Source organism: Pseudophryne corroboree, chromosome 8 (assembly GCF_028390025.1).
Source record: "Pseudophryne corroboree isolate aPseCor3 chromosome 8, aPseCor3.hap2, whole genome shotgun sequence".
In the NCBI taxonomy this organism is placed as follows: Eukaryota; Metazoa; Chordata; class Amphibia; order Anura; family Myobatrachidae; genus Pseudophryne; species Pseudophryne corroboree.
This window is the reverse complement of record NC_086451.1, coordinates 363,259,097-363,480,801: the sequence shown is the minus strand read 5'-3', so window position 1 is coordinate 363,480,801 and position 221,705 is coordinate 363,259,097. Positions and strand designations below refer to the sequence as shown.

Below are 221,705 nucleotides of genomic sequence, written 5' to 3'. Positions count from 1 at the left end.
TGGAGCACCACCAAAAACTACTGAACCTGCCCTGCCATCATCTGAAGCAAGAAGTGGTAACGAGGTGGAATTCAACCCTCTATATGCTTCAGAGGTTGGAGGAGCAGCAAAAGGCCATTCAAGCCTATACAATTGAGCACGATATAGTAGGTGGAATGCACCTGTCTCAAGCGCAGTGGAGAATGATTTCAACGTTGTGCAAGGTTCTGATGCCCTTTGAACTTGCCACACGTGAAGTCAGTTCAGACACTGCCAGCCTGAGTCAGGTCATTCCCCTCATCAGGCTTTTGCAGAAGAAGCTGGAGACATTGAAGGAGGAGCTAACACGGAGCGATTCCGCTAGGCATGTGGGACTTGTGGATGGAGCCCTTAATTCGCTTAACAAGGATTCACGGGTGGTCAATCTGTTGAAATCAGAGCACTACATTTTGGCCACCGTGCTCGATCCTAGATTTAAAGCCTACCTTGGGTCTCTCTTTCCGGCAGACACAAGTCTGCTGGGGTTGAAAGACCTGCTGGTGACAAAATTGTCAAGTCAAGCGGAACGCGACCTGTCAACATCTCCTCCTTCACATTCTCCCGCAACTGGGGGTGCGAGGAAAAGGCTCAGAATTCCGAGCCCACCCGCTGGCGGTGATGCAGGGCAGTCTGGAGCGACTGCTGATGCTGACATCTGGTCCGGACTGATGGACCTGACAACGATTACGGACATGTCGTCTACTGTCACTGCATATGATTCTCTCAACATTGATAGAATGGTGGAGGATTATATGAGTGACCGCATCCAAGTAGGCACGTCACACAGTCCGTACTTATACTGGCAGGAAAAAGAGGCAATTTGGAGGCCCTTGCACAAACTGGCTTTATTCTACCTAAGTTGCCCTCCCACAAGTGTGTACTCCGAAAGAGTGTTTAGTGCCGCCGCTCACCTTGTCAGCAATCGGCGTACGAGGTTACATCCAGAAAATGTGGAGAAGATGATGTTCATTAAAATGAATTATAATCAATTCCTCCGCGGAGACATTGACCAGCAGCAATTGCCTCCACAAAGTACACAGGGAGCTGAGATGGTGGATTCCAGTGGGGACGAATTGATAATCTGTGAGGAGGGGGATGTACACGGTGATATATCGGAGGGTGATGATGAGGTGGACATCTTGCCTCTGTAGAGCCAGTTTGTGCAAGGAGAGATTCATTGATTCTTTTTTTGGGGGGGTCCAAACCAACCCGTCATATCAGTCACAGTCGTGTGGCAGACCCTGTCACTGAAATGATGGGTTGGTTAAAGTGTGCATGTCCTGTTTTGTTTATACAACATAAGGGTGGGAGGGCCCAAGGACAATTCCATCTTGCACCTCTTTTTTCTTTTCTTTTTCTTTGCGTCATGTGCTGTTTGGGGAGGGTTTTTTGGAAGGGCCATCCTGCGTGACACTGCAGTGCCACTCCTAGATGGGCCCGGTGTTTGTGTCGGCCACTAGGGTCGCTAGTCTTACTCACACAGTCAGCTACCTCATTGCGCCTCTTTTTTTCTTTGCGTCATGTGCTGTTTGGGGAGGGTTTTTTGGAAGGGACATCCTGCGTGACACTGCAGTGCCACTCCTAGATGGGCCCGGTGTTTGTGTCGGCCACTAGGGTCGCTAGTCTTACTCACACAGTCAGCTACCTCATTGCGCCTCTTTTTTTCTTTGCGTCATGTGCTGTTTGGGGAGTATTTTTTTGAAGGGCCATCCTGCGTGACACTGCAGTGCCACTCCTAGATGGGCCAGGTGTTTGTGTCGGCCACTTGGGTCGCTTATCTTAGTCACACAGCGACCTCGGTGCAAATTTTAGGACTAAAAATAATATTGTGAGGTGTGAGGTGTTCAGAATAGACTGAAAATGAGTATAAATTATGGTTATTGAGGTTAATAATACTATGGGATCAAAATGACCGCAAATTCAATGATTTAAGCTGTTTTTTAGTGTTTTTTGAAAAAAACACCCGAATCCAAAACACACCCGAATCCGACAAAAAAAATTCGGTGAGGTTTTGCCAAAACGCGGTCGAACCCAAAACACGGCCGCGGAACCGAACCCAAAACCAAAACACAAAACCCGAAAAATTTCAGGCGCTCATCTCTAATATACAGGAGGGAACGCTAGTGTTCCTTTGTCAGTTATGAATCTGATACATTCCAGAATTAGGAGACATCATTTAATAAATACTCTGGAATTGTGCAGTTTTACAGGTTTGTAAGTTTCTATAAAGTTATACAGGCTCAATATTTGCATAGTTAATTATTGTACCAAGACACTCTGTGCAGACTAGTTTCGTTGAGTAATCACAGGGAGTCATTGTAGGTTCCTTTATTGCATACACTCATTAGTACTGTGTCTGCTTACATCCCACTTCATTCAAAGGCAGCATAGCACAGAGGATACAAGCAGTGATTTACTAAGAACATAATCAGACACAGGACATGGGAAATATAGCCTTACCAGGATTCATGAAATGCTGCAAGAAAAAATCGACACAAACTAATGTAAGTTTATTTATATAGAAATAATAATTTCCAAATTTTTTTACTGTCATCACTTTCTTAAATTACACTTATCTAATGTGGATGATAATTTGTATCTTTCTGGATAATGATTATAAATATATATATATATATATATATATATATATATATATAGTATATACAGTATGTACAGCAGTGCCTACCTGTCATTGCTGAGTAATTATTAATTTCAATCAATGATTCCTTTTTCTAATTTTTTTAGTTCACTCATCTGACTTAATATGTTCTGTAGTAAAACTAATTTTTATTTTCTCATTGCTTACCAATTCCTTATTGCTGCCTTCAGTTATGAGGTCATAATATGAAAATTCATAAATATCGCATGAACACGTCTGATGCATAAGGAGCCCACTCGCCTAGTACCCCCACCTGGCTTCTGGCTGGCTGCTCAGGGTCCTGACAGCCAGCCAGAAGCCGCAAGATGGCCACAGCCCGCCCGAGTCAACAGCACTGCAGTCAGTGACATGCAGGCGATGCCCAAATGGTTTTCCCTCAGCCCACTGCCCCCCACAACACTGACTGGAGTCCCCTTGCCTCCCCCTCCCCCATACTGACATGCGCCTTTGCACACTCTTGCCACACTTGAATAAAATAAGCATTTTCCTAAATGACAAGGGATGCCTCATTATTATGTGCCCCATTACCCATGTGTGCCTCTGCCCCCCGTTACACGTGTTTCTCTGACCCCCGCATTACCTGCTCCCCATCCCCTACTCTGCCCCCCATTACACATGTGTTGCTCTGACCCCCGCATTACCTGCTCCCCATCTCCTACTCTGCCCCCCGTTACACATGTGTTTCTCTGACCCCCGCATTACCTGCTCCCCATCTCCTACTCTGCCCCCCATTACACGTGTTGCTCTGACCCCTCATTACCTGCTCCCCATCCCCTACTCTGCCCCTCATTACACGTGTTGCTCTGACCCCCGCATTACCTGCTCCCCATCCCCTACTCTGCCCCCCATTACACATGTGTTTCTCTGACCCCCGCATTACCTGCTCCCCATCCCCTACTCTGCCCCTCATTACACGTGTTGCTCTGACCCCCGCATTACCTGCTCCCCATCCCCTACTCTGCCCCTCATTACACGTGTTGCTCTGACCCCCTCATTACCTGCTCCCCATCCCCTACTCCGCCCCTCATTACACGTGTTGCTCTGACCCCCTCATTACCTTCTCCCTATCCCCTACTCTGCCCCCAATACACATGTGTTGCTCTGACCCCCGCATTACCTGCTCTGTGGCACAACAACAGAGACGATGCAATGCGTTGATGATTTAGTTCGCTAATTAGCCAATTAACATGAAAGCGAGATGACTCACAGCCTACAGGTATGTTACTCAAGGAACATTTAAGTGAAAACCAGATCAATATCGGTTCAGTAGTTCTTGAGTTTATGGAGAACATGGGATCCGGTCTGAAGATCGATAGTGTCTAGGTCGACAATGTTTAGGTCGACCACTATAGGTCGACAGTCACTAGGTCGACATGGATGGAAGGTCGACAGGGTTTCTAGGTCGACATGTGCTAGGTCGACAGGTCTAAAGGTCGACATGAGTTTTTCACATTTTTATTTTTTATTTTTTCATACTTAACGATCCACGTGGACTACGATTGGAACGGTAAAGTGTGCCGAGCGAAGCGGTAGCGGAGCGAAGGCACAATGCCCGAAGCATGGCGAGCGAAGCGAGCCATGCGAGGGGACGTGGTGCACTAATTTGGGATCCCGGTCACTTTACGAAGAAAACGACACAAAAAAAAAATCCTCATGTCGACCTTTAGACCTGTCGACCTAGCACATGTCGACCTAGAAACCCTGTCGACCTTCCATCCATGTCGACCTAGTGACTGTCGACCTATAGTGGTCGACCTAAACATTGTCGACCTAGATACTGTCGATAAAACGAACCACACCCGGAGAACATACAGTACATACAAATGAACAATGCTATTAATAGTATAGAATAGATGAATATATGTGTATACCTTCATTTTTTCCTTGGATTGAAAAAAAACAAACCCAAAAAACATGTTTTGTTTTCTTTCAAACTGAGACTTTTTGATGTTGTAAGTAATAGTATTTTCTCTAAGGGAAATGTAAGGAGAATGCAAAATGGCCCAAATGTATCAGAGTGCAAGATTTTCAAGTGCTGAGATTTCGGTGAATTAAGCACTAAGATTTAAAGCAGCAATTTATTTTTTTTAATGCAAAAGCAAGTATCACTTTGCAAATCTTGCATACAGTACTTTTACAGTTGGAACTACAGTATGGGCCTGTTATGGCAATGAACGCAGTGTTGATGTCGCACATAACTAGCCAATATAATTAAGTCTGCGTATGTGTCTGAGTCGCACCGTGCATGTGTCTTGACTTTGGGCCTAATTCAGTAAGAGGAGCAGATTCTGCTTTTTAGCAGAATCTGCTACTCTTGCAATCGCATGCTGGGGGCTGCCCATAGCAGGGCAAGGCCGCCTAGCATGCTACCCACCGCTCACCCACTGTGATCACGCTCTAATTCCGATAGTGCCGCAATTAGAACGTGTTAACAGAAACTATGGAAGCCTCCTGCCGACACAGCCTAACTGCAACAGCAAGAGTTCAGCCGCCATTTTTTCGATTGGATCGGCTGCGTGTGATAACACACAGCCACCCCGAAAATGCCACCGACATGGCCCCGTTTCCCCAGCGCCGCCCAGAAAACGCTCCGTCGCCGTCTTGTGAACGCCTCTGCCTGTCAATCAGGCAGAGGTGTTTGCAGTTAATGCAGTTAACTGCGCAGGATGCCACCTGAATTAGGCCCTTTGTACATACAGAGTTGCAGTATAGATTTGAACGCCTTTTGTTTCAGCTGTGTCTGCATATTTATGCCTATGCTGTGGCCCATTTCACTAATACTCAGATGCCTAATTGCAGTATCTTGTGGTGGTGTAGTTCAGATGCACCACTGAGACTTGTTGTGCATCTTTGGATGTACCCGCTTACATGGAAACGTCTGCATCTGTTTAGCCACCCTCTATTAGCTCCCGGGAATGCCCAAAGAATCCCACAGGCCATGCACTCAATTCTGTTCTGTGTCTCTGAGCGCTAACAATCAAGATGCATTGGCCAACTGCATGTGACATCGACAGTGCGACTCAGATTTAAGCCTGGTATGTCTGGAACCTGTGTTCCACCTGTGTACTCCATACTTTCCTACATTTACTTTCTCCTCTCCAGAAGCCTAGACAGGTGACACTGCTGGAGGCTGGGGGGGGGGGGGGGGCGGGGTTGGGTTTACACATCATTAAGTCCGACTCACAACCCAAGAAAACTGCAGCGATTTGCAGCTCAGTGATTTGCAGGTTGGTCACTCAGTCCCGCCCCATCTGCCCAGCGCTGCATTTTGGGTGACTTTCTCCCCATCGTGCCTGCTTCACCAAGAAGCAAGTGGATGCAGGAGATTTGCCTACTCTTCTATGGATGTGGGGGACTACCCGAAACATTGAGAGTCTCCCGCAACTTCCAGGAGAGTAGGAAAGTATTGTGTACTTATTTATAGCATAGTCGTTCACGCTCTGGCAGACTTTAGTATTACAAGGAGATATCAGAAAAATGTTTAAGTTTCAAGCTGTAATAACGGTCTATTTTCTTATCAGGATGATGTGAGTGTGACAAGCAATAACGGAAATGTAGAACGTGAGTTTTGGTCTAGTAAAACGGACTACCTCCTATCTTTGGTGGGCTACGCTGTGGGACTCGGAAATGTTTGGAGATTTCCATACCTTGCGTTCAAACATGGCGGAGGTAATGTGAATCAACTCTTATAAATAAAAGTTCAAGTGCTAGCAGCTATACCAACCATTACCGGTGGCTATGCCTGTAGCTCCTTCTAGAATCATTAAGCATTCATCAATGTATTGTCAATAGTAAATAAATGGGTGATCCAGTGGAGACAATTGATAGCGATTTACAACTCTAGCCTCTTTTCATTTTCAGTAACAGAATGATGGTTTGTACTAAGACACTGGGGGTGATTCAGGGATGGACACAGGTAAAGCATCATTTTACCTCTGTCCCTGCATCCAAGACACACTGCGCATGCGTCACAATGGTTACCACCATGGGACGCAGATCAAAGTAGCATAGAGAGCCATGTAATTTTGATGGGTATTTCTGGGTGGTAACTGGGGGGATGGCTAAGTCGTGGGCAGGTTGGTGTCAGTGACAGCATAGTTACACTGACTTGGGTGACCATAGTCACTTGGACACTATGCCTGCCATAGGTAGGTGCAATGTCCACTGGTGCAGCTGATTGTGCGCTGATAGTGCATCTTTGTCCGCACATAGGTGGATTAGCACAGCAGCTTTTGGGCATCTCAAGACTCACCTCTGAATCACCTCCAATGTATTGTGCATTATTTTTTGACAACCAAACCTTTCTAATCTTAAAATGTTTCAATTTTTTTTCTAGTTTTTAAATATGCATATATAAATATATAGTAAACTATATCTTCTGCGGTGCATCAGCGTACTGAAGTTAGTAAACAATGGTTTAATATCAGTGGTGGATTTTTATCTAGGATCTGCAGGGCTGCAGCCCCTCAGCAAGATACATCACCCCTAGTGAGCCCCCAGTCTCCTAGTGCATGCATTGGAAGCGGCTTGCTTCACACTGGTAACGCATACTTACAGTAGCCACCAAAATTGTGTTGCTGTGGTCCTTTCCTGCTCTGCACCTGTACCTCCCTAACCAAGCTCTCCTGAAGTGGGCCTTATTTATCGCCAGAGCCAGATTACTGGCGGGGCAGTAGGAGTGATCCCCACACACTGACCAGGATCCAGAGTACATTATGACTGGCTCTGCAAAGCTGGGGACTGGCCATGGCTGTGCAGAGTGGGGACTGGCCATGGCTGTGCAGAGTGGGAACTGGCAGTGGTTGTGAAGAGTGGGGACTGGCAGTGGCTGTGCAGAGTGGGGACTGGCAGTAGTTGTGAAGAGTGGGGACTGACAGTGGTTGCGCAGTGTGGGGAGTGGCAGTGGCTGTGCAGAGTGGGGACTGGTAGTGGTTGTGAAGAGTGGGGGCTACAGCGGTTGTGCAGAGTGGGGACTGTCCATGGCTGTGTAAATTGGGGTCTGGCTGTGCAGAGTGGGGACTACAGTGATTGTGCAGATTGGACATGGCAGCAGTTGTGCAGAATGGGGACTGGTAGTGGTTGAGAAGAGTGGGGACTGGCAGTGGTTGTGCAGAGTGGGGACTACAGTGTCTGTGCAGAGTGGGGACTGGCAGTGTCGGTGCAGAGTGGGAACTGGCAGTGGTTGTGAAGAGTAGGGACTACAGTGGCTGTGCAGAATGGTGACTGTCAGTGGTTGCGTGGACTGAGGAATATTTACACTAGGGGATAAGTGTAATAGGATCCAAGTTGCCGGAGTTGACTTTGGGCCCGTATTTTTAAAGCAGCAATCATTTACCAAGAATAACCCACCTAGTTTTGCCTTGTAAATGGTTGCTGCTTTAAAAATATGAGCATTCTCATCCAAAGCCCCGCACCTCTGGCAACTCGGACTCACATGCCGGGGGTAAGGCCTTCACCTAGTTGTCACCCTCGGAAGGTGTGACACTAAAGTGCCAGCTCTTCTTCAGTAACAGGAGCCAGGTGCTGCAGTGTGATATTCTCCTGCAGCACTTGGCTCCTGTCACAGATGAAGAGCCAGCACTACACACAGCCCAGTCGACCCTGTTACATTTACCCCCAGAATTGGTATTACTATTTCTCTAGCATCTATAAGGGATATTGGGGGAAACTAGTATGATGGGGTATAGACGGGGTCCAAAGGAGCCTGTGCACTTTAAATTGCTTCAACTGGGTGTGCTGGCTCCTCCTCTCTATGCCCCCTCCCACAGGCAGTTTAGAAAAAAGTGCCCTCAGGAGAGGATGCACATCTCTGCAACTCCAGAGAGTTTTCTTCAATTTTCTTTTAAACTTTTATTATTTTCGGTATGCTGTCTGGGCAACAGCATAACTGCACCGTGGGAGTTGGGGAGGGTGGTGGTGGGGGGGCGGTCATTGGCCTTACGGGGTGCAGAGCCGCTTCCCCGCTGCAGGACCACTGAGGGGTTGTTGTTCAGCAGGGCATTGCGCCTTGGCTGTCACAGCTGCAGCCGCCGCACACCCCTATCACTGCCTGAAGGTGACATCGGTGGTGAGTACAAACCGGGGGGCCCAATAGGGGGGTCCCCCGCTTCAAAGTGCGGCTGACCATGGGCGCGGCTTACAGGACCATCCTGGGGGGGTGCTGCTAAGATCCCCCATGTAGAACTGGCACAAAAGGGCTTGACTAGCACTTGTGTGATGTTTTAAGTTATGAAGGAGACTTTGCCAGTATAAATATCCATTATAGCTCTGCCACCATTAGAGGGAGTGGGGCTAACTCAGAGCGGGACCTGAGGGGACCTGTTTACAGCAGCCATCTACAGCACACACAGTGCTTCCTGCCTCACAAGACACACTAGAAAACTGGTACAGGGTGTAGCAAAGGGGGAGAGCCGCTATTGTACACTATCCTGATCCTCTGTAGGACTTGAAGTGTTTACTGTGTTTAGAAAGCTGACAGCCTCACTGGGGCTGTGCAGCTCAGGGTGTGCTGGTGTCCTCTCTCATCTGTGTCTCCTCTCACATACAGTAATGTATGTTACTGTGCTTACTGTGAAATATGGGCAAACACAAGCTGTGCAGTGTATGTCACACCAGATTCTCTCCATTATCTAATGGTTCTGTTTCCTGTGAACAATGCAGTCAATCTTCACAAATCAGTGAAGGGCCTGGGGGAGAGGATCCAGCGCCCCACTGGTTAGGGTCTCTTAAGACTATGATGTCAGATATGTCTTCCCAGCTCACTGCTAATGTGCAGAAGACTCAGCTACTGAAACAGGCTGTTACAGATTTAGCTGCTAGGTCAGATGCACAGCCCCACCTCTCTCATGCAGGTCCACAGAAGATTGGTTTACCTACTCTGCTATCAGATTCAGATGATGATATTCAAGATGATGGGGATGACCTAGATCCCATTAGTGGGGATCCCGATGCTGCTCAGGGTATTGAACCCCTCATTTTGGCTATAAGGGACATGTTAAAGCTCCCTCTAGAGGACTCTGCATCACAACAGTCGTTTTTCTTTGTCCAAAAGAAGCCCAATGTCACTTTCCCTGATTCTCCAGAGTTAGATGACTTATTCAAACAGGCCTGGAAAAATCCATGCAAAAAATTCCAAGTGTCCAAATTTTTTTTTCAAATCAAGCTTACCAGCTTTGGAGGATATGCAAGTTACGTTGCAACAGGCTATTTGAAAGTTGGTCCAGTCCCACGTAACTGTTCCAGTACCACTACCGCAATGCGGCAAGGGGTTTTATTCAAACCTGTTTGTGGTGCCGAAGCCAGACGGTTCGGTCAGACACATTCTGAATCTGAAATCCTTGAATCCTTATTTGAGGATGTTCAAGTTTAAAATGGAATCCCTGCAAGCATTGATTGCGGGCCTGGAAGAACAGGAATTTATGGTCTCCTTGGATATCAAGGACGCCAATCTCCATATTCCGATTTGGCCTCCTCATCAGGTGTACCTGCGTTTTGCCCTGCTGGACAATCACTTCCAATTCCAGGCACTACCCTACGGCCTGTCCACAGCCCCGAGGGTATTAACGAAGGTGATGGCGGAGATGATGCTTCAACTCCGGGTCCAGGGGGTCAATGTGGTCCCTTATCTGAAAGATCTTCTGATAAAGGCAAGATCCAGGGAGCTTTTGCTGCTCCATATCGACCACACCATCCATCTTCTGTCCGACCATGGCTGGATCCTCAACTTACAGAAGTCCCACCTGGAGCCAACTCAGAGGCTCCTGGGGATGTTGCTGGTACTGTGGCCCAGAAGGTGTTTCTACCAGAGGACAAGGCGAAAACACTTCAGGAGATGGTCCGCATGGTGCTCCGACCTACTCGAGTGTCCGTACATCTTTGCATAAAATTGTTAGGAAATATGGTTGCCTCATACGAGGCGATCCAGTATGGGAGGTTCCATGCCAGAACGTTTCAGTTGGATCTCCTGAGCAAATGGTCCAGATCGCATCTCCAGATGCACCGGATGATTCAGCTGTCACCTCAGGCCAGGATTTCCCTCCTGTGGTGGCTACAGTCCTCTAATCTCCTGGAGGGCAGGGGTTTCGGAATTCAAGATTGGACCCTCCTCATGACGGATGTGAGTCTGAGAGGATAGGGAGCTGTCACCCAAGGGGCACAGTTCCAGGGCAGGGGGTCAACCCACGAAATCCCCCTTCCAATCAACATTCTGGAACTTCGGGCGATCTACAATGCTCTGCTTCAGGTCTCTCCTCTGCTCAAGGATCAAGTGATCCAGGTACAGTCGGTGGTGTATATCAATCGACAAGGAGGGACAAAAAGCAGAGCCTGCATGCGCGAGATGTCAAAGATACTCCTCTGAGTGGAAAGAAATGCAAGAGCCATGTCAGCAATCTTCATTCCGGGTGTGGACACCTGGGAGGTGACCTTCCTGAGTCGTCACAATCTCCACCAGGGGGAGTGGGGGCTCCACCATCTGGTGTTCCAACAGATCATCGACCAGTGGGGTTGCCCACAAATAGACATGATGGCTTCTTGTCTCAACAAGAAACTTCCCTGGTATTGCTCATGGACCAGGGACCCTCAGGCGAGGGCAATGGACGCACTGGCGTCGCCTTGGCCATACCGGCTGGTCTACCTGTTTCCTCCGATCCCATTGCTCCCAAGGGTGCTAAAGCATCTGAGTAATCAAGGTGTCCAGGCAATTCTAAATGCCCCGGTTTGGCCTCGGAGGGCATGGTATGCGGATCTTCTGGACATGTCCGTCGAAGACCATTGGCCTTTACCACTCAGAATAGATCTTCTTCAACAAGGACCGTTCATCTACCCTGACTTACGGCGACTTAGTTTGACAGCATGGAGGTTGAGCGGAACATCCTAGCTCACAAGGGCCTTTCCAAGAAGGTTTTTGAAACCATGGTTCAGGCCAGGAAACCTGTGACGTCAAAACACTATCATCATATCTGGAGAAGACATGTCTCTTGGTGCAAGGAACGCACGTATCCGCCTGCAGAGTTTTACTTGGGACATTTCCTACATTTCCTGCAGACTGGTATGAATAAGGGCTTACGTCTGGGTACCATTAAAGTCCAGATTTCAGCTCTCTCAAATTTCTTTCAGAAGAAATTGACAGTGTTGCAAGAAGTTCAGACCTTCTTGCAAGGGGTTCTCCACATACAACCTCCCTTTGTGCCGCCTACGGCACCCTGGAATTTGGATGTAGTGTTGGAATTTCTACAGTCCTCCTGGTTTGAACCTCTGATGACGGTAGAAGACAAGTAACTCACGTGGAAGACAGTGATGTTACTGGCCCTGGCTTCTGCTCAACGTATCTCGGAATTGGGGGCCTTATTGTGTAAAAGTCCATTCTTGGTCTTTTACGAGGACAGAGCGGAGCGCCGGACTAAACAGCAGTTCCTGCCGACGGTTGTCTCCACGTTTCACCTAAATTAACCTATTGTAATTCCGTTCAGTTCTGACGCTTCTGCTCCTCCGGAGGCATTGGATGCTGTGCGTGCCTTTGAGATCTATCTCAAGCGCATGGCTCGGGTCAGAAAAACGGATTTCTTGTTTGTGCTCTATGATGTGCAGAAAAAGAGTTGCCCTGCTTCAAAGCAGTCCATTGCTCATTGGATTAGGCTTACTATCCAACAGGCTTATGTGTCGACAGCCTTACCTGTTCCTAAGTCTCTGAAGGCCCACTCTACAAGATTAGTGGTCTCTTCCTGGGCGGCTGCCCATGGAGTCTCGGCCTTGCAACTATGCCGAGCTGCTATCTTGTCGGGGAAGAACACTTTGTGAAGTTCTACAAGTTTGATACCCTGGCCAAAGAGGATACCCAGTTAAGGCAGGCGGTGCAGCAGCAGTTTCCGCACGTTTCCCGCCTATTCTTGAAGCTTTGGGACGTCCCCATCGTACTAGTTTCACCCAATATCCCTTATGGATGCTAGATAAAATAGGATTTTAATACCTACCGGTAAATCCTTTTCTTGTAGTCCGTAAGGAATATTGGGCGCCCGCCTCAGTGCGTTGACTTTTCTGAAGGTTCTTGTTCTATAGTTACCTGTTAGGCTGTTGCTGTTGTTGTTACCAGCCGTTGATGGTTGTTTATGTTAGTGGTGTGCTGGTTTGTAAATCTCACCACCTTTTGTTATCATGTTCCTTCACTCATATATGTCCTTTCTCCTTTGGGCACATTTTTACCTATAAATGCCTGTGGGAGGGAGCATAGAGGGGAGGAGCCAGCACACCCAGTTAAAGAAATGTAAAGTGCACTGGCTCCTTTGGATCCCACTATACCCCATCGTACTAGTTTTCCCCACTATCCCTTATGGACTAGGATTTACAGGTAGGTATTAAAATCCTATTTTTCTACTGACATCTGGCAGGTCTAAGATTCGGTATCCAGTCGCATCGTTGACAGTAACCATGCCAACATTTACAATGTCGACAACAGACTGTCAACATAATACAAGCTGCACCACACCCTTTGATATACTGTACTACAAAAGAAAGAGCTTCCCAATGGCTGATTAAATTACTTAAATAAATATGTGTTCAGATATTGGGTGGGATGTAATGCAGCCCGAGTTCAGCGGCCATACGGGATGCCGGCCGAACCCAGACTTTTTCTAAAGGGGCAATCACTTACTAGGCATGGATTTGCCTGTAAGTGATTGCCCCATTAAAAAAAAAGGCTGAGTTCGTCCGGCATCCTGCATGGCTGCCGAACTCGGGCTGCATACAACCCACCCATATAGTTCAATCATTTGACATCAAAACAAGTGAAACCTTGTTCTCTTTTTTAGGTGCATTTCTGATCCCTTACATAATTATGCTGGCTCTGGCAGGCCTACCATTATTGTTTCTGGAATGCTCACTGGGACAATTTGCTAGTCTGGGCCCTATAGAAGTGTGGAGGATTGCACCACTGTTCCAAGGTAAGGCTAAATGTACTTATTTATTTCACTTTTTGTCATTTAGCTATTTATTTTAGGTTCAATAATTGTGACTGGGCAATCAAAAAAATAAATTTTATAAACAGGTAAAATGTACAAATATGCCCCAATAGTAAAATGTATAAGCAACATACAACAAATTTTAATGGTGCAAAAAGTCAACAAGGATTTGTATAACTCTGTAAAGGAAGATGTTGCACACCGAGTACTTGTTTACTGGTCACTGAACTCTGTGTAACCTCAAATACTACTAGTGATTGAGAGTAGGGGGCAGGCTATTCAATATAATATGCACATTTACATATTTAAATGATGACATTGAAACCCACTAATATTAGGAAGAGCCTGGTGTACCGGTTGTTGTTAATAAAGATTAAGCCCGTCTGTGACAACCTTTCAACAGGAAATATAGGGGGTTATTAAGAGATGAACGCAGTCCGCTGCATACGCAGCCATATCTGCATTCATCTCTGCACATGCTAAAGGCCGGCCAGCACAGGGCAAGGCCGCCAAGCATGTGTGGGGCCGCCTCCCGATGCGTCTGCAATCTAATTGCGGACGCTTCAGAACTTGGGTTGACCCCCGGCTGCGCTGTCAGGCAGTCGGTGGCTTTTTTTTTTTCTTCGGAAAGCGGTCCTACCCTGCCCCTATTTTGTGCAGCCCACCCAGGCAATGCTTGGTTGCCTCCCCCACCTGCCCCCAAACCACCTGAACTGTCAATCATAATGCGGCGGCATCCTTCCAAGTGTGAACGGTCGCGCACGGCAAGTGCGCGTGCGCAGACAGACGGAATGCAGCCGCTGCATAGGAACGCGCGGCTGCGTTCGGGTCTGAATAGACCCCGTAGTACCTTCCCTATCATTCCTAAATGTGGCACTTGTATATGTGTATTTCAGAATACATCTCTTATGTACTTATGCACTCAAAGGGCCTAATTCAGACCTGGTCACTGCAACGGGAGCGATCGCAGTCTGAATCCCTTTGGGGAGTGCGCACACACCCCATGAGGCCCAGTGAGATGCAAAAGCATTTCCGTGTTGCGATCGCCTCTGCCTGTTTGACAGGTTGAGGCGGTCGCGGGGCGGGACGGGGTGTGAGAACGCCATTGGTGGGGTGTGCTCCTGACAACACAGGTGTGCCGCACCGTGCGCGGCCGCCTGCCAGCGCAGCTTGGCTGCGCAGGTAAGGAGCTACTAGGCAGGTCTAAACTATTTCCCGCAAAGTTCCTCATGGACCTCTCTTTCTTCCCAGCATGACTGTCACAACTGCTACCATTGCTTACACTGTGAGATTGACGCTACTAACTCCTATCTAGCATTAATGAGCCCATTTGTGAAACAAGGATAGTGACCATTGAGGGTACCCCTTTCTTTGGGGACCCAGCTTCAGTAGAGAATCGGGGCAAAAAAGGGTTAGTAATAATCCCCCAAATTACCAAGAGGAGATAAGGTCTAAAAATAGGGAGCACCAGGAATATGGTTCCCACTCATTACATTTGTAGGTGTTCAGGTGGATGGCGAGGAGGTAGCAATGGTTTTGTTGCAGAGTCTAATGCCTGAATGTGATTTTTTTGGTGGTAGAATTAGAATTCAGTACAACTAACCTATATACAGGGAACATGAGTACCCACCCCCAACTCTCTCTTCCCTGGCTGTACTCTCTTCTTCCCTTCCTAGTCAGTGACTTTTCCTCTACCCCTTTTGTTTTGAGCAGTATGACGCTCTCTTCTCCTTTCTCCATATTGTGGGCCCTGCTTCCTCCCCAGTTGACAGACAGCATGTTACTCATGCACTACATCAACGGTTCCCAACCTATTTTCTCTCCTGTACCCCTTGATTAGGCTTTTCATTTATGAATACCCCAATGTCTCATAAATCCCCCCACCCATCCGTCTTCGCCAGAAAAGTTTGTTTTTGTTAGGTAGTAGTAATGTTCTTAGGTTAGCTAGCTAAATAAACAAACAACTCTTTAATGGCATTTACAGGCTTTTAGTTTTGATTTTACATTTTTTTTCAATTAATATACCAGTATATTTTTGAATTGTGGGAGAGTACCCGGAGTAAACTCACGCAAACACAGGGAGAATATACAAACTCCACACAGTTTGGGCCATGGTGGGTATTGACCCCATGACCTAAGGGAGGCAGTAATGCTAACCATTACACCATCCATACTGCCCAACATTAGCCAGACTGAGGTTTATACAGGACAGCCTGATTTGATAGCAGTAATGGGACAGCACCACCAGGATCAACTTGTGGAGTAAGAGACGGAATAAGATACTCCCGGGGACAGCTGCTGATGTTAGACCCAGGAAGTGTAAGTGTCAAAAAAAACTTATAAAGTTAAACACAAACAGCACCTGCCTGTGGTTTCATTTTATCCTCTGGACGGCTCCTTCCTTCCTTAGTTCAGCCGCGTCGGGGCTGCATGTCCCCGCTTGTCCCTGGCATCCTCCAAGCGTGACGCCAGGGGCACCTTCATCCAGCCAGGGCGGTGTGACACGGCATCCTCCAAGTGCAACAGTGCATGCACCGGGTCATGCAGCCGAAGACTTCTGCTTTGTTTTTAAGTATCCCCGAGCAGTCCGCAGCATACCCCCGGGGGTACGTGTACCATGGGTAGGGAACCGCTGCACTACATGGTAGGTCAGCATGGCCACAAATTAAAGAATGTTGAAAGGTACAGTCCGCAGCGGTGGTTTAAGATAGGAGAGAGCCCTGTGTGCAAGCTCTGTATAGGCCCCCTCCTCTCTGACAGTGTATTGAGCACAGTAGACTTAGGCTTTGAGCCAGAGCTTACTGCACATGCGCAGATGTTTGGGAATATGGAACCTTGTTCCCGGAACTACTTTACTGTGCATGCACAAATCACTGGGAAAATAATGGCTGCTGCACCATTTTCCCAGTGATTTCTGCTACTCAGCAGTGCGGGACTCTGGAATCAGCCAAAAGGTGAGTAAACTTATATGGGTGCAGGATGTACAGCATGGTCCCTCCCGGACCGCACACCCTGCACACATTAGAGATACACCAATAGAGATATGCAAATTCCCTCAGTATACTGCAATAGACCAGCAAAAGAGACATGCACCCTACATGATAATAAAATGCAGAGATCTCAGTTATAGAGATGAGCGGGTTCGGTTCCTCTGAATCCGAACCCGCCCGAACTTCAGTTTTTTTTACACGGGTCCGAGCGACTCGGATCTTCCCGCCTTGCTCGGTTAACCCGAGCGCGCCCGAACGTCATCATCCCGCTGTCGGATTCTCGCGAGGCTCGGATTCTATCGCGAGACTCGGATTCTATATAAGGAGCCGCGCGTCGCCGCCATTTTCACACGTGCATTGAGATTCATAGGGAGAGGACGTGGCTGGCGTCCTCTCCGTTTAGAGAAGAGAGTGAGACAGTAGAGAGAGACACAGTAGTAGTAATTTTGGGGAGCATTATTAGGAGGAGTACTACTATACTACTACTACTTGCTGAAGTGATATAGATTAGATAGTGTGACTGTATTAATAATTATCTGACTTGTGGGGGAGACACTGACAGTGGGGAGCAGTTAGAGTCTGAGAGCAGGACTCAGGAGTACATATAACGTACAGTGCACACTTTTGCTGCCAGAGTCAGTGCCACACTGCCATTGTGACCACACTGACCACCAGACCAGTATAATATATTTTGTGATTGTCTGCTTAGGAGTACTACTTGCAAGTTGCTGATAGTGTGACCAGTGACCTGACCACCAGTTTAATAATCAATCACCACCAGTTTAATATATATATATATATATATATATATATATATATATATATAATTGTATATAATATATATATATATAATATTGTATACCACCTACCCGTGGTTTTTTTCATTCTTCTTTATACATACTACTATAGTAGCTTACTGTAGCAGTCTGCGGTGCTGCTGAGCTGACAGTGTCCAGCAGGTCCGTCATCAGTCATTACATAATAAATACATATACCTGTCCGGCTGCAGTACTAGTGATATTATATATACATATATATTGATTTCATCTCATTATCATCCAGTCTATATTAGCAGCAGACACAGTACGTTAGTCCACGGCTGTAGCTACCTCTGTGTCGGCACTCGGCAGTCCATCCATAATTGTATACCACCTCCCCGTGGTTTTTTTTTCTTTCTTTCTTCTTTGTACATACTACTATAGTATAGTAGCTTACTGTAGCAGTCTGCGGTGCTGCTGAGCTGACAGTGTCCAGCAGGTCCGTCATCAGTCATTACATAATAAATATACATACCTGTCCGGCTGCAGTACTAGTGATATTATATTGATTTCATCTCATTATCATCCAGTCTATATTAGCAGCAGACACAGTACGTTAGTCCACGGCTGTAGCTACCTCTGTGTCGGCACTCGGTAGTCCATCCATAATTGTATACCACCTCCCCGTGTTTTTTTTTTTTTCTTTCTTCTTTGTACATACTACTATAGTATAGTAGCTTACTGTAGCAGTCTGCGGTGCTGCTGAGCTGACAGTGTCCAGCAGGTCCGTCATCAGTCATTACATAATAAATATACATACCTGTCCGGCTGCAGTACTAGTGATATTATATTGATTTCATCTCATTATCATCCAGTCTATATTAGCAGCAGACACAGTACGTTAGTCCACGGCTGTAGCTACCTCTGTGTCGGCACTCGGCAGTCCATCCATAATTGTATACCACCTCCCCGTGGTTTTTTTTTTTTCTTTCTTCTTTGTACATACTACTATAGTATAGTAGCTTACTGTAGCAGTCTGCGGTGCTGCTGAGCTGACAGTGTCCAGCAGGTCCGTCATCAGTCATTACATAATAAATATACATACCTGTCCGGCTGCAGTACTAGTGATATTATATTGATTTCATCTCATTATCATCCAGTCTATATTAGCAGCAGACACAGTACGGTAGTCCACGGCTGTAGCTACCTCTGTGTCGGCACTCGGCAGTCCATCCATAATTGTATACCACCTCCCCGTGGTTTTTTTTTTTTTTCTTCTTTGTACATACTACTATAGTATAGTAGCTTACTGTAGCAGTCTGCGGTGCTGCTGAGCTGACAGTGTCCAGCAGGTCCGTCATCAGTCATTACATAATAAATATACATACCTGTCCGGCTGCAGTACTAGTGATATTATATTGATTTCATCTCATTATCATCCAGTCTATATTAGCAGCAGACACAGTACGGTAGTCCACGGCTGTAGCTACCTCTGTGTCGGCACTCGGCAGTCCATCCATAATTGTATACCACCTCCCCGTGGTTTTTTTTTTTCTTTCTTCTTTGTACATACTACTATAGTATAGTAGCTTACTGTAGCAGTCTGCGGTGCTGCTGAGCTGACAGTGTCCAGCAGGTCCGTCATCAGTCATTACATAATAAATATACATACCTGTCCGGCTGCAGTACTAGTGATATTATATTGATTTCATCTCATTATCATCCAGTCTATATTAGCAGCAGACACAGTACGGTAGTCCACGGCTGTAGCTACCTCTGTGTCGGCACTCGGCAGTCCATCCATAATTGTATACCACCTCCCCGTGGTTTTTTTTTTTTCTTTCTTCTTTGTACATACTACTATAGTATAGTAGCTTACTGTAGCAGTCTGCGGTGCTGCTGAGCTGACAGTGTCCAGCAGGTCCGTCATCAGTCATTACATAATAAATATACATACCTGTCCGGCTGCAGTACTAGTGATATTATATTGATTTCATCTCATTATCATCCAGTCTATATTAGCAGCAGACACAGTACGGTAGTCCACGGCTGTAGCTACCTCTGTGTCGGCACTCGGCAGTCCATCCATAAGTATACTAGTATCCATCCATCTCCATTGTTTACCTGAGGTGCCTTTTAGTTGTGCCTATTAAAATATGGAGAACAAAAATGTTGAGGTTCCAAAATTAGGGAAAGATCAAGATCCACTTCCACCTCGTGCTGAAGCTGCTGCCACTAGTCATGGCCGAGACGATGAAATGCCAGCAACGTCGTCTGCCAAGGCCGATGCCCAATGTCATAGTACAGAGCATGTAAAATCCAAAACACCAAATATCAGTAAAAAAAGGACTCCAAAACCTAAAATAAAATTGTCGGAGGAGAAGCGTAAACTTGCCAATATGCCATTTACCACACGGAGTGGCAAGGAACGGCTGAGGCCCTGGCCTATGTTCATGGCTAGTGGTTCAGCTTCACATGAGGATGGAAGCACTCAGCCTCTCGCTAGAAAAATGAAAAGACTCAAGCTGGCAAAAGCAGTAGCACCGCAAAGAACTGTGCGTTCTTCGAAATCCCAAATCCACAAGGAGAGCCCGACTCCAATTGTGTCGGTTGCGATGCCTGACCTTCCCAACACTGGACGTGAAGAGCATGCGCCTTCCACCATTTGCACGCCCCCTGCAAGTGCTGGAAGGAGCACCCGCAGTCCAGTTCCTGATAGTCAGATTGAAGATGTCAGTGTTGAAGTACACCAGGATGAGGAGGATATGGGTGTTGCTGGCGCTGGGGAGGAAATTGACCAGGAGGATTCTGATGGTGAGGTGGTTTGTTTAAGTCAGGCACCCGGGGAGACCCCTTTTGTCCGTCGGATGAATAGGGCCATTGACATGCCTGGTCAAAATACAAAAAAAATCAGCTCTTCGTTGTGGAAGTATTTCACCAGAAATGCGGACAACATTTGTCAAGCCGTGTGTTGCCTTTGTCAAGCTGTAATAAGTAGGGGTAAGGACGTTAACCACCTCGGAACATCCTCCCTTATATGTCACCTGCAGCGCATTCATAATAAGTCAGTGACAAGTTCAAAAACTTTGGGTGACAGCGGAAGCAGTCCACTGACCAGTAAATCCCTTCCTCTTGTAACCAAGCTCACGCAAACCACCCCACCAACTCCCTCAGTGTCAATTTCCTCCTTACCCAGGAAAGCCAATAGTCCTGCAGGCCATGTCACTGGCAATTCTGACGATTCCTCTCCTGCCTGGGATTCCTCCGATGCATCCTTGCGTGTAACGCCTACTGCTGCTGGCGCTGCTGTTGTTGCTGCTGGGAGTCGATGGTCATCCCAGAGGGGAAGTCGTAAGCCCACTTGTACTACTTCCAGTAAGCAATTGACTGTCCAACAGTCCTTTGCGAGGAAGATGAAATATCACAGCAGTCATCCTGCTGCAAAGCGGATAACTGAGGCCTTGACAACTATGTTGGTGTTAGACGTGCGTCCGGTATCCGCCGTTAGTTCACAGGGAACTAGACAATTTCTTGAGGTAGTGTGCCCCCGTTACCAAATACCATCTAGGTTCCACTTCTCTAGGCAGGCGATACCGAGAATGTACACGGACGTCAGAAAAAGACTCACCAGTGTCCTAAAAAATGCAGTTGTACCCAATGTCCACTTAACCACGGACATGTGGACAAGTGGAGCAGGGCAGGGTCAGGACTATATGACTGTGACAGCCCACTGGGTAGATGTATGGACTCCCGCCGCAAGAACAGCAGCGGCGGCACCAGTAGCAGCATCTCGCAAACGCCAACTCTTTCCTAGGCAGGCTACGCTTTGTATCACCGCTTTCCAGAATACGCACACAGCTGAAAACCTCTTACGGCAACTGAGGAAGATCATCGCGGAATGGCTTACCCCAATTGGACTCTCCTGTGGATTTGTGGCATCGGACAACGCCAGCAATATTGTGTGTGCATTAAATATGGGCAAATTCCAGCACGTCCCATGTTTTGCACATACCTTGAATTTGGTGGTGCAGAATTTTAAAAAAAACGACAGGGGCGTGCAAGAGATGCTGTCGGTGGCCAGAAGAATTGCGGGACACTTTCGGCGTACAGGCACCACGTACAGAAGACTGGAGCACCACCAAAAACAACTGAACCTGCCCTGCCATCATCTGAAGCAAGAAGTGGTAACGAGGTGGAATTCAACCCTCTATATGCTTCAGAGGTTGGAGGAGCAGCAAAAGGCCATTCAAGCCTATACAATTGAGCACGATATAGGAGGTGGAATGCACCTGTCTCAAGCGCAGTGGAGAATGATTTCAACATTGTGCAAGGTTCTGATGCCCTTAGAACTTGCCACACGTGAAGTCAGTTCAGACACTGCCAGCCTGAGTCAGGTCATTCCCCTCATCAGGCTTTTGCAGAAGAAGCTGGAGACATTGAAGGAGGAGCTAACACGGAGCGATTCTGCTAGGTATGTGGGACTTGTGGATGGAGCCCTTAATTCGCTTAACAAGGATTCACGGGTGGTCAATCTGTTGAAATCAGAGTACTACATTTTGGCCACCGTGCTCGATCCTAGATTTAAAGCCTACCTTGGATCTCTCTTTCCGGCAGACACAAGTCTGCTGGGGTTCAAAGACCTGCTGGTGAGAAAATTGTCAAGTCAAGCGGAACGCGACCTGTCAACATCTCCTCCTTCACATTCTCCCGCAACTGGGGGTGCGAGGAAAAGGCTCAGAATTCCGAGCCCACCCGCTGGCGGTGATGCAGGGCAGTCTGGAGCGACTGCTGATGCTGACATCTGGTCCGGACTGAAGGACCTGACAACGATTACGGACATGTCGTCTACTGTCACTGCATATGATTCTCTCACCATTGAAAGAATGGTGGAGGATTATATGAGTGACCGCATCCAAGTAGGCACGTCACACAGTCCGTACTTATACTGGCAGGAAAAAGAGGCAATTTGGAGGCCCTTGCACAAACTGGCTTTATTCTACCTAAGTTGCCCTCCCACAAGTGTGTACTCCGAAAGAGTGTTTAGTGCCGCCGCTCACCTTGTCAGCAATCGGCGTACGAGGTTACATCCAGAAAATGTGGAGAAGATGATGTTCATTAAAATGAATTATAATCAATTCCTCCGTGGAGACATTGACCAGCAGCAATTGCCTCCACAAAGTACACAGGGAGCTGAGATGGTGGATTCCAGTGGGGACGAATTGATAATCTGTGAGGAGGGGGATGTACACGGTGATATATCGGAGGATGATGATGAGGTGGAGATCGTGCCTCTGTAGAGCCAGTTTGTGCAAGGAGCGATTAATTGCTTCTTTTTTGGTGGGGGTCCAAACCAACCCGTCATTTCAGTCACAGTCGTGTGGCAGACCCTGTCACTGAAATGATGGGTTGGTTAAAGTGTGCATGTCCTGTTTATACAACTCAAGGGTGGGTGGGAGGGCCCAAGGACAATTCCATCTTGCACCTCTTTTTTCTTTAATTTTTCTTAATTTAATTAATTAATTAATTTTTCTTAATTTAATTTTTTGCGTCATGTGCTGTTTGGGGAGGGTTTTTTGGAAGGGCCATCCTGCGTGCCACTGCAGTGCCACTCCTAGATGGGCCCGGTGTTTGTGTCGGCCACTAGGGTCGCTTATCTTACTCACACAGCTACCTCATTGCGCCTCTTTTTTTCTTTGCGTCATGTGCTGTTTGGGGAGGGTTTTTTGGAAGGGACATCCTGCGTGACACTGCAGTGCCACTCCTAGATGGGCCAGGTGTTTGTGTCGGCCACTAGGGTCGCTTAGCTTACTCACACAGCTACCTCATTGCGCCTCTTTTTTTCTTTGCGTCATGTGCTGTTTGGGGAGGGTTTTTTGGAAGGGACATCCTGCGTGACACTGCAGTGCCACTCCTAGATGGGCCCGGTGTTTGTGTCGGCCACTAGGGTCGCTTATCTTACTCACACAGCTACCTCATTGCGCCTCTTTTTTTCTTTGCGTCATGTGCTGTTTGGGGAGGGTTTTTTGGAAGGGCCATCCTGCGTGCCACTGCAGTGCCACTCTTAGATGGGCCCGTGTTTGTGTCGGCCACTAGGGTCGCTTATCTTACTCACACAGCTACCTCATTGCGCCTCTTTTTTTCTTTGCGTCATGTGCTGTTTGGGGAGGGTTTTTTGGAAGGGACATCCTGCGTGACACTGCAGTGCCACTCCTAGATGGGCCAGGTGTTTGTGTCGGCCACTAGGGTCGCTTAGCTTACTCACACAGCTACCTCATTGCGCCTCTTTTTTTCTTTGCGTCATGTGCTGTTTGGGGAGGGTTTTTTGGAAGGGACATCCTGCGTGACACTGCAGTGCCACTCCTAGATGGGCCCGGTGTTTGTGTCGGCCACTAGGGTCGCTTATCTTACTCACACAGCTACCTCATTGCGCCTCTTTTTTTCTTTGCGTCATGTGCTGTTTGGGGAGGGTTTTTTGGAAGGGCCATCCTGTGTGACACTGCAGTGCCACTCCTAGATGGGCCAGGTGTTTGTGTCGGCCACTAGGGTCGCTTAGCTTACTCACACAGCTACCTCATTGCGCCTCTTTTTTTCTTTGCGTCATGTGCTGTTTGGGGAGGGTTTTTTGGAAGGGACATCCTGCGTGACACTGCAGTGCCACTCCTAGATGGGCCAGGTGTTTGTGTCGGCCACTAGGGTCGCTTAGCTTAGTCATCCAGCGACCTCGGTGCAAATTTTAGGACTAAAAATAATATTGTGAGGTGTGAGGTATTCAGAATAGACTGAAAATGAGTGTAAATTATGGTTTTTGAGGTTAATAATACTTTGGGATCAAAATGACCCCCAAATTCTATGATTTAAGCTGTTTTTTAGTGTTTTTTGAAAAACACACCCGAATCCGACAAAAAAAAATCGGTGAGGTTTTGCCAAAACGCGGTCGAACCCAAAACACGGCCGCGGAACCGAACCCAAAACCAAAACACAAAACCCGAAAAATTTCCGGTGCACATCTCTACTCAGTTATATACACTTGCAAACATACGTATGGTAAATTACCAACCACAGCAAGGTGTCTATGCTTTGATGGTCCTAGCACCACTTTGGGTCATATATTATGTATTTCTAAATTAAGAGACAACTCACCTGGAGGCACACCAGGATTCTTCAATATGGCACTACAAGGATCAGCATACGCTCCAGCTACTGATCCCATACAAGCTGCCCAGAACAGTAATTTCGTGGAATGGAAATTGTTCAATCAACTTACTGACCCTTCCCAGGTGCATGTAAGGGAGAGGTTAATCTAGACTAGCAAAAACAACACAAATTCCTCAGGCACACTACATCGGGTCAGCAAAAGACACATCCTACATGATAGGACCAGCCCTTTAGCTCCCATAAGAGATACAAGAAGCATGCAATATCTGGGAAACTGGGAATGCATTCATAGGTAGGTATAAATCTGCAATATGCAACTTGGACAGACATACATTAAGCAGTGTGTAAATCCAAAAAGAAGTAAGGCTAGTCGGTATTAGTTAAGTTACCTACGGAAGAAATACCTACTGACAGAATTCCCACAACCAAATACTGAATGACAATATATCGACATACATATAACATCAACAAGCAATATACTGACACCAGTAGAACACCAGCACAATCATTATGCCAATAGCTAAAATATAGGCCCTCATTCCGAGTTGTTCGCTCGGTATTTTTCATCGCATCGCAGTGAAAATCCGCTTAGTACGCATGCGCAATGTTCGCACTGCGACTGCGCCAAGTAACTTTACTATGAAGAAAGTATTTTTACTCACGGCTTTTTCCTCGCTCCGGCGATCGTAATGTGATTGACAGGAAATGGGTGTTACTGGGCGGAAACACGGCGTTTCAGGGGCGTGTGGCTGAAAACGCTACCGTTTCCGGAAAAAACGCAGGAGTGGCCGGGGAAACGGTGGGAGTGCCTGGGCGAACGCTGGGTGTGTTTGTGACGTCAACCAGGAACGACAAGCACTGAACTGATCGCACAGGCAGAGTAAGTCTGGAGCTACTCTGAAACTGCTAAGTAGTTAGTAATCGCAATATTGCGAATACATCGGTCGCAATTTTAAGAAGCTAAGATTCACTCCCAGTAGGTGTAGGCTTAGCGTGTGTAACTCTGCTAAATTCGCCTTGCGACCGATCAACTCGGAATGAGGGCCATAGACAGAACATAATACCGAACATATCGCAATGCTGACGCACTCATTATCTAGACAACTGACGTGTGTACATTACTCAAATACTGACAACCACAACACCGACAGGCTCCCCTTCAGGTCAGTATACCAACTGAAGAAATCCCGTCATCCCTGAATGCCGACGGTAAAAATACCGGCAGTCACATCACCAATCATCAGTAATCCCGTCAGGTTTCCTTCAGGTCAAAATACCGACTGAAGAAATCCCGATATCCCCAAATGCCGACTCCACAGGACTCTGAAAAATATGACACTCTATTGCTGGTTAAACTTACTACTTCTTTATTGTCATAAAATGAATATTTAGATTTTGTATACCATTTGCTCTAATGGACAGAACTGCCTTTCTATTTTGAACCCATGTTTATTGTGAATTCTTGTGACATTCATTGGTTCTTCTAGCCTGAAGTTGCATTTTGGTTGGAGCCTTTCATTGTGGTTTATAACTCTTTGTACTGTAAGTAATCCAAGTAGGCCCTAATGAATTCAAGAGATAGATGTCTGTATTTATAGAACTTCTAGGTACTGTCATTTAGATTTTATCTGCTTGTTTCATGCTCATATGCTTATAAAACAACCTGGGCATGTAAGGAAATAAACAAATTACACTGTATTGAAGGTTTCTTGATATCGGCACCTGTGAGGTAATTTTAAATTCTGAGAAAACCTGTCTGACATATTACAGATCTGGGAATTCCTCTATCGCCGCACCCCGTAACTTACTGTATATTAAATATTGCATATATGATAAAATGTAATTGTTGGGCTTTCAACACTCAAACAAATTATATCATATAGTGTAGCAATGCCACGATCCTCCCTAATCTTTCCATCATCCAAAGTAAAAAAAAAATTGTCCGTTGAGCCACGCTATCATTTAGCCATGCCATAAATGAAGGACTCTGGGCCAGTGGCGTATCTATAATGGGTGCAGTGTCTGTGGTGCACATGGGCTGCTAGGGCCCAGGGGGGCCCACATCGCGCATCCATTTTTTTAATACTCACCTCTCCAGAGTCCTCCGATGGCAGCATCTCTCCACAAATCTCAGGGTAAATGGTGCGGCGGCCATTTTTCCGGAGTTTTGCTCATGCGCATAAGGAAATCTCTGGGAAAATGGCCACCACGCCATTTCCCCGGAGATCTGCGAGTGCGCATTACTATCTGTGCCCCTTTAGTGCTCAGACTTTATTGAGCTGCCGGGCGCTTGCTACAGAGTAGTGAGTCTGGATGGAGGAGGTTGCACACGGGCCTCCTCCTCTGTTAATATGTCCCTGCTCTGGGCCCTAGAGCAGACACTGAGCCAGGCCACCCTATCCCACCAAGACATTGTTAACCTTGATTGAAATGCAGTATAAAATAACTGGTGGCTGTAGTATACACTTACAATACTTTGCAATAATTTAAGGCCCGTATTCACGGGCCGATGTGGGAGAGATGTGTGCTGAGCGAACCGCTCAGCACACATCTCTCCCACCGCTCAGCACAGCGCGATGTGTGCTGAGCGTTCGGGGGGAGACGGGGGGGTGCAATCTAGCACTAGCGATAGCGATGAGCGGGGCTGCGCATCGCTATCGCTGTAGGGGGTACACACGGAGCGATCATGCTTAAAATCTAAGCAATCTATTCAGATTGCTTAGATTATCGCTCCGTGAGTACCCCCCTTTAGCATAAAGGGGGAGATTCAAATGTTTGAAAAGTGAGTTGGGAGTCTGTTTTTTCCTATCTAATAGACAGGAAAAAACAGACATCCAACTGACTTTTCAAACATTTGAATTCCACCCATAGAATATTATACAGATATGTCCACTCCTCATACACCAAGGGGTAAATTTACTAAGATGGGAGATCTATTTAAGAGGCGATGTTGCCCATCGCAACCAATCAGCTTCTACTTCTCATTTATCTAGCACCTTCTAGAAGATAATACCTGGAATCTGATTTGTTGCTATGGGTAACATCCCATCTTAAATAGAACTCCCATCTTAGTAAATTTACCCCCTAGCCTGAATACCCCATAAGGTGTAGGACACCCAGGGTGACAGAGCCACAATGAGAGGTGTATACTAGTACCATCCTTTTCTTTAAATTTTATTTATTGTTTGCATCACAGACACAGCGGAACACAACTGGCAGGGTGTACTAGAGACACTGGGCTGCAACTTTGACAGGAATTAGTTTTAAACGCATACAAAGTAATAGATGAAGCACAACAGAACTTGGTGTGAGAAAAAGTCACAGGCGCTAATTCAGACCTGATCGTAGCCATGCAAAATTTTGCATGGCTACGATCAGTTTCACAGACATGCGGGGGGACGCCCAGCACAGAGCTAGTCCGCCCCGCATGTCTGGCTCTCCCCCCGCCGCACAGGTACAAAAGCATTACACAGCGACGATGCTTTTTTACCTAAGGAGAACGAATTGACAGAATAGGAGAGGAGTGGGTTAAACCTCAGCTTGTCTGGGGGCAGGACGGTAAGGCAGGGAGTTTTATGGTTAGCCAATAGGAATGAATGTTGGGGGTAGGTGGAATGGGTTCTTAAGCCTGGGAAAGGGGCTGGGTCAGCCTCTTCTGCTTTTGCCCTGTGAGGGTGAGTGCTCTTCCCCCCTTTGTCTCCTTGCTGTGCTGCTTGCCATTGTTGAATTTAGGTGTGCTGCTGCTGTGACAGTGTGCTTTATACTGTGCCCCTCTGTCCCCATTACCTTGGATTAACTTGTGGCCTGCCATGCCCCGTCCCCGCCACTCCTCTGGCCCCCATGCCCGCTACATTGATACGGCTCCTGCTCGGGAGCCGGCGTCCGGTGCCCCGGGCCGGAGCACTTTGCTCACGGCCGGGGTTGAGCCTGCTGGCGCTGCTGCGGGCGCCCATCCGCGGGCGCGCAAGGCGGCGCGTGCATCCGCCCCTTTGCCGGCTAGGCCGCGGGTGCCGGGGGATCCCTCCTGAGTGGCGGCGGCTGGCGGGGGACAGGGCAACGGCCGGCGGCGGACTGGATCGGGCGGCCGGCGGGGGGAGCCGGCCGGGGTGCCCTCCACCGCTGAGAGTCACCGGCGGCTCCCCAGAGAATGAGGGGACTGCATGTAGGGAAGGGGCCAGTGGCTCTTACACTGGCTGTCCCTTAAGCCAGGCGGGTTCCGTTTCGCGGGCTCCCGGGGCATTTGGTGGTGTCGGCACGGGGCCAGAGGGGGGGGGGGGGGGTGACGCCTGGAGGCGGGGGTCAGCGGTTTCTCCCGGGGGGCGAGGCCAGAGGGGGCCGGGCGGCGCTGTGGCTCGTTGTTCACCGCAGGAGAGAACGGGGGTTCTTAGGGCGGCTAGCGCCGGTCCCAGGCGGGGCCGGCCTGGGCGTCGTGACGACGCGGTTGGAGCCATCCCTGCTTCGGACCCGGGGACCGGGGGGACCACTGGAGCTACGGCTGCGGCTCCGGATCCCTCCGCCGTTGCGGCGGCAATGTCGGCCATGATGGCGGCGTTTGTGCCGTTTTTGTCGACTTTGTCCCCGGGAGGCGTTTCCATGGTTCCCGCTTCGGTCGACGCGGCCGTTCTCCCGGGTGCTTCTGGCCCCGCAATGGCGCAGTTTCTACAGGCGTGTCGCAGTCTGGGCTCCGCCGCTGCGTTGCTGGGTAGCGCTACCCCATCGCCCGCAGGGGCGTCTGCTTTCATTCCCGCCGGGGGGGCTTCGGCTCCAGGGGCGGTTGTCCCTTCTTTTTCAGGTGTGGATCCAGATGGCGATCAGGACGAGGAGCCGGTCGTGGCCGACGTTTCACCTTCCGGAAGCGGGCCTGCTGGTGAGTGGGACGACGATACAGTTGCTATGTCGCTGGGGTCCTCTTCTTCCTCATACGGCAGTACATCAAGTAGATCTTCTTCCTCTTCTTCATCGTGCCAGTCTGCGGTTAGTAGCACCGCGAAGGCTAGGAAGCGGGCTATCAAGTACGCGCGGCGTGAGGCGCGGCACCGGGATAAGCGGTCTCGGAAGAGTAGTAGTAGTTCTCGTCGGGAAAGGAGGAGGCGTAATTTGCCGGGCGTGGTGCGCTGCGAGTACACGGCAGTCTTGCGAGGGTTGCGTGAGAGTTGCAGGAGGAAGATTAGACGGGAGGAATACGTCGACCTTTTTACGTTGACGGAGGACACCAAGAGTGAAGGTAAGGAAGCGCTTGCGAAGGGCGGTATTGGGGCGGAGGCCTTCCGCTCGTATGACAACTGGTTGGCGGGTTTCTGTGTCTTCGCAGCGTGCTACTTGGAGGATCGCCCTGGTGAACACATGAACGTCATCAGGTATATTCACCTCGTGCATGACATGCAGCGTCAGTCTAAGGACGATTCGTGGCTGCATTATGTCAAGCAGTTCCGTCAGAAGCACGATTGCCTGCACATCATTGACTTCGGATGCAAAGATGTGGAGGTATGGCTTCGGGTCACGTGAGCGCAGGATATGAAGCTGGTGACTAAGGGGGCGTCAGTGGCGCAGGCCGCGGCGGCGAGTCAGTTTCGGCCCGCGGTTGAGGCTCCGCCGCGCCACCCTTGGACCGCGGCCCGTTCCCCGCAGCAGGTACCGGCGAAGGGGAAGTGTTTCGCGTTCAACAATGCCACGTGCCCCCTTGGGCAACGATGTAGTTTTCGCCACCTTTGCTTACGATGTAACGGATCCCACCCTGCTTCCAATTGCTTCCGCGCGGGGCGACCGGGTGCCAGGGCGGCCGCGGGCCCAGCCGGGAAAACTACTGGGGGGCTTGCCGCTAGTTAGGGCGCCGACCCCGGTTCGTTTGGGGGCCATGCTAAAATGGTTGGGGTGGTACCCAAACACAGACGACGCAAGATTTCTGCGGGAGGGTTTTGCGTCAGGTTTTCATTTACCAGTGGTGGGGGAGGTTTTAGTTCGGGCCGCCAGGAACCTGCAGTCTGCTCGGGATTTCCCCAACGTGCTTCGGGAAATGGTTGAGCAGGAGGTTCGCCTGGGGAGAATGGCGGGCCCCTTTGCGCTGCCGCCTGTCGAGGATTTGATTATTTCCCCGGAGGGGGTCATGCCCAAAAAGGCTTCGGGGAATTTCCGGCTCATTCAGCATCTGTCTTATCCATCTGGGTCCTCGGTGAACGATGCAATTTCGCCGGAAAATTGTTCGGTGGTGTATCAGTCCTTTGAGGATGCTGTGGGCATGGTCCAGGGCTGTGGCCCCGGGGCCCTCATGGCTAAACTGGATGTTGAATCGGCTTTTCGCTTGCTCCCTTTGCACCCGGAGTCATTTCGATTCATGGGCTTCCGCGTCGGGGAGGAATACTTTATAGACAAGTGTCTGCCTATGAGGTGTTCCGTTTCGTGTGCCTTTTTCGAAAAGTTCAGCACCTTTTTACATTGGTGTGTGGAGTTTTCTTGCGGAGGTAGCGGGATTGCACATTACCTGGATGATTTTTTGTGCATGGGGCCCGCGGGTTCTCCTCGCTGTGGTTTCCTGCTGTTCTCGCTGCGTGCCTTGTTGGGGCATTTTGGCGTCCCTGTGGCCGAGGATAAGACGGAGGGGCCCCTCTCCTGTTTGTCCTTTTTAGGTATCGAGATCGATATGGTCGCGGGGGCTTGCCGGCTGCCTCAGGACAAGGTTGCGAAGCTTCGGGAGTCCATTGCGCAGTGCTCGGAACGGCGTAAGGTGACGTTGCGGGAGGCTCAATCCCTCCTAGGTCTGTTGAACTTTGCCTGTCGGGTGATTCCCATGGGCAGGGTTTTTTGACGGAAGTTGGAACGGTCCACGGCTGGGGTGTCCAGGCCACACCATTTTGTCCGTTTCTCGGCGGAGATTAGGCGGGACCTCGCTATGTGGGTTTCGTTTCTGGCGGATTTCAATGGTGTGCTGATCTGGATGGCCCCGCTCGTTGACAGTTTCGACCTGCAGTTGTTTACGGATGCGGCGGGCTCATCGGGGTTCGGTTGTTATTTGGACGGGGCTTGGTGCGCGGCCTCTTGGCCCAAGTCTTGGTCGAGGGAGGGGCTGACCGGCGACCTGTTGTTGCTGGAGCTTTTTCCCCCTCATGGTAGCCTTGGAGGTTTGGGGAAAGCGACTTCGCGATCGCAGTATTCTCTTCCGCTGCGATAACTTAGGGGTCGTGCACGCGGTTAACAACCAAAGAGCTAAGGCCCTCCGGGTCCTTCGGGTGCTGTCGTGGCTCGTGCTAACCTGTATGCGCTGCAATATTCTGTTTTGGGCGCAACACGTCCCCGGGGTAGATAATAGGATCGCCGATGCATTGTCCAGGGGGCAGTGGGATAGGTTCCGTTTGTTGGCCCCGGAGGCTGATTCGGTAGGTTTGCCCTGCCCTTCTTATGTTTGGCAGATCATCATGGCGGATTGGAAGGGCTAGCAGAGCTGTCTTTGGCTCCGTCCACTCTCGCTGGATACCGTCGGGCCTGGAAGGAGTGGGAAGACTTTTCCCGTGACCAAGGGCCTAGAGGTAAGAGGGGTCAGAGCTTGTTTCTAGACTTCGTTTGGCAACTCTTCGTAACGGGGAGATCGAGGGCCGTGGTGTCTCGATACCTCGCCGGGATATCCTTTTATTCTTAATTGAAGGGTATGGCGGATTTTACGAAGGGTTTTCTGCTGGCGAGGGCGCTTAGAGGTTGGGCGCGCTCGGCACCGGTGCCTCCTGATGGCCGGCGCCCTATTGATGCGTCCCTGCTTTCTTCCCTCTTAGGGGCGGTGGCGGGGGTGGCGGACTCCCATTTTGAAGCGATCCTGTTTCGACTGGCTTTTTCCATGGCTTTCCATGGCGCGTTCAGGGTTTCTGAGCTGGTTGCGGCTTCTAAGAAGTCCGAGGCCATGATGCGGCGCGCGGATGTTGTCGTGGGTGGGGGGTCCGTGCTGTGCAGGCTGCGCCGCTCCAAGACTGATCAGATGGGTAGAGGTCATTGGATCACTTTGGCACCATCGGGTGGTGGGGACTGTTGTCCGGTGGCATTGGCTGGTCGGTATGCGGAGGTCAGGCCCTCGTCTGAGGGGTCTTGGCTGCTGCATTACGAAGGGTCGCCATTGACGAAGTACCAATTTACATGGATGAAGCGGCGCTGCCTGTCCAGTTTGGGCCTCTCACCTAGGGACTTTGGTTCACATTCCTTTAGAATCGGGGCCGCCACTTCCGCAGCATCTGCAGGACGCGCTGTGGACGAAATTAAGGCTTTGGGCCGCTGGAAGTCGGCGGCTTATAAGCGTTACATTCGGCCCGTTGTTGCGTAAGCAAGTTTGTTTCTACTAACATGTTGTTCGTTTACTGCGTTGTGTGTTCAGTTCAGTGTGTTCGTGCTGTATTGTTTGTCTCCCCTGTCCTCCCTACTCGGATGGCTAGCTACTCGCCACTGCTGGCAGTGGGGGTCTGGAGTGCTTTGCAATTTTTTACCTGAACTGACGAACTGATTTGGCTTAATTCATTCAATTCGGCTAATTGGCATCTAATTACAAGTTCCTCAGCAGGTTTTTACGTTTCACCTCCAGCCGAGTTATCCTCTGTGTCCCTACACCCCCCCCCTTCCCCCCAACTCTAACCCCCCCCCCCTTTTTATTATTTTGCTTTTCCTTTTGTTTCTTTCTGTTGCTTCGATTGGCCTGAAGCTTGTCCAAGAGGAAAGTTATAGTCCTCTATTCAATTTTTCTTTTTGGCAGATCCTCGTTCTGGTAGTTGGTTCCTGTTCTGGGCTGGGTTTGGTTTTACCTCACATATTCACATTTGTTTATCTGTTTTTCCCCTTATAGGTTGGCGGGAGGATGTGTGTGGTGTGTGGGTGATTGGTCATTCCTATGTTTATTGGGCAGCCGAATTTCTGGCTGCGGAAGTGGCTCCTTGCTTTGTTGGATCGGATGACGTACGGTGGATAGGTGTTCGGGGTATGCTTTGGCATGACCTGAAAGCTAGGCTTATGGAGCAGGTTCGGCGGTTTGGCATCCCCAAACTGTTGGTGATTCACTTAGGAGGGAACGACCTGGGTAAGAGGAAGGCGGTGAATCTTCGATTGGCCATTATTCAGGATTTGCAAGTGATTACGGGCGCTTGGCCAGGCTGTAGGCTTATCTGGTCTTGTATAGTGCCGCGGTTGTGTTGGCGTGGAGTGGTGGATTGTCGGGCGATCGATGTGGCTCGCCGGAAGGTGAATGCCGCGGTTGCTAAGTTTGTGGTGGCCCATGGCGGTGCGGTAGTTTGGCACCGGTACTTCTACTTGTTTAGACCTGATGGGGTGCACTTGACAGGACAGGGACTATCTATATTTCTGGAGGATCTGTTTTCGGTGGTTGGTTCGGTAGGTTAGGGGTACGGTGGCGGTGCGTAGTTTCTGTGGAACAGAACTTCGCTGTTGGCGGGAAAGAACGGCAAGTTAACATTTGTTGTATTAAAGAGTGGATTGGAGGTCGTTTGGTGGTTGATTTTTAGGTGCGCTCTCCTTCGCTGACTGGTTTTACATCTGCTGGACCGCCTTCTCGGGTGGTAGCCTCATCACCTTCATGGGTGGGTAGTCAGGATGGAGGTTGAGCGGATACCTATTGTTTGTTGGAAGGTTTACGTCAGTTTTTTATAAGATAGTTTGTTTATGGGATAGGGTTGTTTAGCCGTTCTTTCTGGCCACCATACTTTAGTTTAATTATTCACAGTTAATGGTTCACTTAAATAAATAGCTAACATTTTCTGCCAAATTCAAGTCTCCGTGTCTTTATTTATTATAATTAAGTGTTAAGATGTTATGGTTTATGTTACGGACAATCCTCAGACTATATGAGGTTTAGGAGTAGCTCCCTACCAGCGCAGCTACTGCGCGCTGCAGGGAGCTACTCATCTTTTCTGGGTCGGAACGGCTACGTGTGGCGTCACGCAGCTGCCGAGGTCCGCCCCCCGCACGGGCCGGGCACGCCAGCTTTGCCAAGACTGTGCCCCTAAAACGGCGGCCAAACACCGCCGGCCCGCCCCCTCCTGCCCAGCGAACACCTCTGCCTGTCAATCAAGCAGAGGCGATCGCAGGGCTGAGATGCTCATAGCATCTCTGGCATTCGCCGGCGCCGCAGTGCAGTTCAGATCTGATCATCTGCTGAGCGAAAATGCACAGCAGCGATCAGGTCTGAATTAGCTCCACAGTCTCTACATCGTAGCGCTTCATATACAGAATTATACTCAATCATGTACAAATGTCGCACATCAAATTGATCAGTGTAATCTAGCAGAGACGTTTTATTGCTTCCAGTTGGTTTGTTTATGCGAACAAGGTGCACATTTTGAGTGAGAAATATGCGCGTCATGGCCAAAACACCCAGGACCTGGTGGTCCGAGAGGGGCTGTTTGGCGAGACTGAGGCCGCACAGAATGAAAATACAGCAGCATGCCATTTATACTTTGGCACTAAACGTAATGACCCTCCTACACCACTCTCTTCATTTTCCCAACTGGACTGCCGGGTCTAAGGGCTACAGCACTACCTCGTCCTGTTTACACTATTCCACTTTCAAAAAGTCTTTCGGACTAGTGGCCAGTGTCGGTCTGGGACATAAAGGGCCCACCAGTGAAATGCAGTTATAGGGGCCCATACTTAGGGGTGTGGCCAGCCTACAAAGGGGGTGTGGCCAGTCTCCACAGAGGCTTGAAATACACAATAGTTTAGTGCAGTGTAATGCAACATATCTACCATGTATAATACAGGTGCACAGTCTGGAACCTGATCCCTAGAGGAAGGAGTGGGCCCTCAGGCAGTGGGGCCTACTGGTGGTTTCCCTGGTACCCCTGTGGGCCAGTCCGACCCTGCTAGTGGCTGTGTTTCCTGGGGTCACACACGCAGGGCATTCTTAACAGCATTATAGATCCTGGGCACAGCAATGCACTTGGGCCCCAACCTATCTATTCATGGAAATACATTTGAAAATAAAATAATCATACCTTATCCCTCCAGCGGCCTTGCACAGCCTTTTCACATGAATGGCTGTCAGCATTGTGATTGGCAGGGCCGTAAATAGGTGTGTGCCAGTGGTGCCTGATTGCCCACTGTACGACAACGCACAGCAACATTCAGATCTAAATAACCGCCATAATCTTCATATAAATCTAGCATCTCAGAGATGGTTATAGTGACAATATTAGGTTAACAATGCCAATCTATTTACTGAGTAACCTTACCAGACTGGATCTACAAGTTCAAGAAAGTCAGAATTGTCCTCATATGCCCATCATAAAATTCGAACACAACACAAGCATCATGTTACAACATGGGCTAGCCATTTTTGGCAGCGCTGCAATCAGATATTCGCCGCCTATAGGGAAGTGTATTTTTGCTTTGCAAGTGCATACCTCCCAACTGTCCCGATTTTCGCGGGACAGTCCAGTTTTTTGGGGACTGTCCGCTGTCTTACCCGCGGGCCGCAGTGTCCCGCGGTGGGGGGGACAGTTGGGAGGCTCTGTCTGTCGCTGCCCTGCTTAGCAGAGCAGCGGTGAATAGACAATGTGCGCATGCGCACAGCGTCTATTCAGTGCAGACAGGGGGAGAGGGGGCATGCCAGCAGCTCACAGAGCGCTGGACATGACCCCTCAGTGACCAAAACGGGGGCATGGCTCGCGATCGCAGGTCCTCCTGCGAAGCCATGCCCCCTTTTATAGGCCACTCCCCCTTTTCGGGAGCTTTCAGAGCGGGCAAAGTTGGGAGGTATGCAAGTGTGCGATCGCTTGGGCAGCCGAGCGGTACAAAAAAAGTTTTGTGCAGTTTCTGAGTTGCCCAGAACTTACTCAGCCACTGCGATCACTTCAGCCTGTCAGTTCCCGCTTGGACACGCCTGTGTTTTTCCAAACACTCTCAGAAAAGGGTCAGTTGACACCCACAAACGCCCTCTTCCTGTCAATCTCCTTGCAATCGGCTGTGCGAATGGATTCTTCATAAAATCCATCGCACAGCAACTATCCGCTTTGCAAATGTACGATGCGCCTGCACATTGTGGTGCATACACAGGCGCAGTTCTGACCTGATCGCAGCGCAGCGAAAAAACATAGCGTGCGATCAGGTCTGAATGACCCCCATAAGCCATTGGCAGCCACTTTCTCATGCTTATGTCTTATGCAGGAATCTATAGCAATAATGAGTTGCTACATTTGTCATAAAACTGTAGCTACAAGCACAACAGGGCAGGTATCACAGCAGAACTATGGCAGAGAAAGGAGGCAATCTATCACAGGAAAGGATACTTGTTCTGCACACATACTGTACATACACTTGTCCACAGCACGCTTTAGGACGCATGTACTGTAGAGTTGCCAGTAAACTCATTTATAAGGTGCAAATTATGCTCTTTTGAGCTGTGCATATGCACAACAAATGTGTGTGCGTCTTTGCCTGTATACATTATTCACTCACACCTCCGTGTGCTTAGAGAGGCATTACAGAGGATGGAGGAGGTGTGCAATGTATAGAAAGGGTGTGTCACACAAATGCGTCCCATGTAGACCACAAAAGCCTGCCAAGAGGTATACCACTTGTGGGTGCTTGACCCCTTGTGCAAAATATGAACTGATGATGATTATTATGTTTGGCAGCCATGGGGGTAATTCTGAGTTGATCGCAGCCAGTGGCGGATTTAGCGGGGGGCGATTAGGGCGAACGCCCCCCCCCTACACATACCGGCACCGGGATAGAGGCCAGGTCCTGCCGCGGTGTTGGGAACGGGGTGGAGAGCAGTGCAGCGCGGCGGGGGAAGGGGAGAGAGAGAGCGTCCTGACGCGCATACAGGGAGGAGGGGGCGTGGTCAGAACAGAGGCCGGCGGGGACAGGCTACAGTGATTGTATACACTGCTGCCTCTGCCGTCCGTTCTGACCACGCCCCCTCCTCCCTGTACGCGCGTCAGGACGCTCTCTCTCTCCCCTTCCCCCGCCGCGCTGCACCGCTCTCCACCCCGTTCCCAACACCGCGGCGGGACCCGGCCTCCATCCCGACTCCTCATGCTGCTGCGGACAAAATATGAGTAGGTGTCAGTGTATGCCATGTCTCCTCCCCTTCAAGCTAAAGTGTGTGTGTGTCATATCTTCCACCCCCCTTCTCCTCCTAGCTTGCCAGCTAAAGTGTGTGTGTGTGTGTGTGTGTGTGTGTGTGTGTGTGTGTGTATGTGTGTGTGTGTGTGTGTCATATCTTCCACCCCCCCTTCTCCTCCTAGCTTGCTAGCTAAAAAGTGTGTGTGCCATGTCTCCCCTCCTAACTAAAGCGTCTGTGTTCCATGTCTCACCCCTCCCCTCCTAGCTGAAGTGTCTGTGTGCCATTTCTCCCCCCTCTTCTCCTAACTAAAGTGTTTGATGTTCCCCCTCCTAGCTAAAGTGTGTGTGTGCCATGTCTCCCCCCTGTGTTTTTTTTCCTCGCTGCCCCAGTGTAAGTTAATATGGGGGTAGGATTCCCCTTGCCCCCAGTGCCTGCATTATTTTGGCTCATTCAGTGTACTGTAATATGAATTTCGGCTCATTCAGTGTGCTACAATGTGAATGTCGGCTCATTCGGTGTGCTATAATGTGAATTTCGGCTCATTCAGTGTGCTACAATGTGAATGTCGGCTCATTCAGTGTGCTATCATGTGAATTTCGGCTCATTCAGTGTGCTATAATGTGAATTTCGGCTCATTCAGTGTGCTACAATGTGAATGTCGGCTCATTCGGTGTGCTATAATGTGAATTTTGGCTCATTCAGTGTGCTACAATGTGAATTTCAGCTCATACAGTGTGCTACAATGTGAATTTCGGCTCATACAGTGTGCTATAATGTGAATTTCAGCTCATACAGTGTACTATAATGTGAATTTCGGCTCATACAGTGTGCTATAATGTGAATTTCGGCTCATTCAGTGTGCTATAATATGAATTTCGGCTCATTCAGTGTGCTATAATGTGAATTTCAGCTCATTCAGTGTGCTATAATGTGAATTTCGGCTCATACAGTGTGCTATAATGTGAATTTCGGCTCATTCTGTGTGCTATAGAAACATAGAATTTGTCGGCAGATAAGAACCACTTGGCCCATCTAGTCTGCCCCTTTTTTTTTTTTTACATTATTTTTATCTCTAACCTTATTTGATCCTTATTTCTTTGTAAGGAGATCCTTATGCCTATCCCATGCATGTTTAAATTGCCCTACTGTCTTAGCCTCTACCACCCCTGATGGAAGGAATGGCGATTCGCCAGTCTGTATCACCAGTGCGCAGGGTTCTCTCCACTAACTGGCAACATTTTATTAGTAATGGCAACAATAGGAAATTTAAGAAGCGAACGGGAAGGGCATTACTAAGTGGGAGGGGCTATGATTAGGGGGAGGAGTCATCATTCTTAAACCGCCCCCCCCTAAAAGTTAAGTCTAGATCCGCCACTGATCGCAGCAGCAAGTTTGTTAGCAATTGGGCAAAACCATGTGCACTGCAGGGGGGGCAGATATAACATTTGCAGAGAGACTTAGATTTGGGTGGGTTATTTTGTTTCTGTGCAGGGTAAATACTGGCTGCTTTATTCTTACACTGCAATCTAGATTCCAGTTTGAACACACCCCACCTAAATCTAACTCTCTCTGCACATGTTATATCTGCCCCTCCTGCAGTGCACATGGTTTTGCCCAACTGCTAACAAAATTCCTGCAGCGATCAACTCGGAATGACCACCCATGTCTGAATGGCTGAGTGTGTCTTGCAGGGCTATGGGGTGGGTACACCAAACCTTTACCTCCGACTCCTTCATAAATGTATACCTCCCAACTGTCCCGCTGTCCCACCTGTGGGTCACAGTGTCCCGCGGTGGGGAGAGCAGTTGGGAGGTTCCTGTCACTGCTGCTCTGCTTAGCAGAGCAGCGGTGAATAGACGCTGTGCGCATCAGAGGGAGAGGGGGCATGCCAGCAGCTCAGAAAGCGCTGGGCATGCCCTCTCAGTGACAGTAAAAGGGGCCGTGACTAGCGATCGAGGCTCTGCAGCAAGGCCACACCCCCTTTCAAATAGGCTGTTCCATTGTCCCTCTTTGTAAATTGAAAAAGTTGGGAGGTATGTAAATCGCAAATGCATACCCTCCAACTGTACCTTTTTGGCAGGTTCAGTACCTTTTTCTATGGTCTGTACCGATTTTTGGCTCTCCAAACTTCCATTGAAAGTAATTTGTACCGATTTTTAAGTGTAGAATGTTGGAGGGTATGTAAACGTATACAGTGACCACTTCTGCCAATGAGTTATTAATTACTTATTACTTACTGGGGATGTATGAAAGTAGTATAATTAAATTAATGCAATACATGATTTCATGTATTCTCCTGTAACTAATGCCAGGGCCGTAACTAGGTGTGGGCCAGTGGTGCCTTGCCCACAGCGCAAATGCACTGAAGGCGCACCATTTGGCAGCACATCCGCATGGCCGCTGGTACTGACAATCCGTCTCCCGCCGGCCGCCACTGATGCAAGGAAGCCCTGCCGCCGCCCCCATCTTCTCATTAAAGTATGCCGCTCAGCCTGGGGCTAGAACGGAGACATATTTTCAGTGTGAGAGGTGGAGGGGGGATCCACTCCTCCCAGCCCCTGGCTCCTCCTCTCTGAGACATGCAGCAGCCGCAGGGGACGAGACATCATGGTATCAGATCTCCGGCAGGAAGCGGGCTGTGACGTCAACTCTAATCCAGGTCACCGCATCCTCCAGCCAAAACAGGTAGCTGGGGGGGGGGGGGTTTCTGCTGTTGGTCTGCTAATGCATTTTTTTAACAATGGCACCATGGCATGCTGTAGGTATAACACGATCATACACACACATTCTCATTCTCTCTCTAACCCCCTTCTCCCCCCCCCCTCCCGGACTCTGCTGCCGTAACGTATAAAAACTAGTGGACTCTACCTGCCGTAATGTGTAAAAGGGGGCTCTGCCTGCCGCAATTTGTGAAAGGGGGTTCTTCCTGTCGCAATGTGTAAAAGGCGACTCTACCTGCCGTAATGTGTGACAGGGGCTCTACCTAGCGTAATGTGTAAAAGGGGCCCTGCCTGGTGTAATGTGTGTAAGTGGCACTACTGTGCATTGTAATTTGAATAATGGCTTAATAGAAATTGGTATTATTTTGTGGCCACGCCCCTTCCCTGTGAAGCCACTCACATATATTTTGGGTGTGCGCCTATGGCGCGCACTCAGTGGCGTCATGAGGGGGTGCGGTCCGCACCCGGGTGTAACCCTTCAATGGGGTGACACCAAATAAAGCCCTGAACTCCCAGCTGCACCCTAATCCCATCCAAAGACCTGACAGAGACATGTCAGCAGCGACGTCCACACCTCCTCCTCCCCGGCACTAAGTGCTGCAGCCGCCAGGCTCAATAGGAGCTCACCCCGCGCTCCGCTGCTTTCTGCGCCTGTCAACAGCTGACAGGCAGCGGCAAGCTAGATGACAGCACAGGACGGGGCACTGACTGTCAGCACGATCCCACTGGCCGGGTCTTCAGACTCTTCACTCCGAGTCCCCTCCCCTCAGAGGCGCGGCTCCCATCAGCGCTATGTGGGGCAAGGCGGAGGGCAGCTATTTACAAGCTGGCGAATGCTGGCATTGCTGAGGGGCAGGACTGATTGAAGTGGCCGGCGGCAAATACAGCTGAGAAGTGTGGGGGTTACAGGAAGTACAGTGTCACTGTGTACAGGGGCCATGCTGGTGCTGATGATCGCGGCTGCAGGCAGATGTCTGTGAGGAAGAAGCAGCCCAGGGCTGGGATCATCAGTGCCAGTGGCCCCCACTGGCAGCATTTTATCTTTACATCCAGGTTGTAGTTACCAGCAATGCATGGGGGTTGTGTGCCCCCCTCCCCCGCTCTCCAGTCACAGCAGCCTCACAGGGCATTCACTTCAACCTCTCCCGACTAGTTTAGTAGTTTCCTCTCTTCAGTATTTACTGCACTGCATGTTGCCTCACCCCCTGGTCTCCTGCTGCTCCTCTGTTCTCCTTCTCCTGCTTCTTCTAGCTCCCACAAGTTTCCCAGGTATGCTTCATTCCCCTATATCCCCAGGTGTGCCTCTTTCCCCTGTATCCCCAGGTGTGCCTCTTTCCCCTGTATCCCCAGGTGTGCCTCTTTCCCCTGTATCCCTATGTGTGCTTCTTTCCCCTGTATCCATGTGTGCCTCTTTCCCCTGTATCCCCAGGTGTGCCTCTTTCCCCTTTATCCACATGTGTGCCTCTTTCCCCTGTATCCCTATGTGTGCTTCTTTCCCCTGTATCCATGTGTGCCTCTTTCCCCTGTATCCATGTGTGCCTCTTTCCCCTGTATCCCCAGGTGTGCCTCTTTCCCCTATATCCCCAAGGGTGCCTCTTTCCCCTATATCCCCATGTGTGCCTCTTTCCCCTTGCTATTCTCCTCACCCACGCCAGCCACATTCTGCACACTGCCGCCGCCCACGTCCTCCGCTGCCCAGGGCCTTCAACTCCGCACCGCCGCCAACTACACCCCCTTCCACTGCTCATCTCAGGTACTCTTCCCTATGTCCCTGTCCCTCTCCCTGTCTCTGTCACTGTCCCTGCTGTCAATCTCCCTGGCCCTGAATTGTGGATCATACTGTGTGGCATATGTGAATTTTGTCTTCATCTACTGTATGTTGCGTAATGTGATTTTTGGCTCATTCTGTGTGCTATAATGTGAATTTCTGCTCATACCGTGTGCTATACTGTGATTTTCAGCTCATTCTGTGTGCAATAATGTGATTTTCAGCTCATTCAGTGTGCTATAATTTGAATTTCGTGTCATACGTGTGCTATAATGTGAATTTCGGCTCATTCAGTGTGCTATAATGTGATTTTTGGCTCATTCTGTGTGCTATAATGTGATTTTCGGCTCATTCTGTGTGCTATAATGTGAATTTCGGCTCATACTGTGTGGTATAACGTCACCCGGCTCCATAGCAGTGCATGCTAATATGGATGAGATTGTCCATATTGGCCTGCATGCATAAGTGACCCAGCACCAATGATGAACGAGCGCGGGGCCGCACATCATTCATCGCTGGTGCCTACATACTGAACGATATGAACTAGTTCTCGTTCATTAATGAACGAGAATGTTCATATCGTGCAGTTATATCGCCTATTGTGTAGGGCCCATTAGCTGTTTATGGACCTATTTCTGGTCGCATTTCATTTTAGCAATAATCGAGCAATTTTGCAAAAATATGCCACGGTAACTGTGCATGCAATCAAAGTGCGTTTGCATCCCTGAAGGATGCACTTTCATTGACAGCGGCGGGCAGTGCCGTAACTATGTGTGTGTCAGGTGTGTCTGGCACACAGCGCTGTCGCCCTGAGGACGCAATGGCCCCCATTCCCTAAAGTCAGCAGCTTGTAATGAGTCAAATTGACTCATTACAAGCCGCCTGTGCCGGAGGAGGAGAGGAGCAGCAGCGGGAGCAGCGGAGAAGGAAGAGGAGGGAGGGGGTGGAGGGAAGGAGCCGCAGCGGCGCTATGTAATTGGTGGCAGCGCCGCTGCAGCTGTCCCGCTCATTCCACATAGGCTGGCCGCCGCTGCTGTGAATGCTGGGATGCGCTTCCCTCATCCCAGCACACACAGCAGCGGCGGCCAGCCAATGCGGAAGGATAGGGACAGCTGCAGCGGCACTGCCAGCAATTACAGTGCACTGCTGCGGCTCCCTCCCTACTCCCCCTCCCTCCTCTTCCTTCTCCCCTGCACCTGGAGCTGCCAGCACCGAGGAGCCTGACTGACTGAGCCAGCAGAGAAATGGTAAGTATAATCTATTCTGTCTGCCATAATGTGTAAAAAATAAGATTTTACTTACCGGTAAATCTATTTCTCGTAGTCCGTAGTGGATGCTGGGGACTCCGTAAGGACCATGGGGAATAGACGGGCTCCGCAGGAGACATGGGCACTTTAAGAAAGAATTTAGATTCTGGTGTGTTCTGGCTACTCCCTCTATGTCCCTCCTCCAGACTTCAGTTAGAGAAACTGTGCCCGGAAGGAAAGGATTTTGGAATCCAGGGCAAGACTCATACCAGCCACACCAATCACACCGTATAACTTGTGATAAACTTACCCAGTCAACAGTATGAACAACAACAGAGCATCAGTTCAACCCTGATGCAACAATAACATAGCCCTTATTGCAGTAATAACTATATACAAGTATTGCAGAAAAAGTCCGCACTTGGGACGGGCGTCCAGCATCCACTACGGACTACGAGAAATAGATTTACCGGTAAGTAAAATCTTATTTTCTCTAACGTCCTAGTGGATGCTGGGGACTCCGTAAGGACCATGGGGATTATACCAAAGCTCCCAAACGGGCGGGAGAGTGCGGATGACTCTGCAGCACCGATTGAGCAAACAATAGGTCCTCCTCAGCCAGGGTATCAAACTTGTAGAACTTTGCAAAAGTGTTTGAACCTGACCAAGTAGCCGCTCGGCACAGCTGTAATGCCGAGACCCCTCGGGCAGCCGCCCAAGAAGAGCCCACCTTCCTAGTGGAATGGGCTTTAACTGATTTTGGCAGCGGCAATCCAGCCGCAGAATGAGCCTGCTGAATCGTGTTACAGATCCAGCGAGCAATAGTTTGCTTTGAAGCTTGTTGGATGCATACAGGATAAACAGTGACTCCGTTTTCCTGACTCTAGCCGCTAATTCTGACACACGCCTAGCCGAAGCCAAGGCTAATAGCATGACCACTTTCCACGTGAGATATTTTAACTCCACCATTTTAAGTGGTTCAAACCAGTGTGATTTCAGGAAACTTAACACCACGTTAAGATCCCAAGGTGCCACTGGAGGCACAAAAGGAGGCTGAATATGCAGCACTCCCTTACAAACGTCTGAACTTCTGGTAGAGAAGACAACTCTTTTCGAAAGAAAATGGATAGGGCCGAAATCTGGACCTTAATGGAACCCAATTTTAGGCCCAAATTCACTCCTGACTGTAGGAAGTTAGTGTTCACTGTAGGCTGTTTTAGCAGGGCGCTGCGCCCTGCCCGTTTTTTAGCAGGCAAAACCCGCCCTGACCCTTTTGCGGCGCCCTGCTAGAACAGCCGCCCGCTTCCTGCCCTCCCGGCATGTATAGATGCCGTGCGCATGCGCGCGGCATCCATTCACGCATTGGGAGAGAGCTGGGGGAAGCCCAGCACCGACGGAGGTGCTGGGCACGCCCCCAACAGTGACGTCGCCGGCCACAGATGCTCTCTATAGTAGCGTCTGTGGGCCGCACCGCCCCCTAAAATGACGTAGGCGTGGCCACGCCCCATAATATGCGTGGCTGCACCCCCGTTTCGGGCGCGCGCACGGCTTCGCCATGCGCGCGCGCACATGTGCCCCCGGAGTCCAGCGCCCTGCCCCTTTGCACTCCTAGAGTGAACGCTAGAAGTGAAGGAAACGGCCCAGCTGGAATTCCTCTGTAGGAGCATTCCTGGCCTCACACCAAGAAACATATTTCGCCATATACGGTGATAATGTTTAGCTGTCACGTCCTTCCTAGCCTTTATCCGCGTAGGAATGACCCCGTCCGGAATGCCCTTTTCTGCTAGGATCCGGCGTTCAACCGCCATGCCTTCAAACGCAGCCGCGGTAAGTCTTGGAACAGACAGGGCCCCTGTTGCAACAGGTCCTGTCTTAGAGGAAGAGGCCACGGGTCCTCTGTGAGCATTTCTTGCAGATCTGGATACCAGGTCCTTCGTGGCCAATCTGGAACAATGAGGCCACTCCTCTTTTTCTTATTATCCTCAGCACCTTGGGTATGAGAGGAAGAGGAGGAAATAAATAGACCGACTGGAACACCCACGGTGTCACCAGTGTGTCCACAGCTATCGCCTGAGGGTCTCATGACCTGGCGCAATACCTCTGTAGCTTTTTGTTGAGGCGGGATGCCATCATATCCACCTGTGGCAGTTCCCACCGACTTGCAATCTGCGTGAAGACTTCTTGATGAAGTCCCCACTCTCCCGGGTGGAGGTCGTGCCTGCTGAGGAAGTCTGCTTCCCAGTTGTCCACTCCCGGGATGAACACTGCTGACAGTGCGCTTACGTGATTCTCCGCCCAGCGAAGAATTCTGGTGGCTTCTGACTGAATCAGAACCGGTTGGTCGCGAAGCAGGGTCTCCGCTTGACGTAGGGCGTTGTATACGGCCCTTAGTTCCAGGATGTTGATGTGAAGGCAAGTCTCCTGACTTACCCGCAGAGCTTGGAACTTTTTTCCCTGTGTGACTGCTCCCCACCCTCGGAGGCTTGCATCCGTGGTCACCAGGATCCAGTCCTGAATGCCGAATCTGCGGCCCTCGAGAAGATGGCACTCTGCAGCCACCACAGGAGAGACACCCTGGCCCTGGGGGATAGGGTGATTAACCGATGCATCTGAAGATGTGATCCGGACCACTTGTCCAGTAAGTCCCATTGAAAGGTCCTCGCATGGAACCTGCCAAAGGGAATGGCCTCGTATGATACCACCATCCTTCCCAGGACTCGAGTGCAGTGATGCACTGACACCTGTTTTGGTTTTAATAGGTTCCTGACCAGTGTCATGAGCTCCTGAGCTCTCTCTATCGGGAGATAAACCCTTTTGTCTAGAATCATGCCTAGGAAAGGCAGATGAGCCGTAGGAACCAACTGCGACTTTGGAATATTTAGAATCCAGCCGTGTTGCCGTTACACTTCCAGAGAAAGTGATACGCTGTTCAGCAACTTCTCTCTTGATCTCGCTTTTATGAGGAGATCGTCCCAGTACGGGATAATTGTGACACCTTGCTTCCGCAGGAGCACCATCATTTCCGCCATTACCTTGGTGAAGATTTTTGGGGCCGTGGAGAGACCAAACGGCAACGCTGAAATTGGTAATGACAATCCTGTACCGCAAATCTGAGGTACGCCTGATGAGGTGGATAAATGGGGACATGAAGGTAGGCATCCTTTATGTCCAGAGACACCATAAAATCTCCCTCTTTAAGGCTTGCTATGACCGCTCTTAGCGATTCTATCTTGAACTTGAACCCTTTCAGGTATATGTTCAGGGATTTTAAATTTAATATGGGTCTGACCGAACCGTCCGGTTTCGGGACTACAACATGGTCGAATAATAACCCCCTCCTTGTTGAAGGAGGGGAACCTTGACCACCACCTGTTGAAGATACAATTTGTGAATTGCAGTTAACACTATTTCCCTCTCGTGGGGGGAAGCCGGCAGGGCCGTCGGTGAGGGGGCATCTCCTCAAAGTCCAGCTTGTATCCCTGAGACACAATATTGCCCAGGGATCCAACAGGGAGTGAACCCACTTGTGGCTGAAATTACGAAGACGTGCCCCCACCGGGCCTAGCTCCGCCTGTGGAGCCCCAACGACATGCGGTGGATTTTGTAGAGGCCGGGGAGGACTTCTGTTCCTGGGAACTAGCTGTGTTGTGCTGCTTCTTTCCTCTGCCCCTGCCTCTGGCAAGAAAGGACGTACCTCGGACTTTCTTGTTTCTTTGTGATCGAAAGGCTGCATTTGATAATGTCGTGCATTCCTAGGCTGTGCAGGAATATAAGGCAAAAGATCAGAATTACCAGCCATAGCTGTGGAGATCAGGTCCAAGATCCCTTCTCCACACAATCCTCAGCCTTCCATATGCCTCTTAAGTCGGCATCACCTGTCCATTGCATATCTACAGGACACGTCAAACAGAAATCGACATAGCATTGACCCTAGAATCCAGTAGACTAATGCCTTTTTGGGCATGTTTTAGATATATATCTTAAGACAGCATCTTTAATATATATATCTATATATATACATATATATATACATACTAGCGTCTCAATCTCTGCTGATAAGGTACCTGTCCACGCTGCTACAGCGCTATAAACCCATGCCGAGACAATCGCCGGTCTGAGTAGTGTACCAGAATGTGCACGCTATCTGCAGGATCCCTGAGGATAGCTGTTAAGTCAGGGCTACCTTTTGGGCAAACGTGACACCCTAGGGGAAGATTCCCATCGTATCCTGGCCCTAGTAGGGGAAGGATACTCCCTGAGAATTCTTTGTGGGAAACTGCAGTCTCTTGTCTGGAGATTCCTGCTCTTTTTCATCATGAGAGGAGGGAAATTTACCTCAGCTTTCTTCCCCTTAAACATGTGTACCCTTGTGTCAGGGACAGATGAGTCATCAGTGATATGCAAATCATCTTTTATTACAATAATCATATATTGAATACTTTCCTGTCATTTTGGCTGTAACTTTGCATTATCGTAGTCGACACTGGAGTCAGACTCCGTGTCGATATCAGTGTCTATTATTTTGGATAGTGAGCATTGAGAGACTCTGAAGGTCTCTGCGACATAGGGACAGACATGGGTAGATTCCCTGTCTGTTCTCTAATCTTTTGTGCAATAAATTCACCTTAGCACTTAATTACACATATCCAAACAGGTGTCGGCGTTGTCGACGGAGACACCCCTCACACACATATTTGCTCCATCTCCTCCTTAGGGGAGCCTTTTACCTCAGACATGTCGACACACACGTACCGACACACCACACACTCAGGGAATGCTCATCTGAAGACAATTCCCCCACAAGGCCCTTTGGAGAGACAGAGAGAGAGTATGCCAGCACACACCCCAGCGCTATTAACCCAGGAATAACACAATAACTTAATGTTAACCCAGTAGCTGCTGTTTATAATGATTTTTGCGCATAATTATGTGCCCCCCCCCTCTCTTTTTACCCTCTTCTACCGTGTATCTGCAGGGGAGAGTCTGGGGAGCTTCCTCTCAGCGGTGCTGTGGAGAAAAACATGGCGCTGGTGAGTGCTGAGGAAGAAGCCCCGCCCCCTCGACGGCGGGCTTCTGTCCCGCTTAAATATACATTTTCTTGGCGGGGGCTCATACATATATACAGTGCCCAACTGTATATATGCTAAACTTTTGCCAAAGAGGGCCCAATTGCTGCCCAGGGCGCCCCCCCCCCCTGCGCCCTGCACCCTTACAGTGACCGGAGTATGTGAGGTGTGTGTGTGAGCAATGGCGCACAGCTGCAGTGCTGTGTGCTACCTCAGTGAAGACTGGAGTCTTCTGCCGCCGATTTCGAAGTTTTCTTGCTTCTTATGCTCACCCGGCTTCTGTCTTCCGGCTCTGCGAGGGGGACGGCGGCGCGGCTCTGGGATCGGACGACGAGGGTGAGATCCTGTGTACGATCCCTCTGGAGCTAATGGTGTCCAGTAGCCTAAGAAGCAAGACCTATTTTCAGAGAGTAGGGCTGCTTCTCTCCCCTCTGTCCCACGATGCAGGGAGTCTGTTGCTAGCAGAGCTCCCTGAAAATAAAAAACCTAACAAAATACTTTCTTACAGCAAGCTCAGGAGAGCTCACTGAACAGCACCCAGCTCGTCCGGGCACAGATTCAAACTGAGGTCTGGAGGAGGGACATAGAGGGAGGAGCCAGAGCACACCAGAATCTAAATTCTTTCTTAAAGTGCCCATGTCTCCTGCGGAGCCCGTCTATTCCCCATGGGCCTTACGGAGTCCCCAGCATCCACTAGGACGTTAGAGAAAGGGGGATGCTGTCTGCCGTAATGTGTAAAAAGGGGGACGCTGTCTGCCGTAACGTGTAAAAAGGGGGACGCTGTCTGCCGTAATGTGTAAAAAGGGGCTCTACCTGGTGTAGTGGCGCTACTATGCGGCGTAATTTGAATAATGGAGACTACTGTGCACCATAATATGAATCGTTATTATTTTGTGGCCACACCCCTTCCCCATGAAGCCATGCCCCTATATTTTTTACGCACGCCTACGGCGCGCCCTGCCCCTATTTTGCATACGGGTTGGCGCCAATGCCCTATCTTGCACATAGCACTAAAATGTCTAGTTACGCCACTGGCGGCAGGCATTGGGGGCCGGCGTAGCTGCGAAAAGGGGTCAGAGCTTTTTTTGGGCGGCTACGTGACATCACACGCGCCCACTGCAACCCCAAAATTGCCGGTGCATCGCCTGCATACGCAGCCTAGCTACGTCTGTAGGGGGTCATCCTTAGTTTCTGCTTCAGCGATGGGATCTCAGTTATTTTGCGATCGCATCGCTGGATGCCAATTAGCATGCTGGACGGACCCCAGCATGCTGCAGAAACGATTGCAGATACTGCTTTTTAGCAGAATATGCAAACCAACCTGATTAGGGTCCTATGTCACTACTATTGCCATCGCATTCAGTGATATACAGGAATTCTGATTTACAAGTAAAACTAGTACAAAAACATTACTAAGGATGTGTGTGGTGTGATATGGGAGGAAGTCCATGGGGGGTGACACCATGAGTTACCACACCGGATGACACCAACCCTAGTGACGCCTCTGCGCGCACTGACCCTGTTTTAACTGTGTGTTTGTGTGGGGGGGGGGCACAGATGCTATAATGTCTAGTTACGGCACTGACTAATGCATACCTCCCAACATGACCCTCTCCAGGAGGGACAGAATGCTCTGTTTCTGGACTTCCCTCTTAATTTATGATTGCCATCACCTGTGTTGAACATGTCAATGGATTAGAAAGGTGTTTCAGCACGGTTACCGTTTCAGCACAGGTGATGGCAATCATAAATTAAGAGAAAAGTCCAGAAGCAGAGTATTCTGTCCCTCCTGGAGAGGGTCATGTTGGGAGGTATGACTAATGCACAATGCTGCAAATCCTTACCCCTGCTGTACCAACGTTATTAGTACTCCTCATCTATCCCATGATCTATATAATAATTGGCTACGGTCTGTCTTTTCTCATGTGCAGTGGGAGTGGTGTGTAACACCCACCCTCGACTGCTCCCATTGCAGCGATGGGCCAGACCAGCTGGTGAGGACAGAGGTCGGGAAAGGGCCTGGGGTATGTATACAGCAGGGATAGCGCAGGACAAAGCAGGTGGGGATGGGATACTGTAGGTATGGGAGGGACTGAGAAAGAAGGGAACTGGACGGGGCCAGGAGGGGATGCACGTTGATGACCTGGCTAGGTCCCTCTGCCAGTTAGTAGTATCATATACCGTATTATCATGTGTTACCTATGTACATTCAGCAATCTCTAAACAATAGACTTCCACCTCACTATACAGCTATAGTTTCTTTCTATTGATGTATTCAACAGAACTTTATTATTCCCAAAGAGAGAACAATCCGGTCTCAGCATTGCTGACTGTGCTGCTAGGCCTGGCTCGGTACTTACTAAAGTGCTGGTTTTTAGAAGTAAAGATGTTGCCCATAGCAACCAACCAGATTCTAGCTATTATCTTCTAGAAAATGCTAGATAAATAAGAACAACCTGATTAATTGATCTGGGCAATATCACCACTTCTAAAAACCAGCACTTTAGTAAATATAGCCCCCGCTGTCTAGAGGAATACAGTACATGACTTTACTGTTGAGGAACTAATGCATAATGCTGCTAAACATTATTATTTACAACTCGGTTGGACACACAAAAGCAGATTCTCATTTGATCTTTAAAAAGGGGAAGACTGCGGATGTCTGTATTTAATTGTAAATAAATATAATTATGTTATTTTGTATTGCGTCTTGATTTCATTGTATTTTACGTAGTAATGTACCTTTATTATTTATAAATAAAACTGTCCAGACATCCGCAAACTATGTAAAAGCATTTACTACTACAGCTACTGTACATAAACCAGGTACATTAATTACTGTTTATTCTCCACAACCTTTAGCTGTTCTCTGCTGGTATAATACTAGAGGATGCGCTACCTGCAATGAGTTCAGCTGAACAAGCACAATGGATCTCTTCAAGGGGTACACATTACGTGCGCAGCTAATTATATTAAGGGGTGCACCGCCAGAGGGGCGTGTCTAGCACCGCCTTTTGGGCATGTCTAGCACCACCCAGGGACATGTCTAGCACCATTTTACATTCTCTCAGTAAAATCACATGGCTTAATCACATTACGCCACACAGTATGAGTTGAAATTCACATTACGCCACACAGTATGAGCCGAAATTCACATTACCCCACACAGCATGAGCTGAAGTTTACATTATGCCACATAGTATGAGTGAAAGTTGACATTACGCCACACAGTATGAGCTATATATATATATATATATATATATATATAATGGAGAGAGAGAGGCATGGAGAGGGGGGGCACAAGGAGATAGAGTCATGCAGAGCAAGAGGGGCATTGGGGCGGGGAGGCATGAGGAGAGAGGGGCATGATGGAGAGAGTGAGAGGCATTTAGAGGGGTGGCATGAAGGGTGAGGGGGGCATGGAGAGAGTGAGAGGCATGGAGGGTAGATAGATGGGCATGGGAGGGAGGGGGATAAGCAGAGACTCAGTGGCGGTGGATGCAGTACACTGTAAGAGAGGAGCCGCTGCCCAGACTGCCTGAGCTTCTCCAGCTGCCCGCCCCAGGAAGTCAGCGAGCATACCGGTTAATGCACTACTGGCAGCGAGGAATAGCACAGGACTGAGCAGCAGGCTCTGCGGAGATCGCTGTGCTGCAAATATAAGGGAAATGGGGGGACAGGGATTTTCCTCTGCACCAGACAGTTATTAGTATTCCTAATTTCAGTAAAGAATTCCCCAAATTATATGATTACAGAGAGTTTTTTTCACCATTCATCATAGGGGGTGCTGCCATAGACAGTAAGATTGAAGAACAACATGGGACAGAAAAAGATTGTCTCTTTGTTGGCGCACTTAGAAGAAAAGAGAGAAATATTTGTCTATTATCAATATTGATATTAAAATATAACTTTTATTAGCACTTAACTTAAAATATATAGCAATTGAGAAACATAAGTGTAAAATAATATAAATCTATTATGTGAAGTATGTGAATAAATTCTGTGATACAAAATATTAAAATAATAAAAACTGCTTCACTGTGCCTGAATTTTTTACTTAATTCACTGTGTTGTGTATATACATGTATATACCTTTGCGGGACTATTGATTGTATATAATGCTTATACTAGATATAGGGTTGGACAACATATATTCCACACATAAACAGCAGGGATAGGTATTTAAAGTATATGTCTATGAGAGGATACAGGTATCACATGATGAGACTGTGAGTGTCAGAAATCCACCTGAGATGATCGCACCGACTCTGCTGACAAATGACCCTTTTAGAAGACCGATTAATTTTTCATGAGCAATAAAACCATAGCTACCTTTTAGGTCTAGGCCTGACCCAGTTTGCTAATAATAGTATCTGAATAATAATTTGCTCCGACTCTTGTGTACCTATTGGGTCACGTCTATTATGTCTTATTGACAGAATTCACATGTGAAATAGACATATACATATATGCGCAGTGGTTTTTATTATAGACATCCACTATTATTATCCGTGTTTGGGATCCCCGTCAGCAATTAGAGGGTTATTATGTCCAATTTGTGGTTAAAAGCCGCAACGGCTTTATTTGTCACCACTCTCTATAATGAATCTGCTATATCACATCAAATGATTATCCGTATCACATGCTGGAGGGATGAATCCCCAATATCAGCCTTTTATGATGATTTTAACTTCATAAACATAAGTAACAATTCAAGGCAAACCTATCTGCTCGTTTAATGTGTGTGTTACGTGATTTCTATTTCCACAAAATTTTCATCAATTTTCACTTATTATACACAGAAATGTAGTGAGCTTCTACTTGCTACCCTTGGGTTGCTTCCCGATATTACAAAAGAAGAAGATGGGAGGACATGTATCAGTAGTTAACGTGCTGTCATCTAGGAATTGTTGTACCGCATGTTTAGTATATACGGCAAGTTTTAAATACACTTTTGTCCGTGCCCTGTGTAGCTATATCAAAGATACAACAATATCCAGGTACAGTATAAGGTAAATCCCTATCTTACATGTCACTCAGGATTTACAATGGGGATGTGCAACAGCCATTAGAATGTATCACTCAACATGGGACGTTTTGCTAAAATATCTATAGCAGATTTAAATGCCTTAAATGTGTCACCTCCAGGAGTCAGTATACCCAGTATCCAATATTACTAGCAGATGTTTAAATGCAATATCGTCTGTGCCATGTACGGCTATACCAGAATTGCAATATTCTACAAATGCTGTGTTTGGGTAGATTCCTGTCTAACACGTCTCTTAAAAATTACAGTAGAGATACATAGCAGCTATTTAATATATAACGACTTATATTTATTTAGTGTAGTGTGCTTTGTACTGCTTTAATAGTATCAATAAACGTAACAAGTTCGTAACTACTTCATTGTTATGACAAAATACACATCCTATAGGTGCTCATTCACTGTTATCTTATAGACTTCTATCGTCCAGAATTTGAATAGTCCTCAGACTTGGCTATATATGACGGCTGTACTATGGCACTACTGATCTGACATCCTTAAAAATCCCCTTCTATTTCTCATATACACTCAAGCAGTGCAAGTGAGCTTGTCGGCACCACTCTAAGACGCCACGATTGCCACTGTTTTAATAATATCAGTAAGCGTAACATTTGTAGAACAAAATACACATCCTATAGATGCTCCTTCACTAATTTCTAGCGTCTAGGATTTAATTGGTCCTCACGTTTAACTATATCTGACGGCTGTACTGTGTCACCACTAAACTGACATTTTCAACAGTCCTCCCTACATAACATTCATCTGATCCTACTAGTCCTTCTATTGTATATACACATTTCTATTTCAATTAATTATTCGAGCATAATATTGCACAGTGAGCAGTACGAGCGGGCTTGTCAGCACCGCTCTGAAACGCCGACGTGCACGTTTCGCAATTGCTTTAAGAAGGCGAAAAAGAGATCGCTGTGCTGCACTGCCCTAATGTGCAGGCATGTGGGAGGTGCTGGACATTAGGGGGTGCCTGTGCGCACCAGGCACGCCCCCTGCACACGCCTATGATTACATCAGTGTTTCTTGACATCAGGGATGGGATGTAATTGAGCCCGAGTTCGGCGGCGGTGCAGAATGCCCAACAAATTCAGCGGCCATGCAGAATGCCAAACAAATGATTGCCCCTTTTTTAAACGGGCAATCATTTACAAGGCAAAACCATTGCCCCTTTAAAAAAAAAAATACTAGTGCATCTGACACTGGTCTTTAGGAACCTTTATATTACAGTTATCAATCATTTCAGATGAGTAATAATTTATAATTGCTAAGCACATTTTATAAATACAGATATAATATATATATATTACTTAGAATTTTTACAGCCATGAATCACATACATAAATGCAGAATTTGCTGAAAGTGATGTCAGTGACACCCATGCATTACGTCTCATGGACTGATTATGATGAAACCGTAATAAATTAACAACACTTAAATAGAGCTAAAGCACAATTAAGAATGAGGTCAACAAACTTTGGCATGCTGTCGAATGCATTGCCTCATTCAGATGCCTCTAAGTTATAGGGCTATACTTAGCAGCTTTTACTCTCTGGTCTCTAGATGCAGTTGTATCAATTGCAAATCATGGTCGGATTCAATGTAAATTAATTAAAAAAAAAATAATTTAGCTACTGTATATATAATTTTTATACAAATAAGTGGTGGAAAAGCACAGCAAAAAAAGTAATGCATCCAGTATATTTATAGTTAACAGGAGCATGTACAGTCCAATCAATGAAAGCAGCATACTGTCACACTCATGGGTGTGGTATAATAGATCTACACATATTAGATAGACAGTCAATAGGTTAACACATATGGTCGACATGCAATAGGTCAACAGGCGCAAAAGGTAGACGGTCAAAAGGTCAACAGATAAAAGGTCAACTAAGGTCGACAGGGTTAAACGTTCGACATGGAAATGGTCGACGCATGTTTTTTTAAAGTGTTTGGGGTGTAATTTTGTATGTTTCTTCATATGTGACCACAATTAGTTTAACGTGTACCCTTGCAAGGCTCGCTTTGCTCGCCACACTTCGGGCAACTTATTATTCCCAGTAGTAGTCCACGTGGATGGTAAATGAAGCAAAAGTTTAACATTTAAAAAAAAAAAAACTTGTGTCGACCATTTGTCTTTTGACCATTTCCATGTTGACCTTTTCACCCTGTCGACCACTGGTGGCTGCAGGGCTGACCGTATAGGCCGGGGGGAACCGCTTAGCACATATAAACGTATATGTTCTGATGTATGTAACATATGTGCTGGCTGGTTCCCTCAGTGATTGACAGCGCTTTGTGTATCAGGTGCAATGCGGCACACGGGACTCAGCATAAGGCATCACACTACTTCTAAGCCTGCCCGCAGACTCTCATTGGCTAATTTCACAGGAGTCTGTGGGCGGGCTTAGAAGAAGTGTGATGCCTTATGCTGAGCCACATGGCGCCTGTAATGCACACAGTGCTGCCGATACCCGGGGAAACCAGCCAGCACATTACATACATCGTAACATGTAACTATTGACTGTCTGTCTAGGCACTGGATAACTATCGTCCGGATACCCACACTCACATATATCCCTTTATATCACAAAAATTTGAATCCACAGGGGTCTAAGTATCAGATGAAACATAAGATACTTAGCAATTGTGTATATTCTTATATAAACAGTTGTAATATAAGAATTGGTTTTAAAAGCCTGTCATTATGCTCCTGATACTACAGGGAACACACTGTAGCTACTGTAGCATTACATTCAATGAGATACGTGTTGGTGTAACTGTGTCATTTGTTTTTCAATTCCAGGTGTGGGTGTTACTATGGTGCTGATATCAACTCTAGTGTCGATTTACTACAATGTGATTATTGCCTACAGTCTGTTTTATTTATTTGCATCATTTCGGAGTTACCTGCCCTGGTCTGAATGCTTTGAGTGGGCAGATAGTAATTGTTGCAGCGGATTAAGTGGTAAGTAGGCCTAATCTTATTGATGTCATTAGTCATGGATGAATGAAAAGGGATAACACGGGAATTGGATGAATCAGGATAACAAGGTAAAGCACCATGTACTCCATCGGTATTACATCTGAAACAATACTCAGCAAAGGATGCTCTAATTCTTCCTCCTTCTTCAATGAGACAGTGCAAAATAATGACCCAAGTCACCACCTGTGCCACTATGCTTGTCTATGATTTGTTGTCCCCGCTTGTGCCTCTTCCCCGTCTAACCACCCTTGTCCAGGTCCAGTTACCCTTACTCCTTCCTGTTACCTGCTATATTGCTAGAAATGTCTTTTTGCAGAACAAAGAAGCCTCTTGCCGTCACGGGAGACCTTTGTAGTGACAGTGTCGTACATCTCTCTCGAGTTTCCTACAGGAGTTATTGCTTCATCAGTGGCAAAAAGGGGAAAGAAACAAGCGGCCCAATAGACATAAAATAAATAGCGGTCAAGACTTGTCTCCTAGGAGCTCTAGGGTTGGTGAAGCTGCTACCATTGGGTTCCATGCTGCTAAGGAACTGCTGAACCTCATTCAAGTAGCCTACCAAAGCGAATCACTTTCATCACATCTGTGATACATGGCTTAGAGATGTCATTGGCTGGTTCCTCTGCTTTGATACTGAGTAATCACAGCATAATGAGCTCCACACTGAACTCTCTCATTATTATGGTGTGTACCCACGGTGAGATTTTTTTCTTTCGATTTTGACTATATAGTCAAAATCGCAAGAAAAGTTAACGCAAATCGCAAGGTGTTATGCCACTTGCGATCCCGATTCGATCCCGATGCGCGGTCCCGCCAGGTTGGTATCACAAGAAAATATATACTGTGCAAGCAAGTCAATCCTTGCGAGATCGGTGCACTATCTAGTTCACCTCACGTTAGTTAAATCTCACATAAGCCAAAATCGTAAGCACACATAGTCCATATCTCAAGAAAAGTTAGTCAAAATCAGTGGTGCTGGGCTCCGGGGAGTTCAGGGGAAACCGCAAAGTAAAAATTGGACATAGCAAGGATCTCACCGTGTGTACACACCCTTACTGTTCCATGATAGCAGTCACAGCAACTAAGTTTGTGATCTAACACTCAAACTCCAGTGATGACTGAAACAAGAGATCTGTTGCAACTGGACTCAAAGGTATAATGTCAATTTCACAACAGATTTAACAAGTTATTGCCACCAAGGCCAATTTTGTTTTGTGTGGGTTAATTAAAACCAACAATATAACAGTGTTGGATCCAGGGGGAGCAATCCCCGGTGATTGGGCAGCGGCTGCTGCAGGTCACAGTAGAGGAGGTGGTTCCTATAACTTAGCTTGTCTGCTGCTGAGGGGAGGAATCTGAGAAAGCAACAGCAGCAGCAGCAGCCTCCCTCCCCAGCCCAGCACATACAGTAGAGGCAGCAGTCTCTGCTCTCTCCCTGGCTGGCATTGTGTGCCATGCTAGGGAGGGAGGCTTCTGCTGAGAGCTATAGGAGCTGCTTACTCCACTGTGGGCCTATCACGGGTTTTGAACCCCCACCTGGATCCGTTGCTGCAATATAATTATTTTTCATATTTGTAGTGTCATGTCATGTACAAATAGTTTTCTTACTTTTGTTCATGTGGAATCTGTTTGTTGAGTGTAAGAGCGGCACATGCATGACATCTGAAGAGACTCTAAGATATAGAGAACGTTGGGAGTATGGGTTTGGCATGTTTTGCTGACATTCAGAATATATACAAAAGGGACAATATGTTGACAGACAAAATGTCAATATGTTATCATATCAACTTGCAGAATGTTGACACCCACAAAATGTTGACACGTACAAAATGCCAACAGACAATGTTAAGCCTCTGAGGGGCAGATTTATTAGGCTCGGTGAAGTGATAAATTTATTGGCTGTTCCTTTATCACCTTCCACTTTATCACTTCACTGAGCTTAAGAAATCTGCCCCTGAGTCACTAACGCTAAACTAAACCCAGAGCCAGCCTTGGGCGTAGGCAATCTAGGCGCTTGTCTAGGGCAACCTAGCTCTAGAGAGGGGACTTAGGGGCAGGCTGGGCAGTGGCCACTATCCCCAGCCATAGTTGTGTGATGTCCTGGTGCTGCCGATGTGAGGCAGAAGAGAGTGTGGCTGCTAACAAGCATTCTGTGTCTCCGCCGGGCTGGGGAAGATGGTGACAACTTTGTTCCCTTGCAGGCTGGCAAGACAATCCCACTATGTGATTGTCACAGCAGCTTAAATTACACACGATGAGGGTCTGGATGGGCAGCCGCTATAATTCAGAAAACGAGCATCGGGAGGAGGAGGAGGCAGCTGTAGCTGGGAGAAGAGGGACTGGGGCAGCCAGAGTAACATGGATGTGCCCCAGCCACGCACCAGAATAAAATTGGCGGTATGGGCATTATGTAGTGATACTGGGAGTTGTGCATTGTGCTTTATGCTGGCAGCACACAGCAAGGTGTGGATCATTCTTATAGTTTGGCAGCAGAGTAAATGCCCGGTGGTACTGGTGGTGAGGCACATCTTGCATTGCTGCTCGCTCAAGATGCCCAGGTAGATGCAAGCCTTATCTAAGTGGCTGTATAATGCTGTAACTATATATATGTCTATTTTATGTACATAGACTTATGCCAGCTGGATAGATGTACCGAGCCTTGAAGAGAGATAAAAAGGAGAGAGAGAAAGTACCAGCCAACCTAACTGCCATGTTACAGGCTGTGTTTGAAAAATGACAGGAGCTATTTGGTACTTTATCTCTCTCCACTTTATCTCTCTCCAGGACTTAGTACAATAGCCCCGGAAAGAATAGCTGATCTGTCCCTGTGTCACTCATGGCATGCAGTTACTGGGATGCCATCATAGTGATGGAGAAAATGACCAGCCAATATATTGCCAAGGGCACCAAATTAGTCAGGGCCAGCACTGACTAAACCTAAATTTTCTCTTTTTTAGATTTGGTAGCATCGCTAATTCAATTGTGGCATTTTGCAAGTGTCGATTTGTTACGAGTCAACGTTTTGACCGTGTCAACATTATGACATTACACATTATAGTGTCAACATGCTCACTACATCCTGGAATTACCTATTGTCTGCAGGGGAAGCGGTCACCATACAGCTAATTGGGATCCCGGATGTCGCAATGCCAATGCCGGAATTCCCGACTAGTAGTGAAATACTGACCCCGTAATCCTGGTGCCACAGGATTTCCTCCCTCCATGGGTGTCCATGACAGAGGGAAGATAAATCCTTGCTAGCCATCGCCCTGCTGCCAGCATACCGGTGGTCGGGAACCCGCTGTCAGTATACTGACAGCCGGGATCCCGCCCACCGGCTTTTCATACCGATGCCGTCTGCAGCATGGTGAAAGCGACTGTAGCTGAAGAAACATATTGTACATATAATATTCATTTCACTTTTCTTTCACATGTCAAAGCAAATAAATCTATTATAATAATATATTGAAACAAGTCGAACATCTTTTCCAGGTTTACGCAATGTAACACTGGATAATGCTACAGTAACAATGAATGTGTCATGGATACACGAACACAATCTCACCTGCTCCAATGACAACACCACGGAACTACCAAGCAAACAATACTGGGAGTAAGTATGATGGTTATCCGGAGGATGGATAGTGTTTGGATTGTGAACTATGGGCCTCATTCTGAGTTGATCGCTTGCTAGCTACTTTTTGCAGCCATACAAATGCATAGTTGCCGCCCACGGGGGAGTGTATTTTCTCTTTGCAAGTGTGCGATCGCATGTGCAGCCGAGCGGTACGAAAAAGTTTTTTGCAGTTTCTGAGTAGGTCTGAACTTACTCAGCCCTTGCGATCACTTCAGCCTGTCTGGTCCCAGAATTGACGTCAAACACCGCCCTGCAAACGCCTGGACACGCCTGCGTTTTCCCTGCCACTCCCAGAAAACGGAAGTTGACACCCGTAAACGCCCTCTTCCTGTCGATCTCCTTGCGATCGGTTGTGCGAATTTATTTGTCGCTAGAAGAATTGCACAGCAACGATGCTGTTTGTACCCATACGATGCGCGTGCGCATTGCGGTGCATACGTATGCGCAGTGTTGCCATTTTTTTAACTGATCGCAGCGCTGCGAAAATGGTCATCGAACAATCAACTCGGAATGACCCCCAATAGCTCTATACTACTATGGCAGAACGTTGGAGACAAAACACTTACTAATCATTACATGGCAATCTAGCAGTACGTGAAATGAATATGTATTGTGGATAGTACAGCCCTCACACTGCATTGAATGACCTGCTAGAATCATATAGTATGGTACAGAGGAAGCACATCTGAAGGTGATGCCGTCAAGATGCCGGCTGTCGGTATCCTGGCAGTCGGAATCCCGACACCCATCAGAATGCTGACGCGGGAATCTCGACAGCGTCAGGAGACCGACGCCGGCATCCTGACAGCTGGCATCCCGTTTGTAATTATAACAGGCAGGTTAAGATTAGGGCCTGAGGGGAGGGGGGGTTAGGTTTAGCTGCCATCTGGAGGAGTTAGAGGTTAGGGATAGGCTGCGGGGAGGGGGGTTAGGTTTAAACAACACCAGGGGGAGGGTTAGGGTTAGGCTGTGGGCAAGGGGGGGTTAGGGAGTAATGGACAGGGACTAACATACTCACCTCACCCCTGCTGGGATTTCAAATATCGGGATACTGGCATTGATATTGTGACCACCGGCATCCCGTCCGCCGGGAAAACATACCGATCTTAAGGCATGTACCAAGAGTGCTTGTGGCTGACCAAATTGATGCTTTTGCAGTTAACCTAATTAATTCTGTGCACCTGATGCATGTTGTAGGCGTGTGCTGCAGTGTAGCAATGCTCTTTTACATTACTCTGTCAGTTACAGGGCCGGATTAAGGGCCACATGGGCCTGGAGCTTAAAATATTCAAGGGCTTATTGTGAGAAATGGGAGGTGTGATCAGTGCTGTGTGGGTGTGGCCAGAGCCATATAGGCGTGTACATCCCTGCACTATTGGCTCCAATGTCTCCCTAAATATGTAAAAATATTTTAAAAAATTACAATTTTGTGAGAAAAATAGAAATACAATCTTAATAGTTATGCTTCATGGCAGACCATGTGGTCAGCTGGTGGGTAGTGATCATCATGCTGCAATGAAGATGGGCCTATTTTTATGTGGAAGCCTGGAGCTGGAGCTCCATCCGCCTTATTGTTAATCTGGCCCTGTGACATATATGGTCTCTGGCACAGATAGTCTGAGTCGTACTGCGCACACTGAGATTGATTCTCACAGTGAGAATTTGGGTGCAAAGTTATTGAGCGTTTATGAGAGGTAACGTGGGCGGATAATCAAATGCCGGCGTGTCACGATCATTTCGTGGGTGTGTCGCAACCATCTGTAAAGGTTCGGGCAGCTTAGTTCCACAGACATTCTGAGAAGAGGTACGAGGGTAAGATGGTCTGGCACATAAGCTGAAATTGTATAGGAAAACTAGAAGTTTGATACATGAGGGAAAAATAGGATTTTAATACCTACCGGTAAATCCTTTTCTCTTAGTCCGTAAAGGATGCTGGGATCACCATTAGAACCATGGGGTATAGATGGGATCCGCAGGAGACATGGGCACTTTAAAACTATGAATGGGCGTGAACTGGTTCCTCCCTCTATGCCCCTCCTCCAGACTCCAGTTATAGGAACTGTGCCCAGGGAGATGGACATTTCGAGAAAAGGATTTATTGTTAACTAAGGTGAGATTCATACCAGCTCACACCTCAAGCATGCCTCACAACGTGGCATTCAACAGAACACAAGCCAACGGCATGAACAATTTCAGCAACAGGCTGACAATAAACGTAACACAACATATGTGTAACCATAACTATTAACTGCAGATACAGTAGGCACTGGGACGGGCGCCCAGCATCCTCTACGGACTAAGAGAAAAGGAATTACCGGTAGGTATTAAAATCCTATTTTCTCATACGTCGTAGAGGATGCTGGGGTCACCATAAGAACCATGGGGTTATACCAAAGCTCTAGAACGGGCGGGAGAGTGTGAATGACTCTGCAGCACTGATTGACCGAACTTAAGGTCTTCATCAGTGTCAAACTTGTAGAACTTTGCAAAAGTGTTTGACGCCGACCAAGTAGCTGCTCGGCAAAGTTGCAATGCCGAGACCCCCCGGGCAGCCGCCCAGGACGAACCCCCAGCTTCCTAGTGGAATGGGCCTTCACTGATTCCGGTAACGGCAGTCCAGCCGTGGAACGGGCCTGCTGAATCGTGTTACAGATCCAGCGCACAATGGTCTGCTTGGAAGCAGGGCACCCAACCTTGTTGGGAGCATACAGGACAAACAGAGCCTCTGTTTTCCTAATCTGAGCCATTCTGGCGACATAATTCTTCAAAGCTCTGACGACATCCAGAGATTTTGATTCAACGAAGGCGTCAGTAGCCACAGGTACCACGATAGTTTGGTTTATGTGGAAAGAGGAAACCACCTTCGGTAAAAATTGCTGACGTGTCCTCAACTCAGCTCTATCTTCATGGAAGATCAAATAAGGACTCTTGTGAGACAAGGCCGCTAACTCAGACACCCGCCTTGCAGATGCCAAGGCCAACAGGATGACCACTTTCCAAGAGAGGAATTTCAACTCCACCTTCCGCAAAGGTTCAAACTAATGTGATTGAAGGAACTGCAACACTACATTAAGGTCCCAAGGTGCCACCGAAGGCACAAATGGAGGTTGGATGTGCAACACTCCTTTCAGGAAAGTCTGAACTTCTGGAAGGGAGGCCAATTGTTTCTGAAAGAAAACTGATAAGGCTGAAATCTGTACCTTAATTGAGCCTAATTTTAGGCCCGAATCCACACCTACTTGTAGAAAATGGAGAAAAAGCCTCAGGCGAAACTCTTCCGTAGGAGCCCCTTTGGCTTCATACCAAGAGATATATTTTCTCCAAATATGGTGGTAATGTTTAGCCGTTACCCCCTTTCTGGCCTGAATAAGTGTGGGAATGACTTCACTGGGAATACCCTTATGGGTTAGGATTCTGCGTTCAACCGCCATGCCTTCAAACACAGCCGCGGTAAGTCTTGATACACGCACGGCCCCTGTCGTAACAGGTCGTCGCGCAGAGGAAGAAGCCAGGGATCTCCTATAAGTAATTTCCTGAAGATCTGGATACCAAGCCCTCCTTGGCCAGTCTGGAACAATGACGATCACCCTGATCTTTGTTCTTCTTATGATCTTTAGAACTTTCGGAATTAGAGGAAGTGGAGGGAATACACACACCGACTGAAACACCCACGGTGTCACCAGTGCATCCACTGCTATTGCTTGAGGGTCCCTTGACCTGGAACAATATCTCTGAAGCTTCTTGTTGAGACGAGATGCCATCATGTCTATTTGAGGAACTCCCCAAAGACTTGTCACCTCTGCGAAGACTTCTTGGTGGAGGCCCCACTCTCCTGGATGGAGATCGTGTCTGCTGAGGAAGTATGCTTCCCAGTTGTGCAATCCTGGAATGAATATCGCTGACAGAGCGCTTGTATGTTTTTCCACTCAGCGGAAAATCCTTGTGTCTTCTGCCATTGCCGCTCTGCTTTTCGTTCCGCCCTGACGGTTTATGTACGCTACTGCTGTTACATTGTCTGACTGGATCAGTACTGGCAGATCTCAAAGAAGGTGTTCCGCTTGTAGGAGGCCGTTGTAAATGGCCCTTAACTCCAGAACATTTATGTGGAGACAAGTTTCCTGACTTGACCATCTTCTTTGGAAGCTTTCTCCCAGTGTGACTGCCCCCCAACCTCGGAGGCTTGCATCCGTGGTCACCAGGATCCAATCCTGTATCCCGAACCTGCGCCCCTTTAGGAGGTGAGAGCTGTGCAGCCACCACAGGAGCGATGTCCTGGCCTTAGACGACAGGATTATTCTCTGGTGCATGTGTAGATGGGACCCGGACCACTTGTCCTACAGGTCCCACTGAAACACTCTGGCATGGAACCTGCCAAACTGAATGGCCTCGTAGGCCGCAACCATCTTCCCCAGCAACCGAATGCATTGATGGATTGACACTCTTACTGGTTTCAGAATTGTCTGACCAGACTCTGAAGTTCCAGCACCTTTTCCACAGGAAGAAAGACTCTCTGTAGTTCCGTGTCCAATATCATTCCCAAAAATGATGGGAATGATGTTGCCAGCAGTCTCCCTGAAAATAAAAAACCTAACAAAAGTCTTTTCCCGAGAAACTCTGTAGAGATCCTCATTGTGCATCCAGTCTGGCTGGGCACAATTCTAAAACTGGAGTCTGGAGGAGGGGCATAGAGGGAGGAGCCAGTTCACGTCCATTCAAAGTCTTAAAGTGGCCATGTCTCCCGCGGATCTCGTCTATACCACATGGTTCTAATGGTGACCCCAGCATCCTCTAGGACGTATGAGAAATAAAAGGTAAAACACATGACACAACATTTATCCAGATTATATTATGCAGGAGGGGAATGTTAGAGAGAAGTGCACTCCAGCGCTGTCTCCTGTCTCACTACTCTATTGTAGCTAGAGATGTGAGGGTTCAGATTTACCCAGTTCTTCCCACCAAGTTCGGATGTGAAAACGAGGCAAAACGTCATCTTTCCGAGAATCTCGGCACTTGCGTTTTTTCAATCGCCGATAAAAATCAAAGATGTCTCTGAAAGATGACGTTTTACCTTGTTTTCAGATACAAACTTGGCGGGAAGAACCGAGTAAATCTGAACCCGCACATCTCTAATTGAAGCTGTTTCCCCCATGCCATCTTTATTGTGTTAAGCCCCGCAGTGCTACACGGATGAGTAGCACTTAGCTCCAGGCGTGAGTACAAGTTTAGTCGTCCATATCCAAAATGCTTGGGAACAGAAGTACAGTACTGTGCAAATGTTTTAGGCATAATACATATAGCCTGAAGGTAATTATATACAATATTTTAAATACATTTGTGCATAACACCAAGTTTGATGACATACAGTATAAGAAATGTATTTATATTTTATATATATATACATTATATATATATATATACATACCTCCCACAATGCTCTGCTTCTAGACTTTTCTCTTAATTTATGATTGCCATCACCTGTGCTTAACAGGTTAATGTATAAGAAAGGTGTTTTAGTACAGGTGATGGCAATCATAAATGAAGAGAAAGGTCCAGTAGCAGAGCATTCTGTCCCTCCTGGAGAAGGTCATGTTGGGAGGTATGCATATATACACTGCTCAAATTAAATAAAGGGAACACTTAAACAACACAATGTAACTCCAAGTCAATCACACTTCTGTGAAATCAAACTGTCCACTTAGAAAGCAACACTGATTGACAATCAATTTCACATGCTCTTGTGCAAATGGAATAGACAACAGGTGGAAATTATAGGCAATTAGCAAGACACCCCCAATAAAGGAGTTGTTCTGCAGGTGGTGACCACAGACCACTTCTCAGCTCCTATGCTTTCTGGCTGATGTTTTGGTCACTTTTGAAAGCTGGCGGTGCTTTCACTCTAGTGGTAGCATGAGATGGAGTCTACAAACCACACAAGTGGCTCAGGTAGTGCAGCTCATCCAGGATGGCACATCAATGCGAGCTGTGGCAAGAAGGTTTGCTGTGTCTGTCAGCGTAGTGTCCAGAGCATGGAGGCGCTACCAGGAGACAGGCCAGTACATAAGGAGACGTGAAGGAGGCCGTAGGAGGGCAACAACCCAGCAGCAGTACCGATACCTCCGCCTTTGTGCAAGGAGGAACAGGAGGAGCACTGCCAGAGACCTGCAAAATGACCTCCAGCAAGCCACAAATGTGCATGTGTCTACTCAAACGATCAGAAACAGACTCCTTGAGGGTGGTATGAGGGCCCGACGTCCACAGGTGGGGGTTGTGCTTACAGCCCAACACCGTGCAGGACGTTTGGCATTTGCCAGAGAACACCAAGATTGGCAAATTTGCCACTGGCACCCTGTGCTCTTCACAGATGAAAGCAGGATCTCACTGAGCACATGTGACAGACGTGACAGAGTCTGGAGACGCCAAGGAGAACGTTCTGCTGCCTGCAACATCCTCCAGCATGATCGGTTTGGCAGTGGGTCAGTAATGGTGTGGGGTGGCATTTCTTTGGGGGGCCGCACAGCCCTCCATGTGCTCGCCAGAGGTAGCCTGACTGCCATTAGGTACCGAGATGAGATCCTCAGACCCCTTGTGAGACCATATGCTGGTGCGGTTGGCCCTGGGTTCCTCCTAATGCAAGACAATGCTAGACCTCATGTGGCTGGAGTGTGTCAGCAGTTCCTGCAAGACGAAGGAATTGATGCTATGGACTGGCCCGCCCGTTCCCCAGACCTGAATCCAATTGAGCACATCTGGGACATCATGTCTCGCTCCATCCACCAACGCCACGTTGCACCACAGACTGTCCAGGAGTTGGCGGATGCTTTAGTCCAGGTCTGGGAGGAGATCCCTCAGGAGACCATCTGCCACCTCATCAGGAGCATTCCCAGGGGTTGTAGGGAGATTATACAGGCACGTGGAGGCCACACACACTACTAAGCCTCATTTTGACTTGTTTTAAGGACATTACATCAAAGTTGGATCAGCGTGTAGTGTGTTTTTCCACTTTAATTTTGAGTGTGACTCCAAATCCAGACCTCCATGGGTTAATAAATTTGATTTCCATTGATAATTTTTGTGTGATTTTGTTGTCAGCACATTCAGCTATGTAAACAACAAAGTATTTAATAAGAATATTTCATTCATTCAGATCTAGGATGTTATTTTAGTGTTCCCTTTATTTTTTTTGAGCAGTGTATGTATATATATATATATATATATATATATATACACTGCTCAAAAAAATAAAGTGATCACTAAAATAACACATCCTAGATCTGAATGAATGAAATATTCTTATTAAATACTTTGTTCTTTACATAGTTGAATGTGTGATTGACTTGGAGTTACATTGTGTTGTTTAAGTGTTCCCTTTATTTTTTTGAGCAGTGTATATATAGATACACAGCCTGAAGATGATTTATACAATACTGTACTTTGAATAATTTTGTTAATTAAACAAGGTTTGTGTACATTGGGGGTAATTCAGACCCGATCATAGCAGTAATTTTATTAGCAGATGGGCAAAACCATGGGGGTCATTCCGAGTTGATTGCACGCGGCCGACTGTCGCAGCGCAGCGATCAGGTAAAAAAATGGCAAAACTGCGCATGCATCGCAATGCGCACTCGCGTCGCACGGGTACAAAGAGCATCAGTGCTGTGCAATGCTTCTAGCGACAAATCCATTCGCACAGCCGATCGCAAAGAGAGAGACAGGAAGAGGGCGTTTATGGGTGTCAACTGACCATTTTCTGGGAGTGGTAGGGAAAACGCAGGCGTGTACAGGCGATTGCAGGGCGGGTATCTGACGTCAATTCCGGGACCTCCATCTCTGGAATCATCTCACAGGATAAGTAACTACAGGGCTGGTATTGTTTTGCACAAAATATTTTTGTACCGCTCGGCTGCACATGCGATCTCACACTTGCAAAGCTAAAATACACTCCCCCGTGGGCAGCGACTATGCGTTTGCACAGCTGCTAAAAGTAGCTAGCGAGCGATCAGCTCGGAATGAGGGCCTAGGCCCATTGAACCATCAGAAAGCAATGGAGCCACTATCTCAGTCGTGCTCAAAATATTCCGTATTTCAGAATATTGGATATGGGAAAGTCGACCTGTACCTACAAATACACTATATTATTAACACTGGTATATGACCGGATGGTCCCCGTTATTAATGCTGTTACCAGTATTACCATTCAGGACTGCTGTATCGCTGTATCCTAAATTGTATATTCTATAGGGCCTAAACCAGCATGAAAAAATAGCATATCTATGATCCATTACACTGACATGTGGGGAGACTCCCAGCACAGGGCAAGTCCGCCCCGCAGGCCGGGCCCTGCCCCCCTGCATACATGCGAAAGCATCGCACGGTGGCGATGCTTTTGCATGTTTAGGGTAGCATTCTGTCTATGCGGCCTAGCTGCAAAGGCAGACGGCTACCAGCCATGTTTCAGGTCGCAGTGGCTGTGTGTGCTGTCACGCAGTTGCCGTGGTCCGCCCCTAAACTGTCCGGACACACCCATGTTGTCCGGACCGCACCCCCCAACGATACCGCGATGCCCCTTAAATGCTGAGTTGACACCCCCTCCCACCCCGCGAACGCCTCTCCCTGTCCATCAGGCAGAGGCATTGACACATGCAATGCGTCTACTGCGCACACTTTACAGGGCTTCTGCATGCGAACGCTGCTGCAGTAGTGTTCCATTCTGAATTAGGCCATAAATTCCTTATTCACATTGCCCTGGTGCCTGTTGTTGACCTCCTGACCCCACCAATAGCATATATCAACAGGAAATACTTATTCAGACTTCAAATGAATTGTTTTCTTCATTTCAGTAAAGTGGCTCTGAAGCGGTCAGGTGGCATGGACGAGACAGGTCAGATAGTTTGGCACTTAGCCCTCTGTCTGCTACTAGCATGGATTATAACTGTTGCTGCCCTGGTGAAAGGAATACAATCTTCTGGAAAGGTAAATGTGTATTTCTTCAACAATATGCTTTTGGTTTCTCATAACGGAACAGACAGACTACACCACTCACCTTGTTGTTTAATTACACCTTCCAGTATGCCTGTATGTGAGTTGTGTCAATACATAATGTAAACATCCGTGAGAAGCAGTGGTTAGCACATGTAAACAATCATACATGTAATCAGGGCTTAAAAATGGACCTGGAGAGGTGGTAGAACTCATTTACCATGCCACCTACCCCCAATCCCCCCATCACATTACGTGGAGCCAGGGCCAGTGCTGGTGTCTTCAGCACCCCCTGCAAACTGTAAATTAGTACCCTACTTCACATGCTTTATAAAGGGACATTGATCTCACAAAGAAGCAGGGAGTTCACACATTAGTACCCCCAATTCAAATTACACCACACAGTAAAAGAATCTTATTCACATTACACCGGATGCAGTGTCCCTGATTCATATTACACCACATAGTAATGACCCTTATTCAGGTTACGTCACTCAGTAGTGCCCTTTATTCACCTTGCGCTACGCAATTAGAAACGTTATGCCACACAGTAGTGCCCCTTATATACAATGCCCACAGTAGTGCCCTTTATACACAATTCACACAGCAGTAGTGCCCTTTACACATGGGTGGTCATTCCGAGTTGTTCGCTCGGTAATTTTCTTCGCATCACAGCGATTTTCCGCTAATTGCGCATGCGCAATGTTCGCACTGCGACTGCGCCAAGTAAATTTGCTATGCAGTTAGGATTTTTACTCACGGCATTACAAGGTTTTTTCTTCGTTCTGGTGATCGTAATGTGATTGACAGGAAGTGGGTGTTTCTGGGCGGAAACTGGCCGTTTTATGGGTGTGTGTGAAAAAACGCTGCAGTTTCTGGGAAAAACGCGGGAGTGTCTGAAGAAACGGGGGAGTGTCTGGGCGAACGCTGGGTGTGTTTGTGACGTCAAACCAGGAACGAAACTGACTGAACTGATCGCAGTTGCCGAGTAAGTCTGGAGCTACTCAGAAACTGCTAAGAAGTGTCTATTCGCAATTATGCTAATCTTTCGTTCACAATTTTACTATGCTAAGATTCACTCCCAGTAGGCGGCGGCTTAGCGTGTGCAAAGCTGCTAAAAGCAGCTTGCGAGCGAACAACTCGGAATGACCACCATAATGCCCATAGTTGTAGTGCCCCTTACACACAATGACCACAGTAGTGCTGCTCATACACATAATGCCCACAGAAGTGCTGCTTATACGCAAAATGCTCAAAGTGGTAGTGCTGCTTATTTACAGAATGCCCACAGTAGTAGTGTCCTGTACCCATAATGCACACAAAAGTAATGCCTCTTACAAATAATGACCATAGTAGTGCTGCTTATACACGTGGGGGCCATTCAGACCCAATCGCACGCTAGCTTTTTTTGCAGCGGTGCGATCAGGTCTGAACTGTGCATGCGTATGCTCCACAATGCACAGGCGCGTCGGTCACCGGCAACCGGGATCGCCGGACAGCAACGGATTTAACGAAGAAAGCATCGCACCGGCGATTGCAAGAAGATTGACAGGAAGAGGCCATTTGTGGGTGTCAACTGACCGTTTCTAGGGAGTGTCTGGAAAAACACAGGCGTGCCCAGTCGTTTGGAGGGAGGATTCCTGACGTCAGTTCCTGGCCGGATCATTGCAGTGGCTGAGTAAGTCCTGAGCTGTGCAGAGACTGCACAAACTTTTGTTTGTGCAGCTCTCTGCACAAGCGATCGCACCCCTGCACAGCGATGACCCCCTCCCCCTGTAGGTGGCAACTACCTGATCGCAACACTGCAAAAGAACGCCTGTGTGCGATCAGGTCTGAATCACCCCCATAATCCAACAGTAGTGCCCCTTACACATATCTCGGCCTCTGTCACTCCAAAAGCTCACCACCTGTGTCCCTCCAGCAGCTGCATGCCCTGTATCCCTCCAGCAGCTTCCCCACCTCTCTTGTCTCTCCAGTTCCCTCTCATCTTGTCTTAATAATGCACCGAGCTTGCTCCTCTTCATGACTTTTCTTCACTGCTGCAGCGGTGACAGCATGACATCACATACACAGTGCCTGAAAAGGAAGCCACTTTGACCTGAGGAGGGGATAAATGCTGTCCCACAGACACAGCGTGTTTGAGTACCAGGAGAGGTGGGCTGTAGATGGAGAAGGACCATTGAGCCATCAGGGCCAGAGGAAGGGGAAGGAGGCTGTAGTTCTTCAGTAACACTAGCGTAGGCTTTTCTGTCGGTATTACTGTGCAGGGCAATGAAGGAGGTGGAACTAGTTCCTCCTACCATTACAGGTGGTGGAACTCAGTTCCACTTTGTTCCCCCATTTTGAGCCCTGCATGCAATGTTGTATGTAATATATGTGCTGACTGCCTTACCCCAGGGATCAGCAGCGCTGTGCACTTCACAGCTGCTGTTGCTGCTGCCTGAGACACAAAATTTGTCTTTACTTCTCCTTCTAAGAACACCCCCAGATCCCCATTGGCTAGTTTCACAGGAGTCTGGGCTGTGGCTCTTTTAAGTGCAGACAATCAGGGCGGACACCTGTGGCACTGCAGCCTGAGGGCACGACTGCGGTCACCCCGTCAGCACTATGAATTGTATGCGCCCACCAGCTGTCCACCCCATTTGCTGCCTCGCTCCGTCCACACATCTTCCCACGCTACTCACACGTGAAGCTGAGCAGAGGAAGTGAGGTAGGAGAGCTGGGGGACCTACTGCCAGTGGGTCTCCCAACCGCTGGTAAACCAAACCAAACCTTCCTGGAGCAGTGTGTATAAGAGGCTTCCTGGCACAATGTGTACAAGGGGCTATCTGGTGCAATATGTATAAGGAGCTACCTGGTGCAATGTGTATAAGGGCTACCTGGTGTAATGTGTACAGGAGGCTCTACCTGGTGCAGTGTGTATAAGGGGCTACCTGGCACAATGTGTATGAGGCTCAACTTGGCGCAATGTGTGTAAGAGGCTACCTGGTGCAATGTGTATAAGGGGCTACCTAGTGCAGTGTGTATAAGGAGATACCTGGTGCAATGTGTATAAGAGGCTACATGGTGCAATACGTATAAGAGGGACTAGGAATAATCGGGCAACCCATAAATTAATTGGGATAAATATAGGGATAACCATAGTTGAAAAGGATTTGGGTGTGCTCATTGATAATAGACTTAGCAGCAGTACGCAGTTTCAAAATGCAGCAACAAAAGCAAATAAGGTGTTAGCATGCATAAAACGGGGAATGGAGACAAGGGATGAGAGTGTAATACTGCCACTGTATAAATCATTGGTGCAGCCACACCTGGAATATTGTGCATAGTTTTGGGCACCACACTATAAAAAAGATATCTTGGAACTCGAAAGGGTTCAGAGGCGAGCCACCAAACTGGTTAAGGGGTTAGAGTCACTGAATTATGAGGAAAGACTAACAAGTTTAGATTTGTTTACACTGGAAATGAGGAGGCTGAGAGGGTACATTATTAACATTTATAAATACATTAAGGGACAATACAAGGACTTATCAGACGATCTGTTTATCAAAAAAACACTACACAGGACATGAGGACACCCCCTGAGGTTGGAAGAAAAAAACATTTCATACACAACGGAGGAAAGGGTTCTTCACAGTAAGAGCAATAAAGATCTAGAATTTCCTACCAGAGGAAGTAGTAATGTTGGACTCACTAAATAAGTTAAAAAATGGATTGGATAAATTCCTAACTGATAGAAATATCCAGGGCTACAGCATCTAAGTGTTTTATAATTTAAAATACAGGTTGAACTCGATGGACTTCTTGTCTTTTTTCAACCTCACCAACTATGTAACTATGTAACCTGGCACAATGTGTATAAGGGACTCTACCTGGCGCAGCATGTATTAGAGGCTCTGCTTGACATAATGTGTTTAAGGTGCTCTACCTGGCGCAAAGTGTATAAGGGGCTCTAGCAGGCGCACTGTGTATAAGAGGTTCTCTGGAGCAATATGTATAAGGGACTACCTGGTGCAATATGTATAAGGGGCTACCTGGCGCAATGTGTATAAGGAGCTACCTAGTGTAATGCGTATAGGAGGTTCTACCTGGCACAACATGTATAAGGGTCTCTACTTGGCGCAGCATGTAAAGTAGGCTTTGCCTGGCAAAATGTGTTTAATGGGCTCTACCTGGCACAAAGTGTATAAGAGGCTCTACATGGCATAACATCTATAAGGGGCTCTATGTGGTGCAACATGTGTTAGGGGCATCGCCTGGTGCAATGTGTGTAAGGGGCACTACCTGGCGTAATTTGTGTAAGGGGCTCTACCTGGCGTAATGTGTATAAGGGGCTCTATCTGGCGTAACATGTGTAAGGGGCTCTACCTGGCATAACATATGTAAAAGGGGCTCTACCTGGAGTTACGTGCATCAAAGGGGCTCTACCTGTCATAACGTGTATAAAAGAGGCTCTACCTGGCGTACACCTATCAGCCATAGCATTAAAAGCACCTGTTTAATATTGTTTAAGTCCACTTGCCGCTAGAACAGCTCTGACCCATTGTGCATGGACTCCATAAGACCTCTGAAACAGGATACCTGTGGTATCTGGCACCAAGACATTAGCAGCAGAGATCCTTTAAGTCCCGTAAGTGTGAGGTTGGGCCTCCATGGCTCGGACTTGTTTTTCCAGCAGATCCCACAGATGCATTTTGACAAATATTTTCTCTTCTAGGTAGTATATTTCACAGCGCTGTTCCCCTATGCTGTCCTAATTATCCTTCTTATCAGAGGAGCTACTTTGGAAGGAGCAAAAGATGGCATTGAATACTATATTGGCCAGCAGTCAGACATTACAAAGCTCAACAATGGAGAGGTGAGTATTTTATTGCAATATGACAGTAAATTAATTCATTTGATGCTTTTATCTAAACCTTGAAACCATTTACTGTAGCTTTTCATTCATTTATAACTAAAACGCTCTGCACATCAAGTCAAACACAGAACATACACAAAGAAGATGCAAAGAAGGTGAACGCTATTACTCATAGATTTTTTTTTAGTTAGTTAGAAACTCTGGGGCTAATGCAGACTTGATCAGTGCTGTGCGTGTTCACACAGCAGCGATCAGGCCTGAACTGCTGTCTTTAGCTAGCGATCGCCTCTGCCTGATTGACAGGCAGAGGCGGTCGCTGGGCGGGACGGCGGCGTTATGCTGCCATTTAAGGGGCGCGGTCCAGCCGGGGACGGGCCACGGCTGCTGTGTGACATCACACGCAGCCGCTGTGACCTGGGAAGCGATGAGTAGCTCCTGGCCAGTGCGCAGGAGCTGCGCTGGCCGGGAGCTACTCCTGAAATACAAAAGCATCGCCACTGTGCGATGCTTTTGTACTTCTGCGATGGGGCAGGGACTGGCATGCGGGGCGGCGTGCCCTGTGCTGGGCGTCGACCCACATGTCAGTGTGCCTGATCGTAGCTGTGCTAAATTTAGGACAGCTACGATCAACTCTGAATCACTCTCTCTGGTCAGTGTCTCCCTTAAAGGCCGTGGAGAGTGATAAAGTGGACAGAGAAAAAGTACAAACCAACCTGTCATATTTCAAACACAGTCTGTAACATGGCAGTTAGGAGCTGAATGGCTGGTACTTTATCTCTCTCTTCCTATGTCTTCTATTTGTCTTGATCTCAGGCTAGTGCTCCGCCATACTGCATCCTGATGTGGTCTCACTAAAGGTCTGATTCAGAGGTGGGCGTACTTTAGATTTCATCATAACTGACCAATGTTTTGTGGTCTGTGCTGTATGTTGCTAGTCGAGGTTTGATTGACAGACTGTAGTTGTTTGGGGCTGGTGATGGGGAGTGTTTCTTAAAACGCAGGGGGGGTGTCGCAGCCAGAGACTGTGTCTTCGGATGCAGTGTTACTGGCCCCGGAGTCTTGAGTTGCGACGGTCATTCTGTCTATACCTTTATCATTAGTCAAATACCACAATTTACTAATAAATGTTGTCCTTCAGGTTGACCTTGATGCAATAATTTAATTGTCTTACTAGTATAATGTAATAACATATTTTTTATGCTGGATGGCATTCAATTCTATTATATAAAAATATTGCATTCTATGGTGAGATGGCTTGTGCCTTGTATCTGTAACTCAATTGTAAATACATATATCTAGAGCAAGCAGTAAAAGTTAGCACTGTAGACCACTGTGGATACACCTTAATATTACATACAGACCAATATATTTGTCTACCACCTTGAATGGTGCGAAAACTTATGACTACTAAGCTTAAAATGCAAGTTGTGCAGGGACATCTTAAAAAAGCATGTTAACCCATAAGCCATAAACCTTGCAAGCCCCCTAGCTGCTGCCTGTAGATCAGGCGCCAGCATGGGAGAGGATAATTGGATTCACAGTTGCAGCATGGGCTGCAAGGGGCGGAACCAAAAGCCACATTGAAGGGCAGCATTTCCAATTTACTCTTGTGCCTCATGCAGATGGTGGGTGCAGGGTGGGGGGGCACAATTCCCTCACCTGGTTTGTGGGCTCACATGGACGGCACACTCTTCACCCATTGTTAATACTGTACAGTACATCACTGTCTGGGAAGTGAGAATGCTATGGCATATTTGATACACCCAAAATTTGCTACGGGCCAGGTGATGTGCTTTCTGTTTTAAGTTTTGTGGTTGTTCATACAGTATCTTCTTAGTAGGTAGATCATTGAGATTACAAAAAAATCTAGCGGGCATACAATTCAATGGTTAGGCATGTCACGTTCCACTTTTATAGGTGTTAAATGCAATGCTGTTCTTGTGACTTCATTTCTAGGTCTGGAGAGATGCCGCTACCCAAATATTTTATTCCCTTAACACGGCTTGGGGAGGACTGATTGCCCTCTCATCTTACAATAAATTCCACAACAACTGTTACTGGGACTCCATTGTAGTCTCCATTGTGAATTTCTTGACCAGCATCATTGCAGGATTTGCCATCTTCTCCATCCTCGGGCACATGGCCTTGGTGTCAGGGAAAAAGGTTTCTGATGTGGTGGATGAAGGTAACACGTATTCAGAGATGTCATTTTTAAAATAGTCAAATTGCATGAAGCTCTAAAATGCAATGTAAGCTTAATAATACAGAATATGATGGCAGTAGAGGCTATCCGGGGGATGTAATAGGGTGTGAGTTTGTAATGGTATCCGTCTTTCAGTAAATTTTAAAGCAGTGATATTTTTAAAGGAAAACCCGTGTTGGCCTTTCACAAACTCATACCTAGTACATTCCTTCACCCAATATGGGGTGATGCATTATTTTCTGTAAGCTAGTTGGATATTGGGGGTCATTCCGAGTTGATCGCTAGCTGCTGTTGTTCACTGCATATCGATCAGTGAAAAAAACGGCTAATCTGCGCATGCGTATGCACCGCAATGCGCACATGCGTCGTACGGGTATGAAGTCCATTGTGGTTTTGCACTGGTTCTAGCGACGATTCCATTCGCACAGCCGATCGCAAGGAGATTGACATAAAGAGGGCTTTTATGGGTGTCAACTGACTGTTTTCTGGGAGTGTTTGGAAAAACACAGGCGTGGCCGGGCGTTTGCTGGGCGGGTATCTGATGTCATTACCGTGTCACTCGTCACAGCAATCATTGCACAGGATAAGTAACTACAGGGCTGGTCTTGTTTTGCACAAAATGTGTTTGCAGGCGCTCTGCTGCACAGGCGTTCGCACTCCTGCAAAGCGAAAATACACTCCCCCGTGGGTGGCAACTATGCGTTTGCATGGCTGCTAAAAACTGCTAGCGAGCGATCAACTCAGAATGACCCCCATTATGTGTTATGGACAGATAAGTATATCCTACTGCTATACAACTACATGCAGTATAATATATATATATATATATATATATATATAATAATTCCAATGTCCGGCTCTCACTTGATGCTACACAGCTGCGCCGGGTGCCCGCATGTAACGTAGGATACACACAATAGTACAGGTATGCAGCACTCCTGGCGTCTGAAATATCACTCTTACACAGCACAGTTCATATGGCAACGTTTCAGTGACCTTTAATATGGCACTTTCGTCAGGTATCACAGAACATTACAAAATGCACTTACCTAAATACCCCTCCACACACCCGCGCAAAGACGCTGCTCCGTTGGCGGGACCAATTCCCGGACGGGCGGCGCATAGCGCGTGACGTCATCGGCCGATGCGTCATCACTGTGCTCCCCATCACCATAGCAACCGGAATACAACTACAGAGAAAAACACAACATATATTTCTAATGCTCGTATGCATTACTAAATCCCCACATAACGTTACACAGGACGCCCCTAATGGGCACATAGCAGCATTACAGCATATTCTATAAGGCAGGGCCGTAACTACGTGTGTGCCAAGTGGGCTTGGCACACAGCGCAGTTGCCCTGAGGGCGCACGGCCAGCGGCATGTAATGAGTCAAATTGACTCATTACATGCCGCCTCTGAAGTCTGCGCCGTGCGCCGCCGCCGCACTGAGGAGGAGAGCAGCGCTGGGCAGCGGAGAAGGAGGAGGAGGGACGGGTACTGGAGCCGCAGCAGCGCTATTTCATTGGTAGTAAGCGCCGCTGCAGTATCCCCCTCTCCTTCCGTATTGGCTGCCCGGCGCTGCTGTGGATGCTGGGATGCGGTTCCTCCATCCCAGCATCCACAGCAGCGCCGGGCAGCCAATACGGAAGGAGAGGGGGATGCTGCAGCGGCGCTTACTACCAATGAAATAGCGCTGCTGCGGCTCCAGTCCCCCTCCCTCCTCCTCCTTCTCACCTGCCTGCACCGAGGGAGCTGCACGAGGAGCCTGTCAGCGGGGAGATGGTAAGTATGTCTCTCTCTCTCTCTCTCTCTCTCTCTCTCAGGGGGACACCGTCTGCCATAATGTGTAAAAAGGGGGCCTGGCTGCCGCAATGTGTAAAAAGGGGACCTGGCTGCCGCAATGTGTAAAAAGGGGGCCTGGCTGCCGCAATGTGTAAAAAGGGGGCCTGCCTGCTGCAATGTGTAAAAAGGGGGACTGGCTGCCACAATGTGTAAAAAGGGGGACTGGCTGCTGCAATGTGTAAAAAGGGGGCCTGGCTGCCGCAATGTGTAAAAAGGGGCACTGGCTGCCGCAATGTGTAAAAAGGGGGACTGGCTGCCGCAATGTGTTAAAAGGGAGACTGTCTGCTGTAATGTGTAAAAAGGGGGACGCTGTCTGCTGTAATGTATAAAAGGGGCTCTACCTGGTGTAGTGGCGCTACTGTGCAGCGTAATTTGAATAATGTAGACTACTGTGCACCGTAGTATGAATTGCTATTATTTTGTGGCCACGCCCCTTCCCCATGAAGCCACGCCGCTATATATTTTTCACGCGCCTACGGCGCGCACTGCCCCTATCTTACATAGGGGGGGGCGCCAATGTCGTTTCTTGCACACAGCGCTAAAATGCCTAGTTACGGCACTGCTATAAGGTGCAAGAATGTTACACAATAACTTTAGCAGATACACTAAAATTACTAACCATAGGCAACTCCATGTACAGACATGCTTAGTAAAAAGATACTAGCCACTACCGTAGGACATGTTTAAGGTGGGCCGTTACAGGAAACAATTTAAACCCAAGTGGTCGTTAAGGCCCCTAGGATGTAAGTTACCCAGCTGATGAATCCAGCGTGTTTCCAAACGCAGTAACTTAAGACCTCTATCCCCCCCCTCAACATTTGGGGCACATGATCTATCATGCGATATCGTAAGGACACCAAAGGGTGTCTGGTTGTTACAAAATGTCTGGCGACTGGTTGGTCGCTCTGACCCATATTAATAGCTGCCTTAATGGCCGATCTGTGGGCTGCCATGCGTTCCTTGAACATGCGTTCAGTCTTCCCAACGTATGACAGCCCACAGGGGCACACCAGCTGGTAAACCACGTATCGGGAGGAACACGTTAATCGATGTTTGATAAAAATGGGTCTACCAGTTAGGGGGTGCGGGAATTGGTCCCCAGGGATAAGGTACTGACAAGTCATACAGGTTTATCTAATACACCCCTTTCTACTGCTAAGAAAAGTTGTGGTATCGCGGGTACTAGTTATGCCTCTTCCGTACCTCGCCAAAAAATTTGTAAATCGTCAATATAGCGATAGTATAATGTGATCTTATCGCTAACCATCGGGTCACTGAAGAAGACATCCTCTTCGACTTCAAACATGTACATGTTACTGTACGACGGGGCCACACTGGACCCCATCGCACAGCCCCTCAATTGTAGAAATTTTTTTCCATCATATAAGAAGTTTTTTGTTAGGATCATCTCCAATAGGCCCATGCAGCATTCAAGTTGTGGCCCATTGTACATGATGTTATTACACAAAAATCTGGTAGCTGCCGCTATACCCATACTGTGCGGTATATAATATATACTGTATTATGTTATTTTTATATTTTTTTAATAGTAGTATTGCTACTGTACATACTGTTCTTGTACACTAACTCTTGCCATTTGATAACTATACAGCCTTGTTTTGCAGGATTTGGACTGGCATTTATTGCATATCCTGATGCCCTGGCAAAACTGCCAGTGTCTCCGCTCTGGTCTATTCTATTCTTCTGCATGCTCCTGACTTTAGGACTTGACTCACAGTTTGCATTAATAGGTAAGCTGTCTGTAACCTGTCTATTCTGTAACTATTTTTATTAGTTTATTATAGTGATGTGCACCGGAATTTTTTCGGGTTTTGTGTTTTTGTTTTGGATTCGGTTCCGCGGCCGTGTTTTGGCAAAACCTCCCTGAAAATTTTTTGTTGGATTCGGGTGTTTTTTTTACAATAAACCCTCAAAAACAGCTTAAATCATAGAATTTGGGGTCATTTTGATCCCATAGTATTATTAACCTCAATAACCATAATTTCCACTCATTTCTAGTCTATTCTGAACACCTCACAATAGTAGTTTTAGTTCTAAAATTTGCACCGAGGTCGCTGGATGACTAAGCTAAGCGACCCAAGTGGCCGAAACAAACACCTGACCCATCTTGGAGTGGCACTGCAGTGTCAGACAGGATGGCAGATTTAAAAAATAGTCCCCAAACAGCACATGATGCAAAGAAAAAAAGAGGTGCACCAAGGTCGCTGGATGGCTAAGCTAAGCGACACAAATGACCGACACAAACACCTGGCCCATCTAGGAGTGGCACTGCAGTGTCAGACAGGATGGCACTTCAAAAAATAGTCCCCAAACAGCACATGATGCAAAGAAAAATTAAAGAAAAATGAGGTGCAAGATGGAATTGTCCTTGGGCCCTCCCACCCACCCTTATGTTGTATAAACAGGACATGCACACTTTAACAAACCCATCATTTCAGCGACAGGGTCTGCCGCATGACTGTGACTGAAATGACTGGTTGGTTTGGGCCCCCACCAAAAAAGAAGCACTCAATCTCTCCTTGCACAAACTGGCTCTACAGAGGCAAGATGTCCACCTCCTCCTCATCGTCCGATTCCTCACCCCTTTCACTGTGTACATCCCCCTCCTCACAGATTTATTAATTCGTCCCCACTGGAATCCACCATCTCAGGTCCCTGTGTACTTTCTGGAGGCAATTGCTGGTGAATGTCTCCATGGAGGAATTGATTATAATTCATTTTGATGAACATCATCTTCTCCACATTTTCTGGAAGTAACCTCGTACGCCGATTGCTGACAAGGTGAGCGGCTGCACTAAACACTCTTTCAGAGTACACACTGGAGGGGGGGCAACTTAGGTAAAATAATGCCAGTTTCTGCAAGGGCCTCCAAATTGCCTCTTTTTCCTGCCAGTATACGTACGGACTGTCTGACGTGCCTACTTGGATGCGGTCACTCATATAATCCTCCACCATTCTTTCAATGGTGACAGAATCATATGCAGTGACAGTAGACGACATGTCAGTAATCGTTGGCAGGTCCTTCAGTCCGGACCAGATGTCAGCACTCGCTCCAGACTGCCCTGCATCACCGCCAGCGGGTGGGCTCGGAATTCTTAGCCTTTTCCTCGCAGCCCCAGTTGCGGGAGAATGTGAAGGAGGAGCTCTTGACGGGTCACGTTCCGCTTGAGTTGACAATTTTCTCACCAGCAGGTCTTTGAACCTCTGCAGACTTGTGTCTGCCGGAAAGAGAGATACAACGTAGGTTTTAAATCTAGGAACGAGCATGGTGGCCAAAATGTAGTGCTCTGATTTCAACAGATTGACCACCCGTGAATCCTGGTTAAGCGAATTAGGGGCTCCATCCACAAGTCCCACATGCCTAGCGGAATCGCTCTGTTTTATCTCCTCCTTCAATCTATCCAGCTTCTTCTGCAAAAGCCTGATGAGGGGAATGACCTGACTCAGGCTGGCAGTGTCTGAACTGACTTCACGTGTGGCAAGTTCAAAGGGTTGCAGAACCTTGCACAACGTTGAAATCATTCTCCACTGCGCTTGAGTCAGGTGCATTCCCCCTCCTTTGCCTATATCGGAGGTAGCTGTATAGGCTTGAATGGCCTTTTGCTGCTCCTCCATCCTTTGAAGCATATAGAGGGTTGAATTCCACCTCGTTACCACCTCTTGCTTCAGATGATGGCAGGGCAGGTTCAGGAGTGTTTGCTGGTGCTCCAGTCTTCGGCACGCGGTGGCTGAATGCCGAAAGTGGCCCGCAATTCTTCGGGCCACCGACAGCATCTCTTGCACGCCCCTGTAGCTTTTTAAATAATTCTGAACCACCAAATTCAATGTATGTGCAAAACATGGGACGTGCTGGAATTTGCCCACATGTAATGCACGCACAATATTGGTGGCGTTGTCCGATGTCACAAATCCCCAGGAGAGTCCAATTGGGGTAAGCCATTCTGCGATGATGTTCCTCAGTTTCCGTAAGAGGTTGTCAGCTGTGTGCCTCTTATGGAAAGCGGTGATACAAAGCGTAGCCTGCCTAGGAACGAGTTGGCGTTTGCGATATGCTGCTACTGGTGCCGCCGCTGCTGTTCTTGCTACGGGAGGCAATACATCTACCCAGTGGGCTGTCACAGTCATATAGTCCTGAGTCTGCCCTGCTCCACTTGTCCACATGTCCGTGGTTAAGTGGACATTGGGTACAACTGCATTTTTTAGGACACTGGTGACTCTTTTTCTGACGTCTGTGTACATTCTCGGTATCGCCTGCCTAGAGAAATGGAACCTAGATGGTATTTGGTACCGGGGACACAGTACCTCAAGCAATTCTCTAGTTTCCTGTGAATAAACGGTTGATACCGGAAACACGTTTAACACCACCCAGGCTGCCAAGGCCTGAGTTATCCGCTTTGCAGCAGGATGACTGCTGTGATATTTCATCTTCCTCGCAAAGGACTGTTGGACAGTCAATTGCTTACTGGAAGTAGTACAAGTGGTCTTCCGACTACCCCTCTGGGATGACGATCGACTCCCAGCAGCAACAACAGCAGCACCAGCAGCAGTAGGCGTTACACTCAAGGATGCATCGGAGGAATCCCAGGCAGGAGAGGACTCGTCAGACTTGACAGTGACATGGCCTGCAGGACTATTGGCTTTCCTGTCTAAGGAGGAAATTGACACTGAGGGAGTTGGTGGTGTGGTTTGCAGGAGCTTGGTTACAAGAGGAAGGGATTTAGTTGGCAGTGGACTGCTTCCGCTGTCACCCAAAGTTTTTGAACTTGTCAATGACTTCTGATGAATGCGCTGCAGGTGACGTATAAGGGAGGATGTTCCGAGGTGGTTAACGTCCTTACCCCTACTTATTACAGCTTTACAAAGGCGACACATGGCTTTACACCTGTTGTCCGCATTTCTGTTAAAATAATTCCACACCGAAGAGGTGATTTTTTTTGTAATTTGACCAGGCATGTCAATGGCCATATTCGTCCCACGGACAACAGGTGTCTCCCCGGGTGCCTGACTTAAACAAACCACCTCAGCATCAGAATCCTCCTTGTCAATTTCCTCCTCAGCGCCAGAAACACCCATAGCCTCATCCTGGTGTACTTCAACAGTGACACCTTCAATTTGACTATCAGGAACTGGACTGCGGGTGCTCCTTCCAGCACTTGCAGGGGGCGTGCAAATGGTGGAAGGTGCCACCTCTTTCCATCCAGTGTTGGGAAGGTTAGGCATCGCAACCGACACAATTGGACTCTCCTTGGGGATTTGTGATTTAGAAGAACGCACAGTTCTTTTCTGTGCTTTTGCCAGCTTAAGTCTTTTCATTTTTCTAGCGAGAGGATGAGTCTTTCCATTCTCATGTGAATCTGAACCACTAGCCATGAACATAGGCCTGGGCCTCAGCCGTTCCTTGCCACTCCGTGTCATAAATGGCATATTGGCAAGTTTACGCTTCTCATCAGACGCTTTTAATTTTGATTTTTGGATCATTTTACTGAACTTTTGTTTTTTGGTTTTTACATGCTCTCTACTATGACATTGGGCATTGGCCTTGGCAGACGACGTTGATGGCATTTCATCGTCTCGGCCATGACTAGTGGCAGCAGCTTCAGCACGAGGTGGAAGTGGATCTTGATCTTTCCCTATTTTACCCTCCACATTTTTGTTCTCCATTTTTTAATGTGTGGAATTATATGCCAGTAATATATCAATAGCAGTGGCCTACTGTACCGTACTGCTATATATTATAAACTGGTGGTCAGAAAAATTCTTCACTGTCCTCCTACTATATATACTGCGCACAACTAAAATGCACCACAGGTATGGATGGATAGTATACTTGACGACACAGAGGTAGGTAGAGCAGTGGCCTACTGTACCGTACTGCTATATATTATATACTGGTGGTCAGCAAAATTCTGCACTGTCCTCCTACTATATATACTGCGCACAACTAAAATGCACCACAGGTATGGATGGATAGTATACTTGATGACACAGAGGTAGGTAGGCAGTGGCCTACTGTACCGTACTGCTATATATTATATACTGGTGGTCAGCAAAATTATGCACTGTCCTCCTACTATATATACTGCGCACAACTAAAATGCACCACAGGTATGGATGGATAGTATACTTGACGACACAGAGGTAGGTAGAGCAGTGGCCTACTGTACCGTACTGATATATATTATATACTGGTGGTCAGCAAAATTCGGCACTGTCCTCCTACTATATATACTGCGCACAACTAAAATGCACCACAGGTATGGAGGGATAGTATACTTGAAGACACAGAGGTAGGTAGAGCAGTGGCCTACTGTACCGTACTGCTATATATTATATACTGGTGGTCAGCAAAATTCTGCACTGTCCTACTACTATATATACTGTGCACAACTAAAATGCACCACAGGTATGGATGGATAGTATACTTGAAGACACAGAGGTAGGTAGAGCAGTGGACTACTTTACCATACTGCTATATATTATATACTGGTGGTCAGCAAAATTCTGCACTGTCCTCCTACTATGTATACTGCGCACAACTAAAATGCACCACAGGTATGGATGGATAGTATACTTGACGACACAGAGGTAGGTAGAGCAGTGGCCTACTGTACCGTACTGATATATATTATATACTGGTGGTCAGCAAATTCTGCACTGTCCTCCTACTATATATACTGCGCACAACTAAAATGCACCACAGGTATGGATGGATAGTATACTTGATGACACAGAGGTAGGTAGAGCAGTGGCCTACTGTACCGTACTGCTATATATTATATACTGGTGGTCAGCAAAATTCTGCACTGTCCTCCTACTATATATACTGCACACTACTAAAATGCACCACAGGTATGGATGGATAGTATACTTGACGACACAGAGGTAGGTAGAGCAGTGGACTACTGTACCGTACTGCTATATATTATATACTGGATCCTCTACGGACAGCATCCTCTACGGACTAAGAGAAAAGGATTTACCGATAGGTATTAAAATCCTATTTTCTCATACGTCCTAGAGGATGCTGGGGATGCTTCAAGAACCATGGGGTTTATACCAAAGCTCTAAAACGGGCGGGAGAGTGCGGATTACTTTGCAGCACCGATTGACCAAACAAGAGGTCCTCCTAAGTCAGGGTATCAAACTTGTAAAACTTCACAAAGGTGTTTGAACCCGACCAAGTAGCAGCTCGGCAAAGTTGTAACGTCGAGACTCCCCGGGCAGCCGCCCAGGATGAGCCCACCTTTCTGGTAGATTGGGCTTTCACCTATTTCGGTAATGGCAATCCTGCCGTAGAATGAGCCTGCTGAATTGTATTACAAATCCAGCTCGCAATAGTCTGGTTAGAAGCAGGAGCCCCAATCTTGTTGGGAGCCCACAGGACAAACAGAGCCTCTGTTTTCCTAATCTGCGCCGTTCTGGCGACATAGATCTTCAAAGCTCTGACCACATCGAGAGACTTTGACTCGCCAAGGCATCAGTAGCCACTGGCACCACAATTGGCTGGTTCACATGAAACGATGAAACCACTTTTGGCAGAAATTGCTGACGAGTTCTCAACTCCGCTCTATCAGCATGGAAAATCAAATATGGGCTTTTGTGAGACAAAGCCGCCAACTCAGACACTCGCCTTGCAGGCGCCACAACATGACCACTTTCCAAGTAAGGAATTTTAACTCAACCTTGCTCAAAGGTTCAAACCAATGTGATTGCAAGAATTGCAACACCACATTAAGGTCCCATGGTGCCACTGGGGGCACAAAGGGAGGTTGGATGTGCAGCACGCCTTTTACGAAGGTCTGAACTTCTGGAAGGGAGGCCAATTCTTTTTGAAAAAAGATCGACAAGGCCGAAATCTGTACTTTAATAGAGCCTAACTTTAGGCCCGCATCCACACCTGCTTGTAGGAAATGGATCAAACGCCCCACGTGAAATTCTTCCATAGGAGCCTTCTTGGATTCACACCAAGACACATATTTTCTCCAAATACAGTGGTAATGCTTTGCTGTTACTTCTTTTCTAGCCTGAAGAAGTGTAGGAATGACTTCACTGGGAACACCCTTTCAGACTAGGATTTGGCATTCAACCGCCACGCCATCAAACGCAGCCGCGGTAAGTCCTGATACACGCATGGCCCCTGTTGTAACAGGTCCTCCCGAAGAGGAAGAGGCCAGGGATCTTCTATAAACAACTCCTGAAGATCTGGATACCAGGCCCTTTTTGGCCAATCCGAAACAATGAGGATCGCCTGAACCCTTGTTCTTATAATTTTTATCACCTTTGGAATGAGTGGAAGTGGAGGGAACACATAGACTGACTGAAACACTCATGTTGTCACTAGGGTGTCCACCGCTATCGCTTGAGGGTCCCTTGACCTGGAACAATCTCTCTGAAGTTTCTTGTTGAGGCGGGACGCCATCATGTCCACTTGAGGAACTCCCCAACGACTTGTCACTTCTGCAAAGACCTCTTGATGAAGACCCCACTCTCCTGGATGGAGATCGTGTCTGCTGAGGAAGTCTGCTTACCAGTTGTCCACTTCTGGAATGAAGACCGCTGACAGAGCGCTGGCATGTCTTTCCGCCCAGCAAAGAATCTTCGTTGCCTTGGCCATCGCCGCTCTGCTCTTTGTTCCGCCTTGGCGGTTTATGTACGCCACTGCTGTCACGTCTGACTGAATCAAGACCGGCAGACCTCGAAGAAGATGTTCTGCTTGCAGTATGCCGTTGTAGATGGCTCTTAATTCCAGAATGTTTATGTGTAGACAAGCTTCCTGGCTTGATCATTTTCCCTAAAAGTTTCTTCCCTGTGTGACTGCTCCCCAACCTCGGAGGCTTGCATCTGTGGTCACCAGGATCCAATCCTGAATCCCGAACCTGCGTCCCTCCAAAAGGTGAGAACTGTGCAGCCACCACAGAAGGGAAATTCTGGTCCTGGGAGATAGAATTATTTTCCGGTGCATGTACAGGTGAGACCCGGACCACTGGACCTGCAGGTTCCATTGGAACACCTTGGCATGGAACCTGCCATTCGGAATGGCCTCGTAGGCCGCCACCATCTTCCCCAGCAACCGAGTGCAGTGAAGAACTGACACCTTTGCCGGTTTCAGAATCTGTTTTACCATGTTCTGTATTTCCAGAGCTTTTTCCACTGGAAGAAAAACTCTCTGCTATTCTGTATCCAGAATCATACCCAGGAACGACAGCCGTGTCGTCGGATCCAACTGTGATTTTGGCAAATTTAGGAGCCAACCGTGTTGTTGCAGAATCGTCAGTGAAAGGCCAACATTCTTCAACAATTGCTCCTTGGACCTCGCCTTTATGAGGAGATCATCCAAGTACGGGATAATTGTCATTCCCTGCTTGCGCAGGAGAACCATCATTTCCGCCATTACTTTGGTGAAAATCCTCGGAGCCGTGGACAGACCAAACGGCAACGTCTGAAATTGGTAATGACAATCCTGCACAGCAAATCTCAGGTAAGCCTGATGTGGAGGATATATGGGGACATGTAAGTAGGCATCTTTTATGTCGACCGACACAATAAAATCCCCCTCGTCCAGACTGGAGATCACTGCTCGTAGAGACTCCATCTTGAACTTGATTTTTTTCAGAAAGAAATTGAGGGATTTTAGGTTTAGAATCGGTCTGACTGAGCCATCCGGCTTCGGGACCACGAACAGGCTCGGATAAAAACCTTCCCCCTGTTGAGACGGGGGTACCGTGACAATCACTTGATTTTGACACAAATTTAGTATCGCAGCGCTTACTATCTCCCTTTCTGGAAGAGAAGCTGGCAAGGCCGATTTGAAAAATCGGTGAGGGGACACGTCTTGAAACTCTAACTTGTACCCCTGGGTTACTATGTCTACTATCCAAGAATCCAGGTCTGAGTGCACCCAGACCTGACTGAAGAGTTTGAGACGTGCCCCCACTGGTGCGGACTCCCGCAGAGGAGCCCCAGCGTCATGCGGTGGATTTGGTAGAAGCCGGAGAGGACTTCTGCTCCTGGCAACTTGCCACAGCCTGTGACCTTTTTCCCCTTCCTCTCCCCCTCGCAGCAAGGAAGGAGGACCCACGTCCTTTTTTGAATTTATTGGGCTGAAAGGACTGCATCTGATAGTGAGGCGATTTCTTCTGCTGTGCAGGAACATAAGGTAAAAATGAAGACTTACCCGTGGTGGCCATAGACACCATGTCAGTAAGGCCGTCACCAAACAAGACTTTACCGTTAACCGGTAGAGACTCCATCGCCTTCTTAGAGTCAGCATCAGCATTCCATTGATGAATCCACAATGCTCTCCTTGCTGAGACTGCCATGGCATTGGCCCTTGATCCCAAAAGGCCAATATCCCTTACAGCTTCTTTTAAATATGCTGCAGCGTCCCTGATGTGACCCAAAGTCAAAAGCACACTATCCCTGTCTAGGGTATCTACCTCAGATGACAAGTTATCTGCCCACTTTTCAATAGCGCTACTCACCCATGCCGAAGCAACGGCAGGCCTGAGTAGCGACCCTGTAGTGACATAAATGGATTTTAGGGTATTTTCCTGCTTATGATCCGTAGGATCCTTTAGGGCTGCCGTGTCAGGGGATGGAAGCGCCACCTTTTTGGATAGACGCGATAAAGCTTTGTCTACCGTGGGGATTGACTCCCAGCTGTCCCTGTCCCCAGAGGGGAACGGATATGCCACTGGAATTCTTTTAGGAACATGTATCTTTTTGTCAGGATTTACCCAAGCCTTTTCAAAAAGTGCGTTCAGTTCATGAGAGGAAGGAAACGTTACCTCAGGTTTCTTTCCTTTAAACATACAGGCCCTAGTATCAGGAACAGCAGGGTCCTCAGAGATATGTAACACGTCTTTTATTGCCACAATCATGTACTGAATACAAAGCCGGCCCTAGCCAATATGATGCCCTAGGCAAGATTTTGTCTGGTGCCCCCTAGCACAACCGCTGGTTCGCATCTGACCTTGCACCTCTTTCCCATCACCATCACCCCTCACCCATAGCAGTCCTTGTTTTGGTGTTTGTACCCCCTATATTTTCAATAGGAACAGTTCGCACATTTGGCGCACATCCCAAAAAGGGGTGTGTTTTTGCTGGCAAGGGGCATGGCCACACAATAGTAACCCCAATTCCAATTACGCCACACACTACTGCAACTTTATTCACATTTGATCATGCGATAGTGTCCATAATTCATATTACATCCCTCAGCAGTATCACTTTTCCTTATAAACATTACTCCTCACTGTAGAGCCTCTTATTCACATTACATCACACTGAATTGATCCTTATTCACATTACACCACACCCTATTGCTCTTTATTCACACTAGACGACACAGTAGTGCCCTTTCTATATGCAATGCCACATAGTAGAGTACCTTATACACATAATGCCACACATTAGTAATGATTTATACACAATTGCACACAGTAATGCCCCTTACACAAATGAGACACATTATTAATGTCCTTATAAACATAATGCGCCTTACACATTATGACAACCTTTATTAATGCCCTTTTACACATAATGTCCCTTACACATATGCCACACATTATTAATGCCCTTATACACATAATGACACACATAGTGACCCCTACACATTTGCTGCACATTATTAGTGCCCTTATACACATAATGACACACATACAGTAGTACCCTGTTACACATATGCCACACATTGTTAATGCCCTTATACACATAATGACATACATAGTGCCCCTTTACACATATGTTGCACATTATTAATGCATTTTTACATGACACACATAATGCTCCTTAACACATATTCCGAACACTACTGCACAACCAACCCACTCACATGCACAGAGCTCTCACACTGCCACTAACACTGTGACCTCTGCCAATGCTTGGATACAGATGTGTCCTCATAAATCTTGTCTCAATGCTAACGTCAGGCATCTTTTTTTCTGAAAATGAATTTTATTTGCCTTGCTATGTGGCTAGGATGCACAAGCAGCTTCTGCTGATTAAAATGATATGCAGCATGCCTATATACTGTGTGAGACTGTGGCTGTATCTGCATATGAAATGCTACACACAGAATATAGGCATGTCGCATATCATTTTAATCAGCAGAAGCTGCTGATGCCCCAAGGCATATCAAATGCCCTAGGCAATTGCCTAGTTTGCCTATGCCTATGGCCGGCTCTGACTGAATACTCTTAGCCAGTTTTGGATGTAATCTGGCATCACTATAGTCGACACTGGAATCAGAGTCCGTGTCGGTATCTGTATCTGCTATCTGGGTAAATGCATGTTTCTGTGACCCCCGAAGGGGTCTGGGCCTGTGACAAAGCATCTTCCATGGATTTCCTCCATGTCTGGTTCTTAGACTCAGATTTATCAAATCTCTTAGTCAACTTAGTCACATTTGCGTTTAAAACACTCAACATATTCACCCAATCCTCCGTCGGCGGTGCCGACATGGTCACTCTCACAGTATTTTCTGTCCCCACTCCAGCCTCTCCTGGGAAGAGCATTCAGCCTCAGACATGTCGACACACACGTACCGACACCCACAACCACACTGGGGCTATAGGTGCCAGCTCACACCCCTCGACTATCCCGGTACTGAGGCCAGTAAAATGACTGCCCATACCTGTTAGCGCTTTATATATATGTATATATATATACAAATCAGCACCAAATTATTTGTGGCCCCCCCCCCCGTTTTGCACCCTGTTACTTCTACAGCAGTGTGGAGGAAAGGGCCAGCGTCTCTGCAGCTTCTGAGGAAAGAAAATGGCGCTCGTCAGAGTTGTGTGGGCTAAGCCCCGCCCACTACATGGCGCACTTCAGTCCCGCTTAAAAATATGTTTATACTGGCGAGGGTCCCTTAACTAGTGCCCGGGGCACTGTTATAACTCATGCCAGTCTGATTTGAGGTGTTCATGCTGCCCAGGGCGACCCCCCTGCGCCCTGCACCCTGCAGTGCTGTGTTATGTGTGGGAGCATGGCGCGCAGCGTGGCCGCTGGGCGGTACCTTTTCTGCCATCACTGAAGTCTTCTGATCTTCTCATACTTACCCGGCTTCTATCTTCTGGCTTTGTGAGGGGGGTGACGGCGCGGCTCCGGGAACAAGCAGCTAGGCGTACCGTAGTGATCGAACCCTCTGGAGCTAATGGTGTTCAGTAGCCTAAGAAGCAGAGCCTCTGAACTCTTAAGAAGTAGGTCTTCTCTCCCCTCACTCCCACGATGCAGGGAGCCTGTAGCCAGCAGGTCTCCCTGAAAATAACAAACTAATAAAGTATTTTTCAGAGAAACTCTGGAGAGCTCCTCAGTGTGCATTCAGTCTCACTGGGCATAGAATCTAACTGGGGTCTGGAGGGGGGCATAGAGGGAGGAGCCAGTTCACACCCATTCAAAGTCTTATAGTGTGCTCATGTCTCCTGTGGATCCCGTCTATACCCCACTCAGTGATGACTACCAGTACTACTATACACTACTGCTATATATTTGTGTGTGATTCAGAGCAAAAAATATATTTCCTTTTTTCCCCCCGCAATCTGTATAGAGCTACAGATCGAGCCGCACTAGATCCATTGCAGACGTGCACTCCCGGTGGTACTAGGTGGGACGGCACCTAGCCCCGCTACGGGAGTGCACAGAGATGCTCCCATTAAAGTGGCTCCATCTGTAATATACGATGAAGACAAATGGGGCCCAGACCCAGATGGCTAAGGAGACTTTCCAAAAAGGCTAGTCAACCCTGTCAAATGCTTTCTCCGCGTCAGTGGACTGGAGAACTGCAGGAGTTGATCTGGAGCGGGCAGAGTGAATGAGGTCTACAATCTTGGACGTATTGTCCTTTGCCTCCATGCCCGGAACGAAACCCACCTGGTCCCCATGTATCACCTCCGGGAGAAAGGGGCACAATCGGTTTGCAATAATTTTGGCATAAAGTTTTAAATCGCAATTTAATAAAGAAATAGGTCTGTAGCTCGAGCATTGTGAAGGGTCTACCTTCTTTTGGTATTACAAAAATATGGGCTTCCAAAGTGTGTTTGGAAAATCCATTGTCTCACGATATTGAGTTACAAGCTTTAAGAAGTAAGAAAATTTTTTTTTTATTGGTGCGTCATTCAGTGACAACTACCAGTACTGCCATACACTACTGCTATATATCTGTGTGTCATCCAAAGCAAAAAATAAATTTTTATTGGTGCATCACTCTGACTACTAATACTACAGCTGACATACACTACTGATATATATTTGTGTGTGATCCAAAGCAAAAAATATATTTCTATTGGTGCATCACTCAGTGTAGACTACTAGTACTGCAATACACTACTGTTATATATCTGTGTGTGATACAAAGCAAAAAATATATTTCTATTGGTGCGTCACTCAGTGACAACTACCAGTACTACTGTGCACTACTGCTATATATCTGTGTGTGATCCAAAGCAAAAAATATATTTCTATTGATGCGTCACTCTGTGACAACTACCAGTAATGCCAGACACTACTGCTATATATCTGTGTGTGATCCAAAGCAAAAAAAAAATATTTCTATTGGTGCATCACTCAGTGACAGCTACCAGTACTGCCATACACTACTGCTATATATCCTGTGTGTGTGATCCAAAGCAAAAATTATATTTCTATTGATGCGTCACTCAGTGACGACTACTAGTACTGCGGTACACTACTGCTATATATCTGTGTGTGATCCAGAGTAAAAAATATATTTCTATTGGTGCGTAACTCAGTGACAAATACCAGTACTGCTGTATACTACTGCTATATATCTGTGTGTGATACAAAGCAAAAAATATATTTCTATTGGTGCGTCACTCAGTGATGACTACCAGTACTGCCGTACACTACTGCTATATATCTGTGTGTGATCGAAAGCAAAAAATATATTTCTATTGATGCATCACTTAGTGATGACTACCAGTAGTGCCGTACATTACTGCTATATATCTGTGTGTAATCCAAAGCAAAAAATATATTTCTATTGGTGCGTGACTCAGTGATGCCCTCTGCAAGTGCTGAGGGAAGCAGCGCCAGTCCACATGCTGACATTGAAATTGAGGATGCCACTGTAGAAATACACCAGAATGAGGAGGATGTTAGTGTAGCTGGCTCTGAGAAACAAGTTGACGATGAGGATTCTGATGGTGATGTGGTTTGTTTGAATAAGGCACCAGCGGAGACAGTTGTTGACCATGGGATGAAAAAACAATGTCATTCCTGGGCAAAATACCCTAAAAAAAACCTCTTCGGTGTTGAATTATTTCTCCATAAATCCGGGGTAAAGACGTCAACCAACTAGGAACATCCTCCCTTATACGTCACTTGCAGCGCATTCATCAAAAGTCATTGTCAAGTTCAGAAACTTTGGCTAGGAGTGTGACCAGTCCAGTAACACCTAGCTCCCTTTCTTCTATTGTATCCAAGCACAGGCAATCCACACCAACATCCTCATCGTCAATTTTCTCCTCAATCAGGATCGGAGGTAGTCCTGTAGGCAGGGCCGGACTGGGACAAAAAATAGGCCCTGGCATTTTTGAAGCACACAGGCCCACCTTTGTGACTCCTCCCCTTACTATTCCTGACTCCTCCCACTTATTAGTCTATGCTCTTACAAATATAATTAATATTCTAACAACATACAAGCGTACATCATTTTCTATTAAAATACACACAACCTGTGGTTGAAGTGGAAATTTTTAAGTGGGGGTATGTAAATGTGAAGTTTGTAAATAAGCGCGCGCCGAGGGCGCGCGCGCTCCAGAAAAGGGGGCATGGCCACTCAAAAGGGGGCGTGTCCTTCAGTGTAGTTTATCACACCATACACCCCTTATACGCATTATGCACCACAATTGTAGGACCCCTTATACTATCTAGTACTGGTGCCTCTTTCACATTATACCACACAGTATGAGTCAAAATTCACATTATAGCACCCAGTATGAGCCGAAATTTACATTATAGCACCCAGTATGAGCCGAAATTTACATTATATGCCCCCAATAGTGCAGTGCCAGATCCACAATTGCCCCCACAGTGCCAGGTATACAAATGCCCCCACAGTGCCAGGTATACAATTGCCCCCACAATGCCAGGTATACAAATGCCCCCACAGTGCCAGGTAAACAATTGCCCCCACAGTGCCAGGTATACAATTGCCCCCACAGTGCCAGGTATACAAATGCCCCCACAGTGCCAGGTATACAATTGCCCCCACAGTGCCAGGTAAACAATTGCCCCCACAGTGCCAGGTATACAAATGCCCCCACAGTGCCAGGTATACAAATGCCCCCACAGTGCCAGGTATACAAATGCCCCCACAGTGCCAGGTAAACAATTGCCCACACAGTGCCAGGTATACAATTGTCCCCACAGCAGCCAGTGCTGCAGCTACTTACCGCTGCTGCACTGCTACTGCTGCTGCTGCTGCTGCTCCTCCGGGCTGTGAGGGACGGGGGTGAATCAGGAGAGCAAAGCGCCCGCCAGCGCGGCTGTGTCTGGTGCTGCGGCGGCTTCGTTCAAACCAGCCGCCGGTTCGTGAGCCAATCAGAGCTCGCGGACCGGCGGCTTCTGATTGGCTGCCGGTCCGCGAGCTCTGATTGGCTCACGAACCGGCGGCTGGTTTGAACGAAGCCGCCGCAGCACCAGACACAGCCACGCTGGCGGGCGCTCTGCTCTCCTCTCCTGACAGCTGAGACATTAGCCGCCGGACTGAGCGGCAGCGTGTCTCAGTGACCGCTGGACCGGCCCAAGTGGCCATCGGCCCTTCTGGCATTTGCCAGAAGTGCCAGATGGCCAGTCCGGCCCTGCCTGTAGGCCATGTCATAGGCAAGACTGACTACTCTCTTCTCCAGGATTCCTTGAGTGCTATGCCTACTGATGCTGCTGCTGTTGTTGTTACTGCTGGGAGTACATCTTCATCCCAGAAGGGGAGCAGGAAGGCCACTTGTACTACTGTAAGAAAGCAACTGACTGTTCAACAGTCCTTTGCGAGGAAAATGAAGTATGACAGCAGTCACCCAGTTGCAAAGCGGATTACTGAGGTCACAACAACTATGTTGGTGTTAGATGTGCATCCAGTATCTGCCATTAGTGCAGTGGGATTTAGACACATGATGGATGTACTATGTCCCAGGAAACCAAATCCTGTCTAGATTCCACTTCACTAGACAAGCAATTCCCAGCCTGTACATGGACATTACAAAAAGTGTCAGTGCCTGCAGAAATGCCATTGTACCCACTGTCCACTTAACCACGGACATGTGGACAAGTGGAACAGGGCAAATTAAGGACCACATGACTGTGACAGCCCCTGGGTAGATGTATAGCCTTCCGCAGCAGCACCAGCAGCATCTCACAAACACCAACTCATTCCTAGGCAGGCAACACTGTGTATCACTGGTTTCAGTAAGAGGCACACCACTGAAAACCTCTTAGGAGAAACTAAGGGACATCACTGCACAATGGCTTACCCCACTTGGACTCTTGCTGGGAACGCTACCAATATTGTGAGAGCTTTACATCTGGGCGAATTCCAACATGCCCCATGTTTTGCTCACATAATTAATTTGGTGGTGCAGAATTAAACAAAAATGACAAGGGTGTGCAGGTGATGCTGTCGGTGGCCCGAAAAATATGTGTCCATTTATGACATTCAGCAACTGCTTGTCAAAGACTGGAGCACCAGAAAACACTGTTGAACCTGCCCTGCCATCACCTTAAGCAAGAGGTAGTAACAAGGTGGAATTCTACTCTCTATATGCTTCAGAGGATGGAGGAGCAGCAAAAGCCTACACATCCAACTTTGACATAGGGAAGGGAGCGGGAATGCACCTGACTAAAGCGCAGTGAAGAATGATTTCTGTGATGCGCAAGGTACTCAAACCCTTCGAACTTGCCACACGTGAAGTTAGTTCAGACACTGCCAGACAGTCAGGTCATTCCACTCATCAGGCTTTTGCAAAAGCAGCTGCAGAAAGTGAAGGAGGAGCTGAAACAGAGCGATTCCGCTAAGTATGTTGGACTTGTGGATGAAGCCCTTCATTTGCTTTGCCAGGATTCAAAGGTTGTCGGTCTGTTGAAATCAGAGCACTACATTTTGACCACCGTACTTGATCCTGGGTTTAAAACCTACGATGTATCTTTGTTTACGGCAGACACAAATCTGCAGAGGTGCAAAGACCTGCTGGTGAGGAAATTGTCAGCTCAAGCAAAACGTGACACAGCAACATCTCCTCCTTCAGAAACTCAATTTTCCTAAGAGACTCGCTGGCAGTGATGTAGACCAGTCAGGAACAAGTTTTAACATCTGGTCCGGACTAAAGGAGCTGCTTACAATTACTGACATATCTACTGTCACTGCATATGATGCTGTCACCATTGAAAGAATGGTTGACGATTATTACAGTGATAGCATCCAAATAAGCATATCATACAGTCCGTTTCAATACTAGCTGGAAAAAAGGCAATTTGGAGGACCTTGCACAAACTGGCTTTGTTTTACTTAAGATGACACCCTCCAGTGCGTACTCAGAAAAAGTTTTTAGCGCAGCCAGGACTTAGGAGGTTACTTCCCCAAAATGTGGAAAAGATGATGTTCATCAAAATGAATTACAAATTCCACGAGGAAGACCTTTACCAGCAATTACCTCCACAAAGTAGAGAGGGACCTGTGATGGTGGATTCCTGCGAGGACGAATTAATAGTCTGTGAAGACGAGGATGTACACACTGATGGGAATGAGGAATCGGAGGATGATGACATCATGCCTCTGTAGAGCCAGTTTGTGCAGAGAGAGATCAATTGCTTCTTTTTTGTGGGGGCCCAAACAAACCAATCATTTCAGCCACAGTCATGTGGTAGACCCTGTCGCTGAAATGATTGGTTTGTTAAAGTGTGCCTGTCCTGTTTATACAACATAAGGGACGGTGGGAGGGTCCAAGGACTATTCCATCTTTCACCTCTTTTCTTTGCATTATATGCTCTTTGGAGCATTTTGGGGCATAGTTTACAAAACTGCCATCCTATCTGCCACTGCAGTGTTACTCTTAGATGTGCCACGTGTTTGTGCTGCCCACTACTGTCCTAGTTTAGTCATACAGCCACCTCAGTGCAACCCTTTGGTCTAAAAACAATATTGTAAAGCTGTGAGGTGTTCAGAATAAACTGGAAATGAGTGGAAATGAATGTTATTGAGGTTAATAATACTGTAGGAACAAAAACACCCCCAAATTCTGTGATTTTAGCTGTTTTGATGATTTTTTTAAAAAAAATACAGAACCAAAACCAAAACCTGCAAGGGTGGTATTGGCAAAACCAATCCAGATCCAAAGCACGAAGGAGATCCAAATCCAAAAACAAACACAAAACCCGAAAAGTTGCGCGGTGCACACCCCTAGTCTTAATCTGGGTACACACTAGACGATACAGTGTGTCGTCCAATCGGGCAGATTGGACCGACATATCGGGCACATCGTCTAGTGTGTACCCGCTATGTTGCTGATACAGGTTGTCAGCAACATCCTCCGTCGGCCATACATGGGGGGCCAATGGAAAACTGCTAGAGAGTGCCATGCTGCCGAATGCAGCATGGCCACTTCCATCACTGCCGGCATCTGCAAGTGTGCATTTCCTTTGCCTATGCCAGCTCCCTGCTGGGTCCCGTCGCTGCCAAAGTCGCTGGGTACACACATCGTGCTGAGTGCATACTGGGCCTTATACAGATGTGGTTGGAGGTGCTATCACTGCTGCTTCCTTGCCGAGGCCAGGAGATAGCCATCCTATGGTGGAGATCCCTGGCCTCTTCCCTCCCCCTAAACAGTGGTTGCACACCTCTGTTTTCACAAACGGAGGCCTTCTCCGCCCTCTCTCTGCCCCCCAGACAGCAGCAGACTGTTAATCACTGACAGTCTGCTGCAACTCTGCACCCTATGTCACAGAGCAGGACCCATTCACGCACGATATATGCTGATATATCTTGCATATTGATACATCTGCCTGTGTACGGGCAGCGCACTGACCGACCCATTGTGCTGGCCGCAGCACAATGTGGCACCACACATGGGCGTACAAATTTGTAATGTCTGGCCAGACATATTGAGCAGCTGATTGGTATGTGTGCAATAGGCCCTACACACTGGCCGATCCGCCGCCGAGCTGCCCGACGGCGGGTACGGCCGACGGGCGACCCGGCAGCGGGGGGGTGGGGGCAGTGACGGGGGGGGAGTGAAGTTTCTTCACTCCCCCCGTCACCCGGCTGCATTGAAGTGCAGGCAAATATGGATAGATCACCCATATATGCCTGCATGTACAGCCGACGGGGGGACCAGCGATGAACGAGCGCGGGGCCGCGCATCGTTCATCGCTGGAGCCTCCACACTGCACGATATGAACGTTATCTCGTTCATTAATGAGTGTGTACCCAGCCTTAAATGAATTACAATACAGTACGTTATGTGTAAATAACATCTCACTTTTCATGCACTGTGACTCACATATATTTATATTGCATTTGATAGAGACTCTCACTACAACAATACAAGATGTGTTTCCAAAATTTATGAAAAAAATGAGGATTCCCCTTACAGCCGCCATATGTTCTGTGTTATTCTTACTTGGACTCCCATGTGTTACTCAGGTATAATATATATATGTTTGTTTTTCTATTCATTATATTGCTTTATGTATTGATAATTTGCAGCAACATTAAAATTTGTTACAAAGATCTATAAATTACTAATAAATATATTTAAAAAAATCATAAAAAAAACCTAATTTAGAAACATGAAACTGGTTCAGATTTCAGATTATTATTGTTGCTGCTCTTTGCTGCAACAGTAATTAGCCACCTGATCTAGGCTTCTATTATTTATTCTCCTTTCCGTCTTTATTTTCTCTGCTTTTTGTGTATGTCTTGATCTTGAAGGATAGCAAGGTCTTCAAGTAATATGGTCTGGGTTCAAATACGACCCTAGAGAATAGAGAATGTTCTGAATGAGGATTGGCCCCTGTAGCCAGCCACAAGCAGAGATGTGTTTCTTTTTTAAAGATTTGCTTGAGGGTAGGCTTACCATACTATCCCTTTAAACCGGGATACTCATGAATTACACAGGTTCTGTGGCTGTCTTAATTCAATCCTGCATTTAACTGGTTTTAAATCAGCCATAGAACCTGTGTAATTCATGAGTGCCCCAGTTTAAAAGGATAGTATGGTAAGCCTACTTAAGGGTACTATCTAGAACAGAGGTTCTCAAACTCGGTCCTTAGGACCCCACACAGTGCATGTTTTGCAGGTCTCCTCACAGAATCACAACTTAAATAATTAGCTCCACCTGCGGACCTTTTAAAATGTGTCAGTGAGTAATTAATTCACCTGTGCACCTGCTGGGTTACCTGCAAAACATGCACTGTGTGGGGTCCTGAGGACCGAGTTTGAGAACCTATGATCTAGAACAGTGGTTCTCAAACTCAGTCCTCAGGACCCCACACTGTGCATGTTTTGCAGCTAACCCAGCAGGTGCACAGGTGTACTAATTACTCACAGACACATTTTAAAAGGTCCACAGGTGGCGTTAATTATTTAACTTGCGATTCTGTGAGGAGACCTGCAAAACATGCACTGTGTGGGGCAATGAGGACTGAGTTTGTAGACCTATGATATAGAACACAGGTTCTCAAACTCGGTCCTCAGAACCCCACACAGTGCATGTTTTGCAGGTCTCCTCACAGAAGCGCTCCACCTGTGTACCTTTTAAAATGTGTCAGTGAGTAATTAATACACCTGTGCACCTGCTGGGTTACCTACAAAACATGCACTGTGTGGGGTCCTGAGGACCGAGTTTGAGAACCTATGATCTAGAACAGTGGTTCTCAAACTCAGTCCTCAGGACCCCACACTGTGCATGTTTTGCAGGTAACCCAGCAGGTGCACAGGTGTATTCATTATTCACTGACACATTTTAAAAGGTCCACAGATGGAGCAATTTATTTCACTTGCGATTCTGTGAGGAGACCTGCAAAACATGCACTGTGTGGGGTCCTGAGGACTGTGTTTGAGAACCTGTGATCTAGAAAATCAGGCCTGAGCTCTGCTGTGTCAGATTCGTTATGTTATATGTACTTTTGGGATGCCCTATCCAACTTTCACCTGTTTACCTTAGTAAATCATTTTAAAAGACAAAGTAGTGATTATTAAGTTGCATAATCCGTTTAGTCATGAATTTATACAAAGAATATTTACTTTGAGAAATATTACTGTATGGGAATTTTTAGCCTAAGCTTCCCAAACAGCCCTGAGGCATCTCCTAAACACAGTCTGACTTACATGTATTGTTCTTCCAAAGATATTTAAGACGTTCATGCTTGTTGATCTAAAGACTAAATATATTATAGTCTATGGAAGATCAAAATTGTTTTTTTTAGTTGTAACCAGGGCAGTACCTAGGGGTGCAGGCTGCTCTAGCAAAGTGAAGGACTTTAGGACTCCATCGCCCATATAATTTGTGCTTAGAACTTGTCCATCCATGCTGTATAGGGCATATTATTGAAAACGTCAAATGTAGAAGGTTGGATAACATAAATTAGGGGGAGGTGAGACAATGGACAGTGGTCCTTAAGGGAAGCTGAGGAGGATGAGACTGTGCAGTAACAGCGGCATGATGGTAGACAGATTTGGCAGGAAGTTTGGGAAAAAGGGAGGACAGGAGAGGTGTGGTAGGATAGGGGGAGGAAAGGAGTGAGAACGAAGGGAAAGATGTGAGGCCTTGTAGGATATAAGCAAACACTGGGAAAACTATACAGAATGTCAGGAGGGTATAATTTGAGTTACAGTGTGGAGTGGGGCATGACCTGAAGCAGATCCAATAAAGAGGGCTCATTACCTAGTCGAGTCCATCAGTAGGTGGACATGCGTGCAAAAAAACGTATTTACTGTATTCACAGAACGCCATGTAAAATTGTAGAGTTTATTAGAATTCATTTGATTTATCAGTATACTTAGTGCATAGTGGGCCTGATTCTGATATGGTAGTAAAGCACAAACAAAAACTGTGCACCTGGGTTATGCCATGCAGATGTGCCCTTATAGACTGAGAATCTTTACACCATGAGATGCCCATTGTGACTGATTCGCTCCGAGATCAGTAGCGTACCATATTTTTCTATAAATGTTTCATCTTAGTCATGTTGCAGGCGTAATGAAAACCCACACATATGGCAGGTGGGTAGGGAGGGGGGGGGGGGGGGAAGTACTGGGAGGGATCCGATTGGATCCCTCTCAGAAAGATTGCGAATAGAAGCCCATAGGCCTTTATAAGGTAACACCAGCAAAAGTTGGCTTTACCCCCTGCATCGGAAAACCCGAGGACCCAAAGTACTGTAAGTATATATGAAAATGCAGTAAAAACTCGGAAACAGGGTTTTTGACACATTTTTCCTTGACTACATCCATCCGAATTCAGAGTTGATTGTAGATGTGCGAAAAAACGTACTTCTACAATAAAAATCTCTGACACGCGGGGGGGGCGACCAGCACAGGGCTAGTCCACCCCACATGTCAGGCCCTCCCCCCCAAGGCAAACAGCATTTGTCTGGGCAGCGCCCCTTCATTGGACAATCAACGCCCACAAAATGCAGCGTCAACGTTCCATTCCCGCCCCCCTCCAGGTCTTAAACTGTGTTCTGCAGATAACGCAGGTTAAGACTTTGCACATGTGCATACGCGCATGCGCAGATGAACAACAATCGCTACATAGCAATATTTACACATCAGCAACGGGGTCTGAATTAGACCCATAGTCAGGGGCGGAACTGTGGGAGGCAATGAAGTCGGCTGCCGCCGGGCTCCTGACCTGCAGGGGGCACTTCTCCATTGCCTCCCACCCGACTATCCATCGCCTCATCTGACTGGAGGGGATAGAGGAGCTGTGTCACCGTCGTGACACGGCAGCAGTAGCTGCCTCCTCGTATCCACAGAGAGAGAGAGCTGACAGCTGGCTGCAGCTAGGGGGATCTCTAGCGCACAGCTGCTCACAGGACTTCAAATAGAGCTGGTCGGCTGAAGCTCTCTCTTCCTCCGTCATGAGGATAGCAACAGGTAGGCACTGGTACCACCTGCCTCAAGCTGCTGCATTGTGTGTGTGTGTGTGTGTGTGTGTGTGTGTGTGTGTGTGTGTGTGTGTGTGTGTGTGGTGTATGTGTGTGTGTGTGTGTGTGTGTTTGGGGGGGGGTGATTACTGGGGGTATCTTTAATAAATGTTGGCAGCACTGTGTGTATGTGTGTGAATGTTTTTAAGTGAGGTGTGTGTCTGTGTTTTTTAAAGGAAAGTTGTGTGTTTAAGTGAAAGAGGCATGTGTATGTGTGAGTGTGTGTGTGTGTGTGTGTGTGTGTGTGTGTGTGTAATTGTGTGTAAGTAAGTGGCATGTGTGTGTTTGTGTAAATGTGTTTGTGTAAGTGAAAGTGACGTGTGTGTGTGTGTGTGTGTGTGTGTGTGTGTGTGATTGTATGTAAGTGACAGTGGCGTGTGTGTGTAAGTGGTGTGTGTGTGTAATTGTGTGTGTGTAAGTGAAAGAGGCATGTGTGTAATTGTGTGTGTGTAAGTGAAAGTGATGTGTGTGTGTAATTGTGTGAAAGTGGCGCGTGTGTGTGTGTGTAAGTGAAAGTGGCGTGTGTGTGTGTGTAATTGTGTGTATGTGAAAGGGACGTGTGTGTGTAAGTGAAAGGGAAGTGTGTGTGTAATTGTGTGTAAGTGAAAAAGGCATGTGTGTGTAAGTGAAAAAGGCGTGTGTGTGTAAGTGAAAGAGGTGTGTGTGTAAGTGAAAGAGGCGTGTGAGTTAGTGAAAGAGGTGTGTGTGTGTGTGTGTGTAAGTGAAAAAGACGTGTGCATAAGTGAAAGAGGCGTGTGAGTTAGTGAAAAAGATGTGTGTGTGTAAGTGAAAGAGGTGTGTGTGTTTTCAGTGGAAAAGGCATGTGTGTGTGCAAGGAAAAGAGGCATGTGTGTGTAAGCGAAAGAGGTGTGTGTGTGTGTATCTATACTATTGTGAAAGGCACCTGAGTACGCTGCTACTGTTCACCCTGTGTACCAGATATCTACATATGGCGTATATGTATATATATATACACACAGAGTAAAAACCACAGCACTCACCGCACCAGAAGCGGGGCACAGCTATGCACTTACCACTCACAGGGTGGGGTGCATGTAACACTGCACTCTCCACCACAGAAGCAGGGTACACAGCTGTACTTACCACTCACAGGGCGGGGTGCATGTAGCCCATGACCACATCGCTCTAATAAATACAAACAGAGAACCCAGCACTCACCAAAGTAAACTCACTTATCCTCAACAATTCAATAAATAAATGATGGGGGTTTAGTTGGTGGATTGGCCAATGCACGGAAGCCTGTATACCGATTCAAGGTACCCCACCTTCATACAGGTCCTACACTATCACAGAGTCTTAAAAGCGATGTGGTCATGGGCTACATGCACCCCGCCCTGTGAGTGGTAAGTACAGCTGTGTACCCCGCTTCTGTGGTGGAGAGTGCAGTGTTACATGCACCCCACCCTGTGAGTGGTAAGTGCATAGCTGTGCCCCGCTTCTGGTGCGGTGAGTGCTGTGGTTTTTACTCTGTGTGTATATGAAGGGGTTAATCTATGGTTAGCTCTTATTAACCGTGGCCACTAGCTTTCTCATGCACCCCTGTGTGGACTTCATTATCCTGAACCTGTCTCAGCTGTTTTTTAGCAATCATCTTTGAGCCAGTGCAATAGGTGACTAGTGTGCCTTTAAAAGCCATATAGTCTGTGGCAGGTACACATTACATCTAGCAGGCAGATGATGCAGCAGTGTGGTAGTCAGGTTTTAAGACTCTGTGATAGTGTAGGACCTGTATGAAGGTGGGGTACCTTGAATCGGTATACAGGCTTCCGTGCATTGGCCAATCCACCAAAATAAATCATTTATTTATTGAATTGTTGAGGATAAGTGAGTTTACTTTGGTGAGTGCTGGGTTCTCTGTTTGTATATATATATATATATATATATAAACAGTGAACTGTGTCTGGCACTCTCCCTTTCTTGAGCTGAATGAGCTGAAGCTCCTGCTCCGGTGCCCTCCTAAGCAGGCTGTGCAGTCTGCTAATATAACCAAAGAAGTCAATGGCGGCACTCTGGAGACTGGGTAAAGTGATGAAAAAATGGTGCTGTTTATTTCAACGTTTCGGGGTACTCGCCCCCGTCTTCAGGAAAAGCATACGTATGCTTTTCCTGAAGACGGGGGCGAGTACCCCGAAACGTTGAAATAAACAGCACCATTTTTTCATCACTTTACCCAGTCTCCAGAGTGCCGCCATTGACTTCTTTGGTTATATATATATATACCTACATGTATAGGAGGGAGGAGGGGGCATCAACATTTTATCATGCCTCCGGGCGACTGGGGCGAACTTACGCCACTGCCCATAGTGCACTAGAGACATTAGGCTGTGACTTTAACTGTAGATGAATTGGTTTTAAACATGTACAAAGTCACAGATTAAGCACAGCATGAACTTGGCTTGAGGAACGCTTCAGATCCCTATTTGCACAGATTTAAACTCAGTTGCACATACTGTAGGGCTTGATTCATGTTTGCAAGTAAAGCAAAGAAAAGCAAACAAACCATGTTGCATTGCAAGGAGAGCAAATACATTTATAATATTTCTGTGCAGGGTAAATACTGCTTCTTTTGCATATTGGGGGTCATTCCAAGATGATCGTAGCTTTGCTAAATTTAGCACAGCTACGATCATTCACACTGACATGCAGGGGGATGCCCAGCACAGGGCTATCTCGCCCCACATGTCAGTGCCGCCCCCCCCCCCCCGCAAAAGTGCAAAGGCATCGCACGGCGGCGATGCCTTTGCCCTTCAAGAGTAGCTCCCGACCAGCGCAGCTTTAGTGTGCTGGCCGGGAGCTACTCATCGCTCCCCGGCCCACAGCGGCTGCGTGTGACGTCACGCAGCAGCTGCGGCCCACCCCCGTTCGGTCCAGCCACGCCTGCATTGGCCGGACCACGCCCACGAAATGGCGGCCAAACGCCGCCGTTCCGCCCCCCCTTGCCCAGCGACCGCCTCTGCCTGTCAATCAGGGGGCGGGTCTGGGCCATTTTGGGGGCCAGGCTGCGCAGGCATGGTGGCTTCTTTTATTCAGCAATGCGATCGCAATTGACTTGTGATCACATTGCTGGTGGCCATTAGCATGCTGGGCAGCCTTCCCCTGTGCTGAGCGGCCCCCAGCATACAAGTGATAGCAGTTGCAGTTGTGCTAAATTAGCAAAAGTGAAGCTGAATGACAGATGCAATGCGATAACATTCTCCCAATTTTCGGGCCAGTACACACATTCTCTGGGCGGTCAGGAGCAGCGATGTGCATTTCGGGACATGATGTCAGAGACGGGGGGCGGGTCTAGGCCATTGGGGGGGGGGGCTGCGTGATGTCACATGCGGCCACTGCGAAGCAAAACATATCAGCTGTGTGCTTGCCTTGGCAGAGGGCTACACTTGTTTTGCGGGTTCAACTATGCAATTTCAATTGAATTGCAATCCCTTTGCTGGCTGCCATAAGCATGATGGGTGGCCTTGCCTGTGCCTGGCGGCCTCCAGCATGCGATCGCCAGCAGTTGCAGTTTTGTTATTTTAGCAAAACTGCAATTGATGCCGAATAAGGTCCAGAGCCCACAAATGGTAGACAGCTTTATTTTTACACTGCAATTTAGATTTCAGTTTGAACACACCCCACTCAAATCAAACTCTCTCTGCACATGTTATATCTGCCCCACCTGCAGTGCCAGATTAAGGTCCACATGGGCCTAGAGCTGAGATTTAGGAAGGGCCTTTTGTGTGCTGTTGCAGATAGTGTGATCAGCGCCGTAGAGAAGTTCTCCCGGATGGGAAGAGGGGGTGTGGTGACATACTATATCACTGTACTACCTCCCCACACTACGGGCGGGATGTACTAAACAGAAAATGCGGTAAACCCCCCATTTACCACATTTTCCTAACGTACTAACTCTCGGCCGGCAGGACAGCAGTGCGGAAAAAGCTGGTGATACCCTATAGAAGCCCATGGGCTTCTCTCCACAGCACTGTGTGAAGGATCCGATCGGATCCCTCCCAGCATGCCCCGCGGCCGGCCCCGTCATTCTGCACATGCACAGAATGACACAGGGGGATGAATCTCGGAAGTCAAGGAGACTCCGGGAATCGTGGAGGACAACTCTTATCAGTAGAGCTGTCCTCCGCAATGCTAAGCGCATATGAAAGTACATATGCGCTTAGCATCCTGACGATGGGCGGTGATGTTATTTAGTACATCCCACCCTCATCACAAAGCTACCTTCCCTGCACTACATCACTATGCTACTTCCCCAAGTTTACATTACTATGCTACTTCCCCACGCTATATACCCACAATATGGACATGTACTAAGCAGTGATAAAAGTGGAGAAGTGAGCCAGTGGAGAAGATGCCCATGGCAACCAATCAGCATTGATGTAATATTTATAATTTGCATACTTTAAAAGTATACAGAGCAGCTGATTGGTTGCCGTGGGTCACTTCTCCACTAGCTCACTTCTCCACTTTTATCACTGCTTAGTACATGTCCCCCATATCACTATGATACTTATTCACACTACATCATTGCACTACATCCCTGCAGTATATCACTTTCTACCTCCCCACACTACATCGCCACACTATTTCACTGCACTACCTCTCCAGACTACATTCCGGCACTACATTTACCTCCCCACACCACGTTACTGCATTACCTTCCCACACCACCGTACTGCGCTACTTTCCCACACCACTGTACTGCGCAATCTTCCCACACCACCATACTGCTCTGCCTTCCTGCACCACATTACTGCGCTACCTTCCCACACCACCGTACTGCTCTACCTTCCCACACCATTGTACTGCGCTACCTCCCCACACCACTGTACTGCGCTACCTTCCCACACTACATTACTGCGCTCACTTCCCACACCACATTACTGCGCTGCCTTCCCACACCACATTAATGCGCTGCCTTCCCACACCACATTACTGTGCTACCTTCCCACGCCACATTACTGCACTACCTTCCCACACCACCGTACTGTACTACCTTCCCACACCACATTACTGAACTACCTTCCCACACCACCATACTGCGCTTCCTTCCTACACCACTATTCTGCCTTACCTTCCCGCACCACATTACTGCGCTACCTTCCCACACCACTGTACTGCGTTACCTTCCCACGTCACATTACTGCGCTACCTTTCCATACACTATAATTACACTACCTGCCTATACTACATCACTACACTGCTCCCCACACACAGACACTACATAACAGCACTTACACTCCACACTACATCACTGCATTACAGTCCACTAATCATCCCTTCCATTAGATGAGAAAATACCCTACATAGGCACTTACCTGTAAGGAGGATTTCTCTGTCCCTTTCCTCGGGTTCCTGGCTGCATGCACAGTAGCCCCGCCTCCAAAGAATCAGCACAGAGAGGATAAGCTCAGATAGAACAGGGGCAAGTCGGGACGGGCCTGAGGATTGTGGTGGGAGGAACAGAAGGCCGATGGGGGTATAGGAGCAGGAGGGGGGCGGGCCTGGTCCTGGAGGCGGGAGGGGTTATCTGGATGTTTCTGCCAATCAGAATGCAGCAGCAGCAGGGCAGCCCATGGCTGGAGGAGGGACCAGCCACAGCATTCCACCATGTACACCATCAGAGGTGAGCAGTAGGATGGGCTGGACTCGGTGCTGGGGTGTAGGAGGGAGGGGGGGGTTGATGCTGGAGTGGGCGGGGCTTAGGACACTGGAGGCTGCAGTAGAAGGAAACATTTGTTTCCTATCTACAGCAGTAGAGATCTGCAGAAGCTGTGAGCCTACTCTGGAGAGTGGGCCTAGAGCTGCAGCTCCATCAGCCCCATTGTTAACCCGAACATGCCCACCTGCAGTGCAGCATGGTTTTACCCAGTTGCTTGATAAATTTGTTATGCTTGCAAACATGCATCAGACCCACAGTACATGTGGGATCCGGTCTGAAGATCGACAGTGTCTAGGTCGACCACTATAGGTCGACAGTCACTAGGTCGACATGGATGGAAGGTTGACAGGGTTTCTAGGTCGACATGTGCTAGGTCGACAGATCTAAAGGTCGACATGAGTTTTTCACATTTTTTTCTTTTTTTGAATTTTTTCATACTTAACGATCCACGTGGACTACGATTGGAACGGTAAAGTGTGCCGAGCGAAGCGGTAGCGGAGCAAAGGCACCATGCCCGAAGCGCGAGCCATGCGAGGGGACGCGGTGCACTAATTTGGGATCCCGGTCACTCTACGAAGAAAACGACACCAAAAAAAAAAAATCCTCATGTCGAACTTTAGACCTGTCGACCTAGCACATGTCGACCTAGAAATCCTGTCGACCTTCCATCCATGTCGACCTAGTGACTGTCGACCTATAGTGGTCAACCTAAACATTGTCGACCTAGACACTGTCGATTTGATGAACCACACCCGTACATGTACAAATGTTACAAATCACAGTGTTCTGCGTACTCTAGCAATACAGCTCTGTTACTTCCAGCAGTTTATTTGTGCAACACACATTCTGAGCAAAAAGGGCACTTGTCTCAGCTGAGTCACCTGGGACCTGATGCGCTGAGAGAGGCTATTTGGTGAGAATGGAGCCACAGTATAAAAGCACAAATCTGTAGGATACACATCTTAACCTATAGCTATTTCCTGCAAAGCCACGTCCCATCTGCAGAGGCCACATCCACTTTCTGGTCGCATGCACGCCAGGGTTCCGAATCCCATTAACAAAATGTTGGGAGGTATGATGTAAGTTCTTGCTCTGTGATATAAACAGCTAACTCCATTTTATTAAACAAGACTAATGCTGTGTTCTTAATTACAATATTTATTAATTATTTATTTATTTATTAACAGTTTCTTATACAGCGCAGCAAATTCTGTTGCGCTTTACAATAGGAAATAACAATGATATAACAAACTGGGTGATAACAGTCATAGCGGTAGGAAGGCCCTGCTCGCAAGCTTACAATCTATAGGGAAATAGGCATGTATACACAAGGAAAGGTGCTATCTATTGCATAGTTGTCCGCCAGATTGCAAAGGTTCTTGGTGGGCAAGTGGATGCAATTTGATAGGAAGGTTTAAGAAAGTCATGTGGGTGGTTCTGGAATTTGATATGCTTGCCTAAAGAGGTGAGTTTTCAGGGAACGCTTGAAGGTTTGGAGACTAGAGGAGAGTCTTATTGTATGTGGTAGGGCATTCCACAAAGTGGGTGCAGCCCGATGAAAGTACTGCAATCGTGAGTGGGAGCGAGTATAATCAGTGTGGATGAGAGATGCAGGTCTTGTGAAGAGCGAAGAGGTCGGGTTGGGAGATATTTTGAGATAAGCAAAGTGAATATACTGTAGCATCCAAACATTTCTCTTTGTCCCCCTCTGCAGGCAGGAATATACTGGGTAAATCTCATTGACTCATTCTGTGGGGGATGGGCTCTACTATTTGCTGCTGTTTTGGAATTAGTGGCGGTGATCTGGGTATATGGTAAGTACCTACCCTATTAAGCAATAATCATGCCTACAGGTAAGGCAATAATTTCTGAGCTCCGTAACGACAGACATACGTAATCCTGACTGGTCTTGCAAATATTATTGAGGCTATGAAGCAATGAGGAGAATCTTGTCTATAACTGGTCAGAGCAGGTACCAATGTTAGGGCAGTAACTATGCGTGTGCTGGTACTGCGCAGGTTGCTGCCCCATGGCACCTGCATTGGCTTGCATAGTACTTGGAATTGCAACCCTGCAGTGTCGGTATCACCTCACGGAGCATCCTTAACACCCATACAAACCCACCACTATGTGAGGGATCGCGCAGAACAGTGCAGGAATTGAATAATAATAAAAAAGTATAAATCTGCCAGTGGTTTTCAATAGGAATACTTTATACTTTATAGCAATATTTAGAACACATGTATATACAGTTCACATAATAAAACAATATGAAAATACATCTACTGTCTCACACTTATCCGGTTCATAATTCTAATGTAGACTTGTAGAATATTAAAAGAAACTAAGTTGCAGCTGTTAACCACTTTCTCATGAAAGTCACTGTTGTATCAATTAAGTCCGGATACTTAGTAACTTTTTAAATTTGTAACAATCCAGCTGGGTGGCTGGGAAGAAGAATATAAAGAGTCAATGAACTGTTGGCTGTAATGACACTTCTGCATGGCCAGCTGTATAAAATACTCACAGCACCAGATATGCAGTATCGCTCCATTCACACGTGTGTATGTAGCTGCTCTGCCCGCATCCAAATAGCCACCTTCAGTAGGTCAGATTCTCCCCTGGCGGTAAGCGATACCGGAGCACCGTGAGTCACAGTTCTTGAAGCCGAGCATCCCTGGCTATTTTGGCTGCTGCCGTCCTCACTCCTCAGGCTGCGGGATGCGGGGGGTGGGGGTATTTGAAACAGAGCCGGCAAGGAAATCCTTAGGTGCTGATGCTGGAGCTAAGGGGTAAATGTATGAAGAAGTGATAAGAGTGGAGAAGTGAGCTGGTTGAGAAGTTGCCCATGGCAACCAATCGGCTGCTCTGTATCATTTTATAATATGCAAATTCAAAATGTTACTTCTATGCTGATTGGTTGCCATGAGCAACTTCCCCACTCTTATCACTGCTACATACATTTACCCATAAGTCCGTAACTTCACCAGTCCTCCCCAGTTTCTGCAACGAAGCAGGTGGTCAGTCATCCAAGCATTCAGATCAATCCCTTCAATCCCAGCAGAGCAGGTAATTTATTGTTCAGATCGTTTGTAAAATCGCTCAGTGTGTACACTCAATCTCGTTTGATAGGGAGTTCAAGGGAAATCACTCATCTTCCAGATTGTTCATCTTTCAAGTCTTCTAGTGTGTATGGGCCTTTACTTCAGGCACTGCTCTGCTTCCTGGTCCCAGAGGGCATGCCCCACCCCCCTCGTAATGTCACATGTTAGGGGAAGGGGAACTGGCACAAGTAGGATTATAGCCCTGCTCTGACGAATATAACAAACTAGGTGATTCATCGCGCCCAACGGGCGCTCTTCACACCGTCGGTTGGGGCTACGCCCCGTTAACCCCTGCACGCCTTTGAACATACACAGGCCAGTAGATAGGTGGTCAAGAGGTGCTGCGGGTGGGGAAGGGGAGGGTGTGGTAGGTCCGCGAATGGGGGAAGGCAGAGCCGGATTAAGACCATGGGGGGCCCGGGGTGCTTTAGACAGTGGGGTCCCTATTGAAGAGAGGGGTGGGGGGTGCACCTATTAACGGGGCCTAATGCCCACCATGCGCCCTCCGGCCGGGAGGGCCCGACTATAAATGGCCACGGGCCGAGAGGGCCCGACTACATACCCACAGGCCGGGAGGGCCTGACCGTACCTACGGGCCTAGTGCCCGATCCCTGGCGGTCTAGGGAGGAAAGGGGGGGTGAGTGAGAAACCACCTCACTGAGGCCTCACCTGGTCCGGGTGATCTTCCATCAGGAGCACGGCGTCTTCCGGCCTTTTCAGCGGGCACCGGAGCTCTTCTCCCTCCATCCGGCTGTTCACCGCTCTTCAGCGCGGCCTCCCTCTTCGGCTCTCGCTCGGTGTCTTCTGCGCTCTTCCGCGCGGTCGTCTTCTTCGGCTCCCGCCCGGCATCTGACATCAGATGGCGTGGGCGGGGCCAATGACCCGGCGAGACAATCTGATTGGCCGGCGCCCCGCGAGCCATGATTTACTCGCGGACGGCGCCGAAATAGAACTCCCGCCGCCAGCGCTTCGGATTGGGCCGGGGGGGTGCTACAGGAGTGGACAGGAGTGCTGCGGGTGTTGGAGGGTGCGGAGGGGGGGGAGAAGTGGTATGGGGGTGGTGCGGGGGTGCTGCGGGTGGGGGAGGGGTGGGGGGTGCAGCAGGTGGGGGAGGGGACGGGAGTGCAGTGGTTGGGTGAGGGGTGTGTGCCGCGGGTAGGGTGGATGCTGTGGGTACCGCGGGTGGGAGGGTGCGGGGTGCCGCGGGTGGGAGGGTGCGGGGTGCCGCGGGCCGTGTGCCGCGGGTGGGGGGCTGATGTGTTGGATGCTGTGGGTGGAAGGAGGGCCGTGCGCCGCGTGTGGGAGGAGGGCCGTGCGGCGCGGGTGGGGTGCCGCGGGTGGGAGGAGGGCCGTACGGCGCGGGTGGGGTGGAGGGTGCGTGGGTGTAGGGGGGGGGGGGAGATGGGTGTAGGGGGGGGGTGCTGCGGGTGGGGGAGAGAGAGGGTGGGTTTTTTGGGATGTGGGTGCTACGGGTGGGGGATGGATGTGGTGAGTGCCACGGGTGGGGTAGGGGTAGGGGGGGTTCTGCGGGTGGGGGAGGGGCGGGGGGGTGCTACAGGCGGGGACGGGAGTGCTGCGGGTGTTGGAGGGGAGTGTGGGGTGGAGGGTGCGGGGGGGGGGAGAAGTGGTATGGGGGTGGTGCGGGGGTGCCGCGGGTGGGTGAGGGGTGGGGGGTGCAGCAGGTGGGGGAGGGGACGGGAGTGCAGTGGTTGGGTGAGGGGTGTGTGCCGCGGGTGGGAGGAGGGCCGTGCGGCGCGGGTGGGATGCGGTGTGCGGCGCGGGTGGGAGGAGGGCCATGCGGCGCGGGTGGGATGCGGTGTGTGCCGCGGGTGAAAGGAGGGCCGTGCACCGCGGGTGGGTTGAATGCTGTGGGAGGGGGGGCCTCCGGACTGTGCGGTGACGGCGAGTCCGGCTTACAGTCCCCGCTCCCCGGCTGCAGGATCACCAGGGTACGTACAGGGAGTGTACGGGGAGGAGAGAGACAGGGCACTGGGCGGAGACGGGGCGGGGATGGGCGGACCGAGGGAGGGGACTGTTCCTGCCCTGCATGCAGCCACTGTGACTCCGCCCAGCGTTACGGCCACAGAGTCACAGACTAAGGGAAATATATAGGAGATGCCCCCCCAGTAGTAGTAGCATCCTTACATGTAATGCCCTCCCAGTAGTAGTAGCACCGTCCTTATACATAATGCCCCCCAGAAGTAATAGAGTCCTTATACATAATGCCCCTCCAGTAGTAGCGTCCTTATGTGTAATGCCCCCCAGTATTAGTAGCCTCCTTATACGTAATGCCCCCTATAGTAGTAGCGTCCTTATACGTAATGCCCCCCCATAGTAGTAGCGTCCTTATACGTAATGCCCCCCCTAAGGTAGTAGCGTCCTTATACGTAATGCCCCCCCTATAGTAGTAGCGTCCTTATACGTAATGCCCCCCCTATAGTAGTAGCGTCCTTATACGTAATGCCCCCCCTATATTAGTAGCGTCCTTGCATGTAATGGCCCCCCCAGCAGTGGCGTCCATAAAGTGCGCACACACAGACATACCTCACACACACACAATTCACACATATATACAAACACACACACACACCCCACTATATACACACACACACACACACACACACACACACTATATACACACATGCACACACATTTCTCTCTCACCCTCCACTTACCAAGTCTGGCTGGCCGTCACTGCAATGCTGATTCCACCACTGTTCAGCTGTCTGGTCCCGTGTAGCTCCGCCCCTCTATTCCGTGTAGCTCCGCCCCCTCGTGCCGCCGTTGCTCCGCCCCCTTTACAGGACCCGCACTGCACAGCACACAGCCCGCTGTCACAGGTGATTGGGGGGGGGGGGGGGGGGGGACAGGTACAGCAGCCGGCAGCTAGTGGCCATCCTCACCTCCTATACTGTAAGGTAGGGTCTTGCACCTGACTGCTGCTGGCACTGGGTATGGAGTAGCTCCCTGCAGCAGATGCAGTTGACTCCGCCCAGCGTTACGGGCACAGACAGAGTCACAGACTAAGGCAAATATATAGGAGATGTTCTTTGCATTTCTAAAATGATATAACAAAACACAATGAGCTACACAGTTGGTATCCTGAGACAAAAGACTCTTTATGGAACCAATCCCTCACCACCATAGATTAAATAATACACAGTATATTTAAGTGAGTTACAAAATAAAACAAAGCATGAACATGCATTTAAATCTGCATGTATTTGTTATTTATAATTAATTAGCTTAATATTATCTGCACAGTGTCTACACTATGGAAATGTTTTATGTTATAGTAGATAGATAAGCAGGTGTCTATATTGCAAAATAATATTGTTTTCCATTGTCCTTTCATACTTGTATGTCTCTTTACTCTCCCCCTCCTATCAGATCTGTGTTTACACTTATCTTTCAGAAGTTTTTTTTCCATTTTCTTGTTCTTTTCTTTATTAAATTGTCTCCTCATTTTCTACACTCCAGTGTGCCAGCTGTTTTACCTCACTCAGCATCTGCCTCCCACCTCAACAGACGTCCCTTTTCTTCCAACCCCTTCACCTATCCTACATTCCCTTTCCTTGTTTTCTTCCTGTTTTTTTTTTTCATTTTTCCACTAGTACTCTGCCTGGTAACACTTTCTGATTGGCCAGCTTCAGCTAATGGCACACATTATCCACCCTCTTAGCATTGCAATGTTTAACACACTACATTTTAAATCATATATATCATGGGGCCTAATTCATATGTGGTTAGTCTTGCGATTGCTGTTGCTATCTTTTGCTGTTCGCAATGGCTATTATATGCTAATATTGGCAGAATAACCTGGGACGCCCACTGCTAACGGATTATTTCCGTCTGACGGATCATGACGCAGAGTCTGAGTGCCTCTGTAGACGCACTGGCTGAGCTCCTCTCCAGGGATGCAGAGAGCTCTCCAGTGGCAAGTAAGATCACAACTGTTAGGCACGCCCAGAAAAGCTGTCTGACTGGCCATGATACGTTAATTCCTCGGTGTGACCGCCATCACATTTCAATGGCTGCACGTGCTCACTGCAGCTCAGACGCATGCTAAGAAAACATTGCCCGATTTGCGCACAATAACCACTTTGCAATAGCATCTGAATAAGGCAATAGTGTAGTATATACAGATAAAATGAAAATGATGAAGTAAGGAAACTGAGTGTTTGGGTGGCTGCCGGCAGCAGATGATTCCTATCGAACAGATCAGGATGTTCAGCCAAGAACAACAGGAGCCTTTCATCTGGGCTTCTTAGAGTAGTCTGCAAGTGAAGAAGATGGTTCTGGTGTTTTCTTTTGCCTCTAGACTTTGAAAATTCTTCAAGTGGAAATCCTAAAATATGTGAGGAAAAAAGCGCTACAATAGTATATATCATAATGGTATTTAAATGCCCTCAAAATTAAATATATGACAACTCACCTGTGAATGGTGATATACAGGTGTTGGACAAACTTACACTGTTGTCCTACAGTGGTTGCTGGGGCAATATTGTTATCTCTGTAACTCTTTAGTCTTCTTATACTAGTAATATACCATGAAGATGTTTAGAGAAAGACAAGAATTGGTGCCTCCATGGTACAGGTCAATTCAAACCAACAAACCGTGTTTCATAAACCATATACACTATACAGTACTTACGGCTAAGAGGATGTACAGTAAATGTGCCTTGGACATTTTTTTAATAACCTTTAAAAACCCAATTTCTGTCTGTATTAGAATACTGCAATAAAAGTGATTAAAATATATAAGATACCCAATAAATAAACACCAACAGTTTTGATGTTAAAAATAATGATCCATTTATTGTAATGCCATAACAAGTTGATAAAGAAATACAGTATATACAGTCCATATATAATAAAACAATAAACAAAAAGCAAATGGTACATAAAAAATAAATATAGAGAAGAAGTTGGTGGGTGACACCAGTTTGCAGCTCCGCATTTAGCAGAACCATTGTTTACTTCCCCAGGCATAACTTACAATATAAGGGATCCAGTCAGGATCCCGGCAGTCAGGATCCCGGTACTCGAAATACATGGTGTACATTTCTTGTAGTCAGTGGCATAAGTTCATCACAGTTGCCCGGAGGCAAGATAAATATTGGTGTCCCCCTATTTTATTTTAAATCACACATTTCTTAGAAGTCATCCAGGATTAGAACCCATGACCTGTTACACTAACAGCAGACACTTTACTGATGGAGCTATTTGCTCCTGTAGAGGAAGCATGAGAATTCTAACTATATGAAGTTACGTGTAATTGTCAGAGAAGTATCTTCATATAGTTAGAATTCTCATATTTCATATACAGGAGCAAATAGCTTCATCAGTAAGGTGTCTGCTTCCAGTGTAATAGGTTGTGGTTTCTAATCCTGGGTGTGATACTTGTAAAATGTGTATATTCAGTATAACAAAAAGAGGGTGTGATTTGTAAGGCGGAGGAACCAGTGAGGAAGTCGGCCACTGAAGAGATAGCGGCAACTATCAATTAGCTTAATTCAATGGTGTCACAGAATGGGAGTAGAGGTGCCCCCTTCAGAGCAGGAGCCCGGCAGCAGATGACTCCGTTGCCTCCCAGAGTTCTGCCTCTGCTTGTAGTTCATTATACATTACCATATCTGTGCACACAGCACATGCACAATAATGCCTGATGCCATACCTGATGATGTTCCATGGATACAGCACATCAGCCATCATATAGGCCCTCATTCCGAGTTGTTCGTTCAGTAATTTTCTTCGCATCGCAGCGATTTTCCGCTAATTGCGCATGTGCAATGTTCGCAGTGCGACTGCGCCAAGTAAATTTGCTATGCAGTTAGGTATTTTACTCACGGCATTACGAGGTTTTTTTTTTCGTTCTGGTGATCGTAATGTGATTGACAGGAAGTGGGTGTTTCTGGGCGGAAACTGGCCGTTTTATGGGTGTATGAAAAAACACTGCCGTTTCTGGGTAAATTGCGGGAGTGTCTGAAGAAACGGGGGAGTGTCTGGGCGAACGCTGGGAGTGTTTGTGACGTCAAACCAGGAACGAAACTGACTGAACTGATCGCAGTTGCCGAGTAAGTCTGGAGCTACTCAGAAACTGCTAAGTAGTGTCTATTCGCAATTCTGCTAATCTTTCGTTCGCAATTTTGATAAGCTAAGATTCACTCCCAGTAGGCGGCGGCTTAGGGTGTGCAAAGCTGCTAAAAGCAGCTAACGAGCGAACAACTCGGAATGACCACCGTAGTGTGACCATTCCTAACCATGCTGTTGTACTAGGTCTGGTGTGTAAAGGGAATTTTGTCTCCAAACCTTTGTACACATTTGTATGAACAATATAACCATACAAATATTGCACAGGGTCTGTGACAATCAGCAGCCACATTATGTTTCCAGAGGCTAATTCCTGGGTGAACCCACATGTCTAAAGACCAGGTTGCGCATGCGCCAAAGGGTCCATGACTGGCCAGCAATGCAGTCAGTTGCTGCTTATTGCATCTTCCAGCCAGTATTAGTAAAGCCAGGTCACACATTTGTATACTGATAATAAACTCAATACTGTTTAAAAATGAAAGTGTGTGTAGCAGAGAGTGTATTGGAGGGGCAGGGGTGGTACTGAGAAGATTTGCCTGAAATTCCTAGAAACCTTGCAGTGACCCTGCATACCGCTGTCCCCATTATTCACAATGGCTGCTGCGGTCTGGACCAAGGTACCAAGCTACCTGTTAGCTAATGTCACGTCAAGGCAGATAGGGGCCAGTGGGGAAGGCCTGTTGTGTTCTATCGTCCATCACTGACTTAGACAAATGTACTCACTGCAGTTGCTGATTATATTTCCACTTCTAAATGGCCCATTATTAATGTACAGTTCACTTATGGCTAGTGGTAGTTTATGTCATCTACTCAAAATTGGGAATAGTAATCCTATAAAGATATTTTAGCAGGTTAGTGTTTGCGGCAAGAGAAAGATGTGTTTACTGTGGGTCTGTATGAATAAAATAATTGATGTTTAATCCCAACAGGTGGCAATAGGGTAATCCTGGATATAGAGATGATGATTGGAAAGAAGCACTGGATATTCTGGCTGTGGTGGAGAGCGTGCTGGTATTTTGTATCTCCTGTATTACTAGCAGTAAGTGCTATTGCTGTGCTTTGTTTTATATTCAATAAATAGTCTGATATAAATTGTAATGTCCAGTTTAAAAGTAATGTCATATTTTGTTACTGTCGGCATTGAGCTGCCGGGGGTTATGCCACAATGACGTGATTTAATGCAAATCACATCATCAAGCCCCTGGACGCCATCTTCACTGGGGAAGTGGCTGGATCCAGGAGCCTAGTCTACTCTTCTGGAACTTGAACGAGGTCCCCAAAGTTTGGGAGCCTCACGGAAATGACAGTACAATTGGGAAGTATGGTTATATCCAACTAGTAGAATAATCCTTTGCTCCTGTTCCTCCCCCTGCAATGTTTACCTCCAGTGGCTACGCAAGGGTCTCCTCTGCTGATCTACCCCCCCCCCCCACCCGAATGTGGCAGGGAGAGCTATTGGTGGGCAGGGGAGGTGGGAGTGTACCACTCACAATGAGCTTGTCCGCCTGAGGAAATGCCATTCCCTATTATTATATAGATTACATTCTATTTTTGCATACGTTTGTATGTTTGCATTTTATTTTAGCTCCTTTTTTTTTTTTTTGCAGGTCATTTTAGTTTGGTCTTTGATCACATATGAGGCCTCTACATATGGTGGTGTAGTGTACCCTAAATGGGCTATAATACTTGGATTTTTTATGGTTGTGTTCTGCCTGATATGGATTCCCATTATTGCTGTTGTAAAGATCATTCAGGCTCCAGGAAACATTTTGCAGGTAACTGTATTTTGCAATTGTTCAATGTCACTTTTTTAAGAGAATGTCTGTGATTGCATTAATATAGTAATGTTTATACTGTTATATTATATAAATTGTGGTTATAGTAATGCAATCAAATCTGCAATGATATCATCAGTCTTAGGGCCTAAATCAGACCTGATCGCTATTGAGTGATTTCGCATGATGGGAGATTATCGAACGTCTGCGTATGTGTATGCATAGCAATGCGCAGGTGCAAGGACAAACTGCGAAAGAATTGAGTGAAAATTTTGATAGCTAAGCGTACGCAAGTTGAATGACAGGAAGAGGATGTTTGGGGGTGGTAACTGGACGTTTTCTGGGAGTATCAGGAAAAACGCAGGCATTCCCAAGCGTTTTCTGGGAGGGCGTGTGACGTCAGCTCCGGCCCCGATCAGCCTGATTCTATTCCACTGTAGGAGTAAGTCCTGGGTTACGCACAGACTGCACAGAATGGAAAAAACATTCAATGGTGAGTGTGATGCGAATGGATTTTCAGATGTTCGCTGTCTGGCGAAGTTTTCGCATGGTGTACGCATGCATTTGCACACTTGTATGGGGTGGGTTTTCACTCTCTATGGGCGGCAGGTATCTGATTGCAGCCCTCTGCAAAATCGCAGAAGAGCAACCAGGTCTGAATTAGACCCTTCATTTGTGCTAGGTGTTGTACAGGGCTGCCTGGGTTTTTCCTTCTTTGTTGTCACTCTCTCTCTCTCTCTCTCTCTCTCTCTCTCTCTCTCTCTTTCCTCCTGTCTCTTTCTTTCCCCTCTCTCTCCTCTCAGTGCTGCCCCCCTTCTTTATCTCCTCATTTCTCTTCCCCATTTCTCTCCTCCCTCCATCGAACTACTTCTCTTTCTCCTTCTGACACTTTTCCAATCTTAGATTCTCCCTTTTCTCCTTTTCTTTCTCTCTCTTAATACTCTCTCTTGGTTCCACTGTCTTGCTCTTTTTCCCCTCTTACGCTATCCTGCCCTTCTGTGTCTGCATATGTTTCTCTCCTGCCCCTATTTCTAATGCTGGGTACACACTGACCAATATATCGGGAGTACAACTGAAAGTCCTATATATCATGGTGACATCAGCGGGTGTGTACCAGCGATTTGTCTGTGAACGACGTCTTTCATAGACATATCTCGTTGGCTGTGCAGCACAGACAATGGCCGATATATCTGCAGATGTATTGGTGCATTGTGCTGTGGTTTAGGCAGTCAGTCAACTGCCCGTACACTTGCTGCAGAGGCCCCTGGTGACGGAAAGCACAACTGTCCAGACACATGTAAATGCCCACCCAGTTGTGTACAACACGCCGGGCCGACGATCAGTAAGTGTGTATGCATTTACCAATCAGCAGATAGGTTGGTGGATGAGCCGGATGGCCAATGTGTACCCAGCATAACTTTTCTCCTCCCTCTCTCTTTTGTTAGACTTCAGTACGTCCTCCTCCGCAGGCCATCTTCAGACCTTCTATTTCTTGTTGCACTGTGTTAGCCGATGTGAGCAGACGCACTAGAGTGACTATTGTCTTTTGAAACTTTTTGGTGGCCTAGTGTAATTATTTAGTATTTGTTAGGGGAGGGGATGCAGGGTTGCTTGTTGCTTAATGTGTGGAAGTTTCATTTTTTTAACAAGACTCGGTGGTAAGTAAGAGGCATGCACATTAGGGTTGATGTGCACACCAATGTTATGACAAGTTTTAACAGCTCTTGATTTTATTTTATAGATTATCTTTAGCATTATATTTTTTTCATTTTAGCTTTTCTTTTCCGTTTTTGCCACCACTCCTCACCATCGCCCCCAAATGGTCCCAGGCTCTCAGTCACTTTTGGAGTAAATCCTTTCTGTGACCGCCATTTCAAGACCGTCGCGGAACATGCGCAGAACGAGTTAGAAGCACGCACAATCTATATGCCTACTTAGGGCCTGATTCAGGGATGTACCCTAATGCCGCCTCAGCTACATTTGCATGTGTCGCAGCAACTGTGCAAATATATGCAATTGTATTGAGATGGCCACCAACGGCTCTGCGAGCCCCCGCAGCAGCATGGAAAGATGCAGCATCCATTGCAGATCAATCAATTATCAAACTACTATGGTAGCCCTATTGTCGCACAGCATGGCTGCCGGAAGTGTGTCACTGGAGCAATTGCGTCATGAGTCATGACACATCTGCATTTCTGCTACCACTCCTTGTAACCGCCCCCAAATGGTCCCAGTCTGTCAGTCACTTTGGGAATAAATCCCTTCAGCCAGGGGCGTAAGTTATTACCAGATGCCCGGAGGTGAAAAAGTTTATATTGCCCCCTCTCAGCTCAGTCCAGGTAGACACACACAGCCACATATACACGCATACATACACTCAGATATATACAAATACACACCCAACCACATATACACACAGCATATACACACACACATTATACCACTTATACACACATAGCCACATATATACACACACAGCAACATATCTATATACAGCCACACATACACATCTATACAAATACACACATACACACACACACACACACACACACACACACACAGAGCCACATTGACACACACACTGTCCCCACCCTGACACTTTCCTCCGTCAGTTACCTCTTCTCACCTGCCTTGGTGTCAGCATGCAGGAGCTGGGCAGCGGTGTTGTGGGGCGGGAGCCGAAGCCCGAGCAGCTGTGCTGTGGTGCAGGAGCGGGGTAGCTGCACTGTGGGGTGAGAGCTGGCCAGCCGTGATGTCATCAGGCTGAATCCGGAGCTGGGCAGCTGCACTATCAGGGGGCGGGAGCTGACCAGACACAGTATCATCATGCGGGAGCCGGGAAGCTGCACTTCTCAGGGGGCGGGAGCTGGGGTGTCATGCAGGAGACGGGAACTGCAGCCGGACAGCCGCAGTGTCGGAGGCAATGGAGAAGGTGCCCTCTTCATTGTTGGAGCCCGGCGGTATCTGACTCCACTGCCTCCCAGACTTCCGCCACTGCGTTCAGCGACCGTCAGCCGGAAATTGCTCAGCTGCGTAAAAACCAGGTTATGCATCTATCTCTGAATCATGCCCTTGGTCTTCTTTGTCCTTCTTGATGGTTGTTTAGAAAATAATGGATTATACTGTAATAATTTCAAAGTGGAAAAAAAATATTGAAATGTTCATGTTTTGCCTTTACAGCGTATAGCAAGTTGTTGTAGACCAACTGAAAGCTGGGGTCCTGCTCTGCCGAAAAATCGTGGTGAGAGGTACCAACATATGAAAGACGAAACTATAAAGGAGGACGCCAAAGGGGTTGAAATTCCAGACATTACAGGCAATGATAACTCTTCCTTTCAGGCAGAATGAAAATAATGTAATTTATCTATACACTGAGTTACAACTGTGGTACTTTCCTGGAAAATCTGTAGTATCTCAATGGTTAAGGTGAATGACTGTGAGATACATACTAAAGACCTTGGTTCAAAAACTATTGCCAGTCAAGTGTAGCTATGCACACGTCACTTTCAAACCGTGCCTGAAAACTTTTTTGTTTAAAAAAATTAAATAAAAATTAATAAAAAACATTTAAGTATGCAAGATGACAAATGAAAATGTGTTTTGTTTTGATATATTTTCATAAATATTGTAAGATTGAAGAAATACTGCAGCATATAGATGTGTCCCCATAGGAAAGTGAAGGATTTCTGCAGGAACAAGGGCGTAGCTACCATAGGTGTAGGGAGTGCATCTGCTAAGGGGCCCAGCACTGAGAGGGTCCCACCTTCCCTGTCACAATGACATGTGTTATAAAAAAAAAAAAATGTCACCACTGGGTTGTTCATAGGGGCCCTTACAAACTTTTGCCTTGGGACCTAAAAAATATCTAGGTGTGCCCCTGGACTTGCTCATTGTAATGTGGTCTAAAATGAACTGGAGGGCATTATAATTTTACATATATGTATGTGGGCAATCTAATGTGGCACAATATGAAGTGGCGGTAATATGGTATAATATGAACTGGAGATAATGTATGCAGGGCCGGTGCGATGTCTCTCTGCACCCTAGGCACAGCTTCAGCCTAGCGCCCCCTAACCTGCAACACCCCCTCCCCCTCCTCCCCCCTACACACACACACACACACGGCCACTAGGGGAGATGCAGGTGGGCTGGGGTGAATTACTTCATTATACATATATAGGGAAAAAGGAAAACACTCAAGGGGGTATTCAATTAAGTGCTGTTTTATCGACTGGTCAAGAAAACTGCACTAATTCAACACTGGGTATTCAACTGCAGGTGTTTTCGCACATTTTTTAATCCATTTTCGACCATGTTGTTTCACTTTTTATTTTTGTCAAATCGGTTAAAACCTGGTGAAAATGCCAGCGAATTCGCTAAAAGACGTGTATCGGTGGCAAATTCGCCGACAGTGCCGGAGTTTTTGATTAGTCCAAAAAAACGGCATGGCCATTGAATAGGTTGAATGGAAATTTGACCTAAAAATGGGTGAAAAGTGCATTTTTGTTTGACTGGTCGAAAAAATGGGACTAATTAAATACCCCCAAAGGACTTTTAAAGTGACTATACTTTCACTTTCAAAAGTTCTTGAGTGGCATCTATTCTTTATATACTGTGTAATACTGTATATGTGGGTTCTAGAGGGAATATCTAAGTGGGGTTGGGTGCTGGATGCTGCCGGTCAGAATGCCAACAGTGGCATCCTGACCACTATAATACCAACATTTTAAATAAAATTTATGAACCTTACCCCTTACCCTAATCCTCCCCAGCATACTAACATTCAGGATGTCTAGATAACTGTTGAGATTCCGGCATCAGCATTCTGACAGGTGGTATTCCACATCCTATCCGCCAGGATGCCAACTACATGTCTTTAATTGTATGTGTAAACATGCATATATGCACAGACATACACGGCCTTGATAAACGATGACAAAATAAAAGCGGAAATACTGAAAAATTGTTTCTCTTCAGTGTTCACCAGGGAGGATCACGCGATAGTAGTGAATAAGGACAGTGAAGGAAATTACTCTTGTTTAGAGACTTGTTTAAGTGAGGAATTAGTCCTGGAGAGACTAAGCAAGATAAAGATTAATAAATCACCTGGCCAGATGGTTTTCACCCAAGGGTTATCATAGAGCTTAGGTCACAGCTAGCAAGACCCTATACTTGATTTTCTATAATTCAATTAGATCAGAAATAGTACCAAAGGATTGGCGTATAGCTGAGGTAGTTCTGTTGTTTAAAAAGGGAAAAGAAGGGGACGACCCGGCACTGGTCTCTATGTCAAAAGTCAAATTGAATGAACCAGAATTTGGACAATTATGATTTATTTACACAAATTATCAAATCTCTGTCCAGTTTGGTGGTGCGCACAGAGACAGAAAGAACACATGTCAATAGTGAGAGAAGAAAGGAAGGCTCTTGTGTGGGCGAAAACGGTATTACAGAAATATACACCTGGCGCTGTCACCTTATAAAGTGAAAGCAGCTAGTCTCGGGGGACTGATCCCAGTTCCCCAAAAAATATATAAAGCAAAATCGAAAAATGAGACAGCGCTATTCACTTTGTATAGAAACCTTTTTGTTTACTTTTTTATAAAAAATACAACATAAAAATACAACATATAAATATACAGTACAAATATTATACTATAGCACCGGCCGGTACTGATATTATTCTATTAAGAATTAATTAAAACATCTGCCATATCAAGGCTAAATATTTCCACAGTAAATCAACTTTTTTAACCACCTGTGTTATAGGACTCTATGTCCCTTTAATGGGAGTTCTTATTTATAGAATCACCGTAACACAGTGGTCAAAGATATATATCAATAATCAAATGAACCAATCTCCTTATACACTATCAACACGATGTTAATCAGATAACTATATATTTTATAGCAATTATCAGTATTAATCTCATAACTATAAATATTGATTCATCATAGCAGGCTGATTATTAAAACATTAAAGATGTAATAAACGACACAGCTGTTAATTTATAATCAGCTGTTTTAAGATTAATCAAGCAAGGTGTATATTAGAGATGAGCGGGTTCGGTTCCTCGGAATCCGAACCCGCCCGAACTTCATGTTTTTTTTCACGGGTCCGAGCGACTCGGATCTTCCCGCCTTGCTCGGTTAACCCGAGCGCGCCCGAACGTCATCATGACGCTGTCGGATTCTCGCGAGACTCGGATTCTATATAAGGAGCCGCGCATCGCCGCCATTTTCACACGTGCATTGAGATTGATAGGGAGAGGACGTGGCTGGCGTCCTCTCCATTTAGATTAGAAGAGAGAGAGTGAGATTGATTTGAGACAGAGACACTTGATTTACTGGAGCTTAGGAGTACTGTAGAGAGTGCAGAGTTTAGTAGTGACTGATAGAGATGAGCGGGTTCGGTTTCTCTGAATCCGAACCCGCACGAACTTCATGTTTTTTTTCACGGGTCCGAGCGACTCGGATCTTCCCGCCTTGCTCGGTTAACCCGAGCGCGCCCGAACATCATCATGACGCTGTCGGATTCTCGCGAGACTCGGATTCTATATAAGGAGCCGCGCGTCGCCGCCATTTTCACACGTGCATTGAGATTGATAGGGAGAGGACGTGGCTGGCGTCCTCTCCATTTAGATTAGGAGAGAGAGAGAGAGATTGACCTGAGGCTGATACTGTAGAAGAGAGTGCAGAGTTTAGTGACTGACCACAGTGACCACCAGCAGTGCAGTTGTTTTATTTAATATATCCGTTCTCTGCCTGAAAAAAACGGTACACACAGTGACTCAGTCACATACCATATCTGTGTGCACTGCTCAGCCCAGTGTGCTGCATGCCTGCATCATCTATGTATATATTATATATCTGACTGTGCTCAGCTCACACAGCTTATAATTGTGGGGGAGACTGGGGAGCACTGCAGTGCCAGTTATAGGTTATAGCAGGAGCCAGGAGTACAAGACAGTCACATACCATATCTGTGTGCACTGCTCAGCCCAGTGTGCTGCATCATCTATGTATATATTATATATCTGACTGTGCTCAGCTCACACAGCTTATAATTGTGGGGGAGACTGGGGAGCACTGCAGTGCCAGTTATAGGTTATAGCAGGAGCCAGGAGTACATATTATATTAAAATTAAACAGTGCACACTTTTGCTGCAGGAGTGCCACTGCCAGTGTGACTGACCAGTGACCTGACCACACTGTACACCAGTATAGTTAGTAGTATACTATATTGTGATTGCCTGAAAAAGTTAAACACTCGTCGTGTGACTTCACTTGTGTGGTGTTTTTTTTTTTATTCTATAAAAAACTCATTCTGCTGACAGACAGTGTCCAGCAGGTCCGTCATTATATAATATATATACCTGTCCGGCTGCAGTAGTGATATATATATATTTTTTATATCATTATTTATCATCCAGTCGCAGCAGACACAGTACGGTAGTTCACGGCTGTAGCTACCTCTGTGTCGGCACTCGGCAGTCCATCCATAATTGTATACCACCTACCCGTGTTTTTTTTTTCTTTCTTCTTTATACATACATACTACTACATCTCTTTATCAACCAGTCTATATTAGCAGCAGACACAGTACAGTACGGTAGTTCACGGCTGTAGCTACCTCTGTGTCGGCACTCGGCAGTCCGTCCATAATTGTATACCACCTAACCGTGGTTTTTTTTTCTTTCTTCTTTATACATACATACTACGACATCTCTTTATCAACCAGTCTATATTAGCAGCAGACACAGTACAGTACGGTAGTTCACGGCTGTGGCTACCTCTGTGTCGGCACTCGGCAGTCCGTCCATAATTGTATACCACCTAACCGTGGTTTTTTTTTCTTTCTTCTTCATACATACATACTACGACATCTCTTTATCAACCAGTCTATATTAGCAGCAGACACAGTACAGTACGGTAGTTCACGGCTGTGGCTACCTCTGTGTCGGCACTCGGCAGTCCGTCCATAATTGTATACCACCTAACCGTGGTTTTTTTTTCTTTCTTCTTTATACATACATACTACGACATCTCTTTATCAACCAGTCTATATTAGCAGCAGACACAGTACAGTACGGTAGTTCACGGCTGTGGCTACCTCTGTGTCGGCACTCGGCAGTCCGTCCATAATTGTATACCACCTAACCGTGGTTTTTTTTTCTTTCTTCTTCATACATACATACTACGACATCTCTTTATCAACCAGTCTATATTAGCAGCAGACACAGTACAGTACGGTAGTTCACGGCTGTGGCTACCTCTGTGTCGGCACTCGGCAGTCCGTCCATAATTGTATACCACCTACCCGTGGTTTTTTTTTCTTTCTTCTTTATACATACATACTACTACATCTCTTTATCAACCAGTCTATATTAGCAGCAGACACAGTACAGTACGGTAGTTCACGGCTGTGGCTACCTCTGTGTCGGCACTCGGCAGTCCGTCCATAATTGTATACCACCTAACCGTGTTTTTTTTTTCTTTCTTCTTCATACATACATACTACGACATCTCTTTATCAACCAGTCTATATTAGCAGCAGACACAGTACAGTACGGTAGTTCACGGCTGTGGCTACCTCTGTGTCGGCACTCGGCAGTCCGTCCATAATTGTATACCACCTAACCGTGGTTTTTTTTTCATTCTTCTTCATACATACATACTACGACATCTCTTTATCAACCAGTCTATATTAGCAGCAGACACAGTACGGTAGTTCACGGCTGTAGCTACCTCTGTGTCGGCACTCGGCAGTCCGTCCATGATTGTATACTAGTATCCATCCATCTCCATTGTTTACCTGAGGTGCCTTTTAGTTGTGCCTATTAAAATATGGAGAACAAAAATGTTGAGGTTCCAAAATTAGGGAAAGATCAAGATCCACTTCCACCTCGTGCTGAAGCTGCTGCCACTAGTCATGGCCGAGACGATGAAATGCCAGCAACGTCGTCTGCCAAGGCCGATGCCCAATGTCATAGTACAGAGCATGTCAAATCCAAAACACCAAATATCAGTAAAAAAAGGACTCCAAAACCTAAAATAAAATTGTCGGAGGAGAAGCGTAAACTTGCCAATATGCCATTTACCACACGGAGTGGCAAGGAACGGCTGAGGCCCTGGCCTATGTTCATGGCTAGTGGTTCAGCTTCACATGAGGATGGAGGCACTCAGCCTCTCGCTAGAAAAATGAAAAGACTCAAGCTGGCAAAAGCAGTAGCACCGCAAAGAACTGTGCGTTCTTCGAAATCCCAAATCCACAAGGAGAGTCCAATTGTGTCGGTTGCGATGCCTGACCTTCCCAACACTGGACGTGAAGAGCATGCGCCTTCCACCATTTGCACGCCCCCTGCAAGTGCTGGAAGGAGCACCCGCAGTCCAGTTCCTGATAGTCAGATTGAAGATGTCAGTGTTGAAGTACACCAGGATGAGGAGGATATGGGTGTTGCTGGCGCTGGGGAGGAAATTGACCAGGAGGATTCTGATGGTGAGTTGGTTTGTTTAAGTCAGGCACCCGGGGAGACACCTGTTGTCCGTGGGAGGAATATGGCCGTTGACATGCCTGGTGAAAATACCAAAAAAATCAGCTCTTCGGTGTGGAACTATTTCAACAGAAATGCGGACAACAGGTGTCAAGCCGTGTGTTCCCTTTGTCAAGCTGTAATAAGTAGGGGTAAGGACGTTAACCACCTCGGAACATCCTCCCTTATACGTCACCTGCAGCGCATTCATAATAAGTCAGTGACAAGTTCAAAAACTTTGGGTGACAGCGGAAGCAGTCCACTGACCAGTAAATCCCTTCCTCTTGTAACCAAGCTCACGCAAACCACCCCACCAACTCCCTCAGTGTCAATTTCCTCCTTCCCCAGGAATGCCAATAGTCCTGCAGGCAATGTCACTGGCAATTCTGACGAGTCCTCTCCTGCCTGGGATTCCTCCGATGCATCCTTGCGTGTAACGCCTACTGCTGCTGGCGCTGCTGTTGTTGCTGCTGGGAGTCGATGGTCATCCCAGAGGGGAAGTCGTAAGCCCACTTGTACTACTTCCAGTAAGCAATTGACTGTTCAACAGTCCTTTGCGAGGAAGATGAAATATCACAGCAGTCATCCTGCTGCAAAGCGGATAACTGAGGCCTTGACAACTATGTTGGTGTTAGACGTGCGTCCGGTATCCGCCGTTAGTTCACAGGGAACTAGACAATTTATTGAGGCAGTGTGCCCCCGTTACCAAATACCATCTAGGTTCCACTTCTCTAGGCAGGCGATACCGAGAATGTACACGGACGTCAGAAAAAGACTCACCAGTGTCCTAAAAAATGCAGTTGTACCCAATGTCCACTTAACCACGGACATGTGGACAAGTGGAGCAGGGCAGGGTCAGGACTATATGACTGTGACAGCCCACTGGGTAGATGTATGGACTCCCGCCGCAAGAACAGCAGCGGCGGCACCAGTAGCAGCATCTCGCAAACGCCAACTCTTTCCTAGGCAGGCTACGCTTTGTATCACCGGTTTCCAGAATACGCACACAGCTGAAAACCTCTTACGGCAACTGAGGAAGATCATCGCGGAATGGCTTACCCCAATTGGACTCTCCTGTGGATTTGTGGCATCGGACAACGCCAGCAATATTGTGTGTGCATTAAATATGGGCAAATTCCAGCACGTCCCATGTTTTGCACATACCTTGAATTTGGTGGTGCAGAATTTTTTAAAAAACGACAGGGGCGTGCAAGAGATGCTGTCGGTGGCCAGAAAAATTGCGGGACACTTTCGGCGTACAGGCACCACGTACAGAAGACTGGAGCACCACCAAAAACTACTGAACCTGCCCTGCCATCATCTGAAGCAAGAAGTGGTAACGAGGTGGAATTCAACCCTCTATATGCTTCAGAGGTTGGAGGAGCAGCAAAAGGCCATTCAAGCCTATACAATTGAGCACGATATAGGAGGTGGAATGCACCTGTCTCAAGCGCAGTGGAGAATGATTTCAACGTTGTGCAAGGTTCTGATGCCCTTTGAACTTGCCACACGTGAAGTCAGTTCAGACACTGCCAGCCTGAGTCAGGTCATTCCCCTCATCAGGCTTTTGCAGAAGAAGCTGGAGACATTGAAGGAGGAGCTAACACGGAGCGATTCCGCTAGGCATGTGGGACTTGTGGATGGAGCCCTTAATTCGCTTAACAAGGATTCACGGGTGGTCAATCTGTTGAAATCAGAGCACTACATTTTGGCCACCGTGCTCGATCCTAGATTTAAAGCCTACCTTGGATCTCTCTTTCCGGCAGACACAAGTCTGCTGGGGTTGAAAGACCTGCTGGTGAGAAAATTGTCAAGTCAAGCGGAACGCGACCTGTCAACATCTCCTCCTTCACATTCTCCCGCAACTGGGGGTGCGAGGAAAAGGCTCAGAATTCCGAGCCCACCCGCTGGCGGTGATGCAGGGCAGTCTGGAGCGACTGCTGATGCTGACATCTGGTCCGGACTGAAGGACCTGACAACGATTACGGACATGTCGTCTACTGTCACTGCATATGATTCTCTCACCATTGAAAGAATGGTGGAGGATTATATGAGTGACCGCATCCAAGTAGGCACGTCACACAGTCCATACTTATACTGGCAGGAAAAAGAGGCAATTTGGAGGCCATTGCACAAACTGGCTTTATTCTACCTAAGTTGCCCTCCCACAAGTGTGTACTCCGAAAGAGTGTTTAGTGCCGCCGCTCACCTTGTCAGCAATCGGCGTACGAGGTTACATCCAGAAAATGTGGAGAAGATGATGTTCATTAAAATGAATTATAATCAATTCCTCCGCGGAGACATTGACCAGCAGCAGTTGCCTCCACAAAGTACACAGGGAGCTGAGATGGTGGATTCCAGTGGGGACGAATTGATAATCTGTGAGGAGGGGGATGTACACGGTGATATATCGGTGGGTGATGATGAGGTGGACATCTTGCCTCTGTAGAGCCAGTTTGTGCAAGGAGAGATTAATTGCTTCTTTTTTGGGGGGGGTCCAAACCAACCCGTCATATCAGTCACAGTCGTGTGGCAGACCCTGTCACTGAAATGATGGGTTGGTTAAAGTGTGCATGTCCTGTTTTGTTTATACAACATAAGGGTGGGTGGGAGGGCCCAAGGACAATTCCATCTTGCACCTCTTTTTTCTTTTATTTTTCTTTGCGTCATGTGCTGTTTGGGGAGGGTTTTTTGGAAGGGACATCCTGCGTGACACTGCAGTGCCACTCCTAAATGGGCCCGATGTTTGTGTCGGCCACTAGGGTCGCTAATCTTACTCACACAGTCAGCTACCTCATTGCGCCTCTTTTTTTCTTTGCGTCATGTGCTGATTGGGGAGGGTTTTTTGGAAGGGACATCCTGCGTGACACTGCAGTGCCACTCCTAAATGGGCCCGGTGTTTGTGTCGGCCACTAGGGTCGCTAATCTTACTCACACAGTCAGCTACCTCATTGCGCCTCTTTTTTTCTTTGCGTCATGTGCTGATTGGGGAGGGTTTTTTGGAAGGGACATCCTGCGTGACACTGCAGTGCCACTCCTAAATGGGCCCGGTGTTTGTGTCGGCCACTAGGGTCGCTAATCTTACTCACACAGTCAGCTACCTCATTGCGCCTCTTTTTTTCTTTGCGTCATGTGCTGATTGGGGAGGGTTTTTTGGAAGGGACATCCTGCGTGACACTGCAGTGCCACTCCTAAATGGGCCCGGTGTTTGTGTCGGCCACTAGGGTCGCTAATCTTACTCACACAGTCAGCTACCTCATTGCGCCTCTTTTTTTCTTTGCGTCATGTGCTGATTGGGGAGGGTTTTTTGGAAGGGACATCCTGCGTGACACTGCAGTGCCACTCCTAAATGGGCCCGGTGTTTGTGTCGGCCACTAGGGTCGCTAATCTTACTCACACAGTCAGCTACCTCACTGCGCCTCTTTTTTTCTTTGCGTCATGTGCTGATTGGGGAGGGTTTTTTGGAAGGGACATCCTGCGTGACACTGCAGTGCCACTCCTAAATGGGCCCGGTGTTTGTGTCGGCCACTAGGGTCGCTAATCTTACTCACACAGTCAGCTACCTCATTGCGCCTCTTTTTTTCTTTGCGTCATGTGCTGATTGGGGAGGGTTTTTTGGAAGGGACATCCTGCGTGACACTGCAGTGCCACTCCTAAATGGGCCCGGTGTTTGTGTCGGCCACTAGGGTCGCTAATCTTACTCACACAGTCAGCTACCTCATTGCGCCTCTTTTTTTCTTTGCGTCATGTGCTGATTGGGGAGGGTTTTTTGGAAGGGACATCCTGCGTGACACTGCAGTGCCACTCCTAAATGGGCCCGGTGTTTGTGTCGGCCACTAGGGTCGCTAATCTTACTCACACAGTCAGCTACCTCATTGCGCCTCTTTTTTTCTTTGCGTCATGTGCTGATTGGGGAGGGTTTTTTGGAAGGGACATCCTGCGTGACACTGCAGTGCCACTCCTAAATGGGCCCGGTGTTTGTGTCGGCCACTAGGGTCGCTAATCTTACTCACACAGTCAGCTACCTCATTGCGCCTCTTTTTTTCTTTGCGTCATGTGCTGATTGGGGAGGGTTTTTTGGAAGGGACATCCTGCGTGACACTGCAGTGCCACTCCTAAATGGGCCCGGTGTTTGTGTCGGCCACTAGGGTCGCTTATCTTACTCACACAGTCAGCTACCTCATTGCGCCTCTTTTTTTCTTTGCGTCATGTGCTGATTGGGGAGGGTTTTTTGGAAGGGACATCCTGCGTGACACTGCAGTGCCACTCCTAGATGGGTCAGGTGTTTGTGTCGGCCACTAGTGTCGCTTAGCTTAGTCATCCAGCGACCTTGGTGCAAATTTTAGGACTAAAAATAATATTGTGAGGTGTGAGGTATTCAGAATAGACTGAAAATGAGTGGAAATTATGGTTTTTGAGGTTAATAATAATATGGGATCAAAATGACCCCCAAATTCTATGATTTAAGCTGTTTTTTAGGGTTTTTTGAAAAAAACACCCGAATCCAAAACACACCCGAATCCGACAAAAAAAATTTGGTGAGGTTTTGCCAAAACGCGGTCGAACCCAAAACACGGCCGCGGAACCGAACCCAAAACCAAAACACAAAACCCGAAAAATTTCAGGCGCTCATCTCTAGTGACTGACCACAGTGACCACCAGACAGTGCAGTTTTATTTAATATAATCCGTTCTCTGCCTGAAAAAAACGATACACAGTGACTCAGTCACATACCATATCTGTGTGCACTGCTCAGCCCAGTGTGCTGCATCATCTATGTATATATCTGACTGTGCTCACACAGCTTATAATTGTGGGGGAGACTGGGGAGCAGTGCCAGTTATAGGTTATAGCAGGAGCCAGGAGTACATATTATTAAAATTAAACAGTGCACACTTTTGCTGCAGGAGTGCCACTGCCAGTGTGACTGACCAGTGACCTGACCACACTGACCACCAGTATAGTTAGTAGTATACTATATTGTGATTGCCTGAAAAAGTTAAACACTCGTCGTGTGACTTGTGTGGTGTTTTTTTTTTAATTCTATAAAAAACTCATTCTGCTGACAGACAGTGTCCAGCAGGTCCGTCATTATATAATATATACCTGTCCGGCTGCAGTAGTGATATATATATATTTTTTATATCATTATTTATCATCCAGTCGCAGCAGACACAGTACGGTAGTTCACGGCTGTAGCTACCTCTGTGTCGGCACTCGGCAGTCCATCCATAATTGTATACCACCTACCCGTGGTTTTTTTTTCTTTCTTCTTTATACATACATACTACATCTCTTTATCAACCAGTCTATATTAGCAGCAGACACAGTACAGTAGTCCACGGCTGTAGCTACCTCTGTGTCGGCACTCGGCAGTCCATCCATAATTGTATACCACCTACCCGTGGTTTTTTTTTCTTTCTTCTTTATACATACATACTACATCTCTTTATCAACCAGTCTATATTAGCAGCAGACACAGTACAGTACGGTAGTCCACGGCTGTAGCTACCTCTGTGTCGGCACTCGGCAGTCTGTCCATAATTGTATACCACCTACCCGTGGTTTTTTTTTTCTTTCTTCTTTATACATACATACTACATCTCTTTATCAACCAGTCTATATTAGCAGCAGACACAGTACAGTAGTCCACGGCTGTAGCTACCTCTGTGTCAGCACTCGGCAGTCCATCCATAATTGTATACCACCTACCCGTGGTTTTTTTTTCTTTCTTCATTATACATACATACTACATCTCTTTATCAACCAGTCTATATTAGCAGCAGACACAGTACAGTACGGTAGTCCACGGCTGTAGCTACCTCTGTGTCGGCACTCGGCAGTCCGTCCATAATTGTATACCACCTACCCGTGGTTTTTTTTTCTTTCTTCTTTATACATACATACTACATCTCTTTATCAACCAGTCTATATTAGCAGCAGACACAGTACAGTAGTCCACGGCTGTAGCTACCTCTGTGTCGGCACTCGGCAGTCCATCCATAATTGTATACCACCTACCCGTGGTTTTTTTTTCTTTCTTCTTTATACATACATACTACATCTCATTATCATCCAGTCTATATTAGCAGCAGACACAGTACAGTACAATAGTCCAGGGCTGTAGCTACCTCTGTGTCGGCACTCGGCAGTCCATCCATAATTGTATACTAGTATCCATCCATCTCCATTGTTTACCTGAGGTGCCTTTTAGTTGTGCCTATTAAAATATGGAGAACAAAAATGTTGAGGTTCCAAAATTAGGGAAAGATCAAGATCCACTTCCACCTCGTGCTGAAGCTGCTGCCACTAGTCATGGCCGAGACGATGAAATGCCAGCAACGTCATCTGCCAAGGCCGATGCCCAATGTCATAGTACAGAGCATGTCAAATCCAAAACACCAAATATCAGTAAAAAAAGGACTCCAAAACCTAAAATAAAATTGTCGGAGGAGAAGCGTAAACTTGCCAATATGCCATTTACCACACGGAGTGGCAAGGAACGGCTGAGGCCCTGGCCTATGTTCATGGCTAGTGGTTCAGCTTCACATGAGGATGGAAGCACTCAGCCTCTCGCTAGAAAACTGAAAAGACTCAAGCTGGCAAAAGCACCGCAAAGAACTGTGCGTTCTTCGAAATCCCAAATCCACAAGGAGAGTCCAATTGTGTCGGTTGCGATGCCTGACCTTCCCAACACTGGACGTGAAGAGCATGCGCCTTCCACCATTTGCACGCCCCCTGCAAGTGCTGGAAGGAGCACCCGCAGTCCAGTTCCTGATAGTCAGATTGAAGATGTCAGTGTTGAAGTACACCAGGATGAGGAGGATATGGGTGTTGCTGGCGCTGGGGAGGAAATTGACCAGGAGGATTCTGATGGTGAGGTGGTTTGTTTAAGTCAGGCACCCGGGGAGACACCTGTTGTCCGTGGGAGGAATATGGCCGTTGACATGCCTGGTGAAAATACCAAAAAAATCAGCTCTTCGGTGTGGAAGTATTTCACCAGAAATGCGGACAACATTTGTCAAGCCGTGTGTTCCCTTTGTCAAGCTGTAATAAGTAGGGGTAAGGACGTTAACCACCTCGGAACATCCTCCCTTATACGTCACCTGCAGCGCATTCATAATAAGTCAGTGACAAGTTCAAAAACTTTGGGCGACAGCGGAAGCAGTCCACTGACCAGTAAATCCCTTCCTCTTGTAACCAAGCTCACGCAAACCACCCCACCAACTCCCTCAGTGTCAATTTCCTCCTTCCCCAGGAATGCCAATAGTCCTGCAGGCCATGTCACTGGCAATTCTGACGAGTCCTCTCCTGCCTGGGATTCCTCCGATGCATCCTTGCGTGTAACGCCTACTGCTGCTGGCGCTGCTGTTGTTGCTGCTGGGAGTCGATGGTCATCCCAGAGGGGAAGTCGTAAGCCCACTTGTACTACTTCCAGTAAGCAATTGACTGTCCAACAGTCCTTTGCGAGGAAGATGAAATATCACAGCAGTCATCCTGCTGCAAAGCGGATAACTGAGGCCTTGACAACTATGTTGGTGTTAGACGTGCGTCCGGTATCCGCCGTTAGTTCACAGGGAACTAGACAATTTATTGAGGCAGTGTGCCCCCGTTACCAAATACCATCTAGGTTCCACTTCTGTAGGCAGGCGATACCGAGAATGTACACGGACGTCAGAAAAAGACTCACCAGTGTCCTAAAAAATGCAGTTGTACCCAATGTCCACTTAACCACGGACATGTGGACAAGTGGAGCAGGGCAGGGTCAGGACTATATGACTGTGACAGCCCACTGGGTAGATGTATGGACTCCCGCCGCAAGAACAGCAGCGGCGGCACCAGTAGCAGCATCTCGCAAACGCCAACTCTTTCCTAGGCAGGCTACGCTTTGTATCACCGCTTTCCAGAATACGCACACAGCTAAAAACCTCTTACGGTAACTGAGGAAGATCATCGCAGAATGGCTTACCCCAATTGGACTCTCCTGTGGATTTGTGGCATCGGACAACGCCAGCAATATTGTGTGTGCATTAAATATGGGCAAATTCCAGCACGTCCCATGTTTTGCACATACCTTGAATTTGGTGGTGCAGAATTTTTTAAAAAACGACAGGGGCGTGCAAGAGATGCTGTCGGTGGCCAGAAGAATTGCGGGACACTTTCGGCGTACAGGCACCACGTACAGAAGACTGGAGCACCACCAAAAACTACTGAACCTGCCCTGCCATCATCTGAAGCAAGAAGTGGTAACGAGGTGGAATTCAACCCTCTATATGCTTCAGAGGTTGGAGGAGCAGCAAAAGGCCATTCAAGCCTATACAATTGAGCACGATATAGGAGGTGGAATGCACCTGTCTCAAGTGCAGTGGAGAATGATTTCAACGTTGTGCAAGGTTCTGATGCCCTTTGAACTTGCCACACGTGAAGTCAGTTCAGACACTGCCAGCCTGAGTCAGGTCATTCCCCTCATCAGGCTTTTGCAGAAGAAGCTGGAGACATTGAAGGAGGAGCTAACACGGAGCGATTCCGCTAGGCATGTGGGACTTGTGGATGGAGCCCTTAATTCGCTTAACAAGGATTCACGGGTGGTCAATCTGTTGAAATCAGAGCACTACATTTTGGCCACCGTGCTCGATCCTAGATTTAAAACCTACCTTGGATCTCTCTTTCCGGCAGACACAAGTCTGCTGGGGTTGAAAGACCTGCTGGTGAGAAAATTGTCAAGTCAAGCGGAACGCGACCTGTCAACATCTCCTCCTTCACATTCTCCCGCAACTGGGGGTGCGAGGAAAAGGCTCAGAATTCCGAGCCCACCCGCTGGCGGTGATGCAGGGCAGTCTGGAGCGACTGCTGATGCTGACATCTGGTCCGGACTGAAGGACCTGACAACGATTACGGACATGTCGTCTACTGTCACTGCATATGATTCTCTCAACATTGAAAGAATGGTGGAGGATTATATGAGTGACCGCATCCAAGTAGGCACGTCACACAGTCCGTACTTATACTGGCAGGAAAAAGAGGCAATTTGGAGGCCCTTGCACAAACTGGCTTTATTCTACCTAAGTTGCCCTCCCACAAGTGTGTACTCCGAAAGAGTGTTTAGTGCCGCCGCTCACCTTGTCAGCAATCGGCGTACGAGGTTACATCCAGAAAATGTGGAGAAGATGATGTTCATTAAAATGAATTATAATCAATTCCTCCGTGGAGACATTGACCAGCAGCAATTGCCTCCACAAAGTACACAGGGAGCTGAGATGGTGGATTCCAGTGGGGACGAATTGATAATCTGTGAGGAGGGGGATGTACACGGTGATATATCGGAGGATGATGATGAGGTGGACATCTTGCCTCTGTAGAGCCAGTTTGTGCAAGGAGAGATTAATTGCTTCTTTTTTGGGGGGGGTCCAAACCAACCCGTCATATCAGTCACAGTCGTGTGGCAGACCCTGTCACTGAAATGATGGGTTGGTTAAAGTGTGCATGTCCTGTTTATACAACATAAGGGTGGGTGGGAGGGCCCAAGGACAATTCCATCTTGCACCTCTTTTTTCTTTTATTTTTCTTTGCGTCATGTGCTGTTTGGGGAGGGTTTTTTGGAAGGGCCATCCTGCGTGACACTGCAGTGCCACTCCTAGATGGGCCCGGTGTTTGTGTCGGCCACTAGGGTCGCTTATCTTACTCACACAGTCAGCTACCTCATTGCGCCTCTTTTTTTCTTTGCGTCATGTGCTGTTTGGGGAGGGTTTTTTGGAAGGGCCATCCTGCGTGACACTGCAGTGCCACTCCTAGATGGGCCCGGTGTTTGTGTCGGCCACTAGGGTCGCTTATCTTACTCACACAGTCAGCTACCTCATTGCGCCTCTTTTTTTCTTTGCGTCATGTGCTGTTTGGGGAGGGTTTTTTGGAAGGGCCATCCTGCGTGACACTGCAGTGCCACTCCTAGATGGGCCCGGTGTTTGTGTCGGCCACTAGGGTCGCTTATCTTACTCACACAGTCAGCTACCTCATTGCGCCTCTTTTTTTCTTTGCGTCATGTGCTGTTTGGGGAGGGTTTTTTGGAAGGGCCATCCTGCGTGACACTGCAGTGCCACTCCTAGATGGGCCCGGTGTTTGTGTCGGCCACTAGGGTCGCTTATCTTACTCACACAGTCAGCTACCTCATTGCGCCTCTTTTTTTCTTTGCGTCATGTGCTGTTTGGGGAGGGTTTTTTGGAAGGGACATCCTGCGTGACACTGCAGTGCCACTCCTAGATGGGCCCGGTGTTTGTGTCGGCCACTAGGGTCGCTTATCTTACTCACACAGCTACCTCATTGCGCCTCTTTTTTTCTTTGCGTCATGTGCTGTTTGGGGAGGGTTTTTTGGAAGGGACATCCTGCGTGACACTGCAGTGCCACTCCTAGATGGGCCCGGTGTTTGTGTCGGCCACTAGGGTCGCTTATCTTACTCACACAGCGACCTCGGTGCAAATTTTAGGACTAAAAATAATATTGTGAGGTGTGAGGTATTCAGAATAGACTGAAAATGAGTGTAAATTATGGTTTTTGAGGTTAATAATACTTTGGGATCAAAATGACCCCCAAATTCTATGATTTAAGCTGTTTTTTAGGGTTTTTTGAAAAAAACACCCGAATCCAAAACACACCCGAATCCGACAAAAAAAATTTGGTGAGGTTTTGCCAAAACACGGTCGAACCCAAAACACGGCCGCGGAACCGAACCCAAAACCAAAACACAAAACCCGAAAAATTTCCGGCGCTCATCTCTAGTGTATATATCAGATGAGTCTCTTCTTTTGTGATGGTTAAAGTCCATATATTTCAACACAGTCACCTGTTATAGATTAGTATGGTTAATACCACTGATGGATCTCCTTTATAATAATTACCGTCCATACATATTAATCAGTTTAGTTGTTAGTATCTGCAAGGTGATTAATAATTCAGTTGTTAGCATTTGATTAGACCACAAAGCAACTGATTGATGCAAAATTGAGAGTTGATAATTGATTAGTATTGATTAAAAATTCAGCTGTTAGTATGGATAGAGCCACAATGCAACTGTTTATACTTAGAGAGTCCCAGATTCCACCTAGAGTACCGTATATTAAGTACCCAGTATTATACCTCTCCTCAAAATGTTGTAGGCATGGCAGCCGCTCCAACAGGGAATGATGGTGATGGGAATCTATGCAGCACTCTCCAATAGTGAATCTCTCTCCTTATCACAGCTTAAATAATGGGGACGCTTCAATCAGCCTCAGCGGCAGCCGTATAATGTGATGCCCGTCCCAGTAAATCTCTACTCTCCGCTCTCTTCTGCACAGCGTGCGCTGGTGAGAGTCCTTCGGCAAGTCACAATGACAGTAGCGCAGTGAGGTATAGAGTATCCACAATGATCTCCCGAGTCTCCTAACGCGTTTCTTCGTCTACCCTCCGGCTTCGACGGCTTCCTCAGTGTAAGAGTAGACTGACTCCATTCATTCATCCTTAAATACCGGCTCTCCGGATTCGCGCGTGCGCAATAGTGTATGTGTTTCAAGCCTCATTTCCATCTATATTAAATAGACATACTTTATCCTCTATCCTCTTAATTTCATCTATTTAAATGTCCTAACGAAGACATATCTTCACAACCAGTATTTTGAATATATTCCTCTATCCACAATGTAGGATGTTATTATTATTGGATGTAAAACTAACTCCCAATTTAAACAATAGACTTTATCTTTCTCAAATAACCTCATGACCCCTAATGATCAAGACTAATTATGGCACTTCTGACCCGCATCTACCAAAAATAGAATAATAATTTAATCCTTGTATAATTTAAATTTAAATTTAATTTAGATATAAATATAAATTTAGGGCTTTTTTCCCCCTCCCCCCCCCCCACTATATACCCCCATATCTTTACTTACTCTATATTAATAATCTATTAATCCATTTATGAATGCGACATTTATATCATTTCCCCAGAATATATGCGTACAGATATTATTGTTTTTTATTTATTTATATTATATAGCATAGATTAAGTCCGTGATCATTACCCTATAGATAATCCACATATAATAACATTGTACAACTAGTCTTGCTCAATATATATATATATATATGTATATAGTAACATATTTACCAATTTAGCATATTAGACATCTATACCACATCAGAACCATTAAATAATTTTCTGAAAAATACTAAATTAACTCAATAATTTTATTGCTTCACTCGATCTAAATTCCATTAAGTTCAACTGTATCATTCAATCCATTTGGCACAAGAGTATCCATTTTGTATATCCAATATGCTTCTCTCCTACATAATTGATTAAATCGATCCCCTCCTCTTGCAGTATTTTTAATTTGTTCCACTGCTATCATAGTACAATCATCAAAATTATAAGACTGACAGTGTGCAACATGGCTAGACAATGGGTGTTTCGCTCCTTTTGAGACATTTCTTCTATGCTCCATATATCTAATATGCATAGTGCGTATGGTCCTCCCGATGTATTGTCTACCACATTTACATGTAATCAAATATATAATATATGTCGAACTACAGTAAAGGAACTCCTTTATCTGGAATACCTCACTAGTATTATTCGAAGTATATGTTGTACTTTTCCTTGGTACATTTTTACATGATAAGCAATTAGATTTACCACATTTATGAAATCCAAGTGGTTTTACAGGTATCCACATATTAGTTTTAGGTTCCATTACCCCTCTTTTAAAATGGCTTGGTACCAGAATGGAACGTAGGTTTTCAGCCTTACGAAAAATCATACCTCCTCTATGATCTAGTTGTGGTTTAAGAACTTCATCTAACATCAATAAAGACATATTACGTTTTATGGTTTGTTGGATCTGATGTGCACAACTATTATATTGGGTGACAAATAACATATTTCTTTTTGAATCTCTCACCCTACTATTTTTTCTTTCTTTTTCTTTTGGTTTAAGTAGTAAGGCCCTGTCAAGCTGTTCTACTTCCAACATTGCTTCCTCTAACAATGTGGGTGGGTATCCCTGTTCTAAGAATGATGTCATAAGAGTTTTAGCTAGTGTTCTATACGTTGTCACTGATGAACAATTTCTTCGGATCCGGACAAATTGACCCCTAGGAATATTTTCCTTCCACTTCTTTTTATGGGAACTACTAAACTGTAAATAATTATTTTGATCCACCTGTTTGATAAATGTTTTAGTAGTCAAATTTCCATCTTCTACCGCTAGTGCCACATCAAGGAAATTCAATTCTATATTGCTATATGTACAAGTGAATTTTAATCCATATTCATTCTTATTTAAACCTTCCGTAAAATTAATCAAGTGTTCTACAGTGCCCCCCCAAATTATAAATAAATCATCTATAAAACGGCCATAGTACACCAGATCCGCGCCAAGTCCACCCCCCCACACATGTTGGTCCTCAAAGACCCCCATGTATAGGTTGGCTAGGCTCGGCACGAATCTGGCCCCCATAGCCACACCTAGTGTCTGCAAATAATATTGTGAATCAAATAAAAAATAGTTGTGTGTTAATATAAATTTAATAGATTTAAGTAAGAAGGCACGTAGATGGTCTGAGATCCCATCATGTAGTAAATATTTTTCTACTGCATTTATACCTCCAAGGTGAGGAATGTTAGAATAAAGTGATTCCACATCACATGTAACTAAATAATAATTCGATTTCCAAGTGATTTTATTAACAATATTGAGAAAATGTTGTGTATCTTTAATATGGGATCTCAGACCCTCCACATGCCCCTGTAAATAGTGATCAACAAAAAAAGACAAATTATTTGTGAGAGAACCCACCCCCGAAATAATAGGACGCCCAGGTGGATTAATCAGTGTCTTATTAATTTTAGGTAAATAATAAAAAGTGGCAGTGATAGGGTGTGGACAAAGTAAAAATTTGAATGTTTCCCTCGATATGGCACCAGCGGCAAGTGCATCATCCAACAATTCAGTATATTCCTTCTGGAATAGGGTGGTGGGGTTAGCCCCCAGTTTTTCATAGGAGGTATTATTATTCAGTTGTCTATAACATTCTGTCAAATAGTCCTCAGTGTTTAACACAACTACCCCACCACCTTTATCTGCAGGTTTAATTGTCAATTCTTTATTTTGCAATAAACCCTGCATTGCTTTACGCTCACCAGGGGTCAAATTATCACCGTAAGGATTTTTCTCAGAATCCTCACAGATCTTCCTAAAACTGGCAAGAGTGGACTTGTAGAAACTTTCTACATAAGGTCCCTTATAACTGAGTGGATAAAAGTCAGATCTTTTCTTAAATGGTCCTTTTACATCATATAATTGAACCTTTGATATCTGACTTGAATTCAAGTCATTTTCAGCTTCCTGTTTTAGTGATTCTAAGATCTCAATGGCCATGTCGTCACCACGATCTAACAAGATCGGACTTTCCTCGCTCTTATTCATTTTTAACGCCTTAAGCGCAAAATAACGCTTGCGACTCAGGGTGCGTACATAACGATTGAGATCTACGAATAATCTAAATAAATTCGGTTTGGATGTTGGTGCATAATTCATGCCTTTTTCTAATATACTAATTTCTTCTTCTGTCAGTGTCTTTTTAGAAAGATTAAATATACCTTTACCTTTTTTACTACTATTTTTGCTTCTATTACCCTCTACCTTCTGCATGGAGTTTTTGTTCTGTTTTCCTCTTCCTCCTCTACATCCTCTGTATCTCTGTTTCTGTATCTCTTTCTTTGGTCTTTCACTAGATGCCAACTCGTATTGTCCTGATATTTGCCTGCCTCTAAAAAAGTACTCTTACCAGGCGTGGTGTCATAATCATCTTCTGTTTCAGATGGTCGGGTTCTACTTACATATCTGACCCTTGGGGCAAAGTGAGACTGTTCTTTAACAGGGGCATGTTTTTTTCTCTTATTGTAATAAGTCCTATTTATACTCGATTTCCCCCTTTCATTGTTCTCTCTCTCTCTCTCCATTCCTGTCTACCATCTCTCTGATAACTCCAAGGTTTATATGTTCTCTCTCTATATTCCTGAGGTCTAGAATGGGCATAATGATTGTAATTCTTTTTATTATATGTGCGGATGTTCCCACTCTGGTAATCTACCACATCCCTCTCCATTTTATTATCCTTTTTAGTTATCAGGGATTGTTCAAACTCCTCTAACTTTTTGTTAACTTTTGAATCTCTTATCTTGTATTCCTCTGATTTCTCAAATACTTTTAATAAGGATTGTACTTTTTCTATTTCTTTTTGGAGTTCACTAACTCTTTGTTCTCTATATTTTATAAGTAATCTGATAAGGTTTTTGGAACAATTGTCTAAACAATTATTCCACTCATCTGAAAATTCCTTATCCTCTTTAAAAGTAGATTCTTTAAGAATCCTCAAACCTCTCGGTATGAGATTCCTATCAAGATATTTTTGCAAAGATATTTGATCCCACCATTGCTTAGTCTCACCTATGCATAGCTGTTCCAATTTGTTGAACAGTCTATGCATATCTGTAACCTCCTCCTGATGGATATCAGTAGCTATAATTTTTTTACCTTTTAAGTAATGATCACGTCTTTCCAATCTATTTGTAATGCAGGTCAATTGTGCCATATTAGACTAAACCCTAAAACACACCAAATATATTATTGAATTAATGTAGGGTTATGATGACAGCAGCCCGTGTAAGGGATCAAACAGAAGCCAAAACGGTATTACAGAAATATACACCTGGCGCTGTCACCTTATAAAGTGAAAGCAGCTAGTCTCGGGGGACTGATCCCAGTTCCCCCAAAAATATATAAAGCAAAATCGAAAAATGAGACAGCGCTATTCACTTTGTATAGAAACCTTTTTGTTTACTTTTTTATAAAAAAATACAACATAAAAATACAACATATAAATATACAGTACAAATATTATACTATAGCACCAGCCGGTACTGATATTATTCTATTAAGAATTAATTAAAACATCTGCCATATCAAGGCTAAATATTTCCACAGTAAATCAACTTTTTTAACCACCTGTGTTATAGGACTCTATGTCCCTTTAATGGGAGTTCTTATTTATAGAATCACCGTAACACAGTGGTCAAAGATATATATCAATAATCAAATGAACCAATCTCCTTATACACTATCAACACGATGTTAATCAGATAACTATATATTTTATAGCAATTATCAGTATTATTCTCATAACTATAAATATTGATTCATCATAGCAGGCTGATTATTAAAACATTAAAGATGTAATAAACGACACAGCTGTTAATTTATAATCAGCTGTTTTAAGATTAATCAAGCAAGGTGTATATATCAGATGAGTCTAATAATTACCGTCCATACATATTAATCAGTTTAGTTGTTAGTATCTGCAAGGTGATTAATAATTCAGTTGTTAGCATTTGATTAGACCACAAAGCAACTGATTGATGCAAAATTGAGAGTTGATAATTGATTAGTATTGATTAAAAATTCAGCTGTTAGTATGGATAGAGCCACAATGCAACTGTTTATACTTAGAGAGTCCCAGATTCCACCTAGAGTACCGTATATTAAGTACCCAGTATTATACCTCTCCTCAAAATGTTGTAGGCATGGCAGCCGCTCCAACAGGGAATGATGGTGATGGGAATCTATGCAGCACTCTCCAATAGTGAATCTCTCTCCTTATCACAGCTTAAATAATGGGGACGCTTCAATCAGCCTCAGCGGCAGCCGTATAATGTGATGCCCGTCCCAGTAAATCTCTACTCTCCGCTCTCTTCTGCACAGCGTGCGCTGGTGAGAGTCCTTCGGCAAGTCACAATGACAGTAGCGCAGTGAGGTATAGAGTATCCACAATGATCTCCCGAGTCTCCTAACGCGTTTCTTCGTCTACCCTCCGGCTTCGACGGCTTCCTCAGTGTAAGAGTAGACTGACTCCATTCATTCATCCTTAAATACCGGCTCTCCGGATTCGCGCGTGCGCAATAGTGTATGTGTTTCAAGCCTCATTTCCATCTATATTAAATAGACATCACCGTAACACAGTGGTCAAAGATATATATCAATAATCAAATGAACCAATCTCCTTATACACTATCAACACGATGTTAATCAGATAAGTATATATTTTATAGCAATTATCAGTATTATTCTCATAACTATAAATATTGATTCATCATAGCAGGCTGATATTGCCGCTGGTGCCATATCGAGGGAAACATTCAAGTTTTTACTTTGTCCACACCCTATCACTGCCACTTTTTATTATTTACCTAAAATTCATAAGACACTGATTAATCCACCTGGGCGTCCTATTATTTCGGGGGTGGGTTCTCTCACGAATAATTTGTCTTTTTTTGTTGATCACTATTTACAGGGGCATGTGGAGGGTCTGAGATCCCATATTAAAGATACACAACATTTTCTCAATATTGTTAATAAAATCACTTGGAAATCGAATTATTATTTAGTTACATGTGATGTGGAATCACTTTATTCTAACATTCCTCACCTTGGAGGTATAAATGCAGTAGAAAAATATTTACTACATGATGGGATCTCAGACCATCTACGTGCCTTCTTACTTAAATCTATTAAATTTATATTAACACACAACTATTTTTTATTTGATTCACAATATTATTTGCAGACACTAGGTGTGGCTATGGGGGCCAGATTCGTGCCGAGCCTAGCCAACCTATACATGGGGGTCTTTGAGGACCAACATGTGTGGGGGGGTGGACTTGGCGCGGATCTGGTGTACTATGGCCGTTTTATAGATGATTTATTTATAATTTGGGGGGGCACTGTAGAACACTTGATTAATTTTACGGAAGGTTTAAATAAGAATGAATATGGATTAAAATTCACTTGTACATATAGCAATATAGAATTGAATTTCCTTGATGTGGCACTAGCAGTAGAAGATGGAAATTTGACTACTAAAACATTTATCAAACAGGTGGATCAAAATAATTATTTACAGTTTAGTAGTTCCCATAAAAAGAAGTGGAAGGAAAATATTCCTAGGGGTCAATTTGTCCGGATCCGAAGAAATTGTTCATCAGTGACAACGTATAGAACACAAGCTAAAACTCTTATGACATCATTCTTAGAACAGGGATACCCACCCACATTGTTAGAGGAAGCAATGTTGGAAGTAGAACAGTAGAACAGCTTGAAAGGGCCTTACTACTTAAACCAAAAGAAAAAGAAAGAAAAAATAGTAGGGTGAGAGATTCAAAAAGAAATATGTTATTTGTCACCCAATATAATAGTTGTGCACATCAGATCCAACAAACCATAAAACGTAATATGTCTTTATTGATGTTAGATGAAGTTCTTAAACCACAACTAGATCATAGAGGAGGTATGATTTTTCGTAAGGCTGAAAACCTACGTTCCATTCTGGTACCAAGCCATTTTAAAAGAGGGGTAATGGAACCTAAAACTAATATGTGGATACCTGTAAAACCACCTGGATTTCATAAATGTGGTAAATCTAATTGCTTATCATGTAAAAATGTACCAAGGAAAAGTACAACATATACTTCGAATAATACTAGTGAGGTATTCCAGATAAAGGAGTTCCTTAACTGTAGTTCGACATATATTATATATTTGATTACATGTAAATGTGGTAGACAATACATCGGGAGGACCATACGCACTATGCATATTAGATATATGGAGCATAGAAGAAATGTCTCAAAAGGAGCGAAACACCCATTGTCTAGCCATGTTGCACACTGTCAGTCTTGTAATTTTGATGATTGTACTATGATAGCAGTGGAACAAATTAAAAATACTGCAAGAGGAGGGGATCGATTTAATCAATTATGTAGGAGAGAAGCATATTGGATATACAAAATGGATACTCTTGTGCCAAATGGATTGAATGATACAGTTGAACTTAATGGAATTTAGATCGAGTGAAGCAATAAAATTATTGAGTTAATTTAGTATTTTTCAGAAAATTATTTAATGGTTCTGATGTGGTATAGATGTCTAATATGCTAAATTGGTAAATATGTTACTATATACATATATATATATATTGAGCAAGACTAGTTGTACAATGTTATTATATGTGGATTATCTATAGGGTAATGATCACGGACTTAATCTATGCTATATAATATAAATAAATAAAAAACAATAATATCTGTACGCATATATTCTGGGTAAATGATATAAATGTCGCATTCATAAATGGATTAATAGATTATTAATATAGAGTAAGTAAAGATATGGGGGTATATAGTGGGGGGGGGGGGGAGGGGGAAAAAAGCCCTAAATTTATATTTATATCTAAATTAAATTTAAATTTAAATTATACAAGGATTAAATTATTATTCTATTTTCGGTAGATGCGGGTCAGAAGTGCCATAATTAGTCTTGATCATTAGGGGTCATGAGGTTATTTGAGAAAGATAAAGTCTATTGTTTAAATTGGGAGTTAGTTTTACATCCAATAATAATAACATCCTACATTGTGGATAGAGGAATATATTCAAAATACTAGTTGTGAAGATATGTCCTCGTTAGGACATTTAAATAGATGAAATTAAGAGGATAGAGGATAAAGTATGTCCATTTAATATAGATGGAAATGAGGCTTGAAACACATACACTATTGCGCACGCGCGAATCCAGAGAGCCGGTATTTAAGGATGAATGAATGGAGTCAGTCTACTCTTACACTGAGGAAGCCGTCGAAGCCGGAGGGTAGACGGAGAAACGCGTTAGGAGACTCGGGAGATCATTGTGGATACTCTATACCTCACTGCGCTACTGTCATTGTGACTTGCCGAAGGACTCTCACCAGCGCACGCTGTGCAGAAGAGAGCGGAGAGTAGAGATTTACTGGGACGGGCATCACATTATACGGCTGCCGCTGAGGCTGATTGAAGCGTCCCCATTATTTAAGCTGTGATAAGGAGAGAGATTCACTATTGGAGAGTGCTGCATAGATTCCCATCACCATCATTCCCTGTTGGAGCGGCTGCCATGCCTACAACATTTTGAGGAGAGGTATAATACTGGGTACTTAAGATACGGTACTCTAGGTGGAATCTGGGACTCTCTAAGTATAAACAGTTGCATTGTGGCTCTATCCATACTAACAGCTGAATTTTTAATCAATACTAATCAATTATCAACTCTCAATTTTGCATCAATCAGTTGCTTTGTGGTCTAATCAAATGCTAACAACTGAATTATTAATCACCTTGCAGATACTAACAACTAAACTGATTAATATGTATGGACGGTAATTATTATAAAGGTGATCCATCAGTGGTATTAACCATACTAATCTATAACAGGTGACTGTGTTGAAATATATGGACTTTAACCATCACAAAAGAAGAGACTCATCTGATATATACACCTTGCTTGATTAATCTTAAAACAGCTGATTATAAATTAACAGCTGTGTCGTTTATTACATCTTTAATGTTTTAATAATCAGCCTGCTATGATGAATCAATATTTATAGTTATGAGAATAATACTGATAATTGCTATAAAATATATAGTTATCTGATTAACATCGTGTTGATAGTGTATAAGGAGATTGGTTCATTTGATTATTGATATATATCTTTGACCACTGTGTTACGGTGATTCTATAAATAAGAACTCCCATTAAAGGGACATAGAGTCCTATAACACAGGTGGTTAAAAAAGTTGATTTACTGTGGAAATATTTAGCCTTGATATGGCAGATGTTTTAATTAATTCTTAATAGAATAATATCAGTACCGGCCGGTGCTATAGTATAATATTTGTACTGTATATTTATATGTTGTATTTTTATGTTGTATTTTTTATAAAAAAAGTAAACAAAAAGGTTTCTATACAAAGTGAATAGCACTGTCTCATTTTTCGATCTTGTGTGGGCGCACTCTTAGTTAGTTGAAATAAATTTCAATAGTTTTTAATTATTCATGAAAAATAATAAGATATAACTTTTATTAGATATACATTATAAAGGATTTCTTATGATTACCCATTGGAGAACATAGGATCCAAAATTGAATGTAGTGAGAAACAATGTTAAAATAAGTATTAAATTGAAAAATATAGGAATGATCTGGTCCTGTCTCACAGAAATGTGATAAGAAATGCTGTAGATACTTCAATGTTCTACACCCATTTCAGCCCGACCAGTACAGAGAATCTGTATTGATAAGACCAACGTGTGGTCAATTGTCAATTATATCAATGTTGGACAGGTACGGCAGTAATTAGTGAGACATTACCCAATTCCTACCGGTCACCAAACAAATGCACAGGTATATTATAATTGTAAAAGACTCAGAGGGTCTTGAGCGATTGAATAGTCAGAATATGCAATCACAGGATAAGAATATTGAGGGAAGGATAGAAACAAGTGGTGATGCTGCTGTTGGTGTCAGATAACGCACATCATAGAGATGATTTATAATCTACAACACTGGGTATTCCCTGTGAGTCTCCTCCTCAGGTACTGACCCAGCCCAACACTGTTTAGCTTCAAGATCGGACGAGATCGGGCACTGGCAGTGTGGTTTGGTAGTAGACAAATAGGTGGGTTGGACGCCAATGAGAGTGCACCTACTGTATATAAAGAAGTGTGACAGTTAGTCACAAAAGATGTGGATCTGCTTTCTACGTTAGGCTGGATGCAACAAATCCCACACTGGTGGTATTGTGCACCCTGGATCGTAGATGAGAGTCCACAGAAATAGGAGCAGGATAAGAGCAGAAATCATCAATAATTATGTGCAATATATCCTGGTAGCAAACATTTACTGACATCAAGCACATGCACAAATATAATTCATGCTGGATATAAACACTAGTGATACCGTAAATAAATTCAGACCCCACAAATGGAGAAACCAGAATATATGCTGATATAGCGGCTTAATGTCAAATAGATGAAATGGCTCAACATGACACAGGGTAGGGGATTATACAATATTCCTTGGTTATGAGGAAAAGCTAATAATATCCTAAAATGCTGGTTAGAATAACAACCTGGCTATTGTATACATACAAGTGGTTCAACTGACACAGAAAACAGAAAATAAGCATATATGTCAAAATAAAGTGGACAGTGTCTTATTTCATTTGTCAGTGAGCAGTGATATACTGGTAGAATTAAGTCACCTATGAAATTATTTTTAAATTGAGATTTATAGATGCTCAAAGTGCCCACCCAGGCGCTGCAGATGTACATAACCTGTATGGAATCAGCAACAAGGTATCCCTCGAGTATTGTGGTTGGTGCCGGTGGACCCGCTGGCTAGGAAAACGCGTTTTCACCCCGCAGGGCTTGTTCCTCCAACCACAATACTCGAGGGATACCTTGTTGCTGATTCCATACAGGTTATGACATAGTGTTTATATCTAACATGAATTATGTTTGTGCATGTGCTTGATGTCAGTAAATGTTTGCTACCAGGATATATTGCACATAATTATTGACGATTTCTGCTCTTATCCTGCACCTATTTCTGTGGACTCTCATCTACGATCCAGGGTGCACAATGCCACCAGTGTGGGATTTGTTGCATCCAGCCTAACGTAGAAAGCAGATCCACATCTTTTGTGACTAACTGTCATACTTCTTTATATAGGTGCACTCTCATTGGCGTCCAACCCACCTATTTGTCTACTACCAAACCACACTGCCAGTGCCCGATCTCGTCCGATCTTGAAGCTAAACAGTGTTGGGCTGGGTCAGTACCTGAGGAGGAGACTCACAGGGAATACCCAGTGTTGTAGATTATAAATCATCTCTATGATGTGCGTTATCTGACACCAACAGCAGCATCACCACTTGTTTCTATCCTTCCCACAATATCCTTATCCTGTGATTGCATATTCTGACTATTCAATCGCTCAAGACCCTCTGAGTCTTTTACAATTATAATATACCTGTGCATTTGTTTGGTGACCGGTAGGAATTGGGTAATGTCTCACTAATTACTGCCGTACCTGTCCAACATTGATATAATTAACAATTGGCCACACGTTGGTCTTATCAATACAGATTCTCTGTACTGGTCGGGCTGAAATGGGTGTAGAACATTGAAGTATCTACAGCCTTTCTTATCACATTTCTGTGAGACAGGACCAGAGCATTCCTATATTTTTCAATGTAATACTTATTTTAACATTGTTTCTCACTACATTCAATTTTGGATCCTATGTTCTCCAATGGGTAATCATAAGAAATCCTTTATAATGTATATCTAATAAAAGTTATATCTTATTATTTTTCATGAATAATTAAAAACTATTGTAATTTATTTCAACTAACTAAGAGTGCGCCCACACAAGAGCCTTCCTCTCTTCTCTCACTATTGACACGTTTAAAAAGGGAACTAAAAATCATCCCAGTAACTATAGACCGATTAGTTTAACCTCTATAGTGTGTTAAATATTGGAAGGAATTTTGAGGGATAGCAAAGACGATTATCTGCAGGCTAATAAGATTATTAGCAAAAGTCAGCATGGGTTTGTGAGAGACAGAACATGTCAAACTAACTTAGTTAGCTTCTACGAGGAAGTGAGCGTTAATCTTGACCAGGGAAAAGCAGTGGATGTGGTCTATTTAGATTTCGCAAAATCCTTTGATACAGTGCCTCACAGGAGACTGATCATTAAGCTAAGGGAGCTTGGCCAAGGAAATACTATTTGTACGTGGATAATACCCCTTTCACACCGCACAAATAACCTGGTATCGACCCGGCATGGGTCGGCGTGCGGTGTGAAAGGGGCACAGCCGAAATCGCGGGTCGCCTGACCCGGTAATTCAACCCGGGAATAAAGCAGTGTTATACCCGGGTTGAATACCGGGTCAGTGGCTGCGTAAACGGGCTCCCGGAACAGGGAGAGGCTGCGCGGAGGTGATCTCATCTCCCAGCGCCGTCTCCACCTCCGCCCCCATTGCCGGCCCTGTCCCCCACCCTGCAGCAGTGGCCAATGCCGGATCCCACCCGGGAAGGACCCGTTTCCAATTCCCGGGTGGGATCTGGCATTGGCAGTGTGAAAGGGGTATTAGTAACTGGCTGGATAGCAGGGTACAACGAGTAGTGGTCAATGGGATGTGCTCCACCTGGGCACCAGAAGTCAGCGGAATACCGCAAGGGTCCGTACTCGGCCCGCTTCTTTTCAATATATTTATTAATGATCTAGGAATTGGCCTGGAAAGCACAGTGTCGATCTTTGCAGATGATACTAAACTGTGTAAGGTAATTAATTCAGAAAGCGATGTGGAGTCTCTACAGAATGACTTGTTTAAACTTGAAACTTAGGTGTCTAAATGGAGAATGAGTTTCAACATAGAAAAATGCAAAGTTATGCATTTTGGTATAAAAAACAAACTTGCGTCCTACACATTAAATGGGGAAAATATAGGGGTAACAGAAGCAGAAAAAGATTTGGGGGTGATCATAGATAATAGACTTAATAACAGTACACAATGTCAAAATGCTGCAAAGAAGGCAAATAAGAGGCTTGCGTACATAAAACTGGGTATTGAGACAAGGAACGAGGATGTAATCCTGCCGCTGTACAAATCATTCGTACATCCGAACTTGGAATATTGTGTTCAATTTTGGGCACCACATTATAAAAAAGATATATGGGAACTCGAAAGAATTCAAGTGCGAGCTACTAAGTTGATAAAAGGGTTAGAGGCACTGGAGTACGAGAAAGGCTTACTACGTTAAATATGTATACACTAGAAAAGAGGCGCCTAAGTGGAGACACTATTAATATCTTCAAATATGTAAAGGGTCACTACAAGGAGTTATCAGGGGATTAGTTTATCAAAAGAACTCAGTATAGGACACGTGGGCACTCGCTCAGGCTTGAGGAGAGGAAATTCCGTACACAACGTAGGAAAGGGTTCTTCACAGTAAGGGCAATAAAGATTTGAAACTCCCTGCCAGAGAAGGTAATAATGGCAGATTCTGTAAATGCGTTTAAAAACGGACTGTACAAGTTTCTAACTGAAAAAAGTAGCCAAGGCTATAGCATTTAAGATATAGACAATAACTATCTAGGAGTGGTAAGAATCATTGTTGTTAATTGGTGCTAAACCATTACTTCAGAAGGCACAAGTTAACTCAGAAAACAGGTTGAACCCGATGGGCATTTTGCCTCTATTCAACCTCATTAACTATGTTACTATGTTACATATATTTGTATGCTCCATATTGTGTTCTATCCCCCCATCTGTAAGTTCATTACTGATCTGCATACAGAGACACCCTTCAGTTTTTTGCTAGATGAATTCAGTGGTGCCCTCCAGTGGTCGGCGGCCCTAGGCAGCTGCCTAATGGTACAACTGGCCCTAACTGTTTGCCATAATGTGAATTGGGGGTAAGGTGTTGCTTAATGTGTACTGGCAGCCCTACAATGTAACATAATGTGAACTAGGGCACTACTATGGTTCATAAAATAAACTAGGGCACTATTATGGGGCATAAAATAAACCACTGCTGTAGAGAGGTGTCTCTCTAGAAGCATTGGGACAGGGACCCCTTCAGAATGTCACGATAGGGCCGACAAAGTTCTGGCTATGCCCCTGTGCAGGAGGGTTTCCAAATGATTGATTTTAAAGCAATTGTTGCCAGCAGTGGTGGCTGCAGCCCCTGTGGAGGGAGCCAGTTAGCAGGGGTACTGACAGCTGTGCCAGGCCCAGGTAATCTGAGGGGAGCGTGGCCAATGCAGGGAGGTGTGGCCATCCCCCCTCCATTAAAAATAGTTATAAATAAAGGTTTGCGGACGATTACCCCCCCCCCCCCCACCCCGCACATCAAGCAGGGAGAGAGTGAACACGGGTGCAGTTGGCAGCTGCCTCTTTCCCCAGCTAAGCATACAGCAGCATATGTGCTGCACTGGGGAGAGAGAATGCCACTGTGGCGCTGTCTACATCGGAGAAGGGGGAGCGGGCAGCAGTACCCAGTTACCTCCCGGGCCCCTCCAACAGGCACCCCCCTCTCTGCGCCACTGCCGGTTAGTACGGGTGGTCTTCTGTATGCCGGCGGTCGGGCTCCCGGCGCTCAGTATACCGGCGCCGGGAGCCCGACAGCCGGCATACCGACACTTATTTAACCTCGTGGGGGTCCACGACCCCCATAGAGGGAGAATAAAATAGTGTAGCGCGCCACCGTGCCCGTAGCGTGGCGAGTGCAGCGAGCCCGCAAGGGGCTCATTTGCGCTCGCCACGCTGTCGGTAAGCCGGCGGTCGGGCTCCCGGCGCCGGTATGCTGGTCGCCGGGAGCCCGACCGCCGGCCAGCCGTAGTGAACCCGTTAGTACATATAAACATACAGTACATGCAGAGATGTATGTAATATACAGTATATGTTGCTGGTATGAGGTCCCCGGGATCCTCAGCACTGTGTCTATCACAGCCACCACTGTACCCATGATGCAGCATCCGGCTTCACTGTCCCTCAAAGTCTGCCCCCAGATTCCTGTGAAACCTAGCCAATGGGAGTCTGAGGGCAGGTTTGGGAGAGTGAAGCCTAATGTTGAGTCCCGGATGCGCACTTGACTGTTATACGCAGTGATATCATCCCAGGATAAAACAAGCCAGCACATACATTACATACATCTTAACATGTATGTTTACATGTGCTAAGAGCCCCTCAACCCCGCACTATGCGTCCCGCAGCCCCACTGTTGGCCACCAGCCCATGGAGAATGCATAATTAGCATGTAACAAGCTATATTCCCAAAGTACAGTTTATGTAATACAGTACTTCAAACATGTGCAGGTCCAATGATCACAGTAAGCCACTTACCAGATTCTCTCTCTGGTGTGTTGATTGAGCACTCAGATCCCAGACACACACACACACACACACACACACACACACACACACACACACACACACACACACACACACACACAGCAGACTTTGTAGGAAAATCTGCTGCCACTCGCCATGTGCAGCAGCACCATTCTGCTTTGTTTCTGGGCAACTGGAACCCCCCCCCCCCCCCCCTCGCGTTTGCATATGGCCCTCAGTACACTATAGCCATAGTCATGCCAAACAGCCATCTTTTTGGCTCAAAATATGTATCTTATTCATACAACTTACACAATTGAAAGTGACAAAACTACTTAGCCAGACTGCTCTGATCAATGTGATGTGCTGCATTTTTACATCTGTGTGCGACTGAGTCTGAATCTCTATACCAAGTCCTATGATGCAGCGGCCGCAGCTTTTTCTCGAGCCAAGAACCCTTTTGCTTCATCTGCAACTTTATACACGTGTAGCACTATATTCTGTGTGGTGAAAGTCGCAGCCCAACGTCTCTAGTACACACTGTGAGTGTTGTTTCTTTGCGTCTGCAATGTGAATAAGTTAACACAATTTAAGAAAAAGTCACTATGCTACACTGCTCGCCATGGCTCAGTTGCGCCAGGTGACTTGCGCCTTATGGCATACTAAGGCTAGGTATATGAGGTCACAACTTATTTGAAAAACATTTTCAGTAGGTCACATCTTAATGTATATCTTCATGAGTTTTAGACGTATCTTTAAGCAGTCACGTTTAATGCATATATTTTTTTTGCGCATATCGTAAGTGTAATCCGGTAAATGTGTTTTTGCAGCACTTACAGATGTGCCCTCTCTCATCTCTGTAGCCACGCTAAACAGCCCTTCTAGTCGTGAGTACTTTTATTAATACTGGGAGGCTTTCGTGCATTTTGGGGGTCATCTGACCCGATCACACGGTGCAGTTTATCGCAGTGGTGCGATTGGGTCAGAACTGCGCATGCGCCGGTGCCGCAGTGCGCCGGCGCATGCCAGATGGCCGAAGGCCATCGGGCTGCTACGATCGTCTCTGCCTGATTGACAGGCAGAGGCGGTTGCTGGCCGGAGCAGCAGCGTTTGGCCGCAGTTTCGTGGACACGGTCCAGCCAACGCAGGCGTGGCCAGACCGAACTGGGGGCGGGCCGTCACACGCAGCCAGGGCGGGCCAGGGAGCGATGAGTAGCTCCCGGCCGGCACGCTAAAGCTGCGCTGGTCGGGAGCTACTCTTGAAGTGCAAAGGCATCGCCGCTGTGCGATGCCTTTGCACTTCTGCGGGGAAGGGGGGGCCGGCACTGACATGTGGGGCGGGATATCCCTGTGCTGGGTGTCCCCCCGCATGTCAGTGTGAATGATCGTAGCTGTGCTAAATTTAGCACAGCTACGATCATCTCTGAATGACCCCCTTTGTCCCAGAAAATGCTCTTATTTGCATCACTATTCAACTAAGACACAGAAGCAGACTCTGCTGATTAAAATGATATGCGGCATGTCTCTATTCTGTAAATGACTATGGCTGTATCTGCATATGAAATGCTACATTACAGTGTTATCCTGGATGTGAATAAGTTGCATTTTTAGCAAAAAAAAGACACCACACGTTAGCAGAGTTGCCCGTGAACTGCCGGTTCCCTCATGCCAGGAATCTCGCAGTGCATGGCGTATTGAGACTAGATGTACAGAATGAGGAAACATCTGTATTTTATGTTTGCACTTTGAATGAAAATGCTTCCAATGAATTTAAATAAACGTCTTCGGTGCTAAGGATGAGTAAGACTCATTCTGCAAATGTACACTGAAACTTCTAAGGACTATCCCCCATCACTGCAAGCACCACAGGAGTACAAATGGAGGAAAAACGTACTTAGATTTGTCACCTCCAGTCGTTCTTCTCACTGTTACAGCTGTGTCAGGGACAGAGCTTGATGACGCAGCGGGATTGGGGGAAACAATAATAACATTAAGCTCCAACCAACATACTGAAATTAAAAGTAAAGTGTAGGGAAATGGGGGTAAGCGGGACATAAAAAAAATTCTATTTCCCCAATCCCAGCACCAACAGACACAGGTGACCTTCATTAGGCTACTTTTTTATATGATATGATTTATATGATAGGGCTGGTGACCATTTGTGGTCGGGTTTGGTATGATTTACCTACGGACACAATACCGACAGTCATAATCCCGACAGCCATTGACCGACAGTCAAAATATTGACAGACACATTCAAAATAACTACATACATTATGCCGACACGTTCAAAATGCCGGCACGTTCAAAATGCCGGCAAAGTCAGAATACCGACATTTGAAATGCTGACATTTCAAAATACCATCATGAGATTTTCTGGGGTTTTTTGTGTCAATGTGGACATAGGTCGACATGGACACCGTGTAAGTGTACTGCGTCCCCTCGCTTATGGCACGGTGCCTCAATGCACTCGGCACACTATTATATTCCCCTTCCAGGTCCACTGGCACGGTAAAGCATGAACAAGTCTGTTTTAGGGGCAAAATTCCTTAAAAACACATGTCGGCATTTTGGCATGTCGGCATTTTAAATGACGGTATTCTGTCTTTTGGACATTGCAATGCAAAAAAGAAAAGGTACAATCTCACTTTGCGCTCCAAATTTCCAAAAGATCCAATGGTCCTCACAATGGATTATGATGATATTCAAACCAACATGAAATAAAAGAACATAAAGCACAACATAGTGTAATACTGTATGATTGATAAAGTTCTTTCCAATGTGCAAAAGGGGAATAAGTGATGATAGATGATCCCGCTAGAAATCAAACGTCCACCTTCTTAAAGGGTCACCCGAAGTGATGTCACGAGAGTGTAGTAACGAATCCTTACATGTATGCTTACTTGTATAAGAGAAGTATAAAGTGCATAAAGGTTTCTTTGAGACCTCTGGTGACTCTTCACCCCGTATAAGGAAGATGGATATCCCTCATATGGTTGATGTAAAGAAACCGAAAAAGGAGCCAATTAGGGCAAGAAAACCCTTTTATTTAAAATTTAAAAAAATGTGTGAAGGCTGCACACCAGTGTGAATATAGATGCCGCAGAGCGTTGAAACGCATTAATACAGTGTGTTTTTGGTGTCCAATCAGTGTAATCCATAGAAGTGAATACATTACCCGGGTCATATTGTGTCAGCTGATTTTCATCATTGTTTCTGCTATGGTATGGCTGGTTGTTCATCCATTTTTTAATTTTAAATGACGGGCCACCGGTTTATCCGTGGTGCCCATTTGTAGGGCTGCTCTGATGGTTGTGTGATGATTTGCCATGCGGCCCCTGAAACACCAAGATGTTAGACCCACATAATACAGCCCACAAGGACATGTGAGTAGATGAATGACAAAATCCAATTTACAGTGTAAATCGTACTTAATTTTTATACTCTTGCCAGAGTGGGGATGTGGGAACGTGTGACCTGTAAGAAGTGATCTACATGTAGTACAATTGCCACAGGAAAAGCAGCCTAGTCTCTTACACGTAATTTGAATCGTGTCAGTATTTGTTTCTGGTGTCAGTGTTGGTCTCATCAAGAGCTGCTTGAGGTTAGCACCTCTGCCATAGGCCATCATAGGAGGACCCATGTGTGTAAATGGTAGCGTTGGGTCAGAGGATAGAATGGACCAATGTCTCCGTAACACTTTCTGCGTATGCTGTGAGTGGTTGTCAAACCTAGTGGAATATATCATTCGATTTTCAGTCCTTGGACTCTTAGGACTATTCCCCATAAAAATCTTTCTAGCTTTCTGAAGGCATTTACAGATCACATTTGTGGTATATCCGCGCTCAGTAAACCTTAACTTTATATCATTCAACTGAAGCTACCTAGTATGCACATCACTGTTGATACGCATAACTCTCAAAAATTGGGAGACTTACAGGTTGTCCTTCAGAGCTGGAGGATGGAAGCTATTAGCAAGCAGTGTGGTATTTCTGTCCATGGGTTTTCTAAACAGGGACATCACTAATTAATTCCCCAAAAGATGAATTGTAACATCCAAAATATTAATTTGATAATCAGAGATCTCAAAGGTGAACATAATGAGGCAATCAAGCTGATTCATTTTTTCCACCATCTCCTTAAAAGATTCTTTCGAATCATCCCATAGGATGAATACATCATCAATAAAGTGCTTATAGAAGCGATTCTTAGGGCCAAATTCCAGAAAAATATATTGATTCTCAAATCGCGTCATATAGATGTAGGTGTAAGAGGGTGCTAAGTTAGAACCCATGGCTGTCCCGGACTGTTGTTTAAAAAACAAATCATTGTATTTAAGGTGATTTAAACCAAATACGAGACTAGTTAATTCCAAAACGTATTCAGTCGGAATAACAGGATTGGGGCCAGCCTCTAATATCTCACATAGTGCCTCCAAACCATCCTGGTGTGGAATCACTGTATACAGCAATTGCACATCCATGGTGGCAAGGAGAACATCCTCAAGCAGTCCCTCAATCTGTCTTAGTTGTTGCAAAAAGTCCCCCATGTCACAAATGTAACATGCTCATGGAAACATACGGTTGCAATATATGGTCAATATACTGGGCCACAGGTTGTAAAAGTGAGCCTTCAGCGGCTATTATCGGTCGGATATATATATATATACATTTCAGACGCATCTTCACTTGCAGTTGCGCAAGAAATATATACCTTTCACACTGAAAACCCAGGTGCGATCTGGGTTCTTGAACATGGTTTCAAGCCATGTTACACCCCTTTCATTCTTGGGTTGACCACTTTCACACTGGACCCATGTCTGCCTCCTTCTGCGCTGTCTCCTTTTGCTGCAGGGTTACCAGCCATAAGTTTCAGCTGCTGATAGCCAATCAGGAGTTTTTAAACGTAACCCAGGACAAATAACCCAGGTTGCACCTTTCACACTGCAGCTTATCTGGATTGGTCTCGAGTTTGACCTTGGGCATAACAAGAGCCATCTTTTTTAAACATTATTTTTTATTGAAACGTTTTTCACATACAAACGGGGTAACAGAAAAAAGAAATAAGGGGAAACATTAGGGAAACCAGGAACAAGTCCCAAATTAATATTGAAAATAACGATCGGTTGACCAATTAAACAATGGGTTATATTGCTTAAGACAGAGAAAATAACCGCTTGTGAAGAAACAGAAATAGTATAAGACAGATCAATAACTCTCGAAATTAACTCACAAGTCAGAATTAGGGGAATGAGGAGAGTGTAGCACAGAGAGATCGGTTGGGCTGCTATAAGGCGCCCATAACTTTATTGTGATTACATAAACCTTTCTTAAGCTAGCTTATCACTAAAATAAAACGACACACACACTGAAATAAAGACACGGACATGGTAGCTGGAGTTAAAGGTCAGACGATATTTATTGATCGCTGACCAACTCTTTAAACTATAATTGTAATTGAATTGGAATTAATTTAGATTGTAAAGTTAAATTTAGATTGGAGGATGGCAAAGGAAAAGTCGCTACCAGACACCAGCTCCAGTCACTTAGATGAAAACCAACCAACCAAGGAGGGGAGTACCCAAACCCCGCCTCCTTCCTGCATAACCCGCATTGGGCTGGCCTCACCACTCTTTTCTCTGGCAAATGTTCGGTTCCCGCAGGGGAACGTCTAAATGTCCAACCGCAAGAGAAGGATACACCTGCCGTCCTTCTAAAGAGGGTGCCCCACAATGACCACTTATGCCTGTTTGACCGCTGGTTGGTAGCGACTTCCCGCCACCAAAGGTTTATAAAACCGCCACCGCCATCCGAACAAACAAAAAAGAACAAACTAAGAATAAACTAAAGAGCCCTAACGAAGAGGACCAAAAACATCCTCCAGGAAAACCTGCACTCCGTCCGGAGAAAGATGAACCCCATCCTCCTTGTAGAACTGCCGATTACGCAGCACAAGTAAAGGATGTCTGACAGCTACTCCACCTATGGCCCTAACAAACAGAGACACCGCCGAATCCACCTTCTTGCGAGCCTTCTCCAGAGCAGAGAAACGCACCGCACCACGCCAATGAAAACGCGGAACTATCTCCGACCACACAATACGGACTCCCGGCCAGTGACAACGAATCGCCACCAAATCCGCCTTAATGGACAAAATTAAATCTATGCCCTTAACTCGGCCCAAATCATTGCCTCCTAAATGCAGGACAATACAACTGGGGCGACCCCAGCGGCGCTCACGGTGAAAAAGAAGCCGCAACAAATCACCCCAAAGCATGCCCCTGACACCTAACCAATGCAACTCCCTAGACCCAAAAACATCAGCCGCCCTAAGTGCCATGGGATGCCTTGCCGCCCCCTAAAAATATAAGAATGGCCAACCAGCCACACATGCTCCCCAAAATCAACGACAGCTGAAAAAGAAAAACACTCTAACGTCAGAAATTTGAACACAAAACATAGATAATGCAATAAACAGAAATAACCCAAGTAAAGGAGAAAACTCAAAAAACCTCCCGTGGACCTTAAGAGAACAGCCAATTGAAATTAGGCCCCCTCGTAGGAAAATTAAAAAATTCACTTCACACCCTCGATTCCTGAACGGTAACGTTCAAAAACCGACGAGTAAACAAGTTTTTGGGTTAGCGCAACAGGCGCACCTACATCTTATCAAAATGGACATAAGACTTATAGGAGGCAGACTTCCAACGGCCCAGCTCCCGAATAGCCGCCGGGGATGAGCCCGTAGCCGCGGCATGGGTAGCCGCCCCAATCCGAAAGGAATGGGAACCGAAGTCCGCCCCGCGCAAGCCTAGTGCCTCCAAACATTTCCTAAACACTGCAGCAAATTGAAACTTCGTCAGCGGGCCAGCGTGCGCGTGCACCAGCAACTGGTCGCCCCCCCCGAAGGCCTCAACCGGAGATACTCCTGCGCCAACCGCAGCGGGCAAACACTCGCTTCCTCCTTGGCCTCCAAGGACACCCAGCGACCCCGACCTGTTTGATCTGTCTTGAACTGCACAATCCTACAGAGCAACAGGCCATCCTGCAAGCGCACATTCCTGTAAAGCATACCGGACTCACGAGATGCCTTACTGCACGCCACTAACTCGCTCACTCGGAAAGCCCCAAAGAAAGCTAGGGCAAAAACACATCTAAATAGAGCCACCTCGAACTCCGAGGTCACAATTTGAGGCAGCACACGTAGCAACTCCGTTAGCAGCTGCAACGTCACGAGTCTACGGGAGTCCGCGGGCGCCGGTCGCATCCTAGCCCATCCTTTAAGCACTCTGTAAAGGACAAAAGACCCGGTGGGATCCGTCATCCCGCGGAGCCAAGAGTGAAAAGAAATGCCCGCAAGGGCAGAAGACATGGCCGCCTTCGACCTACCCTTCTGATAATGTTCCCAAACAAAGGCCATCAAAACGTCAGCCGGGGACTCACCTGCCACACCGTACCTACTTTGAAAGGCCGACCAATCATGCCAGGCCGCATCATACGCCCTGAGCGTGGAAGGAGCCAATGCACACCTGGCCAGAGCAGCTAACCAGACTCGACAATCTGCCAGACAGAAGTCGGGCACGGTAAACCCTCCGCCGCCGCTCCCAGAACCAACGCCTGGAATTTATCAAACTTGAACCGAGACAACGCATCCGCAATTCCGTTGTCGATTCCGGGAACGTGACGGGCCCTGAAATTAGTATTACACCGCAAGCAAACTAACACCAGATGACGCAAAAGCCGCAAAGCCTGTGGAGAGGGCGAACGCTGGTTATTGATAGCGTGCACCACTCCCAAATTGTCGCAACGGAACGAGATGTCCCGATTCGAGAACTGGCAGGCCCACAACTCAAGGACAACGATGATCGGGAACAACTCCAGCAAAAGGAGGTTCTTGGTGAAACCCCGTGCCACCCAAGAGGACGGCCAAGCAGCAGCACACCATGCCCCGGCAAAAAATGCCCCAAAGCCCTGACTGCCCGAAGCATCAGTAAACAACTGGAGCCAACTGTTGGAACAACAAGGGGGAGGCCACAAAACCTCCCTGTTGAAGGATACCAGGAAAGAAACCCAAATCCCCAAATCATCCCTGATCTCGCGGGAAAGGTACACGGGTCCTCATTCCGAGTTGTTCGCTCGCTAGCCGCTTTTCGCAGCAGTGCACACGCTAAACCGCCGCCCTCTGGGAGTGAATCTTAGCAGAATTGCGAACGAAAGATTTGCAAAATTGCGAATAGAAATTTCTTAGCAGTTTCTGAGCAGCTCGACACTTACTCTGCCACTGTGATCAGTTCAGTCAGTTTCGTTCCTGGTTTGACGTCACAAACACACCCAGCGTTCGCCAAGGCACTCCCCCGTTTCTCCAGCCACTCCCGCGTTTTTCCCAGAAACGGCAGCGTTTTTTCACACACTCCCATAAAACGTCCAGTTTCCGCCCAGAACCACCCACTTCCTGTCAATCACACTCCGATCACCAGAACGAAGAAAAAACCTCGTAATGCCGTGAGTAAAATACCAAACTTCTTAGCAAATTTACTTGGCGCAACCGCAGTGCGAACATTGCGCATGCGCAGTTAGCGGAAAATCACACCGATGCAAAGGAAAATAACGAGCGAACAACTCGGAATGAGGGCCACGGTGTGATGCTGCCGGACCGTCCCCGCCGTGGCCCGTTCAAGTTTGCGACAGAAAACCCTACCCATGGGGATAATCCGACACGCAAAGTTGAAAGAACCCAGCAAAGACTGTACCTGCTTAAGCCGAACCCTGCGCTTGCCTAAACAATCGTGAATTAAACCCAACAGCTTCCGCACTTTATCCTCGGGGAGGCGACAGCAACCCGCCACCGTGTCTATTTCAGTTCCCAAATAGCTGACAACTGCAGGGGCCCTCACACTTCTCCTGTGCGACGGGAACCCCCAAACTTTCGAACAAGGACCGAGCCACCGACAGAATATCTCTACAGACCGAACTTCCCCCTGGGCCCATAAAGAGAAAATCGTCCAGGTAGTGGGCCACCCCGGGTTGCCCGGAGGCGGCTTGGACACAACAGTGCAAAAACGTGCTAAATCTCTCAAAATAGGTGCAGGAGACCGAACAGCCCATGGGGAGACACCGATCCACGTAAAACTCGTTCCCCAATTTGAAACCCAGGAACCGCAGGGAATCCGGGTGCAGGGTAAGGAGCCGAAAAGCCGATTCCACGGCTAATTTTGCCAATAGGCCCCCCGGACCACAGTCCCGCCCCAAGCGCAGAGCGTCATCAAAAGACTGATAATGCACCCTGCACACGGCCTCGGGAATGGAGTCATTAACTGAAACGCCAGGAGGATGCGACAAGTGCTGTATCAGGCGGAACTTACCCGGGGCCTTCTTGGGCACCACCCCCACGGGGGAGATGCACAAGGAGGGCATAGGGGGAAAGGCGTAAGGCCCACACATGCGCCCCAAGCCGATCTCCGCGTCCACTTTCCGCCGGACCTCGTGCGGGAATTCGCGAGCCGACTTCAAATTCTGGCGCGCCACCACGTGCACCGAATTTGAAATGGGCAGGCGAAAACCATGCCGAAAACCCTCCAAAAGGAACAATGCTGCCGACTTGTCGGGGTATAAACTAAGCCAGCGCCGCAATTCGGGAACTCGAATAGGGGAGGGGGCCTTACTTACCAACTCCTCCGGCCTCGGCTGGAGCGGAGGGCTTACCGCTCGTCGCCGAGGTGCAGTCTTTGGCCGGGTGACCGGCCCCGCACAACTTACACGAGTGGCGAACACTACAATTTACGTCCCTGGTGCATTTTCCCTCGTTGTAGGCAAAACACTTGCCTGTCCCCGATGATCGGGAACCCGAAACCCCGGCCGCCGCGGGCTTCTTGACCGCGGCGTCTGGAATGGGTTTGACCTTTTGGGTGACCTCCAACCACACCTCGACATCCTTAAAACCCGCGGGCAGAATGGGGTTACCATCCTGATTACGACGGAATTTCTCATCGTAATCCCGCCAAGCAGAACCCTTGGATTTTAAGTACATGTTATCCACCAAAAACAGATATTTGACCAACTGGGGATACTCTGCAGGCCGCGATTCGGTGTAGCTAGCCGTAAAAACCAAGAAACCCCGCAACCACTGGTGAAAATTACGGAAGGCACTCTCCCCGATGCCCCCCGGTTTCTTAGCTGCATCAAAAGCCTGCCGCATCTCATCCGTAAGGGTGAAGATGTCAACATACTTCCCCTTCCTGATTTTTTCCCGCATCCGCTTGTGTACCCCCCGGGTAACGGCCGTGTTGGCGCAATGCACCATCTCCGTATATCGGGGGGGTCAGGGGGAACCGCCGGCGCTGTCACCTTACGCGATTCCTTAGCCACGCGCCGCGCGATAAGTCTAGCTAGTTTACGTGGGCGCCGCGGAGAACCGGAAGAAACACTGCTAGAAGAGGTGGAAGAAGTGCTAGAAGAACAATGGGAAGTAATAGCGTGCTCACCAGCGCCTGAAGGACCTAGAACAGACTCGTCCGTTGCACCCGACTCCGGTGGTGGCGGAACATCTCCTGTCGGTGCCGCTGCCGCGGCCCTCCCCGACCTCCGGCCCCTCCGCGACGACGACCCGGAACCAGCCAGCACCTGAGAGGAGGAAAAAGAAGGGACAACAGGCGCAGGAGAAACCAGCGCATCAACGGAAATGGGGGTAACAGGCGGGAGGGGGGGCAAAGCACAATCGCTCGGCGGAGGGGGGCTAGCGAGCAGCGGCGGGAAAGGACCCACCAGGGAGGGGGACGAAACAGCGTGGGGGAAGGCAGACCCGACCCCCGCCGTGCCGCCAACGGTGTAGGCAGGAAGCCATGCTGGAGGCGGAAGGTGCATGGCCAACCCGGAAAATGCTGACGAAACAGGTTGGAACGAAGTAGGAGCAGGGGGTGGCTGCCAAAACTGGGTGAACGGGTTCGCCCCAGCCGGGGAGGACCCGACATACGAGCCCGCAAAGGCAGGGGGGGGTATCGCAACCAGGGGGCCACCGGCCGACCACGTGGGGTGGACGTCAGCGGCCGAACTTGCAAAATACGGGTAAAAGTGCGGTGAGGACAAAACCGGCAGGCCTGTTAAAGGCGCTCCGGAGGCCGCAGGCAATGCCTGCGCCACTGGCCAGGGAAAGCCACCGGGAAAAAATTGTCCCCCGGCAAACCCGTGAGGCATGGCAAACGCCAGAGGAGGGCCAGGCAGGTGGAACGCAGCCGCAATGGACGACTGCATCGCCACCAGCTGCACCGCCCCCACCGTGCCGGGGGGGAGAGCCTGGAGCCCGACGCCCGGGGATGCCGACGCGGGAATATAACCAGCGGGTGACCGGGAGCCAAATGAAAATGCCCCCGCTGCGAGATCCCTCACCGGGGACCCCAACACCGAAACTGCGCGGGGGGCCCTGGCCGTGGCAATCCGCGAAAACTCCACCCCCCGCAATGCACTGGCACCCGTCCTACCACCCCAACCATATATGCGGGGGAAAACTGCCCCCCTGCAGGAGGGAGCTTATCCACAGCCCACGTAATTGAGGGCGCAGGAGCTCCCTGCAACCCCCCAACATCCGTACCCCCCGGCAGTGAGTGCCCCCCCTCACCCCCGCGGACGCCAGGCACCACGTGGGCGCCCGCGCCGCTGGCCGGAGCTGCTGGCGGGAGGGGAAGGGGAGATGCGCTGCAGCTAGACGCGCCGGACGAGGGAGCCGCACGGCGCACGGAGGCCTCCGGGGACGCCAACGGCCGGTGCCCGGCCGAGACGTCTTTTGCAGCAGCGCGGCTGGAACGGCCGCCGGCCGCACCACCACCTCTCGCTGGGGCGCGAGCCGCAGCAGCCCGACCCCGCCGCGATACAACCGCCGCCGGGATCAACCTGCGGGGGGGCCCACTCCGTGATCGCGGGCGTGGTGTGCCCGTGGCTTCCACGAGGCGGCAGGAGGGAGGGGGCGGATCGGCGGGGACGCGGCATGGTAGGAAGCAGGACCAAGGCACATCACAGGGGAATGAAATACAGGGATGCCTAGACAAGGGAAGCAGCAACCAAATATACCACAATAAAACAAAGGGGAGCAAATAAAAAACAAAGCACAATATATGAGAGGAAAATATACTCAGCTGTCCTGGGCCATACAATAAATGGCAAGAGGAAGTCTGAGGCACATGACCATGCACTATATACTATCCTGAGACCAACCCCTTAAAGCTTGATGGACAACCCTCTGATCCTATAGGAAAAAACCACCGGAAACCATGATCTACCTAGCAACTGCTTAGTCATAAAACAACCAATCACAAAAAGTTGGGCTCTTATATGGCCTCAGGCTTATGCAGCCTTCAGCTAATCTAAATGGTTGAATGACCTGCATTTTCCCTATAGAGTCCAACAAAACCATTTCATATGAATAGAGTTTGGAGAGGTAGAATATTTAGCTCTGGTGTCTCATATAAAAAGTGTTTGTGGATCTTGTTTTGAATAGTCTCTAGAGAGGGAATTTTCTCAGACTTCCAGAGCTGGGCAATAGCAGCTTTGGTAGCTATCAAAATGTGGCCCATTAAGTATTTATCTCCTACAGAGAGTTGACCCAGATATAAATGGAACAATGCTATAGCCGGGTCAATCCAGTTGCAATACCGAACTCATCATATGGAATACCTCCTTCCAAAGTGGCTGTATGTAAGGGCATGCCCAGAATATATTTTCTCTGACGTCCTAGTGGATGCTGGGAACTCCGTAAGGACCATGGGGAATAGACGGGCTCCGCAGGAGACTGGGCACTCTAAGAAAGAATTAGGTCTACTGGTGTGCACTGGCTCCTCCCTCTGATGCCCCTCCTCCAGACCTCAGTTAGAATCTGTGCCCGGCTCGAGCTGGTTGCACACTAGGGGCTCTCCTGAGCTCCTAGTAAAGAAAGTATTTATTAGGTTTTTTATTTTCAGTGAGATCTGCTGGCAACAGACTCACTGCTACGAGGGACTTAGGGGAGAGAAGCGAACCTACCTGCTTGCAGCTAGCTTGGGCTTCTAGGCTACTGGACGCCATTAGCTCCAGAGGGATCGAACACAGGCCCAGCCTCGGTCGTCCGATCCCGGAGCCGCGCCGCCGTCCCCCTTGCAGAGCCAGAAGACGGAAGATTCCGAGGAGAAAATCGGCGGCTGAAGACTCCGGTCTTCATTAAGGTAGCGCACAGCACTGCAGCTGTGCGCCATTGCTCCCCATGCACACCACATACTCCGGTCACTGATGGGTGCAGGGCGCTGGGGGGGGGGCGCCCTGGGCTGCAATTAGATTACCTTAAAAATGGCAAAAGACACATAATATAGTCTAATAAACTATATATGTGTAAAAATCCCCTGCCATAATATTAATATAAAGAGCGGGAGAAGCCCACCGAAAAAGGGGCGGGGCTATCTCCCTCAGCACACTGGCGCCATTTCCTCTTCACAGCTCCGCTGGAAGGACGCTCCCCAGGCTCTCCCCTGCAGTTTCCAGGCTCAATAGGGTAAAAAAGAGAGGGGGGGGGCACTAAATTTAGGCGCAGTACTGTGTATTATAGCTGCTATAGGGAAAATCACTTTGCGTAGTGTAAATCCCTGTGTTATATAGCGCTGTGGTGTGTGCTGGCATACTCTCTCTCTGTCTCCCCAAAGGACTTTGTGGGGTCCTGTCCTCAGTCAGCATTCCCTGTGTGTGTACGGTGTGTCGGTACGGCTGTGTTGACATGTTTGATGAGGAGGCTTATGTGGAGGCGGAGCAGGTGCCGATAAATGTGATGTCACCCCCTGCGGGGTCGACACCAGAGTGGATGGATATGTGGAAGGTATTAACCGACAGTGTCAACTCCTTACATAAAAGGTTTGATGACATAACAGCTGTGGAACAGCTGGCTTCTCAGCCAGTGCCTGCCCAGGCGTCTCAAAGGCCATCAGGGGCTCAAAAACGCCCGCTACCTCAGATGGCAGACACAGATGTCGACACGGAGTCTGACTCCAGTGTCGACGACGACGAGACTAATGTACATTCCACTAAGGCTATCCGTTGCATGATTACGGCAATGAAAAATGTGTTGCACATTTCTGACATTAACCCAGGTACCACTAAAAAGGGTATTATGTTTGGGGAGAAAAAGCAACCAGTAGTTTTTCCCCCTTCAGATGAGTTAAATGAAGTGTGTGAAGAAGCGTGGGCATCCCCTGATAAAAAAATTGGTGATTTCTAAAAAGTTACTAATGGCGTACCCTTTCCCGCCAGAGGAGACATCTCCGAGGGTGGATAAAGCGCTCACACGCTTGTCAAAAAAGGTGGCACTACCGTCTCAGGAGACGGCCGCCTTAAAGGAGCCTGCGGATAGAAAGTAGGAGGCTATCCTGAAGTCTGTATATACACACTCAGGTACTATACTGAGACCTGCTATTGCTTCAGCATGGATGTGCAGTGCTACAGCAGCGTGGTCTGATTCCCTGTCTGATAATATTGATTCCCTTGACAGGGACACTATATTGCTAACCATAGAGCATATTAAAGACGTAGTCTTATACATGAGAGATGCACAGAGGGATATTTGCCGGCTGGCATCTAGAATAAATGCAATGTCCATTTCTGCCAGGAGAGTATTATGGACTCGGCAGTGGACAAGTGATGCGGATTCTAAAAGGCACATGGAGGTTTTGCCTTACAAGGGTGAGGAATTGTTTGGGGATGGTCTCTCGGACCTCGTTTCCACAGCGACAGCTGGGAAGTCGACATTTTTACCCCATGTTCCCTCACAGCCAAAGAAAGCACCGTATTATCAGGTACAGTCCTTTCGGCCCCATAAGGGCAAGCGGGTAAAAGGCGCGTCCTTTCTGCCCAGAGGCAGGGGTAGAGGGAAAAAGCTGCACCATACAGCCAGTTCCCAAGAACAGAAATCCTCCCCTGCTTCCACTAAATCCACCGCATGACGCTGGGGCTCCACTGGTGGAGCCAGGTGCGGTGGGGGCCCATCTCCTGAACTTCAGCGACCGGTGGGTTCGCTCACAGGTGGATCCCTGGGTTCTACAAGTGGTATCTCAGGGATACAAGCTGGAATTCGAGACGTCTCCCCCTCGCCGTTACCTCAAATCAGCCTTGCCAGCTACTCCCCCGGACAGGGAGGTGGTGCTGGCGGCAATTCACAAGCTGTTCCTCCAGCAGGTGATAATAAAAGTTCCCCTCCTTCAACAGGGACGGGGTTACTATTCCACAATGTTTGTGGTACCGAAACCAGACGGTTCGGTGAGACCCATTCTAAATTTAAAATCCTTGAACACTTATATAAGAAGGTTCAGGTTCAAAATGGAATCGCTCAGGGCGGTTATTGCAAGCCTGGAAGAAGGGGATTACATGGTATCACTGGACATCAAGGATGCGTACCTGCATGTCCCCATTTACCCACCTCACCAGGTGTACCTCCGGTTTGTGGTACAAGACTGCCATTACCAATTCCAGACGTTGCCGTTTGGTCTGTCCACGGCACCGAGGTTATTTACCAAGGTAATGGCCGAAATGATGATACTCCTTCGAAAGAAGGAAGGTCTAATTATCCCATACTTGGACGATCTCCTTATAAAGGCGAGGTCCAGGGAGCAGTTGTTGGTCGGAGTAGCACTATCTCAGGAAGTGCTACAACAGCACGGCTGGATTCTGAATATTCCAAAGTCGCAGCTGGTTCCTACGATGCGTCTGCTGTTCCTGGGTATGATTCTGGACACAGAACAGAAGAAGGTGTTTCTCCCGGAGGAGAAGGCCAAGGAATTGTCATCTCTGGTCAGAGACCTCCTGAAACCAAAACAGGTGTCAGTGCATCACTGCACGCGAGTCCTGGGAAAGATGGTAGCTTCTTACGAGGCAATTCCATTCGGCAGGTTCCATACAAGGATCTTTCAGTGGGATCTGTTAGACAAGTGGTCCGGATCGCATCTTCAGATGCATCGGCTGATCACCCTGTCCCCGAGGGCCAGGGTGTCTCTGCTGTGGTGGCTGCAGAGTGCTCATCTTCTAGAGGGCCGCAGATTCGGCATACAGGACTGGGTCCTGGTGACCACGGATGCAAGCCTCCGAGGTTGGGGGGCAGTCACGCAGGGAAGAAACTTCCAAGGACAATGGTTGAGTCAGGAGGCTTCCCTACACATAAATATTCTGGAACTAAGGGCCATTTACAATGCCCTAAGTCAGGCAAGACCCCTGCTTCAAAACCAGCCGGTGCTGATTCAGTCAGACAACATCACGGCGGTCGCCCATGTAAACCGACAGGGCAGCACAAGAAGCAGGATGGCGATGGCAGAAGCCACAAGGATTCTCCGATGGGCGGAAAATCACGTGATAGCACTGTCAGCAGTGTTCATTCCGGGAGTGGACAACTGGGAAGCAGACTTCCTCAGCAGGCATGACCTCCACCCGGGAGAGTGGGGACTTCATCCAGAAGTCTTCCAACTGATTGTAAACCGTTGGGAAAGGCCACAGGTGGACATGATGGCGTCCCGCCTAAACAAAAAGCTAAAAAGATATTGCGCCAGGTCAAGGGACCCTCAGGCGATAGCTGTGGACGCACTAGTGACACCGTGGGTGTACCAATCGGTTTATGTGTTCCCTCCTCTTCCTCTCATACCAAAGGTGCTGAGGATAATAAGAAAGAGAGGAGTAAGAACTATACTCATCGTTCCGGATTGGCCAAGAAGGACTTGGTACCCGGAACTACAAGAAATGATCTCAGGGAGAGCTCCTGCCGAACCAAACCTCTATAACCCCTTAAACCAACCTTCACCCCACCTATCCCTCCCCTATATCGCCCCACAGTTGCCCCTGTTACTCTGGGCACCCAGGGAGTGAGCTGCGGAGCCGGAGCACGGGCCCGTCCAGTGCTTGCGGGTTGCGGCCTTCCCTGTGGGGTGAAGCCGGGGCCTCAATTAGCGACCACCCCCGCCCGAGATCGCACGTCCTCCGGCCGTTTAAACGCCGCTCCAAGACTCACCTCGCTGCCCTGCTACGTGCCCCTTGCCTGGGGAGGCCTGACCGAGCGGCCGAGAAGAGCCCAAGCGCCCCTGAAGTTACAGGAGCCGAATAGAGACACGGAGCTCCGGTGGCGGCGGCCATATTGGGTGTGGCGTCTGTCGAGAATCAGACGCTACACCACTGTAAAAGATCAGCGGGCCGCGATAATTAACGGGGGGGACTGGCAGTCAGCGCTGAGGGGACTGGGGGCCCTAAATACATATAAACCCCTGGGAGCGGCGCTGGGAAAAAAGAAAGAAAAACTTGTAAGAAGACACACCATTTATCACTGACGGCGGCCATCTTGGAGGTGGCAGAACAGGCCCGTCTTCTCTGCACTACACTGCCCCTGCTGGAGCTGTGCTGCTGTTGTCTCTCTGGTCGCCGGGACTTTTTCACAGGTCTTCTCCCTCCTGCCTTAGGCCATCGGGCACTTCCTGGAACGGGTGGGCTCCCTCTCTGCCCCCTGCAGCCGCATCTGTTCTCTGTGCTGGCCCCTGCCTATGCTCCTACAGGCGACCATCTTGGGGCACACAAAACTGTAAGTAGCTGCAGCTATCCCACACTGGGACCCCGCTCTAGGGCCCTCATCCTACTGCGGTGCCTCCTGCCTACCTCTTACCCCGCTGGGGTGCCAGTGCGTTATCTCCCCTGTGACCCTCTCTGACCGCACACGCTGCCTGTGACCTTCCCCAGCTGCAGCAACACCTGCCTGCGGCACCTACCACCGGGGGATTCAGTGTTGGGGGGGTCTGCAGGCCTCAAGATCTGCGCTCAGTAACGCATAAGTCCCTTACTCGGGTCCTGCCGCGTTGCGACTTGTCACTGGCTGGACCGTGACCAGACGAGCGTGCCCCTCCCCTTTTCTCCCACCTGGCTGCCGGGATGGATACTAATGGGATCTACCTACCTCGCTTGGCAATGCTGATGATGCCGCACACTTGATTACTACTTATTTTACCCGCTACAACATGAGGATCATATGATTTCTGCTTTATACTAAATCATTCCGCGACCAGGAGGTGATCAGGTTCTCACGCCTCATAACACTCATAAAATCTCAGGAAGCTGATCCCAACCCGTCCCGTGACTGTGCCAACAGTTTAACTGAGCCGACAATAATACTGGACATTTTTCAGCTTTCATCATTGCGCCATGTCACAAAAGAACCGCAAAACACCTGCTCAAGCTAAGCCTAGTATTCTCCGAGCATGGGAGAAAGCAGGTGCTACGCCACGGGGCTCCCCCTCCGTGGATCCCCAGTCGGATGCCGATGACGATCCTTCATCAAAATCAGGTCTTACGACCCAAGATGTAGTGGCAATCGTCACTAAGACTATCCAAACGGAAATGAGATCGATCCTGACCGAATTCAGAACTGAACTAGCTGATCTCGGCACCCGCACGGATTCCCTGGAACGTAAAGTCGATGAAGTCTGCCAGTACCAGGTGGTGGTCGAACAGGAGCTAGCGGAGATCCGGGCGGAAATAGCCCAGCAAGAGGATCACTTAGAAGATTTGGACAACCGGAATCGCCGGAACAATGTTCGGATCCGTAACATTCCGGAGGGCGTCGCTATGGAGAGCCTCCCGACTTTTCTGGAAGGCCTTCTGCAAACCATAATTCCGGAAATCCCAAAAGACTTCCTCCTACTCGATAGAGCACACCGAGCTTTGCGCCCGCGCCCACCACCGACCCAACCCCCAAGAGATGTCATTCTGCGATTTCATTATTACAAAACGAAAGAGAGATTTATGATGGCGGCCCGGGATCATCAAACGGTTCTCTACTCTGGAGCCCAATTGCAGATCTTCCAGGACTTGGCCCCTTCCACGCTTAGAAAACGCAAGGACCTGACCGTCATCACTAAAGTCCTTCGAGATAACTCCATCAAGTATAAGTGGGGGTTCCCGTTCCAGCTGCATGTCACGAAAGATGGCTCTCACCACTCGATAAAAACGCCCTCCCAGGGATATGATTTCCTCAAAACCTTGGGCTTATTTGAGTCTCTTCCTGATGAGATCCGAAAGCAACTACCTGTCACCTCCCCTAAGAGGCCTGGGGCTCCTGCCCCCGAATGGTCTACTAAATGAGCGAGCGGACTTCCTTCATCGGATCAGCAATAATACTGGTTATTGTTTATAGTCACCTCCCACATTTGCTGCATAGCGACTTACTGATATATTATTTTACATGTAGGGCCTCTGTGGTTTGGCGAATTCAGTACTTTAAGTTGCCTTATCTGTTTATTGCAAGGCGCTGCATAGCGCCTCTGTCCTGGGGATGATTGATCGCGCCCTCTGGGATGGACGGGCTCTCGGCCTGCTCAGACCCGGAGGACGGCGTGCCCCCTGGACCCGGTTTGCCTATTTCTAGGGTACGGTTATTTTGCTACTAAATATCTTCTTGATCTAATTAATATGTTACGTTAGTTTCTCATATCTCAGTTTATACAATATTATTTATAGAGATGAGCGGGTTCGGTTTCTCTGAATCCGAACCCGCCAGAACTTCATGTTTTTTTTCACGGGTCCGAGCGACTCGGATCTTCCCGCCTTGCTCGGTTAACCCGAGCGCGCCCGAACGTCATCATGACGCTGTCGGATTCTCGCGAGGCTCGGATTCTATCGCGAGACTCGGATTCTATATAAGGAGCCGCGCGTCGCCGCCATTTTCACACGTGCATTGAGATTGATAGGGAGAGGACGTGGCTGGCGTCCTCTCCGTTTAGACACTTGATTTACTAATTTTGGGGAGCATTAGGAGTACTCAGTAGTGTACAGTGCAGAGTTTTGCTGATAGTGACCAGTGACCACCACTTTTATTTATAATCCGTTCTCTGCCTGAAAAAAGCGATACACAGCACACAGTGACTCAGTCACATACCATATCTGTGTGCACTGCTCAGGCTCAGGCCAGTGTGCTGCATCATCTATTATCTATATATAATATTATATATCTGTCTGACTGCTCAGCTCACACAGCTTATAATTGTGGGGGAGACTGGGGAGCACTACTGCAGTGCCAGTTATAGGTTATAGCAGGAGCCAGGAGTACATAATATATTATATAGTGAGTGACCACCAGACACACAGTGCAGTTTATTTAATATATCCGTTCTCTGCCTGAAAAAAGCGATACACACAGTGACTCAGTCAGTCACATACCATATCTGTGTGCACTGCTCAGGCTCAGGCCAGTGTGCTGCATCATCTATATATATTATATATCTGTCTGACTGCTCAGCTCACACAGCTTATAATTGTGGGGGAGACTGGGGAGCACTACTGCAGTGCCAGTTATAGGTTATAGCAGGAGCCAGGAGTACATAATATTATATTAAAATTAAACAGTGCACACTTTTGCTGCAGGAGTGCCACTGCCAGTGTGACTAGTGACCAGTGACCTGACCACCAGTATATAATATTAGTAGTATACTATCTCTTTATCAACCAGTCTATATTAGCAGCAGACACAGTACAGTGCGGTAGTTCACGGCTGTGGCTACCTCTGTGTCGGCACTCGGCAGCCCGTCCATAATTGTATATACCACCTAACCGTGGTTTTTTTTTCTTTCTTTATACATACATACTAGTTACGAGTATACTATCTCTTTATCAACCAGTCTATATATTAGCAGCAGACACAGTACAGTGCGGTAGTTCACGGCTGTGGCTACCTCTGTGTCGGCACTCGGCAGCCCGTCCATAATTGTATATACCACCTAACCGTGGTTTTTTTTTCTTTCTTTATACATACATACTAGTTACGAGTATACTATCTCTTTATCAACCAGTCTATATATTAGCAGCAGACACAGTACAGTGCGGTAGTTCACGGCTGTGGCTACCTCTGTGTCGGCACTCGGCAGCCCGTCCATAATTGTATATACCACCTAACCGTGGTTTTTTTTTCTTTCTTTATACATACATACTAGTTACGAGTATACTATCTCTTTATCAACCAGTCTATATATTAGCAGCAGACACAGTACAGTGCGGGAGTTCACGGCTGTGGCTACCTCTGTGTCGGCACTCGGCAGCCCGTCCATAATTGTATATACCACCTAACCGTGGTTTTTTTTTCTTTCTTTATACATACATACTAGTTACGAGTATACTATCTCTTTATCAACCAGTCTATATATTAGCAGCAGACACAGTACAGTGCGGTAGTTCACGGCTGTGGCTACCTCTGTGTCGGCACTCGGCAGCCCGTCCATAATTGTATATACCACCTAACCGTGGTTTTTTTTTCTTTCTTTATACATACATACTAGTTACGAGTATACTATCTCTTTATCAACCAGTCTATATATTAGCAGCAGACACAGTACAGTGCGGTAGTTCACGGCTGTGGCTACCTCTGTGTCGGCACTCGGCAGCCCGTCCATAATTGTATATACCACCTAACCGTGGTTTTTTTTTCTTTCTTTATACATACATACTAGTTACGAGTATACTATCTCTTTATCAACCAGTCTATATATTAGCAGCAGACACAGTACAGTGCGGTAGTTCACGGCTGTGGCTACCTCTGTGTCGGCACTCGGCAGCCCGTCCATAATTGTATATACCACCTAACCGTGGTTTTTTTTTCTTTCTTTATACATACATACTAGTTACGAGTATACTATCTCTTTATCAACCAGTCTATATATTAGCAGCAGACACAGTACAGTGCGGTAGTTCACGGCTGTGGCTACCTCTGTGTCGGCACTCGGCAGCCCGTCCATAATTGTATACTAGTATCCAATCCATCCATCTCCATTGTTTACCTGAGGTGCCTTTTAGTTGTGCCTATTAAAATATGGAGAACAAAAATGTTGAGGTTCCAAAATTAGGGAAAGATCAAGATCCACTTCCACCTCGTGCTGAAGCTGCTGCCACTAGTCATGGCCGAGACGATGAAATGCCAGCAACGTCGTCTGCCAAGGCCGATGCCCAATGGCATAGTACAGAGCATGTCAAAACCAAAACACCAAATATCAGTAAAAAAAGGACTCCAAAACCTAAAATAAAATTGTCGGAGGAGAAGCGTAAACTTGCCAATATGCCATTTACCACACGGAGTGGCAAGGAACGGCTGAGGCCCTGGCCTATGTTCATGGCTAGTGGTTCAGCTTCACATGAGGATGGAAGCACTCAGCCTCTCGCTAGAAAACTGAAAAGACTCAAGCTGGCAAAAGCACCGCAAAGAACTGTGCGTTCTTTGAAATCCCAAATCCACAAGGAGAGTCCAATTGTGTCGGTTGCGATGCCTGACCTTCCCAACACTGGACGTGAAGAGCATGCGCCTTCCACCATTTGCACGCCCCCTGCAAGTGCTGGAAGGAGCACCCGCAGTCCAGTTCCTGATAGTCAGATTGAAGATGTCAGTGTTGAAGTACACCAGGATGAGGAGGATATGGGTGTTGCTGGCGCTGGGGAGGAAATTGACCAGGAGGATTCTGATGGTGAGGTGGTTTGTTTAAGTCAGGCACCCGGGGAGACACCTGTTGTCCGTGGGAGGAATATGGCCGTTGACATGCCAGGTGAAAATACCAAAAAAATCAGCTCTTCGGTGTGGAGGTATTTCACCAGAAATGCGGACAACAGGTGTCAAGCCGTGTGTTCCCTTTGTCAAGCTGTAATAAGTAGGGGTAAGGACGTTAACCACCTCGGAACATCCTCCCTTATACGTCACCTGCAGCGCATTCATAATAAGTCAGTGACAAGTTCAAAAACTTTGGGCGACAGCGGAAGCAGTCCACTGACCAGTAAATCCCTTCCTCTTGTAACCAAGCTCACGCAAACCACCCCACCAACTCCCTCAGTGTCAATTTCCTCCTTCCCCAGGAATGCCAATAGTCCTGCAGGCCATGTCACTGGCAAGTCTGACGAGTCCTCTCCTGCCTGGGATTCCTCCGATGCATCCTTGCGTGTAACGCCTACTGCTGCTGGCGCTGCTGTTGTTGCCGCTGGGAGTCGATGGTCATCCCAGAGGGGAAGTCGTAAGCCCACTTGTACTACTTCCAGTAAGCAATTGACTGTTCAACAGTCCTTTGCGAGGAAGATGAAATATCACAGCAGTCATCCTACTGCAAAGCGGATAACTGAGTCCTTGACAACTATGTTGGTGTTAGACGTGCGTCCGGTATCCGCCGTTAGTTCACAGGGAACTAGACAATTTATTGAGGCAGTGTGCCCCCGTTACCAAATACCATCTAGGTTCCACTTCTCTAGGCAGGCGATACCGAGAATGTACACGGACGTCAGAAAAAGACTCACCAGTCTCCTAAAAAATGCAGTTGTACCCAATGTCCACTTAACCACGGACATGTGGACAAGTGGAGCAGGGCAGGGTCAGGACTATATGACTGTGACAGCCCACTGGGTAGATGTATGGACTCCCGCCGCAAGAACAGCAGCGGCGGCACCAGTAGCAGCATCTCGCAAACGCCAACTCTTTCCTAGGCAGGCTACGCTTTGTTTCACCGCTTTCCAGAATACGCACACAGCTGAAAACCTCTTACGGCAACTGAGGAAGATCATCGCGGAATGGCTTACCCCAATTGGACTCTCCTGTGGATTTGTGGCATCGGACAACGCCAGCAATATTGTGTGTGCATTAAATATGGGCAAATTCCAGCACGTCCCATGTTTTGCACATACCTTGAATTTGGTGGTGCAGAATTTTTTAAAAAACGACAGGGGCGTGCAAGAGATGCTGTCGGTGGCCAGAAAAATTGCGGGACACTTTCGGCGTACAGGCACCACGTACAGAAGACTGGAGCACCACCAAAAACTACTGAACCTGCCCTGCCATCATCTGAAGCAAGAAGTGGTAACGAGGTGGAATTCAACCCTCTATATGCTTCAGAGGTTGGAGGAGCAGCAAAAGGCCATTCAAGCCTATACAATTGAGCACGATATAGGAGATGGAATGCACCTGTCTCAAGTGCAGTGGAGAATGATTTCAACGTTGTGCAAGGTTCTGATGCCCTTTGAACTTGCCACACGTGAAGTCAGTTCAGACACTGCCAGCCTGAGTCAGGTCATTCCCCTCATCAGGCTTTTGCAGAAGAAGCTGGAGGCATTGAAGAAGGAGCTAAAAGGGAGCGATTCCGCTAGGCATGTGGGACTTGTGGATGCAGCCCTTAATTCGCTTAACAAGGATTCACGGGTGGTCAATCTGTTGAAATCAGAGCACTACATTTTGGCCACCGTGCTCGATCCTAGATTTAAAGCCTACCTTGGATCTCTCTTTCCGGCAGACACAGGTCTGCTGGGGTTGAAAGACCTGCTGGTGACAAAATTGTCAAGTCAAGCGGAACGCGACCTGTCAACATCTCCTCCTTCACATTCTCCCGCAACTGGGGGTGCGAGGAAAAGGCTCAGAATTCCGAGCCCACCCGCTGGCGGTGATGCAGGGCAGTCTGGAGCGACTGCTGATGCTGACATCTGGTCCGGACTGAAGGACCTGACAACGATTACGGACATGTCGTCTACTGTCACTGCATATGATTCTCTCAACATTGATAGAATGGTGGAGGATTATATGAGTGACCGCATCCAAGTAGGCACGTCACACAGTCCGTACTTATACTGGCAGGAAAAAGAGGCAATTTGGAGGCCCTTGCACAAACTGGCTTTATTCTACCTAAGTTGCCCTCCCACAAGTGTGTACTCCGAAAGAGTGTTTAGTGCCGCCGCTCACCTTGTCAGCAATCGGCGTACGAGGTTACATCCAGAAAATGTGGAGAAGATGATGTTCATTAAAATGAATTATAATCAATTCCTCCGCGGAGACATTGACCAGCAGCAATTGCCTCCACAAAGTACACAGGGAGCTGAGATGGTGGATTCCAGTGGGGACGAATTGATAATCTGTGAGGAGGGGGATGTACACGGTGATATATCGGAGGGTGAAGATGAGGTGGACATCTTGCCTCTGTAGAGCCAGTTTGTGCAAGGAGAGATTAATTGCTTCTTTTTTGGGGGGGGTCCAAACCAACCCGTCATATCAGTCACAGTCGTGTGGCAGACCCTGTCACTGAAATGATGGGTTGGTTAAAGTGTGCATGTCCTGTTTTGTTTATACAACATAAGGGTGGGTGGGAGGGCCCAAGGACAATTCCATCTTGCACCTCTTTTTTCTTTTCTTTTTCTTTGCATCATGTGCTGATTGGGGAGGGTTTTTTTGGAAGGGACATCCTGCGTGACACTGCAGTGCCACTCCTAGATGGGCCCGGTGTTTGTGTCGGCCACTAGGGTCGCTAATCTTACTCACACAGTCAGCTACCTCATTGCGCCTCTTTTTTTCTTTGCGTCATGTGCTGTTTGGGGAGGGTTTTTTGGAAGGGACATCCTGCGTGACACTGCAGTGCCACTCCTAGATGGGCCCGGTGTTTGTGTCGGCCACTAGGGTCGCTAATCTTACTCACACAGCTACCTCATTGCGCCTCTTTTTTTCTTTGCGTCATGTGCTGTTTGGGGAGGGTTTTTTGGAAGGGACATCCTGCGTGACACTGCAGTGCCACTCCTAGATGGGCCCGGTGTTTGTGTCGGCCACTAGGGTCGCTAATCTTACTCACACAGCTACCTCATTGCGCCTCTTTTTTTCTTTGCGTCATGTGCTGTTTGGGGAGGGTTTTTTGGAAGGGCCATCCTGCGTGACACTGCAGTGCCACTCCTAGATGGGCCCGGTGTTTGTGTCGGCCACTAGGGTCGCTAATCTTACTCACACAGCTACCTCATTGCGCCTCTTTTTTTCTTTGCGTCATGTGCTGTTTGGGGAGGGTTTTTTGGAAGGGCCATCCTGCGTGACACTGCAGTGCCACTCCTAGATGGGCCCGGTGTTTGTGTCGGCCACTAGGGTCGCTAATCTTACTCACACAGCTACCTCATTGCGCCTCTTTTTTTCTTTGCGTCATGTGCTGTTTGGGGAGGGTTTTTTGGAAGGGACATCCTGCGTGACACTGCAGTGCCACTCCTAGATGGGCCCGGTGTTTGTGTCGGCCACTAGGGTCGCTTATCTTACTCACACAGCGACCTCGGTGCAAATTTTAGGACTAAAAATAATATTGTGAGGTGTGAGGTATTCAGAATAGACTGAAAATGAGTGTAAATTATGGTTTTTGAGGTTAATAATACTTTGGGATCAAAATGACCCCCAAATTCTATGATTTAAGCTGTTTTTTAGTGTTTTTTGAAAAAAACACCCGAATCCAAAACACACCCGAATCCGACAAAAAAAATTCGGTGAGGTTTTGCCAAAACGCGTTCGAACCCAAAACACGGCCGCGGAACCGAACCCAAAACCAAAACACAAAACCCGAAAAATTTCTGGCGCTCATCTCTAATTATTTACCATATCTGCTTTTGGCGGCTAGATCAATTAGACGCAGCTTGAGCCTCCTGCTTCTCGGTTCATAGTGGTCCCTCTTATCTTTCCTGGTTTCATGCCTTGAAATGGTAAGGCTAATCTGCTACTAGATTCAGAGGGGCCGCTCGGAAACCGACTATAGAGGTGACAATTATAGGTACTATTGTGGTCATTTGCTGCCATCGATCTTTCTGTACAATGTTGTACACTACATCGATAATGTACCTTAGGATGCCTTGGTTGATTTCACATAAATGAGCACTGTTATTGTTAATACGAATGATGATACAGGTTTCCTCTTCTTTCTACCTACCCTTACTTACTCCCTGATCTGAACCCCCCCGCTCCCCCTCTGTTCTGTCCTGGTCTGCGGAATGTTTCTCCTGGTTCTTATACCCTCCCATGTGTTCCTCATCTTCCTTGTTATGTGTTATTACAGACACGACCCCACACCCCGAAGGGGCTGCCCGCTCGGCGCCCGCCCCTTCCTTTCTGGACCCAACCCGTTTTTAGGAAAGGGTCTAGCCCTACAGTTCGTACTCACGATCTCCTTTACCTGTCTCTACTTTCTTTATTTCCCCTCTTCCACACCCCCTGGCCGGCCATGTCCAGAGCTACCTTTTCTATTGAGCTGTGCTGACTTTCAACCCCCATGACTCTGAAAGTTTTATCCATTAACGTCAATGGCCTTAACTCCCCAACCAAGCGATCCATGGCGTTTCAGTTTTTTGCCAGACAAAAGGCGGATATCATATTCTTACAGGAAACCCACTTTAAGACCCCTCACCCCTCCTTAAGCTCCAAACGCTATCCTCATGCCTTCTATTCTACAATGTCTGCTAAACGCAGAGGCACTGCCATATTGGTTCATCGTGATCTCCCCTTAGTTGTTCAGGACACAATTCAAGATGACCATGGCAGATTTGTGATTCTCTCCGGCTTCCTTAATCAAACTCCCATTACTTTGGCATCGGTTTATGCTCCAAACATGCAGCAGGGTTCCTTCTTTAGGACGTTCTCGGACCACCTTTCTAAATTCTCAAATCCCTGGGTTATTGTGGCCGGTGATTGTAACGCTACAATGGATCCCCATGTTGATAGATCCCGCCCGGGTGTTGAGCCCTCTCCCCATACCAAATTGTCTAAACTCCTCCGGACCTGTGTCACTGCACATAATTTATATGATTCCTGGAAAACGCTCTACCCCTCCGCTAAGGGCTATACACACTTCTCCCCACAACACGATATATACACTCGTATTGACTACGTTTTTGTAGATAGGGACTTCACCCAATCCCTGTTGGGAGCCCAGGTGATCCCGACCACCTGGTCTGATCACTATGCGATTCTCCTTGATCTTGTCTGCTCCCATAAACCTCCGACTTTCCGCAAATGGCGCCTTAATGAGTCCCTATTCTTTAAGCCTGATAATGTGACCCGAGTAGAGGAGGCGATTCATCACTTCCTAAATGATAACGTCTCCCCTGACATATCGCCGACAATACTATGGGAAGCACACAAAGCGACCTTGCGGGGGCTCCTGATTAGCCTTATGTCGACACAAAGGAAGATTGAGTGTAAGCGGATCACGGACCTAGAGACTGAATTAACGGCCCTGACACTCCGTCATCAGCGATTCCCTAAACGTAAATTATATTTAAAAATACTCGCCCTGAAAGGGCAATTATCCCAAATACTCACAAAGAAAACGATCAAGTCACTGTTGTGGATCCGCCAAAAATTCTATGAAAAGTCGGATAAGGCAGATACATTATTAGCCCGGCGATTACGTGAGAAACGTACGCTCAATCGTATTCTGGCCTTGCGATGTCCTGACGGATCCGCAACAAGTGACCCTAAAATGATGGCCTCCCTTTTCCAGGAATATTATGCTTCTCTTTATAACCTCCCCTCAGAGGCCGCTACCGACCCACATTATACCGCAACTACCCAACACTACCTTTCCTCTTGTCAATTACCGCAATTATCCACAGAGGACCTTAAGTTACTCAATGATCCCATCACACACGAGGAAATTCTTATCACAATCGGCCAGCTCCGTCGCTCCTCCGCACCGGGTCCGGACGGATATACTGCCATATATTATAAGAAATTCTCCCAAGCCCTTCTCCCTATGTTACATTCACTATTTAACTCACTGATGGAGGGGAGCTCGCTTGATGCAGCGACCACCAGAGCCAATATTATAGTTATTGCCAAACCTGATCGGGATCCTATGGAACTAAAAAACTATAGGCCCATTTCGTTATTAAACACGGATTTAAAATTATTTGCTAAAATCCTGGCAAATCGACTCGCCCCCCATCTCCCTACACTGATACACCCAGATCAAGTAGGCTTCATCCCCAATCGCCAGGCTGCTGATAATACTAGGCGCCTTATAGATCTTATTCACCTCTCCCAGCGGGATGCCACCCCAACGTTGGTGGTGGCACTTGACGCGGAGAAGGCTTTTGATAGGGTAGCATGGCCCTTCATACAACAAGCCCTTCAGGCAGTTGGTATTCAAGGCCCATTTTATAATGCCGTCACCTCGCTATATGTTAACCCTTCAGCGTCAATCCTGGTTAATGGCCTCACCTCCTCGCCTTTGTCTATCAAAAATGGCACCCGACAGGGATGCCCACTTTCCCCATTACTCTTTGCCCTAGTGATGGAGCCACTGGCGGCGAAAATCCGTCTGAACCCCAATATTTCGGGTATTCGGGTGGACAATCATGAATATAAAATCGCATTGTATGCAGATGATGTCATTCTCACACTGACCGACCCACACATATCCTTACAACAGCTCTTTCAGGAGATCCACGCATATAGCTCCATTTCAAATTATAAACTCAATGCAGACAAAACAGAGATTCTGGACCTACATATCCCCCCACAGGATCTCAGTATTTTACGTTCTTCCTATGCCTTTAAATGGCAAACTACAAAACTTAAATACTTAGGTATTTACCTAACCAAATCTTATTCATCGCTATATGCTGCTAACTTCCCACGGTTGATATCTCAATTTAAAACAGATCTTGCTACTTGGAACAAATTCTTTATCTCCTGGTTTGGTCGCATAGCAGCAGTCAAAATGAACTTACTGCCACGGATATTGTACCTGTGGCAAACCCTGCCTATTCACATCCCAGTCAAAATATTAAAGAACCTACAGCGAGATATATCTAACTTTATTTGGGCTGGGAAGAAACCCAGGGTTAAGATACGGCTGCTGCAACAACACCGCTCGGAAGGCGGTCTTGGCGTACCAGACCTTACTCGTTACTATCGAGCCACACACCTGGCCTCTTGTGTCCTTTGGCACTCACCTCCGGCACAGAGAACGTGGACCGGCATTGAGGCACAATCTCTTCGTATGTTCTCACCCTCAACCCTACTATGGTGCCCAGCCCGTTCTCGACCTGTCTCTAGTCTTCTCCTGCCAACGGTGCGCTTTTCCTTGTCAATATGGGATTTCTGCACTCGCTTCTATCAACTTCGTTCCCACAATCCCTATCTAACTCCTCTATGGAACAACCCGTACTTCCCACCGGGTAATACCCACTCTGCATTTCATCATTGGACATCACACAATATTCTCTTCCTTCAAGACATTGCCCCTCTTTCCTCATTCCCATCTTTTGAAAATTTACAATCCCGCTACTCGCTCCCTCACTCGGTATTTTACCAATTTCTACAAATTAGACACTTCTACGGAACACTCCCTAAACCCACCCACCCCATCATAGCTACCCCTCTGGAAATATGGTGTTGCGGCTCCCGCTCAACGAAGGGACTCCTTTCACGCATTTACCGAGTGTTATTATCACATAATATCCCCCCCAAGGAGAGTCACGAGCTGGCATGGGAGAGGGAGGTGGGAGAGACCTTAACTATAGAGGAATGGGAGGATATTAGACAGGAAATTGCCAAAAGCTCTATTTCAGTTCGTATAGCCGAAAACTCATATAAATTGTATTATCGCTGGTATCTGGTCCCGACTAGATTGCATTCTATTTATCCAACGTGCTCGGACGAGTGCTGGAGATTGTGTGGTTGCAGGGGGACCCTGTTGCATGTTTGGTGGTCTTGTTCAAAAATTAGCCAGTATTGGGGACAAATTCATAAATTGGTTTTAGAAGTTATGCACTTAACCATGCCGGACTCACCCTTTTACTCACTGCTCTCCCGCCCCGTCCCTGACACCTCGCACCACCAACGAGCCCTAATTAAACACATTCTGAACACAGCCAAATGCCTAATAGCATCTAATTGGAAATCTGTGGCCCCTCCCACCATGGCCGCTACTATTAACGCAATTTGGTACACATATAAGTTAGAGCGAATCACGGCTTCTCTCCGAGACTCCCCTACCTCCTTTATTGAGACATGGACACCATGGACCTTGCATTTTAACGCTGAACCACCATTGACAACCATTTAACAGCTAATACTTAGTGTTTCATTCTATATGTTTGACTCTGAATATTTGAGACATCAACCAGACCTTATTTACACCTGAATTTGGCTTCTATAGGTGGCTCGGACTGGCCGACCCTTTTTCTCTTTTTCTCTCTTCCTCCCTCCCCCCCCCCTCTCCCTCTTCATGCTCTTTGTCTCTTTCACCCCTTCTACTAACTTTAAAGAATAGTTGTAGCAACTAGGTAATTTGGCTACTTGGAGGCAAGCGTCACAACTACTTATTGATATGTCTATTGTGTGCCCCTCCATCCTGATTATTATTTCTCACTAGTTCCTTATATGCCTTCTATTGTTACAACGATGTATCTATCTGTTTATATGCTTATATAACCAATAAAACGTTATTTCAAAAAAAAAAAAAGAAGTGATCTCAGAGGACCCTTGGCCTATGCCTCTCAGACTGGACCTGCTGCAGCAGGGGCCCTGTCTGTTCCAAGACTTACCGCAGCTGCGTTTGACGGCATGGCGGTTGAACGCCGGATCCTGATGGAAAAGGGCATTCCGGTTGAAGTCATTCCTACGCTGATAAAAGCTAGGAAAGATGTGACAGCAAAGCATTATCACCGCATATGGCGAAAATATGTTGCTTGGTGTGAGGCTATGAAGGCCCCCACGGAAGAATTTCAGCTGGGTCGATTTCTGCACTTCCTACAGTCAGGAGTGACTATGGGCCTAAAATTGGGATCCATTAAAGTCCAGATTTCGGCCCTGTCTATTTTCTTTCAAAAAGAACTGGCTTCACTGCCTGAAGTTCAGACGTTTGTTAAGGGAGTGCTGCATATTCAGCCCCCTTTTGTGCCCCCAGTGGCACCTTGGGATCTCAACGTTGTGTTGGATTTCCTAAAATCACATTGGTTTGAGCCACTTCAGACCGTGGAATTAAAATATCTCACGTGGAAAGTGATCATGCTTTTGGCCTTGGCTTCGGCTAGGCGGGTATCAGAATTGTCCTGTAAAAGCCCCTATCTGATCTTCCATATGGACAGAGCAGAATTGAGGACGCGTCCCCAATTCCTCCCTAAGGTGGTATCAGCGTTTCACTTGAACCAACCTATTGTGGTGCCTGCGGCTACTCAGGACTTGGAGGCTTCCAAGTTGCTGGACGTAGTCCGGGCCCTGAAAATCTATGTTTCCAGGACGGCTAGAGTCAGAAAGACTGACTCGCTGTTTATCCTGCATGCACCCAACAAGTTGGGTGCTCCTGCTTCTAAGCAGACTATTGCTCGCTGGATCTGCTCCACGATTCAACTTGCACATTCTGCGGCTGGACTGCCGCATCCTAAATCAGTCAAAGCCCATTCCACGAGGAAGGTAGGCTCTTCTTGGGCGGCTGCCCGAGGGGTCTCGGCTTTACAACTTTGCCGAGCTGCTACCTGGTCGGGATCAAACACGTTTGCAAAATTCTACAAGTTTGATACCCTGGCTGAGGAGGACCTTGAGTTTGCTCATTCGGTGCTGCAGAGTCATCCGCACTCTCCCGCCCGTTTGGGAGCTTTGGTATAATCCCCATGGTCCTTACGGAGTCCCCAGCATCCACTAGGACGTCAGAGAAAATAAGAATTTACTCACCGGTAATTCTATTTCTCGTAGTCCGTAGTGGATGCTGGGCGCCCATCCCAAGTGCGGATTGTCTGCAATACTTGTATATAGTTATTGCCTAACTAAAGGGTTATTGTTATGAGCCATCTGTTCGTGAGGCTCAGTTGTTATTCATACTGTTAACTGGGTATAGTATCACGAGTTGTACGGTGTGATTGGTGTGGCTGGTATGAGTCTTACCCGGGATTCCAAATCCTTTCCTTATTGTGTCAGCTCTTCCGAGCACAGTTTCCCTAACTGAGGTCTGGAGGAGGGGCATAGAGGGAGGAGCCAGTGCACACCAGTAGACCTAATTCTTTCTTAGAGTGCCCAGTCTCCTGCGGAGCCCATCTATTCCCCATGGTCCTTACGGAGTTCCCAGCATCCACTACGGACTACGAGAAATAGAATTACCGGTGAGTAAATTCTTATTATATATATCACCAATTTTCCTGCATTTCCGTCAACAAAATTTGGACAGTGATGGCCAGATTTTGTGTTGCCAGTCAGGAGTAAAATAGGCCCTCTGAATAAATTTAAAAAACATTTTAGAGTGGTTACCACACATAGAGACCTAAAGCAAACACTAAATATATAGTCCCACTCTTCATCCGTGAAGGCTCTATCAAGATCCTCTCCAAATGAACCTGAGATTTGAATTTACTTTTCTTACCAGCCGATAGTTGGAAGTTACACCACCAAGAAATACGCCCCTAATGCAAAGAAGCATCTAGTCGATTTTTAATAAAAGCTGCAAAAGTAGGTTTCCTGTGGGGTGAAGTCCAAGCCGATTGAAGCCAACTTCTCAGTTGTAAATAAATATAAAAGTCCTGCTGCCAAATATCAAATTGGGCTTGCAGCTGGGAGAAGGACTTTAGATTATCTCAGATAAACAGGTCTTCTAAGGAAATTAACCCTTCCTAATCCAGCTGTCTAATGCTATATTAGGGATTAATGCCATCAAAGATTTCAGTGATAAGAAAGGAGACGCAGAGTTATCCCAACGCAACATGAGACCAGTTTATGCCACACTGCTAAAATAGTCTTAATGGATTTACTTGATCCCACCCATTTATGTGCAGTGGAAGGTGGCATCCACAACAAGTCAGGAGAGCCACCGGGAAAGACTGACAGCTTTCCAGAACCAACATATTCTTTGCAATTTTATGTTTAGCCCCCTTCCAAACACATCTAGTTAAAATCTAATTACATTTACCATATAGATACTGTGGGAGAGGTCTTGGAATGGCGCAAAACAAGTACAGGTACATCAGTTTTGGCAAAAGAACCATTTTTGCTGCCACATTCCTACCTAACCATGAGACCTCCTGCATCATCCAGCAGAGGTATAACTAAGGGGTCGAGCAGGGCACGTGCTCTGGGCGTTGTGGCAGGCCCAGCAGAAGGGGGCGCCACTGGCCAGGGCATCGTACCTGCTCCACTCGCTCGCCGCCATCATTGTGCTGCTGCCGTCCGCCCTCCCCACTGCGCCGTGATTGAGTAGCAGCAGCATCCAGACTCATGCTGCTGGGAGGGAGAGTGACTGCGGCGCCAGCGTCACGCTCCGCTGCTGTGCGTTTTCGTACAGCGGGTGATCAGGTCTGTACTGCGCATGCATATGCACCGCAATGCGCTGGCGCGTCGGTCAACTGTATCGGGCATCATTGCATAGCGACGGGATGGTGTGAAAAAAGCGATCGAACGGACGATCGCAAGGTGATTGACAAGAAGAGGGCGTTTGTGGGTGGCTACTGACCGTTTCGTAGGAGTGTCCGGGAAAACGCAGGAGGGACCAGGCGCTTGGAGGGAGGGTTTCTGACGTTAGCTCCGGCCCCGATCATTGCAGCAGCAAAGTAAGTCCTGGACTGTGCAAAGACAGCACAAACTGATGTTTGTGCAGCTCTCCAACAAATGTGATCGCACACCTGCACACAGCAAATACCCTCCCCCTGTAGGTGGTGACTACGTGATTGCAGGGATGCAAAAAATGAACCCGAGTGAGCAGGTCTGAATTACCCCCAGGTGTGGATGGATTGCTTTGACAGGGCTGCAGTCCGGGTTCCGGGTGTCTGAGAAGCACACATGCCAGCACAGGGCGCTCAGGTGAGGTGCAGTCTACCTGACAGCAGGAGCAGCATGGGCTCCCAGCACATGGGAAAAAAGATGGGGAGTAGACGACGGAGTCTGAGGAGAAGGGGGCCGGTGGTGGAACATGCTGTGGGAGAGACCACTGACCCTTTCTGTGCCAGGATGGGAGAGAGGTGTGGTGTCTGTACCCCCCTGGGCTACGCATTCCTGTCAGCGCAGGACCTCGCACACAGTGCCCAACTGCTCACGGTTCCTAGCTCCTGCCTCCCAGATAGTAAGGGGGTGAAGAATGGGAGAGGTGCCACAGTGATAGGATTACAAGGGGGGAGGTGACACAAAAGAAGGGGCTAGAAGTGTGTGTGTGTGTGTGGGGGGGGGGGGTACACACAGAGAGACACAGTGCACTGGCATGCTGAATGACGACACAGGGGGAGGTGATGGCGTGCTGAGTAATGACGCAGGGGGAGATGATGGAGTGCTGAGTAATGACGCAGGGTGGGAGATGATGTGCTGAGAGACAACACGTGGTGGAAGTTGACAGTGTGCTGAGAGATGTCGAAGGAGGAGGTGATGGTGTGGCTGAGAGATGATGCAGGAGGAGATTATAGTGTGGCTGAGAGACGCAGGGGGCAGGATGTGAGTCTTGTTGAACCGCTGTTGTATGATGCTGACCTTGTTAATATTCCTACACAAACAGGCATCTTCTGGATGATGGGATCTCCTACATGAATAGTGATTACCGACTGAAGAGGCCGTTTGCCTTAGAGAATACAGAAGTTCCATATTGTGAGAAACCATCATATAGGTAAGGTGCATGTTGAATTGAAAAGAATGTTCCCATTGTGGCGTGAAACAGGTGGCGTGTCATGTTGTCACGCCCCATTTTCAGTGGCCACAACCCCTTCTGGGCCCAGAGCTTTGTCACTCGGCAAAGAGTCGATAGCCCTTTGAACTTCGTCTAATGTCCACGGTTCACTAAGGGACAGACAGGCCTCAGGAGAAAGCGATGGGAGATTAATATTGCCTAAAAATTTCTCTATATCCAACTTTTTAGGATGAAAGGTTGAAGAATCATCTTTCAAATTAAATAGTTTAGAGTAGTATGATGCAAAAACATTTGCTATGCCATTAGGATCATAAACCTTCGTACCTGTAACAGAGTGAATATTATGAATTGTCCCTCTAGCCTTCTTACCTCGTAGTTTCTTTGCCAATAACCTACCAGCTCGATTCCCATATATATAGAATTTTTTATTTAGCTAATTAAGATTGCGTTGAACCTCCGCTAAATAAAAGACATTCATTCACTTTGTCTCTGGCAACAGATAATGACTTAAAAAGCGCTTTGTCATTCGGAATGGCTTTGTGTGCACCTTCTAAGGAAGCAACTTCCAGTTCGGCTTGCACAAGTTGTTTCCTATAGTCTTTCTTAAGCTTAGCAGCAATTTGAATTGCAGAGCTTCTTAGAACTGGTTTAAGGGCGCACCAGAAAGTGAAAATGGAGGTTTCCTCAGGAGAATTCTCTTGTTAAATAGTAGTCAATGGTAGAGTGAATGGCCTGTTTAGCCTCTGGCTGAAAAAGAGAATGCTTACCCAGATGCCAAGGATTAGGAGACGTCTTTCTCTTCGCAATATCCCACTCAATGAGTAGTGGTGAGTGGTCCGACCATGACATAAGGGGAATAGTTATTTTGCTGATAGACTATATAGTACATCTATCTGATAGGGCAAGGTCAATTCTAGAATATGTGCCATAACCATGAGAATAATATGTGAAGTCTTTTTTCTGTTGGGTGCTTAAGGCGCCATATATCAAAAAGTTCATATTCCGCTAGCAATTGGCGAAAACCCTTAGCACATCTATGGGGCTGACTGAAGAGAGGAATCTGTTTGCGTGAGCTATCAACTGAAGGGTCTAAAATCAAATTAAAGTCTCCTAGCAGTAATAAAGCACCTTTAGTCAATTGTACCTTAGCACATAATTTCCTACAGAATTATAGTTGCTTAGTGTTAGGAGCATAACAAGTCACTAGGATCACCTCTCTTTTCTCGAGAGTCCCAAATAAGATCAAATAGCTCCCTTCGGGATCACAGTATTGTGATGTGAGAGTGATCGCACATTGCTGTGATATTAAAATTGCTACACCAGCTTTCTTCGCTGGACCATTTGCCATATACAGCAAAGTAACCAGCTTGTAGGGGAGGCTTGCTGGGACTTGTAGTTCTACCACAAAAAAAACAATCTTCTTAATTTTACTCAAAGGCTATCAGCCTCCCATCCACTGCCCACAGATGGGGGGGACAGCCTGGCCCTTGGGTGGCTGGAGGGGGGACCCCTTGATTTAAGGGGTCCCCACTCCTCCAGGGAACCCCGACCAGGGGTGACTAGTTGGAGTGGTAATGCCAGGCCGCAGGGACCTATATAAAAGTGTCCCCCCGCTGTGGCATTATCTCTCTGGCTAGTGGAGCCCGGTACTGGTTTAAAAAATATGGGGGACCCCTACATCTTTTGTTCTCCGTATTTTTTGAACCAGGACCTAACGCAGAGCCCGGTGCTGGTTATATAAATATGGGGGGACCCCAGTAATTTCCCCCCCTGTATTTTTACAGCCAGGACCGACTCAAAGAGCCCGAGGCTGGTTATGCTTAGGAGGGGGGACCCCACGCAATTTATTTTTTTTAGATTTTTAACTCTTTTAACAACTCATCATGTACACAATGAAGCCCTGCATGGATCTCACTGATCCGGCTGGGCTTCGTTGTGTTATGTCTGGCAGTGTTTTACTAATTACTCCCGTAAAACACTGCCCGACAATACGAATCACATTGACATCGGAAAATACAAAAATAGAAAACTCGGCAGCTTAGTAAATTTGCCTATATGAATTCAAAAAGGTGCAGTAAAATACGTCCGATAAAAATCGAGATTAAACCCCCACCAAATCGCCTGAAACACGAATTTTAGTAAATAATCCCCATTGTATGATTGTACAATTTCCCCCATTTTGATTTCTAAATGGTCAGTACGCCCACCAAGCTCATCTTGCAGGGTAGCCCTATATTCCGCAGCCACTTTCTTCTGGAATTGTGACAAAAGCATTTTCATAGATCCCACCATGAGAGCATGGATCCACCATTGTCAGCATTACCAGAGGTTGTGGTTAGTGTGCTAGGAGACACTACAGAAAAATCTTTCTTAGCAACGGAACCACCTGAATCTTTGTTCTTAGTGGCATGGGGAGATGGTTTAAAGAAAGCAACCCATGAGACTGCTATAGCAACCTTGTACCGTTTGGGAGGCATGATAATTCTGATGAGAAAAAAAACAATGTGAACAGCGAGAAAAAGAGATATATACTGGAAAGGAGAAAAACAATTAGTATATCAATCAGAGAAGGCTCCACTGGGGTTGAGAAGTGTTATATCATTATAGAAACATAACTAGGTGATGGACATAGCCAGATTAAGGGGGGGTGCAGGGCATACTGTACCCTGGGCCCCCCTTTGTCAGGGGGCCCCCCGGCCAGAGCACACTGACATCACTAGCTTTCCCTCTTAAGCAGCATCAGAACCAGCAGCCAGAATGTGAGCAGGACAGTATGCAGTGAAGTCAGAGGCACAGAAGTATCATGTTTCATGAGCTATCGATAGAGCTTTACAACCAGAAGAGAGATAGGAGGGTGGAGAGAGCTGTAAGTGACTCAGGGATCCCAGTTTCTCCTCTTCCCTGCTTGGGTATCTGAGTCTTGTGTAAACTGTTATGCAACTAAACCATTTGGGTCTAGAGATAGAGACACACACAGAGTCCTCCTGAGTCCTGTCCCAGTGTGTAAGTAGTACAGAGGCTGCTGCTATTCTTGCATGTGACAAGATAAATTATTTTATTTTTCTATGTGTATTTTAAGGTTAAGTTGTCTTTGTTAGACTACATGAAAATTTTATATAGTAGTTGTCTTTCAATTAGTTAGAACTATAAACAGTGCCCAGGTATTATTAAACTATTAGTTTAAAACCAATATACACCATTGGTTTAAATTTAATATACACAATCCATACCTCCCACCATGATCCATTCCAGGGGGGACAACATGCTCTCTACATGGACTTCTTTTTTAATTTATGATTGCAATCACCTGCATTGAAACACACAGGTGATGCCAATCATATATTAAGTGGGATGTCCAGGTAGAGAGCATTTTGTCCCTCTTGGAATGGGACATGTTGAGAGCTATTCACAATCTAATATACACACCCCACCTTCCACTGGGGCTCCCCTGTCTTAAGTGCCCCGGGCACCCCAAGGCTTAATCCAGCCCTGGTGATGGAGAGTCATTTAACAGATATTTTATGGCATGCTAGCCCATAATCCACCTCTCATAAGGAATCTGAAGGGAAGACTATGAGATTGCGGTCTTAGGCCATTAATGCTCCAGAACTGACCGTATCCTGAATGCTCTATAGGGGTATAATGTGTAAATCAAAGCAACAGTCCAGAATCAGGTTCCAGAATACTAAATGCGAGGGGTATAGAGCACTTATAAAAGCTGTATGAGCAGAAGTTCCGTCTGTCTGCTGCCACCTCGCTTGTCAGCCAAGCCACGCCCCCCAAAGGGAGTCTCTTTCCAAGTACAGCAGGCACTTCAGCTTGACTCTCCTGCGCCTCTGGCTACTACAGCTAGGGAGAGCAACAGACAGAGTAGTGACAGTGGGGTAAATTTACTAAGATTCGTATTTTCCAGATTCAGGTCAAAGTTCAATCACGAATGACATCGAAAGTGTAAAACTGCAACTTTTTGAATTGATTACGACTAATTTACTAAGCTGTCGTATTCGGGTTTTTCTTTTGTTCCGATGTCGATGTCATTCGTGGTTTTTTTTCTATTTTTACGGCAGTGATTAGCAAAACACTGCCGACTTTTTTTACAATCAATCTCGGCCGGATCTGTGTGATCCGTGCTGGGGTTTTTTTTTTTTTTTTTTTTTAAATAAACACTGTAAAATAATAAAAAAAAATGCGTGGGGTCCCCCCTCCTAAGCATAACCAGCCTCGGGCTCTTTGAGCCGATCCTGGTTGCAAAAATATGGGTAAAAAAATGACAGGGGTTCCCCCATATTTAAGCAACCAGCATCGGGCTCTGCGCCTGGTCCTGGTCCCAAAAATACGGGGGACAAAAAGAGTAGGGGTCCCCCGTATTTTTAAAACCAGCACCGGGCTCCACTAGCTGGACAGATAATGCCACAGCCGGGGGTCACTTTTATATAGTGCCCTGCGGCCGTGGCATCAAAAATCCAACTAGTCACCCCTGGCCGGGGTACCCTGGGGGAGTGGGGACCCCTTCAATCAAGGGGTCCCCCCCCCCAGCCACCCAAGGGCCAGGGGTGAAGCCCGAGGCTGTCCCCCCCCATCCAATGGGCTGCGGATGGGGAGGCTGATAGCCTTTGTTGTAAAAGAAAAGATATTGTTTTTAGTAGCAGTACTACAAGGCCCAGCAAGCCTCCCCCGCATGCTGGTACTTGGAGAACCACAAGTACCAGCATGCGACGGAAAAACGGGCCCGCTGGTACCTGTAGTACTACTACTAAAAAAATACCCAAAAAAACACAAGACACACACACCGTGAAAGTATAATTTTATTACATACATACACACATACATACATACTTACCTTATGTTCCCACGCAGGTCGGTCCTCTTCTCCAGTAGAATCCAAGGGGTACCTGTTGAAGAAATTATACTCACGAGATCCAGGGGTCCAGGGTCCTCGGGGAATCCAGGTGTAATCCACGTACTTGAAAAACATAACAAAACGGACACCCGAGCCACGCACTAAAAGGGGACCCATGTTTGCACATGGATCCCCTTTTCCCGACTGCCAGAAACCCACTCTGACTGATGTCTAAGTGGGTTTCTTCAGCCAATCAGGGAGTGCCACGTTGTAGCACTCTCCTGATCGGCTGTGTGCTCCTGTACTGAGTGACAGGCGGCACACGGCAGTGTTACAATGTAGCGCCTATGCGCTCCATTGTAACCAATGCTGGGAACTTTCTGCCCTGCGGTTGACCTAAAGTGACGTCACCGCTGAGCAGAAAGTTCCCAGCATTGGTTACAATGGAGCGCATAGGCGCAACATTGTAACACTGCCGTGTGCTGCCTGTCACTCAGTACAGGAGCACACAGCCAATCAGGAGAGTGCTACAACGTGGCACTCCCTGATTGGCTGTAGAAACCCACTTAGACATCAGTCAGATTGGGTTTCTGGCAGTCGGGAAAAGGGGATCCATGTGCAAACATGGGTCCCCTTTTAGTGCGTGGCTCGGGTGTCCGTTTTGTTATGTTTTTCAAGTACGTGGATTACACCTGGATTCCCCGAGGACCCTGGACCCCTGGATCTCGTGAGTATAATTTCTTCAACAGGTACCCCTTGGATTCTACTGGAGAAGAGGACCGACCTGCGTGGGAACATAAGGTAAGTATGTATGTATGTGTGTATGTATGTAATAAAATTATACTTTCACGGTGTGTGTGTCTTGTGTTTTTTTTGGTATTTTTTTAGTAGTAGTACTACAGGTACCAGCGGGCCCGTTTTTCCGTCGCATGCTGGTACTTGTGGTTCTCCAAGTACCAGCATGCGGGGGAGGCTTGCTGGGCCTTGTAGTACTGCTACTAAAAACAATATCTTTTCTTTTACAACAAAGGCTATCAGCCTCCCCATCCGCAGCCCATTGGATGGGGGGGGACAGCCTCGGGCTTCACCCCTGGCCCTTGGGTGGCTGGGGGGGGGACCCCTTGATTGAAGGGGTCCCCACTCCCCCAGGGTACCCCGGCCAGGGGTGACTAGTTGGATTTTTGATGCCACGGCCGCAGGGCACTATATAAAAGTGACCCCCGGCTGTGGCATTATCTGTCCAGCTAGTGGAGCCCGGTGCTGGTTTTAAAAATACGGGGGACCCCTACTCTTTTTGTCCCCCGTATTTTTGGAACCAGGACCAGGCGCAGAGCCCGATGCTGGTTGCTTAAATATGGGGGAACCCCTGTCAATTTTTTCCCCATATTTCTGCAACCAGGATCGGCTCAAAGAGCCCGAGGCTGGTTATGCTTAGGAGGGGGGACCCCACGCAATTTTTTATAATAAAATAACAACTTTCCCACCCCTTCCCACTGATATACATGCACGGATCTCATGGATCCCTGCATGCCTATCCAATCACGGAAAAAAAAAGTAGGTCTGTTTTTTTTTAGCACTTTTTTACGAGTTGTAATTTTTCACGGCAGTGTTTGTTTGTTTTTTGCTGTGCACTTCTTAGTAAATGACCGAGATTCATACTTAAACAGCCGCGTTTTGACCGATGGTGTATTCATTCGTGATTTTTTTCTTGGACTTCAAAATATTACGAATGCCCTCATCACTGCCGTGATTATTGCTTAGTAAATTACCGAGATGACACTTTGATGAAAAAACGGCATCTCGGTCAAAATCGGGAGCTTAGTAAATTTACCCCAGTGTGTGCTGGCTAAATTGGGTCTCTCAGCGTACCAATGTGTCTCCCTCGAGGGTGTTGCAGAATCCAGCCACAGCTCTGAAAGAGGGATGGAGAAGACTCACCAATTCTTCAGACTGTCTCAGTTACTGGTGAGGCAGCGGGTGTTAGCAGCCCCTTGCAGCTGGGCACTGTGGGGTAACAACTCAGGAGCAAACACCAGGAACCCCAGGGCTACAAAAACTGGATAGCGGCGCCCAATGCTCTGCTACCATCGGTCCCTGCTCCAAATTGAGGCCACGGCTTCATGGATCCGGGTAGGCCACAACCCGGGGAGAGCAGCTCAGTGTCTCCCGGTTCTGGTTTTTCAAGTGCAGCAGTGTTTTGTGGACAGTGCGGCCGCGTTTTTACATTTACTTTGGATTTTAAAGATGATGCGTGATTGGTTGTGTCAAATACATGGGAGTGTCAAAGCGCAGCCATATAAATACACCCCAAACCATCCAAATGTCGTGGGTTTAGTTAGTGGAGAGGTGAGAGATAGTGGTCTGAGGAGTTGGTGAGTTTAGTGGTGGTCTATATTTCGATTTGTGATTGCTGTATTGTGTTTAAAAATTGTCTTGTCTTTATTGTTATATTGTTATTTAGTAGTTTGGCATATTTTCTGTCAGTGTTTTTTTCATTTATTCTCTTGTCAGTGTTTCTGTATGTGTGTGTGTGTGTGTGTGTGTGTGTGTGTGTGTGGTGTTATGTGTGCTGTGTAGAGATAGAGGAGTGTGTTTTGTTTGTCTATTTTTGATTGCTCTGTGTTGTTTGTCTTAAGTACGTCACATGCAGTGGTTAGTGAGGTGTAGGAGGTTAGTGAGGGAGGTGAGGTGGAGGAGGTTAGTGAGGGGGTAAAGCGGAGGAGGTTAGTGAGGGGGAGGAGGTGGCAGAGGATGCGCCTGAGTCCTCTAGTGAGAGTGACGTGGTTCCGCAGCCACGCACCAGGACCAAGACAGGGCGCAATGTGAAGTTCACTTTTGATGAGAATGTGGTCCTGGTGCGGGTGATTATGAAGTACCATCGGCAGCTTTTTGGGCCAGAGTCTGCTAAGGTCTCATCCCGTAAAAAGACAGTCATCTGGAAGAAGGTGGTTGAAGCTGTCAATAGTGAGGGCTTGGTGAGGCTAACCGAAGAGACCTGTAGAAAGCCCTTCTATGATATTAAGCGGCATGTGAAAGCCAAAATGGGCAAGTAGGCCAAGTCTGCATGGCAAACAGGAGGTGGACGTCTTTTTGTTGCCACTTATTTAGAATATGAGGAGCCCCTGCAGAACCTGATTCCTCCGGAAGTAGTTAAGGGGACTTATGTCCGGGACTCAGATCGGCCAAAGGAGGCTGGTAAATTGTGATTTTTAATATGTTAATTTTGAAGATGCACTAATATTTAAGTTGTTTTTAGCATGTACTGTGCCTTTTTTTAATGTATTGGTCAGTAATAATGATGCATGTTTTTATAAAAAATATTTTATCATTGTGTATACTGACAACACTGAAATGTATGTTGTGACTAGTGATGAGCGGGTTCGGTTCCTCGGAAACCGAACCCCCCCGAACTTCACCCATTTTACACGGGTCCGAGGCATACTCGGATTCTCCCGTATAGGCTCGGTTAACCCGAGCGCGCCCGAACGTCATCATCCCGCGGTCGGATTCTCGCGAGATTCGTATTCTATATAAGGAGCCGCGCGTCGCCGCCATTTTCACTCGTGCATTGGAAATGATAGGGAGAGGACGTAGCTGGCGTCCTCTCCGTTTATTAATGTTGCTGCAAATATTTGTGCTTATTGCTTAATTGTGGGGACTGGGGAGCAGCTGTATTATATAGGAGGAGTACAGTGCAGAGTTTTGCTGACAGTGACCACCAGTTTTATCCGTTCTCTGCCTGAAAAACGCTCCATATCTGTGCTCAGTGTGCTGCATATATCTGTGCTCACACTGCTTTATTGTGGGGACTGGGGACCAGCAGTATTATATAGGAGGAGTACAGTGCAGAGTTTTGCTGACAGTGACCACCAGTATACGTTGTCTGCCTGAAAAACACTCCATATCTGTGCTCAGTGTGCTGCATATATCTGTGCTCACACTGCTTTATTGTGGGGACTAGGGACCAGCAGTATCATATAGGAGGAGTACAGTGCAGAGTTTTGCTGACAGTGACCACCAGTATATATAGCAGTACGGTACGGAAGGCCACTGCTCTACCTACCTCTGTGTCGTCAAGTATACGATCTATCTAGATTCTATACCTGTGGTGCATTTTAGTTTTGCAGTTTGCTGACAGTGACCACCAGTATATATAGCAGTACGGTACGGAAGGCCACTGCTCTACCTACCTCTGTGTCGTCAAGTATACTATCCATCTAGATTCTATACCTGTGGTGCATTTTAGTTTTGCAGTTTGCTGACAGTGACCACCAGTTTATATAGCAGTATGGTACGGAAGGCCACTGCTCTACCTACCTCTGTGTCGTCAAGTATACTATCCATCTAGATTCTATACCTGTGGTGCATTTTAGTTTTGCAGTTTGCTGACAGTGACCACCAGTATATATAGCAGTATGGTACGGAAGGCCACTGCTCTACCTACCTCTGTGTCGTCAAGTATACTATCCATCTAGATTCTATACCTGTGGTGCATTTTAGTTTTGCAGTTTGCTGACAGTGACCACCAGTATATATAGCAGTACGGTACGGAAGGCCACTGCTCTGCCTACCTCTGTGTCGTCAAGTATACTATCCATCTAGATTCTATACCTGTGGTGCATTTTAGTTTTGCAGTTTGCTGACAGTGACCACCAGTATATATAGCAGTACGGTACGGAAGGCCACTGCTCTACCTACCTTTGTGATTGCTGTATTGTGTTTAAAAATTGTCTTGTCTTTATTGTTATATTGTTATTTAGTAGTTTGGCATATTTTCTGTCAGTGTTTTTTTCATTTGGTCTCTTGTCGGTGTGTGTGTGTGTGTGTGTGTGTGTGTGTGTGTGTGTGTGTGTGTGTGTGTGTGTGAGTGTGTGGTGTTGTGTGTGCTGTGTAGAGATAGAGGAGGAGTGTGTTTTGTTTGTCTATTTTTGATTGCTCTGTGTTGTTTGTCTTAAGTACGTCACATGCAGTGGTTAGTGAGGTGTAGGAGGTTAGTGAGGGAGGTGAGGTGGAGGAGGTTAGTGAGGGGGTAAAGCGGAGGAGGTTAGTGAGGGGGAGGAGGTGGCAGAGGATGCGCCTGAGTCCTCTAGTGAGAGTGACGTGGTTCCGCAGCCACGCACCAGGACCAAGACAGGGCGCAATGTGAAGTTCACTTTTGATGAGAATGTGGCCCTGGTGCGGGTGATTATGAAGTACCATCGGCAGCTTTTTGGGCCAGAGTCTGCTAAGGTCTCATCCCGTAAAAAGACAGTCATCTGGAAGAAGGTGGTTGATGCTGTCATCAGTGAGGGCTTGGTGAGGCTAACCGAAGAGACCTGTAGAAAGCCCTTCTATGATATTAAGTGGCGTGTGAAAGCCAAAATGGGCAAATAGGCCAAGTCTGCACGGCAAACAGGAGGTGGGCGTCTTTTTGTTGCCACTTATTTAGAATATGAGGAGCCCCTGCAGAACCTGATTCCTCCGGAAGTAGTTAAGGGGACTTATGTCCGGGACTCAGATCGGCCAAAGGAGGCTGGTAAATTGTGATTTTTAATATGTTAATTTTGAAGATGCACTAATATTTAAGTTGTTTTTAGCATGTACTGTGCCTTTTTTTAATGTATTGGTCAGTAATAATTATGCATGTTTTTATAAAAAATATTTTATCATTGTGTATACTGACAACACTGAAATGTATGTTGTGACTAGTGATGAGCGGGTTCGGTTCCTCGGAAACCGAACCCCCCCGAACTTCACCCATTTTACACGGGTCCGAGGCATACTCGGATTCTCCCGTATGGCTCGGTTTACCCGAGCGCGCCCGAACGTCATCATCCCGCGGTCGGATTCTCGCAAGAATTCGTATTCTATATAAGGAGCCGTGCGTCGCCGCCATTTTCACTCGTGCATTGGAAATGTTAGGGAGAGGACGTGGCTGGCGTCCTCTCCGTTTATTAATGTTGCTGCAAATATTTGTGCTTATTGCTTAATTGTGGGGACTGGGGAGCAGCTGTATTATATAGGAGGAGTACAGTGCAGAGTTTTGCTGACAGTGACCACCAGTTTTATCCGTTCTCTGCCTGAAAAACGCTCCATATCTGTGCTCAGTGTGCTGCATATATCTGTGCTCACACTGCTTTATTGTGGGGACTGGGGACCAGCAGTATTATATAGGAGGAGTACAGTGCAGAGTTTTGCTGACAGTGACCACCAGTATATATAGCAGTACAGTATGGAAGGCCACTGCTCTACCTACCTCTGTGTCGTCAAGTATACTATCCATCTAGATTCTATACCTGTGGTGCATTTTAGTTTTGCAGTTTGCTGACAGTGACCACCGGTATATATAGCAGTACGGTACGGAAGGCCACTGCTTTACCTACCTCTGTGTCGTCAAGTATACTATCCATCTAGATTCTATACCTGTGGTGCATTTTAGTTTTGCAGTTTGCTGACAGTGACCACCAGTATATATAGCAGTACGGTACGGAAGGCCACTGCTCTACCTACCTCTGTGTCGTCAAGTATACTATCCATCTAGATTCTATACCTGTGGTGCATTTTAGTTTTGCAGTTTGCTGACAGTGACCACCGGTATATATAGCAGTACGGTATGGAAGGCCACTGCTCTACCTACCTCTGTGTCGTCAAGTATACTATCCATCTAGATTCTATACCTGTGGTGCATTTTAGTTTTGCAGTTTGCTGACAGTGACCACCGGTATATATAGCAGTACGGTACGGAAGGCCACTGATCTACCTAGCTCTGTGTCGTCAAGTATACTATCCATCTAGATTCTATACCTGTGGTGCATTTTAGTTTTGCAGTTTGCTGACAGTGACCACCAGTATATATAGCAGTACGGTACGGAAGGCCACTGCTCTACCTACCTCTGTGTCGTCAAGTATACTATCCATCTAGATTCTATACCTGTGGTGCATTTTAGTTTTGCAGTTTGCTGACATTGACCACCAGTATGTATAGCAGTACGGTACGGAAGGCCACTGCTCTACCTACCTCTGTGTCGTCAAGTATACTATCCATCTAGATTCTATACCTGTGGTGCATTTTAGTTTTGCAGTTTGCTGACAGTGACCACCGGTATATATAGCAGTACGGTACGAAAGGCCACTGCTTTACCTACCTCTGTGTCGTCAAGTATACTATCCATCTAGATTCTATACCTGTGGTGCATTTTAGTTTTGCAGTTTGCTGACAGTGACCACCAGTATATATTGCAGTATGGTACGGAAGGCCACTGCTCTACCTACCTCTGTGTCGTCAAGTATACTATCCATCTAGATTCTATACCTGTGGTGCATTTTAGTTTTGCAGTTTGCTGACAGTGACCACCGGTATATATAGCAGTACGGTATGGAAGGCCACTGCTCTACCTACCTCTGTGTCGTCAAGTATACTATCCATCTAGATTCTATACCTGTGGTGCATTTTAGTTTTGCAGTTTGCTGACAGTGACCACCGGTATATATAGCAGTACGGTACGGAAGGCCACTGATCTACCTAGCTCTGTGTCATCAAGTATACTATCCATCTAGATTCTATACCTGTGGTGCATTTTAGTTTTGCAGTTTGCTGACAGTGACCACCAGTATATATAGCAGTACGGTACGGAAGGCCACTGCTCTGCCTACCTCTGTGTCGTCAAGTATACTATCCATCTAGATTCTATACCTGTGGTGCATTTTAGTTTTGCAGTTTGCTGACATTGACCACCAGTATGTATAGCAGTACGGTACGGAAGGCCACTGCTCTACCTACCTCTGTGTCGTCAAGTATACTATCCATCTAGATTCTATACCTGTGGTGCATTTTAGTTTTGCAGTTTGCTGACAGTGACCACCAGTATATATAGCAGTACGGTACGGAAGGCCACTGCTCTACCTACCTCTGTGTCATCAAGTATACTATCCATCTAGATTCTATACCTGTGGTGCATTTTAGTTTTGCAGTTTGCTGACAGTGACCACCGGTATATATAGCAGTACGGTACGGAAGGCCACTGCTCTACCTACCTCTGTGTCGTCAAGTATACTATCCATTCATACCTGTGGTGCATTTCTGTTGTGCGAAGTATATATAGTAGTAGGCCATTGCTATTGATACTGGCATATAATTCCACACATAAAAAAATGGAGAACAAAAATGTGGAGGTTAAAATAGGGTAAGATCAAGATCCACTTCCACCTCGTGCTGAAGCTGCTGCCACTAGTCATGGCCGAGACGATGAAATGCCATCAACGTCGTCTGCCAAGGCCGATGCCCAATGTCATTGTAGAGAGCATGTAAAATCCAAAAAACAAAAGTTCAGTAAAATGACCCAAAAATCAAAATTGAAAGCGTCTGATGAGAAGCGTAAACTTGCCAATATGCCATTTACGACACGGAGTGGCAAGGAACGGCTGAGGCCCTGGCCTATGTTCATGGCTAGTGGTTCAGATTCACATGAGGATGGAAGCACTCATCCTCTCGCTAGAAAAATTAAAAGACTTAAGCTGGCAAAAGCACAGCAAAGAACTGTGCGTTCTTCTAAATCACAAATCCCCAAGGAGAGTCCAATTGTGTCGGTTGCGATGCCTGACCTTCCCAACACTGGACGGGAAGAGCTTGCGCCTTCCACCATTTGCACGCCCCCTGCAAGCGCTGGAAGGAGCACCCGTAGTCCAGTTCCTGATAGTCAAATTGAAGATGTCACTGTTGAAGTACACCAGGATGAGGATATGGGTGTTGCTGGCGCTGGGGAGGAAATTGACAAGGAGGATTCTGATGGTGAGGTGGTTTGTTTAAATCAGGCACCCAGGGAGACACCTGTTGTCCGTGGGACGAATTTGGCCATTGACATGCCTGGTCAAAATACAAAAAAAAATCACCTCTACGGTGTGGAATTATTTCAACACAAATGCGGACAACAGGTGTCAAGCCGTGTGTTGCCTTTGTCAAGCTGTAATAAGTAGGGGTAAGGACGTTAACCACCTAGGAACATCCTCCCTTATACGTCACCTGGACCGCATTCATCAGAAGTCAGTGACAAGTTCAAAAACTTTGGATGACAATGGAAGCAGTCCACTGACCACTAAATCCCTTCCTCTTGTAACCAAGCTCCTGCAAACCACACCACCAACTCCCTCAGTGTCAATTTCCACCTTACACAGGAAAGCCAATAGTCCTGCAGGCCATGTCACTGGCAAGTCTGACGAGTCCTCTCCTGCCTGGGATTCATCCGATGCATCCTTGAGTGTAACGCCTACTGCTGCTGGTGCTGCTGTTGTTGCTGCAGGGAGTCGATCGTCATCCCAGAGGGGAAGTCGGAAGACCACTTGTACTACTTCCAGTAAGCAATTGACTGCCAACAGTCCTTTGCGAGGAAGATGAAATATCACAGCAGTCATCCTGCTGCAAAGCGGATAACTCAGGTCTTGCCAGCCTGGGTGGTGAGAAACGTGTGTCCGGTATCCACCGTTAATTCACAGGCAACTAGAGACTTGATTGAGGTACTGTGTCCCCGGTACCAAATACCATCTAGGTTCCATTTCTCTAGGCAGGCGATATCGAAAATGTACACAGACGTCAGAAAAAGAGTCACCAGTGTCCTAAAAAATGCAGTTGTACCCAATGTCCACTTAACCACGGACATGTGGACAAGTGGAGCAGGGCAGACTCAGGACTATATGACTGTGACAGCCCACTGGGTAGATGTATTGCCTCCCGCAGCAAGAACAGCAGCGGCGGCACCAGTAGCAGCATCTCGCAAACGCCAACTCGTTCCTAGGCAGGCTACGCTTTGTATCACGGCTTTCCATGAGAGGCACACAGCTGACAACGTCTTACAGAAACTAAGGAACATCATCGCAGAATGGCTTACCCCAATTGGACTCTCCTGGGGATTTGTGACATCGGACAACGCCACCAATATTGTGCGTGCATTACATCTGGGCAAATTCCAGCACGTCCCATGTTTTGCACATACATTGAATTTGGTGGTGCAGAATTATTTAAAAAATGACAGGGGCGTGCAAGAGATGCTGTCGGTGGCCCGAAGAATTGTGGGCCACTTTCGGCATTCAGCCACCGCGTGCCGCACAACAGAAAAAACTACTTGTACAGCGCCTCACCCAAATATATGAATATGTGAACCAAATCAACAATATAAATAACAATATATAAATAAATGTAAAGAATTTCCTGAGACACTGCGCTTGCCACAAACCACTATGTGAAGATGGATGGAAAAACTGGAAAACAACAAAAGTGGCCGCGCTGTGTGTCAGAAGTTTTGTAAAAACAGAGAGCACAACGTGTGTGAAAGGTTTAAATATTTAATATCATAAAAGACAATCAATTAATAAAGTTGAGTGCACACCTATATCTGTCTCAGGTAATGAATCAAATCCCATTCAACAGTGCAAAGAAGAAAGATGTAAAAACGAATGAGCACAGTTCCAGATAATATGCTCTATCATTCACCGGATAGATAATAATGCATGCAATACCTTTCCAGAATGGGCTGGTGTATATTAGCCGAGCGTCCCCGGCTAATGAGTCCTGCGTTGCCCACTGTACTGCACAGATGAGAGGATTTATCGAGTACCCGGTGTTAGACACCTGCCGCTGTGGATGAGTGTATGGCAGTCTCGTGTTTCCGTAGTGGTTGCCCAGCGGAGAGTGACGAGCCGCAGCGGTGAGATGAAATGCGGCTGCTTGTAATAGTGAGCCGGTGAGCGCTGATAAGGATACAGGTATGCTTTGATAAAGTCACGTGATCGTGATGAAACGCGTCAGGACTCTGCCTTCTGCACACCTGGTGAACAATCCCTGTGCAATTCACATCGCTGTATCCTTATCAGCGCTCACCGGCTCACTATTACAAGCAGCCGCATTTCATCTCACCACTGCGGCTCGTCACTCTCCACTGGGCAACCACTACGGAAACACGAGACTGCCATACACTCATCCACAGCGGCAGGTGTCTAACACCGTGTACTCGATAAATCCTCTCATCTGTGCAGTACAGTGGGCAACGCAGGACTCATTAGCCGGGGACACTCGGCTAATATACACCAGCCCATTCTGGAGAGGTATTACATGCATTATTATCTATCCGGTGAATGATAGAGCATATTATCTGGAACTGTGCTCATTCGTTTTTACATCTTTCTTCTTTGCACTGTTGAATAGGATTTGATTCATCACCTGAGACAGATATAGGTGTGCACTCAACTTTATTAATTGATTGTCTTTTATGATATTAAATATTTAAACCTTTCATACACATTGTGCTCTCTGTTTTTACAAAACTTCTGACACACAGCGCGGCCACTTTTGTTGTTTTACCGCGTGCCGAAGACTGGAGCACCAGCAAACAGTCCTGAACCTGCCCTGCCATCATCTGAAGCAAGAGGTGGTAACGAGGTGGAATTCAACCCTCTATATGCTTAAGAGGATGGAGGAGCAGCAAAAGGCCATTCAAGCCTATACATCTGCCTACGATATAGGCAAAGGAGGGGAAATGCACCTAACTCAAGCGCAGTGGAGAATGATTTCAACGTTGTGCAAGGTTCTGCAACCCTTTGAACTTGCCACACGTGAAGTCAGTTCAGACACTGCCAGCCTGAGTCAGGTCATTCCCCTCATCAGGCTTTTGCAGAAGAAGCTGGAGACATTGAAGGAGGAGCTAAAACAGAGCGATTCCGCTAGGCATGTGGGACTTGTGGATGGAGCCCTTAATACGCTTAACCAGGATTCACAGGTGGTCAATCTGTTGAAATCTGAGCACTACATTTTGGCCACCGTGCTCGATCCTAGATTTAAAACCTACGTTGTATCTCTCTTTCCTGCAGACACAAGTCTGCAGAGGTTCAAAGACCTGCTGGTGAGAAAATAGTCAAGTCAAGCGGAACGTGACTCGTCAACAGCTCCTCCTTCACATTCTCCCGCAACTGGGGGTGCGAGGAAAAGGCTAAGAATTCCGAGCCCACCCGCTGGCGGTGATGCAGAGCAGTCTGGAGCGAGTGCTGACATCTGGTCCGGACTGAAGGACCTGCCAACGATTACTGACGTGTCGTCTACTGTCACTGCATATGATTCTGTCACCATTGAAAGAATGGTGGAGGATTATATGAGTGACCGCATCCAAGTAGGCACGTCAGACAGTCCGTACGTATACTGGCAGGAAAAAGAGGCAATTTGGAGGCCCTTGCAGAAACTGGCTTTATTCTACCTAAGTTGCCCTCCCTCCAGTGTGTACTCCGAAAGAGTGTTTAGTGCAGCCGCTCACCTTGTCAGCAATCGGCGTACGAGGTTACTTCCAGAAAATGTGGAGAAGATGATGTTCATCAAAATGAATTATAATCAATTCCTCCATGGAGACAGTCACCAGCAATTGCCTCCAGAAAGTACACAGGGATCTGAGATGGTGGATTCCAGTGGGGACGAATTAATAATCTGTGAGGAGGGGGATGTACACAGTGAAAGGGGTGAGGAATCGGAGGATGATGATGAGGTGGACATCTTGCCTCTGTAGAGCCAGTTTGTGCAAGGAGAGATTGATTGCTTCTTTTTTGGTGGGGGCCCAAACCAACCAGTCATTTCAGTCACAGTCGTGTGGCAGACCCTGTCGCTGAAATGATGGGTTCGTTAAAGTGTGCATGTCCTGTTTATACAGCATAAGGGTGGGTGGGAGGGCCCAAGGACAATTCCATCTTGCACCTCTTTTTTCTTTCATTTTTCTTTGCATCATGTGCTGTTTGGGGACTATTTTTTGAAGTGCCATCCTGTCTGACACTGCTGTGCCACTCCTAGATGGGCCAGGTGTTTGTGTCGGCCACTTGTGTCGTTTAGCTTAGTCACACAGCGACCTTGGTGCGCCTCTTTTTTTCTTTGCATCATGTGCTGTTTGGGGACAATTTTTTTGAAGTGCCATCCTGTCTGACACTGCAGTGCCACTCCTAGATGGGCCAGGTGTTTGTGTTGGCCACTTGTGTCGCTTAGCTTAGTCACACAGCGACCTTGGTGCGCCTCTTTTTTTCTTTGCATCATGTGCTGTTTGGGGACTATTTTTTTGGAGTGCCATCCTTTCTGACCCTGCAGTGCCACTCCTAGATGGGCTAGGTGTTTGTGTCGGCCACTTGTGTCGCTTAGCTTAGTCACACAGCGACCTTGGTGCGCCTCTTTTTTTCTTTGCATCATGTGCTGTTTGGGGACTATTTTTTTGAAGTGCCATCCTGCCTGACACTGCAGTGCCACTCCTAGATGGGCCAGGTGATTGTGTCGGCTACTTGTGTCGCTTAGCTTAGCCATCCAGCGACCTCGGTGCAAATTTTAGGACTAAAAATAATATTGTGAGGTGTGAGGTGTTCAGAATAGACTGAAAATGAGTGTAAATTATGGTTATTGAGGTTAATAATACTATGGGATCAAAATGACCCCCACATTCTATGATTTAAGCTGTTTTTGAGTGTTTTTTGTAAAAAAAACACCCGAATCCAAAACACACCCGAATCCGACAAAAAAATTTCAGCGAGGTTTTGGCAAAACGCGTCCGAATCCAAAACACGGCCGCGGAACCGAATCCAAAACCAAAACACAAAACCCGAAAATTTTCCGGTGCACATCTCTAGTTGTGACGTTGTTGTTTTTTGGAATAATAGTTATTTCAGTATGTTGGAGTGAGAATTTCAAATATTTGTCATGGCTTTTGTTGTAGAATCATGCAGACCAATCTTTAATATGTTATGTGGGTATTGTGCATAAATACTATTCCTACCATACTCATACTTGCCTACCCTCCCGGAAAGGCCGGGAGGCTCCCGAAAAACGGGTGACCCTCCCGGCCCTTCGGAAGAGCAGGCAAGTCTCCCGATTTCCGGGGGTAACCCCCTGCCCGCCGCCCACTTTACTTGTTGAATCGCGTCATCATAACCACGCCCCCTGCTGTATAATGCCGGTAATAGCAGCATTACACAGGGGGGCGTGGCTTAAATGACGCGATCCAGAAGCCATGCCCCCGTTCCATCTCTGGTCCACCCCCGTTCCACCTCTGGCCCGCCCCCTGTCACGTCACCTCACTGCCCGCCCGCCCCCCCCCCCGCCCCCCCTGCTGAGCCGACCGGCTGCTCTCTCCCGGAGAGAGCAGCCCAGAAGTCGGCAACTTTGACCATACATTGTTTAAATCTGTATTGTATGTTTTCCAAATGAAAGAGAGGTGGTGATTTTTGTAATACATGGTTAGTCTCATTGGGGCAGATGTATTAACCTGGAGAAGGCATAAGGAAGTGATAAACCAGTGATATGTGCAAGGTGGTAAAGGCACCAGCCAATCAGCTCCAATATGTAAATTAACAGTTAGGATCTGATTGGCTGCTGCCTTTATCACCTTGCACATATCACTGGTTTATCACTTCCTTATGCCTTCTCCAGGTTAATACATCTGCCCCATTATGTGTTATAGTTGTTTAAAAAGTATGCAAACATTTTGGATTATGTTGTTTTTTAAATACTGTACACATTCATTTAAAAAATGTCTAACATCAGTTTTGAATTCATGAGTTGCAAAACATGTTGTGTTTATTAAATTGTTTGTAAAATAATTAAATGCTTCATATCCATTTACAGTCTCAAAAAAATCTGGCACTGTCTCCACTCCAACTGAAGCTGAGGATGCTGATGAAGCTGGTAAGTACATTAGCATTGGGTGTGTTTTCATATCAATTTGGATACAATCATAATTTTGTTTTTTGGTAGGTCCATCCACACACCATGGAAACACAGTCTGGGTGTGTCTTCAAGACCAGTACACATCACATCACCACGTCAACGCATGTCGGAGGTATTAGCTGTGCCATCAATACAACTACTCGACAGTCCGCAGCCATTGTCTCCACAATCGCCACACCTGCCTGGTGAGTAAAAAAAAACAATGCAAAAAGGACACATACTTTACCCTAAGACAAACATTAGGCTAAATTTTCCAAGATGGAAGTTCTATTTAAGATGGGATGTTGCCCATCGCAACCAATCAGATTCTACTTGTCATTTATGTAGCACCTTCTAGAAGGTAAAACATGGAATGTGATTGGTTGCTATGTGCTACATTCCATCTTAAATAGAACTCCCATCTTATAAAAATTACATCATTGTAGTTTCACAGTTTAAGGAAGCAGCTTAGTGACAACGTGATGATGTAAATAATCCAACGCTAACAAACTTATCATTATGGTCTTAAATCACTTATACAAATAGAATTGATGTGCATATGTTGTCCATAGCCAACAATCAAAATCAGAATAAAATTTTGAATATTAATGACCCAAAAGTTTAGTAAATATACAAAATGTGGATAAGGACAACATCCACAAATTATTAATTAAAGTAACATAACATTTATAGCCCTAGGAAGCAAAACACATAGGATATTCTTCATTAGTTCATAAAATGATACTTACACACAACTGGTCTCTCATTTCAGGGGATACCATTCTTCACCCAACTCAGCCTGGTCAAGTGCAGCAACCTGACAATGAAGACACATCAGGAACGTGCGGTGAGCTAAATGGCTCAGGAGGCACTGGCTAACCTAGAGCCAGAATTACATGCAATATATTAGCCAAAGGGTACATCTGGGCATTATACACAGGTAAAGCAGTATAAACTCCTGGAAATTTGGTGAGTTTTGATCAGAGATGTGCGGAAAAGATAAGCAGGTGAGGCACTGCCTCCCCTGCCATAGACTTTTACTCCAGAGTTTGGGCTATAAAGATTATTAGAATACTACAAAGAAGATCTTTCAAACAAATTATTAGTATTTTTCATATACTTTATTCAGTCAAAACTCTGGTTTAAATGTAAGTATGACAGGAAAGGCTCTGCCTTACCTCCACCACACATCACTGAGACACATTTACCTTATATTTGACAGCAATACCAACGCCTGACCCAACGACTACACATTTGACAACTCCGCCCACTCAAAGGACACCTGAACAGGATATAAGCCCTACCACACCACTACTACAGTCTCAGGAACAGGCTTTTTGGGACAGCTGGTCCACCCAGCAAGTAAATAACTTTCGAATGTTTGCATAGGCAAACCCAATTTATTGGTAGTCTGGCCCATCACGTCCCCAGATTATGCAAAAGCAACAGCAGAAAAACCACAGAACTCACCAGAATGTCTAACACCCTGGAATTAATCAGGGCAGACAATAATAGGATGCTAGACACATATCAAAGAATCTAGGATGAGAATCACAGGCTCCATCAAGCCTACCTTCAGATATTAACAGCATCCCAAAACACACAAGAGAGAATGGTCCGAATCATGGAATCCCACACGACAGCCACTAGAGACTTGAATGTCACTCTAACAACCCTAACACAGCATCTCACTCATCAATCAGAACAAACAAGTACCAGTTCTACAGCCACAACCACCTTAGTGTCACCTTTAACCTTGCCACCAAGACGTTCTGGCCAAACACAAACAGACACAAGTGGGAAAGGGCCATCCAGCTCCAGAGGACGACCTGCAAAATCATTGACCTTAATAATGTGTTCGAAATAGACATATTCAAAACTAAAACCAAGGTGAAAAAGGAAAAAGTTGTCTGTCAATTAATTCTAGACTAATCTGAGTATAGTTAGTTAAGTATATAATATGCATGGTCACATTCAAGCAACATAGATTACACATGCAGCAGTGGTAAAGTACTGATATAGAGAAGAGTAACAGTTTATTCTATTCTTAAAAATTACCCTAGGAAGATGTAAAACCATGGGCAAACATACACAAAGCAAACAAAAAACCACATAGAATACTGTGCTACTATAATGTTTATACTAACTTTACTTGCAGTTATTATAGATTGCAATGTATAATGCATACAGTAAATAGTGGTATGTTGTTTAAAAACTAAAAATAACACAATAAAACTTAAACACTATTTTCTAAACCATGCAGGAATATTATAACACTTACAGTACCTTAGTAATTGGAGAGTAGTGACAGATATTAAACACGCCAGCCAAAAGCAGTTCCATTTTGTATTAATTTCTATGAATCAAAGCCTTTTGCGGCCGAGTTTAAGGTATTTCCATCCGCATTCATAAATACGAATCCTAAATAAATTACTGTGTTGTATAAAATAACAACCGTATTTGACTGATGGTCTATTCATTCGTATTTGTGTATTCGGCCATGAAAAACAATATGAATGGCCTAAACACTGCCAAGTTTAATGTTTAGTAAATTACCGAGATGCCACTTAATAAAAAAAAAAATTAGAATGGAATCGGGACCTTAGTAAATTTCCCTATCAGTGTGAAGTGGGCATTTGTACCAAGGACATGCGGTGAGATAAATGGCTGAGGAGGCACTGGCTAGTGCCAGATTTACACCCATTGGGCGGTATCCTATTAGCCCCAATGCTGCTTTGGACGATTAAAACGGCCGATATTGCCATGGTCATTATCGTGGTATCCGATTAGAGGCCGTTTTGATTATCCAAAATTGGACCCATGATTGCACAAAAACACATGAGATCAGGGATAAGTCCCCGATACCATGTGTTATAGAGGCACCCTAAGCATAATCCCCAATAAATGGCGCCATTGGGAGAAAACAATGCTGGCATCGGAGCTAATAGGATTGCCTCCATCGGTCCTTTTAGCAGTGGTAAAGTACCGCTACTAATAGTATACCACCCAATATATGAGGCCAAGGATACATGTTGGCATTATACTGCTGGAAATTTGGTGGGCGGTATTCAATTCTTTTCACCCCCTTCCACACCTGTTCTGTTTCTGCTGACGGCCGTGGTATAATCATTTCAGCTCGCTACCCCTGCGGTAGCGAGGGCACCAAACCCATTACGAAGCTAAACCTGATTACTATGGAAGCGATATGCGCAATAACGGATATCACATTAGAAAGGAGATTGGGCATGAAATATTATTTGAATACCACCCGGTGAGTTTTATCAGAGATGTGTGGAAAGGATAGGCAGGTGAGGCACTGCCTCACCTTTCATAGACTTTTTACTCTACATATTTGACTATAAAAGTGATTATAATAATATAACGAGATTTATGGTGAGAACTTAACATTGTTAAATCTCTTTCTGCAGGGTACACTGGGCTCCACAGGGAATGACATTGGGGGTGTAGAGTAGGATCTTGATCTGAGGCACCAGCAGGCTAAAAGCTTTGACTGTTTCCAGAATGCATAGCGTTGCCTCCTCTATAACCCCGCCTCCGTGCAAATGAGCTCAGTTTTTGTTTACCAGTCCAATGCAGTAGCAGGTAAAAGAGACGACAACCGTTAGTAGCCACATACACCACATTCTCACGACAGGAGAAGGTATCAGCGGCTAATGCCATACAAGCCCAAAGAAGCTAAGTGCGTCAGGGTGGGCGCCCTGTGGAGCCCAATGTACCCTGTAGAAAGAGATTTAACAATGGTAAGTTCTCACCATAAATCTCGTTTTCTGCTGCGGGGTACACTGGGATCCACAGGGAATGACATTGGGGATGTCCTAAAGCAGTTCCTCATGAGAGAGGACGTAGCGGGTACAGGAACCCGGCGTCCAAAGGAAGCATCCTTGGAGGCGGAAGTATCGAACCTTATGAACGTGTTCACTGAGGACCATGTAGCCGCCTTGCACAATTGTTCTAGGGTTGCACCACGGCGGGCCGCCCAAGAAGGTCCAACAGACCAAGTAGAATGGGCCTTGATGGTAGCAGGAGCTGGAATGCCAGCCTATACATAAGCATGTGCAATCACCTTTCTAATCCATCTGACCAGGGTCTGCTTGTGAGCAGGCCAGCCATGTTTGTAAAAACCAAACAGTACAAAGAGAGAATCAGACTTCCGAAGGACTGCAGTTCCCTTCACATAGATATGGAGAGCCCGTACCACATCCAAAGACCGCTTTTTGGAAAACAAGTCAGGAGAGGCAAAGGCCGGAACCAAATCTCCTGATTAAGGTGGAAAGAAGACACCACCTTAGGTAAGTACTAGAGATGTACGGCTGGCACTTTTCGTGTTTTGGTTTTGGTTCTAATTCCCCTTTCGTGTTTTGGTTTTGGCTTGGTTTTGCCAAAACCACCCTTTCGTGTTTTGGTTTTGGTTTTAGATCTGGATGATTTTTGGGGGAAAAAACATAAAAACAGCTAAAATCACAGAATTTTGGGGTAATTTTGCTCCTACGGTTTTATTAACCGCAATAACAATCATTTCCACTCATTTCCAGTCTATTCTGAACACCTCACACCTCACAATATTGTTTTTAGGCCAAAAGGTTGCACCGAGGTTGCTGGATGACTAAGCTAAGCGACACAGTGGACAACACAAACACCTGGCCCATCTAGGAGTGGCATTGCAGTGTCAGACAGGAGGACAGATATAAAATAAAGGCCCCAAACAGCACATCATGCAAAGAAGAAATAGAATTGCAATGAGGTAGTTGTATGACTAAGCCAAGTGATACAAACAATAGGCCCATCTAGGCGTGGCACTGCAGTGGCAGACAGGAGGGCAGATATAAAAAAAAAAGGCCCCTAACAGCACATGATGCAAAGAAGAAAAAAAGGTGCACTGAGATTGCACTGAGGTACTGAGGTATACTGCACTGAGGTATACTAAGCCAAGCGACACAAACAATTGGCCCATCTAGGCGTGGCACTGCAGTGGCAGACAGGAGGGCAGATATCAAAAAAAGGCCCCTAACAGCACATGATGCAAAGAAGAAAAAAAGGAGCACCGAGGTTGCTGCATGACTAAGCCAAGCGACACAAACAATTGGCCCATCTAGGCGTGGCACTGCAGTGTCAGACAGGAGGGCAGATATCAAAAAAAGGCCCCTAACAGCACATGATGCAAAGAAGAAAAAAGGAGCACCGAGGTTGCTGTATGACTAAGCCAAGCGACACAAACAATTGGCCCATCTAGGCGTGGCACTGCAGTGGCAGACAGGAGGGCAGATATAAAAAAAAGGCCCCTAACAGCACATGATGCAAAGAAGAAAAAGAATTGCAATGAGGTAGTTGTATGACTAAACCAAGCGACACAGAAATTGGCCCATCTAGGCGTGGTACTGCAGTGGCAAACAGGAGGGCAGATTTTAAAAAAGGCCCCTAACAGCACATGATGCAAAGAAGAAAAAAGGAGCACCGAGGTTGCTGTATGACTAAGCCAAGCGACACAAACAATTGGCCCATCTAGGCGTGGCACTGCAGTGGCAGACAGGAGGGCAGATATAAAAAAAGGTCCCTAACAGCACATGATGCAAAGAAGAAAAAAGGAGCACCGAGGTTGCTGTATGACTAAGCCAAGCGACACAAACAATTGGCCCATCTAGGCGTGGCACTGCAGTGGCAGACAGGAGGGCAGATATAAAAAAAAGGCCCCTAACAGCACATGATGCAAAGAAGAAAAAGAATTGCAATGAGGTAGTTGTATGACTAAACCAAGCGACACAGAAATTGGCCCATCTAGGCGTCGTACTGCAGTGGCAGACAGGAGGGCAGATTTTAAAAAAAGGCCCCTAACAGCACATGATGCAAAGAAGAAAAAAGGAGCACCGAGGTTGCTGTATGACAAAAACCAAGCGACACAAACAATTGGCCCATCTAGGCGTGGCACTGCAGTGTCAGACAGGAGGGCAGATATTAAAAAAAGGCCCCTAACAGCACATGATGCAAAGAAGAAAAAGAATTGCAATGAGGTAGTTGTATGACTAAACCAAGCGACACAAACAATTGGCACATCTAGGCGTGGCACTGCAGTGGCAGACAGGAGGGTAGATATTAAAAAAAAGGCCCCAAACAGTACATGATGCAAAGAAGAAAAAAAGGTGCAGCGAGGTTGCTGTATGACTAAGCTAAGCGACACAACCACCTGGCCCATCTAGTAGTGTCACGCAGTGGCTGAGTGTCGAGAGTGGGACGCAATTGTTCGGTCCACTGACAGCATCTCCAGCACGCTCCAGTCACTTTTTATAAAATCTGCAATTGGTGGACTTATACGGCAGTACCCCAGGACTAATACAGCAGTACCCCTGGACTTATACGGCAGTGTCAGGATGGCACTTTTCAAAAACTAGGCCCCAAACAGCACCTCATGCAAAGATGTCACATAGGTGCAATGAGGTAGCTGTATGACTAAGCCAAGCAACACAAACAATTCCAACTGGAATTACACTTCCACCTGTGAAACAGATTCCCCATCAGAAGTATCAGAATCAGTGTCTTTGGGGTCAGTATATACGCCATCCTCATCAGACGAGGTGTCTGGGACGTTGGTGGATTGCGAGGAAGTAATGGCCCGCTTAGACTGGATGTATATCACAGGGTACTTGTACTAAATAACCCTGACTAAATGCACTGTTTCTTAACTAACACTGTCAGCAGACATGTAGAATACTTACGTGTCCTGTAAAATGTACAGCACTGACATGCAGGCGGCTTTACAGAGGAGGATTTGCCCAAACAGTCCCAGGATCAGCTCAGCTTGTCCTAATGGCGCCCAAACGCTGATAGGGAGTGAGGGAGAGAGAGATATGCAGCTCCAGGGCGGGAACATTTACTCTAAATGGCGCCCTGGGGCTGGGGGAGGGGCTACAGGTCAAAGCCTTATCCCCTTGCTGGACTTCACCACTGGGTACTGCGGGCTTTATAGTAAACGGTTTTTAGTAAAACCGACCTGTGCCCTTGCCCTGGTGGTCTAGTAGGGTCCCTGTACTGCCACAGTGTCCACGCCAGCGCGCGCGGCCCGACTCCCACAGGCCGCGCCTGATCGTGATTTCAAGCGGGTCCCGCCTAGGGGACCCTCTTACCTCCTCCCTGAATGCGGCCACGCGATCCTGGAGAGCTGCGGTGGGGTGTGTGACTGACAGATGAAAACCGGAGCCTCCGCTGTAAGTACCCAGCAACCAGGACGCGGGAGTATACAGCACCGCTGGGGGAGGTGAAGTCTCATTTTTCACTTAAAAAAGCTGGAGCAGCTCACCTGTTGTATGCCTGCATGGCACCAACTACAAAACTGAGCTCCTGTGCACGGAGGCGAGGTTATAGAGGAGGCGGCGCTATGCATTCTGGGAACAGTCAAAGCTTTTAACCTGTTCGTGCCTCGGATCAAGATCCTACTCTACACCCCCAATGTCATTCCCTGTGGAGCCCAGTGTACCATGCAGCAGAAAAAGAAGATATTTATAATATATTCTTTGTATTTGTTATATACTTAATATAGTCAAAACTCTGGTGTATACTGGAGTATGACAGGGAAGGCTCTGCCTCACTTCACCGCACATTACTGGTTTATGTGTAGGACAAGTTGTTCTGTGGGCAGTGCAGCTGTGGCCAACTCCAGATACAGGTGTAGATCCATGTTTCTTTTTTCAATAAACGCAATGCTGCCTCAGATGCAGCCAAATTATGGGGCAGATGTATTAACCTGGAGAAGGCATAAGGAAGTGATAAACCAGTGATATGTACAAGGTGATAAACGCACCAGCCAATCAGCTCCAATATGCAAATTGACAGTTAAGAGCTGACTGCCTGGTGCGTTTATCACCTTGTACTTTTCACTGGTTTATCACTTCCTTATGCCATCTCCAGATTAATACATCTGCCCTTATGTGTGAATCTGAATCATCCCCATGTATCAGTGAGCATTGTATGTATGGAAGTAATACTGTTACCTTATTATGTAGTTTATTCCCATGCACCCCCACCGGTCCCGCCGCCGCCACAAGCGGGGGCGGCGAGCCGACCGTTCCACCAGAGGACAGGAGCGGCGTAAGAGTTTGCGCGATGCTATCAGCCAAAGAAGCGGTGTCCTGCCCTTGTCCACCGGGTATGGAGGATAACAAGGGAGCCACCGCCGACACGACCGCAGCACAATTGGCGGACAAAACAGTGGCGTCCACCAAGTGTGCGGCCGCCGGTGCTCTAGGCTCCGATGCGGCGCGCGAGTACAGCGCTTCACGGGAGGTTTGCAAACCACCCGTCGGGAGCAAGGACCCGGACGATCCCTCACTGTCGGGTATCATGGCATATCTGTCCCGCTACGATAAACTCTGCCTGACCCGCCTGCGCCGTGATCTCCTCCTATCCCGAGCATTGGTCTCTGCCCCAGATACCTGAGCCCCGTCACTGCTAGAAAGACGCAGCGCACCGTCCAACTGAGGGCTGTCCGCAGCGGCATCCGAAGTAGTCTGGACACGGCGGGGCTCAGACAAGCCGTTACCCACCTGTGCAGGCCGACCCCTTAGGGGGTGAGTGACCTGCGGCTGGGACCCCAGCCTGGGACCGACCGGGGCCGCACGGCCACGTATGGCGGCATTACTATGCGACGTGCGTGCAACCCCAGAAGGGGGTGGTGCCGCAGGTCCAACCACGGCGGGAGAGGCCTGGTGGCCTGTCCCACTACGGGCGGATGCGGAACGTCCCTGCGCAATGGACCCTGCAAGGTCCGCTGGCGGCACCGGCCTATTAACCTCAGCAAAGCGGGTGCGTCGCCCCCGACCCTCCGCAGGAGGGCGTTGCGCGGCCCTGATCTAGCAAATTAGAATCCCTACTGGGACCAGCGGGATTAGGCCTCATATGGGCTCCCCTGGTGTGGACCTGAGGAATGGCAGCACGTGCGCGCTGCACGGACCCACCGCGTCCGGCAGCAGCGTGACCCCCTGCCCACCCGCTGGAGCATGTGACAAGAGAGCTATGGGGGCTGCCCCCCCCCCCCCCCCGCTGGTGGAAGAGAGCCGCCGGGCTGCAGGGTCGGGAGCGCTGTCCCGGCCTTTCAGGACTAGCGCGCCTGCCAGCCGTTCCGACCAGCGGGTGCAGGGACGGCACGACCCCGTCCCTAGCAGGCCGCCTCAGCCGCCCACGGACCCCCGGCGCTCCATCCACCGCCGCAGCTAGCGGCGGAGACGGAGAGCATGGTCGCAAGGGAGCACGAGCGGGCGGCCGAGCCCGGCCGCGGACGCCCAGTGTCTCCCGTACCACAGCCGCAGCAGGCCTGCCTCGGCTCGGCCGGACTGCAGAGGAGTCTAGTAGCCGAGCAGGGAGGCCCGCGCTGTGTCTGGGTCTGGCGGCCATTAGCGTACACAGGAACATCTTTAAGAAGGAGAATCAGAGGAAGGTAGGACAGGATGGAGGGATAACAAGAGGTAGCCAGAAAGAAGAATAGATAAAGAGCCAGAGAGAAAGAGAGCTAGTGAAAAGAATGGAAATATGGAAAATAAACTGTGATTAGGTAAATCAGTTGTACTTAGCAGTCCACGAGAAAACTGGAAAGAGGCAGGATGTCCTGGGTCTGCAGACTATATGTATGACAGACCAGCCCCTATTCACAATCCAGCCAATCATGATCCTGAACGTTTTTCCCTACGTTCCTCCCACAAAAAAACCTTAACCCCTTCCATGCCAAAGTGATGCAATAAGAGGCGCGCCGCAAGCCCAGACGGTGAGTTTATTCACATTATATGCCCTACACAGTCTTACTGTTACCTTATTATGTAGTTTATTGCAGCATGATAGAAATGAATAAGATATGTACTGTATCTCAATAACATTAAGTACTTATATTAAGGAGCCTATCAGAGATTATTTCAGGGATATGCCCCCAAAACTCGGGAAGCGGGAGCCAAACACCCTAGCACTGGCCCTGTGTCAGCCCTTACTAATTTCACTACAATAATGATGCATCTAATAATTGCCCACCAACGGGCAAGCCTTCTGGAAGTCTAAAGAAAAAATAGGACTTCAATGCATGCCACCTGGGAATGGCAGATGGGCCACCTAGGTTTGGCTGTACCACCTTGTAGGTAATCTGGCCCTGACTATGATATTTCTGTAGTATAAGTTATGTAGGCTGACAATAACATCTAAGTGCATACAGTGATTCAAAGGAGGGTGCCCCCATTTTCCTATGTACAATTATGAAGGAAATATAGGAATCACATTTTCTGGCTTTTTTATTTATTTACTTTTTACAAAAAAAAAACTTCATTCAATATACAGTATATGCACATGACAATGTCACTTACTGCTTTCTGCCTGGATGCCAGTGACTCTGGACGACTGGTGGAGAAGGTACTGTAGTTGCTTTTTTATTTTATTTTTATATATTCCTCTCACAGGGGACAATGGGGGTAATTCTGAGTTGATCGCAGCAGGAACTTTGTTAGCAGTTGGGCAAAACCATGTGCCCTGCAGGGGAGGCAGATATAACATGTGCAGAGAGAGTTAGATTTGGGTTTAGATTGCAGATTGAACACACCACACCCAAATCTAACTCTCTCTGCACGTGTTATATATGCCTTCCCTGCAGTGCACATGGGGGGTCATTCCGAGTTGTTCGCTCGTTGCAGATTTTCGCAACGGAGCGATTAAGGTGAAAATGCGCATGCGCATGGTACGCAGTGCGCATGCGCTAAGTATTTTAGCTCAAAACTTAGTAGATTTACTCACGTCCGAACTAAGAATTTCCATCGTTGAAGTGATCGGAGTGTGATTGACAGGAAGTGGGTGTTTCTGGGCGGAAACTGACCGTTTTCTGGGAGTGTGCGGAAAAACGCAGGCGTGCCAGGATAAAATGCAGGAGTGTCTGGAGAAACGGGGGAGTGGCTGGCCGAACGCAGGGCGTGTTTGTGACGTCAAACCAGGAACGAAACGGGCTGAGCTGATCGCAGTGTAGGAGTAAGTCTCGAGATACTCAGAAACTGCTAAGAATTTTCTATTCGCAATTCTGCTAATCTTTCGTTCGCAATTCTGCTAAGCTAAGATACACTCCCAGAGGGCGGCGGCCTAGCGTGTGCAATGCTGCTAAAATCTGCTAGCGAGCGAACAACACGGAATGACCCCCATGGTTTTGCCTAACTGCTAACAAAGTTCCTGCTGCGATCAACTCAGAATTACCCCCAATGGTGGTCATTCCGAGTTGTTCGCTCAGTAATTTTCTTCGCATCGCAGCGATTTTCCGCTAACTGCGCATGCGCAATGTTCGCACTGCGACTGCGCCAGTAAATTTGCTATGCAGTTAGGTATTTTACTCACGGCATTACGAGGTTTTTTCTTCGTTCTGCTGATCGTAGTGTGATTGACAGGAAGTGGGTGTTTCTGGGCGGAAACTGGACGTTTTATGGGTGTGTGTGAAAAAACGCTACCGTTTCTGGGAAAAACGCAGGAGTGGCTGGAGAAACGGAGGAGTGTCTGGGCAAACGCTGGGTGTGTTTGTGAGGTCAAACCAGGAACGACAAGCACTGAACTGATCGCACTGGCAGAGTAAGTCTCGAGCTACTCAGAAACTGCACAGAGAAGTCTTTTCGCAATATTGCAAATCTTTCGTTCGCAATTTTGCTAAGCTAAGATTCACTCCCAGTAGGCGGCGGCTTAGCGT

General features: G+C 47.0%; 1 protein-coding gene across 1 annotated transcript; it reads left to right on the top strand.

Moving 5' to 3' along the window:
* The first annotated feature begins 2,459 nt into the window (after positions 1-2,459).
* Positions 2,460-122,317, top strand: LOC134947805 (sodium- and chloride-dependent neutral and basic amino acid transporter B(0+)-like). The gene is made up of 14 exons (XM_063935683.1): positions 2,460-2,522; positions 6,199-6,346; positions 13,483-13,614; positions 56,244-56,405; positions 59,916-60,036; positions 68,898-69,030; positions 73,754-73,894; positions 75,851-76,079; positions 79,570-79,695; positions 98,500-98,618; positions 109,516-109,615; positions 117,928-118,037; positions 118,606-118,773; positions 121,954-122,317. Exons 1-14 carry the CDS (start codon positions 2,460-2,462, stop codon positions 122,119-122,121), a joined length of 1,920 nt encoding a protein of 639 aa, XP_063791753.1. The 3' UTR covers positions 122,122-122,317.
* Positions 122,318-221,705: the final 99,388 nt, after the last annotated feature.

Coding starts and splice junctions, on each gene's coding strand:
- LOC134947805 (XM_063935683.1), top strand. CDS start 2,460: ATGGGAAATATAGCCTTACCAGGATTCATGAAATGCTGCAAGAAAAAA. Junction 56,406..59,915: donor TTGTTGCAGCGGATTAAGTG/GTAAGTAGGCCT, acceptor CATCTTTTCCAG/GTTTACGCAATGTAACACTG. Junction 69,031..73,753: donor GAATACAATCTTCTGGAAAG/GTAAATGTGTAT, acceptor TTTCTCTTCTAG/GTAGTATATTTCACAGCGCT.